Below are 288,358 nucleotides of genomic sequence, written 5' to 3'. Positions count from 1 at the left end.
TTTACTATGCCGACCATTGTCATACTACCATCTCACTGCATGGAACCCAGCTCATATAATACACTGCCTTGGAGTTTATAAGGCCTGGTATCACCTGTAGATTGATTCTTCTGTGAAAGGTACTGTAGGCTATTTATCAGCTAATTCCATCTGACAGGACTAGTGAGACACAGATGGAGGCCACACCTGTGATCCCCTCCATGCACACCACCCAAATGTACATGCCCTGTCCCTGCAGATGCCTCCTACTGCATACATGTTTGAATGTGAGCCATTACATCATTAAGCTTTGACACTAATGTTGCCGTGTAACACTTTATCAGGGTTCATGTGTCACCTTCAAAGCAACACAGGACATACACAGTGTGACATCTCAACTGTCTAATGCACCCTCTGACCAGTCCTAGTCAGAACACGTGATCATGTAATTACTGAAAGAGCGTGCACCTGATTGACCCAGCATCCTGTCAGCCTGACTGGCACCTGTCCGTGGGTCACTCTACAGATACCTGGGGTCCACCTATGGACCACACATGCTGTCCAATACCTTTTGTACCTCAGACAAGCATTTGTCATTAGCCTCATCAATGTATACTCAAATACTTAGTAGTGCATCATCTGACTGTCATTTGCATCAGATTTGTGACAGTACCCATGAATATGCAAATCTTGGCCCTTCCGTTGTCTGACCTTCATTATTGCCTAAACTTTAAAGTGTGACAGTGGACCAGGACCATAGTGTATGATGGTGTAAATGGCCTCCATCAAAGCCAGCAACCTCAGATAATGTCCATGAAAAGTCAACACATATGAGGACCTTCACTGTTCAAAACGCTGAGTATTTTTTTTTTTCAAATGCTAAAGATGAGTTGTGTGTTGAATACCAGCCATTTACGTCTGCACAGAGGCTATGATGTTTCATGATACATTACCATCCACGGAGGCCAACAGGAGTACAAATGTGGCAATGACACATGCCTGATCCAGACACCTGAGACATTCCCTCACTCAGCACAAAAATGTAGCTCATTTGAAAGTCTCATTACACGTGTTCAGTGACAGGGTGGGACCATCCATGTGTAGGCGACCATGTCCTCAATGGCTTCTCTCCAGTTTTGCTACAAACAATGCCCAATTGGAACAAGATTAGCTGGCACTAACTCATGAGGAGACCTGGAAGTTACAGTGACAACATACACCCAGACAGTATAAACATGTGCCATCCAATCAACCAAATATTTGCAAGCAGCCGATCACAGTAGTGTCCCAGTTGGAACCTAGCAGGAAGAATGAAACATGCCACAAAACCAGGTAATTCATAAAGGGCCACATACATCAACAACCTATTTGTCATCAGTACATGAGGAACGCCGAGATTTAGCAAAAAATGTCAATGCAAAATGGTATGTCAGATTGCTCCAAATAATCAATAGGGCAAACGTCAAATGGGCAAATGGGATTATTGAATGGCAAACAGTGAATCATACCCTATGGCCTTCCATGAGCCTGCTGCTGCAGGTTTAGCATTACTGAATAAATGAAACCCTTGGATAAATTAGCAAATCTGGAAGGGCAAACCCTAGGGTGCTGGGGGCCTAAGTCCACCTCTACCACCCCCCAAATATACATGAAATATGCACATGTGAAGTATACACATGCATAAGGGGCATGTGTGGCCTACATGTCAAAAGTAAAACACATATAAGATACACAAATTCATAATTAGGACATGGTTACCCCCATAAAAAGTGGAAGTGACAATTGCACTACCTGTTTGGACTATAGATAATTGGATTACCGTGATAAATGTGGACACATTGTTGCTAAGGAATACATCCTGGTATCCCATTCATCATTTGAAATTAGCCATCAGCAATTACCCAAAATATGTGTACAAATATGGGTAATAACCATTTTGAGCAATCATTACTATTACACTGTGAATGCCTTCTATACATCCTATAAGGGACATGTGTCATAGCTAACCCCAAATGTGTATCACTTAGCACCGTTTGGTCATGACAAAATTCCTTTCACAATTTGACAAAATAAAGACATATTTGTCAAAATGTGTCATATTTCCACACATACAGCTTGGGCGTCATAAATTTTGACGCACAGGAGTGCACATAATGCAGAGTCAAAAAATATCCTTTTAAAATTAATATATTAATAAGCAGCATTACATGGCAACCGTATTTTCTATGATGCGTCATATTTCCACGCATACAGCTTGGGCGTCATCATTTTTTGACGTACAGGAGTGCACATCATGCAGAGTCAAAAAATATCCTTTTAAAATTAATATATTAATAAGCAGCATTACATGGCCACCATATTTTCTATGATGCGTCATATTTCCACGCATACAGCTTGGGCGTCATAATTTTTTGACGTACAGGAGTGCACATAATGCAGAGTCAAAAAATATCCTTTTAAAATTAATATATTAATAAGCAGCATTACATGGCCACCATATTTTCTATGATGCGTCATATTTCCACGCATACAGCTTGGGCGTCATAATTTTTTGACGTACAGGAGTGCACATAATGCAGAGTAAAAAAATATCAATTTAAAATTAATATATTAATAAACAGCATTACATGGCCACCATATTTTCTATGATGCGTCATATTTCCACGCATACAGCTTGGGCGTCATAATTTTTTGACGTACAGGAGTGCACATAATGCAGAGTCAAAATTAATTTTCATATCTGGTCATCATATTTGCCAGCGGCTTAAATTTCAACTCTAGAACTGTAAAATAAGCCTCACACAAATATAAGGGAACAATGTCGAAAAAAAAATTGACTCTGCATTATGTACACTGTTATGCGTCAAAAAATATGACGCACAATCTGTATGCGTGAAAATATGATGCAGAACGGAAAAATAAAAACGGCGGCCATTTTATGCAGGATGTGATGTAATAGGATATCCTGTTTACAGATTCTGTACTGTGGGTGTTCTTTCACTTTGCAGTCTCAGATTATTCTAGACTGTGTGGCTGTGTGGAAAGTGTTGTCCTGTGTTTTAGTGCTTTCGTGTCCTGTGTACCTTCTCTATTGTGCTTTTGTGATCATTGTCTTGTTGTTTATTACTGTCTGAGTCTTTTTTGTATACTTTTGTCAAGTCCAGTGTTTCTTTTATTGTCTGTGGGAGTCTGTTCTGGGTAGTGTAAATTTGGGGTTAGTTGGGCTCTTATTCTTAAGTTTCTTTTTTCTTTCACTACTCTACCTTTCCCCATTTCCCCCTTTTCCTTTTTGTCCAACTTTTTCACCTTTGTAAGTGCAGAGATGTCAGGTAGGCCAAGGCTTGCCAGGATGTGTGAGGAGGAATTGGGGGGATTTATATGGCTTGTTTGCCATTTCCTCCCACTCATGCTGGAGGCTGGGGGCCGTGTGATACAGGGGTATCAAACGGAGGCACGTAAAGTCCGGTGGGGGAAGGTGCGCCATCACTTGGTCCGTGTCTACGGTAGCCTGAGGAATGACCATCAACTCAAGCACCGCTGGTCTGATCTGATATCCAGGGAGCAGGATCTGCTGGACCACCTGGGAATCAGGATTGGTGGCCATGTTGGTGAGTACAAATCAATTACATGTGAATAATTGAAAGCTGTGTGGGGACATGTGATGATTGTTACCCAATCTGCTAGATAAGTAGCTGACTGTGTGTAATGCTAGGGAAACCTACTGGGTAATTGTTGCACAATGTGTAGGAACACAAATGCTAGCAGTCAGATAGCTCATGTTTCCTACACAGACCGGATGCCTGTAGCTGTATGTAATTTAGTGTTGCCTTTGTGTCAGACAAGCAACACGTTAATGCATCTATGTGAACTCTACAGGTCATAATAGCCAGTGAAAAATGGATGTTGAAACAACATACCTACATATGTAGACGCCATAGCTAGACAGAAATTTGTAAACCCAATATGATGCTATATATGAGTGGTGCCTTCACGTCAATTGGAGTTAGCTATGTTGTCCACACATATGTCACATGTGTGTCTGGTTGGTGTGTGTTGAAAATGACCACAAAGGCTGTTTGAGTTTGAGGGGTCATGCAGTCCTCAAGTAACCAGCTTTTGGATGTCTCTCTGGGATGCACATGATGAGATGAATGCACCCCGATATTGTTGGGGCATACTAATGGAGGTGTATCTTTGACACCACATGACTGTCCTGGCCACTGCATGTGTGTAGTAGGGTGTGTAACTGTAGCAGGAGACTCATCCAATGTTGATTAAGAATTCTTCCATGCAGTATGAGCATGTGTGAAAGTGTTTCATTACGCATGTCATATTCTCACATTGTCTTTGTAAGTGCAATTGTTTGTCAGTGCACGGAGTCTGAGTATATTCCTCCTTCCATGCTTTACAGGTGGACCTGCACCGTACACCGTGGGAGAGGTGGCTCATTTTGAGGACCCCGACACCTACAGTGAGTGTGGCATGAGTGCTATTTTTATTGTTTGCTAGTGATGCATGATGGACTACTGTGTGTTCAACAGAATTCAAGGTTTGATGCGCTGCCCATTCATTGGTATTGTTGCATTAGTGGGATTTCAAATATCACTTCAGTTTCAATAGACCAATGCTTATCCATCTCTCAGATTTAGGGGCTGTAGGTCATTCCAGTCAGCCCCGCTATGGGGAATGGGATGAGTCATGTGGAATACACTGGTTAATGTAAGAGTTGCTCTGGGACTTGGCTTGGACTGAGTCTGCATTTCAGACTGACATTCTCCCAGATAGCTTCTGCAAAAGGCTTGTCTTAAATATGCAACTTCCCTAGTTGAGGATGGACTGAGTACACTGTAGTTTGGATCTTCCGGGGGCATGTACTTCCACAAGTTGAACTAGGAGTGTGTGGGACTAGAGTGCAATGGCCTAGGTGTTCATTCTACTCATGATCATGGGTGTTCTTGCTCCTCTGTGTGTGTGTTAAAATATGCCTCACTGGTAGTATGTGATGTTGGCCTAAGTCAGTGCATTTTGACATGTGTGGACCTTGGATAGGACAAGGTTTGGCTGACTCCAATTTGTTGCTAGCCCTTCATTGGTGTTGTGTGTGGAGGCAAATACTTGTTGAGCTTTCTATACACTCCTGGGTGTGCATTGAATCTGGGATTGTTGGTTGTTCTTCCCACCCCACCCTCAAAGACTGCCATGTGATTGGGAATAGGGTTCCTAGGACTGTAGCAACCAGTATATTACACATACTTGTGACCTTTTGCAACTTTGTTTAGAACCTAGTGTACACATTCGGTTATGGCACATGAGTTCAATATTTGCAAAAAACATTTACAAAGGGCATTGATTGAGGGTTGTGATAGTTATCACATAGAGTGACATATGTAGTGAAGTCAGTATGCGGAAGAGGTTCAGCCATAATGTCAGCTGCATTACCCATTATTTGGATGAGAAGTTTAGGCTGATGTCACCCATCATGTTGAGACATGGATATGCTAGGTGTGAGATGCCCTTTTGTATGCAGGCTTCACATGTACTTCCTCTGAGACTTTCAATGAACTATGTTGTGAAAATCGCTGTAACAAATACAGTACAAGTAATGTGCAATTGACCCATTGTGCTATTCCACCCAATGCATTTCCTATGGTAAATAGTTGCCATATCTCTTCACAGCTGCAAACATGAGTGCCGCACAGAGACATCAGTTCGAAAGGCGTGCAATGAGATACCGGCACATCCTGCAGGTGCAGTCGGGGTTCAGGAGGATGGCCCGAAAAAACCAGGCCGATCGGGCCTCCGGGGCATGGTGGGCCTCACCACAGAGGGGCCCTACATTGCCCACAACAACCACCACATCCACCAGGTCTCCCCAAGTGGCCCCAGCAACGGCGGGGACATTTGACCCTGCCTCGTCAGCACGACCTGGACCCAGCAATTTCCAAGCTGCAGGACAGTCCAGTTGGCAAACAACTACTGCCACACCGTGCACCTCGGCCAGCACACAGACTGCAGCAGCCCCTCCTATTGACCCAGCGGCATTCCCGGCATTAAACCGGAAAATGGACAAATTTATTTCAAAGGTGGACAAGCTAAGCCAGGATGTGGCATATATTAAGAAAAGGGTTCGGTCCATCAGGCGGACCCTACGGAGGGCCAACCTCTAAGACTTTATTGCATTTTTTACATTTACCCCTCCCCTCTCTCCTCTTTCCTTTTTGTACTGATAGTTGGGTTTTGGGGATTAGTGTTAGGTTAGTGTAGGTTGTTAGCTTAGTTAGTGTTAGGGAGGAGGGTGGGGGGTCCTTATTCTTTCTATTTTTAATTTTTGTGTGGGTGGGTGGGGGTCAATGTTGGGATTCCTATTTGTTTATAACAAAATAAAAATAAAAATAAAATAAAAAAATAAAATAAAAATTACAAACAAAATATATGATTGTTTAGGATAGTATAGTATGTGTGTAGGTTAGTATGTGTTGTCCTGCATGTGTCCTGTCTCATAATGGTGGGTGGGGGGTTGATGTTTAGATCGATTCATTATATGTGTAGAGTAAGTTTAGCTTATGTTAGTTAGGGACAGTTGTGGGTTAGGAGTAGTCAGGTTAGATTAGTGTAGGTATGACTTTTCCCTTAGTTGCCTCTGGTGTGAATACATAGGAATAAACATATAGTTAACCCTGTGCATTATGCGTTAACTGCTACTTGATCATGGCCTTGACATCAGTGTAGGTGAATGTTTTTCTATGACATTTGTGTCCTATGCTACACACCACAGAACATGGACCTTTAACATGGCAGCTACCTGTGTGCTAACTTGGTAAGTATCCACCATTTGGTAGACCCACCATTGGTAGTTTACATCGATCACCAAGGATTTGTGTTGATAAGTAGGTATTCTACATCACAAAGTGTGCTTCCAGACTTGGTATTGAGGGTAATTTATTAGGTCGGACTGCAGTGTGATGTTCAGGGAGATCTTTGTAGATGAGGTGCTGTTAACACTCTTGTCTTGTTACCTTCATTGCTGACATAGATCATGTGTGTAAAAATTCTGCATGACTTCCCTTCATGGAAGTATACTCAGAAAGGGTGATTGATGCAGTGTTTAGTTGTGTTTGCTTAGATTATGCTGCATAATTTCATGTTTTAGTATTGCATGGTGCCTACATTTATCAGCCACCATTAGTTGACTTGAATTGCTATAGATGGAGCATTATTCTGTCCAACACAGCATGATTGTGTGTGGTTTGTCCCTTCATCAGTTATTATCCTCAGGATGGTCAGGCTATGATGCAATCCTGGCCACTGCACAGATGTATCAGACTACATGATGTCAGCACAGTTGTATTGACAAGCTACATGGTAGTCACACAGGCACTTTAGAGTTATCTACTGCACAGTTTATGTGTCAAATAACACAGAGACATATTAGGTGTGCAAGTGCTATTTATTGATAGGTGCTGTAGTGCAAAATGTCCATTGTCCATGTTTGCTGAGTCTGTTCTGGTGCATTCTTACATGGTGATCCTACAGAAGGGATGTGGATGATGCTCCTGACATGCTGGGGTGATGTAACAGACAGTGCAGAGGGACAGGATTTGCCAAATAGTAGGAGAGAGACATTCACTGGCAATGGTGACAAGTCATACAGTGGTTAGCAGAACAGTCATTTAGTGTAGTTGTAAAGAGACTGGCATTTGACAAAACGTAGGACCTTGGTCAAAGTAGGCCATGGTGCAGGGACTAGTGCTTCCTGGTACTCTTCCGTGAGAATGTGATCTGTTCCATGTCTTCTTCTTCTGATGTGTGTGTTGCCTGGTTTGTCCTTGCTGTTGTTGGTTGTGAAGGGGCAACACACACCACAGTGTTAGAAGACGTGGAGTCAGACATCCCGGGGGCTGATCCCTGTGAAGTTCTTAAGGGCAGTACTGCTGCAAGGAGGGCCTGCTGGTTTTTGAGAATAGCAGCCACATCACGATGGTAGGCAGCCAGGTCAGCCCTTAGGGAGTCATGATTGCATTTGTGCATGCAGTGGAAAGTTTGGGGTGCGAGGTCTTGTGGCAACTCCGTTACTGCAGTGATGAATTCCTTTATGGTTTCTTGTAGTCCTTGCAGTATGGATGTTAGGGCTTGCATAGCTGCTGCCTGATCTGCAGATGACAACATGCATGAGCGCACCCCCTCAAGGCTGGCTGCCATATTTTGCATCCCCACCCGCACCTCCTTGGCCAGCTCCCGCTGTACACCAACTACAGTTCTTTCAAAGCTGGTGCCAGTGTCGTCAGAGTCCTCAGCTGTATTGGAGCTGGCAGGTCTTAGAATTGGGGTGGTGGGTGGTTCTTCTGTGATGGCTGCTTGTTCTGTGCTCCTCCTTGTGACTGAAGGTGGGGTCTGGAGGGTTTCAAGGACCTTTTGGATGGTCTCCTGGGAAATGTTTATGGGCTCGTCATCCATGTCATCAGGGAATTCAGGGACAGGCATTTCGGCAGGAGATCCATGATCCTCTGCAATGAAACAGGGTACAATTAGTGTGTCTGTGTTGTGACAGTTTTGACGTAACATGCAAGCCTTTTGATGACTTTACTTTGTGATCTTGTTTGGTATTGGTATCTGCTGTCCTTCATACGGGCATTGTTATAGGCCTATGGCCCACCTGTGTGTCACATGTATGATATAGAGTTATCAGACTTGTCTGCCTAATCGCCTCTAGGTGTTGCTTTGTACCAAATAGTGAATAGCCATCTTTTTGTCCTACTCGACCCTCCGTGTATATCTATTCTTATGGTGAGACCTTTCACTGGCTGTGGGTGTTGTGATTGCCCTGGCAGCACACTTGCCTCTCAGGACCTGCCCCAAAATCTGTTTGTTCACATTGACCTAATTGTAATTGTTATGTGGCATATCCTATGCATGGCAATGTTACGATGTGATATGGATGTAGACATTGTTGATGTTTCCAGCTGATGTTGGGTAATGTGTGTTTAATTGGATTGCCCTGTTTATCGTATCAATGTCCTATTTGGTCCTCTGACTGTGCTGGTGTGTGTCAGTGACCAGTTGCATGTGTCCCCTCCTCAATTTTGTTGTCTGAGCAGTATGACATTAGTGATGTTGCCTTGTTAGACAGGCACGTGAGGGACCCTGACGTACGCAGCATGTGTGTGTCCTTAGTGCTGTGTGGCTCCTATTGCTATTTACTTTGGCTGATGTATGTGTCAACTATGGGCATTGACATTTGAGTGTACTGATGCCTTTGTCTTATTCCTGGAGATTGTTGCAGATGTCATCCTCACCCCCTAATTTGGGTATGTATGTTCCATGGGGAGGTTACTGCCATTGGCTACTATAGCTGCACAGAGATCAGAGCTGTTAGTGTCAACTGTTGTTGCAGTTACATTGCAGTTGTTGTTTTGGCTACTGGATTACTGATAGGGACCTAGTTGATGTAGGATCTATTTTGACTGACGAGTGCCAGGATGTAAGTTTGACGTAGTGGCCTTCCCACCTGTCGCGGCTTTCCCTTAGCTCCATTGTTGTCATGACAGAATGCCCCCATGGGACAGTTGTTGGTGCTGTGTTATGTCGTGCCCCAGCTTCTGTCTGTGCTGGCCATGCCCCCCTGCGGTGCCCCTCTACCCATGCCACTCCATATATATGCTGACTTACATGCATTGTGTAGTAGGTATCCCCCCCCGGTTGCTGTTAACATTATTGCATTTTAATTCCCCCTGCGACTTACCCTGCATGTGCATTGTCTTGTGGTAGTCTGCGCTGTCCTGTCCTTGAATCCCTGTGACGATCTCCTCAGGGATGATGGCTGCGTCCATCTCCTCCATGTGGTCCAGGGCCTCCTGGTGTGCTGGACTCCCACCTCCAGTCTCCAGTGCTGCCTTCCTGTTACTGGCCATTTTTTCCTTTGTCCTACGTTTGCAGTCATGCCAGCGTTTCTTACACTCGGTGACTGTCCTGCGTACTTCAGCCACACTGTTGATCTTGTCAACAATTTGTTGCCATATGGCCTCTCTCCTGCTGATTGGCAACTTAGAGGTGATGAACAGTTGGTGCTGGTGTTCCGTCACCTCTTTAACCAGGATTTCCTGCTCCTCTGCACTGAAGCAACACTTTCTTTTTTTTCTATATATGTCTTGGTTCCTGTATGGATCATCCAGGCTGGTTCCTGGTCTGCTGTCATCTTCCTGGGGTCTGTTGTGGCATCTGGGATCCATTTTGGCTCTCCTCTGCTGAAAGGGCAGTGTTCGCGGGTAAATTTGACGCTATTGCGTCAAAAACAACTGCGCTTTCCGGGTTGCGCTGTCGTAAATTGACCCACAGTCATTTACGTCGTGTTAACGTTGTTTTCCTTTACGACTTGACGCCGCTGTGTGTGTAAAAAAAAAATTACTCCCACCTGTTGGTTGCGCCGCCGTGCGTCAAAGTATAAATTTGACGCCTGCACGGCGCATCGAAATGGCGTTAGCCGGCGGTAATTTTTTTGACGCAAAACTGCGCCGGCGCAGCTTTGCGTCAAAAAGTAGAAATATGGCCCTTAGTTGAAAGAGGGTCCAGGAGAATATCGAAAGAAAGAATAACAGCTGTTTTGGAAATGAACCCCCCAACAACAAAGAGAGATATCAGGATGTTTTGGGGAATGGTGGGCTACTGTCGCCAGTGGATACCCAACTTCTTGATTATCTCAAAACCATTGATAAAGCTGACATGCAAAGAGATCAAGGATGAGCCGTATACCATAGCTTTGTCCAAGGAAGAGCTTGAGTCATTCATGGAATTGAGAGAGTGCATGTGCAGGGCACCAGCTTTAGGTATGCCTGATTACACGAAGCCTTTTCTGCTGTTTCGTCATTAACGTGATGCTTGTTCTTCGTCTGTCTTCACACAGGTCCATAGAGGTGCAAACCGCCCTGTAGCCTATTTTTCAGCTACCTTGGACCCCGTCACAGCAGCCTTACTGGGTTGTTTGCGCGCAGTTGCAGCAGTTGGCCCGAGCCTTACGCAGTGTGAAGGCATAGTCATGGGATATCCCCTAACAGTAATGGTTCTGCATTCAGTTGAAATTTTGCTGACTCGAACCAAAACTCAGCACATGACAAATGCTCCTCTTACCAAATATGAGACAATTATACTGGGGTCACCTAATGTTTCGCTGAAACTATGTACTATGTTGAACCCGGCAACTCTACTTCCTGCTGAGAATACTGAGGTTAATAATGAAGAGGAAGTTGAGCATGATTGTCTTGAGGTAACAGAACTATGTACCAAACCACGACCTGACATTCAAGATACACAGTTAAAAGAAAATGACTGCATTATGTTTGTTGATGGATCCTGTTTGAGAGACTCAGTCGGAATGCTGAGAGCCGATTACGCTGTATGTACCATAGATGGTATCATTGAAGCTTCCTGGCTCGGGAGAGTGTATTCCGCACAAGTGGCAGAGCTAATTGCCCTTACTAAGGCATGCCACACAGCTGAAAATCTGAGAGTCACTATCTATACTGACAGCAGATAAGGATTTGGAATTGTACATGATTTTGGCCAATTGTGGTCACAGCGAGGTTTCATGACCTCTTCTGGTTCTCCTGTGAAAAATGGTGAACAAATCAAGGATTTGTTACATGTGATTCAGTTACCTCTTGAAATTGCCGTGGTGAAATGCAGTGCTCACGTTAAGTCACAAGACTTTGGCCCTCATTCTGACCCTGGCGGTGTCTCACCGCCAGGGCAGAGGGCAGAGGAAGCACCGCCAACCGGCTGGCGGTGCTTCCGGGGCATTCTGACCGCGGCGGTAAAGCCGCGGTCAGAAAAGGGGAACCAGCGGTTTCCCGCTGGTTTTCCCCTGCCCCAGGGAATCCTCCATGGCGGCGCTGCAATGGGGATTCCGACCCCCTTCCCGCCAGCCTGGTTCTGGCGGTTTTCACCGCCAGAACCAGGCTGGCGGGAACGGGTGTCGTGGGGCCCCAACAAGATTGTCAGTGTCTGCACCCGTCGCACCCCAGCAAATCCGCCGGCTCCATTCGGAGCCGGCTTCATCTTTGCTGGGGCTTTCCCGCTGCGCCGCCCGCCGGGGTCGGAATTACCCCCTTTGTGTCCATCGGAAACGGTTATGCAGATCAAGTCTCAAGGTTTTGCGCATTGAACTGTATATCGTTTAAGGATCAGTGGGAATTGTTACCGCAAACTGAAAATGACACATGCTTGAACCTTGCATTAAGGGTGGTTGATACACTAGATGATCTAAAGACACTACAGGGACATGCTAGCAAAGAGGAAAAAAAGCTCCTGGCAAAGAATGCAATGTGTACAAAGGGCTGACGATTTGTGGGTCTCAGAGGAGGAGAAATTAGTTTTGCCAAACAGTCTTCTGTCACAATTTGCTAGGCTCTACCATGGACAGGCTCACCTCGGGAGAAACGCAATGATCAGGTCATTCAAAATCGATTGGTTTAACCCAAAGTTCAGACATGCCGCAGAGGTTACCTGTCACAGGTGCATCATCTGTCAACAGAGGAATGCCGGAAAAGGGACTGTGGTAACTCTAAGCCACATTGGGAGAGCTGGCGGTCCATTTAGCAAGATGCAAATGGATTTCATTGAAATGCCTGTTTGTGGAGGATTGAAGTACGTGTTGGTGATTGTGTGTGTTTTCAGTCACTGGAATGAAGCTTACCCCACACGTAGAAATGACAGCCTCACAGTTGCAAAGCTGCTGCTTAGGGAACTAGTTCCCAGGTTCGGGTTTCCGGTCTGTATAGAATCAGAAAGGGGCAGACACTTCGACAATGAGGTGATTAAAATCCTGTGTGACGCATTAGACATTGAACAGAAGCTGCACTGTAGCTACCGCCCTGAAGCATCAGGATTAGTAGAGCAAATGAATGGTACCTTGAAATCAAGAATGGCAAAGATGTGTGCAGTTACCAATATGAAATGGCCAGATGCATTAACCCTAGTGCTGATGTAAATGAGGAACACCCCTGATAAGAAGACAGGACTATCACCACACGAGATCCTAATGGGTAGAGCTATGAGGTTAACAGCAGTACCTGCAAATGCTCTAGTGAATATCACGGATGATATGGTGTTGGTCTACTGAAAAGGCTTGGCTGATGTGATTCGCTCTTTCTCTCACCAGGTAGAAGCTAACACATTGCCACCGATTGGTGATCCAGGTCACACCCTACAAGCCGGTGACTGGGTGGTTGTCAAGAAGCACGTGAGAAAGTTGTGTTTGGAGCTGCGCTGGAAGGGGCCATATCAAGTAATCTTGACAACAACCACAGCTGTGAAATGTGCAGGAGTTCCAAACTGGATACATGCCAGTCACACGAAAAAGGTAACGTGTCCAACTGACGAGGAACTTGAAGTTTCCGGCACAACAGTTGCAGAGAGGGAAGCCTCAGGGCCGGAAAACAGCCAAGAGGGAACTGAGACTACAGGAGAGCCCAATGAGAACAGCCTAGTCTCTCAAACAGTGAACAAGTTTGAGAGAGGTGACAGTGTGCCTATCTCAGTAGAGGCAGCAGGAGAACTAAATCAAGGAGAGGTTCTCCCAGAAATAGACAGATACAGGTTAGAACTTGAACCCGTTACAGATCAAGAAGAAGAAGAAGAAGAAGGGGAAATAATAGAAAGAGACCAAAGTACTCCGGCATCCCCTGAGCCAGTTGCAGGTCCGTCAAGAGAAAACACCATAGTACAAGAGAAGGGTGCTGTTCAGCGTCCTAAAAAGACAAATCGGAAGAAGATGCATAAGGGAGATAACTGGCCAGAAAGACAGGCTGCAAAAGCAAGAAGCATACCAGGTGAAACAATAACAGAAGAGACTGATGCATCTCGAGCAGAAGATCTGAGTGAAGGAGAATTGCAAGGTGAACATAGATTGAAAAGAAAGAGAACTGCAAATAGAAGGTACGCAAGTCTTGAATGGACATATGCAACAACATCTGAATGGCAACAAGAATTCTTAGCGTTCTGTTTTGATCGAGAAGTACCAGGCCAATACTATGGTACCTGAAAGGATTCAAAGAAAAAGTCTTTGTTAAAGATCGAAAACTGAAAAACTAAAGAAAAGAGACTTATAAATTACCGGATGAGACACTGATAACCTGATTTGACTTTGAGAGACCTGATTATGACAAGCTGCTAACCTGATTTGACAAAGGGGTCCTGGAGTGAGTGAAATGCTGTAAATATATGCAGAAAGAAAGAGACTTTTGCATCAGAAAAAAAAAAAAGGAGTTCTATATCGTCCTCAAGTTGATTGATATTCTGCTATCTGATTCTTATAGACATGGCTTATAATAGAGGTAGTAACAAGAAGGGTAAGGTGTGTGGTTGGTTGAGTTTTATAATAGGTATTGTCTGTGCAATAATAATTGGGGAGTGATTGTGGGAATGCCGTGGTTGGATAAGAAAGCAACTAACAGTGCTTCAAAACCTGAGACTACAACATTAACACCGTGGGAAAAGTTTGAGCAGGATGCAAGACACTTACATGAGGGAACTAATTCAAAGGGGGAACTATCTACGTTGATACGGGGGTACGTTGAGACCATGGATGCGAAAAACTATGTGTGTACAAAGATTCCTTCATCAGTGCAAGAAGGGGTCACCTATCATAGCCTTCCATTAACTTACGGGATAAGTTGTAGCTTGCTATTAACAAGATTCTATAATCAAGAGCATGTGCAATACTTTTATTCAAATTTGGATGTTGTGTTTTCTTTTGTGCCTGTGATTGAGTTTCTGAACAAGTTAGCTAAGGAGCATAGTATAAAAATAGTTAGAAGCTTCTTTGAACCGACGCTTACATTTGGGACAGCTTATGCACACTGCAACAATCTGACCTGCTTATTGACGCCTGTAGAAAAAAGCTTCTTAGATCATACTGATGATAGACGCAAAGCATTGAAGGAGAGACTAGAAAAGGGGTTAGAAAAATGCACATATGCAAATGATTATGCTTACACTGCAATTAAGACGCAAGGCAAACTAGCTATAGATGCATTACATGTAGGGAGGCTTTGTATATATAGGCCAAAATCTGAGCATGACACTTTATTTGTGGAAACGAGTGAATGCAGACATGTGTTTTTGTTTCAGAGTAAATGGACATTTATGTTGAATGGACAGGATCCAGCGATCCCTGGGATCTATTACATCTGTGGACTTAATGCTTATTACCGTCTCCCTAAGGGATGGTATGGGACATGTTATTTGGGAATAGTTTTCCCAAAGATTTACCAGATTGATGACTTAAAGCAAATACCTAAAATGTCTGAATTACAACATACTAGACAAAAATGAGAGACAGCGGCTGCTGTCATTGGTGACATATTTGGAGCCATAATTCCTTCAGTAGGGGTTATCTTAAACTCCATAAAGATTCAAAGGTTGTCTACTATTATGGATAACATGCTGACAAATTTCACAGGGGCTATACTCCTGATGGATACTGAACTTGCTGCGGAAAAAGCTATGACTCTTCAAAATCGGCTTACTTTAGACATTCTTTTAGCAAAGAGTGGCGGGGTCTGCAAGATGCTCAACGAACGTCATTGTTGCTCATTTATACCGGACAATAGTAAAAAGATTAGAGGTATGCTTACTAACCTAACCAAAGATAGTGCAGATTTGAAAGATTTGAAGGAACCTGGAGTGTGGGAGAAATTTGGAAAAGGAATTGCCAGAGTAGGGAGCTGGTTTAGCAATATTTGGAATGGGGTACTTGCAAAGATTTTAGGGGGTTTATTAATTGTTCTGGCCTGTCTATTAGGATTATGGGGAGCATGCAAAATCAATGATAAAGTTAAAAGAAATTGGACAAAGAGAACCAGGAAAAATGAAGAAAGTGAAAGGGAGAAAATGTTCAACGAAATTTGGGAAAGTTCACATAAGGGACACGATGTTGAAATGCGCATTATGCGTAAGGTGAAAAATTAAAGTGAAAGGTTAAAGGGAAAGGTTTGTGTGATGACGAACGTCCTCAGAGGAGGGACTGAGAGAGCGTAGTTTATATAATCTATATTAACATGAAATGTTTATGAATTAAATTGTGATGATAGCGCATAGAAACTATAATAATAGCAGTTTTGCATAAACGTGCACTTGAATTGTGACCACGATGAGTGGCCACCAATGTATACGCATACTAATAATGATGACCAAAATGTTTATGTTATGTTCAATTAAGCTTATATTAACATTTGTGTTATTAAATCTGTATTGAAAACCTCATAGGCCTTAAGATAGCATGAGCTGCAGCTTAGCTGCTCGGCTCCCATATTAAAAGCATTTTTCTATTTTTCAGTGTGCTGACTCACAAGGGGCCATGACACTGCATGTTCTTTTTCTTCGACTTGGAAGATGAATGTAACCATGCTAGATCCGTTCTCAGGCGCATTTTCTATGCTGCTGGAATGAATGTTAAAAAATATTGAAACAGTGTAGATTAGTGTAATATACAAGGTCATTCAAACCAGAAAAGACAATGGAACTGCTCACCAAAAGAAGTACAAAGAATTACCAAGGGATGAAGTAACACCGGATGTGCCACCTCTGAAGACGTCAATTACGAAGACCAATCAAAGACTTGTAAACCAATATGGGGTGACGATTAGGATTACCTAATGCGTTATATGATAGGTTAAAGATAGTGGGGTATAACAAATGTCCAATAGAATTTTGGGGGAATGTACTACAAAAAAGGGATAAAAACCCATGTCACAAAAAGGTCAACACGGCGGGTTAGGGAATGCTATTGATTTTATCCAGAAACTCTGTCACTCTGTTTGGTGACTTGATATTTTACTTAAAACCATCCTCACCCTTAGACTGCACATTTACACTTTACCTCCTTATGAGGGAAGTGCCCTTTTATCCCCAAGCTGAGTTCTGACTGATGGCAATTTGACTGATGTCCTGAAGACGAAGACTGAACATTTGCGCTGACCTAATCTTTGGAGGGTAATTATGACAATGCATTGTAATTTGTCTGTTTGCTTTTCCTTTCTAGGTACCAACTGCTTGCTTTTGACAGAGACCTTAGCTAGATGTTTTCCAAATTAGTGTTCTAAATTGTTTTGCATGAAGTCCAACATGCCAATGCTAATCAGTGGTTAGGACAGGGGTTCACCAAACTGACGCAAATAGGCAAACGACCAAGACTATGCTTTGTTGAATTGACACGATATTGACACTCTGCTAAACTTGATCTATGTTCACGCCGTGTTATGTTCTGATGTTTGTGATTTTCGCTTTTTTGAAATCTGATCAAAGTTGCCATATTGTGACTATGCTATTGTGTTTCTTGGTATTGAGATTACCGCATTTACTCATAGATTGTAACTAATAGGGAATAAAACTCATTAAATTCTACTAAACAAGGTGTGGTTACTCATGCCTGCAAGGTCATGGTAGCGTCTTTTGAATTTATTAATGACTTTGTCTAGAGTGAAATGCATTGTCGTGATAAACATTGATGACATTATTGATGTATTGATTGATATATTAATTAGCTATCTCGTCCTACGGTGTCTATCAACTGGGTCAAAAGATTCATTGGCCTAAAACGAGTCCTGATGTGTAAATAAATATCATAAAGGGACGCGTTAACATTTCCACCAGGCTTTTGATGTTGTTGGTACCACCCTGGAAAAGGTGGCGGTTTGGAATTGTCATAATATGGTGGGCAGAATATTGACTTCCGTCTGGCTGTAGGCGGCTACCGCCGTGGTGCCTGTTGTTTCCGCCCTGGCGGTTGGTGTGGTAAAGTGGCTGTCTATCATCGCCATGGTCATAATTTCGTGGTAATTACTGCCAGCGTTTCCATGGCGGTGTTGCGCCGTGGATGGGCTGGAGGCTGGGAATTATGACCGCCAGGTGGAAGTGTGTGTGAGTCCTTTCATGGACAGTTTAACAAGAGGAGTCTGATTCACAAAGGGCCTCTTTCCTCTGGTGGAGGTGCCACCTTAGAGGGGGAGTTTATGTACTCAAGGCGGAAAAACTGCAATGAGATTTCACAGTGCAGAGATCATGCCCCAAATGCAGAGACTCTCTCACAACTGGGGTCCCTTGTAGGTGTGTGATGCAAATCATGTGGCAGTGTGGCCATATATCTGTCATATGCACACCATGGTACAAGTGGATTAGTGTGAAGACATGGTTTGACCATGCTCAGAACTGCTGTGTTTGGCAGCTGCTTATGTGAAGTACTACTCCAGGCCTGTGGGTAATTATAGTTGAATCTGAGACATGTGTTCCTGTTTCACTATACTAAGGAATGACAAAGAATACAAGTCACAGAATTCATTCTGATCATCTGGCTTGGATGAGCACATCATAAATAGGCCAGGGAAACTTGGCAGGGCTGTGTGATTTGCAGCAGTGTCCCTTTTGAATCAGACTAATTCAAAAATAAATAGGGGGTTTGCACTGTTTGCAATGCAAAATGCATCACACATGCAGGTCTGATGTACCCCTATGATGATCTGTCACTGTCTCATGTTAACTTGACAGATACCTTGCAAGATATATGATATGGAGTGGATGCCACTGTCTGAGTAGGTAATAATGTACTAACACACACACCCAGCTCTTATTGTACATCTTGGCCCATCGCAGGTACAAAGACACACTAACCTTCAGCACACATTGATTGTATTCTAAGAAGTACCCCGGTGTGCAACGAGCATGTACGCCCACTCTGTGCACCCCAGGGCACTTCTGTATTAGAGAAAGGGCTGCAGATGCTTATGCGGCCCTGGCTGTAATACCGCTAGTGCTGCTGTACAGTATAGCACCTGCACTATCAACAGTGGGTATCCCCTCATTTGCATGGGGGCATACCCCCATACAAATTAGGGAATCCCTTTATCTTTGCACCCATGCCATATTTTAGATGTGGGTACAGAGGCAAAGAAGCTATCAGGAGGGGCACTGACAGTGCACCACTTAAAAGGTGGGTCATTGTCAGTGCACCCCCTAATGGCAGCCCTCTGTAGAGGAAAAAGGTGGTCTATGGACCCCGAAGACATTCCCTTTCAGCTGGTTGCATTCACTTGCTGAACCCACCTGAAAGAGCATCTCCAATTTCACTTAAGCGTGCGTACAGGTTGAAACCTGCATAGTGCTACACACAACTGCTGCTTTAATGCTGCTCTATTTTTCACTTGACTGCATTGGCGCAGGGCCCAGAGTTTGCCCTCTGTACAGCACATTCAATGAAATAGGGCACACTTTCTCTGTTTGGACACGGCACACCTTTTTTAGGCTCACCATGGCTCAAACAGAGAAAGTGCATCCTTTGTGTAATAGGGCCTAAGATCTCATTGTTCACTGCAGCACTCATCTATTCGTCTGGTCCCACATAATGCAGAGCCTACCTATCTAGCACCCCCTCAGTTACTACGGTCATATTAGTTTCACAGAATGTATGGGTGCCTTGTCTTCAGGTCCCACTGCCATGTGGGGTGTGGTTGGTTCAACAGTGCAGCAGGATAGCACAGGTTTCTGCGTGGAAGTGAGGCTGACTCAGAATGACCATAAACAGGATGCCTGCCCCTCCATGTATTAAAGAGGGCTGGGAGGGCTGTTCCCTACTGATGAAGGACGAAATCCAGAAACATGTATATAGGCCTAATTCACAATGGGCTCCACACTTGGAATTCTCATTGTGGAGATTCTGCCCTGAATGTAATGACTTCTCCATGACTGAGGGGCCTTCACCACTAGTGTGGAGGCCGTTTGTGAATCAGGCTCTCTGTTTCTCGGGGTGACCAGCACTGCCTGCTTCAACTTCGGTAAAACAATACAGAATACTTTGATGTAAGGACAAAGTGTGGACCACATGTACCATAATGAAAAGAGGCAGACTGTGCTGGGATGTGATGGAGTGTGTACCTAAATACTGTTCACTTCCTGAATTGAACTTCCTCCCCTTTTTCACATTTTTCAGGTTTTACGCTTATTAAACCTTGTTTTCCATCCTGAGTGTGAAGTCTCTGTTCCAAGAGTGGAGTTTACACCTCAGGTGCGGAGAGTAGGCCCCAGGTGCGGAAACTCCGCACCTAGGGCAGAGAATCCAAAAACGGGTCAGAACCCAATGTTTTCATACAGGACATGACAAAGAAGAAATACAAAGCAGGAGGTTCATGACAGGAAAATGTCTGCAGCCATTTTATGGCCATTCTGAGTCATCCTCACCTCCAAATTTGATCCTCTGCCATAAGTAGTGTTTCAAGTAAGGTGCAGTGTTTACCATGTACGTTAGGGAAGTGACTGTTGATTCTCCAATAAGCTGTAGTTTGGAAGGCTGATTCCACTCTTTCCCTTCCTCATTTTTATTTGAAGAGTTTAGTTAAGTGTTGGTACCCCTAGTCTGGCGTACAACTCATGATATATTTTTTACTCTAGTGATTTTCGAGAGGTCGGTACTCAATCCTTGATGACCTAGACAGTTGTTGGATTGGTGTTAATTTTTAACATCCAATAATAAATTAGTGATTGAATTCACACCAGGTGGAAGAAAATCAATACAGATTAAACTTAAATAAAGATGCAGAAGAGAGCTGCCTCCTTAGCTCTCTCCAGAAGCAAAAGAATCTCCTTCTTCTGACGCTGGGTCATGCAAGTACCGGTATATAAAAAAAGAAATGTCCATAATTAAATAATTGTTCATGTTTAAGAAAAGATAGAGAACAGTTGAAGGGCAACTGTTGAACTTATACGCCAAGTCCGCTGAGTGTTCGTTGTGTGTAATTTCCTCAAAAGAGCTACTGAGAAAAAGGTAAGAAGAATAATAAATACATATTTATGAAAGTTACATATGATTACAATGTTTAACCAACACACCCTCCAGAGCTGACCAAAGAAGATAATCTGGTAGCTTGGCCGTGGAAGTCTCTTATCTGTCCCCATCCCCGTTCCCCCCAATCTTCTGCTCTTAGTCAGGTTGACATTTCTGAGCTTGAGAGTCTGGACTGGGGGCATTGGGAAGCTTTGCCATCTGCTCCTGAGAGATAATTATGCATCAGATAGATCTGACAGAGTGAAGTGCTCATGTTGACAAACTCTCTTGAGCAGAATGGTGGAAGGTTTAGACTTTAAAGAAATAGGAGAGATTTTAGGTGCAATATAAAAGGAGATGGTCCTAGTATGGAAAGAGTACCAGAGTCTTAAAGAAGATTTAATAGCTGCTAGGAAGGAAACATCAGAAATAGCAAACAGGATGGGAAGAATAATAGCAGGAACCAGTACTGTCCCAATCTCTGAGCCCACAGAATGCCCATCAAGTTCTACACAAAGAATTATCACACAGGTTGATCACTCCTTGTCCCTGGTCATTCCTCTAGCCCCACCAGGATGTTTTAGAAAAGATCCTCAAAACTGCCCAATTTTTTTACACAATGTTCCATTCATTTAATGTGCTGATTCTTGATATTCCCGGATCCACAATCTAGAGTACCTTTCATATTGTCATACCTCGGTAGGGTTACTGCCATTTGGTCCATGCCTTTGGTTTCACAAGATGATCCTATTCTCCATAACTATGACAAGTTCAAAAAGGAATTTCTTTGAACCTTTGATAGAAGAAACATTTCACAGACAACACATAATGAACTGTTAGAGTTCATGCAAGGAAACAGGGATTAGGTAGCCTATTAGCACAATTTAATAAATTGATTGTGGAGACGGAATGGCCAGAGAGTAAGAGAGGGGGAGTCTTTTATTGTGGATTGAAGGATGAATTGAAAGATGCCTTGGCCCAAATTCCAAACCAACCTATGCAAATCTCAGAATTGATAGATTAAACCTTAGAAATTGATATAGAAAAATGAAGAGAAGAGGAGAGAAGCAACTAGAATTCTATCAGAACATTCCCAGATTGGATTGCATGAAGACAAAGGACCCAACAATTCCAGATAACCACCAAGGATTGGAACCTATATTAATAGAAACAATAAGAGGACTGCAAGCAAAAGAGGAAAGAGATAAAAGGAGACAAAAAAATCTATGCATGTACCCTCGTGTCATTCTTCACTTTATAAAGGTATGTACAAAGAAGAACAAAAATTATTTGAAAGAAAACGTGCCGCACCACCAGTAGGAGGAGTTGGACCTGTGAGTGCAACACAACATACAACTCCTGAAGTTCATCAGCTGGCAAATACCTTGCAGTCATCTGCCCCTCATTTGACCCTTCCTTTAACACTCAGGTATAGACATATTACTATTACAGAAAAGTCTGTGATGATTGATTCCAGAGAACCAGGAAACCTTTGTGACCTGAAGTTCGATGCCAGGATTGAATTAGAATCTATAAGGAAGGTCAAGAGTGAGGCTGTGGGGGTGGTTGGTGAAACCAATCTCTCTTTAGGACCAATAGTCAGTCACACAAGATTGGTAGAGATGAATAATTCGGAAGGTCATTAGGAGAAAATTAACTTTAATCTTATTGATGCCCTGTAGTTTAAATTTAAATTAGGTCTACCCTGGATGATAGAGCACAAGCCCACTATAGATTGGGAAAAGAGGTCTATAACTTTGAACTCAGATTACTGTAAAGAAAATTGGTTTGGAAATGATTCTGGATGCAGGAACACAGGACCAGCCACTCTGCTATGTGATCTTGGAATTTCGACAGTCTGTGTGATTCGGACTACTGAAATTCCATCAGATTATAATGAGTAGAAAGACGTTTTCAGTGAAGCTGAACACATCATCATCATGACTACACGATCGAGTAAGAGGCAGGGGCAATTTACCTTGCAGTCAAATCTATGATCTAGCCAAATGAGAAAACAAACTTTTGAAAGCATACTTACAAAAGTATTTGGCAAATGGCTTCATAACGGCTTCCCATTCTCCGGTATCTTCGCCTCTTTTCTTTATCCCAAAGAAGAATGATGAATTGAGAACCTGAATCGGTACCCACTTCCATTAATTTTAATATTACTAGATCAAGTCGAAGGAGCAAAAATCTACACTAAGCTGGACTTAAGAGGAGTTTACCACCTGATCTGAGTCCATCTGCGAGATGAATGGAAGTCCACCTTTAGAACTAAATATGAATTATTTGATTATCAAATCACGTCCTATGGGTTATGTAATGTACCAGCTGCATTCCAATATTTCATTAACAAATATCTTAACAAATTCATTGATAAATGTGTAATTGTTTACATCAATCATGTACTAATTTACTCCACCTCTGAAGAAATCCATCAAGATCATGTTCGAGGGTCCTACAGAAACTCGAGGAAAACAGACTAAACATCAGGTTGGAAAAGTGTGCCTTCAGTGTGTACTGTGAATTTTTCAGTTTTGTATTATCTCCAGAAGGAGTTACTATGGAGGAAGTAAAAGTTAAAACAGTGATTGAGTGGCCTTCCCCAACTACAGGGAAAGAAATTCAAAGTTTTTTTGGATTTGCCTACTTCTATCACAGATTCTTAAAGAATTACTCCCAGAGAATAACTCAGATCACTAAATTGTTAAAAAAAGGAGTGCCCTTTAACTGCTCGGAGGAAGCAGAAGATGCCTTTAAAACATTAAAGAAAGAAGATATGTCTGTACCGAGTCTACTCCATCTGGATCCTACAAAACCATTTTATTTGGAAACAAGTGCATCTGACCAAGCCATGGTGTGTTGCTGTCTCAAAGACACAAGGATACTAGCCGGCTTTGTCTGGTGGATTATCACTTGAGGAAATTGACCCCTGCAGAGCTGAATTACGATTACAGATAATGAAATATTGCCAATCAAGGAAGCCTTCTGCAAATGTGGACATTATTTGATGGGTGCAAGACATACAATCATGGTTTTTACTGACCATCAGAATCTGCAACTCCTGAAATCTGCACAAACTCTCACCCCAAGACAGTTGTAATGGTCCTTATAATTTGCAGAGTATGACTTCATAGTTACCCATCACCAAGTAATATGAATGGAAAGGCTGATGTTTTATTCTGAATCAATTCAGTAACTGAAAAAGGACTAGTTGAATAGAAAAACATCATACCTGATTCAAAGATAATAGGAACTGCTGTTATCAAAAGTCAGGAAGATATGGTAAGAAAAAATATGACCACAGAAGAAATCCAGTATTGGGTGCAAGAGAAACCTAATAGGGAAATTTGAGATCAGTTGCCCTATTACAAGGGAGCCCTGTACTTACCATCTCAAGAACTGCAAGAGAAGGTTTAGATGGAATGTCATGATACTCCTCTTGCAGGACATAAGGGTATGCTCATAACTGAGGAATTGATCAAAAGACAATGCTGGTGGCCAAACATGACTACAGTACATCAGTATGTGGCTGCTTGTGAGGTTTGTGCTTGGGGAAAATAAGATAGACATGCTAAGCAGGACCTTTTACAACATTCACGCATTCCTCCCCACCCATGCTACATGATAACCATTGACCTGATACTAGACTTACCCTCCAATGCAGGTTTTAACACAATATTAGTTTTTTGTGGATGCATTCACTAAAATGGCCCACATGATCGCCTTAACAGAAGTCCCAACTGCCAAACAACTAGTCTTATATTTTATCCAACATGTGGTTAAGTCTCATAGCATTCCCAAGGTGCTAGTTTCAGATTGAAGATCTCAATTTCTGCCCCATTTCTGGATGGCCTTTAACCTGTTCTATGCCTTGGACGAGATGATCTCGTCCAAGGCTACAGTTCCCCTGTGCCTTGGACGAGATCATCTCGTCCTAGGCACAGGGGAACTTGGGGGAGCGCTAGCGCGCCCCCCGTGCACCCCCTTACCCCCCCCAGGCGGGGATGGAAGGGGAAGACCTTCCCCTTCCACCCCGCCCCCCCCACGGCAATCCGACGACATCAGCGCGCGCACAGCACGCTGACGTCATCTAGTGTTGCTGGGCGCGCTGCAAGCCATTTGCTTCCAGCGCGTCTTCGGATAAGGACGTCTAAGGTGAGTCCTCTCCATTTTTGGGGGGCGGGGGGTGGTGAAAACAGACACGGAGGAAAGGAAAGGGATTTTCCTTTCCCCCTGTGCCTGGTTTCACAAGATTCCTGCTCCACGATCGCGCAGGATGGAATCTCCACTAGCCACCAGGGATTTTCTTTGTTGTTTATTTTGGGGGCGACCCCTTGGGCAAGGGTCGCCCCCCCCGGGGGCAATTTTTTTTTGTATTTCGCCCCCCCCCCCTGGGGGCAGATCTGCCGATTTTTCGGCGAATCTGCCCCCAGGGGGGCCGAAAACCACTAGACACCAGGGATATTGTTATTTATGTGTATTTTGGGGGGTGACCCCTTGGGCAGGGATGTTATGTTTTATGTGTATTTTGGGGACGACACCTTGGGCAAGGGTCGCCCCCCCCGGGGGCAATTTTTTTTTGTATTTCGCCCCCCCCCCCTGGGGCAGATCTGCCGATTTTTCGGCGGATCTGCCCCCAGGAGGGGCAAAAACCACTAGACACCAGGGATTTTCTTTTTATTGTTTATTTTGAGGGCAACCCCTTGGGCAAGGGTCGCTCCCCTGGGGAGCTATTTTTTTTTTCTGTTTCGGCCCCCCAATGGCAGACCAGCCATTTTTTGGACGATCTGGCCCCGGGGGGAGTGGAAGCACACTAGGCGAAAGGGATTGTGTTGTGTGTGTGTGTGTGTGTGTGGTGTGTGTTTGGGGGCACCCCTTGGGCAACGGTCGCCCCCCTAAGGTGGGGAAAATTCGTATTGGCCATCTCTGCCCCTAATTTTGTAGGCCCATCTGCCCCCAAGGAGGGTAGAAACCACCAATACGGCAGGGATTTTTTTGTTTTGTTTTGTGTTGTGCTGGGGGTGCCCCCTTTGGGAAGGGTCGCCCCCTGAAAGGGGGCACAGAGGTGTTGCCCATTTCTGCCCCCCTTGGGGGCAGATTGGCCAATTTTTTTACGCCCACCTACCCCCGAGGGGGGCAGGATCCACTTAGGTACCAGGGACAACTTCTAAGTTCTTGGTGGTGGGGTGTTTGTCAACTGGCAAAGTATTTGGATTTGTGATTATAACAATTTATTTCTTCTTTTTCTTCTAGTTCAACGCTTTTGCTTCCTTTGCTGTGGATCTTTGCGGTTTTGGCAGTAGTGGTCCTGTGGTTTGCATAGTTGCATGTTTTAGGTAAGTGAAAGCAATTTACTCCAAAGGAGTATTGTTGACATGCATGAATGACATGTTTGTAGGTGGTGTACTAAATGCAGTATTGTGTGTTTGACATTGTCCTTAGATTTGAGCACAGTGATATTTGTGTTGTCATATGGCTAATTTGCTTTTTTCTTTTTTCTTTTTAGTGGGATATCATTGGTGATTGCTGTGTCTGTACAGAGTAGTTGCTTGGTGAGTAGCTATTTCAGGCAACTGAGTGGTATAGTTTTTTGTAGTACATAACTGCTTGTGATAAAGCTACACTTTGTTTATTACTTATTTTAGTGCTAGTTGTTGTTGGCAATCCATTTGTTGTTAGGATCATGGCTAGCCGCAAAGTGACCGCTCAGCAGGTTGTTCGCATGCTCTTTGAGTCGTCTTCAGACCATGATTACGACACTGACTCTGCATCTGAGGCAGAGGAGGAAGCAGGAGATTCTGGAAGTGAGTTTTCTGTCCGAGAGTATTCTTCTGATGAGGAAGCTACTCTCAGTGCAGATGAAGGGCCTGTGTTAGAGGAGGACATTGATGTGCCAAGAGTGCAGCAGCCTGGGGCTGAAGGGTTTCCCATTGGAAGACCTGACACCTGGATTGCCCCAAACATGGAGCAGCCACAGTTACCTGCATTTACTGGTCTCCCACGGTGTAGAGTTAATACGGACAACTTTCTGCCTGTCCATTTCTTTCACTTGTTTATGGACAATGTATTTTTGGAAGAGATTGTGGAGCAGACAAATGTGTATGCAGAGCAATATTTGCGGGACAACGCTGCCAGACTTAAGCCTCAGTCTAGAGCTACTCATTGGGTTCCCACATATCTGGAAGATCTGAAAAGGTTTTTAGGTTTGTCTTTTTTGATGGGGTTGATCAGGAAGCCGTCACTGGCTTCTTATTGATCTACTAGTCCCTTGATGGCAACTGCTATATTTCCTGCAACTATGACACGTAATCGGTATTTGCTTCTTCTTCGTATGCTGCATTTTGTAGACAATGATTTAGCCTTGCCACAAGATCACCCCTGATTGTGACCACTTTTTAAGATTAGGCCTGTCCTTGATCATTTTGTGGATCGGTTTTCAGAGGTCTATGTTCCAGGCAAAGAGATAAGTGTGGACGAGTCTTTGGTCCTTTTCAAGGGGCGTTAAGTTTTTAAGCAGTACATTCCTAGTAAGAGGGCACGGTATGGGATTAAATTGTATCTGCTGTCAGAAAGCAGTACAGGATATGTGTATAATTTCCGGGTCTACACTGGTAGGGATTCCAGTATTGACCCTCCTGGTTGTCCGGCCACTTTTGGAGTTAGCGAAAAAATTGTGTAGGAACTTGCTAGACAGCTGTTTAACAAAGGTCACCATTTGTACGTAGATAATTTCTACACTGGAGTGCAGTTGTTCAAGGAGTTGTTTAGGGTGGACACTGTTGCTTGTGCACAATCCGTTCTAACCGGAAAGGCTATCCAAGGGAGCTTGTCTATAAAAAACTTGAGAGGGGACAGTGCAGTGCCTTGCGGAATAATGAGCTGCTAGCTCTGAAATTTTCAGACAGGAGGGATGTGTACATGCTATCGACCATACATGATGAGAGTACTTCCCCTGTGGCTGTTTGTGGTCAGGTTGCGGAAGTGCGCAAACCTGCGTGCATTTTGGACTACAATAGGCACATGGGTGGTGTTGATAGAGTAGATCAGAGGTTGGAACCTTACACTGCTCTTCGTAAGTCTTATGTGTGGTATAAAAAGTTGGCCCTACATTTATTTCATTTGGCAACTTTTAATGCCTTTATTGTATACAAGGATTGTTCACCTGAGTCAAGGATGACATTTGTTAAATTTCAGGAGTCGGTGATAGAAAGCCTTATTGTGGTGGAACCGGCAAGAGTTCCTAGAGTAGAAGTGGTGGAGGATGTGGCTAGATTGAAAGATCGGCACTTTCCAGATCACATTCCTCCCACTCCCAAAAAAGACATGCCCACAAAGAAATGTAGAGTATGTGCCCGGAGATCAATCCGGAGGGAGAGCCGGATGTACTGCCCCAAATGCCCTTCAAAGCCTGGGCTGTGTGTGCCCAGCTGTTATAGAAGTTACCACACAAGGAAAAACTTTTGGGAAATACCGTGAGCGTAAGCTGTCTGTTTTATATTTTCATATGTTTCACGGTTGGCATCTGTTGTGTATTTAGTTAGAACTTTTGTGTTTGTAGTTTTGTGCTTATTTTATAATTAGTAGTTTCTTTGTTGTTTATAAATAAAAAAAGTGATTGCGGTGTGCGTGGGGTGGCGCTTGGCTGGCGGTGTGCGTGGGGTGGCGCTTGGCTGGCGGTGTGCGTGGGGTGGCGCTTGGCTGGCGGTGTGCTTGGAGTGGCGCTTGGCTGGCGGTGTGCTTGGGGTGGCACTTGGCTGGCGGTGTGCGTGGGGTGGCGCTTGGCTGGCGGTGTGCTTGGGGTGGCGCTTGGCTGGCGGTGAGCTTGGGGTGGCGCTTGGCTGGCGGTGTGCATGGGGTGGCGCTTGGCTGGCGGTGTGCTTGGGGTGGCGCTTGGCTGGCGGTGTGCTTGGGGTGGCGCTTGGCTGGCGGTGTGCTTGGGGTGGCGCTTGGCTGGCGGTGTGCGTGGGGTGGCGCTTGGCTGGCGGTGCCAGCCAAACGGCAGTCCACACTCCCATCAGCTGGTGTGATTCTTGTATCAGGCATGTGGGCGTATGTAAGTGATGGGCCCTTGAGTGGCGCGGTCTGTCGATGTGAGTGTTGTAATGTGCTGGGCCCGTGGCTGGCGGTGTGAATGGTCTTGTGCGTGTCATGTATGAAAGGTGTGTGAATGGACTGTAAAGCAGTTGGTGCCTTGTCGCGGCTTTACAGCTCACGATGTGAGTCATTGGTTCACTTTTTTGCCTTTCAGTTATTAGCAGTGCATTTCATTTTTGTGAAATCTCTTGTTAATAAAATTTGATCCACTGAACCATCACTCACCCTCGTGCCAAATCCAACCAGTATGTGTTGTAAAAAATGACAAAACCTGCTCCGCTGTAATCAGGTGTCGCAGCACACCTGTGACACGCTAGGTGCCTCGGGTGGGACCCCGATGATGAAGCATGCCACCAACTTGGTTGGTGGGTGAGGGGTCTTCTTCACATAACCTAAGTGTGTTTCTTTTCACAAATTTAGTGTTTGGCACATCACGGACGTATGTGCACACATCAAAATTATATATTGCAAAAATACCTGTGTTTGGGGGGGAGGGCCCACCTATGTTTTTGGTCCTGGGTGCGGCCTTCATCTAGGGAAACCTACAAAACCCAGAAACTTTTTAAAACTAGACACCCCAAGGAGTCCAGGGAGGTGTGGCTTGCGTGGCTCCCCCAACATTTTCTTACCCAGACTCCTCTGTAAACCTCAAAATTTGCATAAAAAAGCATATTTTCCTGACTTTTCTTAGTAGGATCACCGCTCCAGCACAAAATTCCTACTCCCCAGTTTTCCCCTCAGTCTCCCAAGTAAAATGACACCTCACTTATGTGGGTCCCCAAAGCAGAGTCTGTCTAAAGATGTATAAAAGAATATGCCCTTATAAACTCGCTGTGCTATCCCTTCTATCTCTTCAGATTTTGGGCCTTATTCTGTTGCAGGCACCTGGCCCACCCACACAAGTGAGGTATCATTTTTATCGGGAGACTTGGGGGAATGCTGGGTGGAAGGAAATTTGTGGCTCCTCTCAGATTCCAGAACTTTCTGCCACAGAAATGTGAGGAACATGTGTTTTTTTAGCCAAATTTTGAGGTTTGCAAAGGATTCTGGGTAACAGAACCTGGTCCGAGCCCCACAAGTCACCCCATCTTGGATTCCCCAAGGTCTTTAGTTTTCAAAAATGCACAGGGTTGGTAGGTTTCCCTAGGTGCCGGCTGAGCTACAGGCCAAAATCCACAGGTAGGCACTGTTTTCTTTAAAAAAATGGGATGTGTCCACGTTGCGTTAGGGGCATTTCCTGTCACGGGGGCTAGGCCTACCCACACAAGTGAGGTATAATTTTTATCGGGAGACTTGGGGGAACGCTGGGTGGAAGAAAATTTGTGGCTCCTCTCAGATTCCAGAACTTTCTGCCACAGAAATGTGAGGACCATGTGTTTTTTTAGCCAAATTTTGAGGTTTGCAAAGGTTTCTGGGTAACAGAACCTAGTCCGAGCCCCGCAAGTCACCCCTCCTTGGATTCCCCTAGGTCTCTAGTTTTCAGAAATTCACAGGTTTGGTAGGTTTCCCTAGGTGCCGGCTGAGCTAGAGGCCAAAATCTACAGGTAGGCACTTCGCAAAAAACACCTTTGTTTTCTTCCAAAATTTTGGATGTGTCCATGTTGCGCTTTGGGGCGTTTCCTGTCGCTGGCGCTAGGCCTACCCACACAAGTGAGGTATCATTTTTATCGGGAGACTTGGGGGAACGCTGGGTGGAAGGAAATTTGTGGCTCCTCTCAGATTCCAGAACTTTCTGCCACAGAAATGTGAGGACCATGTGTTTTTTTAGCCAAATTTTGAGGTTTGCAAAGGATTATGGGTAACAGAACCTGGTCCGAGCCCCGCAAGTCACCCCTCCTTGGATTCCCCTAGGTCTCTAGTTTTCAGAAATGCACAGGTTTGGTAGGTTTCCCTAGGTGCCGGCTGAGCTAGAGGCCAAAATCTACAGGTAGGCACTTCGCAAAAAACTCCTCTGTTTTCTTCCAAAAATGTGGATGTGTCCACGTTGCGCTTTGGGGCGTTTCCTGTTGCGGGCGCTAGGCCTACCCACACAAGTGAGGTATCATTTTTATCGGGAGACTTGGGGGAACGCTGGGTGGAAGGAAATTTGTGGCTCCTCTCAGATTCCAGAACTTTCTGCCACAGAAATGTGAGGAACATGTGTTTTTTTAGCCAAATTTTGATGTTTGCAAAGGATTCTGGGTAACAGAACCTGGTCCGAGCCCCGCAAGTCACCCCTCCTTGGATTCCCCTAGGTCTCTAGTTTTCAGAAATGCACAGGGTTGGTAGGTTTCCCTAGGTGCCGGCTGAGCTACAGGCCAAAATCTACAGGTAGGCACTTCGCAAAAAACACCTCTGTTTTCTTCCCAAAAAATGGGATGGGTCCACGTTGCGTTTTGGGGCGTTCCCAGTCGCGGGCGCTAGGCCTACCCACACAAATGTGGTATCATTTTTATCGGGAGACTTGGGGGAACATAGATTAGCAAAACAAGTTCTATTGCCCCTTGTCTTTCTCTCCATTTTTTCCTTCCAAATATAGGAGAGTGTGTAAAAAAGACATCTATTTGAGAAATGCCCTGTAATTCACATGCTAGTATGGTCACCCCGGAATTCAGAGATGTGCAAATAACCACTGCTCCTCAATACCTTATCTTGTGCCCTTTTTGAAAATACAAAGGTTTTCTTGATAGCAATTTTTTACTCTTTATATTTCAGCAAATGAATTGCTGTATACCTGGTATAGAATGAAAACGCACTGCAGGGTGCAGCTCATTTATTGGCACTGGGTTCCTCGGGTTCTTGATGAAACTACAAGCCCTATATATCCCCGCAACCAGAGGAGTCCAGCAGACGTAACGGTATATTGCTTTTGATAATCTGACATTGCAGGGAAAAGTTACAGAGTAAAACGTAGAGAAAAATTGATGTTTTTTTCACCTCAATTTCAATATTTTTCTTTTTCAGCTGTTATTTTCTGTAGGAAACACTTGTAGGATCTACACAAATGAACCCTTGCTGAATTCAGAATGTTGTCTACTTTTCAGAATTGTTTAGGTTTCTGGGATCCAGCATTGGTTTCATTCCCATTTCTGTCACTAACTGGAAGAAGGCTGAAAGCACAAAAAATTGCAAAAATGGGGTATGCCCCAGTAAAATGCCAAAATTGTGTTGAAAAATTGGGTTTTCTGATTCAAGTCTGCCTGTTCCTGAAAGCTGGGAAGCTGCTGAGTTTAGCACTGCAAACCCTTTGTTGATGCCATTTTAAGGGGAAAAACCACAAGCCTTCATCTGCAGCCACTTTTTCCAATTTGTTTGAAAAAAACAAATTTTTCACTGTATTTTGGCCAATTTCTTGTCCTCCTTCAGGGGAACTCACAAAGTCTGGGTACCTCTAGAATTCCTAGGATGTTGAAAAAAAGGGACGCAAATTTGGCTTGGTTAGCTTATGTGGACAAAAAGTTATGAGGGCCTAAGCGCGAACTGCCCCAAATAGGCAAAAAAAGGCCTGGCAGCGAAGGGGTTAAAGAAGAGTTAAAAATTGAGACTAGATGTTCCACCAGCTACCAACTACAGACTGATGGTCAAACCAACCAAACAAACCAGGAATTAGAACAATATTTAAGGCTATTTCTTCTGGATCAAAAAGGAGATTGGCCAGATTTCCTCTGGGCAGCACAGGTTGCCCATTATAATGCTGGGAATGCCTCTAAAGGTTATTCACAATGTTTCTTAAATTATCTGAACAATCCTAACTTCCTACTTAGCCTCCAAGAAAATACAATTCCAGCAGTCCATGATTTAGTTCAACATTTAACAGTAGTACATGAGTCAGCGGTACAAAAATTAACATTAGCTAAAGAACGTTAGAAATTCCATGCTGCTCAAAAAATAAGTTAAGAACCAAAACTTTGAGGGGGATAGAGTATGGTTAAATTCCAAAAAAAAAGAAATCAAAAGTTTCAGTCAAGATTTGTGGGTCCATACCAAATTGAAAAAGAGTCAATCCAGTTACCTTTCAATTAAACATTTTCAAAAGTTTTAAAATAAAGCAGACTTTCATGTGTCCCTCCTGAAAAAAAGTAGAAACAAATTTAAGGGAAGGGTTGCCACTCAAACCCATAGCAGTGGAAGGTAGTATGGAATTTGAAGGAAAACAGATACTAGATTCCAGGTTAAAGAGAGGGCAGGTGTATTACCTAGTGGACTGGAAAGGATATGACCCAGAAGAAAGGTCTTGGGAACTATATAGTAATGTTCATGCTACTAGATTAGCTCAGGAGTTTCACAGAAGAAATTCAACCAAGCTGCGCCCCAAAGAGTCGCCCTTGCTGGGGGGTACTGTCAGGAATTGCCAATTTTGAGAAGAGTGTGTTAGTGTCAAAAATTGGACATTTCTTACTAAGAAAAGGAATTCAATGTTAGTGGTCTAGTTTTCCGTAAGACCTTCCTTAGAACTTACTGGGATCTCATATAAGAATTTTTGTGAATGTTGTGTTCTAAAACGCACACTTCACTAAAGCTCTCACCTAGTCAAGACCTTTTTTCCCTTGTTATGTGTATTTTAGACTCAGGTTTTTTTGTCAAGCCTTCAGCAGTAGTTAGCCGTGTTCGAAGTCATCGGCTAGTTTGTGATCCTCCGCACAGGGTCAGTGGCTTGTATCAGAGTGAGTAGTGTCTTTTTGGGATAAATTGTGCTATGATCTTGTATGCTTGAGGAAGAAAGGAGTGAGTAGTGTCTTACTGGGATAAATTGCACTATGCTCATGCGTGCCTGGGAAAGAAAGTAGTGGCGTCTCTGGTGACTAAAGAATTGATGACTTTGACATTAGTGAGTAATGTTTCAAGCAAGGTGCATTGTTTACCATGTACATTAGGGAAGTGACTGTTGATTCTTCAGTAAGCTGTAGTTTGAAAGGCTGATTCCGCTCTTTTCCTTCTTAATTTTTATTTGAGGAGTTTAGATAAGTGTTGGTACCCCTAGTCTGGTATATACCTCATGATATATTGTTTACTCTAGTAATTTTCAAGAGGCTGGTACTTAATCCTTGATGACCTAGACAGTTGCTGGATTAGTGTTAAGTTTTAACATCCAATATTAAATTAGTCATTGAATTCCTACCAGGTGGAAGAAAATCAATACAGATGAAACTTGATTGAAGATGCAGAAGAGAGCTGTCTCCTTAGCTCTCTCCAGAAGCAAAATAATCTCTTTCTTCTGAAACTGGGTCACGCAAGTACCCGTATATGAGAAAAGAAATGTCCATAATTAAATATTAGTTCATAGTTAAGAAAAGATAGAGAACATTTGAAGGGCAACTGTTGAACTTATGGAAGAGAAGCATATGCCAAGTGCACTGAGCGTAAGTTATGTGTAATTTCCTCAAAAGAGCTACAGAGAAAAAGGTAAGGGAATAATACATAAGTATTTATGAAAGCTACATATGATTACAATGTTTAACCACCACACCCTCCAGAGCTGACCAAAGAAGATGATCTGGTAGCTTGGACGAGGAAGTCTCTTATCTATCCCCATCCCAGTTCCCCCTCTCTCTTCTGCTCATAGTCAGGTTGACATTTCTGAGCTTGAGAGTTTGGACTGGGGGCATTGGAAAACTTTGTCATCTGCTCCTAAGAGATAATTATACATCAGATATATCTGACAGAGTGAAGTGCTCATGTTGACAAACTCTCTTGAGCAGAACGGTGAAAGGTTTAGACTTTAAAGAATTAGAAGAGATTTTAGGTGTGATACAAAAGGAGATGGTTCTAGTACGGAAAGAGTACCAGAGCCTTAAAGAAGTTTTAATAGCTGCTAGGAAGAAACATCAGAAATAGCAAACAATATGGGAAGAATAATAGCAGGAGCCAGTACAGTCCCAATCTCTGAGCCCACAGAATGCCCATCAAGTTCTTTGCAAAGAATTATCATACAGGTTGTTCACTCCTTGTCCAAGATCATTCCTCTAGCTCCACCAGAACGTTTAGGAAAGATCCTCAAAACAGCCCAATTCTTTTACACAATGTTCCATTCATTTAATGTGCTGATTCTTGATATTCCTGATTGCACACTTTAGAGTACCTTTCATATTGTCATACCTCAGTGGGTATACTGCCATTTGGTCCATGCCTTTGGTTTTACAAGATGATCCTATTCTCCATAACTATGACGAGTTAAAAAAGGATTTCTTCGAACCTTTGATAGAATAAATATTTAATAGTCAACACATAATGAATTGTTAGAGTTCAGGCATGGAAACAAGGATCTGGTAGCCTATTTAGCACAATTTAATAAATTGATTGTGGAGACTGAATGAACAGAGAGTAAAAGAGGGGCCGTCTTTTATCGTGGATTGAAGAATGAATTGAAAGATGCCTTGGCCCAAATTCCAAACCAACCTATGGAATTAATAGATTCAACCTTAGAAATTGATTATAGACAAATGAAGAGAAGAGGAGAGAAGCAATTCGAATTCTGTCAGAACATTCCCAGATTGGGTTGCATGAAGACAAAGGACCCAAAGACTCCAGATAACCACCAACGAGTGTAACCTATGTCAATTGAGACAATAAGAGGACCGCAATCAAAAGAGGAAAAATATAAAAAGAGATAAAATAATTCATGATTGTACTGTGGTATCATTCTTCACTTTGTAAAGGCGTTTACAAAGAAGAACAAAAATGATTTGAAAGAAAACGTGCCACACCACCAGTAGGAGGACTTGGACCTGTGAGTGCAACGCAACACACAACTCCAGAAGTTCATCAGTTGGCAAATACCTTGCAGTCGTCTGCCCCTCATTTGACCCTTCCTTTAACACTCAAGTATAGACATATTACTATGACAGAAAATTGCATGATGATTGATTCCAGAGAAACAGGAAACCTTTGTGACCTGAAATCGATGCCAGGATTGAATTTGAATCTATAAGGTTAGTCAAGAGTGAGGCTTTGGGGGCAGTTGGTGGAACTAATCTCTCTTTTGGACCAATAGTCAGTCACACAGATTGGGTATAAGTGATTACGTCGGAAGGTCATTGGGGGGGGAATTAAATTTCATCTTATTGATGCCCTGCATTTTAAATTTATATTAGGTCTACCTTGGATGACAGAGCACAAGCCCACTATAGATTGGGAGAAGAGGTGTATAACCTTGAACTCAGATTACTGTAAAGAAAATTGCTTTGGACATTATCCTGGATGCATGAACACAGGACCAGCCACTCTGTTATATGATCTTGGCATTTCAACAGTCTGTGTGATTCAGACTACTGAAATTCCATCAGATTATAAGGACTACAAGATCAGAATATTTGAACTAGAAAGAAGTTTTCAGTGAAGCTTTAAACAACATCGTCATTATGACTATAAGATCGAGTTAAAGGCAGGGGCAACTCACCTTGCAGTCAAATCTATGATCTAGCCAAAAGAGAAAACAAACATTTGAAAGAATACTTACATGACAAATGGCGTCATAAGGCCTTCTCATTCTCTGGTATCTTTGCCTCTTTTCTTTATCCCAAATAAGAATGATGAATTGAGAACATGAATCGGTACCCACTTCCATTAATTTTAGTATTACTAGATCAAGTCAAAGGAGTGAAAATCTAAACTAGGCTGGACTTAAGATGAGTTTACCACCTGATCAGAGTCCATCAGGGGGATGAATGGAAGTCCGCCTTCAGAACTAAATATGAATTATTTGATTATCAAATCACGTCCTATGGGTTATGTAATGCACCAGCTGCATTCCAATATTTCATTAACAAAGATCGTAATGAATTAATTGATAAATGTGTAATTGTTTACATCAATGATGTACTAATTTACTCCCTGTCCGAAGAAATCCATCAAGATTTTGTTCGAGGGGTCCCGCAGAAACTCAAGGAAAACAGACTGAGGCCCATATTTATACTTTTTGATGCAAAACTGGGGCGACGCAGTTTTGCGTCAAAAATATTACCGCCGACTAACGCCATTTCTGTGCGCCATGCGAGCGTCAAATGTATACTTTGACGCATGGTGGAGCAAACCACAGGTGTGAGTCATTTTATTTGATGCACACCACAGCGTCACGTCGTAAAGGAAAACAATGTTAACGCGGCGGAAATGACTGTGAGCCGATTTACAACACCGCAAACCAGATATGCAGCGTTTTTTGACGGAATATCGTCAAAACTTGCCGCAAACATAGCCATTTCAGCAGAGGAGAGCCAAAATGGATCCCAGATGCCTGTACAGACCAGGAACCAGCCAGGAGGGCCCACACAAGACCCACGACAGGGAGAAGAGGAAAAGAAAGTGACGCTTCAGTGTGGAGGAGCAGGAAATTCTGGTTAAAGAGGTGACGGAACACCAGCACCAACTGTTTGTCACCTCAAAGTTGCCAATCAGTAGGAGAGAGGCAATATGGCAACAAATTGTTGACAAGATTAACAGTGTGGCAGAAGTACACAGAACAGTCATCGAGTGCAAGAAACGCTTGCATGACTGCAAGCACAGGACCAAGGAAAAGATGGCCAGGAATAGGAAGGCAGCACTGCAGACTGGAGGTGGGAGTCCAGCACCGCAGGAGGCCCTGGACCACATGGAGGAGATGGTCGCAGCTGTCATCCCTGAGGAAATCGTCACAGGGATTCAAGGACAGGCCAGCGCAGACTACCAGGAGACAACACCCATGCAAGGTAAGTCGCATGGGGAATTAAAATGCACTAATGTTAACTACAACCGGGGGGGGAATACCTACTACACAATGCATGTAAGTCATTATATACATGGAGTGGCATGGGTAAAGGGGCACGGCACGGGGGCATGGCCCGTTCTGAGAAAACCTGGGGCACACAATTACACAACACCAACAACCTTTCCATGGGGGCATGCTGCCATGCCAACGATGTTGCAAAGGTAAAGCCACGCCAGGAGGGAATGGCACAATGTCAAACTGACATCCCGTCACACGTCAGCCACTATACTTCCTACATTAACTAGGGCCCAATTAACAACCTCTAGCCTTACCAACAACTGGAATGTAACATTGACAACAGTTGCCACTACCACCTCTGCTGTGTGTGCTGGTCAAGTAGCCAATGGCTGTACCGTCCCCATGGATCATACACACCCAAATTAGAGGGTTTAGGATGACAACGTTAACAATGCCCTGAAACAAGACAAATGTTCCAGTCCTGTCAAATGTGAATGCCCATAGTTGCCGCAAACATCAGCCAATGTCATCAACATTAAGAGGTACACAGCACTAATGTCACACCCATGCTGCACATGTTAGGGTCCATCCTGTGCCTGGGTCACAATGCAACATCTCAGATGTCATGCTGCTCAGACAACAGCATTGAGGGGGAGGACACATGTAACTGGTCACTGAAATACACCTGCACAGTCAGAGGAGGAAATAGGACACTGCTACGACTATCAGGGCAATCCAATGTACCACACATTCTCCAACATCAGCTGTACACATTACCAATGCTGACATGCATATTGTGCCATAACAATGCTATACATAGTATACACTACATTTCAACAACATATAGGTGGATGTGAAAGATCAGAGACTGGGGCAGGTCCAGATTGTTAAGTGTGCTGCTAGTGCCATCAGAGCACCCACAGCCAGTGGAAGGCCTCACCATGAGGTAGGGGGAGGGTTGAGTAGGACAAGAAAGTGGCAATTCACTATTTGGCCAGAACCAACACCTAGAGGAGATGATGCGGACAAGTCCACAAACTGACCACAATACATGTGACAGGCAGGTGGGGCATAGGCCTGGGAGAATGCCCATCTGAAAGACTGGAGCAATGAACAGGAACCAAGATTACAATGTGAAAAGCATCACAAGGCAGGCATGTCACATCACAAATGCCACAACACAGACACACTGATTGTACCATATTTCATTGCAGAGGACGATGGATCTCCTGCAGATATGCCTGTCCAGGACTACCCTGATGACATGGATGACGAGCTGACAAACATCAGCCACCAGACCCTCCAAGAGGTCCTTGGTACCCTCCAGACCCCACCTTGAGTCACAAGAAGGAGCACAGATACAGCAGCCATCTCAGAGGATCCACCCACCACCCCAATTGTACGACCTGCCAGCTCCAATGCAGCTGAGGACTCTGACAACACTGCACCAGCTTTGAGTGAACTGTAGTCAGAGTACAGCGGGAGCTGGCAAAGGAGGTGTGGGGGGGGATGCAAACTATGGCAGCCAGCCTAGAGGAGGTGTGTTCACGCATGATGTCAACTGAAGAACAGGCAGCAGCTATGCAAGGGCGAACAACTATCTTGCAGGAAGTAGAAAAAAGGCTGAAGGAAATCAGCACAGCTGTAATACAGTTGACACAACACCTAAAACAGCAATCCTGTCAACGCGTGCACGAATGCAACATTGAACCCCTCAGGGCCGACCTGGCTGCCTACCATCGTGATGTGGCTGCTATTCTTAAGAACCAGCAGATCCTCCTTGCAGCAGTACTGCCCTTAAGACCCCCACAGGTAGCAGCTACCGGGATGTCTGACTCCACGTCTACACACACTAAGGTGTGTGTTGCCCCTTCACAACCACCACCACCAAGGGCAGAGGAGGCAACACACACATCAGAAGATGACTACCAGGAACAGATCACCTTCACACATAAAAGTACCCGATAGCACTAGTCCCTGCCACATGGCCACCTATTACCAAGGTTCTGTGCTTTGTAACATGCCAGTCTTGCAACAACTGTACTCAAGCACTGTTCTGCAAACCACTGTCTATCTTGTCAGCCTGCCCAGTGATTGTCTCTCACTAACTCATTGGCACGTCCTGTCCCTCTGCACTGTCTGACACTTCACCCCAGCATGTCCAATGACATGTCCTTTTGTACTTGTGTAGGATCACAATGGAAGATGTCACTATAATGGACTCACAATCATGGACATTGTACATATAGCACTACAGCACTTTTTAAATAGATAGCACCTACACAACCACTTTGTCTCTGTGTAATGTGACACATCAACTGTGCAGTAGATCACTGAATTTTGCCTCCTGTCAAATATCATAGATTGTCAATACAACTGTCCTGAAATAATGTGGGCTGATAACTATGCACAGTGGCCTGGATTCTATCATACTCTGCCCTTCCAGAGGGTAGTTTCTGAGGAAAAGAGAAACTATACACCATAATGCTGTGTTGGACAGAATAACGCTTCCTCAAGGGATATCTAAACCATAAAATAGTGCCTTCAAAATGTTGCTTCAATTCAAAACTAACATATGTAACATTGCCCACAAATATAAATGAACACTCACCAAACTGCATGAATGGAGGTGTTTGAGTTTCATCCAAATAAGTAATCATGCTGAACAGTGTAACAAATGATCTATGTGAGTTATGTACACTATACTACAAGAGAGCTTACTACCACTCACGTTATAAGGGTTTCCTTGGACAAGAGACTGCAGTCAGACATAACACAGTGACCCCAATCCTAAATCTGGAAGCACAGTATGTGACACTGAAAACATACATTACGAAAAAAAAACACTTTGGGATCCATAGTAACTGTGATTGGTGGTTCCAATGAATGGCCAAATCTTTGCTAAGTAGCTTTGGGGTAGCTGCCAATATTACAGCTCAGTTGTGATTTGTTAGCAGCATAGGACACAAAATGTAATACAAAAGAAACACTGTACACTCATGCCAAGGCCCTGATCTACAAGCATGTGACACATACTGTAAAGGGTTACCTACATATTTATTTAACAGTAAAAACAGAAGTGAAAACTGGGGGAAAAGCCTTACCTACCCTAATCTACTCTAACTACTCATTACCCACAACTATCCCAAACTAACCTAAGCTAAACTTACTTATCACATTTAATTAAATGTTCTAAACTTCAACCCCCACCCCCTTTATGAGACAGGACTCATGGAGGACAACAGATAATAACCTAAACACATACTATCCTATACTAAACAAATATACATGTTTTTGTAATTTTTTGTTTTAATTTTAAAAAAATGTTGTTATTTATTTTTGTTGTAAACACACAAGAACCCCAACATTGCCAACCCACACATTTAAAAATAAACAGTAAAAATATTCTGGACCCCCACCCACTAACACTAACTAAACTAACATCCTATACTAACCTAACACTAAGCCCCCTAAACCCACAAAGTATAGGAACCAGGAAAGATGAGGGAGCGGAGGTAATCATGTCCATCTAATTATCTGCAGGTTGGCCCTCCGGAGGGTCCTCTTGATCGAATGCACCCGCCGGTTGATCTGTCACAACTCCTGCCGCAGTCGGCTCATCTTCCTGAGGACACGGTCCAATTTGCGCTGCATTTGTCCAAAAGCAGCAGGGTCAATGGCTGCAGCTGGGGTGGTCTTGGTGCCAGCCGAGGAAGTATGATGTGCCTACAGGACTGACCTATAATACCTAAATAAGACAATAGGATAAGGATTGGCCAACTCAAAGATGGTGATAAAATGATATTCCACTCATGGAACAAAACAAATGATTGGCCAGCGCATCACACCTTGCTATGTGTCCAACACACAGGAGTCCATCACACATCACCAGCAAACACCTAACACACACATCAACACTTACTGGAGTTGTCTGGGTCCTCGAATCGAGCCACCTCGCCAACAGTGTAGGGTGCCAGTCCACCTGTAAGGCATGGAAGGGAGAAATTTGCTCAATGTCTGTGCACTGTACAACAATTCCAAAGACAAATACTATGTGTAAGATCACATCAGAAAGTAAAGCCACTCAGACATGATGATACTGCATCCTACATAGCACGGCTAACATGTACATACCATGGGTCTCCAGTGAGTGATACACACATATCTGCACACATGCAGTGGACCTAACTATCATGTGTTGGCAAACATGCTCCTTCATTAGTGAGCAGACATTACAATGAAGAATGTTTTTTGAAATTTCCATGATCGGTTTCCTTACACACTCACCAGACACATATGTTCAGGCCACATTGCTATTATCAATTGACGTGAAGCCTGCACTCATTTGCAGCCTCATGTTGTGTTTCAAAAGTCAGTCTAGCTGTTGCATCAACAAATGATTGTAATGATTTGGAAATTTCTTTACCTCACAGGCAACTGTGGCCTATATCAATACATAATTTGCTCCTGATTTGTGTTGCTGTTTGACACAAAGGTGGCACTAACTTCAATCAATCAATCAATCAATCAATCAATGCATTTATGGTGCGCGCTACTCACCCGAGAGGGTCTCAAGGCACTGGGGAGGGGGGGGTGGTTACTGCTGCTCGAAAAGCCATGTCTTGAGGCGCTTCCTGAAGGCGAGATGGTCCTGGGTAGTTCTTAGGTGTGTGGGGAGGGAGTTCCATGTTTTGCTGCCAGGTAGGTGAAGGATTTTCCTCCTGCGGTGGTTCTGTGGATACGTGGGACGGTGGCGAGGGCGAGGCTGGCTGAGCGAAGCTGACGGGTGGGTGTGTAGAACGAGAGGCGACTGTTTAGGTATTCAGGGCCCATGTTGTGGAGAGCTTTGTGTGCGAGGGTGAGGAGTCTGAAGGTGATCCTCTTGTTGACGGACGGGAAGCCAGTGCAGGTGTTTCAGGTGGGCGGATATGTGGCTGTGGCGCGGGATGTCGAGGATGAGGCGTGTGGAGGTGTTCTGTATGCGTTGGAGACGTTTCTGTAGTTTTGCGGTGGTCCCTGCATATAGGGTGTTTCCGTAGTCCAGACAGCTTGTGACGAGGTCATGGGTAACTGTCTTTCTGGTTGCGGCGGGGATCCATCGGAAGATTTTTCGGAGCATGCAAAGGGTGTTAAAGCATGATGACGAGACAGCGTTGACTTGCTTGGTCATAGTGAGGAGGGGGTCCAGGATGAATCCGAGGTTGCGTGGTCTGAAGGGGTTGGTGCGGTGCCTAGCGCCAAGGGCCACCAGGAGTCTTCCCAGGCGGATGGGGATTGTCCGAGGATGAGGACCTCCATTTTGTCTGAGTTCAGCTTTAGGTAGCTGAGCTTCATCCATTCCGCGACGTCTTTCATTCCTTCCTGTAGGTTGATTTTGGCGGTGGTTGAGTCTTTGGTGAGGGTGAGTATCAGCTAGGTGTCGTCGGCGTAGGAGATGATGTTGATGTTGTGTTTACAAGCGATGTCGGCGAGGGGGCTCATGTAGATATTGAAGAGGGTTGGGCTGAGCGAGGAGCCTTGGGGTATGCCGCAGATGATCTCAGTGGGTTCTGAGTGGAAGGGTAGGAGGTAGACTCTTTGGGTTCTGTCAGAGAAGAACGAGATGATCCAGTGAAGGGCCTGTCCCAGGATTCCAGTGGAGCGGAGGTGGTTTATTAGGGTACGATGGCACACAGTGCCGAAGGCAGCCGAGAGGTCCAGGAGGATGAGGGCGGTTGTTTCTCTGTTGTCCTTCAGAGTTCTGATGTCGTTGGTGACTTCGATGAGGGCGGTTTACATAATGCAAATGTATTCAGTAAGTTTGTGGAGCTCTTGCTTCCTAACAGCTAGCAATTGTTGTCCTTAGCAAAGTAGCTCTATGACCCTGTATGTTTCAGAAGCGTTCCACACACTGAATAACATTGCCGCCAGATATTGTAAAAATCAGCTGATGTCACTACAGAGCATTTAAACGTGCACATTAACATGATTTGTACTCACCAACAGGGCCACCAATCACAATCCCCAGGTGGTCCAGCATATCTTGCTCCCTGGAGACAAGGTCAGCCTAGCGGTGCTTCAGCTGGTGGTCGTTTCTTGGTGTCTGATAAATCCGTTGCAGATGAAGCAACACCTTTGCCCAACTGAGCATCCGTGCCTCAGGGTGATACCCCTGTATCACTCGCCCACCTGCCTTAATAATTATGGGTAGGAAATGGCACACCAGCCATATGAATCTACCCAGCTCCTCCTCTCCCATCTTGCCAAGACGAGGCCTACCCAACATATTTGTAGCAAAAGAGAAATAGGGGATATAGGGGAACAAAGGAGAATAGGGGGAAAGCAGAACAGGAAAACTTCAAATAAACAACTAACACAGCCCAACTATACCCAAACTATAACTACCCACAACAGACTCCCAACAAAACAAAGACAATACTTTACAACACAAATGAGCACAAAAAACACTCAGACAGGATACTACAACAAGTTTTTATTCACAAAAAGACAATAAAAAGACCACACAGGAGACAGATTCACTAAATATACAGAGACAAATTGAGACACAGCCACACAGTCAGGAAATATCACAGGCTGCAAAGTGAAAGTGAAAGTACACCCACTGTACATAATCTGTGAACAGGATATCCTATTACATCACTTCCTGCCTAAAATGGCAGGCGTTTTTATCATCATGCATCAAAATATTTTGACGCATACAGTCTGCGCGTAATTTTTTTCGATGCACAGGAGTAGATTTGAGCCCCATCCATGTGTATGGAAATAAAATAAACAGCGAAAACAGGTGGAGAATGCCGAATGTGCTTGCACATCAACATAGGTATACCAAATGTTCATCAGTAGTAGTCTTCTTTTAAGCAACAGTAAGTAATGGGTGCCAGGCTAGCCAGACACCTGCCACCTCAGGTGTCAGAGGATCACACACTGAAAACAGTGAGTGGAAACCTATACAATGAGAACACAAAGGCCAGGGCACACCCAAAGTGGAGCTTCGTATAGTAGATCCAAGTGGTGATGCAAAAATTTAGTCGAAGTCCGGCAAACAGGTGAAACAGGATATTTATTCCAGGTGAGAACAAGTGGTCAAGGTTCCAGTCAAATGACCAAATACAATATAAGTCCAAAGCAGCAAAAGAGCCAACACGTGTTTCATCTTCAAGACTTTGTCAAGGCTGTGAAATAGATGAACATATATACCAATGTATGAGATGGAATGTGGACACAGAGATAACCAACATCAAGAAAAATATCTAAAAGAGGGGGGGGAAGGCCCAACCACCAGTCATCAGTGTGACAAGGAAAAGTTTGGAAATAGTTTCACACTTAACCAATTTTCTGAGGTACAGTGTGGAAGATACAGCTCATGGACAATGGTTATTTCAGGGCATTATGCATCGTTTTTCAGCCATAAGCGTAATTTTTTGACACGTATGCAGCAAAATTTCTGGCATTAACTGGGTTTCGGTCATTTTACCATTTTAATGTAATATTACAGTTGTGACAATACTGAGATAGGCTGATTGCACCCACTTTGGTCATGACGGTGTATGGGCACATGTGACACATCATACTACTGAGGACCATGATCCACTACTTCATGTACAGGATTTTCACTCTTGACTGACGCAATAGATGGCCAAACGTGTGGCCTACATATCTGTATTGCACAAATTGGGCATGTTTGGGGTCAGGAGAGGATAGCAAGGTGACACACATAAGTACAATACCTCAATGACTATGGCTCAATGTGTGTGCATTGGCTACTAATATTGTTGTTGTCCCACTGTGTGAGCATCACAAGATGTATTATTGCAAATATGCTTGTATGAATGTGGAGTCAATGTGTCCAACCCTCAGATGCAAGTCAGTGTGGAAATGAGAGAGGGCATGTGTTAGTCATACATGTAGCAACATCTGCTGTGTGCGCTTTCTAGTTTTTGGGTAACATAAACACCACAAATGACAAAGCATGCACCGGATAGATAGCAGACGCTTGTTCATGTCATTGGTCCAAAACTTGCCCATCACATGTCCTGGAATTTTGGATACTGCTTCCTAGGCACTTGTTGGTGAACCCACCATGAGTCAGGCACATGAGTCAGGATCCAGCAATTTCACAAGGTACATACTCAGTGGTCTGACTAAGACTGGTCGGAGGAAGAACAAGACAGTTGACATGGAAAACTGTGTTTGTCCTGTGTTTTGGAAGGTGACACATAAACCTAAGGGCTGTGTTACACAGCTTATTTTTCTAGCAATGCATAACAGTGTAATCAAAAAAATGGCAGCTTCTATGCTGTTCCAAGCATCTGCAAAGGCAGTGCATGTTCAAGTGGCTGGTCTGCATGGAGGTGCTTACAGGTGTGTGCTGCATCAGTTTCTCACAAGTCCTGTAAGTGAGATTTGAGTTCAAATGGCCAACAGTACCTTTCACAATGGAAGCAAACTACAGGTGAGAACAGGGCTTAGAGACTACTAGCCAGTGCAGTATTTAACCTCACGTCCATGCAGACAGATGTACAATGACTATGGCATACTATACTAAAGGGTGAAGCACACTGGATTAATATTGTTAGTCTGTGTGTGTGTGTAGAGGAGGGAATATCTGGGTACACATATTACCATTCCAGGGACCTCTTAAGATGGGTGGGGTGAGACCAGGAACATGGGTGTGTCAGGACTTAGGACATGGGCTGACATGTACATGGAATGTCATGTGCGCAATGCTTGTCATAGGTGTGGCGCTTGTGCTCTCTATGTTCTGCTTATATGGAATTCTAGTCACACATGGTCCTTGCAAAGATAGGTGATGTAGCAGTTACTGCTGTCAAGGGTGTAGCCATACATTAATGTTACTGTTGCAATAGCACATCCCCTGCCTCATGTATGATGCATTTTGTTCCATCATTGACTGATGATGTCTTAGTTGTGTGCCGTATGCTGCAATGAATCATGTCGCCAACATGTATGTGTGAAATAGGTGTGGTCCTCTGCTATTGCCCTTAAAAGGTGAAATGTACATGATATATGTCATTTACAGTGTGTGTGAATGTGACTGTTGAATAATACGCATCACAATTGCATTGGAAATGTCTATGTCCTGATCGGTATATCAGCAACCCTCCATGAGGCTACAATCTTGTTCTGATAGTTAGAGATAAAGGTGAGCAAAAATGATTCCCCAGACCATGATATGGTGATTATTATAGGTGTTTATTTACATATGTTGATACAGTGGTGATGGTGAGTTGATTCAAAAGAAATTGTTGACAATCTGTTGGCGCCTACGCAATCCTGCAGCTGTGTTTGGTTGGACCCCCTCGTGTTGCTGGCCAGCATCCTCCTCTTTAGGCATTTGTGGCTCTGGTTCTAATAGGGGAATGTTCCTTCGTACACAAATGTTGTGCAGGATGGCACATGTTAAAATGATCTTGCAGACCATTTCTGGTGAGTATAGGAGGCTGCCACCAGTGATGTCGAGGCACCTGAATCTCGACTTCAGGATGCCAAAGGACCTCTCGACTATGGTCCGTGTCCTCCTATGTGCCTCATTGTAGGCACGCTCTGCTGCAGTGCTTGGGTTGCCAAATTGTGTCATAATCCATGGCTGGATCCCATACCCCTGATCAGCTGCAAGAGAAAATGATTGAGATCATGTTGATATAGCTTGCCCCATTAATATCACCTCACATGGCAGTAGTTGTCTTGTGTTGTCTGTGACTCTTTTGTGTTATTGTGTTGATTCCTAGGCTTCTAGGATGTACCATCAGCATTGGGTTGTTTCCTTGGCTGAACAAGTGTTTGCCTGCTGACCGGTTGTCAGCAGTATATTTTGGGAGTTGCAGTACGGTGGGTACTCCCCAGCATTGTGACTTGTGTTACAGGTGTCCCTGTGTCTTTACTGGGGGTGAGATGATAGTTCCTTACACAGATTCAAATTGACAGTGGTGGTAACACGTTAGCATCTATGTACCCTGGACATCCCATACCTTTAGACATGTGCAATGGATTAATTTAAACATCAGTGAGACGCTTACATTTTGCGAGGTGACAATTAGCCAAACTTCTCCATACGTTGTGATCATTGACGTCTTAACATTTGACTGCACACTAATTTCACATGTGTGACAAGTTCACTGCAGACCTATCAAACATGCCTAGCGGTGTCAAAACCTCAGTGTGTTCCTGTTCACATGTCGCTGTCGTGGTATATGTGTTGTTTGTCCGAGAGGGTTGCTGTGCAGTGTGTATATAAGTAGGTTTCTGTACTTACCAACAAGTCCATTGCCATATCGTCCATCCTGGAAGTATTGATTGATGGTACAGTGACGGAAGATGAATGAATCATGTACACTCCCAGGATACTTTGCCACGATGTTGGTGATCAATCCCTGGTGATCCAAAACGGCCTGCACATTGATAGAGTATGTGTGCTTCCTGTTGCGGTATAGATGATCAGTTGCAGCATGTGGCACAAGGCGTACATGTGTGCAGTCAATGGCACCAAGGACGTGTGGAAATCCATTAATGAGGTAAAACTCCTGTTTGGTCTCCTGCTGCTTCTGCTATGTGTTTGGGAAGCAGGTGTGACGGGGTGTGAGTGTGATGATGGCATCCAGTACCTTGGACAGGAAGGCGGAGAATGATGGCTGTGAGATCCCAGCAACCAGGGCACCAGTGGTTTGAAAGAAGCCACTTGCCAACATGTGTAGTACAGCTAGCAGCTTGGTTTCTGGTGGGATGGTGCAGGGTGTCTGCAAGCTGGGTGCCAAATGTGGCTCAATGTTGCGCAGCAGCTGCTGAATGGCTTGCCAGTTCAACCTGTACCTCTGGATGGTGTCATGTTCCCTGAGGCCATGAAGGGTTGTCCTGGTGCGGAATATCCTCTCCTGCCTTCTGAGTTGCCTTTGGGGTCCCTGCTGGTGTTGTGGAAGTGCTCTGCGTCTGTGTGCATGCTGGATGAGAAGCACCTCCATGTCTTCCTTTTGCTGCTCTGCTGTTGCTTCTGTGTGGTTTCATTAAATACAAGTGTGTTTGCCCCATTTTAATGCCTGCCCTGACCCAGGCATTAACTTTTGACACAAATTGGGCTGTGCGTCATTTTCCAACTCTGCCTCCCTGCCGTGCAGGATTTTTGCACGGTAGCATAAATACGACACACAGGAGTTTGTGTCAGTTTTTGGATGGGAATGCCTACCTTGCATATCATTAACGCAAGGCGGTTTCCCGCATCCAGAAAATGACGCACACAGCAGAATTTTGACGTCCGCAGGCTTGGGCGTCAAAGTTTAAATATGGGGCAAGGTTTGCGCCGAATGTGCATCAACATTTTTGACGCACATTCAGGGCAGACGGAGTAAAAATATGCCCCTAAATGTCAAGTTGGAAAAGTTTGCCTTCAGTGTGCACTTTTGGGTTTCGTATTATCTCCAGGAGGAGTTACTCTGGATGAAGGAAAATTGAAAGCAGCGATTGAGTGGCCTTCCCCAACTACAGTGAAAGAAATTCAAAGTTTTTTAGGATTCTCCAACTTCTATCGCAGATTCATGAAGAATTTCTCCCAGAGAATAATTCCGATCACTAAATTGTTAAAAAAAGAGCACCCTTTAATTGGTCGGAGGAAGCAGAGATGCCTTTAAAACTTTGAAGAAATAATTTACGTCTCTACCGAGTCTACTCCATCTGGATCCCACAGAACCATTTTATTTGGAAACTAAAGCATCTGACCAAACCATTGGTGTGTTGCTGTCTCAAAGACACAAGGATACTGGCCAGCTTCATATGGTTGCTTATCACTTGAGGAAATTGACCCATGCAGAGCTAAATTATATAATCACAGCCAATTAATTATTGGCAATCAAAGAAGCTTTCAGCAAATGCAGACATTATTTGATGGGTGAAAGACATACAGCCATGGTTTTTACTGACCATCAGAATCTGCAACTCTTGAAATCTGCAAGAACTCTCACCCCAAGACAGTTGTAATGGTCCTTATAATTTGCAGAGTATAACTTCATAGTTACCCATCACCCATGAAATAAGAATGGAAAGGCTGATGTTTTATTCTGAATCAATTCAGTAAATGAAAAATCACTAGTTGAAGAGCAAAACATCATACCTGATTCAAAGATACTAGGAACTGCTGCTCTCAAAAGTCAGGGAGCGATGGTAAGATAAAATATAACCACAGAAGAAATCCAGTAGTGGGTGCAAGAGAAACCTAATAAGGAACTTTGAGATCAGGTGCCCTATCACAAGGGAGCCCTGTACTTACCATATCAATAACTACAAGAAAAGGTTTTGAGGGAATGTCATGATACTCCTCTTGCAGGACATAAGGGTATACTCAAAACTGAGGAATTGAATAAAAGAAAATTCTGGTGGCCAAACATGACTACAGACATACATCAGTATGTGACTGCTTGTGAGGTTTGTGCTTGGGGAAAATAAGATAGACATTCTAAGCAGGGTATTTTACAACCTTTACAAATTCCTCCCCACCCATGGCACATGGTAACCATTGGCCTGATACTAGACTTACCCTCCAATACAGGTTTTAACACAATATGAGTTTTTGTGGATGCATTCACCAAAATGGCCCACTTGATCACCTTAACAGAAGTCCCAACTGCCAAACAACCAGCCTTATATTTTAACCAACATGTGGTTAAGTCTCATGGTATTCCCAAAGTGCTAGTTTCAGATCGAAGATCTCAATTTCTGTCCCATTTCTGGATGGCCTTTACAGAAGAGTTAAAAATTGAGACTAGATGTTCCACCAGCTACCAACCACAGACTGATGGTCAAACCGAGCAAACAAACCAGGAATTAGAACAATATTTAAGGCCATTTTTTCTGGATCAAAATCTTGGGTAAGATGGTGGAGTACCCTTCCTTTTTCTTGGTGGAGATCTGGGAGCCAATGATTGTAAAAGAGGAGGCTCTTGCTCAGCAGGAAGCTCCCGGACTCTGCTAGGGTCCACTCCATCTTTAGATCATCATCATCAGGAAGGGTTCTTGGAGAAGATGGTGAAGTACCCTTCCTTCATCTAGCTGGATATCTGGGAGCCAATGATTGTAAAAGAAGAGGCTCTTGCTTGGCAGGAAGCTCAACCTCCAGTTTTGCTCCAATTTCAGTAAGATTTATTATTGCTGGCCCCATCTGCAGTCCACCTTGCTCTGTTCCCTGAAACGATTGGGTACTACTTTGCAAAAAGGACAGTTCCAATTCAGCATCACTGTTTGTTGGCATCGCCATGAGTGCAGTGACTGCCTAGCTGAGAGATATGGGCTTGGGCATTTACTGTGTAAAAAAAAGTCCCAAACTGAGGAGAAGTACTTTCTTAATGCGCCAGTAACAATGGCTTTAAAAGTACTGGAGGTAGGTTGGTGTGTCACCGATTGCCTCTTTGCAGTGCATACTTTTACTGAGGTAAGGGTTGATGAAGGTTACAGCTGGGGATTTATAAATATGCAAGCTGGTGGTGGTACCTATGCCACATCCCTCAGAGCAGCTTGAATAGAGGGGTTATGTCCAACTCCTCTCTGCCAGCATACATAACAATGAATAGCTTGTTGTCATTCTACTCCTTATGCCATAGTTTAAGGCTTTCAAGAACTTTTCTTTTCCTTTGCATTTCCTGGCATCTCCTGGACTCTGCCAGGTTCCACTCCATCTTTAGATCATTAACATCAGAAGGGGATCTTGGAGAAGATGGTGGAGTACCCTTCCTTTTTCTTGGTGGAGATCTGGGAGCCCATGATTGTAAAAGAGGAGGTTCTTGCTCAGCAGGAAGCTCCCGGACTCTGCTGGGGTCCACTCCATCTTTAGATCATTATCATCAGGAAGGGTTCTTGGAGAAGATGGTGGAGTACCCTTCCTTTATCTAGCTGGATATCTGGGAGCCAATGATTGTAAAAGAAGAGGCTCTTGCTTGGCAGGAAGCTCAGCCTCCTGTTTTGCTCCAACTTCAGTAAGATTTATTTTTGCTGGCCTCATCTGCTGTCCACCTTGCTCTGTTCCCTTAAACAATTGGGTACTGCTTTGCAAAAAGGACAATTCCAATTCAGTATCACTGTTTGTTGGCATCGCCATGACTGCCGTGGCTGCCTAGCTGAGAGATATGGGCTTGGGCTTAGGTTGAGGTGGTGCAGTTCTTGCAGGAGTGCTGCTCCCAGGTTCCTCCCTGGAGGTACGAGCAGCAGGCAGACATCTCCCAAAAAAGGTTGTGGTCGGCACACCAGTTACTGAAAGCTGCTTCTTCTCACTGGCCGCTTTCTTTGCAGCACCTTTCATTTGGGCCATTTTAAAGCGGCTAGTTGGCAGTGGCACTGAGCTGCACAAGTGGAAGAGTTTGGATAACTGATGCTGTGCTCCCGTGTTTTTGACAGGCCTTCTGTTTGACAGTATTGTGGGTGACGTCTCCTTTCTTGTACATCCAAAAGCAAACAAGGAAGAAAAACATTTAATGAAATGTGCCACTGTTGCAGTTTGAATTAGAACAGACATAGACAATATAACATAGTGTGGTTGGTTAATTAGACAATAATTAACAACAATTTATCCTGCCATTTGAAAGTCAAACCACACCACTATAGCAAATAATATATTTTTCAATCAGGATAACACAACATACAGATATAGTTCTTTGCTTTGCATCCATTCTAAAGAGACATCTGTCATACAATCATTGTAGTATATGTATATTATGAAAATGATTTTGATGAATTGTGCTTATATTACATGCATTTTTTTGCATTTTTATTTTGCACCTCCTTTCCTCACAATAGGTTTCTTCTCCTACTCCCACGCAAACATCAGCAATATTTATCATTTTATTAATTGTAATGTTTTATTTTAATTTGTTATTCTACTTTTTTTGATTTTCATGTTTTAATTAATTGTTTCAATATGTTTACCTGGGCACCCTGCCTGTGGTGCACAGCGGACATAGCAGCATCATTAATTTTGACTAATGCTTATTCCAGTTCCCACTATACCACCTTGCCTGCCATAGGCGCACACTAACCTTCATTGTTTTAAAGATTATTCCACTTACCTATGTACTTCCATGTCTGCCACAGATGTCTCTTTCAGAATAGATGGACCTAGAGCAAAGAGCAATATCAGTATGTTGTGGCATACTGAATAGAAATTAAATTTTATAATAGGGTGGTGTGGTTTCACTTTAAAGAGCTTGATTTATTATTACCCAAGTAACCAACCATACTAATATTGCCTTTGTCTGTTCTAATTCAAACTGAAACCATGTCACGTTTCACTAAATGAGACAACGTCTGAGGGTGCTGCCAAACAGAAGGCCTTTAAAATGATATCAGTCCTCCAATATCTTCCAACTGAGAGCTTTATGATGGTCCCAAATAAAGTTGCTCTCAAGAAAGTGGTCATTGAGAAGAATCAGCTTTACACCAGTGGCGTGCCAACCACAATCTTTTTTGGGAGACGTGTGCCTGCAGCACTGGCCTCTGGGTGAGTATTCTATGAGCAGTGCTTCTGTATCAACAGCACCACCCCAACATTAGCCCAAGACCATGTCTGTCTGTAGAACAGTCTCTGCAATCATAGCAAAACTGATTTGTCCCTTCGCAAAGTAGTACCCAATTGTTTCAGGAAAAAGAGCAAAGTGGGCAGCAGTAGCCACAGTTAGAAATAACAGATCTTCCTGAAGTTGGAGCAGAGCAGGAAGTCAAGCTTGCTGCTGAGCAAGAGCCTCAAATTTTAGAATCATTGGCTTCCCATTTGGAAGGGTACTACTGCACCGTTGTCTCCAAGTACTACTTCTGATGATTGTGATGATGCGCTGCTAATCATCTGAAAGAATATTGTGCTTGTGTTGTGCTTCTTTACCACACCTTTTCCCAAATGCCCTTTCCCATCCATTCATCAAACCCCTAAACCTTTTCCCCCGGTCTGTGTGATTTTTTATCAGGTGTGCTTTAATTTCCGCCAAATATATCATACACCTGGTTGGGCAGATGTAGTTAAATGCTACACCAACTCACTGCAGGATCTTCTATTAACTGAGCAATAGCCAACACAAGCCCTCCTTGTCGACCAGCCACTGGTAGTGGACCCTGTTGGCCTCCAGCCTCTGCTGCCAGAGCTGGGCCGCTATCTCCTACCAGATCAGTGGGCGTCGTGGACTAGCAGGAGCAGCTATTTCAAGTAAGAAAAAAGAAAAAAGACAAATTGTAAAGAATTCTCTGTGCAACAATACAAGCACTTGTGTTTTCAAATTATACAGAATAAGTACATGGCGCTAGGGCCATTGAATTTTTTGATTTGATTATGAAAGTCACAGGGAGTGAACATGCTTTTGACAACACATGCTTCACATAAAACTACTGACTGGCTGATTGGAGGCAGCATAAGAAGAGAAAACACAGTGATTTTTTTTTTGCTTGTAAAGGATTTTCAAAAAAATTAAATCACACAAACACTTTGAGCCTTATTTATGCTTTTTGGTGCAAAACTGCACTAATGCAGTTTTGCCCCAAAAAGTTTTGCACTTATGGAATGGTGCAAGCCGTAGGCTAGCTTAAAAAAAATGACATTATGCAGGTTTGACTCAAAATAAATGATTCTGACCAGATTAGCATAATTTTTTGACACTAAGGGGCATATTTATACTCTGTTTGCACTGAATTAGCGTCATTTTATTTTTTTACTCTAATTCAGTGCAAAACTAACTCCATATTTATACTTTGGTGTTAGACCCATCTCTCTATGCTCTGACCCAGGCTTTAAAAAATGGGGCAAAGCAAGCTTTGCCCCATTTTTTGACCCCTCCTCCCTCCCTTGCACCATTTTTGCATGTGAGTATAAATATGGCGTTAAGGCCCTAGAGTCATTTTTTGCACGAGAATGCCTACCTTGCATCTCATTAAGGCAATGTAGGTCTCCACTTTCAAAAAATGACTTTAACTCCATAAATTTGGCACTACAGGGGTCCAGCACCAAAGTATAAATATGGAGTTAGTTTTGCACTGAATTAGAGTAAAAAAAATGACACTAATTCAGTGCAAACAGAGTATAAATATGCCCCTTTGTGTGCAAAAAACTAAAATAACTCTGATTAATGAGTAAGTCATCATTCTTAATGGAGTACAAGAATTCTATTCTAACCCATTGGGTGCAAACTTGCTACTTTCTAAATTCTGCAGCTGGGGCAACTAAAATGAACAAAAAAATTAACTTTGATTCCAACGACCCTGCTCTTCTCTGCCTACCTTTCAATTCTACCCTGACTCCAAAGAGTTAAATGATTAATGTCACAAATGTCATGTATAAAATGCGGATACTAGATATCCTATCTACTGCAATTAGGTGGTGGGAAAATGATGCACTGCAGTAGAGGGAAAGGAACTGGATATACTGTATAGATTTTATGGGGCACACTTGTCACAGAGTATCACACTTAATCCCACTTCACTTACTGACCTTACCCTCAAACACAAATTATTTAAATCAAATACATTTGCTTGGCAGTAAGGGGAGGAAACGTGACTTAGGGCCTGATTTAGAGTTTGGCAGAGGGATTACTCCATCACAATCATGATGGATATCCCGTTGGCTGTATTACAATCTCCATAGGCTATAACGAGATTACAATATGGCAGACAGGATAGCCATCATGTTTAAATCCCTGAGCTAAACTCTAAATCAGGCCCTTAGTCTGCAGCAGCAGGGTGAGGTAGCGGGAAAAAGGTGGGTAGGTATGGTAGAGCTTTTGCTAAAGAGTGGGAGGGGGTTCATTGATTATGTGGCAAATATGCTTAGGCTTAGTCAGTGTAGTTGAATCTGAAAGCTGATGAATGCCAAATCTGAAAAGGCATAAGTTCATTATGGAAGCCGTATGAACCACTTGTCCCGTAACATGGCATATGCCAAAATATTTTTTTTCAATGGTTTTGGTAGGATTGGACAGAACCTAGGAACAAATAGGGAAGTGTGGCACTAGCAGGCGACTGAGTGGGCACTTAGAGGGAAGGGAATGACATCTTGTTTTGCAATTCATTAAGAGCTTTGTAAAGGCCACATTAACACATGCATATTACACAGCCAACAATGGAATGCTGGATTGAACCATGCTGCAGTTGCCCATGGTGACCTATGAGTCATGACTCACAAAGTGCCATGGGCAAGGAGGTCATGGACAGTAATTGGTGGGATCTGCCTCACTTAACAAATACATTTGATATACTAGTAATTGTCATTGAAAAAGCAATGTAAGTTGCCATCATCCATCACTGCCTTCACAGAGACTCTCCCTTCTGGTGCTGCCATGTCATCTGGCCCCAGTACTAAGGGTCTGTATGGCTTGAAAAAACATTATACACTTTTGAGGCCAGATATACCTCCCTTTTCTATTTTTTTAAAAATAAAATACAACCGCAACACATAACTACAGTTTAGTTTGCAGGATCTTCTCTCCCATCTAAAATATCACTTCAGCATTTTGTTGGATGACAATGTTAGAAAAGCCAGTATTCAAGCCAATGGTAATGGAGGGGCAGAGATATAATGATGACTGCGAGTCATTTGAAGCGTAATGAAGGGGTAGACTAAATTGGTTAATGAAGGTCATATGGTTTTGGTTAGCCAATGCAATGGGATCATCCACATGCTACTTTCCTGCCATGCTGCACTGTTATCAAAACTGCTGGGATTCTGTATATAAATAAATACAACACAGCATTGGGGGAAGGTCAGCCCATGGCCACTTTGTCACTATTTGAGAATGAGCAAAAAATAGAAAGCCTTCTCAATATACAAGCATAGAAGAACATTCTTGGGTCAGCAAACTCTGCAATCTTCGCAGTAGACTAATCCATTATCCTAGTCTTACAATAGTAGTCCACAGGGTATAAGAGCTAGGGGAGAGGGTTAGTATAACCAAGCAGAAGAAAATGTAAGCTACAGATTAGTACAGACACTGGCGCAAGACAGCTCCAGAAACAGGAGATATAGAAAAAAGGATAATGCAGGGAGGGATAAATAGAATAAATATTAAATAGAATAGAACATTTGAGGAAAAGTCACAGTATAAGGGAAAGGAGAAAAAACTATTCTAATTGAGAGAGGTAAAAGTTGGAGAAAAAATTAATATTAACAAGAACTTACTGGGGCCAGCAGAGCCATCTGCCACAGCCTAGTGGTGCGGTGGAACTTTCATCTGCCACAGCACTGGTGGTGGCACCATCCTCTTGCCTTTGGGTACTGATGTAACAAATAAAGAAGATAACAAAATATATTAGTTGTGCAGTTAATTTCCTAGAAAATATTTCAACAGACAAGGCAAATCTTGTACCATATTGACATTTTACTTTTCTAAATCAGATGGTCTATATAATTGAGTTGACCTATTCCTAATTTCTGAAAATTTACCTAAGCCCTATTTCAAATTTCCTAAACCACATTTGGAAATACTAATACATTGCAACAAATGATCTTTGCTTTGCAAATCACAGCCTCCTTTGATGGGCCAACTCAGTCACTTTCCCGTTTTAATGCATAGATGCATACTACAAATCAATGGAAGATTGTTTGGGTCTGTACGAGCTACATAAAAAGAAAGACAGAGAATGCTAACTAACTGATATTATATAACTACTGTTAAAAATGGCAGAGGTAACCCCTGTCCTAGTAAATATCACAATCCTAGTCAGAGTAAGTCACACACAGGTCAAATTATCCTGCGCCCACCCTCTGGTAGATTGGCACTGAGCAGTCAGGCTTAACTTAGACGGCAATGTGTAAAGTATTTGTGCAATAAATCATGCACTAACAGTGAAAACACCACAAAAACACAGGATTAGAAAAATAAATAATATTTATATTGTTAAAATAAGGTCAAAATGATAAAGATTTAATAAGCACATAGAAATATCACTTTTGCAAGATAAAAAAGAGTCTTAAATCATAGACATCAACAGTTGTCTCTTGATTACACAAAGTACCTAGTTTGCATCAAAAATAAAACGCACAGAGACCGCAGAAGAGAAGATGCGTGGAAAAATTAGGTGAGCGTTGGATTTTCCGAGGCAGCACAGACATTGTGCCATTTCTTTCCATTCTGCAGGGGCCTGCGTTGTTTTGCGCTGCGCCGTGTTGGTTCCTCACTGCGATGAGTTAATCTTTTTTATGCCCAGGGACGATGCAGGGAAATCCTGGGTGAACTTGAAGAAGTCACAGGCGATGCGTCGATCCAGGAGGGCGATGCATAACATTTTCTGTCGCACAGCAGGTGCTGCATCGACTTTCCACTCGGGGAATTGGCTGCGATGTTCCAGGTTAGCTTTCCGTCTATCTGATAGTGTGGTGGTTCAAACGTTCTGTCATAAGGCAGGCGCTGTGTCGAGTTCCACTCTGGAAGTCCGCCTGTGTCATTCTGGTTCGGCTGTGTGGTGATTTCTCAGTTGCAAGGCAGGCTGTGCGTTGATTACGCCAGGCTGCACATCGATTTTTGGTGCACAAGGAGTTTCCTGAACAGGTGAAGACATTTGGCCCTGAGACTTCAGAAAACAGTGGGCTCGCTCAATCCAAGCCTCTGGAGAGCACTTTTCAGCAAAGTCAGGGGTCAGCAGGGCATCAGGGCAACAGCAGGGCAGCAGTCCTTCTCAGCAAAGATGTCCAGATGAGTTCTTTGGGCAGCCAGGCAAGACAGCTTGACATGTTGCAGGTTCAGGTCCAGAAGTGTCTGTTTTGGTGGGGTCATAGAACCAGTTTATATACCTAAAAATGCTTTTTAAGTGGGGTAGTGGTTTGGAAGTGCACAAGGTCCCCTATCAGTACAGTTCTGTCTGCCAGGGTCCTAGTAGGGGGTTTGGCAGCCCTTTGTGTGATGACAGGCCTCTAGCCTTTGAAATGTAAGGGTCAGGCCCTCCACCTTTCCAGCCCAGGAAGACCCATTCAGTACTCAGATGAGTGCAGGTGTGACTGAGTGTCCAGTGTGTGTGGTTGTCTGGGTGAAATGCACAAGGAAGCTGACAAACAGCCCAGCCAGACGCTGACTGGAGACAGGCTGTAAGGCACAGATGATTTTTAAGTGCAGAGAAATGCTCACTTTCTAAAAGTGGCATTTCTAAAATAGTAATATAAAATCCAACCTCACCAATAAGCAGGATTTTCTACTATCATACTGGCTATACTAAATATGACCTGGTTAGCCCTTTCTGATAAGAATCTACCACTCAAACAGTATATGACCCACCTAGCATCAAAATATTAGCGTTAGCGTCATGTTGTGGATCCAGCAAACTACCATGCGCTAATTAGATGCAAGGTAGGTGTTCCCATCCACAACATGATGCTAACACCCTACAGCCTTAATAATGGTCCTGCGCAGAATCAACGCACATGGAGTAGGGGTACCCAAATAATGGCACTGCGCCTGCTTTGCACTGTTATTTAATGCCTGCGTCACTCTCCAGGTGTTAGGGTATCTGTGGACCAATTTCCATGGCCAACCACCATGGAATGGACCCACAGATGCCCACCCCAAACCCCAGGTACACTCCTACCCACACCAGAGGGACACCATACGATGGGGGACCCCATCCTGGGTAAGTATATATTTTGTATTTTTGAATATGCCATTGGCGGCCTCCTGTCTGGCAATGGATCTTATGGCCCTGCCCAGGGGACACTAGTCCCCTGTGCTGGCCATTGGGATGGTGGGCATAACTCCTGTCTTTCCTAAGACAGGAGTCATTTTTGGGTGCAAGTGCATCAGAAATGACGCTAGGCTGATTAGCGGCATATTTATTGCTGCTAACCAGCCTAGCATCATTTCTGTCCTGCCGGTGCCTTTTTTCCTACCACCATCCCACCCGACTAGTGTTTTTTTCTTAGACGCTAGCCATTCCTTAGTGCATGTATGTGCTGTTCCATAGATATGATGCTGCTATGGAATGGCACTAGCAGGCATTATGGATTTTGACGCAAAAGTGCATTAGCGCAGTTTTGCATCAAAAAGCATAAATATGCACCTTAATTTCCTTGTTTTTCAGGGCTTTCTTCACTTCAATGAAGCTGTACCGCTGCTTTTGTACATTAAGTGTAAAATCTGGGAAGAAGGTAATATTTGCATTGGTGTGAATAACTGGATGTGCATTACAAGCCATTTGGATTACCATGTCTCGATCTCTAAAATGAAAGAGACGAGCAATGATCAGATGTGGGTGAACCCCAGGTTTTGGGTTTGCCACTAGAATGCAGTGGGCAAGTTGTACCGAGAGGAATTTTGAGAGGCCACGGGGTTGAAGATTGTTAATTATAAGTTTTACAAAGAATAAGCCCCCAGCAAGTCCTTTTGGTCATTCTGGAACCCCTACAATGTATAGATTGTTGCATCTGAATCATACTTCCTAGTCCTCCAGACGGGCCTTTAGATGTTTGCATGTGGTGCTGAGTTCTTTGACCTGTGGTTTTAGGGCTGCTGTATTTGCTGAAGGGAAACTGTAGAATACCCCACTTCCTTCAACCTGCTGCTCATTTTCCTAGAGGCCTCCGTGGTGACAGTGTCAATGAGTGCCTACAGGGTGGTGCACACTACCCTGATCACTGTCATGATGCCGTGGATCATTTGGGATTTCTCTTCTACGGTTGGTTTGGCGGTAAGAGGTGGTAATTTCGAAGGCAGCTCACTGGTTTCAGGTTGCCTGGTGAACGCATGTTTGCCAAGTTCGGTTTGGAGGGAGGCCAATGCTCCTTTGCCCCTCGTGATGGTGGGTCCACTTCCACCTTTATGTACCACCATTATGTCACTTGTGTCTTTTATTTAATGTACCTAGAGGGTTGTCTTGGTCCTCTGTGGTGGGGTCCGCATTGAAGATAAGTCTGTGTGCTCTGTGCTAGTTAGTAATGTGGAGTAAGTGCTTGTATTTGTGGTCCCACATATAATATTGCTCCTGCTAGTGCACCTCCCTTTACGGCCCAATATTCATTGGGTCTCACTCTGCCACAGGATGTCTGCCTCGTATGTCCCACTCAGCCCCATCACAAAGATTAATCACTATTTAAAAAAAAAATTAAAGTCAAATTCAATGATGAAGTCAGATTTCAATAAATATTAATGAGAAGTAACTTTTAGAAACTTAAGTTTATCCTGTCAGTGTTCCTGATGTGTAATTTGCATTAATTCTCCAGCAACTCCCAGCCTGTGCCTGGCCAGAATGAGGTGCAATATTTTTCCCAGAAGCCACACAATTGTTTGACTTGAATGTGCAGGGATGACACCTCTGAGCACCGCATCATATTCAAGGTGGAGGCTGTGGGTATCGTGTGGTCGCAACAGTGTGAACTCCTGACTGACAGGTCTGTGTGCAACACATCTAAAAATTATGTGCTTTGAAAGGGATCAAAGAATTATTGTGAATCTCCTGTCTGGACACTGAGGGACCCGGCTTTGTTTCACTAAACTTCTGCCTCCTGGTTTTTTGTATGTCTAGGACCTGCTTCAAACTGGATTTTAGTATTAGATGTGGGGAGACTGGTGATTTACCTATGATACACCCACACACACACACCTAGTTGAAATTTAGTGTGGCAGAAGACTTTCAACATCATGAAAATGACCTGGCACAGGGCATTTTTGCTGTGAGGCAAGCAGGATCTACTGAATAAATTAGTAGAGTTGGACCTGGTTAGGGAGTACTCAGGAGTCAACCCACTAACTAGCTGGGGCCAGGCATAAATGTGGCACCTGATGGCATCCACTCAGAACACTTTCTGCAAAATTATAATGGGACTGGCATTCTGTCTGTGTGAGAGGAGCCACAAAAGACAGGTCCTTCTTAATAATAATGAGGATCAAGAAATGGACTCCAAAGGTCATTTGACTGACCTTCTATGTGACTACAGGGACACAACACACTTCAAGAGGCCTTTTTCCTACAGTGCCTGGATGGGTAACAGCAACTGGACTTGGACTGAACTCTGCTGTTGGTGTCTGTGTGATAATATGTCTCCAAGTGCCCTACCCTGATGTCCCGGAGGCCTTAGAAGTGTATTATATTTTACTACTGTGGTTGTTTGAGCAAAAGAAGGAAGTTTGAAACTAAGAAAAACTTCTGCTACAAAGCTTCTGGCATCTACTGTGACAGGCAGTTCTACTGAATCTGATAGAATTTCAGCTTTGTAAGAAAGTAAAAGTAATTTGTAGAGTTAATTAAAACCAGCGCAGTATGAACCAAACATAAAAGAATGATAAAATGCAATACTAAACCACAGTTAAAAAATTCATATTTGAGCAGCTGTGTCTTCATTGTGACTAGATAGCACGTGGGCCTGTAGATGCTCAGAATGTTACAGTTTGCTCTTTTTCACCAGACGCGTCAATATGCCATGCTTCCTTATAGGATGTAAGGAAGTGCAGAGTGCTGTGGGTCCCTAAAATAAAAGAGAAGGGTATTTCCTTGCAGTGTGTCTATCAAAGACACATTTTTAAGAGAGCACTGCTCATAATGTCTGTTCAAATGTCACAGGTGTAGTGCCTCCCACATCCGTAGCAACTACATGGCGTGTTCCAGTTCTACGCCTTCCTGACTCCAGGTGTATCCCTCTGTCCATACTCTCAGGGCCCATTAAGCTAACCCATGGGGAACCCTTCTCCTCAGCTGCAGATACCATCTGTGCAGCACCTAACTTTACTTTGTTCACAGATGTATCCCAGGGGGCAGATAGTACCACCAGGGTCAACACAGTAGTGTTGCCCACTCCACCCCCAGGGTGTGAGTCTCGTCCCCCCCCAGGGGCAACTCTATCCACCAGGACAGCAAGCTACGGTGGCCCTTGATAGCTGTCAGGAATGAGAGCCAGACCTCAGGCCTCTCCAACCACTGTGACTGTGGAGAATGGGTGGCGGTAGGACCAGGTGCCTGGCACCCTTTGACCACTCTCCCTTCCACCAGGTCAGCAATGACAATCTGCCCTTGGTCACCCCCTCTGGGGCTCTGTACCCTCCCTCCAGGAGCAGAACCCCCAGAGTCAAAAAAAATCAGGGTGCATGTAGAAGCAGTCCTGCACAATTCTCCCACCAGTGCAGGGATGTTAACCTGCAACTGGTCCTCCAACCTGGGGTCTGTACCTTCAGGTTGGACCAGGGCCAGGGATGAGGCTTCCCTCCCCCTGCCCTCCCTTCTAGGATCCTGCACCCCCTCCCAACTAGGAGTGCCCCCCCCTCCAGAAGACAGCATGGTATGGGCACTGTTAGCAGTAGCCCCTTCCTCCAGGTCAGGGGGGAAACCCTGGACCTAGCCTTCCAATCCAGGGTCTGTACTCTTAGATTGAACAGGGGTCAGGTGTGAGTTGCCCCCTCCCCTGCCCCTTCTTTCAGGGTTCTGCACCCCCCCTCAGAGAGAGTACCCTTAGGAATCACACTTTGGGGAGAGTGATTGGGCAAACCGCCCAAGCCTTCAGGTCAGGGTTTACCCCATGCACTTGATCTTCCAGTCCAGGGCCTGTACCCTCAGATTGGACCACTGCCTGGCAACTCAGGACTTCCTCTCTGAACCTGGTCATCCAACCCAGAGTCACCACCCTGAGGTTGAACCACTGCCTGGTGCACCAGAACTTCCTTGGGAGCACACCTACTCCCCATCTGGAAAGAGTTTACCCCCTGAACCTAATCATTCAACCCAGAGTTACCACCCTGCAGTTGAACCATTGCCTGACACACCAGGATTCCTGGGGGGCACACCTACCCCCCACAAGAGACACACCATCCCCAAGGGCCACACAAAAATCTGGCTGGCACAGGTCTCCTGACCCCTGCCCATCTGGCAGAGTCTGGATTCCCCCAACCCAGAAATGGTCTCACCAAGGTCATTCCTGGGGGGCTCTGCTCTCAGAGCTGACCCCTGACCCTCCAGGTTCCCCACTGGGGTCAGCAACCCCATCTCAACTCTCTGTCTGGACTTCTGCACCCCCTCACTAGGAGTGGTACTGCTAGACACCAGAACTTGTGGGACGCAGGCTACAGCCACCCCCCACGTTCTCCTGACACTGTGGGGTCTCCCTCGGCAGTTGGTCCAACGGTACAGGCTATGCTCCTTCCTGGTGTTCCATCATGGAACCCTCCAGCACCATGGGCCTCAGTCCATCCCCATTCTCTCTCCTCAGAGACTGGACATGGGGTCCCTCACCCATCCCACTACACTGGGACCTACATGGGACACTGCAATCCTTCCCTACTGAACCTGGTTGGGAAATACCTAGACCATTCCCCTCAGGAGCACCCCCAAATGCCTCTTCAGACTCTCCGATACTCACTCGAGGTCTGCCTCCAGTGTAAGTTCCCTGGGGTCAGAGAACTCTCACTCCACATGGTGTTGGCGTATATAAATAAGTACTGGATATATGCTCTCCAGCAATTACATCACACAGCCCCTCACATAAATTAACCAAACTACCCTTCACCTAACCATCCAGTGACTCAGTGTTGGAAAATGGGTTATTGGTAAGGGCAGGTAGGTACCTACACCTAGCAACAAGCCAGTAACCTCCACTTAGGTCCAGTTAGGTCTCAGTAAATTAACCCCAGCTCAACCCTTGGTAGCTTAGCAACGAGCGTCAAGGCTTAACTTAGGAGACAGTGTGTAAAGCATTCAAATATCACAAAACAGTAATTAAATAAAACACAGGAAACAGTTTAAAAATCCAAAACCAATTTATATAAATAGTTTATATTTTTATCTTTAAAATGACACAAAAACGAATAAAATCGGATAAAGGGAACCGGAGATATGAATTTTTAAAGAATTATTATTTTTCTAGCGCTTAGAAACAAAAAGCGCCAGTCGGGTCATCTGGTTGCACCTCGACCGGGGCAAAGTCAAAGTTTCAGGCCGACCGCGATGGAGCCCTGCTCGACTACAGGTCACAGGAGGCCTCGGTTAAAAGTTTACCTTCACACTTAGGCCCTCATTCTGACCCTGGCGGTCGGTGATAAAGCGGCGGCCAACCCGCCAACAGGCCGGCGGTCCAAAATATGCAATTCTGACCCTGGCGGGAACCGCCAACACAGCCCGCCGCATTAACACTCCGCCCGCCACGGCGGAACAAACAAACAGCGCGGCGGTCCCCGCCAACAGCCAGGCGGCAGACAATGTACCGCCCACCCTATCACGACCCACCAATCCGCCACCTTTTCCGGGGCGGGAGCACCGCCGATAAAAACACGGCGGAAACAGACTACGAACGGGAAAACGCTCACCTCCACATACTCCACGCGAGATTGCGGCAGTATGGAACCCGAGTTGCAGGTCATCCCCGCACTCCTATACCTGCTCCTGTACCAGGAGCACGCCCGGCGGCACGGAAGACATCGGTGAGTACTGCACCTACGACACAGGGGAGGGAAAACATTACCGGCACACACCCACCCACCCACACCCACTACAACACACACATCAATGCATTCCCACAGATCACTGTCACAACCCACAAACCCCCCCCTTCCGAAATAATGCAAAGACCAAAAGAAGAGATCTCAAACGGGCAGATATATTGAAAAATGGACAGCAGTAATCCAAATAAATAAATAAACTATGTACAAAATATATACAGCTATTAAATGTAGTCCAACCACTGTCCGTGGACCACAGGGGTCCTGAGCAAAGGGGCAAGGCCCAGTCCCATGACAAGAACTCCACGGAGAGAACACTGCAGGGGCATCAGAAAGAAAAAAGGACAGGCACCTCAGGGGGAAGGGAAAGGGGGGCACCTCAGCCACTTGAGTACACGACGCCAGATCCACGAGGGGACTCCATGACCACTGGCCCTTCCTGGGGAGAGCAAAGCCACAGTCCAAACAGTCCATACAGTGGGTGGCCTGCCCACTGGGCCATCCTGGGGAGAGCAAAGCCACAGTCCAAACAGTCCATACAGTGGGTGGCCTGCCCACTGGGCCATCCTGGGGAGAGCAAAGCCACAGTCCATACAGTGGGTGGCCTGCCCACTGGGCCATCCTGGGGAGAGCAAAGCCACAGTCCATACAGTGGGTGGCCTGCCCACTGGGCCATCCTGGGGAGAGCAAAGCCACAGTCCAAGCAGTCCATAACAGACTCCACTGCCACTGGAGGAGGCATGTTGGCCAGAGGACATCCTGCAGCCCTGCCCGAGACAGATCCTGCCCTGCCACGTCTGCCAAAGGGCCAGCGGTTCCTGCCTTGAAGGGCCCAGTTCAGCGGTTCTTGCCTTGAAGGGCCCAGTTCAGCGGTTCTTGCCGTGAAGAGCCCAGTTCAGCGGTTCTTGAGACGGCGGGCCCCAGCGGAGCGGTGCTGGAGACGGCGGGGCCCAGTTCAGCGGTTCTTGCCTTGAAGGGCCCAGTTCAGCGGTTCTTGCCGTGAAGGGCCCAGTTCAGCGGTTCTTGAGACGGCGGGCCCCAGCGGAGCGGTGCTGGAGACGGCGGGGCCCAGTTCAGCGGTTCTTGCCTTGAAGGGCCCAGTTCAGCGGTTCTTGAGACGGCGGGCCCCAGCGGAGCGGTGCTGGAGACGGCGGGGCCCTGTTCAGCGGTTCTTGCCTTGAAGGGCCCAGTTCAGCGGTTCTTGAGACGGCGGGCCCCAGCGGAGCGGTGCTGGAGACGGCAGGGCCCAGTTCAGCGGTTCTTGCCTTGAAGGGCCCAGTTCAGCGGTTCTTGCCGTGAAGGGCCCAGTTCAGCGGTTCTTGAGACGGTGGGCCCCAGCGGAGCGGTGCTGGAGACGGCGGCCATTCTATGACCAACTGCTCATTGCCTGGTGGTGCCCTCCTGGGCAGCGGGGATGGTGCTCCTTCAATGCCCACCTGGGCTGTGGGTGGTGGGGCCCTCCTGGCCAGCTGGGCTGGGTCCTCCCTGGGCAGCGGCTATGGGGGTGGTGGGCTCTCCCGGGGCAGCTGTGCCGGTTCCTCCCGGGGCAGCGGCTATGGGGGTTGCGGGCTCCTCCTGGGCAGCTGTGACGGGTCCTCCATGGGCAGCAGGCCTGCTGCCTGACTTCTCCGCCTTGCTGCCCTTGCCCTCCTTAGTCGGGAGTCTGTGGCCCTTTCCTCCCTTTGGAGTTGTGGCTGTTGACGGTGGCTGGCTAGTGTCCTGGGGGGATATCGAATCCGGGCTCCGGCGGCGGCCCTTCCGCCTTCTGCTCCTCTTCCCAGGGGGTGGGCTGGCTGTCCCCTTGCTGCTGGGTGAAGATCCAGACCTGCGGGCTGGTGGGCTCCAATACCCCTGCACCCTTGTCAAGGGGGCTGCAGGGCTGGTGGTGGCTGAGGTGCTCTTTTTACCCCGACGAGAAGGAGGGGGGGGCTCAGGGTCAGGAAAGAAGGTAGCAGTAGAGAGATAGATTTTCTTGGGACAATGGAGAGTGGTAGGTACAGTGGGTATGGGAGTGGAGGGAGAGGATGTGGTTGTAGGCGAGACAAGTTTGCTGTCTTTGGGTGCAGGAGCGGGAGGCTGTCGTGAGGTGGATGGCTGTTGGGTGGGTGGGTGGCTGCGTTTGTGTGGTGTGGAAGAGGAGGTGACAGACACAGTGGGAGAGGACACAGGGGACGTGTAAATGGCAGTGGGGGTGGTGACTGCACATGTGCGGACTGGAGTGGAGGGTATGCTGGTGATGGAAACACTGGCTGATGGTGAGGTGAATGAAGGTGTGAGTGTAGACGTCACAGGGAGGGAGGAGGGAGACGAGGAGGTGGGGGTCACAGAGGTGGTAGTGACTGTTGGCATGTCTGCATCGGAATGTTGCTTGTGTGAATGTCTGCGTGATCTGTGGTGCTTATGTTTGGATGAGCTGCTCTTGGGTGTTGAGGTGTGTGCAGGCTGGTCTGATGGTGTGGGTGGGACAGGCAGAGGAACAGGAGATTGGGAGGAGGGAGTTAGTAGAGGGAGGCAGGAGACAGGGACAATGGCTGCCGTCAGTGCTGAGGCCAGAGCCTGGAACGATCGCTGATGGGCAGCCTGACCCGAATGAATGCCCTCCAGGTACGCATTGCTGCGATGAACCTCCCTCTCCACCCCCTGGATGGCATTCAAAAGGGTAGTCTGCCCAACAATGAGCGTTCGGAGGAGGTCAATGACCTCCTCACTGAGGGCAGCGGGGGTAACAGGGGCAGGGCCTGAGGTGCCTGGGGCGAAGGAGATGCCCGGCTTCCTGGCAGAGCGGGCACGGGGCGAACGCTGAGGGGCTGCTGGGAGGGCGGAGATGGTGCGCTGGGTGGCGGCTGTACCTGTAATGGCGGGGGGCACGGATGGTGCCACCCCCGCAAGGGAGCTCCCTTCCGAGGACGTGTCCGTGTCGCTGCAGGGTCCAGTCGTCCCCGTCGTGGAGCTCCCCTCGCCCTCCGTCTCACTGGTCCAGTCAGACTCTGTGGCATGGCCCTCCTGGGCCATGTGAGATGCAGCTCCCTCCTGCCCCGATGCCACTTCTCCTCCGCCTGATGATGCTGATGCACACAAGCACAGAAGGACAAACAAAAAGGGGGGGGGAGAGAGAAATAAAGAGATTTTGAGTACATGGATCACCGGTACAGTTAGCGGACATGACAGACACAGATGCCCCCTGCACTAAGTTGCGCACTTGGGGTCCGCTACGCATTCCGTGGAACATGCCCTACACGCCTAGAGTTGACAACTGCACCCATGGATGACACGGCCCAGGGATGGCTGTACTGACACACTACTGAGGGTGGTGGCTGGGGACACAGGGGCTTACGGGGGTGCCCAGCCTACAGATATCGCCCTGGCCTAGGGGGACCCACAGCCCTCCTCCCCCACCCAGACACCTCCACTGCGCGACAACAGAGTAGATGATGCTTGTACTCACCCCCTTGTGTCTGCTGTGCTGCCCTCACGCGCCCATCCAAATCAGGGTAGGCCACTGCCAGGATCCGGAACATCAGGGGGGTCAGTTGACGGCAGGCACCCCGCCTACGTTGGGAGGCCATCCCCAGCAGAGACTCGGCGGTCTTCTTGGTCCCGCGGCGGATGTCCTCCCACCTCTTGCGGCAGTGGGTGGCCCGTCGATGGTGGACCCCCAGGGTCCGGACTTCCTTGGCGATGGCACGCCAAATCCCGATCTTCTCATGGGCGCGGACCTATGTGACACGTACAGGGAGGGAGAAATACCACGTTCAAGTTTGTCTGCATTATCGTTGCCAGTGGCCCAACGCCCCCCATCCCCGCCAGGCCCCCCGCCAGGCCCCCCGCCAGGCCCAACATGCCCCCCATCCCCGCCAGGCCCCCCGCCAGGCCCAACATGCCCCCATCCCCGCCAGGCCCCCCGCCAGGCCCAACATACCCCCCATCCCCGCCAGGCCCCCCGCCAGGCCCCCCGCCAGGCCCAACATGCCCCCCATCCCCGCCAGGCCCCCCGCCAGGCCCTCCGCCAGGCCCAACATGCCCCCCATCCCCGCCAGGCCCCCCGCCAGGCCCAACATGCCCCCCATCCCCGCCAGGCCCAACATGCCCCCCATCCCCGCCAGGCCCCCGCCAGGCCCTCCGCCAGGCCCAACATGCCCCCCATCCCCGCCAGGCCCCCCGCCAGGCCCAACATGCCCCCCATCCCCGCCAGGCCCCCCGCCAGGCCCAACATGCCCCCCATCCCCGCCAGGCCCCCTGCCAGGCCCCCCGCCAGGCCCCCAAGCCAGCCAGTGGCCCCAAATCCATATTGAATTAAACTCACTTGTTGGTCTGGAGGACCGTAGAGTAGCGCATACTGGGGGAGGACCCCATCCACAAGTTTCTCCAACTCCTCTCCAGTGAAGGCAGGGGCCCTTTCCCCAGTCGCAGCAGCCATTGTCCCTTCCAGACCGAGGTCACAGCAACACTTGCAGTATAGGTCCTCTCCTGTGAAAGTTCAAGTCGCAAGTGGATAAGTAGATAGGAAATGGCGGTCACGTCCGCGGCGGTGCGTACCGCGGCGGTGCGTACCGCCACCGCCGGCGCCCTTCGCCATTGGCTCCTGAAACCCATAGGCTTCAATGTTAACCAATGCGGCTTCGCGCCGCGGTCTTCGCCCGCCGACCACCGCGGTGTGCCACGCCAGCGCATTGACCTCACATCCCATTGTCACACTTCACAGGTCAGGCAGCCGCCATTTCGAGGGTCCACATGGCTCAATTTCAACTGCGTCACACAGGCCTAGGCCTTGCATAGCCACTCAGACACGCCATTCACTGCATAGAGAATCGTTTACTGTGCAAGCTGTGAGTACGTACCTGTGGGTTGCTTGACTCTGTGCTCCATGTTGTCCTTCCTAGGCACCGTCCGCTGGGTTTGGCGAGGAGACGGATGAATCCGCGCGTGTACCGACCGCTGGTGGACCTGTCGACAATGGAAGAACGCCACATTATCCTGACCTACCGGCTTGACCGTGCCACTATACATGAACTGTGTGCCCAGCTGGAGCCCGACCTGATGTCCCCCATCCACCAACCCACAGGGATTCCCCCTCTGGTGCAGGTCCTGTCAGTACTCCATTTCCTGGCAAGTGGGTCATTTCAGACAACAGTGGGAATTGCTTCTGGGATGTCTCAGCCCATGTTTTCGAAGGTGTTATCCAGAGTGTTGTCTGCCCTGATGAAATACGTGAGGAGCTACATCATTTTCCCTGAGGTGGGCGAATTGGCTACGGTGAAGGGTGATTTCTACGCCCTTGGACATATTCCCAACGTCATTGGTGCCATTGATGGGACCCATGTGGCTTTGGTTCCCCCAAGAGACAGGGAGCAGGTGTACAGGAACAGAAAAAGTTACCATTCCATGAACATCCAGGTGGTGTGTTTGGCTGACCAGTACATCTCGCATGTAAATGCCAAGTTCCCTGGGTCAGTGCATGACGCCTTCATCCTGAGGAATAGCAGCATCCCTTATGTGATGGAACAGCTAGAGAGACACCGTGTATGGCTATTGGGGGACTCTGGGTACCCCAACCTGTCGTGGCTACTGACCCCAGTAAGGAATCCCCGGACCAGGGCAGAGGAACGGTACAATGAGGCCCATGGGCGTACTAGGAGGGTGATCGAACGCACCTTTGGCCTCCTAAAGGCCAGGTTTAGGTGCCTGCATATGACAGGTGGATCCCTAATGTACTCACCTAAGAAGGTGTGTCACATCATCGTGGCCTGCTGCATGCTTCACAACCTGGCTTTGCGCCGCCAGGTGCCTTTCCTGCAGGAGGATGGTCGAGACGGTGGTGTAGTGGCAGCTGTGGAACCTGTGGAGAGTGACGAGGAGGAAGACGACGGGGCTGAAACAGACAACAGGGACAGAATCATTGAACAGTACTTCCAATAGGACACAGGTAACAATTCAAACATAATTTAGTGAATGTGAACTACTCTCCTGCATCTCTGCTGCCTGTCTATTTGCCCCAGTGTATGATGACTGAGTTGTGGCTTTTCCCTCCCTATTTCAGATCTGGGGTCCCCACTATGAGTCCTGTGCTTCGTTTCCCCATGGACTACAGCTTTGTGGCAGCTGTTTGTTGACTTCACTATGTACAAGGACATATTTGCAATGTCATGTCAATTACAATATTTTGAAATCACAGCCAGACTCCAGATAGTTTTGTGCTAAATGGGTGTTTATTTAAGTGCTCAAAATGGGATGGGTGGTTTCCAAGTGGGTGGGGGCTATGGTGAAGGAATGTCCATGGCAGAGTCCAGAGTAACAGTCACACAGGTGCATTGTCCAGAGGCCTGTGGAGAGATGGAGCATGGGCAGTTCAAGGATGGACAGGGTGACAATGTGGGACAGTGGGATGACATCAGGTGGTATCCTTTGCTGGCGGGGGTCTTGACATCCTACTCTGTCTTCTTGCGAGATCTCAGGGCCCTCTTGCGGGGTGGTTCTTCTCCTGCAGGAGGTGGGGGTCTGGTGGGCTGCTGTTGTGCGGGGGCCTCCTGACCACTAGCGCCGGCGGAGGTGGTTGGCTGTTCTTGGTCCAGGCTAGTGGCAGGGGCCCTTTGTTGGTGTTGAGTGTCCGTCCTGGTGTTGATGAGGTCCTGCAGCAGCCCGACCATGGTAACCAGGGTGGAGGTGAGGGCTCTGATGTCCTCCCTGTACCCCCGATAGTGTTCCTCCTGCAGTACCTGGATCTCCTGGAACCGGGCCAGTACCGTCGCCATCGTCTCCTGGGAGAGGTTGTATGCTCCCATGATGGTGGTGAGGGCCTCGTGGAGAGTGGGTTCCCTGGCCCCGTCCCCCCCCTGTCGCACAGCTGCCCTCCGAGTTGCCCTGTTTCCCTGGGCCTCTGCCCCCTGGCCGGTGTGCCCACTACCACTGCCCCCAGGTCCCTGTTGTTGTTGGGGTGGTGGGTTATCCTGGGTGCCCTGTAGTGGTAGACACACCGCACATTGACGCGCCCTGGAGACAGAGGCATGGGCCCGCTGGGTGGGAGCTGTGCTGGTGTTCCCAGAGGGGTTTGGGTCTGTGGTGGCCTGTGGCTGTCTGAGGGGAACCGACTGTCCAGAGGTCCCCGATGGTCCGGGCTGGTCATCGGTGTCCAGGTCGACAGAGCTGCTGTCATCGCTGACGGCCTCTTGGGTGGGGGGTGTGGAGAATTCTGGGCCCTCCGTGGCGGTGTGTTGGCGGTCAGGTCCTGCAGGGGTATAGAGGTATGGTTATAGTTTCAATGTGTGGCATATGGGTGTATCTGTGGGTTCCCATGTCCCCAAGTGCTGGCATTCGTGTGTGGGGGCTTTGGTGAGGGTGGCTTGTGGGGGGGATGTGTATATGCATTGGGCATGCTTTGGTGATGGGTGTCCATGCTTAGTGGACGCATGCAGGCCTAGGTTTTGGGATGTGTGGGTTGTGATGGTGAGACATTGGCAGGGAATAGGTGTGCTGGGGTGGGGGTGAGGATGGTGGTGGGGGTGAGGATGGTGGTGGGGGTGAGGGTGAGGGTGGGGGTGAGGATGGGGGTGGGGGTGAGGGTGGGGTTCGAGGATGGGGGTGAGGGTTGGGGTATGATTTGGCATGCAGGTGGGGGGGAAGCAGTAGTGAAGCTTCAACTTACCAGTGTCCATTCCTCCGCCGACTCCTGCGAGGCCGTCAAGATGCAGGATGTTCAAGACTTCCTCCTCCCATGTTGTAAATTGTGGGGGTTGAGGTGGGGGTCCTCCGCCAGTCTTCTGCACGGCGATGTTGTGCCGGGATACCATGGAACGCACCTTCCCCCGTAGGTCGTTCCATCGCTTCCTGATGTCTTCCCGATTTCTGGGGTGCTGTCCCACAGCGTTGACCCTGTCGACAATCCTCTGCCATAGCTCCGTCCTCCGGGCAATACTGGTGTATTGGACCTGTGTGCCGAAGAGCTGGGGCTCTACCCAAACGATTTCCTCCACCATGACCCTGAGTTCTTCGTCTGAGAAGCGGGGCTGTCTTTGGGGTGCCATGGAGTGGTGTGTATGATGTGTGGGGTGGAGTATGTGTAGTTAAGTGTGTTGAGTGTGGTGGTGTGTGTTGTTTTGTGTGTGGATATTGTGTGGGTGATGGTGTAGTGTGCCTCTGTGTGATGGTATTCTGTGTTCGATGATGTGTCTCTCGGTGCTTCTTTCGGAATTTTTTGTCGTAGGGGTTTGTGGGTGATGTGGGTGTGTGTTTTATATTGTATTGTGTGTGTGGGAGTGGTGTGTGTATGTGTATCAGGTGTGTGGAATTCAAATCGGCCAATGTGGCTGAGTTATGTTCGTTTGTGTGTATTCTGACCGCGGCGGTGTGTACCGCCAATGGAAAACCGCGTTTGAATGACCGCCGCGTGGATTCGTGGGTCGTAATGGCATGGGCGTATTTCTGTTGGCGTGACGGTGGAGGTTTGGTCACCTTCACTTTTCCGCCGACCGTTGGTCTGGCGGTCTGTTGTGGCTGTCGGATTTTCGGAGGTTTGGCTGCTGCGGGTCAGAATGACCGTGGCGGGTTACCGCGACCGCAGCGGAATTATGGAGGATTTGTGACCGGCGGTAGGCGCCTTTTACCGCCGAGGTCAGAATGACCACCTTAGTCTTTATTTTGAAGATTTTCTTCAGCGGGACGAACCTGCCAGTCCTGTCCGACCTCCTGGAGCCCTTCTCCGGATACGCGATGCTGGAATCCTCGGTGGAGATTTTTACCTTTGGACTTAGTCGTTTTTTTGAGGTGAAAATCCTTCGACCGGGGTAAACCTGGATCTTGATCCGACGTCCATGGAGCCCTTCTCGGATACGATGGCAGGGAGGTCCCAGTCAACTTTGTACCTTCGGACTTAGTCTCTTTTTCGGAGATTTTTCTTTACCCGGACGAACCAGCAAATCAGGCCGGGTCGCGGTTGAGGCAAGCCGGCTAGAGTTGCCGCGGCGGGTCAGTCCCTCTATGGAGCTTTTTTACAAAATTTCTCCAAACTTTTCCAAACTTCTGGGGCTTCACCCAGATGTCCTTTTAAGGTTCTTTTGGGGTCCACAGCTCACCCCAAGGGTCCAGAAGTTCTGAGATGGTCCTTGGGGGGTACGGACTACAACTCCCAGAATGCACCTGGCGCAAACTCCTTTTTGGCCACTGGGCAGTGGTCAGCTGGTCGCTTTCTTCAGGAGTTGGTGCAGGGGACTCTGGTTAGCAATTTTTCACCTGTAGCAAACAGGGAGTCCCTCCTTGAACCAGTTGAAGCCAGGCAAAGTCCTTCTTGTGGTGAAGCCCAAGTGTGCAGCTGGTGCAGTCCTTCTGAGTGCAGGTTCCAGGTGCAGGCCAGGGGTCCAGCAGGGCAGTCCTTCTTCTCCTTTAGTTCTTCCTTGTCGGAATCTGATGGGGATCTGAGGTGTGGGTGCAGGTCTGCCAGTTTTATCCTTGCTCCTGGGTGAAAAGCAGGGGGGTCCCAGTTCTCCAATCAGGGGCAGGGTCCTTCCCCCTGCGATGACCACTTCCTGGGAAGTGTGGCAAAAATCCACCCCAGAGGGCAACATTCTCTAAAAATCCAACATGGCTGAATCTGATTTTTGGAGGTTACATCTGGCTGAGCCCACCCACTGGTGTGGCTAAAAATCATAAACACACCCCTCTCCTAATCTAATCAAGGGGGCACCTAGTTGTCTGGGGTTGCAGGATGTGGGGGTGTTGCTGGTTGCTCCAAATGTCCTTCTCTGCCTTTGAAGACCAGTTTGGCAGCCCTCCCCCTTCCTGCCTCACCATCTGCTGAGGGGAGATTCTCTCCCACAGGCACATTCCTTTGTGTGAAGCCAGGCCACTTCACACCTCATCAAGGCAGCTTGGCTAAGCTGCTACAGGCTGGCCAATCAGAGCACAGCAGCAAAAACAATGCAGGGCTGAAATTGGCAACTTTTTAGGTAAAGTCTAAAACTCTTTACCTGAACAAGTTATATTAAATCCCACAAATGGAAGTTGTGGGATTTATTACAACAATTAATTTGATACCAAATTCTTGGTATGTATCTTTTAAGGAGACTTTAAAATTTAAAACAAAGTTTCCCCATTCTAGCCTATGAAGGCCATTTACTACAATGAGGGAAAAACTAATTTGGCTGTTTTTACCTCACCAGGGCTTATAAAACTATTTTTATAAAGTCCCTGCTTATAGTTACATGGCACCCAGCCCTAGGGGTACATAGGGCAAACCTTAGGGGTGACTTATATGTAAAAATAAGGTAGTTTAAGACTTTGGAACTACTTTTAATTCCAAAGTCGAATTTGCATATAACTTTAATTTAAAAGCAGCAAGCAAGGCAGGCCTGCCTTTAACATGACACTGGGCACCTCAGCAGTGCACCTTTGGGTGCACTACCTAGGCTGTGGTCCCTAAACCTACATGCCCTACCATATACTAGGGACTTATAGGTAGGTTAACTTAGCCAATTATAATTAGCCTAATTTGCATATCCATTTTACACAGAGCACTGGCCCTGGGACTGGTAAGCAGTACCCAGGGCACAGCCAAGAGTCAGTAACCACCAGTACCTGTCCAAAAAGTGTGGGGGTGATCAGGGCAAAAAGGAGGACTTTCCTACACTCAGCCTTGAAAAGGTACCCCGCATCACCCTCCTGAGACTGGTGAGACAGTACCTGACTGTCCCTGACACTCAACCCACACTCTTCTGGGATGTCCTCACACTCCATAACCAGGACGTCTACCTGGGGGGAACCCCTCTCCCTGTCACTCTCACCTAGAGTCAGTAGAGTGTCCCTCCCACCAGTAGGGATATGACTCCCCATCCCAGTTTCCCAGTCCACCTCAGGGGCCCTGTGCATCACTGGAGCTACCTCATACCCCTGAACCTCCTGGTGTGTGTTAACTCCCTCCTTCAAGTAGGGCACCACAACTCTGGGCATGTGGACTTCATCAGCAGTACTGGATACAAGATTTTTGCTGCCACCATCTGAACTGGACTAAGCCCTCATGGCTTCCAGCTTCTGCTCTTCACAGCTCAGCTCTTGAGCTGCCAACCTTTCTTGTTCCAGGGCTAAGGCTTTCTTCTCCTCAGCCCTCTCAAGCTCTGCATCTAACTCTTCCAGCCTCCAGGTTTGAACTAGGAGTCATTTATCTCTTTCTGTTATGTCCTCAGGGCCACTGCCCTCCTCCTCAGAGTAGTCCACCTCCTCAGACTCATTTGGTGGTGTTGCCTGACACCATTTCATCTCATAGTGAAACAGGGCTGACTCAATATCCTCCCTTCTGGATTTCTTATTTACAGCCAGTCCCCTTTCTTTGCAGAATACTTTTGGCTCCTTCTTTTTATAGATGAATAGGTGCCAAAAGTTGACTTTCATTCTGCCAAGGCCTCACAGGTGCAACCCAAAACCAGAGTCCTAAAATATTAACAATATATCCAGGAGGAAATGAAAGAACAAAGAGCAACATCACAAGACAAGTGGTATGTGGTCACATAGTAGTCTGAACTCAAAACAGTAGTGTACACTTAATCACTGTATGCCAAGTACAAATACAAGTCCAATCCCAACTGCTGATCACCAATGTTTGAAATGGGGTCTTTGGTTGGCAGATGGGTTACCCCCGTCCTAGTCAGGGTAAAAGAGAATCACCCTCAGCTAACCCCTGCTTACCCCCTTGGTAGATTGGCACGAGCAGGAAGGCTTAACTTCAGAGTGCTAGGTATAAAGTATTTGTACCAACTTATACAGTACCTTAATGAAAAAACTACAAAATGACACAACACAGGTTTAGAAAAATAGAAAATATTTATCTAAACAGAACAAGACCAAAACAACAAAAATCCACAATACACAAGTCAATTTATCAATTAAGAACCAGAGTCTTCATGTAATTTTAAACACAACACTAATGCTGTTACCATGGAAATGTACCTGGGTGTGTCAAAAGTAACCCCGCACGGGCGAGTGTGCGTCAAAAAGGGCTTGCGATGCATCGCTATCACTCATGAGCGAGACCTTGCGTTGTTTCTCCTTCTGTTGGATCGGCGTGCGTCGTTTCTTCTCTCTGCATGAGAGTGATGCGTCAATCTGGTCAGCACTCTCGGGTCCAGGCAGGCCTTGCGTTGTTTTTACTCGCTCAGTGATGCTTGTGTTGAAAATCCAGCCGCATGATGATCCGAAAACCACGCAGTGTGGCTTGCGATCTCATCAGTTTCCGTCAGCAATACTGGGCGTCGTTTCTCCAGCCGCGTGCGTCAATCTTTCAGTCACGCTGCAGGCGAGCGTCGATTTTCAGCTGCAAAGCTGGCGGCGTGTAGATTTTTCAACCATGGATCGGAGTTGTGTTGAACTTTTCCCCTTATGTTGGTCTGTGTGTGGATTTCTCACTCTTGTCCTGCCAGCTTCTCCTTTCAGGACGCCAGGAACTGGATGGGCACCACTTGGCAGAGTAGGAGTCTCAGCAGAGACTCTAGGTGCTGGTAGAGAAAAGTATTTGCTGTGCCTGAGACCTCAAATAACAGGAAGCAAGCTCTAAATCAAGCCCTTGGAGAGTTCTTCACAAGATGGAAGGCACACAAAGTCCAGTCTTTGTCCTCTAGTACAGGCAGAAGCAGCAACTTCAGGATAGATCCACAAAGCACAGTCACAGGCAGGGCAGCTTTTCTTCCTCAGCTCTTCAGCTCTTCTCCAGGCAGAGGTTCCTCTTGGTTTCCAGAAGTGTTCTAAAGTCTGTGGTTCTTGGTGCCCTTGTATACCCATTTTGCCCTTTGATGTAGGCCTACTTCAAAGGAAAGTCTCTCTTGATTGTGAAATCCTGCTTTGCCCAGGCCAGGCCCCAGACAGACACCAGGGGGTTGGAGACTGCATTGTGTGAGGGCAGGCACAGCCCTTTCAGGTGTGAATGACCACTCCTCCCCTCCCTCCTAGCACAGGTGGCTCATCAGGAAATGCAGACTACACCCCAGCTCCTTTTGTGTCACTGACTAGTGAGAGGTGCAACCAGCCCAACTGTCAAACTGAACCAGACAGGAAATCCACAAACAGGCAGCGTCACAGAAATGGTTTAAGCAAGAAAATGCTCACTTTCTAAAAGTGGCATTTTTAAACACACAATCTTAAAATAAACTTTCCTAAAACATGCATTTTTAAATTGTGAGCTCAGAGACCCCAAACCCCACATGTCCATCCGCTCCCAAAGGGAATCTACACTTTAATCATGTGAAAGGTAGCCCCCATGTTAACCTGTGAGAGGGACGGGTCTTGCAACAGTGAATAACGAATTTAGCAGTATTTCACTGTCAGGACAAATAAAACACATTACTATATGTCCTAGCTTACCCAAACACTGCACCATGCCCTTGGGTTTACCTAGGGCCTACCTTAGGTTGTGCCTTACATGTAAGAAAAGGGAAGGTTTAGGCCTGGCAAGTGGGTACACTGGCCAAGTCAAAATTAGAGTTTAAAACTGCAGACACAGACACTGCAGTGGCAGGTCTGAGACATCATTACAGGGCTGCTAGCTTGGGTGGCACAACCAGTGCTGCACGCCCACGAGCAGCATTTGATTTACAGGCCCTGGGCACCTTTAGTGCACTGTTCTAGGGTCTTACTAGTCAATCAAATATGCCAATCATGGAGAGATCAATCAAAAATACAATTTACAGAGAGAGCATATGCACTTTAGCACTGGTCAGCAGTGGTAAAGTGCTCAGAGTTCAAAAGCCAACAGCAACAGGTCAGAAAAAATAGGAGGCAGGATGCAAAAAATTGGGGGTGACCCTGCATAAGGAAAAGAAGTCCAACAATCGTCATGCAGTAATGGCTGGGTTCTGCAAATGTGGCTTTGTCTTGCACCAGTGAGAGGCTTTTGATTGTTCACCAGGCCAGTTTTTTAAAGACTGCATGACTGGTGGGGATGTCCAAAGCCTGAGACAGCCTGGTGTTTCCAAGTGGTCCCTGTAGGAAATTTCTGGCGGTCGATATGTCCCTGTGCTGCAGCTCCAGCCAGAGTAGATGGTTCAAGGTATAAGGGGCAGCGTTCCTGATCTTAGGCCAGCAGACTATAAAAACTTCTTGCCTGGCCAGAGACTGCTTTGTCAAGCTAAACTCCAGCTGGATATGTGGTGCTGATGCCTAGTTTGGGATGCTTAACATAATTATGTAGGCCTTAACCAGATTACTGTCCAATATTTTTGAATCTCTGCCTCTCAGTGCTTCACTTGTGTATAATCTTGTTGGCAATATTTTAGCTTACGCTACCTTGAGAGTAGGTTCCCACATCAGACCTGTAAATTTTGATTTTATGTTTCTAAATCTTACTGCCATTGACATCCCTTTTCTTTTGATTTCTTCTCTCTGCGCTGCGAATTTCCCCCCATATCGTTGATTGTGCCCAGATACTCAAAGTTTGCTGAGGTCTAGATTTGAGTGTTCCCTAGATACCAGGCTCAGTGCTTTTTTCCTTTTGCAGACAATCATCATTGTTTTGGTCTTCTTAAGATTTATTTCCAGGAAGTTCTCCACTGCATAAATCTATATTGCAATAAGGCGGTGTTGCAGACACATCTGGGTGTGGCTGGCCAAAACCACTTTGTTGGTGCAGGGGGAGTGGGCAGTGGATAATACCCTGCCCTCAGCCTGGGGGCATGTGATTTACAGGAGTGAAGTTTCTGTATCATGTCAGACATATAAATGTTATGATAGATAACATGGGGGTGAGCATGCACCCCTGTTTTAATCCTTTGGTGGTTGGAATTTACCTGGAGAAGTGCGTGCCCTTGCCCAGTTTCACCTTCACCCAGGTCTCTGAATGGAGTAAAAGTAGCATATCCAGCAGTGGCCGCAGGATGTTCCCTTGCACCAGTTTCCTCCAAAGCCTAGCCCGGTCTATGTTATCACCTCGCCTTATCTATGGTGTTGCCATGGCCAGGATATAGGTTGCTATGCCTGTGGCTTTGGAAAACCCGGTTTTGTTAGAATGGAATAATTACATTTGCGGTTGGTCAGACTTTTAGTTTTTCAAGCCACATGCCTGAACCTTTCCAAGAGGCTGGGAGTTTCCCTGATAATCTGATTTCCCGGAAAATAGGGTCCAGGGTCACTGCCCAGTGCTCTGCATCTTGCTTGAATAGGGCTGGCGGAATGTCCTTCGGTCCCTGGGCCCCTCCCTCCTGCTTTTTGTGATTTGACACTTTGTTATAGTTATATTGGATGGCCTTGGCTCTACCAGGCAATTGCAAGCTAGTGGAGGAGTACTACTGTTTCATCGATCAGAGGATGAAGTACCTTCCATCACCATGCTTGTGAGCTGGCACGTGGGATGCCGGTTGAAGTGTGACCTCAGGAAGTCTGCCCAGACCTCTTCTGAGATATGTGATACTATGACAATGCACACACAATATTTTCTTTACTGTGCCCCAAAAATGAATGATTTTTTTTGCTTTGATAATGGTAAATAACTTTGCCCAGAATTCATCTTCTCACGTTCTGTTGACAGACCATTTTAGTTTTTTAAGCGTGCGTCTTTGTTGGTGCAGTAGGAAGTGGAGGTGTGAGTCTCCTGCTTTGCATTTCAGTGATATCAATGTGATGTTTGTGGGTCTTTTGAGTTGTTTGCATAGTTTCTGCTGCGCAGTGGGGATCCAGCCAGTTACTCTGGGAGCTGGGTGCATTCGTACTTTGACTGACGTGGTTAAGAAAGTTCCTAAGTTGGCAGTGAAGCTTTGGTAAGGCTACATACCGTTAGTTCTTGAGGTAGTAGTAGGCCCTTTGTCGACTGAGCACCTCCTCCATCTATGCTAGTGAAGTTTTAATTCTTTTAACATTACTTGAAAAGCTGGAATGAAGGACTTCTGCCAAGCGTTCCAGTGCAGGAGCAGATGCTATAGGGAGCATTTCCTGTGGCTCATGGTCGCTGCCTCCTTTGTCACCTAGCCAAGAATGAGGAAACACGATGAAACAATGAGAGAGAGACAAAAATATGCTCTAACGTTGAGATGGTGGCTTCAGAGTCAAAAGAACCTGCTGTCAGAGAGTCCCCACAGAATCTTCCATTCAGTGTCCTAAAATTGATGTGCTCCAAATCTTCCAGTAAGAGTCTGGCAGTTTTACTCGCTCCGCCGTGAAGCTTTCTACTTTGAGCTTTGAATACTGACTCCTTACTTCATCTCTGCACCTCCGACAAAGAGACAGTCCCCTTCTTTGTAAGGACTTTGATGTTTTTCAAATATCACACGAAAAGCTCCAAAGCGTCAGTGGGGACAACCTATTTCAAGGATCTTACCTGCATTTTCATGGTGGCAGCTACATTTTCTGCTTCAACAATGAAGAAGGTTTTCAACTCATTTAAGAAATGACAAAGTTCCTTTTTGAATTAGTACTTATCATTTTTTTCCAAACTTTGCTATGTCCAGTCTTCAGTGGAAACAGTCTGCTAGTTGTATCTTGCCAGAGCTCCATCGTGGTGCCACAGTGGTGATTCTTGCAACTCAACCATTATATATGTTAACTTGTGTGTTTGCTAATAATAGCTAATTATGATTGCCTACTACAAAGTTTGTGTTTACTGTGCAAGTTATTTAATGTTATTAATTGCACTATGTTAATACATCGCATTTAATTTAAATAATTACAAATTTCGCTCTATCAGTGATTAACTTAAAATCACACCTAAGTTTGACTTACGATTGACAGCTTGTGATTTTTGATGCTATAGTTAGCTAATATTTTAAAATGTCCTGTCTCTGGTTCCCCTAATTGGATTTTTGTTGTTCTAGTGTCATTTTGTTAATCACGTTTGTCTCTATTTCACTAATTCAGTGTGCAAATGTTATTACTTGGTGTTCTAACTTTATAATTGCTTTGGTAATGCAAAAATACTTTTGTTATTGTCCCAAGTTAAGACTGTCTGCTTTGTGCTATAGCTACCAGGGAGCCTGACAAGAGTTGTGATTATCACTTGAGGTGGGCAATCGCTCACCCCAAATAATGATCCATTATCTAACAGTTTCTTTTTTCTTCTTTACTTTTTTCCATTGACCTTCAATGGGAATGTGTGTGTGTTTGTGTGCGCATGCACACACATGTGCTTCTGTGTTTATGATGAACTATTATATGTAGACAAATGTTTGGAATACTTCGTTGGATTTCTCATGCCCTGATCTTTCAGGTGGTGTGCTCAAATTCTCTCTCCACATTAAGTGGAGTGCACATATACTACTTCAAAGTATTCTGAAACGGTTTATTGGTGTGTATCTTCATTACCACATCATGCTGCTTACTTATTCCATTCTTTGTGTCATAAAATAAGCACTGTGCCAATGCAATAAAGATCTGTACTAAGTATTTCATATCTCGTCGTTTTTCATCCTGTCAGCTTTGCCATCCTTGCATTCTGGTTCTTCCTTCTGCAACAATTTTAGGGTTGAGCGCAAAACGCTCTGTCCCTGGTGTAATCTCTCTGTGGGCTTTTAACCATGCCCATGTCAAGCCCATCAGTTTGGTTGGTTCATGGGCTTGCCTTTTAAAATTAGCTTGATTTAATTAGTGAAAGGCATGCATACGTCATGCCTTTTCCAGTGTTTAGCCTGCCTTGAGTACACCGGCCAACTACTGAAAACATACAAGGCTCCATATTTTCCATATTGTATTGATTTGTATTGATTTATTTATAAAGCGTGTTCCGGCAAGACGCATCGAAGCGCTAAACTGGGCAAGTCAATGGAAAATCAGAAGGCTCCCTACAAGAAGAATAACACGCCTATTGAGAGAAAAGCCAGGTTTTAACATTTTTCCTGAAAATGATTTCTGCACTATTTAACTCGAGTAAACATGAGTCCTATTGCATTGCAAATGTTAGTTATTTTAGCTGTACCCTTTGGTTACAAAGTTACTCGTTCTGTTTAAAGCGCCTTGATGCACTGTACAGTTGAGCAGCACTATAGAACATATACAATAAGAACAATGTGCATACAATCCGATTGCAATACACTTCCCTTAACAGTTCACTGGGTCCAGACTTAGTAAAACTGAAGTGTGTTGAAATAATGCATCCTAATATAGACTATGTGCAAGCAAATTTATCGAAAAATTACTTTCTCAACCGTGCCCGATACAGTCTCATTCTGACGAGTTCCTTTAGCAGCTGAATGCAATCTTGTAGGCAGGGTAATTAATTAAGAGTCGGCTTACTACATGTTCCTGCATGTTAGGCACCTGCCCCCGAGGAGCGTCAGAAGAAGAAATGAGCACGACGGTGACCTTACATGATTGAAAATCAAAAGCAGAACAGATGTTGCATGCTGAAGCCATCTCCTTCCGGGCGCGCGCTCCATTAATACATGTGAAGTACCATTGCACTTCATATCATCAGAATGTTAATGACAAGTACCAAAGGTGAACATGAAAGAATACCCAGGGCACGGCTAATATTGCTTCAGCCAGGGAAGAACAGTGTTTCATCTCACAAAATGCATGAAGCTCTGGCATCTGCTGTCCTAGGCCTACAAAACACAATTAGGAAACAAGATGTTCTCAATATTATATGGAAGATGGGATAAAGATACAATTAAAGAAGCCATTCACAACGTGAATGGTTTCTTCCTGCTTCTGGCCACAAAACTATTAAATATCACACTGGTGGTAAAAATAACCCCACTCAAAATCTTACACACTACTTCAGGTCGCGGTCCATGTGTTTATTCAATAATCTATAGCCACTCTAACAGATGTACTGGTCATAGCGTTTGAAAAAACAGCAGGTGAAGCCCATTTATTGTCTGGGAAGTGGCACAGAGTTAAATATTTGGAAGGACAAGAGCAGCGCTCCCAACAGTTAAAATTATTTTTATTGTGTAAAAGTAAGCAGCAGGGTCGTGAGCGATGGGGTCCGTAGTGGGGCCAGGGCTCTTGGCCCATCAGCATCTATCCAAGCATGGAGCGTTTGTAGGGCAAGGAGACGGGGCAAGGTTTAGAGCTGGGCTCTGCCTGGGCAGACTTTCCCACTTGCCTCCAGAAAGAGAATACAAATGCTTCTGATGCTCACTCATTTTCTAGGGCGGTTGCGTCTCTTGCCCAGACCCTCCAACCAATTAAATGAAAATCTGTTGTGCCGAGTTGTCCTGCTCTCTACGTGCACACTGTGTGTATTGGCTTCTCATCAGGTGACTCTATGAAGCAAGCCGATAGCTTGTGGCACAGGGGTGGCACTTTGTGAGTTGACTGCAAGTGACAGTCAAATCTATTGAAATATAGCAGGTGAAATCTGGCCGTAGCTTTAGATAGGAAAGGGAAAAGATGTTCACCACGGAGTCGAATTCAACGGAACTCTTAGCTTTCTGCTAAAGAAGGTGTTAAGATATCTGGAAAGAAGACAAAAGGAAAGGGGTGGTGGTAGAAACAGCATAGGTAGGGAAGTTAACAGTTCTAGGTATAGAAGAGATAGCATACTCAGGGCTAGATGTAGCAAACGTTTGTGAGTTGTAAATGGGTCGCAGCGCTATTTGTGACCTCGCAAAATGCGAAATGGGATGTACTAATCCCTTTTAGGAGTACCAAAGAGCGATGTGACCCATTACCGACTCGCAAAAATTGCGACCTGATTTTGCGACTCGCAATTAGGAAGTTGCAAATTGCGAGTCGCAAACCGTATGCAAAAGCCAATCTCAAATTGCGACTAGGCACAAAAAGCCAGTTTTGCACACCCAGATTACCACTGATTCAGAACAGGTGGTAACCAGAACCAAAGTATAAAAGGAGACCCAGAAGGCATCTGGGTTACTCAAAATGGCTGCACTATACGTGAGTGCATGGAGGAGGAGAGTCCCGGCTGCCTAGCAGAGGAGGAGGAGGCAGAGACAGGAGAGGATATACCGAACCAAGCAGACACTATTTCAACAAACTGAGGATGAGATTTATGATAAATACAGACTGAGCAGCACAGTTATCCTAGAGATCATTGAACTGCTGAAACCTCAGCTAGAATGCCAGACAATGCGCGGCAGCGACATCCCCACACTTGTGCAAGTGCTATGCTCACTGCACCTCTTGGCCTCGGGTAGCTATCAGGGGGTGATTGCAGTGGCAGGTGGGGTATCCCAAAGTGCCCTCTCAAGATTCTTCAGACGTTTCCGAGATGCCATACTTGCACACATGGCCATATATATATACCATCCCAGGAATGAGGCAGAAATGAACAGCACCAAGTTGGACTTCTACAGAATTGCCAACTTCACACATGTAATAGGGTGTGTGGACGGGACACATATACCAATTTGCCCACCAGAAAATCTGGAATCTGTGTTCCGCAGTAGGAAATGTACCCACTCACTAAACATTCAGGTGGTATGTGATGCCCATAATGTCATTACTGACATTGTGGCTAAATATCCAGGAAGGACATATGATGCCAAGTTACCGACTTGCAAAATGGGAATGAGCATCGCGATGTAAAACGTTTCGTACATCTGGCCCTCGGTGTTTAACTAAAATGGCATTTCTATTTTTCTATTAAATGACTCCCTCATATATTTTGTGCACAAAGAGCCAGATGAATGAACCGACCATTTTGCGACTCTCTATATGAGAATATTTGAGATTTGAAAATAGCAAATTGCAAAATGGCAAGTACGAAGTCCCTTTGCCAAAATTTTGTGATTCTATGTGGAGTAGCAATTTGCGATTCCCTAAGCATTTACAAATTGCGACTCCAGGTCGCAAATTGAAAATCCAGATTACAAGTACAGAAAGGAGTTGTCCCAGCCATAGAAAATGCTTCCTGTGGCATGGTAAGTCCCCCAAACAACAAGAAGGGTGCCCAAATTGAGCCTTTAAAGTTGCTACAATGTGCAGTAGTGAAGTGCTTTAAAACAAGTAAACTTTGGAGTGGGACAAGCATGGAAAAATGTACAGAAATGTTCAGCCCCAGCCACAGAACGAGATACCTGCAACAAAGCACAAACTTAAGTTTGGAGAGAAAGAACTTGGGATACTGACAGAGGAGTGCTGCAATCATAATGAGCAGCTGTTTGGCTGTACATTCCAGACTGTGCCTGAAAGCCAGAAATGTCAAATCTAAAGGGACATCTTGTTGAAAATCAATGCTGTTGGAGTTGCCCAGTGGTACGCCTTCTGGTCACAAAGCAAGGAACATCTGGCCAAATTTCATCATGATTCCAGGACAACAGGAGGTGGTCCATTAGTCGTATCCCCCTTTAAAGCACTGGAGACAATGGTGGAGACTACGCTAGAGCGAGAGGCGATTGTGGGATAAGGCAGCCTAGACACATGAGCACCTGCAACAATGCAAGGTAAGTGTCGTCCAGTCTCACTGTATGGTAGATGTATGTGTACCCAGACAACAGACAGACAGATTAACATTGCTCCATTGTACAGCAACAGTATTCATCATGGTGCATTATGGGATGTAGTACAAAAAACAGAAAGATGCACAAAGTGACATAAATTTATTGAACTTGAAATGTGCAACATAAATGGCATTCCCACAACACACAAATAATATAATTTCATTTCAGCCAATAGATGCATGTGAGGATGCAATACATTCCCCAACTTGTGAGGCAGATGAACACATCCCAATGGATGATGAAGGAGCAGCCATTGGGGATAGTGACCTCACAACAACACATGTACACTCCAGTGATGCAACATACACAACACAGCCGCCGTCAGTTGAAGATGTGGATCCCATCAAGATGCAGAATACCATCTTGAGTCAGGTAGTCATACCCCAAACCCTGTATACAGCAATATGTGCACATAGGCAGTGTGGAAGGGCTTAGATGCATACCCCTTCAGGATCACATACTAGTGCAGACCTGGAAGGAAGGTTTGTGGATCTGTAGACATCCATGTTTCTAATTAATTGCCTGTAGCACAAGGAAATGAAAGGGTTTAACAGAAAATTACATGCCACGCAGCATGCCATGTCTGTGAGATTCAACTTGATGGCCACAAAAATGGATAGGATGACAGATGTCATAGACAAGTTAGGCACACAGTTGGCAGAGGTCAATAGCAACAGGAGGAGCAGAGGGAGGAACAGTGAAGTGTGCATAGGTGCCTTTACTACTGCCATTCAACTCCTGGCACATGTGACCTCAGCCTTATCCAGGAACACAATGTCATTTCATGACAAAATGGGTCAGTACAGTCGGGATGTGGCAAGGGGCCTTGGCCACATTTCTACTGCTGTGCAGGCCATCCACTGAGGCCAAATTGGTGCTAGGGGTGTTGAGCAACAACAAAAATGTGTGCGTACACCAAGTGTTAGTTGCCTCTCTGCCGCAGAGTAACAGTGCTGCACCGCAGTGCTACATGTTGTTTGCACGCAAATGGAAAAATTAGGGTATGGCTCCTGGGGGTCATATTTCATAGTAATGTCAGGGTGGAGGTGTAACCAACCCACATTTTGCTATATGTTGTACTCAAACAGGTGCAAATTTGTGGAGCACAATGCATTTCACAGAACCTGACAATAAAGTTTGATTTTAATACATCACACAAAGTATCGTGTAGTCAATGTAATTAATCTAGGTGACATGGGCATGACTTACCTTGCTAAGTAGTATGTGTCAAAGTGTTCCTTCTGCCGCCTCCCCTCCACTGTTCGACTCCCCTCTGTTGGAATCTTACCTGGGGGGACAGGTTGTCCATCGTCAGACTCCAATTCCAAGACAGCAATTTGTAGGCCTCTGCAGCAGGCAATGATATGTAGGATGGCACAGGTTGCCACCATTTTGCTTGCAAGTGCTGGTGCATATCGCAGTGCACCCCCATTTTTATGCCGGCATCTGAACCTGGATTTCAGTCATCACAATGTGTGCTCTATTATAGCTTGTGTGTGTTGATGGGCTGTGTTGTACCTTTGGTCATTTTTGATTGTTGGGCGAGAGGTATGGTGTGAGGATCCATGGGCATAGGGCGTAAGCACTGTCACCTGCAAGTAGGAAAATTGGGCTATGCAACCAACCTCTGAGGGATCTTGTGCAACTCCATAAGTGTCTGAGCAAGTATTTGCACTACCTAATAGACAGCCATCATCAAACTCCCCAGGGTCAAGACATATGAAAATGCTGCTGTGCCTAAACATATGCAAATCATGGCTGCTTCCAGGAAAGTTTGTAACAATGTCGGTTATGAGGTTTTGGGCATTCCACACAACCTGTATGTTGAGGGAATGGGTATTCTTCCAGTTTCAAAACAGGTACTCATTGTTGGACAATGGACATATGGCTACATGCGTCCCATCTATACTCCCTATGAGTTGTGGGAAAATGGCAATTCTACAGAAATCAATTTTTGTAATTTGTATTTCCTGCGCATTCCTGGGCCGGTATATGTCTTGGTTCATGTAGCTGAACGTTGCATCTATGAATCTCCTGATGAAACAGGAAAGTGCACTTTGTGACACCCCTCCTGCCACGCCAATCACATCTTGGTAACTTCTACTGGCTAACAAGTGTAATGAGCACAGCACTTGCACATGGGCAGGGATAGCATAGCATAGCTCCTAGATGTGGCCTTAACAACTCCATAATGTCAAGTATGACAGTGCCACTTAGCCTGTACTGGTCATAGATTTTCTCTTAGTCTTATTAAAGAGTGTCTGTCTGATGTGAAATATCCTTGCTTGTCTTCGCTGACTTCCTTGCTGCAGGGCCAGAATGTGCCTCCTCCATCGCCATCACGTACAGGGCAGCCATTGTGGAAAGGCCTGATGCTTGCTGGCCCCCTTTTTATAATTTGCAGCAATTTACAACCTGTTTTGGATTGGTGGCAAATTGCACATACAAACCAGCCAAATTGTGACTATTCACGATTTGCGACACCTTCCCACATGCAATTTGTGAGTCGGTATTTGAGAATCGCAAATACCAACTCGCAAACCAATTGCAGACTCATAAGTATCTGCATGTATCTGTGATACATGCAATCCGGCCAGTTTTGGGGTTGCAAACCGATTTGCGACTCGCAAATCGGTCGTACACCTGACCCAAACTGTTTCAAGTCTCCCCTTTCCAGTTGTTGTTGCGGTTTTCGGTGACACAGGCGCAATTTCAATTTGCAACACCAGTGCCAAAATGTTATAAAGTACAAAGATGAATACCTTCGCAATTGATGACCTTTCAAAGAAAGTCGAAGAGCAATTTTGAAAACAATAGGCTTGAGGGTGATCAGTTTAAATGTACACATTTCAAGGATAATCAATTTAATTGAACACATTTCTTTCTCGCTGATGTGGTAAATGTCTGCTTAGTGTAGAAGTCGAATACGTACTCTTGGAAAAAATACGAAAAATCTTGAACTATTTAGATGAAATATTCTGTACAATGTCGACATGTGGGTGGATATTTGCAGGTGAATACTTTGAGAAAAATATTGCAAATCAACTTGCACCCGTGGCCCGGCAAATATCTTCCTTTCTGAAGGAAAGTACATTTCGTTCAAAATTTAGGGCCATATTTATACTTTTTGACGCAAAAGTGCGCTAATGCAGTTTTGCGCCAAAAAAATTAGCGCCGGCTAACGCCATTCTGAAGCGCCATGCGGGCGCCGTATTTATTGAATGGCGTTAGCCGGCGTTAGCCAGCGTTAGCCGACCGGCGCTGCCAGGTGTGCGTGAAAAAAACGACGTACACCAGGCAGTGCCGGCGTAGGGAAAAATGGCGTTTGGGCGTCCCAAATGGGGCAAGTCAGGCTGAGGCAAAAAAATCGTCTTAACCTGATTTGCGCCATTTGTTTGGGCGCCCAGACGCCATTAACATGACTCCTGTCTTAGCAAAGACAGGAGTCATGCCCCCTTGCCCAATGGCCATGCCCAGGTGACTTTTGTCCCCTGGGCATGGTCATTGGGCATAGTGGCATGTAGGGGGGCACAAATCAGGCCCCCCTATGCCACACATTTTTTTAAAAAAAATACTAACCACAACTTACCTTTTCTTCCCTGGGATGGGTCCCTCCATCCTTGGGTGTCCTCCTGGGGTGGGCTAGGGTGGCAGGGGGTGTCCCTGGGGGCAGGGGAGGGCACCTCTGGGCTCATTCTGAGCCCACAGGTCCCTTAACGCCTGCCCTGACCCAGGCGTTAAAAAGAGGTGCAAATGCGGGGTTTTTTGCCCCGCCCACTCCCGGGCGTCATTTTTGCCCGGGAGTATAAATACCACGCACATGCCTGGGAGTCATTTTTTAAGACGGGAACGCCTACCTTGCATCTCATTAACGCAAGGAAGGTGTTCACGCCAAAAAATGACGCTAACTCCATGAACTTTGGCGCTAGACGCGTCTAACGCCAAAGTATAAATATGGAGTTAGTTTTGCGTCGAATTTGCGTCGAAAAAAACGACGCAAATTTGGCGCAAACGGAGTATAAATATGCCCCTTAAAGTCAGTTAATTTTGGTTATCGGCCATTTGAAAAAGGAATGCGGATAATATCCGAAAAATTAATGGATTCCTGAAACTCGGCTAATTGTGTTTATAGTTCCTGCGGACACCGTTTGTGCACCCCCCCCCCCTCCCCGCACACACACACACACACATATATTTGCTTATGGTATATCGAAAAGGGATTTTTTCACTCGGAGAGAAATCCTTTTCAGATTGTAATTGCTGGCAATAGAAATAAATGTCAATTTTATCACCGCAGCCTTGACAGGCAATGCCGCTTATGCTCAGATACGGAGCAGGTGAAGGGTAGTCCATTTGTTATGAGCCTGGCATAGGCTCTGCTGAGGCAACCATTTTAACAAAACAGTGTACAAGCTTTAATGTAATGTGGCTCCAAATACATAGAAACCACCTGGGCCTTATTTAAAGAAGCTGGTAAAAAATGAATCTTCTTTCCCTCGCCTAGAATTACCATTACTAGAGGTCCAAGTAATTCCAGGGTGTGGATAAATAACATAAAGTATTTTGGGGGGGGGGGAATAACAGCAGGTGAAATCTTGGGGTCGAATGCCATGGAAGAACATGCAAACATTATCACGCCAGCTTGAACACCACAGAACTGCAATATTCCAACAAAACCTATAATTCGAATGGTGCATTTGACGTCCGTTTTTTGGCCCCACTGGATTGATTGGCCCACTTGTAATTAGAGAACTAGTGGAGGATATTAGAGATTATTCATAGTTCTGTAGCTTGTCCACCAAAACCCAGTATGTGAGTGTGTGACTTGTAAAGTGCTAACCTAGAAACAAGCCACGCAGGGCAAATAACAGTGAGTCGTCTAAGTAGAGAAATGGTACTGAAGTTAAGAAGATGGAATAGGATAAGCATATGCTGGGGAGGGTAGCAAGTTTCCGCAGTATCAACAAAAAAACATTGCCTTAGTGTAACTGTAACTCCTTCAGCCTTTTTTTCTTGCTTATGATCACTGTACATACAGGGCATGACTTTCTGCTATGTTTAGAGACTCTCACATCTTTTGAGACGAGAAAATGTTGATTAGCTTGTGCAGTAGCGAAAGTTTACATTCTTGTTATAACTGAAGGTTGTCTCTTTGATGTCAGTGTCAGCAACAGTGTACTCCCTTTGTTTCCTGAAACCATGCTATTCCCAGTGAACACTGGTTTGTAAAATACTATATAGTTGTGCCTTTGATTTGCCTACTAGTGCTCACTTTTATATAGTTGCGGGGGGACTGTCTTGTCAACCAATTCTAAGATTCCCAGATGTTATGTTATGTTGATTTGTATTTGTACAGTGCACTAATCACCCAAGAGAGTATCCAGATACGTGGGCGCAGTGTGTAGGTATGTGGCCCCAAAGCTCTCATATGAAGGGTCAGGTTTTCAACTTCTTGTAGAACTCAGCAAGTGAGGTGGAGTCTCTGATGTGTTTAGGGAGGTCAATCCATATCTAGGGTGTAATTAGGAGAGCAAGTGACCTTCTACTTTACTTTTGCCATTGCGAGGAGCGGTGTGCAAGTGGGAGTGAGGCAGGTAATTTGGTGAAAGTGTATGCAGCTTGTTCAGGTATTCTGATCCTGTGTTGTGTAGGGCTTTGTGTGTGGGCGTGAGAAGTTTGAGTTGGCTGTGCTTGTGAATGGAGAGAAAGTGAAGTTTCCTGAGTTGGGGTGTGATGGGGGTCCTGCATGGGAGGTTGAGCATGAGTCTTTTGCCTGCATTCTGAACGGTCCAGAGTCTGTGTAGGAGTTGTTTGGAGAGTTCAGTACAGAGGCTGTTGCCCTAGTCCAGCCTGCTGGTGATGAGTGCTTTAACGATAGTCCGCAAGGTTTTCTGATGCAACCATTTGAAGATCTTTCACAGGATGCATAGGATGTGGAAGCAGGAGGACCACACTGTGTTGACTTGTACCATTATGTTAAGCTGTTCAGTTAGGATGATCCTTAGATCCTTTCTTGTGTGGTCTGCGAGTGCTGGTCCCATCTCTGATGACCACCAGTTGGAATCCCGTGGGGAAGCCTTGTTGCTGAAGACCAGTACTTCCATCTTGTCTGAATTGAGCTTCAGGAAGTTGGATATCATCCAATCTGTTACCATGGTAATGCAGTTGGTGAAGTGATTCTGGTGGTGTTTGACTTGTCCGTCAGGGAGAGGATGAGTTGAGTGTTATCGCCGTAGTAGATTACAGCGATGTCTTGTGATCGGATGATGATGTTGGCAAGTGGTGTCATTTATATGTTGAAAAGAGTGGGGCTGAGAGACGATCCCTGTGGAACAGCGCATATCAGTTTCTTCCTCTCTGATGTGAGATGTGGCAGCCTTACCCTTTGGGTTCTTCCTTGAGAAATGAACAGATCCATTTAAGATTAGATCATTGTATCCCAATCTTGTGGAGTCTTCTGATGGAGGTGCTTTGGAAGATGGTGTTGAAGGCTGCAGAGAGGTTCATTAGAATGAGGGCAGCTATTTCTCCTTGGTCGGCGGGCTTGATGAGTGCTGTTTAGATGCAGTGGTTCTTCCTGAATCCTGATTGTTTGTTGTCTAGAAGATGGTGAATTCCAAGGTGGTTGTGAGTTGCTTGTTACCTGCTTTCTCAACCACTTTGGCTGGAGAGGGTAGCAGGGAGATGAGTCAGGATTTGCTCAGTTGATTTATCTTGGCTGTGGGCTTCTTGTTGAGGGTGTTGATTTCTGCAAGTTTCCAGTCATCCTGGGAAGTGTTAAACATGATTGAAATATTGATTGGAAGGATGGTACTGATTGGTAATGTTCCCAGCTTGTACATATGGTGGGGGCATGGGGCCATTGAGGCCTTGGCGTGGGTAGTCTGCATGATTGCTGATGTGTGGTTTCTGGTGAAAGTTGTCCATTCAGTCACGTGGCCGCCATGGTTCATGGTAGGTAGGTTAGCAATGATTTCTCTGGGGCTGGGTTGGTGTGCAAAGGTGTTGTAGATGTTTGCGATTTTGCTGTGGAAGAAGTTGGATAGGTTTTCGCAGAGTTATTGGATGTCACTAATGCTGTTGACAGTGGCAGAGGGCAATGTGAAATCTTTGTCCATCAAGAAGATCTCCTTACTGCTGTTGGAGTTTCCTTCAATGTGGTTCATTAGTGCTTTTTTCTTGGTTTCTCTAATTTGCTGGTGATAGTGTCTAAGTGCAGCCTTTAAGGTAGCTTGTTGTTTTATGTCTCAGGGGTCTTCTATGTACCAGTTGGCCTGCTTGCTTGATCTGCTACGCATGTTGGTTTAATGAAAGTGATGGAGTCTGCACAGTTCTTGATCCAGAAGTTGTTGATGTCCTTGTGGAGGTTGTCTGTGGGGCTCAGCTGATCAGTGCTGAGGATGATGAGCCAGTCTGCTTCTGTGATTTCCCACCATTGTGGCGTGGAGTGCTGAACCTAGTATGGGTGTTGATGTTAGGTGTGTTGATTTGGAAGTGTACACTAGAATGGTTGGACCATGTGAGCTATATGGTGTAGTTGCACTTGCTACTGTCACCTGTGGTGAACATGGGATCCAATGCGTGTTCTATGTGTTTGTGTTGGTTCAGTGACGAGCTGGGTGAGTCCGATTTTGCTCAAGCTTGCAACGAGTGTTGTGGAGCAGGAGTCGTTTTGGTCTTCCAATTGAATGTTGAGGTCACAGAGGAGAATGCAGTCAATGGAGTCGATGGTTAGCGGAGCGACAAAGTTGGTGGTGCAGTTGGTAAAGGTGACTGGTATTTCAGGTGGTCGGTAGGTGAGTGTTCCATTCAAGGTGGATTCTCCAGAGATGTGCAGCTTGAATTTCAGGTCTTTAATGAATGGGGTAGCATTGTGTGTGGATGTTGTTCATTTGATGGATTCCCTAAAAATTACGGTGAGTCCTTATGGCATATAAAGGCAGTCCTGTCTAGCGATCTTGTAACCTTAGCGCAGTCAGGATCTGATGAGGGGTTGATTGCCATAGCGAAGTCAGGAGCTGATGAGGGGTTGAGCCAGATCATTGTGAAGGAGAAGATGTTGGGTGCATTGTTACTCAGAAGGTCCCATATTTTGGTTGTATGGTTGCTTAGTGATTGTGTGTTGAGAAGCATGCAGGCAAGTGGGTGTTGATTTGCAGATCTGCTATGGCATATGTTGTAGGGTTGGAGTGGTGCGTGGAGAGCTGATGGAGAACTATCTGTGGATACAGGTAAAAGCTCCTACAGTGTGGTGAGGTGCGGCACTACAGCAGTTTGGGGATTGAGGTCCAAGGTCTAGCGACCTAAGGAGTGCTGCAGATTATTGCTGGCTGGTGAAGGGCTTGCTTTTGCCGGGCCTTGCCCGTCAGTGGCACTCCTGCCTCACATGTCAGCTGTGTGTCTTTGTTGCAGCTATCAGTAGGTAGGTCCTCAGAGGGGTAGGAGTCCAGAGTGCCTAAATGTCATTTCCTATGCTGATGGGCAGTGGGAAAAATGATATTATAAAAAAAATTTGTATACATAAAAAAAGGTGTATTATTCCTTTATTAATAAATACTCAGGCAGACTGTGCACAAAGTTGTTTTGACATACTCCATGAATTGTTGGCAGTAAATAACTGTGCTTGATCAAAGACAAAGAACAGAGATGGACTCGACTCCCCACCACAATCCAAAACACTAAAGTTATCACAAAGGATTCTCTTGGAGACTTGAGTGGAGGACGGCTGTGTTCAACTCACAGAGAGTAGAACAGACAGCTCTAATAAACTTTAAAAATCTATTAAATATAAGCTGTGGTTGTGTTTATTATCTGTATAACTATAAAGCACTGAAAACTGAGTGATGATGGGATTAACCTGTTTGGAGAGGTACAGGAAAGTCCTATAATAATAGGAGTTAGAAGTGTGAGTGAAATCCATGGTTTAGAACATGAGTCTCTGTAAGAAAGTGGGAAGGGAGGAAAGGAGTACCTAGAACCCTTAGCATAGCCACTTGCAGTTGAATGTGAAACAAACAAGGGGCCCTGTGGTAGCCATTTTGAAACATGTGTGCCACACATATGCTGTAATCAGGGGGTCTCCAAATGCAAGGGAGTCAGTGTACACTTTCCAATCTCCTTCCATGAGATAAAACTGCAAGAACTATTAAAAACACTCTTATCTAATTATGCACCTGCAGTGAGTTTTGAAGTTGCATTTGGCCTCTCTCTTGTACTGGAGTGGATGTCACATTATTTGGCCAGAATGTAACAGAATTGTTTTTAACGCTGTGATGCAAAAAAAAACCCTTCTTTTGCTTACAATGTGGCAAGTAATAATATCACAATTGAAAGCTTGTGGGAACTATCTAATCACAAGTAGGGTTATGTGCATATTAATGTATATAATATAGTTGTAAATAAAATGCAAATATTTCAACTATTGTACCTTAGAAAATGATTTATTTATATGTTGGAAGGATATTTGTAAATTATATATCCATCAATATGAGTATGAATGTATTGTAATTACTGCAAAAAAATAACTATGACTTAAAGTTTTGTTCTTGGAAATGGCTTAGTCTGGGATTAGCTTAAATACTCTGAGTATAATGATATATGAGTCTCTAAAAAGCTGTTTCTCTTTCAGCTGTTTCTTCTTGTACAAATTTGGGCTGTTTGTTTTTGAAGTTTTACTTTGTGGTTTTCTTTCTAAAAGATTGTTTTGGCTTTGCCCTACTTGAGAAACTGTAGGGCAAATTTATATAAATTAAGGGTTATTGCCTCATAACATAACATTGTATGAGAATTTGTATCTGTATAAAAGAAAGATTTTAAGAATATGTTGTAGAATCCTATTAAGAAGACGTTTGGGTGGCATTAACAAACACATATTGAAATAAGCAATATGTTTCAGACCCCTGGCCCTGGGGACCACCTCCTTCTAGAACAATACACGTTGGAGGGTGAGGCACAGCCCCCCTTGAGGAGCCATTGATGTCCCCGGGGACCACCACCCCCCGGGCCAGCTCCTGCTTGCCCTGGGGTACACACCCCCAGGGCATAGCTGTTTGTTTTTGCTTGGTGAGAGCTGACAGATTCCAACAAGTAAAAAGCAAACAAAGTCCACTTTCTGCCAGCCTGAGCTGCCAAACAGCTCCCACTGGCAGAAAACAACATTTTCTTCTGCGTGCAGGGAAACAGATGAAAACATTGCTCTTGCAAGCAGGGTGCTGCTATGTCAAGCAGCTCCTTGCTTGTGAGAGCAATGCCAGCTCCCACAGGATGTAGGGTGTCGGCCAGGACATTAAGGGCCTTGGGGCTCCCCCACGGTCCTGTCTCTCTCTCTCTCTCTCTCTCTCTCTCTCTCGCACTCTCTTCCATCCCATGATGGGATGGAAGAGAGAGAGTGATTGTTATTGGAATTGTCTCTCCGTTCAATGACTTTAAAGAGTCAGACTACCAAGATGTTTGATGAGAATGTTACATTTTGATGGGTAGCAGACCAAGGTCACTACTGACCCAATGGTAAAGCTCTTGTACTGTCGCTCTGTAGGCTGAAGGTTCAAATCATTGTATCTCATGGCAGTGTGTCTGTCTATTTTCCAGTCTTTTGACTGTTAACTTTCCTAGTGATGAAACATTGAAGTATTTTTCCACTCCAAATCTATGGGTTCAGTGTCATAGCTAAGTATGGACACCACATGCTAAGGAGTCACTTTATCCAAGTGGCAAAGGTCTCAGACCCGTACACTGAAGGTTTAGGGTTCAAGTGTATGTCTGTCTGTGATAATTTCCCTGGATCCTAGGGGCTTAAATCGGCCAGTATAGGGGGCATCCCCAAAAAATATTTAGAAGGCTAGGTACCGGGGGATAGGGTCCATGGGGCCAAAAGGGGCTTGGGTAGGGAGGCCACACGGACCTGCGGCCAACTCCTGCTGTGCATGGCACAGTAAGCAGGGTGGGATTGGGTGATTAGGGGTTTGACAGCAGGGAGTGGCATCACGTTTGGTGCAAAGTAGGATGGTTATAAGGGGTTGGCTGCAGGGTCTGGTGCCAGCCACCAACATGTGTGGCCAAAGGCCATGCGCAGCAGTGGTTGGATTAACGTATAGTAATGGAAACTACTTTTTGTAAAAAAACTGTCTAAATTCACTGACAAAATCAATGATTACAGGAACTTTATAGTTAGGAAATAGAATTAGAAAAAGCCATTGAAATTCACTTAAAAAAAACAAAGGTTACAGAGACGCTATAGTTAGGCTAACATTTTAACCATACAAAACCATAAAAATTCTACGTGTTTGATATCAAACAACTCAGAATAGTAAACAGACACTGAAGCAGTGTTGGATTTATTATAAAGTGTACCCAGAGGGCACCATAGAGGTCCCCCCTGCAAAACCTAACAACCCTGGCATGGTTGCTGACTGGTCTTAGCCAGGCTGCCACCACCAGGCAGAAGTCTGGACTCTTGGGGTGAAAGCCTCTGCTATAAAGACCCAGAACACAAAGCCTTTCCTGGGTGTAGGTTTTACAACTCCTCCCCCCAGACAGGCACCCTGACCAGCGATCTGCTAGCAGCAGATTGCAGCCCAATTGATTTCCCCACTTTGAGCGGGAAAACCAGTGGGAAAACCTACCCAGAGTAGGAGGAGTTGCCACCCTCAGCCTGCACCAACCCTCAGGTGTGGCAGGTGAGTTGACCACATCATTTAATTTTCCTCCATCATGAATGGTAGGAAAAACACCAATCAGGGTTAAGGATGTGACCTCTTAACACAGAAAGTGGATGTCCAAAAGCCCAGAAGCAAGCACCAGTCAAGGGACTTCAGGACACCCATGAACCACCCCCCCAGAGTGGCCTTGCTGACCTGCAATCCACCCTCCAAGTGACCTGCTCCAGGCTCCAGGGACTCCCTGACGCATGACTCTTGGTTGACCTATCTGCACTGTACCCAGCCCCCTCCCCAGAATCAGAAAAACAGCTGTACTCTAGGGATCCCTAACCCCTTGTGACCACTGCCCTCCAAGGGGACCTACCGGACCTACCGGACCTACCTTTAGGTCCATCTGTGCAGTGTGTTTCCAAGTGGTCCTCTTCTTCATTCTGTACCAGTTCCAAGACTTTCAGTCACTGCTTCTGTTTGAACCGGGAACCACCCAAACGTCTCCGGCTGGTCCGCAGGACATCTCAACGACCTTGACCTAAAAATAGAAGGTGACACTTGTGAGAGCATTGCCTGATTTTATATGCAATTTTTTTTTTCATTCATTCCTATGTTCCGTAACTATGCAGAAAAAGCATATATTTTCTAAAATTTGAAAACACATAACAAACAAAGTACTTACCTTATATTGATGATCTTGGTCTTAAACATTTTATATAAATCTGAAGTATTTTTATAAAATGGTCTCACATTATTCTACCAAGTGTGTGTCCACATTTATTGATACTGTGAGTACAACAAATGCTTAGCACATCTCCAAGATAAGCCTAACTGCTCGCCCACACTGCCACAGAAACAGAGCATTACGTGTCTGCTTTTTATTACCTATGCATACCAAAGTTGGGTTGCTTTAACTCTCTGGACAGTGCATGTCATTTTTTATATACTAGATCGAGAGCCAGTCTCTTATAAGTGGGAATATGAAATCTGACCTTTCCATGGTCAAATAGTTTAGAGTGGTGTGAGACTCGTAATTTTTACCCATTTAGTGTCCAACAGTGGTTTAGATTCGAGTGGGAATGGTCATTTTTACCCCTTTAGTATCCAACACACTATTTCAGTTTATACCACCTTCGACAGAATGATTTAGATTGGAGTTAGAAATATATTTTTGACCCCTTTAATGTCTAACAAATGTCCTAAAGTACTTGGAGTGGGAATTGTAAATCTGACACTTCGGTGTCCAAAAGTGGCTTAGATGCTAGTAGAAATAGTAATTCTGACATCATCAGTGTCTAACATCTTCCTCAAAATTATTTTTATTTGAGTTGTAATACTATATTTGATCACTTCAGTCTCGAATACTTTCCCTTTGTGCAGTACATTGGAGGGGAATAGTATCCATCGTAATTTTAACATTGTTGAAATTCCAAGAACATTTTAGTTTTACTGAGTGTGCTATATTGTAGAATATAAAATGTTGCAGAGCGGGACAGGATGAACAGATAGAAAATATGTGGGTAGTCTATGTTTTGTGGTGTTCATTGGCCTTTAGTGTTTGTGTGTTTTGATATTTTAATAACAAACTTGTATTGTTCAATGTACATTTTTGTACACATTTGAAAATGATTTAACACACACATATAACTTTTTAACTTTTACATATAACTTTATTTTTAAGCAACAGGAAAATACAATTTCAAATACATTTTTGTACCATTTATTTTACATATTTAGACCCTCATTATGAGTTTGGCGGTTTTCAGGCAAGACCGTAGTGCGAAATGGCGCCACCATCATGGCACCTTTGGCGGTATAGCAACTGCCGGATTACGAGTCACAAAACACAAACCGCCCAAAACAGACACAAAACCAACATCGCCAGGCCAACCCATGGCAAAAGAGTGACTGATCAATCACCGGCCCACCACGTTGACACCATTCCGACCGTCATATTATGAAGCAACCTCCAGCAAAGCGGAACATGCATGCTGGACACCGTCGGCAGTTCGCATCACGGCGGAACAAAAAGGCACTGTGGAAGGTAGCCAGTATCATATTGGCTAGTTCGAATATCCCACACCTGATAACCATACACACACCATGCACACCTAACCACAACATAACCACTCAACAATCTCTTATGACAAATACAAGCAGCCACAGCCACACTTGAGACTTACCACACCCTAAATGCAGCAAACAAATATCACACAGCACACATTGCACAAATCAACACCACAGCTCACCAGCACGCATAGCCAAACACCCCCCCCTCAGAACACACCCCGCACTGCACTTGACACGCACACCACATACTCACCCCACGACACAACATGTCACTCCAGAAGCACCCACAGTTCAGCGACAATGAGTTTCGGGTCATGGTGGATGAGATCATCAGAGTGGAGCCACAGCTCAAGGGACTCCAGGTATAACAAACATCCATAACCAAAAAGATGGAGTTATGGCAGAGGATTGTTGACAGGGTCAACGGAGTTGGCACATACCCACTCACAAGGGAGGACCAAGGAAGAGGTGGATTGACCTCAGAGGGAAGGTCCTTTTCATAGTGTTCAGCCAGAGTATAGCCAGTAACAACACCGGCGGTGGGCCCCCACCTCCTCCCATTTAGTTGACAACCTGGGAGGAGAAGGTCCTGGACATCATGTATCCAGAGGACCTGAATGTCATTAGTGGAGGGCTTGACTCTGGTAAGTCAGCAATACCCCCAAGCACCAACCACCCATGCCCAGCTTGCCTCCCCACCACTCCAAACCACAGAAACCCACCCCACTGACCCTGTCCAGACACCCCATACCCTTCCTCTACATGCCACACCATCCCACTCCCACCATCCCTACTCACACACCCCGAAAGCACGGATGTCAGCCGCAATGTAAAGAGTTACAGCTCCCACAATCCAAGCCAAATCAATGTCTTCAGTGCAGCAGCTGTCATTGCTATCACTGGGAAGCAAGTTGAGCCACTGCATGCATCACAACAGGGACACAACAAGAACAGTCCCAAAACTAACATCTACCATATCCATCCACTTATACCCCTGCCACTGACACCCTGCAGAGGATGCCAGGCTTAGACAGCCCTCCTCATGATGAAGGCCCCACTGGGTGTCGGAATGAGGAAGACTTGCTTGGACCATCTGGGACCATTGGCCAGTCCACCAACGGCACACCCACCCTGGACATACCAGAAGCCCCTACCCATGTGGCAGCAACACCACAGCCAGACCCTGAACCCCAAACCTGTGCCCCAGGGACACATCAATCAGAGGTGTGCCCTGAAGTACAGCAGCCACGGTCAAGGGCACCCACCTCAGACAATGATGGCCTTGCTGCTACTGGGAGTGGGCACACTGCGCCAGGAGCACAGGCACAGGGGGCTGGGGTAATGGGGGGGAAACCTTGGCACAAGGATTAGGACAGCCACACCAACTGACTGCCAAGGAGGGCCTCGACCAAGTCCTGGGTGTATACCAACACTCCCAGGACACAGTGGCCCAGATCCTCGCTACCATGCAAGAGACCCAGTGGCTGTACGGCCAGTACCATCAGGAGGCTGTGCAACAGTGGCAGGCCCACAATATTACCATGGCCTCCTTAGTAGGGGTGCTCAAGGACCTGACCACTGTCTGCATGAGTCCACCACCCACCAACAGGCCCCTACCACTGGCCACATCCCTTCACAGTCCTTCACGTCAGCAGCAGCCAGTGGCATTGAGGACCCGCCACAGGACTCGCAGGACACCAGCACCCTTTCCTGTGTAGCCGAGGAATCCCCATGCAAGCAAGGATGTCCAAGTAGAGATCCAGCCGGACATGATGTCCAGACCACAACCAGCACCAGGAATTCGCCTGCTCCTGACCCTTCTCCCTTGTGTGTGACTGTGACACAATGTCGACTGTCCACTTCAATATCTCCACCTACCCATGGCCAGCAGACTGTACCAGGACTACCTACAGCTGGCCTTCCCATTCTCATGACCTCGACCACCATGACCCCACTTATCACCCCTTGAAGTTGTACATCCCAAATAAATGACAATTTGAGCACAGTCCATGTCTACGTGTTTATTTGCCATGAGTATGCATGGAACTACCAATACGTGTACAAGTGGCAACCCATCTTCCAGCACATTCATTTGAGTGTGACAGAGGGGGGGAGCAAAATGCCGGGAGGTAGATTGTGGAGCAGGCAGTAGCTGGAGATATGTGTCAATGGAGGAAACAGCCCAGGCAGGGAGAACAGAACACCACAAGATTGTCCTGGAATTAGAACAAGAGAGGGACAACAATCACTGTAGGAGTCACAGATGCCAATTCCACACAAATGCACTGTAGGATCAGGTATCCAGGGTAGATATGCTAGTCAGGTCCACAACCATATGGGCAGAACCAACACACATACACAACACATGCCAACTGGTCTCACCCTCGCAGCACCTAGTGGCAGACCTGGCACCATACCCACTGCCAACAACAATGTTGCACTGCCACCCAGTGTCGACTCCCAGGATAGATGCTACACAAATGCAACAATGCTGTGTGGCACACACATAGCACTTGAACTGGCAACTCAGGGAACATTCTACATACATATTGATGGCACTAGTGCACCAGCACAACAGCTGCCTGACCATACGCCTTACCCGTACACTGTGACTACCTCAATCATGAGCACATGTGACATCGCCCCTAACCCACCCAGAGTCAGAGTTGTAACCAATACCATCACTGGTTGCAGACAACAGGTGGAATCGGGGAACAGGCAGACAGTTGTGGTGGACACATTCCACACAGTTTTCATATACCTGCATCTCAGAGTAATGTCGAATCAGCTCTGCTCTGGAGTCAGCTGCATACTCATCATCCTCCACTGGTACAGCTACCCCGCCTCTGCTTCCAGCAATGGGAACTGATGCCTCAGGGTCAGATTGCATAGCATGCAGCAGGCCATAATGATCTGGCACACCTTCTGTGGGTTGTAGAGGAGAGCACCACTGGAGATATACAAACAGCGGAACCTGGCTTTCAGCAGGCCGAAGCATCTCTCAATGACCTGTCTGGTACGACCATGAGCCTCATTCTAACGGTGCTCTGCAGCTGAGGTTGGACGCCTCACAGGTGTCAGGAGCCAGGGCAGGTTGGAATAACCAGAGTCACCTGTGTGCATAGAGGTAAGAGACATGTCAAGACAGGGAGGGCAATAGGGCATGGACACAAGGGTGCAGTGAGCTGAGGGGCACACATATGCAGAGGTACATACTGATGAGCCAGGCCTGGTCCCTCTGGAGTGGTGCCATCATGTGTGGGCCACTGCTGTTGCTCTGGATGTAGGAATCATGCACAGAGCCTGGGTACCTGGCCGTTAACTCGGAAATGTACTGGTCCGCGAGACACACAACCTGCACATTGACTGAATGAAAGTTTTTGCAGTTTCTGTACACCTGATCATTCCTCCTGGGTGGTACCAGGGCAATGTGGGTACCATCAACGGCCCCAATGACATATGGGACATGTGCCACATCTTAGAATGCAGCCTTGACAGTGGTCAAATCTGCACATCGGGCTTAACTGGATGTAGCTGGCCATATGTTTTATCAGGGCACACAGTGCATCACTCAGGATGTTGCTGAACATGGGCTGCGACATTCCACTTGCGAGGTCCACTGTGACCTGAAAGGAACCTGAGGCAAGGTAGTGGAGGACTGACCACACCTGTACTGTGGGAGGGATGGCATTGGGATTGCGAATGGCAGGCAACAGATCCTGCTCCAACTGGGCCGCTAGTTCCATTATGGTCACATGGTTGAGGCAATAGGTCTGGATGATGTGACGCTCCTCCAGGGTGGCAAGTTCTATTAGGGGCCTGTACACCAGTGCATTCCTCATCCTCAATGGTCCATCGTACTTGGGAACAGGAGAGAGTTGGATTACTGTTGTGCACCATATACTGTATTGATGGTGTGGATGTGGCCGCAGACCAGCATATGACACCCATGACACACAAACATTCACACACGTTACACATTGGATATTTAAAATGGTAGCCACCTGTCTGAATGCATGGGACAGGTGGAAGTGAGATTATCCCACCGGTGTAACACATCATAGAGGTAAGCGGTCACGACCACCATGCAACTCACCATTGGTTAACACTCTTGCCCACGGGAGGCAGGAGCCAATGGTGATCGCCACCGGTGGTGACGGTGATGTCCACGGTGCCCATGACCTCGTGCACTGAAGACCTCCACTGCCTGTGCTGCTGTGTTCTAACTCTGGTAGCCAAGATGCCATGTCCTGAAGGAGTCAGGGCCCCAGCCTTCATCCAGAAAGAGTTGGAGCACCTCATAGATGGGGTCTTGCCCCTGTATGGACAGCTGTATGGGGCACCAGAGCAGCAGGTGAGCCCAATGTCATTGTCCTGTATCTGATTTGTACAGATGTGGATGGGGGCCTTGGTAGGTGGCAGTGTGTATGGAGCATGGACATGGGTAAGCAGCATAAGTCTACGTTGGCTGAGGATGTGTGGGTGTGGAAGTGTGTTGTGTGCTGTCCACTATTGTCCCAGGGATTCCAATCTACATGGCTGTGTCCTTCTGTCTGTGTCACCCATGCAGGTCAGCACCCATCAGAAGAAGGGGATTTGGCATGCCATCGCCAGGCAAGTGCGGACACTGGGGAATCCATGCCCGGCAGAGCACCCACTGCAGAAAGAGGTGGAGGACCTGAGACGCTGGGCCCGGACGCCTGCGGAGGCCCAGCTGGGGATGTCCTCCCAACGAGGGAGAGATGCCTGTCAGACCCTGACCCCACTAATGGCCCGCATATTGGCAGTGGTCTACCCTAAGGTGGATGGGTGCTTGAGGGCAGCACAGCAGCCACATGGGGGTAAGTACTCATTTCCACTGGGTGAGCGCGCATGGGCAACTGGATGGGGAGCTACAAGGAAGGCGGTGCTGGTAAGGAGGGTGGCACACAAGGATGCTGCTGGGATGCTCCCAGAACAAAAGCGAGTTTTGTCATGTGTCACATAGAAAATTCAGTAAACATGCCTTTCACGGTTGCAGAGAGACTACCGACAGTATACCTCTTACATGGCATCATCAATCTGCCCATCACCACGTTTCTTGTTTCCAAATTAATTAAACATCTTGCAGTGGCCAGAGAGGAGCGGCTAGGAGATAGCTACATGAAAGTAGAGTGGGAGTTGCCCTTCCAACATAAATGGTGGTATGGCGAAACAGAGGTATCCCTTTGCGGCAGTGACTGTGAGCCTACTGTTAGTCATTTAATGATATGCAAACAGGTGTCCTTTCATGGCCTTTGCAATGTGGGTGTTGCGAACTTGGCCTTTTGTCAGAAGGGTACTCCCTACCCTTTGATACATCCAGCGATCAATACACTTTCAATTGAAGTTACTGGGTCCTGAATGACCACAGCTGTTGCACAATGAGACCAGGAGTTGCCTACGCAATCACAGTATCAAAGATTGTAACATGTTGCCGGCAAGGTACAATCCCCCCACACGACAGATCAAAGTAGCAGAAATGTGGCACCACATTGATACCACTAATGTCACCAATGACAAGCTGAGCAGACTGAAGGCGCGACTGTTCCAGAAACAAGTTGCATTGACCTCAGCTATAAAGTTGTGTGCTCACCAGATAGCAAGATCATTGGCCAAGACACAATCCCCATTACATTCCAACTCTGCAAAGCTCTCTGGAGAGCTGCTATCCAGATAACCAACGCTGCAAGCACCACAGGGATTTTGCAATGCTGTAAGTCTGTCAGTCTGGATATGTGTCCCTCTTCCCAACTGTTTTCAGACTCATTCCTACAGCTATCCATCATTCACATCAAGTGTGTTTTGTGGCTACCCTGTGACTTTGGCATCAATATGCGGAATACTACTGCTGTTGTACCTGATACACAGTGGTTTGTGGCTTTCCGGAAAAGCAGAGTAATGGAGCCACTACCATCAGCCCAGCTGTGCCGTGATAGCATAGTACAGCTCTTTGGAGCACTGTTTCTGGAGGAACTGTAACGCAACTGGACCTCGTCATTCTGACCACTCCTCTGGTGTGTGCAAATTGTCTTTCACTGCACATGGTGGCACTTTTTAAATCTACCTACGGCGTGCCTTGCTGTTCCGACAGTGTCTCCCTGTGGATCAAGATCTGCTGATGTCCCCACTGAGGCTCCATTCACGGTCATGCCCCTTGAGACTAAGGCTGATTTGTGAGGCCACTTATGAGCCGCCCTTGGTGGATGTTTGGGCCCTCTTTGGAACTATGGATGTTTCTGGTCGCATGGATGTGTCTGCACATGAAGCTGCTGCGCACTACTGCAATGTGGATCTGTCTACCAATCCTGTCATTGATCTGACATCTGATGAGGTGGTCTGTATCATGAGTGCAATTCCATTGGATTGAGTGGAAGACCAGGGAGGACATCCAACCAGACATCCTGACGGTCAGCACCCATTAGAAGAAGAGGATATGGCATGCCATCACCAAGTAAGTGCGGACCCTTGGTGTCCATGATAGGGGGAGGACCCACTGCAGAAAGTGGTGGGAGGACCTGAGATGCTGGGCCTGGAAGACTGCAGAGGCCCAGCTGGAGACGTCCCCCCAACCTAGGAGGGGGGCCCTTCAGACCTTGAACACCCAAATGGGCAGCATTCTGGTGGTGACCTTCCCTGAGGTGGATGTTCACCTGAGAGCAGCACAGCAGCCACAAGAGGGTGAGTACACACTGTCACTTACAATATGTGTTGCCATAGTGGCTCTGGGTCAGCATTATTGGGGAACTGTATCATGGGTACTATGGGTATTAGACAACCGGGCAGGATTGGCATCATAGATGTGTGGCTATGCCATGCAGTCAGTGAAAAGAGGGCAGTTACCTCCAATGTGGTATCTGTGTTGTCACCTACTACTAAGAATGGCTAGGCAGCTCATGCCAACAGGATCATTGCATCTGGGGTATCAGGCCATCGCAATCAGTTTTTGCCAATCAATGTGCCACGGGTGAATGTAGAGTCCTCAATCTGCTGGCAGGTAGTGTGTTGTGAGGTAAGGTGGGGCAAGATGTGACTGTGAAATTAGAAAATGGCATGCCAACTACCCATGCAAGATTCTGTAGGTTCGGTTGTCCAGGACTTGTGTGCCTCAATGGGCATGGGAAGTGGGCAGGTACTGGGCAGGTGTGTTGGGTATGCCTCTCATCATGTGCACTATTGCATCTGTATCAGCGTCAGTGATACACATGTGCATAGCTATGATTTCCCGCAGGTGTTCCATTGTTGTAGCAAGTGTAGGTGAGGGCATGGTGTGTCATGGCATGGCATCAGAAGATGATGTAGTTACACTGTTTGACTGTGCTGGCATTGACCGATTGCACCCTCTCTTTCTCTCTCACCCAACCTCCCTCCCTCTCGTCCTCTGTCTTTGTGTACCCCAGCATCATCTGGTGAAGGAAAAGGGACACCTGCTAGTGAGGAAGCTGCAGCCTATTGGACCCAGGAAGCTGATACCAGCAGAGCCGAGGGGACCAGTGGGGCAGAGGGCGAGGGGAGTGCCATGGGGGAGACAGGATCAACCACACCATCTTTAGATTCCTCCTCCAATGGTGGCTCCCTGGCGGTGGCAGACCCATCTGGGCCCAACCCTGCATCATCCTTGTCCACCAGCCCCCTTACTAAGACCAGCCTCCCAGTAGCTCTCACAAAGTTGCCCGTGCCCGCTCACCCAAGAGGGTGGGCATCTCTTTTGCCGTAGGCACCTCTGACCCTGCCCAGTCAGCCCTGCTACCCTCAATGAGGAGGCTTTGACCTCCTGAGGTCCATCTCTGTGGGGCAGAGAACTATTGTGAATGCCATCCAGGGACTGGCATCCCAGATGAAACAGTGTAATGCTTTCCTGGAATTTATTAACGGTGCCTTATCTGGCCTTCAGAGATTATTCCAGGCTCTGGCATCCTCCATGAATGCAGCCAGTGTCCCTTCTACTTCCGTCACCCCTCCAGCTACCTGTTCCCATACCCACATCCCACTCCCCTCACCCCTCCAAGGCACACCTACTGACACACATGCATCCACATCAACAGACATCCTATGCAAGGACAGACATAAGCACCACAACGCCACCACCACCATGCACACACTCTACTGACACATGCAGACATGACAGCATCCATACCCTGCACCGACCCCCCACCACATCCCCTCTCACAGTCGGCACACCACTCACACCTGCAGTCTGGACCCCATCAGTCACTGTTCCTGCCACATGTGCCCTCACTGACACCTCACCATATCCTCTGACCCACATTCATGCACCCTATGCACCACTGGCAAAGACACCACAACTGTCAACACACCCACATGCAGCACATCCTCCCTACCTGCAGACACCACCCCAACATATACTCACACTTCCCCCTGACATCTCCCTGAATCTTCTCCCAACCTCCTCCTAGTACGTCTAAACGCCCGCAATCACCCCCCCAACAGTGCACCAGCACCCTCATATCACCCACCCACGTACCTGCATCCAAGGCACCTCCACGTACACACCGCACAACCATACCCACTCCCAAACGTCCTTTCCTTGACCTCCCATGTGTCCCCAAAAAATATTTCCTTCATGAGTTTTCTCTGTTCTCCACCACTGACCCGGTCCCTGTCCCTCCAAGCACACAGATACCCTTCCACTGCCCCTTCCTTCCACCTCCCAATCTGCCACTGCCCCGCCCATGCACCTTAGCCCCCTGCCACTTCTGCCCCTGTCACGTCCACTACTACTGCTGCCAAACCCAAGCCTAAACCCCCTCCCTCCACTTCCAAGGCCAAGCCTACTCCCTCCACTTGCAAGGCCAAGCCCAAATCCCCCCGGCTAACACTCCCCTCCAAGTGTAAGCCCAAGGACCCCCCCATCCAAGTCCATCCCTAAGAAATCCCCTCCAATACCAGACAAAAAGACCCCCATGACACCCAATCCTGGCCCCCACCCCCTCACCCATGAGGTGCCTGCATTCCTCATTGATGCCCCTGCCCTGTGGAGGCCTGCACTTTGCAGTCAGGAGTCAAGATGGGGCATTCCCTTGTACCCAGTGTGCTCTGGGAACCTATTGGACTGGCCCTTGGGCCTGTGTATTAATAGTTACATGCAGAATGTTGACTTTTCTAATATATCCTGGCCACAACACCGTTGGTTTTGATGGTACTTACCTTCTCTTGGCTTTCCTTCCACATGTGTGTGTGGTGCTTGTGGGTATTAGCATGTATGCGTGTGTGTATGTGTGTGTGTGTGTGTGTGTGTAGGTACGGGTGTCTGTTTACGTGTGTGTGTGTGGGCATGGCTTCCTGTGTCATGTCCATGTTGTGTGTGTGTGTACTGACATCATTCCCTCCAGTGTGTGCTAGGCTGGTGTATGTACGGTTGGTGTTGTGGTCGCTGTCGCTGGTCGGGGAGTTGCAGAACCAGGTGGAGGATTAGGGAAGAGTTGCAAATCGAGTGCCATGGTGCCTACTGGGATGCCTGTGTTCCTCACCGTAGGTGTTCCCTTTTATATTGTTCATATCCGCCAGGCTTTTGGTGGTAGTAGTTCTGCCCCGGAAATCTTGGTGGTGTTCAACCTTGTAATATGGTCGTGACATACTGCCAGGCTAAAGATGGCTGGTGCCTGGGGCGCCAGCCCTTCCGCTGTGGCAGGCCGAATGGTAACTTGGCTGTGTTCTGCAGGTGCTTTCCCAGTACTTGTGATATGGCGGTCTTCACCGCCGGGCCTGAGGTGGTGCGTCCGCCAACACCACCACAGCGGTACGCTGACCGCCAAACTCTGAATGAGGGCCTTATTTTGCAATGTTAGTACATGCTGTAACACAATTTGTAATCTTGCACATATATATACAGTTCACATTGTCAGTTTAATATAGTTTATCATTTTTAAACCTATATATTTTTTTAATAGAAATCTAGACTTTTGTTCTAAATAATATACAATTTTGTATTATATAATTTAATTAGTACAATTAGTTAATTACAGTAATTTTATAGCACTATTTAAGATATATTTTAAAAATTATTTCAACATGTTTATTAAATTTGAGCATTTTACATACTTCACCATATTTAACTTTTCGCATGTTTCCATTTGTTTTTTCTATAACATAGTTTTTTTATTTACATTCAGCTGCCATTTATTTTACCATTACCTATATTTATAATCTATTAACATCACTGTTGAGTGATTTTTGTTCCTGTTGTTTGCGGGTCCCTCTTGCTGGTCTACACATAGGGGGTCATTCTGACCCACAACGGCCAAACCTCCAAAAATCCGTCCTCCACTGCAGCCCGCCACATCAGCGGGCAGCGAGAAACTGGAGATGACCAAACCTCCACCGTCACGCCAACAGAAATACGCCCATGCCATTACGACCCACGAATCCACACGGCGGTCATTCAAACGCGGTATTCCATTGGCGCTACACACCGCCGCGGTCAGAATACACACACAGCACCAAAACACAGCCACATTGGACAATTTGAAATACACACACCTGATAAACATACACACACCACTCCCACACAATCAACCAACTATAAAACACACACCCACATCACCCACAAACCCCTGCGACCATAATTACTGAGAGAAGGAGAGAGAGACACAGCAGACAATCCATAGCAAGACACACTGAGGCACACTACACCATCACACACACCACATAGTAGCACAAAGCACCACTCACCAACATACTTATCATCACATACACCACCCCACACCTCACCCACACCACCCCATGGCACCCCAAAGGCACCCACGCTTTTCGGACCAAGAACTCCGGGTCATGGTGGAGGAAATCCTAAGAGTGGAACCCCAGCTCTTCGTCTCCCAGGTGCAGCACACCAGTATAGCTAGGAAGGCGGAGCTATGGCAGCGGATCGTGGACAGGGTCAACACGGTGGGACAGCATCCCAGGAATAGGTAGGACATCCGCAAAAGATGGAACGACCTACGGGGGAAGGTCCGATCGATGGTCTCCAGGCACAACATCACGGTCCAGAAGACTGGCGGCGGACCCCCACCCACCCCTCCCGAATTCACATCGTGGGAGCAAGAGGTCTTGAACATCCTGCATCCTCAGGGCCACGCAGGAGTAGCCGGAGGAATGGACTCTGGTAAGTCCAATCTCAACTACTATATCCCCCCCACCCCACCAGCATGCCAACCCACACCACCACCCTCACCCCCAACCCCCCAGCACACATCCTCCCTGACAATGTCTCACCAGCACAACCCACCCATCCCAACACCAACTCCTGCATGCCAACACAAATCATGGGCACCCATCACCTAAGCATGACCACTGCACTAACCCCCCCCCCCACTAACTACCCTCACAACACCTCCCTCAAGGGAATGCCTGCACTGGGGGACAAGGGCACCCATAACACGCACGCTATTGCACACACAGAAACAATAACCAAACTCTCTTACCCCATGCAGGACCCGAACGACAACACACCAGCCAGGAGGGTCCAGAAGTGTCCATCCCACCACCGGAACAGGCCCACACTGAGGATAGCAGCTCTGTCGACAGTGAACCTGATGACCAGCCCGGACCATCGGGGAGCTCTGGGCAGTCGGTTCCCCTCAGGCAGCCACAGGCCACACCAGACCCCACCCCCTCTGCCAACACCAGCACAGCTCCCACCCAGCGGGCCCATGCCTCTGTCTCTAGGACAGCTCAATCAGCGGTGTGTCTGCCACTACAGGGCACCCAGGCTAACCCAACACCCCATCAACAACAGGGACCTGGGGGCAGTGGTAGCGGGCACACCGTCCAGGGGACAGAGGCCGGGGGAAACCGGGCAGCTCGGAGGGCTGCTGTGCGACAGGGGGGGGAGGAGAGGCCCAGGGAACCAACTCTCCAAGAGGCCCTCACCACCCTCATGGGGGCATACCACCACTCCCAAGAAACGATGGCGACGGTACTGGCCAGGTTCACTGAGATCCAGGCACAGCAGGAGGAACGCTACATGGGGTTCAGGGAGGAGCTGAGAATCATCGGGACCGCAATGGGGACCATCGTCCTGGCCCTCCACAGGATAGAGGACGCGTTGCGGGACTATGGTGCACCACACAGGGCCCCTGTCACTAGCCCGGACCAGGAACAGCCTAACACCTCCGCCGGCGCTAGTGGACAGGAGGTCCCAACACCTCGACAGCCCCCCAGAACCCCACCTCCTGCTGAAGAACAACCACCCCGTAAGAGGAGCCTGAGACCAAAGAAAAAGACAGAGTAGGATGTCAAGACCCCCGCCAGCAGGACATACCCCCTCAAGTCTTCCCACTGTCCCACTTTGCCACCCTGTCCAACCATGAACTGCCTATGCTCCATCCTTCCACAGGCAAAAGGACAATGCACCTGTGAGACTGAGAACTGGACTCTGCCATGGATATTCCTCCACCCCCACCCATCACCCTTAGAATCACATGTACCGATATCTAGCACTGTAAATAAATCACATTTTGCACACAAATCTGTTTTGAGTCATGCTGTATTATTAACAAATGTATTACATATTACTGTTCAATTTCTGTTCTGTCAATTAGTCATGACAACATACCAATGTCAATACGCTGTATTTCATGGGCGAACCAAGCAGAAGTCAGGTACTGAGTCAGACAGCACTGAGAAGGGAAGGGAAAGGCAAAAATTAATGAAAAACATCTGTGGGGAACTACAGAAAGTACAGATGCAGGAGGCTATAAGCAATTGTGAAATGGCGTGGGTGATTCTTACCTGTGTGTTACTGGAAATACTGTTGTATCACTCTGTCCCTATTGTCTGTGTCGTCCTCAGAGTCTTCCTCCTCTTCACTCTCCACAGGCTCCACGGCTTCTACAACACCACCATCTGGACCATCCTCCTGCAGGAAAGGCACCTGGCGTCGCAAAGCCAGGTTGTGGAGCATACAGCACGCCACGATGATATGGCACACCTTCTTTGGTGAGTACATTAGGGATCCACCTGTCATATGCAGGCACCTAAACCTGGCCTTCAGGAGCCCAAAGGTTCGCTCAATCACCCTCCTAGTACGCCCATGGGCCTCATTGTACCGTTCCTCTGCCCTGGTCCTGGGATTCCTCACTGGGGTCAATAGCCACGGCAGGTTGGGGTAACCAGAGTCACCTATTAGCCACACACGCTGTCTCTGTAGCTGTTCCATCACATAGGGAATGCTGCTATTTCGCATAACATACGCGTCATGCACTGACCCTGGGAACTTGGCATTTACATGGGAGATGTAGTGGTCAGCCAAACAGACCACCTGGATATTCATTGAATGGTAATTCTTCCTGTTCCTGTACACCTGTTCATCGTCATTTGGGGGGACTAAAGCCACATGGGTCCCATCAATTGCACCAATGATGTTGGGGATGTGTCCAAGGGCATAGAAATCAGCTTTCACTGTAGGCAAATCACCCTCCTCTGGGAAAATGATGTAGCTCCGCATGAGTTTCATCAGGGCAGACAACACTCTGGATAAGATCTTGGAAAACATAGGCTGAGACATCCCAGATGACATGGCCACTGTTGTCTGGAATGAGCCAGTTGCAAAGAAATGGAGGACAGACAGAACCTGCACTAGAGGGGGAATTCCTGTGGGTTGGCGGATGGGGGACATCAGGGCTGGCTCCAGCTGGGCACACAGTTCATGGATGGAGGCTCGGTCAAGTCGGTATCGTAGTATTATGTTGCGTTCTTCCATTATGGACAGGTCCACCAGCGGCCGGTACACGCGAGGATTCCTCCTTCTCATCGCTAGTCCCAGCGGACGGTGCCTAGGAAGGAGAATATGGAGTACAGAGTCAATCCACTCACAGGTACGTACAACACAGCTTGCACAGTACAGGTAAATGTATGGTTTGATATGTTTGTATGTGTGCCATTGCAAGGCCTGTGTGACGCATTAGAAATTAAGCCATGTGGGCCCTTGAAATGGCCGATGCCTGACCTGTGAAGTGGGACAATGGGAGTTGAGGTCACTGCGCTGGCGGGGCACACCGTGGCGGTAGGCGGTCGAAGACCGCTGTGCGAAGACGCATTGGTTAACATTGAAGCCTATGGGTTTCAGGAGCCAATGGCGATGTGCGCCGGCGGTCGCGGGACGCACCGCCGCGGTACGCACCGCCGCGGGCGTGACCGCCATTTTCTATCTGCTCAATCATTCGAGACCGGATCATCCACAGGAGAGGACCTATACTGCAAGTGCTGCTGTGAACTCGGTCTGGAAGTGACAATGGCTGCTGCTACTGGTGAAAGGGCCCCCGCCTTCAGTTCAGAAGAGTTGGAGCAGCTCGTGGACGGGGTCCTCCCCCAGTATGCGCTACTCTACGGTCCTCCAGACCAACAGGTGAGTACACTCAGTGCACATTGAATGGGTTATGCCTGTGTGGAGGGGGGGGGATGTAAGTTGGTGGGGTGTTGAGGGAATGAGGAGTGCAACGCACGACAGATGAGAGAATGGGAACCATGACAAGGTTGGGGAGGGGGGGGCATGTACTCCAAACATGCAGATATGTGACGGTTTCTCTTTCCCACCCTGTACATGTCAAACAGGTGAGCGCCCACCAGAAAATCGATATTTGGCGTGCCATCGCCAAGGAAGTCCGGAACTTGGGGGTCTACAACAGACGGGGCACCCACTGGCGCAAGAGGTGGGAGGACATCCGCTGCGGAACGAGGAAGACCGCAGAAATACTGCTGGGGATGGCCTCCCGACCTAGGAGGGGTGCCAGTCGCACCATGACCCCCCTGATGTCCCGGATCCTGGCGGTGGCCTACCCTAATTTGGATGGGCGCTTGAGGACAGCACAGCAGACACAAGGGGTGAGTATCTGCACATTCTCCTATCTGTATGCGCATTGGAGGCGTCTGGGTGGGGGAGGAGGGCTGTGGGTGACATTAGGCCAGGGCGCTCTCTGTAGTGTAGTCCGCTCCCTTAGGCATGGCCCTGTGCCCCCGCCCCCCACCTCTGTAGGGTGCCAAGTGCAGCTACCCATGCTCCAGCATCACACATGTGCGCGTGTGTTGTCCCTAGACCTGTTTGCCTAGTCAGAAGTACTGAGTAGTGTACCCCAAGTTCGCGACTTAGTGCACGAGGCACCTGTGTCTGTCCTCTCCGCAAAGGGTATTGCTAAGGCATGCACTCAACTTTGTTTCATTTCTCCCCCCACCCTAAATCTTTGTCTTCTTGTGTTTTAGCATCATCCGGCGGAGGAGATTTGGCGTCGGAGCAGGAGGGAGCTGCAGGTCACCAGGCCCCGGTGGGCACTGACACAGACACCGAGGGCACCAGTGATCCGGAGGGCGAGGGGAGCACCACAACGGGGGCCGGTGGAGACACCAGCGACACGGACACGTCCTCGTTTGGGAGCTCCCTAGCGGTGGCGGCACCATCTGTGCCCCCCGCAACAACAGGTACAGCCGCCACCCAGCGCACCAGCACCGCCCTCCCAGCAGCCCCTCAGTCTTCGCTCCGTGGCCGCTCGGCCAGGAAGGCGCGCGTCTCCTTTGCCCCAGGCACCTCAATCCCTGCCTCTGTTACCCCTGCTGCCCTCAGTGCGGAGCTCATTGACCTGGTGAGGACGGTCATTGTTGGGCAGACTACCCTTCTGAATGCCATCCAGGGGGTGGAAAGGGAGGTGCATCGGAGCAATGCCTACCTGGAGGGCATTCATTCGGGTCAGGCTGCCCATCAACGAGCGTTCACTGCTCTGGCCTCAGCACTGACGGCAGCCATTGTCCCTGTCTCCAGTCTCCCTGTTCTATCTGCCTCCACCCTTTCTCTGTCTCCTGTACCTCAACCTATCCCATCCACACCATCAGACCAGCCTGCACACACCTCAACACCCAAGGCCAGCTCATCCAAACATAAGCACCACAGAAAACACAAGCATTCACCCAAGCAACACACAGATGCAGACATATCAACAGTCACTACCACCTCTGTGTCCCCGTCCTCCTCGTCTCCCTCCTCCCTCCCTGTGACGTCTACACTCACACCTGCATGCACCCCAACATCAGCCAGTTCTTCCACCACCAGCAAACCCTCCACTACAGTCCGCACACCTGCAGTCACCACCCCCACTGGCATTTACACGTCCCCTGTGTCCTCTCCCACTGTGTCTGTCACCCCCTCTTCCAAGACACATAAACGCAGGCAGACACCCAAACAACAGCCAACCACCTCACCACAGCCTACGTCCCAGTCACCTGCACCCAAGGACAGCACACCTGGCTCTCATACAACCACATCCTCTTCCTCCACTTCTCTCACCACTACTCCTACCCCTTACCTTGGTCCCAAGAAAAATTACCTCTCCAGTTTTGACCTCTTTCCCTCCCCCGACCCACCCCCTCCAACTGGGAAAAGTCCCAAGGGCACCTCAGGCACCACCAGCCCAACTTCTACAGTGCAAGTGGTGCATGGCATGTGGAGTCCACCCTTTGGCGGCAGTAACACTTCGGTGAGCAGCAAGGGGACAGCCAGCCCCCCCCCAGGCAAGAGGACCCGGAAATTGAAGGGCCGCCGTGAGCGGACAGGGACGGCTGCCCCCAAGGAGGTGACTCCGGCCACTTCACCGGCCACAGCAGCCAGGGGAGGCAAGGGCCCGAGAGCCCCATCTAAGGAGCAGAAGGACAGCAGGGCGGAGAGGACAACCACCAGGAGCGCGGAGCAGGAGGGCCCCACAAGCCCCATCCCGGCTGCAAGGGACGACACCAAAGGGCCCAGGACTCACTCCCCGAAGGGGCCTGACACAGCACGGTCGGAGGGCGAGTGAGCAGGGTGTCCAGGCCAGGTATGACTCCCTTGACATACTGCAAGAGCACCGCTGAACAGGGCCCCGTCGTGAAGACAGGTACCGCTGAACAGGGCCCCGCCGTGAAGGCAGGTACCGCTGAACAGGGCCCCGCCGTGAAGACAGGTACCGCTGAACAGGGCCCCGCCGTGCAGAAGAGCACCGCTGAACAGGGCCCCGCCGTGAAGACAGGTACCGCTGAACAGGGCCCCGCCGTGAAGACAGGTACCGCTGAACAGGGCCCCGCCGTGAAGACAGGTACCGCTGAACAGGTCCCCGCCATGCAGAAGAGCACCGCTGAACAGGGCCCCGCCGTGAAGACAGGTACCGCTGAACAGGGCCCCGCCGTGAAGACAGGTACCGCTGAACAGGGCCCCGCCGTGAAGACAGGTACCGCTGAACAGGGCCCCGCCGTGCAGAAGAGCACCGCTGAACAGGGCCCCGCCGTGAAGACAGGTACCGCTGAACAGGGCCCCGCCGTGCAGAAGAGCACCGCTGAACAGGGCCCCGCCGTGAAGACAGGTACCGCTGAACAGGGCCCCGCCGTGAAGACAGGTACCGCTGAACAGGGCCCCGCCGTGAAGACAGGTACCGCTGAACAGGGCCCCGCCGTGCAGAAGAGCACCGCTGAACAGGGCCCCGCCATGAAGACAGGTACCGCTGAACAGGGCCCCGCCGTGAAGACAGGTACCGCTGAACAGGGCCCCGCCGTGCAGAAGAGCACCGCTGAACAGGGCCCCGCCGTGAAGACAGGTACCGCTGAACAGGGTCCCGCCGTGAAGACAGGTACCGCTGAACAGGGCCCCGCCGTGCAGAAGAGCACCGCTGAACAGGGCCCCGCCGTGAAGACAGGTACCGCTGAACAGGGCCCCGCCGTGCAGAAGAGCACCGCTGAACAGGGCCCCGCCGTGAAGACAGGTACCGCTGAACAGGGCCCCGCCGTCTCAAGCACCGCTCCGCTGGGCCCTTCCTGTCAAGCACCGCTCCGCTGGGCCCTAACTGTCAAGCACCGCTCCGCTCGGCCCTTCCTCTCAAGCACCGCTCCGCTGGACATCGCCATGTCATGCACCGCTGCGCTGGGTCCCGCCGTCTCAGGCACTGTTTATGGTTCACTGTGCCCACCATGCCTCCTCCTTGACCAGTGGACTCTGTAATCCACCTGAGAGACTGTGGCTTTGCACTCCCCAGGATGGTCCAGTGGGCAATCCACCCACTGTAGAGACATTGAGAGACTGTGGCGTTGCACTCCCCAGGATGGTACAGTGGGCAACCCACCCACTGTAGAGACATTGAGAGACTGTGGCTTTGCACTCCCCAGGATGGTCCAGTGGGCAACCCACCCACTGCAGAGACTTGAGAGACTGTGGCTTTGCACTCCCCAGGATGGTACAGTGGGCATGGTGGCTCCTCGTGGATCTGGCGTCATGGACTCATGTGGCTGTGGTGGCCCCCCCTTCCCTTTCCCCTGAGGTGCCTGTAGTTTTGACATCAGATGCCCCTGCAGTGTTCTCTCCAAAGGACTCAGGTCTCGTGTGTGGGCTTTGCCCTTGTTTCGCAGAACCTGGGCCCACGGACATGTTACATTCGTAGGATGTGCAGGACTTGTTACTTCAGTGATACACTGATGTGTATATCTTTTTGGTTTTTGTAAATATTTTTCACGGTTGCTCAATTATTTCCAGGTGCTTTTTTTGTACATGAAAATTTATTCCAAATTTGGTTGTGTCATTGTATTTTTAAAGGGTCTTTGTGTGGTGTCACTGTGACTTCCTGCTCTGCATTGGTGTGTACATATTGGGGGGGTGGTGGGGTCGCATATGTGTATGCCCGTAACCTTTCTTCCTCCCCCCTCCCGTGTGTCGTAGGTGCAGTACTCACCGTTGACGTCTGCGCCGGAGTTCGTACTCGTGGTAGATGAGCAGGTAGACGAGAGCAGGTATGATGTTCAATTCGGGTTCCATGCTGTCCGGATTCCACGTGGAGTGTCTCGAGGTGAGCGTTTTCCATTGGAAATGTCTGTTTCCGCCGTGTTTTTATCGGCGGGGCTCCCGCCCCGGAAAAGGTGGCGGATTGGTGGGTCGTGATAGGGTGGGCGGTACATTGTCTGCCGCCTGGCTGTTGGCGGTGACCGCCGCGCTGTTTGTTTGTTCCGCCGTGGCGGTCGGAGTGTTAATGCGGCGGGCTGTGTTGGCGGTTCCCGCCAGGGTCAGAATTGCATTTTTTTGACCGCCGGCCTGTTGGCGGGTTGGCCGCCGCTTTATCACCGACCGCCAGGGTCAGAATGACCCCCATAATCTAAGAGTATCTTTAATTTATTATTTCGTGCTTTGTGGCTGAGGGATGTGGGAAGCAGTAGTTAGTATAGAATATTGTATATGTTTATGTTAGTTTTTGTTTTGCAGGCCTTAGAGTAGTATGTGTAGAATTGTTATTTTGTTTTGTTGCTATGTTTTTGGGGTATATGTTAAAGGCGGGTAGGTATGTTGTTTTTTTCCACAGGATTTTTGTTGGTGTGGAAGCCTTTCTATTTGGTTACAGTTTTTAAAGGAAATTATCATAGTTCATTTTTAACCAAGAATTCTTTTCAGTTTCATTTGAGTTTTTGCTTTTCCATGAGCTGGTTTTTTCCAAATGTTCAGTTTTTTAATGTTTTCATAGGACTCTGAAATATTTCTGTGGATTCATTTTCTGACTATCTCATTTTTTCATTCATTGGATTATTTTTCCTGAATTTTGGGGATTTGGTTTTGGTGGATCGGAAAAGTATCATGGACATCAGCTACAGAATCTAAGCTGATTTACATTTTTCACCTGGATTGGAAATGTTTGCAGCAGTTGTTTTATATAATTATTTCATTTAGAAGAAAGGCTGTGCATTGAATATATTTTTTTAGTTGTCCTTGTTGCTTTAGATTTTTGAAAATATTTGTTAATGTGATTTATTTTTTGGAGTGATGTATTTCTTAGTATTGTTCTATTTTTTATATGTGATTGTTATTGGAGAACTTTTTACCTGTGCTTTTTTTTATTTATTGTGATTAAGAAAAAACATTTCAATAATATCTATATAAATGGTTATATATTCTATTTATTTCTGTAAATGTATGCTGGGTGTCAATTTGAAATGGCTTGTTAGCTCGTTTTCAGTGGCGTTATTGCTACACTTTCTAGTTATGGAGGCTTTTGGTATTTATAATAAGCTCTACTTTGCATTTTAGAAATTCATATATTTCTTTATTCTGGATGTTTTAGTTTAATTTGGGTAAAAGACTGTTCTGTTCTTAGTTCTTGGTAGCTTTGTTCTTTTTTAATGATTTCTATTAATTGGTGTAGAGAAGGATGTCTTTGGCCTATTGGTGTTTGGAAGGTATTGTGGTATCCTTCCACTGTGCTGTTTGTTTTGCCTTGTTGGTCCATGGTGCTGTCATAGGCATCCCACCAAGATTATCTGAAACTTGGATTGATACCTGTATCCATAGTGTTGCAATCTACCAACCCAAGTGTTTTCATTGTATTCTGTTAGAGGTATTCATTTTTGGTTGTAGGTTTGGTTGCAGGGGTAGTCTATAAGGAGGATGTAGGGTAGCTACTTCTGTGGCTGATACATATGCTAGGCCTATTAATTTTTACTTTTGTAAATAAATATGGTGTTTATTGCAAATAGGGCAACCAGAGAGTGTGGTCTTGTAGCCAAGCAGTTGTTAAAGGTTATACTCTTCTTTCCCACCTACTTTGGCTTTCATCTCCCTTTCCAATGAGGCCACCTTCATTGACATTGCCCATGAGACCCTACACTACTTTAATTTAGGGGCCTGCCAAAGACCTGCTGGTGAAGCATTCCTTTTATTTAACAGGACAAAAATGAAACATTTACCGAATGGCATTGTGTGAGTGTGTGCCCCTGTTGCAGATGTAAATTTGTTCATACTAGTAGCTCAGGAAAATAGGTATCACTGGTCCTGACGAAAGCCATGGACCCTGTATGAGGCCGAAGGCTGAAAAATGATGACCCACAGATGCAGGAGAAATCATGACTCCTAGACATCACTGTAGCTTTCAACCACCTTATTTCCTCCACAACAGAGTAAAGGTTGTTTCTGACTGAAGCTCACTGATAATTTTAGCTCTTATAATCCTGGATCCCAACCCCTATTCTTCACCCATAAGGGCTCATTCTAATTCCATAGGTGTGTCGACTCACCGCTATAACCATTCTCTGGTGATCAAGGATGGTTCATGATGAAGCATGACACCCAGGGGTTGTGTGAGGCCATACCTTCAATTTGTTTAACTGGCTCCCAGGACACAATAGAAAGATCAATTTGTTTATGGTTCTATCTTGCAAACATAAGAAAAACTATTGTTTAGTCTTCATAAAAGGGAAAAATTATGTTGTTGACCTTTCTGTGTCTCATTTGCCCTGTGGTGTTTGTATCTACTAATATGTTCTGGGGGCACAAGGGGTTCTCTTCTGTAAATTTTAGCAAATACTAATAATCTTTTTACATTGTGGATTTCTGGCATTTGTCCTATTTTGTGTTCGGGAACTTTGGAGAGTATATTTTTTAAGATTCTGGCTGAAAGTGAGTGCTTCCTTCTTTCAGGTCTTGCAACAAATGTTTTCTCCTATTTCTGTCGTATTTGGAGGATTGTTGTACTTCTATCTCTGTTGTATTTGAGGGTGGCTGGTCTTCCTCACATTAATTAAAACTTAATTTCTAGTTGATGATGGCTCCTGACTATGTGTATATATCAAGTGTTTTAATAATATTTTGCCTTTCTGAGAGGGGATGTGCGAAGCTATTGTACCTGCAAATCTTAGAAATATATATGTATTACTTTGTAGTTAAAATGTTTGGAATTTACATTTAACAGTTGCAACTGCATTGAACAGTTTACATTTTATACTTATAGGTCTCCTGCTTTTCTTCTTCCTGTGTTTCAATGAGATTTCACTCAGATGGTGCTTTTTTCTATGGAATAGAGGAGGTTTATTTACTTTTAATTTAAACTAATAGTTATGCTATTTTAACACATAGGGGGTCATTCTGAACCTGGCGGTCGCGAATGACGGAAGCACCGCCAACAGGCTGGCGGTGCTTCCAAGCCCGAAAACCGGGGCCGGCGGTTTCCCGCCGTTTTTCCCCCGGTTGGGCGAATCTGCCAGGGCAGCGCTGCCCTGGGGATTCTGACCCCCTTCCCGCCAGCATGTTTCTGGCGGTTTTCACCACCAGGAAGAGGCTGGCGGGAACGGGTGTCCTGGGGCCCCCTAACAGGGCCCCATGAAGCTTTTCACTGTCTGCTTAGCAGACAGTGAAAAGCGCGACGGGTGCAACTGCACCCGTCGCACGCCTGCAACACCGCCGGCTCTATTCGGAGCCGGCTTCTGTGTTGCAGGCCTCCTTCCCGCTGGGCCGGCGGGCACTAACATGGTTAGCGCCCGCCGGCCCAGCGGGAAGGTTGAAATGCCGGCAGCGGTCTTTTGACCGCGTATCGGCCAAATGGTGGTTCCCGCCTGGCGGGCGGCAACCGCCGCCCGCCAGAGTCAGAATGACCGCCATAGGCCTTTAAGTTATTTAAGTTTTAATTCTATTTACCTACGTTTCCGTTCTGTTTGTCAGCTTTGTAATTGGAAATGGTACATTTCTGTGTCTTATGCTTTTTTATGTTTCTTGCATTTAAAATTTGTTTGCAATGGATTTATTTTAGTTATTTTCTCATGTAGGTATTCCCTTTTTGTAGGGTAGTTCCTGAAGCTTCAATATAGAATCCAGCACAGTGTCGGTGTCATGCAGCTGTAGCATTTCAACGGATTTTTCTCATTCTTTTTAAGGTGTCAACTTTATAAGTTTACACATTACTGTTTACTTTTGATGTGTAGGCTCTCATTTTCCTAATAAGACTACTGGATTCGGGCAGCAGAATCATCTGTACTGGGGGAAACTGAGTCTGATCCCGCACCATGTAACACCTGTCAGCCTAATCCGGGTTTTGTTCCGGCTAACTAGCAGTGCCTCATCTCCACCCAAGAGCAGGGATGATTGGGGCAACTGGGCCCATGACAGAAATGAATCCTCAGGGGAATCGTGGTCACTCAGATCTCATCCGTTTCTCTCAGTTACATAAGTCTCACATATGCAAGGACAGTCAGAGGCAGAGTATAGTTCAATAGGGTTTTATTGAAGTAACTGCATCTTAGATAATAAGACATGTATTGCAGTACCTAGGACGATGAAGCACAATAGGATTCAAATTGTGACAAGGAGAGTAAAACACAAAAATAACTTTATCATGTTGAAACTAACGTTTTTAAGAATAGTTCCTACCTAGGCTGTGGTAGAGCAGAGCATGTTAAGCTTTAATTCTGCCCTTCAGGTTTTCCCTGGGAAGACATCATTCCTCATACCTGAGCAAGAGGTCGATAGTCTACATTAGCAGCTGCAGCGAAGCAATCAGCATACAGTCATGGTCACCTGGCTGGAATCTCCCTCTAATGTACAAGGGTCAAAGTAGTGTTTTTATAATAAAACAGCTGATGTTCCAAGAAAGGATCCCCACATAAGAGTGTGTATGTTTCTGTGAACATTAGAGACAAACCACACCACTTTTGCCGGCAACCTATCTTACTGCAGCCTTGTGAAAAGCACAGAGTGAAAGAAATGTCTTGTTTAAGAATGCAGTGCTGACCTAGGCAAAGAACAGCTAGATAGAAAAAATAAAACAAGACCGTAAATGCAGCTAATGTTAAAAATAATTTAGTGAAGCTAAAATAAAACATATCTAGGTTAAAGTGCACACCGACAGGCCTAGTTTGCTAAAATAACATGTATATAACTATAGCTAAAATTGCTACACAACATCCTCCCCTTGCCATGTGCAGAAAAATAGCAAGATGCCACCTATTATAGCCAAAGTTATCGGAAATCCCCCCGAAAATACTGGAGACTATTGAGTGGATGGCTGAAGGTATTGAGCCAAATATAGAGGAGAAGGTGTGAATGAAACCAGAACCAACAGCCTTAAAATAAATTGTGATTCTAGTAGTACTGGACGCATTAAATATCTGTCCCACAAGCTCACCAAAGTGTCTTGTAAAGTTAGTACTTAAAAGGGACTATGGGCCAGATGTATGAAAGATTTGCGAGTCACAAATCGGTCGCAGCGCTATTTGCAACCTCGTAAAAAACAAAATGGTATGTTCCAATAACATTTCAGAGTTCCAAATAGCTATGCAACCCATTACCGACTCACAAAAATTGTGACTTGAAATTGCAACTCGCAATTAAGAAGTCACAAATTGCGAGTCGCAAACCGAATGCACAAGGCAGTCGCAAATTGCGGCTAGTCGCAAAAAGCCTGTTTTGCACACCCAGATTAGCACTGATTCCAAACAGGTGGTAACCAGAACCAAAGTATAAAAGGAGACCCAGAAGGCATCTGGGTTTCTCAAAATGGCTGCACTCTATGTGATTGCTTGGAGGAGGAGAGTCCAGGCTGCCCAGCAGAGGAGGAGGACGCAGTGACAGGAGAGGATATACCGAACCAGGCAGACACTATTTCAACAAACTGAGGATGAGATTTATGATAAATACAGACTGAGCAGCGCAGTTATCCTAGAGATCATTGAACTGCTGAAACCTCAGCTTGAACACCAGACAATGCGCAGCTGCTCCATCCCTATGCAAGTGCTCTGCATGTGCAAGTGCTCTGCTCACTGCAGCTCTTGACCTTGGGTAGCTATCAGGGGGTGATTGCCGTTGCAGGTAGGGTGTGCCAAAGTGCCCTCTCACGATTCTTCAGTCGGTTCCTAGATGCCATACTCGCACACATGTCCAGATATATATACCTTTCCAGGAATGAGGCAGAAATGAACAGCACCAAGTTGGACTTCCACACAATTGCCAACTTCCCACATGTAATAGGATGTGTGGACGGGACACATATACCAATTTGCTCACCTGCAAATCTGGAATATGTGTTCTGCAATAGGAAATGTACTCACTCACTGAACATCCAGGTGGTATGTGATGCCCATAATGTCATTACTGACATAGTGGCTACATTTCCAGGGAGTACACATGATGCATACATATTTAGGCACAGTGGAATACACTGACGCCTAGAACATGGGGAGTTTGGCGAAGGATATTTATTAGGTACTGTCTACTACACTTTGATGTCTTAAATACATGTCACTGCATAATCATTTGATGCCATGCTAATTTTGACTCTTTTGTCACACAGGTGACAGTGCATATGCTCTGAGACCATGGATACTCACCCCATACCTAACACCTGGCAATCAGAATGAGAGGCAATACAACATAGGACATCGGCGGACCAGAGCTGTCATTGAGATGGCCTTCAGCTTGTTAAGGTCACATTTCCGATGCCTGCACAAAAGTGGAGGGGCACTCCAGTATGCCCCCGAAACTGCATACAAGATCGTTGCAACATGTGCCATCCTCCACAACATTGCCACCAGACGTGGACTATATCTCACCCTTGACGACACAGATTTGAAGGATGAGGAGCAAGAGCTACCACACCGACAGCCTGAGGATGGTAGCACTGTATTGGAGGGCAGACTGAGACTGGACCACATTGCAACTCACTACTTTGGCAGGTACGTGGAAGCCGTGACAACACTCACAAATGTAAGGCACACATTGCCAGATTGTGTAGTACAACAAATAATCCCTTTAATGTCAGGAATGTAATGATGAACTTTTGACATCTCAACTGCACGAAAAAAGCAAAATGTAATGTCTGACACATTAAGATCATGTGCCTGAGTCAAAAAACAGAATAGGTAGCTCACACCCTCCTGCGACCACGGCCACCATCGCCCAATCCTGGTTGGTCCCCTGATCCTTAGTGGGCACTGCTACTCCGCAGGATGCATGTATCTGAGTCTGATACACTGCTGACGCTGGAGATGTCCTTACTATCCTGAGGGGTATTGCCTATGCCCCTTGCTGCCTGGGTGATCTCTATTAGGTCCACTGCATGGCTGATGCACCCTAGTCCCCTTGCCACATCACCGGCAAAATGGCCAAGTTCTACCTGCAGCTTTACGGTGTGCCTTGACAGGCAGGTAGTAGTGGTTGCAAGGCGCCCAATTGATTGACTCAGTCGGTCCAAACGGGCAGCAGTGTTGCGCTCTCTGTGCCTTGCATGGGCCCTATCAGCCACCATTTCCCTGAACAAGTAATGGATGGAGCTGGCGAGGTTTGTCATGTTGTTCGTGGCAGTGAATTGGATGTCCGCATTGGCAAAACTCTGAGGGAGTGTCTGTTGCAGTCTGTGCAGGTTCCTATTCATAACCCGTATGTGTTCATTTTGCAGCCGGTGACTTCTCAGTAAGGATGCCTCCAGTCCTAGAAATTCTTCACCGGTGACATCCTTCTCAGTGGCTGACTGTGTTGGATGTTGCCGTCTCTGCCCAGACACAGCTGAACTATGTAGCTGACTCCCACTCATCAGTGGCACCAGTGTCATGTTGCATGCCTCAAGATCAAAATCTGTCTCGTCAGTGGTCTCTCGTGCATGTTGGACTAGTGGTGTAGTCATGCACTTCCCTGCAGGTACACTGTCTGCCTTGTCTTCTGTGTTGGTGGCAGGTTCTTCTCCCTGCACAGTAGGGTTGTTGGTAGGTCCTTGTAGGAGACCTGTGGGACACAGGGGATACACTGTCAGTGCCTCACATATGCTTGGTGTATCAGAATAAATATTTCTCAAAAGTTGGACTACTGTACTACATTGCCCATAATGCATTGTTCTGTAGGTTGCAATATGTGAATGGAGCATATTTGGAGAGTGCATGCTTTTGTGTACTCTGGTTGTGTGCATGGTGCATTGAGTGGTGTAAATAAGTGAATTTTGGTACTTACTTTTGGATGTTCCAAGTGCAGAACTGTCCAGATCTCCAATTCCCATCCCAGGCTCCGGCTCCAGAGTGGTCTCCACCATGATCTCTATTGCTGTAAGGGGTGGTACTGTTGATGTTCCTCCTCCAGTTCCGTGCATCTCCCTCATCCGCTCTGCCACCATTTCCTTGGTCCTGGACCGGAGGTCGTACCACCTTTTGCGGACCTCATCAATGGTGCGATGGCTGACTCCGATCGCATTGATCTTACTAAGGATGTCCTGCCAGATCTTCTTCTTTTGCGTGTCTTGCCTAACAAGACATCATGGTGCAGGCAGCACTCTTCAGTTAGGACTGCCAGCTCCTTTTCAGAAAACTTAAGTTTACTCTTCCTCCCAGCAGTGGGTGTCTCCTTGTCCTGAGCTGACATGGCTGTAGTTGCTCCTCTCAGCTGGGTGTGCCTCTGCTGTCTGTGCTGGGTAGGCTCCTCCCTGTTCCATGGGGATACTTCCTGGTTCTGATGTCATCAACCAGGAAGTGTGTTTTCACCTATTTTATTTGCACCTGAGTGCACTTTGCGAGCCAGTCGCAATTTGCGACTCCGGACCACACCCTTGTGCAATTTGCGACCTCGCAAATTGCGAGATCGCTAATTGCAGTGCGATACTGCACCGAATCGCAATTTGGTATTGCAATTTTTGCCTGCATCCCGTTTTGCGAGTCGGAAATAGCGATTCCCAAGGAGATGCTATTTCCGAAATGCAATTTGTTTGCTTCATACATGTGGCCCTATATCTCGGCAGATGACCTCGCAACCTGAAGTGCATAGGTCTCGCTTGCAGATGTAAGAGCCACACGTTTTTGAAACAATAAAGCCTTGAGTCTGCCAACTTGCCAAAATTCACATTTGAAGTAGCGATGTGGGGCCAAATCTCAGCCACTTCTCCCTTTTGTGTAGGAGGGAAAAGTATATTCCTGCAGAATGTAACAATTTCGGAGACCGCAATGACATAAACTATTCCAGCTCGCATCCAACAGCAGCTCTCACTATTAAGGAGCACATAGCTGCCATTCAAGAGCACCTGGAACGCAGGTCCAAACAAGGGGACTGGAATTCCCTTCAGATAACAAGCCAAGTTCGCTGCCGAAGGGTTACATACCCCATGCAATGACAGCTGTTTACAAACCATTGAATGGCTGACAGAAGTCTTGCATTCACTACCGCTAAGAAAGACCTTTGTATGTGAAGGGCAGCTCCCACACCTTGTGCATGTAACTATCTCCTAGCTTTTCATATCTGCCCTCCGAAATGTGTTTTAAGCAGGATGTGAATTGAAGTGTTGAAATAGGCAGATTGATGATCCCGGTTATTAACCACTCAGCGGATGGTATTTCAGCCACATTGAAAGGCTACTTTTCTAATTTTTCAATATTCAACATGACAAAAGTTGCTTCTTTTTTTGCCATTAGTTGTTGCCAGGGAACGTGAACTGCCTTCAGTGTTTGATGTGACCAACCTAACTGCATAAGAGAACCTATTTGACTCTGTCCATGGTGTAAGGAGGACATGTCACTTTGTACTATGTCTATTGCAGAAGAAACAATGTTGTTTAAGGTGTATTTACGTTCGGAGAGGGCATTAATCCCATTATCTACAACAGCTAATACCTTCTGTAAACTTTCCTGATCTATTTGCTTTATCTTGGGCAGCAGCTTCTTGTTGAGAAAGCTTCCAAATGTAATTATAGAGCACATGCAAGAAGCATTTTCTGCATTGTTTTCTGGGACTAACAGGAAATCCTGAACGTCAGTGTTATTAGACAGGAGACTGAGGTGTTCTCTAACAGCATCTAGTGAGGGATTCTTCAACCATTGCTGGCATTGTTTCCCTGCACTGTATGTTGTTACTAGACCCGCATGTTCAGGAGACAAATAGCGAGGGTCAGGCCTACTTCTTTTAAAACCCAGTGGAGTTTACAAAACGTTTATCACACCCATTGTTATCTATTGGCTACAATAACCACCCACCAGGACATGAAAGTGAACCATTAAATATGCAACTTTGGTCCCATTCATTGAGCTGATCTTCAGTTACATTTATATACTTTTGCCATTTGTAAATTTTGCAGGGGCAGGAATACCGGGTGCATTCAAGTCCTTAATTTTTGCTAAGCCTAAACAACTTGTATGTTGTACATTTTCATTCAAAAAGATCATTCAAACAGGTATCAGGCATGCTCTAAACAAAGCTTCCTTCCCCCTTATTTGCCAATGTTTTCCTCCCCACACACTTTTTAAGTCAATCAACTTCAATCAATAATCATAGCCTTCTATAGCCGACCGGGAAAAAAAGGAATCTGTATAAATTAATTTTGTATCTGTCAATAATATATGTACATTTTTCATCAATGGCAATTTGAAATAATATGACACCATTTTTAACATTGTGCCCAGAAAAATATGCACATTTTTCAGAATACGTTTTAGAACTCCCTTGTGGTAGAGTTGGACAATGTTCCTCTTGTCAAACATAGTTTTCGGGGTACTTTCAAATACAATAAAATACTGCAACTCAGTCATCATAAAATCAACTGTTTTCACATCCCAGTCATCAGGAACAACTCCCGGTATTAATATATAATTCATAGAAAGTTTAAACACATATGGTATTTGAATGACCTTCGTCGGGCCATATATATCAAATGCGACTTTATCCCAAACAATCCCATCAGGAATTGGTATAGTGGAAATGTTCACGAAAGACAAGTGTCTGTGGACCGTATAAGAAGAAAAATTGGGTTTTAGGACCTCATCCACCAGTTCAACCTTTGTTTGTTCTAGGAGGTAATGACCATGTATTAGTAGAAAGAAAGTAATAACAAAGCTAATCCAAAGGAGGAAAGCTAATACAGTCATGAAAGCCACAGATAGTTCCATGCGAAAATAAAGTAATTTGGGTTAAACCAATTTATCAGCTTACGTATTTTTGGCAGTCCTGATGCAGAAGAGGCAGATGCATCCAAAATGGTGTCAGTGATGTCAGCAAAGTATCCAGAATCAGTTCGTGCAAAAACTGGAGCGATATTTGAAGGAGGAGGACTGGTAGAAGTCTCCTGTGGTGGTTCAAAATAAATAACACCATCCATTTGTCAAATCGATCAGCAATTTCTGTATTGCCCGTTGCAATAGATGTTAGTGGAACTAATGCAAGATCATTTTCCACCCTACCCAAGCTCTGAGGTGTGTCAGCATTGCTGCTCAAAACTTGTAGAGGGACATCGTGACCAGTAGTGAGAGGGATTCTAGTACTACTGGTTGTTCCTCTTGGTCTGCTGTGCAGTATCGCCCACATGGTGTAACTTACATTGTCGATGGAGACAAATTGGTTTTCTTTAGAGCCAGGCAGCGGTGGTAGAATAATAGTTCTGGTACCATATATTCCCAGGACTGGAACTGATGCACAATAGGAAGGACCAAACTCCTTTTTCACAGCAACTTTTTCACGTACTAGATCCCCAACCTTTGGAATCCAGCCGGTATATGCTATTGGTACATCCTGAATTCCTATGGAGGCAGCACTGGCAGAAGCTTTGTCGTCACAGAACTGTTGTTATTCCTGCAAGGCAGTCACACATTCATCTATGTCAAAGGGTGTATCTGTCACCTCCATATTAGTACCATTGAGATCTGGAACATACATTTGAGTTCCAAACAGGCATTCGTATGAAGTACTACCATCCCAGGGACCTTCTAGGCAGTTTATTAAGTGCTCTCTGGACTCCATACAGGCGATTAAGCCAACTACGACCAGTACCTAATACTCTGGCTGTTAAGGATTGCTTTAAATCTCGGTTTCGACTCCCCACAACACTATTTTCCTCGGGTTGAAACAGAAACAAGTAATGGAGTTGAACCCCTAACAAAGACATAGGTGGTCATTACAACCCTGGCGGACGGTGTTAAAGCTGCAGAAATACCGCAAACAGGCCGGCGGACAAAAAAAGGGAATTATAACCCTGGCGGAAACCGCACACTAAGACAGCCACTTTAACACTCCGACCGCCACGGCGGTACAGACAAGCAGCGCGGCGGTTACCGCCAACAGACAGGCGGTAGACAATGTACCGCCCACACTATTACAACCCGCCAATCCACCACCTTTTCCGGGGCGGATACACCGTGGATAAAAACACGGCGGAAACAGCTTTTGCTATGGGAAAACGCTCACCTGAACACATCCCACGAGGAACGAGGACTCCATGGTCCCGGAATTACAAATACTCCCTGCCCTTGTCTTTCTGCTCCTCTACGAACAACAGCTACGTAGGCGCAGAAGACACTGGTGATTACTGCACCTACGACACGGGGAGGGGGGAGGCAAAAGTTAGGGGGACACCCACCAAACACCCCCACCCTCGCATATCACAACATACACACCAATGCATTCACAAAAATCACAAGAACAACCCACAATCCCCCCGGAAGAATGAAAAGACAATGCGAAATTCGGTCAAACATTATAATGTGCCAATATACATGTCATACAAAAATATACTGATACATATTAGAAAATCACTCATAATTATATACAGTACGAGAAGTAGTGTAGATATGTACACAACATTGTCCGTGCACCAACAGTCCAAAAATGCATGGGCGAGGCCCACAAACGACACCTGACCACAATCAGAGAGAACACTGCCGGGGCATCAGATAGAAATACTACAGGCACCTCAGGGGGAAGGAAATGGGGGCACCTCAGCCAGATGAATGCGAAGCCAGATCCACGACGGGGCACCATGCCCATTGATGTATCCTGGGGAGTGCAAAGCCACAGTCTCTCAAGTCTATACAGTGGGTGGTTTGCCCACTGTGCCATCTTGGGGAGTGCAAAGCCACAGTCTCTCAAGTCTATACAGTGGGTGGTTTGCCAACTGTGCCATCCTGGGGAGTGCAAAGCCACAGTCTCTCAAGTCTATACAGTGGGTGGCTTGCCCACTGTGCCATCCTGGGGAGTGCAAATCCACAGTCTCTCAAGTCCATACAGTGGGTGGCTTGCCCACTGTGCCATCCTGGGGAGTGCAAAGCCACAGTCTCTCAAGTCCATACAGTGGGTGGTTTGCACACTGTGCCATCCTGAGGAGTGCAAAGCCACAGTCTCTCAAGTCCATACAGTGGGTGGCTTGCCCACTGTGCCATCCTGGGGAGTGCAAAGCCACAGTCTCTCAAGTCCATACAGTGGGTTGCTTGCCCACTGTGCCATCCTGGGGAGTGCAAAGCCACAGTCTCTCAAGTCCATACAGTGGGTGGCTTGCCCACTGTGCCATCCTGGGGAGTGCAAAGCCACAGTCTCTCAAGTCCATACAGTGGGTGGGTTGCCCACTGTGCCATTCTGGGGAGTGCAAAGCTACAGTCTCTCAAGTAGGTGCAGTTCTCTACTGGTACTGGGTGGGAATGGTGCCCATACTGGATGAGTCTCCATGTGAAAGTTCCTGTCCTGTCACTGTCACAGCTGCACATGGGATAAGGATGCCTGATGTGGCAGTCCATTCATTTCTACACAGTGCCTGCCCTGTTCAGCGGTGCTTTGCCATGGCAGTCTTTGCCCGGTTCAGCGGTGCTTTGCCATGGCGGTCTTTGCCCTGTTCAGCTGTCTTCACCATGGCGGTCTTTACCCTGTTCAGCGGTGCTTTGCCATGACGGTCTTTGCCCTGTTCAGCGGTCTTCACCATGGCGGTCTTTGCCCTGTTCAGCGGTGCTTTGCCATGGCGGTTCTGGACTGTGCAGCGGTGCTTTGCCATGGCGGTCTTTGCCCTGTTCAGCGATCTTCACCATGGCGGTCTTTGCCCTGTCCAGCGGTGCTTTGCCATGGCGGTCTTTGCCCTGTTCAGCGGTCTTCACCATGGCGGTCTTTGCCCTTTCCAGCGGTGCTTTGCCATGGCGGTCTTTGCCCTGTTCAGCGGTCTTCACCATGGCGGTCTTTGCCCTGTTCAGCGGTGCTTTGCCATGGCGGTTCTGGACTGTGCAGCGGTGCTTTGCCATGGCGGTCTTTGCCCTGTCCAGCGGTGCTTTGTCATGGCGGTCTTTGCCCTGTTCAGCAGTGCTTTGCCATGGCGGCTCTGGTATGGACATTGGTGTGTGGCATGACTTTCCCTACACTGGGCATTGGTGTGTGGCATGACGATCTCTACACTGGGCATTGGTGTGTGGCATGACGTTCCATCATTGCCCAGCGGGGCTGTGGCAGCCGGGGCCCTCCTGGGCTGTGACTCCGGCGGTGGACTCAGGACCAGTGACGATACTTAGGCCCTCCTGGGCTGTGACTCTGGCGGTGGTCTCTGGACCAGTGACGATACTTGGGCCCTCCTGGGCTGTGACTCTGGCGGTGGTCTCTGGACCAGTGACGATACTTGGGCCCTCCTGGGCTGTGACTCTGGCGGTGGTCTCTGGACCACTGACGATACTTGGGCCCTCCTGGGCTGTGACTCTGGCGGTGGACTCTGGACCAGTGACGACAGAGCTGGCGGTTGTGTCTGGACCGCCGGAAATGATGGCGCACTTCTCCGCCGTGACACTCACAACAGGCTGGCAATACTTCCTCTGGACCTTCCCCACCTTTGGTGTAGTCACAGCTGACTCTCCAATCACCTTTGAACCCAGGTCAGTTGTTGTCCCACCAGGAGTCTTAACACGGTCCCGTCGTCCACTCTCTAATTTTAGAGCCTTTACAGGGGGTGGGCTGCCAGTGCCTTGGCTACGGGTCCTACTGCCTGCCCTAGTGGCCGGTGCACTCCACAGTCACTGAACACGCACCACTGGCATTGGAGGCTTTTTGGCTGAGGCGCTACGACTGGACTGATGAATTGGAGGTGGGGTGGGGGCAAAAAGGTCAATTTTACACAGGGACAATTTCTGACGAACACTGGGATGGGTAGCTGGAGGGGGTCTGGGAGTGGAGGAAGGGGAGGTGGTTGTGGGAGGTGTTACTTTAGCTGTGTTGGGTGCAGGTGCAGGTACAGGAGGCTGTTGTGAGGTGGATGGATGTTGGGTGAGTGATTGCCGGCGTTTGTGTACTTTGGGAGGGGGCATCACAGACACACTGGGAGAGGACACAGGGGACGTGTAAATGGCAGTGGAGTTGGTGAGTGCAGGTGAGCGGCTTGTGGTGCTGGGTGTCCTGGTGCGATTCCTGGTGCCTGTAGATGTGGTGCATGCAGGTGTGTGTGTAGACGAGACTGGGAGGGAGGAGAGAGAAAAGGAGGAGGGGGACACAGTGGAGACAGTTGATGTTGCTGTGTCTGTATGGGTGTGATGCTTGTGTGAGTGCCTGTGGGATGTGTGGTGCCTATGTTTGCTTGAGCTACTTTTGGGTGTTGACTTGTGTGCATGCTGGTCTGTAGGTGTGCTTGGGATGGGCTGGGGTACAGGGGATTGGGTCTGGGTGGAGGAAGTTGGAGGGGGGAGGCTCCACACAGGGACAATGGCTGCCATCAGTGCTGAGGCCAGAGACTACAGGGTTCGCTGAAGGACAGCCTGACCAGAATGAATGCCCTCCAGGAATGCATTACCATTTTGTAACTCTCGTTCTACACCCTGGATGGCATTCACAATGGTAGACTGCCCAACAGTGAGTGACCTGAGGAGGTCAATGGCCTCGTCACTGAGGGCAGCAGGGGTGACTGGGGCAGGGCCTGAGGTGCCTGGGGTGAAGGTGATGCCCACCCTCCTGGGTGAGCGGGCACGGGGCGAATGCTGAGGGGCTGCTGGGAGGGCGGTGCTGGTAGGGTAGGTGGCAGCTGTACCTGTAGAAGTGGTGCGCACAGATGGTGCCGCCACCACAGGGGAGCTCCCATCGGCGGACGAGTCCGTGTCGCTGGTTGGTGATCTGGTGGCTGATGTGAAGCTCCCCTCACCCTCCGTCCCACTGGTGCATTCAGAGTCCGTGGTGTGGCCCTCCATGGCCATGTGGGATGCATCTCCCTCGTGCTCCGGTGCCACTGTACCTCTGCCTGTTGATGCTGATGTACAAAAGGACAGGGGGAGCAGGAAAAGGAGGGGAGACAGAAGAACGAGAGTTTTAGTGCATGGTATTCCGTTAAGGTTGGTGGACAAGACAGACGCAGCAGCCCCCTGCATTACGCCGTGCTCCTGCACTCTGCACACGCAATTCCTGGGTTATGGCCTACATGGCAATGGTGGACATCTGCGCACATGGATGCCACAGGGGCAAACAACCTCGACTTGGCACTCTGCTGAGGTGAGGCTGAGTGCCACATGGCCTACATTACGGAGGGGCCTTGCCGACCTAACTCGCCCTGGCCTAGGGACACCCACAGCCCCCCTCCCCCACCCAGACACCTCCACTGCACGCAAAGTCCACAGAATGAGGTTGTACTCACCCCCTTGTGTCTGCTGTGATGTCCTCAAGCGCCCATCCAACTCCGAGTAGGCCACTGCCAGGATCTGGAACATCAGAGGGGTCATGGTGCGATGGGCACCCCTCCCACATTGGGAGGCCATCCCCAGCTGAGCATCCGCCGTCTTCTTGCTGCAGCGGCGAATGTCCTCCCATCTCTTCCGGCAGTGGGTGCCCCGTCTGTGGTGGGCCCCCAGGGTCCGGACCTCCTTGGCGATGGCACGCCAGATGTCCCTCTTCTGGTGGGCGCTGACCTACATGACATGCACAAGGGAAGAGGAACAGTCATTACCAACTGCACCGTCGTTGTGAGTGGCCCCCTCCCTACTCTGGCCATGTGGCCCATTCATTCCCATGCATTAATGTTCAATCAACTCAGCCCACTTCCCTCTTCCACCCAGCCCTCTCCACCCAGGCCTAGCCCATACAACGTGCTCCCTGTGTTCTAACCTGTTGGTCTGGAGGACCATAGAGTAGCGTGTACTGGGGGAGAACCCCATCCACAAGTTTCTCCAACTCCTGTGCAGTGAAGGCAGGGGCCCTTTCCCCAGACGCAGCAGTCATCGTCGCTTCCAGATCGAGGTCACAGCAGCACTAGCAGTGTAGGTCCTCTCCTGTCGAAGGTCAGGTATCTAGTGATTGAACAGATAGAAAATGGCGGTGACGTCCACGGCGGTGACGTCTGCGGCGGTGCGCATTATTACCGCCGGCGCACCTGTTCATTGGCTCCTGGGACCCATAGGGTCCACTGTTAACCAATGCAGCATTGCGCCGCGGTCTACGACCGCCTACCGCGATGGTGTGCAACGCCAGAGCAGTTGCCCCACAATCCCATTGTCCCAGTTTAGAGGCCAGGCAGCCGCCATTTCAGGGGCCCACATGGCTTCATTTACTACTGCGTCACACATAGCTAGGCCTACACTCAACACACATACAGGAAGGGTTTTGTGAGTGGTGTAGTCTTGTGTGTAACTGTGGGTACATACCTGGAGGAATAGTGACTGGTTCTTCGCTGTTGTCCTTCGTAGGCACCGTCAGCTGGGACATATGAGAAGATGGCGGAATCCTCTGGTGTACCGACCGCTGGTGGACCTGTTGACAATGGAAGAAAGACATATCATCGTCACCTACCGGTTTGACCGTGCCACTATCCAGGAACTATGTACCCAGTTGGAGCCAGACCTGATGTGACCGATCCGCCATCCGACTGGAATCCCCCCTGACGTGCAGGTGCTGTCAGTGCTCCATTTCCTTGCTAGTGGGTCTTTTCAGACAACAGTGGCCATGTCATCAGGGATGTCCCAGCCTATGTTTTCCAACGTGCTGTCCACAGTGTTGTCTGTCCTGCTGAAACACGTAAGGAGATACATCATTTTCCCTCAGGTGGAGGATTTGCCTACAGTGAAGGGTGACTTCTATGCCCTTGGACATATCCCCAACGTCATAGGTGCCATTGATGGGACCCATGTAGCTCTGGTCCCCCACCACAGGAGTGAACAGGTGTACAGGAACAGGAAGAGTTATCATTCCATGAATGTCCAGATGGTCTGTTTGGCAGACCAGTACATCTCGCAGGTAAATGCTATGTTACCTGGCTCAGTGCATGACGCCTACATCCTGCGGAATATTAGCATCCCTGATATGATGGGTCAACTCCAGAGGCACCGGGTATGGCTATTGGGGGACTCTGGTTACACCAACCTTTCGTGGCTATTGACCCCAGTGAGGAATCCCAGGACCAGGGCAGTGGAACGGTACAATGATGCCCATGGGCGGACTAGGAGGGTGATCGAACGCACCTTCGGACTCCTGAAGGCCAGGTTCAGGTGCCTCCATATGACAGGTGGATCCCTATTCTACTCACTGAAGAAGGTGTGCGACATCATCATCTCCTGCTCCATGCTCCAGAATTTGGCTTTGCGACGCCAGGTGCCTTTTCTGCAGGAGGATGATCCAGATGACGGTGTTGTAGCAGCTGTGGAGTCTGTGGAGCCTGTGGACAGTGATGAGGATGAAGCTGAGGAAGAAGAAAATGACAACAGGGAGTCAGTCATACAGCAATATTTCCAGTGACACACAGGTGAGAACATTTTCAGATTTTACATTACATTCACTGTCACACGTCTACCTCTATCCTGTTTGTCTATTTCAATCACAATTTGTTAACTGAGTTGTACCCTTCCATTACGGTTTCACAGGTGTGGTAACCTACGTGTCAACTACTTGCATCCTTCAAGGGCTTGTGATGTGTGACATAGGTACGTTAGCCTTACAATGGTACAGCCATTATGACACTGTCATTGATAATACAAAGTACAAAATCATAGACTGACTCCAGATTGTTTTGTGTTCCAAGGGTGTTTATTTAAGTGCTCAAAAAATGAAGGGGGGTTGTAAATTGGTGATGGGTGATGGTGGAGGAATGTCCATGGCAGAGTCCAGTTGATTAGTCTCACAGGTGCACTGCCCATCTGGGCATAGGAAGTGGAGCTGGGGGAGTTCGAATATGGACAGGGTAACATAGTGGGAGGACAATCAGGGTGGTCTCATTTCATGGCAGGGGTCTTGCCATCTTGCTCTGTCCTGTTCCTGGATCTCAGGGACCGCTTGCATGGTGGTTGTCCGTCAGCAGGGGGTGGGGTGCTGGTGTGGTGGTGCTGTGGTGGGGCGTCCTGTCCACTAGCGCCGGCGGAGGTGGTGGGCATTTCATCGTCCTGGCTAGTGTCAGGGGCCCTTTGGAGTGCCACGGTGTCTCTCAAGGTCTGCTGTATGTCCTTCAGCACCCCTACGATGGTGCCCAGGGCGGAGCTGATGGTTCTGAGCTCCTCCCTGAACCCCAAATACTGCTCCTCCTGCAGCCGCAGGGTCTCCTGCAACTTGTCCAGGACCGTCGCCATTGTCTCCTGGGAGTGGTGGTACGCTCCCATGATGGAGGAGAGGGCCTCGTTGAGAGTTGGTTCCCTTGGCCTGTCCTCCCTCTGCCGCACAGCAGCCCTCCCAGTTCCCCTATGTTCCTGTGCCTCCGTCCCCTGGACCGTGTGCCCACTACCACTGCCCCCAGGTCCCTGTTGTTGTTGGGAGGGTGGGTTACCCTGGGTGCCCTGTAGTGGTGGACACACCACTGATTGACCTGTCCTGGGTAGGGAGGTTTGGGCCCGCTGGGTGGGTGCTGTGCTGGTGTTACCAGTGGGTGGAAGGTCGGTGTTGGGCTGTGCCTGTGCAAGGGGAACCGACTGTCCTGAGGCCCACGATGGTCCCGGCTGGTCATCAAGATCCAGTAGGGAAGAGCTGCTCTCGTCACTGTGGGCCTCTTCTGGGGGTGGAGTGGTGTTGTCTGGACCCTCTGGTGTGGTGACGGTCCTTCGGGTTCCTGCTGGGGCATAAGAGCATGATTATTGCATGTGTGTGTGTGTAATGGTGTGCAATGGGTGGCTGTGCGTGAACCCCAGTGCAAGCATTCCTGTGTGGGGGCTTGTGTGATTATGGTTGGGGGGGTGTTCTGGGTATGTGCAGTGAGCATGCTTTGGTGAGGGGTGACCATACTTAGTTGTGTCATGCAGGGCTTGGTGTTGGGATGGGTGGTTTGTGTTATTAGTACATTAGTGATGAGTTGGAGTGATAGGGGAGGGGGTGAGGGTGGGGGTGTGTGATAGCATGCAGGTAGGGTGAGGATCTGATAGTTGAGATTTGACTTACCAGTGTCCCATCCTCCACTGACTCCTCCGAGGCCCTCAGGATACAGGATGGTCAAGACTTGCTCCTCCCATGTTGTTAGTTGTGGGGGAGGAGGTGGGGGTCCGCCGCCAGTCCGCTGTACCGGATGTTGTGCCTGGAGACCGTGGAACGCACCTTCCCCCGTAGGTCGTTCCACCTCTTCCTGATGTCCTCCCGATTTCTTGGGTGCTGTCCCACAGCGTTGACCCTGTCAACTATTCTGCCCCATAACTCCATCTTCCTGGCTATTGATGTGTGCTGTACCTGTGAGCCAAATAGCTGTGGCTCTACCCGTACGATTTCCTCCACCATTACCCTCAGCTCCTCCTCGGAGAAGCGGGGGTGTCTTTGGCGTGCCATGGGGTGGTGTGTGTGTTGTGTGGGGTGGTGTATGTGTTGATGAGTGTGGTGAGTGTAGTGGTGTGTGGTGTTTTGTGCGTGGAAGTTGTGTGGGTGATGGTGTTGTGTGCCTCTGTGTGATGGGGTTGTCAATTGCTGTGCTGTCTCTCTGGCCTTCTTTCAGAATTTGTGGTCGTAGGGGTTTGTGGGTGATGTGGGTGTGTGTTTTATATAGTATTGGGTGTGTGGGAGTGTTGTTTGTATGTGTATTAGATGTGTATATTTCAAATTGTCCAATGTGGTGTTTTTTTTTAGATGTGTGTGTATTTTTAGAGCAGTGGTGTGTACCGCCAATGGAATACCGCGGTTGAAAGACCACCGCGTGGATTCGTGGGTCGTAATAGCATGGGCGTGTTTCTGTTAGCGTGGAGGTGGAGGATTTGTTTCCGCATGTTTATCGCTGACCTTTGGTGTGGCGGTGTTGTGTGGGTGTGTCATATTAGCTATGGCGGTCTACCGCGGCTGCGGTGGTGTATTGTCGGTCTTCTGCACGGCGGTAAGCGACTTTTACTGCCAATGTTGTAATGACCCCCATAGTGTCCCTGTATTCCCTTGAGGTGAAAGCAGGGCCCTGGTCCGAGTGGACAGCCGCAACTTCATATGTGCTGATAAAGACTTGCAAATCTTTAATAATAGTCAGAGTGTCAGCCGAGCGTTTTGGCCATACCCATAGAAATCTGGATCAGGAGTCAAAAGCGACTAAGATGTATTTGTATGCACTGTCAAGAGTCAGGGGACCAAAATGGTCCAAGTACACACATTGTAATGGTTTATTAGAAATTAGGAGGGGTGTCTGAGGTGGGCGTTTGACGGTGGACCCCTTAATTTGTTGTCAGATATCACAACAAAGTACATACTGCTTGGTCTGTTTGTAAAGACCAAGCCACCAATAATGAGCCTGCAATAATGATATTATAGCCACCACACCCGCATGGGCAGACGCAACCCCCTCTGCTCTGCTTTGATCAACTCTGGTCCAAGGTCTTTATTGGGAATTACCCAAACTCCCACACCTGGCATTTTTACTTCTGCATCAAGAAATCCTCCCATCCAGTAGGAATAGTTAATAGGATGTCCTTTAGGTAAAGTTGTGTCATCAGCCGAGGCTTGCACAAAAGCCAGTATTTCATCGTCCCGTCTCATTCTAGAACGAGTTACTGCAGCAACAGAAGCCATAGCTACTGCTGATTTGGCTGCTTCATCAGCCAGTGTATTCCCAACAACGTGTATTCCAATGCGATGGTGCCCAAGTGTATGTACAACATGGACATTTGGTAATGTTTCCTTCAGATCCGCTACCTTCCCCCACAGAAGTCAGTGTTATTAGACAGGAGACTGAGGTGTTCTCTAACAGCATCTAGTGAGGGATTCTTCAACCATTGTTGGCATTGTTTCCCTGCACTGTATGTTGTTACTAGACCCGCATGTTCAGGAGACAAATAGCGAGGGTCAGGCCTACTTGTTTTAAAACCCAGTGGAGTTTACAAAACGTTTATCACACCCATTGTTATCTATTGGCTACAATAACCACCCACCAGGACATGAAAGTGAACCATTAAACATGCAACTTTGGTCCCATTCATTGAGCTGATCTTCAGTTACATTTATATACTTTTGCCATTTGTAAATTTAGCAGGGGCAGGAATACTGGGTGCATTCAAGTCCTTAATTTTTGCTAAGCCTAAACACCATGTATGTTGTACATTTTCATTCAAAATGATCATTCAAACAGGTATCAGGCATGCTCTAAACAAAGCTTCCTTCCCCCTTATTTGCCAATGTTTTCCTCCCCACACACTTTTTAAGTCAATCAACTTCAATCAATAATCATAGACTTCTATAGCCGACCGGGAAAAAAAGGAATCCGTATAAATTAATTTTGTATCTGTCAATAATATATGTACATTTTTCATCAATGGCAATTTGAAATAATATGACACCATTTTTAACATTGTGCCCAGAAAAATATGCACATTTTTCAGAATATGTTTTAGAACTCCCTTGTGGTAGAGTTGGACAATGTTCCTATTGTCAAACATAGTTTTCGGGGTACTTTCAAATACAATAAAATACTGCAACTCAGTCATCATAAAATCAACTGTTTTCACATCCCAGTCATCAGAAACAACTCCCGGTATTAATATATAATTCATAGAAAGTTTAAACACATATGGTATTTGAATGACCTCCGTCAGGCCATATATATCAAATGCGATTTTATCCCAAACAATCCCATCAGGAATTGGTATAGTGGAAATGTTCACGAAAGACAAGTCTCTGTGGACCTTATAAGAAGAAAAATTGGGTTTTAGGACCTCATCCACCAGTTCAACCTTTGTTTGTTCTAGGAGGTAATGACCATGTATTAGTAGAAAGAAAGTAATAACAAAGCTAATCCAAAGGAGGAAAGCTAATACAGTCATGAAAGCCACAGATAGTTCCATGCAAAAATAAAGTAATTTGGGTTAAACCAATTTATCAGCTGACGTATTTTTGGCAGTCCTGATGCAGAAGAGGCAGATGCATCCAAAATGGTGTCAGTGATGTCAGCAAAGTATCCAGAAGCAGTTCGTGCAAAAACTGGAGCGATATTTGAAGGAGGAGGACTGGTAGAAGTCTCCTGTGGTGGTTCACAATAAATAACACCATCCATTTGTGTAGAGATTGAATCAAATCGATCAGCAATTTCTGTATTGCCCGTTGCAATAGATGTTAGTGGAACTAATGCAAGATCATTTTCCACCCTCCCCAAGCTCTGAGGTGTGTCAGCATTGCTGCTCAAAACTTGTAGAGGGACATCGTGACCAGTAGTGAGAGGGATTCTAGTACTACTGGTTGTTCCTCTTGGTCTGCTGTGCAGTATCGCCCACATGGTGTAACTTACATTGTCGATGGAGACAAATTGGTTTTCTTTAGAGCCAGGCAGCGGTGGTAGAATAATAGTTCTGGTACCATATATTCCCAGGACTGGAACTGATGCACAATAGGAAGGACCAAACTCCTTTTTCACAGCAACTTTTTCACGTACTAGATCCCCAACCTTTGGAATCCAGCCGGTATATGCTATTGGTACATCCTGAATTCCTATGGAGGCAGGACTGGCAGAAGCTTTGTCGTCACAGAACTGTTGTTATTCCTGCAAGGCAGTCACACATTCATCTATGTCAAAGGGTGTATCTGTCACCTCCATATTAGTACCATTGAGATCTGGAACATACATTTGAGTTCCAAACAGGCATTCGTATGAAGTACTACCATCCCAGGGACCTTCTAGGCAGTTTATTAAGTGCTCTCTGGACTCCATACAGGCGATTAAGCCAACTACGACCAGTACCTAATACTCTGGCTGTTAAGAATTGCTTTAAATCTCGGTTTCGACTCCCCACAACACTATTTTCCTCGGGTTGAAACAGAAACAAGTAATGGAGTTGAACCCCTAACAAAGACATAGGTGGTCATTACAACCCTGGCGGACGGTGTTAAAGCTGCAGAAATACCGCAAACAGGCCGGCGGACAAAAAAAGGGAATTATGACCCTGGCGGAAACCGCCAACTAAGACAGCCACTTTAACACTCCGACCGCCACGGCGGTACAGACAAGCAGAGCGGCGGTTACCGCCAACAGACAGGCGGAAGACAATGTACCGCCCACACTATTACAACCCGCCAATCCACCACCTTTTCCGGGGCGGATTCACCGTGGATAAAAACACGGCAGAAACAGCTTTTGCTATGGGAAAACGCTCACCTGAACACATCCCACGAGGAACGAGGACTCCATGGTCCCGGAATTACAAATACTCCCTGCCCTTGTCTTTCTGCTCCTCTACGAACAACAGCTACGTAGGCGCAGAAGACACTGGTGAGTACTGCACCTACGACACGGGGGAGGAGGGAGGCAAAAGTTAGGGGGACACCCACCAAACACCCCCAACCCACCCTCGCATATCACAACATACACACCAATGCATTCACAAAAATCACAAGAACAACCCACAATCCCCCCGGAAGAATGAAAAGACAATGCGAAATTCGGTCAAACATTATAATGTGCCAATATACATGTCATACAAAAATATACTGATATATATTAGAAAATCACTCATAATTATATACAATACGAGAAGTAGTGTAGATATGTACACAACATTGTCCGTGCACCAACAGTCCAAAAATGCATGGGCGAGGCCCACAAACGACACCTGACCACAATCGGAGAGAACACTGCCGGGGCATCAGATAGAAATACTACAGGCACCTCAGGGGGAAGGGAATGGGGGGCACCTCAGCTAGATGAATGCGAAGCCAGATCCACGACGGGGCACCATGCCCATTGATGTATCCTGGGGAGTGCAAAGCCACAGTCTCTCAAGTCTATACAGTGGGTGGTTTGCCCACTGTGCCATCCTGGGGAGTGCAAAGCCACAGTCTCTCAAGTCTATACAGTGGGTGGTTTGCCAACTGTGCCATCCTGGGGAGTGCAAAGCCACAGTCTCTCAAGTCTATACAGTGGGTGGCTTGCCCACTGTGCCATCCTGGGGAGTGCAAAGCCACAGTCTCTCAAGTCCATACAGTGGGTGGTTTGCCCACTGTGCCATCCTGGGGAGTTCAAAGCCACAGTCTCTCAAGTCCATACAGTGGGTGGTTTGCCCACTGTGCCATCCTGGGGAGTGCAAAGCCACAGTCTCTCAAGTCCATACAGTGGGTTGCTTGCCCACTGTGCCATCCTGGGGAGTGCAAAGCCACAGTCTCTCAAGTCCATACAGTGGGTGGCTTGCCCACTGTGCCATCCTGGGGAGTGCAAAGCCACAGTCTCTCAAGTCCATACAGTGGGTGGGTTGCCCACTGTGCCATCCTGGGGAGTGCAAAGCTACAGTCTCTCAAGTAGGTGCAGTTCTCTACTGGTACTGGGTGGGACTGGTGCCCATACTGGATGAGTCTCCATGTGAAAGTTCCTGTCCTGTCACTGGTGCAGCTGCACATGGGATAAGGATGCCTGATGTGGCGGTCCATTCATTCCTACACAGTGCCTGCCCTGTTCAGCGGTGCTTTGCCATGGCGGTCTTTGCCCGGTTCAGCGGTGCTTTGCCATGGCGGTCTTTGCCCTGTTCAGCGGTCTTCACCATGGCGGTCTTTGCCCTGTTCAGCTGTGCTTTGCCATGGCGGTCTTTGCCCTGTTGATCGGTCTTCACCATGGCGGTCTTTGCCCTGTTCAGCGGTGCTTTGCCATGGCGGTTCTGGACTGTGTAGCGGTGCTTTGCTATGGCGGTCTTTGCCCTGTTCAGCGATCTTCACCATGGGGGTCTTTGCCCTGTCCAGCGGTGCTTTGCCATGGCGGTCTTTGCCCTGTTCAGCGGTGCTTTGCCATGGCGGTCTTTGCCCTGTTCAGCGGTCTTCACCATGTCGGTCTTTGCCCTGTCCAGCGGTGCTTTGCCATGGCGGTCTTTGCCCTGTTCAGCGGTCTTCACCATGGCGGTCTTTGCCCTGTTCAGCGGTGCTTTGCCATGGCGGTTCTGGACTGTGCAGCGGTGCTTTGCCATGGCGGTCTTTGCCCTGTCCAGCGGTGCTTTGTCATGGCAGTCTATGCCCTGTTCAGCGGTGCTTTGCCATGGCGGTTCTGGTACGGACATTGGTGTGTGGCATGACTTTCCCTACACTGGGCATTGGTGTGTGGCATGACGATCTCTACACTGGGCATTGGTGTGTGGCATGACGTTCCATCATTGCCCAGCGGGGCTGTGGCAGCCGGGGCCCTCCTGGGCTGTGACTCCGGCGGTGGACTCAGGACCAGTGACGATACTTAGGCCCTCCTGGGCTGTGACTCTGGCGGTGGTCTCTGGACCAGTGACAGTACTTGGGCCCTCCTGGGCTGTGACTCTGGCGGTGGTCTCTGGACCAGTGACGATACTTGGGCCCTCCTGGGCTGTGACTCTGGCGGTGGTCTCTGGACCACTGACGATACTTGGGCCCTCCTGGGCTGTGACTCTGGCGGTGGACTCTGGACCAGTGACGACAGTGCTGGCGGTTGTGTCTGGACCGCCGGAAATGATGGCGCACTTCTCCGCCGTGACACTCACAACAGGCTGGCAAGACTTCCTCTGGACCTTCCCCACCTTTGGTGGAGTCACAGCTGACTCTCCAATCACCTTTGAACCCAGGTCAGTTGTTGTCCCACCAGGAGTCTTAACACGGTCCCGTCGTCCACTCTCCAATTTTAGAGCCTTTACAGGGGGTGGGCTGCCAGTGCCTTGGCTACGGGTCCTACTGCCTGCCCTAGTGGCCGGTGCACTCCACAATCACTGAACACGCACCACTGGTATTGGAGGCTTTTTGGCTGAGGCGCTACGACAGGACTGATAAATTGGAGGGGGGGTGGGGGCAAAAAGGTCAATTTTACACAGGGACAATTTCTGACGAACACTGGGATGGGTAGCTGGAGGGGGTCTGGGAGTGGAGGAAGGGGAGGTGGTTGTAGGAGGTGTTACTTTAGCTGTGTTGGGTGCAGGTGCAGGTACAGGAGGTGGGTGGATGTTGGGTGAGTGATTGCCGGCGTTTGTGTGTGGAGGGGGCATCACAGACACACTGGGAGAGGACACAGGGGACGTGTAAATGGCAGTGGAGTTGGTGAGTGCAGGTGAGCGGCTTGTGGTGCTGGGTGTCCTGGTGCGATTCCTGGTGCCTGTAGATGTGGTGCATGCAGGTGTGTGTGTAGACGAGACTGGGAGGGAGGAGAGAGAAGAGGAGGAGGGGGACACAGTGGAGACAGTTGATGTTGCTGTGTCTGTATGGGTGTGATGCTTGTGTGAGTGCCTGTGGGATGTGTGGTGCCTATGTTTGCTTGAGCTACTTTTGGGTGTTGACTTGTGTGCATGCTGGTCTGTAAGTGTGCTTGGGATGGGCTGGGGTACAGGGGATTGGGTCTGGGTGGAGGAAGTTGGAGGGGAGAGGCTCCACACAGGGACAATGGCTGCCATCAGTGCTGAGGCCAGAGACTGCAGGGTTCGCTGAAGGACAGCCTGACCAGAATGAATGCCCTCCAGGAATGCATTACCGTGTTGTAACTCTCGTTCTACACCCTGGATGGCATTCACAATGGTAGACTGCACAACAGTGAGTGACCTGAGGAGGTCAATGGCCTCCTCACTGAGGGCAGCAGAGGTGACTGGCGCAGGGCCTGAGGTGCCTGGGGTGAAGGTGATGCCCACCCTCCTGGGTGAGCGGGCACGGGACGAATGCTGAGGGGCTGCTGGGAGGGCGGTGCTGGTAGGGTAGGTGGCAGCTGTACCTGTAGAAGTGGTGCGCACAGATGGTGCCGCCACCAAAGGGGAGCTCCCATCGGCGGACGAGTCCGTGTCGCTGGTTGGTGATCCGGTGGCTGATGTGAAGCTCCCCTCACCCTCCGTCCCACTGGTGCATTCAGAGTCCGTGGTGTGGCCCTCCATGGCCATGTGGGATGCATCTCCCTCGTGCTCCGGTGCCACTGTACCTCCGCCTGTTGATGCTGATGTACAAAAGGACAGGGGGAGCAGGAAAAGGAGGGGAGACAGAAGAACGAGAGTTTTAGTGCATGGTATTCCGTTAAGGTTGGTGGACAAGACAGACGCAGCAGCCCCCTGCATTACGCCGTGCTCCTGCACTCTGCACACGTAATTTCTGGGTTAATGCCTACATGGCAATGGTGGACATCTGCGCAAATGGATGCCACAGGGGCAAACAACCTCTACTTGGCACTCTGCTGAGGTGCGGTTGAGTGCCACATGGCCTACATTACGGAGGGGCCTTGCCTACCTAACTCGCCCTGGCCTAGGGACACCCACAGCCCCCCTCCCCCACCCAGACACCTCCACTGCACGCAAAGTCTGCAGAATGAGGTTGTACTCACCCCCTTGTGTCTGCTGTGATGTCCTCAAGCGCCCATCCAACTCCGGGTAGGCCACCGCCAGGATCTGGAACATCAGAGGGGTCATGGTGCGATGGGCACCCCTCCCACATTGGGAGGCCATCCCCAGCTGAGCATCCGCCGTCTTCTTGCTGCAGCGGCGAATGTCCTCCCATCTCTTCCGGCAGTGGGTGCCCCGTCTGTGGTGGGCCCCTAGGGTCCGGACCTCCTTGGCGATGGCACGCCAGATGTCCCTCTTCTGGTGGGCGCTGACCTACATGACATGCGCAAGGGAAGAGGAACAGTCATTACCAACTGCACCGTCGTTGTGAGTGGCCCCCTCCCTACTCTGGCCATGTGGCCCATTCATTCCCATGCATTAATGTTCAATCAACTCAGCCCACTTCCCTCTTCCACCCAGCCCTCTCCACCCAGGCCTAGCCCATACAACGTGCTCCCTGTGTTCTAACCTGTTGGTCTGGAGGACCGTAGAGTAGCGTGTACTGGGGGAGAGCCCCATCCACAAGTTTCTCCAACTCCTGTGCAGTGAAAGCAGTGGCCCTTTCCCCAGACGCAGCAGCCATCGTCGCTTCCAGACCGAGGTCACAGCAGCACTAGCAGTGTGGGTCCTCTCCTGTCGAAGGTCAGGTATCTAGTGATTGAACAGATAGAAAATGGCGGTGACGTCCGCGGCGGTGACGTCTGCGGCGGTGCGCATCATCACCGCCGGTGCACCTGTTCATTGGCTCCTGGGACCCATAGGGTCCACTGTTAACCAATGCAGCATTGCGCCGCGGTCTACGACCGCCTACCGCGATGGTGTGCAACGCCAGAGCAGTTGCCCCACAATCCCATTGTCCCAGTTTAGAGGCCAGGCAGCCGCCATTTCAGGGGCCCACATGGCTTCATTTACTACTGCGTCACACATAGCTAGGCCTACACTCAACACACATACAGGAAGGGTTTTGTGAGTGGTGTAGTCTTGTGTGTAACTGTGGGTACATACCTGGAGGAATAGTGACTGGTTCTTCCCTGTTGTCCTTCGTAGGCACCGTCAGCTGGGACATATGAGAAGTTGGCGGAATCCTCTGGAGTACCGACCGCTGGTGGACCTGTTGACAATGGAAGAAAGACATATCATCGTCACCTACCGGTTTGACCGTGCCACTATCCAGGAACTATGTACCCAGTTGGAGCCAGACCTGATGTGACCGATCCGCCATCCGACTGGAATCCCCCCTGACGTGCAGGTGCTGTCAGTGCTCCATTTCCTTGCTAGTGGGTCTTTTCAGACAACAGTGGCCATGTCATCAGGGATGTCACAGCCTATGTTTTCCAACGTGCTGTCCACAGTGTTGTCTGTCCTGCTGAAACACGTAAGGAGATACATCATTTTCCCTCAGGTGGAGGATTTGCCTACAGTGAAGGGTGACTTCTATGCCCTTGGACATATCCCCAACGTCATAGGTGCCATTGATGGGACCCATGTAGCTCTGGTCCCCCACCACAGGAGTGAACAGGTGTACAGGAACAGGAAGAGTTATCATTCCATGAATGTCCAGATGGTCTGTTTGGCAGACCAGTACATCTCGCAGGTAAATGCTATGTTACCTGGCTCAGTGCATGACGCCTACATCCTGCGGAATATTAGCATCCCTGATATGATGGGTCAACTCCAGAGGCACCGGGTATGGCTATTGGGGGACTCTGGTTACACCAACCTTTCGTGGCTATTGACCCCAGTGAGGAATCCCAGGACCAGGGCAGTGGAACGGTACAATGATGCCCATGGGCGGACTAGGAGGGTGATCGAACGCACCTTCGGACTCCTGAAGGCCAGGTTCAGGTGCCTCCATATGACAGGTGGATTCCTATTCAACTCACCGATGAAGGTGTGCGACATCATCATCGCCTGCTCCATGCTCCAGAATTTGGCTTTGCGACGCCAGGTGCCTTTTCTGCAGGAGGATGATCCAGATGACGGTGTTGTAGCAGCTGTGGAGTCTGTGGAGCCTGTGGACAGTGATGAGGATGAAGCTGAGGAAGAAGAAAATGACAACAGGGAGTCAGTCATACAGCAATATTTCCAGTGACACACAGGTGAGAACATTTTCAGATTTTACATTACATTCACTGTCACACGTCTACCTCTATCCTGTTTGTCTATTTCAATCACAATTTGTTAACTGAGTTGTACCCTTCCATTACGGTTTCACAGGTGTGGTAACCTACGTGTCAACTGCTTGCATCCTTCAAGGGCTTGTGATGTGTGACATAGGTATGTTAGCCTTACAATGGTACAGCCATTATGACACTGTCATTGATAATACAAAGTACAAAATCATAGACTGACTCCAGATTGTTTTGTGTTCCAAGGGTGTTTATTTAAGTGCTCAAAAAATGAAGGGGGGTTGTAAATTGGTGATGGGTGATGGTGGAGGAATGTCCATGGCAGAGTCCAGTTGATTAGTCTAACAGGTGCACTGCCCATCTGGGCATAGGAAGTGGAGCTGGGGCAGTTTGAATATGGACAGGGTAACATAGTGGGACAGTGGGAGGACAATCAGGGTGGTCTCATTTCATGGCGGGGGTCTTGCCATCTTGCTCTGTCCTGTTCCTGGATCTCAGGGACCGCTTGCATGGTGGTTGTGCGTCAGCAGGGGGTAGGGTGCTGGTGTGGTGGTCCTGTGGTGGGGCGTCCTGTCCACTAGCGCCGGCGGAGGTGGTGGGCATTTCATCGTCCTGGCTAGTGTCAGGGGCCCTTTGGAGTGCCACGGTGTCTCTCAAGGTCTGCTGTATGTCCTTCAGCACCCCTACGAAGGTGCCCAGGGCGGAGCTGATGGTTCTGAGCTCCTCCCTGAACCCCAAATACTGCTCCTCCTGCAGCCGCAGGGTCTCCTGCAACTTGTCCAGGACCGTCGCCATTGTCTCCTGGGAGTGGTGGTACGCTCCCATGATGGAGGAGAGGGCCTCGTAGAGAGTTGGTTCCCTTGGCCTGTCCTCCCTCTGTCGCACAGCAGCCCTCCCAGTTCCCCTATGTTCCTGTGCCTCCGTCCCCTGGACCGTGTGCCCACTACCACTGCCCCCAGGTCCCAGTTGTTGTTGGGAGGGTGGGTTACCCTGGGTGCCCTGTAGTGGTCGACACACCACTGATTGACCTGTCCTGGGTAGGGAGGTTTGGGCCCACTGGGTGGGTGCTGTGCTGGTGTTACCAGAGGGTGGAAGGTCGGTGTTGGGCTGTGCCTGTTCAAGGGGAACCGACTGTCCTGAGGCCCACGATGGTCCGGGCTGGTCATCAAGATCCAGTAGGGCAGAGCTGCTCTCGTCACTGTGGGCCTCTTCTGGGGGTGGAGTGGTGTTGTCTGGACCCTCTGGTGTGGTGACGGTCCTTCGGGTTCCTGCAGGGGCATAAGAGCATGATTATTGCATGTGTGTGTGTGTAATGGTGTGCAATGGGTGGCTGTGCGTGAACCCCAGTGCAAGCATTCCTGTGTGGGGGCTTGTGTGATTATGGTTGGGGGGGTGTTCTGGGTATGTGCAGTGAGCATGCTTTGGTGAGGGGTGACCATGCTTAGTTGTGTCATGCAGGGCTTGGTGTTGGGATGGGTGGTTTGTGTTATGGGTACATTAGTGATGAGTTGGAGTGATAGCGGAGGGGGTGAGGGTGGGGGTGTGTGATAGCATGCAGGTAGGGTGAGGATCTGATAGTTGAGATTTGACTTACCTGTGTCCCATCCTCCACTGACTCCTCCGGGGCCCTCAGGATACAGGATGGTCAAGACTTGCTCCTCCCATGTTGTTAGTTGTGGGGGAGGGGGTGGGGGTCCGCCGCCAGTCCGCTGTACCGGATGTTGTGCCTGGAGACCGTGGAACGCACCTTCCCCCGTAGGTCGTTCCACCTCTTCCTGATGTCCTCCCGATTTCTTGGGGGCTGTCCCACAGCGTTGACTGTGTCAACTATTCTGCCCCATAACTCCATCTTCCTGGCTATTGATGTGTGCTGTACCTGTGAGCCAAATAGCTGTGGCTCTACCCGTACGATTTCCTCCACCATGACCCTCAGCTCCTCCTCGGAGAAGCGGGGGTGTCTTTGGCGTGCCATGGGGTGGTGTGTGTGTTGTGTGGGGTGGTGTATGTGTTGATGAGTGTCGTGAGTGTAGTGGTGTGTGGTGTTTTGTGCGTGGAAGTTGTGTGGGTGATGGTGTTGTGTGCCTCTGTGTGATGGGGTTGTCAATTGCTGTGCTGTCTCTCTGGCCTTCTTTCAGAATTTGTGGTCGTAGGGGTTTTTGGGTGATGTGGGTGTGTGTTTTATATAGTATTGGGTGGGTGGGAGTGTTGTTTGTATGTGTATTAGGTGTGTATATTTAAAATTGTCCAATGTTGTGTTTTTTTTTAGATGTGTGTGTATTTTTAGAGCAGTGGTGTGTACCGCCAATGGAATACCGCGGTTGAAAGACCGCCGCGTGGATTCGTGGGTCGTAATAGCATGGGCATGTTTCTGTTAGCGTGGAGGTGGAGGATTTGTTTCCGCATGTTTATCGCTGACCTTTGGTGTGGCGGTGTTGTGTGGGTGTCTGAATTTCGGCGGATTCCGAGATGTGTGTCATAATAGCTATGGCGGTCTACCGCGGCCGCTGCGGTGTATTGTCGGTCTTCTGCACGGCGGTAAGCGACTTTTACTGCCAATGTTGTAATGACCCCCATAGTGTCCCTGTATTCCCTTGAGGTGAAAGCAGGGCCCTGGTCCGAGTGGACAGCCGCAACTTCATATGTGCTGATAAAGACTTGCAAATCTTTAATAATAGTCAGAGTGTCAGCCGAGCGTTTTGGCCATACCCATAGAAATCTGGATCAGGAGTCAAAAGCGACTAAGATGTATTTGTATGCACTGTCAAGAGTCAGGGGACCAAAATGGTCCAAGTACACACATTGTAATGGTTTATTAGAAATTAGGAGGGGTGTCTGCGGTGGGCGTTTGACGGTGGACCCCTTAATTTGTTGTCAGATATCACAACAAAGTACATACTGCTTGGTCTGTTTGTAAAGACCTAGCCACCAATAATGAGCCTGCAATAATGATATTATAGCCACCACACCCGCATGGGCAGACGCAACCCCCTCTGCTCTGCTTTGATCAACTCTGGTCCAAGGTCTTTATTGGGAATTACCCAAACTCCCACACCTGGTATTTTTACTTCTGCATCAAGAAATCCTCCCATCCAGTAGGAATAGTTAATAGGATATCCTTTAGGTAAAGTTGTGTCATCAGCCGAGGCTTGCTCAAAAGCCAGTATTTCATCGTCCCGTCTCATTCTAGAACGAGTTACTGCAGCAACAGAAGCCATAGCAACTGCTGATTTGGCTGCTTCATCAGCCAGTGTATTCCCAGCAACGTGTATTCCAATGCGCTGGTGCCCAAGTGTATGTACAACATGGACAGTTGGTAATGTTTCCTTCAGATCCGCTACCTTCCCCCACAGAAGTCAGTGTTATTAGACAGGAGACTGAGGTGTTCTCTAACAGCATCTAGTGAGGGATTCTTCAACCATTGCTGGCATTGTTTCCCTGCACTGTATGTTGTTACTAGACCCGCATGTTCAGGAGACAAATAGCGAGGGTCAGGCCTACTTGTTTTAAAACCCAGTGGAGTTTACAAAACGTTTATCACACCCATTGTTATCTATTGGCTACAATAACCACCCACCAGGACATGAAAGTGAACCATTAAACATGCAACTTTGGTCCGATTCATTGAGCTGATCTTCAGTTACATTTATATACTTTTGCCATTTGTAAATTTTGCAGGGGCAGGAATACTGGGTGCATTCAAATCCTTAATTTTTGCTAAGCCTAAACACCTTGTATGTTGTACATTTTCATTCAAAAAGATCATTCAAACAGGTATCAGGCATGCTCTAAACAAAGCTTCCTTCCCCCTTATTTGCCAATGTTTTCCTCCCCACACACTTTTTAAGTCAATCAACTTCAATCAATAATCATAGCCTTCTATAGCCGACCGGGAAAAAAAGGAATCCGTAGAAATTAATTTTGTATCTGTCAATAATATATGTACATTTTTCATCAATGGCAATTTGAAATAATATGACACGATTTTTAACATTGTGCCCAGAAAAATATGCACATTTTTCAGAATATGTTTTAGAACTCCCTTGTGGTAGAGTTGGACAATGTTCCTATTGTCAAACATGGTTTTCGGGGTACTTTCAAATACAATAAAATACTGCAACTCAGTCATCATAAAATCAACTGTTTTCACATCCCAGTCATCAGAAACCACTCCCGGTATTAATATATAATTCATAGAAAGTTTAAACACATATGGAATTTGAATGACCTCCGTCGGGCCATATGTATCAAATGCGACTTTATCCCAAACAATCCCATCAGGAATTGGTATAGTGGAAATGTTCACGAAAGACAAGTCTCTGTGGACCTTATAAGAAGAAAAATTGGGTTTTAGGACCTCATCCACCAGTTCAACCTTTGTTTGTTCTAGGAGGTAATGACCATGTATTAGTAGAAAGAAAGTAATAACAAAGCTAATCCAAAGGAGGAAAGCTAATACAGTCATGAAAGCCACAGATAGTTCCATGCGAAAATAAAGTAATTTTGGTTAAACCAATTTATCAGCTTACGTATTTTTGGCAGTCCTGATGCAGAAGAGGCAGATGCATCCAAAATGGTGTCAGTGATGTCAGCAAAGTATCCAGAAGCAGTTCGTGCAAAAACTGGAGCGATATTTGAAGGAGGAGGACTGGTAGAAGTCTCCTGTGGTGGTTCACAATAAATAACACCATCCATTTGTGTAGAGATTGAATCAAATCGATCAGCAATTTCTGTATTGCCCGTTGCAATAGATGTTAGTGGAACTAATGCAAGATCATTTTCCACCCTCCCCAAGCTCTGAGGTGTGTCAGCATTGCTGCTCAAAACTTGTAGAGGGACATCGTGACCAGTAGTGAGAGGGATTCTAGTACTACTGGTTGTTCCTCTTGGTCTGCTGTGCAGTATCGCCCACATGGTGTAACTTACATTGTCGATGTGACAAATTGGTTTTCTTTAGAGCCAGGCAGCGGTGGTAGAATAATAGTTCTGGTACCATATATTCCCAGGACTGGAACTGATGCACATTAGGAAGGACCAAACTCCTTTTTCACAGCAACTTTTTCACGTACTAGATCCCCAACCTTTGGAATCCAGCCGGTATATGCTATTGGTACATCCTGAATTCCTATGGAGGCAGCACTGGCAGAAGCTTTGTCGTCACAGAACTGTTGTTATTCCTGCAAGGCAGTCACACATTCATCTATGTCAAAGGGTGTATCTGTCACCTCCATATTAGTACCATTGAGATCTGGAACATACATTTGAGTTCCAAACAGGCATTCGTATGAAGTACTACCATCCCAGGGACCTTCTAGGCAGTTTATTAAGTGCTCTCTGGACTCCATACAGGCGATTAAGCCAACTACGACCAGTACCTAATACTCTGGCTGTTAAGGATTGCTTTAAATCTCGGTTTCGACTCCCCACAACACTATTTTCCTCGGGTTGAAACAGAAACAAGTAATGGAGTTGAACCCCTAACAAAGACATAGGTGGTCATTACAACCCTGGCGGATGGTGTTAAAGCTGCAGAAATACCGCAAACAGGCCGGCGGACAAAAAAAGGGAATTATGACCCTGGCGGAAACCGCCAACTAAGACAGCCACTTTAACACTCCGACCGCCACGGCGGTACAGACAAGCAGCGTGGCGGTTACCGCCAACAGACAGGCGGTAGACAATGTACCGCCCACACTATTACAACCCGTCAATCCACCACCTTTTCCGGGGCGGATTCACCGTGGATAAAAACACGGCGGAAACAGCTTTTGCTATGGGAAAACGCTCACCTGAACACATCCCACAAGGAACGAGGACTCCATGGTCCCGGAATTACAAATACTCCCTGCCCTTGTCTTTCTGCTCCTCTACGAACAACAGCTACGTAGGCGCAGAAGACACTGGTGAGTACTGCACCTATGACACGGGGGAGGCAAAAGTTAGGGGGACACCCACCAAATACCCCCACCCCCACCCTCGCATATCACAACATACACACCAATGCATTCACAAAAATCACAAGAACAACCCACAATCCCCCCGGAAGAATGAAAAGACAATGCAAAATTCGGTCAAACATTATAATGTGCCAATATACATGTCATACAAAAATATACTGATATATATTAGAAAATCACTCATAATTATATACAATACGAGAAGTAGTGTAGATATGTACACAGCATTGTCCGTGCACCAACAGTCCAAAAATGCATGGGCGAGGCCCACAAACGACACCTGACCACTATCGGAGAGAACACTGCCGGGGCAACAGATAGAAATACTACAGGCACCTCAGGGGGAAGGGAATGGGGGGCACCTCAGCCAGATGAATGCGAAGCCAGATCCACGACGGGGCACCATGCCCATTGATGTATCCTGGGGAGTGCAAAGCCACAGTCTCTCAAGTCTATACAGTGGGTGGTTTGCCCACTGTGCCATCCTGGGGAGTGCAAAGCCACAGTCTCTCAAGTCTATACAGTGGGTGGTTTGCCAACTGTGCCATCCTGGGGAGTGCAAAGCCACAGTCTCTCAAGTCTATACAGTGGGTGGCTTGCCCACTGTGCCATCCTGGGGAGTGCAAAGCCACAGTCTCTCAAGTCCATACAGTGGGTGGCTTGCCCACTGTGCCATCCTGGGGAATTCAAAGCCACAGTCTCTCAAGTCCATACAGTTGGTGGTTTGCCCACTGTGCCATCCTGGGGAGTGCAAAGCCACAGTCTCTCAAGTCCATACAGTGGGTGGCTTGCCCACTGTGCCATCCTGGGGAGTGCAAAGCCACAGTCTCTCAAGTCCATACAGTGGGTTGCTTGCCCACTGTGCCATCCTGGGGAGTGCAAAGCCACAGTCTCTCAAGTCCATACAGTGGGTGGCTTGCCCACTGTGCCATCCTGGGGAGTGCAAAGCCACAGTCTCTCAAGTCCATACAGTGGGTGGGTTGCCCACTGTGCCATCCTGGGGAGTGCAAAGCTACAGTCTCTCAAGTAGGTGCAGTTCTCTACTGGTACTGGGTGGGACTGGTGCCCATACTGGATGAGTCTCCATGTGAAAGTTCCTGTCCTGTCACTGTCGCAGCTGCACATGGGATAAGGATGCCTGATGTGGCGGTCCATTCATTCCTACACAGTGCCTGCCCTGTTCAGTGGTGCTTTGCCATGGCGGTCTTTGCCCGGTTCAGCGGTGCTTTGCCATGGCGGTCTTTGCCCTGTTCAGCGGTCTTCACCATGGCGGTCTTTGCCCTGTTCAGCTGTGCTTTGCCATGGCGGTCTTTGCCCTGTTCAGCGATCTTCACCATGGCGGTCTTTGCCCTGTTCAGCGGTGCTTTGCCATGGCGGTTCTGGACTGTGCAGCGGTGCTTTGCCATGGCGGTCTTTGCCCTGTTCAGCGATCTTCACCATGGCGGTCTTTGCCCTGTCCAGCGGTGCTTTGCCATGGCGGTCTTTGCCCTGTTCAGCGGTGCTTTGCCATTGCGGTCTTTGCCCTGTTCAGCGGTCTCCACCATGGCGGTCTTTGCCCTGTCCAGCGGTGCTTTGCCATGGCGGTCTTTGCCCTGTTCAGCGGTCTTCACCATGGCGGTCTTTGCCCTGTTCAGCGGTGCTTTGTCATGGCGGTTCTGGACTGTGCAGCGGTGCTTTGCCATGGCGGTCTTTGCCTTGTCCAGCGGTGCTTTGTCATGGCGGTCTTTGCCCTGTTCAGCGGTGCTTTGCCATGGCGGTTCTGGTACGGACATTGGTGTGTGGCATGACTTTCCCTACACTGGGCATTGGTGTGTGGCATGACGATCTCTACACTGGGCATTGGTGTGTGGCATGACGTTCCATCATTGCCCAGCGGGGCTGTGGCAGCCGGGGCCCTCCTGGGCTGTGACTCCGGCGGTGGACTCAGGACCAGTGACGATACTTAGGCCCTCCTGGGCTGTGACTCTGGCGGTGGTCTCTGGACCAGTGACGATACTTGGGCCCTCCTGGGCTGTGACTCTGGCGGTGGTCTCTGGACCAGTGACGATACTTGGGCCCTCCTGGGCTGTGACTCTGGCGGTGGACTCTGGACCAGTGACGACAGTGCTGGCGGTTGTGTCTGGACCGCCGGAAATGATGGCGCACTTCTCCGCCGTGACACTCACAACAGGCTGGCAAGACTTCCTCTGGACCTTCCCCACCTTTGGTGGAGTCACAGTTGACTCTCCAATCACCTTTGAACCCAGGTCAGTTGTTGTCCCACCAGGAGTCTTAACACGGTCCCGTCGTCCACTCTCCAATTTTAGAGCCTTTACAGGGGGTGGGCTGCCAGTGCCTTGGCTACGGGTCCTACTGCCTGCCCTAGTGGCCGGTGCACTCCACAATCACTGAACACGCACCACTGGTATTGGAGGCTTTTTGGCTGAGGCGCTACGACGGGACTGATGAATTGGAGGGGGGGTGGGGGCAAAAAGGTCAATTTTACACAGGGACAATTTCTGACGAACACTGGGATGGTTAGCTGGAGGGGGTCTGGGAGTGGAGGAAGGGGAGGTGGTTGTAGGAGGTGTTACTTTAGCTGTGTTGGGTGCAGGTACAGGAGGCTGTCGTGAGGTGGATGGATGTTGGGTGAGTGATTGCCGGCGTTTGTGTACTTTTGGAGGGGGCATCACAGACACACTGGGAGAGGACACAGGGGATGTGTAAATGGCAGTGGAGTTGGTGAGTGCAGGTGAGCGGCTTGTGGTGCTGGGTGTCCTGGTGCGATTCCTGGTGCCTGTAGATGTGGTGCATGCAGGTGTGTGTGTAGACGAGACTGGGAGGGAGGAGAGAGAAGAGGAGGAGGGGGACACAGTGGAGACAGTTGATGTTGCTGTGTCTGTATGGGTGTGATGCTTGTGTCAGTGCCTGTGGGATGTGTGGTGCCTATGTTTGCTTGAGCTACTTTTGGGTGTTGACTTGTGTGCATGCTGGTCTGTAGGTGTGCTTGGGATGGGCTGGGGTACAGGGGATTGGGTCTGGGTGGAGGAAGTTGGAGGGGGGAGGCTCCACACAGGGACAATGGCTGCCATCAGTGCTGAGGCCAGAGACTGCAGGGTTCGCTGAAGGACAGCCTGACCAGAATGAATGCCCTCCAGTAATGCATTACCGTGTTGTAACTCTCGTTCTACACCCTGGATGGCATTCACAATGGTAGACTGCCCAACAGTGAGTGACCTGAGGAGGTCAATGGCCTCCTCACTGAGGGCAGCAGGGGTGACTGGGGCAGGGCCTGAGGTGCCTGGGGTGAAGGTGATGCCCACCCTCCTGGGTGAGCGGGCACGGGGCGAATGCTGAGGGGCTGCTGGGAGGGCGGTGCTGGTAGGGTAGGTGGCAGCTGTACCTGTAGAAGTGGTGCGCACAGATGGTGCCGCCACCACAGGGGAGCTCCCATCGGCGGACGAGTCCGTGTCGCTGGTTAATGATCCGGCGGCTGATGTGAAGCTCCCCTCACCCTCCGTCCCACTGGTGCATTCAGAGTCCGTGGTGTGGCCCTCCATGGCCATGTGGGATGCATCTCCCTCGTGCTCCGGTGCCACTGTACCTCCGCCTGTTGATGCTGATGTACAAAAGGACAGGGGGAGCAGGAAAAGGAGGGGAGACAGAAGAACGAGAGTTTTAGTGCATGGTATTCCGTTAAGGTTGGTGGACAAGACAGACGCAGCAGCCCCCTGCATTACGCCGTGCTCCTGCACTCTGCACACGCAATTTCTGGGTTATGGCCTACATGGCAATGGTGGACATCTGCGCACATGGATGCCACAGGGGCAAACAACCTCGACTTGGCACTCTGCTGAGGTGAGGTTGAGTGCCACATGGCCTACATTACGGAGGGGCCTTGCCTACCTAACTCGCCCTGGCCTAGGGACACCCAGAGCCCCCCTCCCCCACCCAGACACCTCCACTGCACGCAAAGTCCGCAGAATGAGGTTGTACTCACCCCCTTGTGTCTGCTGTGATGTCCTCAAGCACCCATCCAACTCCGGGTAGGCCACCGCCAGGATCTGGAACATCAGAGGGGTCATGGTGCGATGGGCACCCCTCCCACATTGGGAGGCCATCCCCAGCTGAGCATCCGCCGTCTTCTTGCTGCAGCGGCGAATGTCCTCCCATCTCTTCCGGCAGTGGGTGCCCCGTCTGTGGTGGGCCCCCAGGGTCCGGACCTCCTTGGCGATGGCATGCCAGATGTCCCTCTTCTGGTGGGCGCTGACCTACATGACATGCACAAGGGAAGAGGAACAGTCATTACCAACTGCACCGTCGTTGTGAGTGGCCCCCTCCCTACTCTGGCCATGTGGCCCATTCATTCCCATGCATTAATGTTCAATCAACTCAGCCCACTTCCCTCTTCCACCCAGCCCTCTCCACCCAGGCCTAGCCCATACAACGTGCTCCCTGTGTTCTAACCTGTTGGTCTGGAGGACCGTAGAGTAGCGTGTACTGGGGGAGAACCCCATCCACAAGTTTCTCCAACTCCTGTGCAGTGAAGGCAGGGGCCCTTTCCCCAGACGTAGCAGCCATCGTCGCTTCCAGACCGAGGTCACAGCAGCACTAGCAGTGTAGGTCCTCTCCTGTCGAAGGTCAGGTATCTAGTGATTGAACAGATAGAAAATGGCGGTGACGTCCGCGGTGGTGACGTCTGAGGCGGTGCGCATCATCACCGCCGGCGCACCTGTTCATTGGCTCCTGGGACCCATAGGGTCCACTGTTAACCAATGCAGCATTGCGCCGCGGTCTACGACCGCCTACCGCGATGGTGTGCAACGCCAGAGCAGTTACCCCACAATCCCATTGTCCCAGTTTAGAGGCCAGGCAGCCGCCATTTCAGGGGCCCACATGGCTTCATTTACTACTGCGTCACACATAGCTAGGCCTACACTCAACACACATACAGGAAGGGTTTTGTGAGTGGTGTAGTCTTGTGTGTAACTGTGGGTACATACCTGGAGGAATAGTGACTGGTTCTTCGCTGTTGTCCTTCGTAGGCACCGTCAGCTGGGACATATGAGAAGATGGCGGAATCCTCTGGTGTACCGACCGCTGGTGGACCTGTTGACAATGGAAGAAAGACATATCATCGTCACCTACCGGTTTGACCGTGCCACTATCCAGGAACTATGTACCCAGTTGGAGCCAGACCTGATATCACCGATCCGCCATCCGACTGGAATCCCCCCTGACGTGCAGGTGCTGTCAGTGCTCCATTTCCTTGCTAGTGGGTCTTTTCAGACAACAGTGGCCATGTCATCAGGGATGTCCCAGCCTATGTTTTCCAACGTGCTGTCCACAGTGTTGTCTGTCCTGCTGAAACACGTAAGGAGATACATCATTTTCCCTCAGGTGGAGGATTTGCCTACAGTGAAGGGTGACTTCTATGCCCTTGGACATATCCCCAACGTCATAGGTGCCATTGATGGGACCCATGTAGCTCTGGTCCCCCACCCCAGGAGTGAACAGGTGTACAGGAACAGGAAGAGTTATCATTCCATGAATGTCCAGATGGTCTGTTTGGCAGACCAGTACATCTTGCAGGTAACTGCTATGTTCCCTGGCTCAGTGCATGACGCCTACATCCTGCGGAATATTAGCATCCCTGATATGATGGGTCAACTCCAGAGGCACCGGGTATGGCTATTGGGGGACTCTGGTTACACCAACCTTTCGTGGCTATTGACCCCAGTGAGGAATCCCAGGACCAGGGCAGTGGAACGGTACAATGATGCCCATGGGCGGACTAGGAGGGTGATCGAACGCACCTTCGGACTCCTGAAGGCCAGGTTCAGGTGCCTCCATATGACAGGTGGATTCCTATTCAACTCACCGAAGAAGGTGTGCGACATCATCATCGCCTGCTCCATGCTCCAGAATTTGGCTTTGCGACGCCAGGTGCCTTTTCTGCAGGAGGATGATCCAGATGACGGTGTTGTAGCAGCTGTGGAGTCTGTGGAGCCTGTGGACAGTGATGAGGATGAAGCTGAGGAAGAAGAAAACGACAACAGGGAGTCAGTCATACAGCAATATTTCCAGTGACACACAGGTGAGAACATTATCAGATTTTACATTACATTCACTGTCACACATCTACCTCTATCCTGTTTGACTATTTCAATCACAATTTGTTAACTGAGTTGTGCCCTTCCATTACGGTTTCACAGGTGTGGTAACCTACGTGTCAACTGCTTGCATCCTTCAAGGGCTTGTGATGTGTGACATAGGTATGTTAGCCTTACAATGGTACAGCCATTATGACACTGTCATTGATAATACAAAGTACAAAATCATAGACTGACTCCAGATTGTTTTGTGTTCCAAGGGTGTTTATTTAAGTGCTCAAAAAATGAAGGGGGGTTGTAAGTTGGTGATGGGTGATGGTGGAGGAATGTCCATGGCAGAGTCCAGTTGATTAGTCTCACAGGTGCACTGCCCATCTGGGCATAGGAAGTGGAGCTGGGGCAGTTCGAATATGGACAGGGTAACATAGTGGGACAGTGGGAGGACAATCAGGGTGGTCTCATTTCCTGGCGGGGGTCTTGCCATCTTGCTCTGTCCTGTTCCTGGATCTCAGGGACCGCTTGCATGGTGGTTGTCCGTCAGCAGGGGGTGGGGTGCTGGTGTGGTGGTCCTGTGGTGGGGCGTCTTGTCCACTAGCGCCGGCGGAGGTGGTGGGCGTTTCATCGTCCTGGCTAGTGTCAGGGGCCCTTTGGAGTGCCACGGTGTCTCTCAAGGTCTGCTGTATGTCCTTCAGCACCCCTACGATGGTGCCCAGGGCGGAGCTGATGGTTCTGAGCTCCTCCCTGAACCCCAAATACTGCTCCTCCTGCTGCCGCAGGGTCTCCTGCAACTTGTCCAGGACCGTCGCCATTGTCTCCTGGGAGTGGTGGTACGCTCCCTTGATGGAGGAGAGGGCCTCGTGGAGAGTTGGTTCCCTTGGCCTGTCCTCCCTCTGTCGCACAGCAGCCCTCCCAGTTCCCCTATGTTCCTGTGCCTCCGTCCCCTGGACCGTGTGCCCACTACCACTGCCCCCAGGTCCCTGTTGTTGTTGAAAGGGTGGGTTACCCTGGGTGCCCTGTAGTGGTGGACACACCACTGATTGACCTGTCCTGGGTAGGGAGGTTTGGGCCCGCTGGGTGGGTGCTGTGCTGGTGTTACCAGAGGGTGGAAGGTCGGTGTTGGGCTGTGCCTGTGCAAGGGGAACCGACTGTCCTGAGGCCCACGATGGTCCGGGCTGGTCATCAAGATCCAGTAGGGCAGAGCTGCTCTCGTCACTGTGGGCCTCTTCTGGGGGTGGAGTGGTGTTGTCTGGACCCTCTGGTGTGGTGACGGTCCTTCTGGTTCCTGCAGGGGCATAAGAGCATGATTATTGCATGTGTGTGTGCGTAATGGTGTGCAATGGGTGGCTGTGCATGAACCCCCGTGCAAGCATTCCTGTGTGGGGGCTTGTGTGATTATGGTTGGGGGGGTGTTCTGGGTATGTGCAGTGAGCATGCTTTGGTGAGGGGTGACCATGCTTAGTTGTGTCATGCAGGGCTTGGTGTTGGGATGGGTGGTTTGTGTTATGGGTACATTAGTGATGAGTTGGAGTGATAGGGGAGGGGGTGAGGGTGGGGGTGTGTGATAGCATGCAGGTAGGGTGTGGATCTGATAGTTGAGATTTGACTTACCAGTGTCCCATCCTCCACTGACTCCTCCGAGGCCCTCAGGATACAGGATGGTCAAGACTTGCTCCTCCCATGTTGTTAGTTGTGGGGGAGGAGGTGGGGGTCCGCCGCCAGTCTGCTGTACCGGATGCTGTGCCTGGAGACCGTGGAACGCACCTTCCCCCGTAGGTCGTTCCACCTCTTCCTGATGTCCTCCTGATTTCTTGGGTGCTGTCCCACAGCGTTGACCCTGTCAACTATTCTGCCCCATAACTCCATCTTCCTGGCTATTGATGTGTGCTGTACCTGTGAGCCAAATAGCTGTGGCTCTACCCGTACGATTTCCTCCACCATGACCCTCAGCTCCTCCTCGGAGAAGCGGGGGTGTCTTTGGCGTGCCATGGGGTGGTGTGTGTGTTGTGTGGGGTGGTGTATGTGTTGATGAGTGTGGTGAGTGTAGTGGTGTGTGGTGTTTTGTGCGTGGAAGTTGTGTGGGTGATGGTGTTGTGTGCCTCTGTGTGATGGGGTTGTCAATTGCTGTGCTGTCTCTCTGGCCTTCTTTCAGAATTTGTGGTCGTAGGGGTTTGTGGGTGATGTGGGTGTGTGTTTTATATAGTATTGGGTGTGTGGGAGTGTTGTTTGTATGTGTATTAGGTGTGTATATTTCAAATTGTCCAATGTGGTGTTTTTTTTTAGATGTGTGTGTATTTTTAGAGCAGTGGTGTGTACCGCCAATGGAATACCGCTGTTGAAAGACCGCCGTGTGGATTCGTGGGTCGTAATAGCATGGGCGTGTTTCTGTTAGCGTGGAGGTGGAGGATTTGTTTCCGCATGTTTATCGCTGACCTTTGGTGTGGCGGTGTTGTGTGGGTGTCTGAATTTCGGCGGATTCCGAGATGTGTGTCATAATAGCTATGGCGGTCTACCGCGGCCGCGGCGGTGTATTGGCGGTCTTCTGCACGGCGGTAAGCGACTTTTAGCGCCAATGTTGTAATGACCCCCATAGTGTCCCTGTATTCCCTTGAGGTGAAAGCAGGGCCCTGGTCCGAGTGGACAGCCGCAACTTCATATGTGCTGATAAAGAGTTGCAAATCTTTAATAATAGAGTGTCAGCCGAGCGTTTTGGCCATACCTATAGAAATCTGGATCAGGAGTCAAAAGCGACTAAGATGTATTTGTATGCACTGTCATGAGTCAGGGGACCAAAATGGTCCAAGTACACACATTGTAATGGTTTATTAGAAATTAGGCGTTTGACGGTGGACCCCTTAATTTGTTGTCAGATATCACAACAAAGTACATACTGCTTTGTCTGTTTGTAAAGACCTAGCCACCAATAATGAGCCTGCAATAATGATATTATAGCCACCACACCCGCATGGGCAGACGCAACCCCCTCTGCTCTGCTTTGATCAACTCTGGTCCAAGGTTTTTATTGGGAATTACCCAAACTCCCACACCTGGTATTTTTACTTCTGCATCAAGAAATCCTCCCATCCAGTAGGAATAGTTAATAGGATATCCTTTAGGTAAAGTTGTGTCATCAGCCGAGGCTTGCACAAAAGCCAGTATTTCATCGTCCCGTCTCATTCTAGAACGAGTTACTGCAGCAACAGAAGCCATAGCTACTGCTGATTTGGCTGCTTCATCAGCCAGTGTATTCCCAGCAACGTGTATTCCAATGCGCTGGTGCCCAAGTGTATGTACAACATGGATATTTGGTAATGTTTCCTTCAGATCCGCTACCTTCCCCCACAGAAGTCGGTGTTTGATGGTTTTGCCTCTGGAATCTCTGAACTCATTCTGGTGCCAGCACTGCAGATATTAATTAAAGGACTGGTGCAGTAGTACTTATCACAGACAATTAGCTGGTCAGGATCCGTATGTTCCAGTGCCATCTCCAGAGCCTTTAGCTCTGCTAGTTCTGCAGTGCAGACCCCTAGGGTTTTCTTAAAAGTATGTTGTGGATCGAATTTACTACCCTCTACACAGCCGCTTATGACTGCGCAAGCAGCGGAGTATTGATGCTTAGTGCCTATAGCACGTTGTGCTGAGCCATCAGTGTACATGACTCTGATATTGATCAATATGCAATGCATTTGCCGGAACTGTGTATTCCAGCTGGTATTGCAAAAAATCTTGAGTTTGTAACTTTGGGTCAAAAATATAGTCAACATCAGTGGCTGTCAGAGACATTGCCCGTTGGATTTAATGTGGATGTAATGCTTTACCATTTGGAAGGCTGGCTTTGGTACAGCCTTGAGGACTGGGATTGTAAATACAACAATAATGCATTTCCCCTGGGCTAGTGGTCTTTCTTTAATGACAGCCATCTGAACAGCAGTGAGAATTTTCTCAGTGGGAGCAAAACATGGTTCTGTTGTTGAGTACAAATGTGATTTGTATGCAATCAGGACTGTCTCACCCTCAATGAAAGTTACATAGGTGAAACCAATGGCACAAGCAATTTCTCTGATGACCAGATGTTTTTTATTATCCCTTGAGTGTAAATGTTGTGCTGCAAGCATGTCTTGCTGAAATGCTCTAAGAATGCTTGTGTGTTCAACAGTGCAGAATTTACTGGAAAAGTCAGGATGTATTAAGTCATATAAGGGTTTTATATGTGATGCATAATCTGGAATGTATGTTCTGCCAAAATTTAGAAAACCCAATATGGACTGGAGTTTTTTAATGGTTTTTGGAGGTCGTAACTGATAATTCGTATCCCAGAAACAGGATGCTAAGGAAGGCTATTTTTGTTTTCTTGAAGTTGAATTTATAGCCGAATTTGGCGAATCCTACAACAATGCAGGCTAGCCGTCTTAAATGTTGCAGTAATTCATTGTCTGTAAAGTAGATATCATCTTCATAGGACAATGCTTCAGGGTCAATGTAGTGCAATATCGAAGACACACGAGCCGCAAACAATCCTGGACTGTTCTTGTACTCCTGCGGTAAATGACAGACTTTTTCTGGGAGCCTAGTGGCTGAAACTTGTTAAGTCTCTGCTCTCAGGTGCTATATTTTGGCAGAAGAAGCCAATGGAAATACCCAATGTTGTTTTGTATTTTTTGCGCACCTTGGCCCTTATTTGTACTTTTTTAGCGCTGCTTTTGCGTCATTTTTTGACGCAAAAGTGGCATAAACTTACAAAATACAATTGTATTTTGTAAGTTTGTACCACTTTTGCATTGAAAAGCGGCACAAATGCGGCACTAAAAAAGTATAAATATGGGCCTATGTTGTTCATAAGTTTCATAAGTGCTGTGCTATCAGAGTTTTGTATAGCATATGTGCATGTATGACTGTTTAAGTGTCTGTAATCTAATACTATTCTGTACGAATGGTCTGGTTTAGCTACAGGAATAGAGGATTATTCATTTGTGAGACACAGGGTTTGATTACGCCCTGGCACTCTAGTTGTGTGAGGATTTTCCTCACATGTGCTTTAGTGTCATGTTTTATTGGGTATTGGGGTTGAGGTTGGGGTTTTAATTTTAATTGAAATTACATAATGGAGGAATCTTTATCCCTCCCTTTGTGGTTGCGGTATACATCAGGTGCCTGGCTAATGCCCAATCAATGGTGAAGGATTCTGTGAGCTCATCAGGAACAAGAGACAAGAAAGAAGGTTTGATAACCTCTTCCCCATATGGGCAGGTACGGACAGATTCAGGTGACCAATACTTTTTGGCCAGTAAAATATCATAAATGTTAATGAGGCGGTCCCAAAAGATTGTTTCAATTGTGCGTTCAATGTCTTTTCATGGTGGTGAGAGGCTGGAGAAGAACAAGGTTGCAATCAGCAGGGCGGTGCTGAGTTAAGCATCTCCCTGGCTGATTACAACCAGTACTACCGTCAGCCCGTCGGGATCTTGGATTCTACAGGGCATGGCGATAGGTTGGTGGGTCTGCCCGCTAACCTCGTAATGTGGCGGTAGGACTGCTACAGCCAGAGTCGGCCGACTGCCACCACAAGTCTGGCAGTCTTGTGACCCACAGACTCGTTTTCAGCCCCTAAGTTTAAATATAATACATGCTTGTATGAATTATGGGGTCTTTTTTAATGTTTTTATCAATATATGTATATTTTAGTTACAGTTGTGAGCTTTTATGTTAGGTTAGGAGTTTTATATTTTTTGTATGCACATATTTTAAAACATTTTACATTTATATAAGTTGATCTTTTAGTGAATGCCGTTCTATAATTTATTTTAGTGATTTACTTTGAGTTGAATTGGTCATTGAAATATGTAAAAATTTAATTTAATTTAGTATTTTTTATAATTAAATATTAGTTGGAAATAATCTTTAATATTTGTAAATTATTTTACGCTATTTAAGTATTTTGGTTGATATGGTCGTAATTGATATGTTGGATGTTTTGTATATTTTTAATGCGTTAATGATTTTATATTTTTGTTTGATATCTTAGTAGTTTTGATATTTTTAAAGGTGATATTTTTGTTGTCAATATTTTCATTTTTATAGTTTGTGCATAGGGTGATGATATTTTGACTAACAAAAAGGTTCAGACTCAGTTTTATATCTGCTGAAGTGATAGCTCATTACCTGAGTGATCTAATTGGGCAGCTGAAGGGTAATCCGAGACCTGAAATACTCCTTCTTTCAGGTCACTGGATTCCATATTGCAAGCCAAGATTTCCTGTACTCCGGAAGACTGTTGAAAGTCTCTGTTGCCAGAAAAAACTGGTTTCCAAGCTCTTACCAATGTTGCTTTAGTATCACTCAGGGGGCATTGTGTTAAAAAACATACTCCTGTTTGCAAATAAAAACATTTTTTTCCAAATCCTTTCGATGATGGCAAATGGCTATCATCTAACAAATTCTAACAGGGAGATATTACAGAGCATTGTTTAGGGAGCACTAAGAGATCATGCAAGATCTGCATTCTTTCTTTAGCCTTTGTAATTTACATGCCACCACCCTAATGAGCTGTCAGGAGACACTTCCAACTCTAAAACCCTCCAACTCCTCAGAAGTCAGTTTGCTTTTCTTTTATCAGGTTGAATACAAATTCTAAAGGGTCCACATTACAAACCTTGCCCTGGAGTTGTAAACAGTGTGTGGACCTGTTTTCTGTGCCCAAAGTCACTGTTTGTGTGCACTCCTGTAATACAGACAGTGCTTGAGTAGCTCTGTCAGCAATGCACTGACCTGAGGACAGACACATGACAACAGATGACTCATCAAGAACGTATTTGTGGTAATTGTGTGTACTGCACCAGTCTGAACCAGGCACACCCTTTTAAAAATGCCCCAGTTCGCACCAGGTGCACCTTTTTAACTATGCAACATGGTGCAGACCTGGGCAGTGTGCATCCCTCATAATACTGTTTTTCACTCATCATGTTTGCAAGACCACATCTCTGATCAGAATGCTTATCCTCTGTTGTCTTACCCATTCTAGCTAATTTGAAGATATTAGTGCACCGCTTTATCTCCTATTCTTTGCTAAATTCACTAACATATCATGGACCTTTATACCTGCAGAAAATAACTTGTTGTGACCTGGCCTTTTTGATACGTATTGTAGCCTAATGGGCTATGCTACTCCTACACATGGTAGTGATGTGAAGACTGCCAGATATAATTCCTGTAGCATTGCTGAATAAGTTATATGTTGACTTTAAAGATCGATCTGTGAACTTATGATAACAGGTTTGAATTCTTGAGAGAGATCTAAGTTAACGTGTCTCTAGCAGAGACATGCATTGAGTCTTGCAGGTCACAGGTTTAAAGCTTAGCAATATAATCAAGAGGGTGCATACACCAGGCGTATTTACCTGTAAGCCATAGTTTACCAGTTTGAATATCTGAAGTCCCAACTCTACAGCCCTGATTTATTAATTTACCACGCAAAGCAGAGCAGCAACAAAATCGATTGTGCTGCAAAGCATGAGAGGGAAAATACAACCATAGCCATATGTGCTAAAATTGACTTGCCCCTGTTGTCAGTCCCACATTGTTGCTTTAAGAAAGCTGAATGTGGTGCACAGTCTCACACCATGCTGCTTGAGGTGAGTGTGTGCTGTCTAGCATAGCATTTAAATGTAAGCATAGCATTTTAATACAAATTCTTATGGATAGACAAAGAAGGGTCACCTTTATAGGATACATGGTGTGCTCTGCTGCACACGTTACACTTTGAAGCTTTGGGAAATGAACATGTACCCCTTGTTAAGGTCTCCTTCAATTAGCTGTTACTTTTGATGTTTGTTCTTCCCTGTTCCAATAATGCCCACTCTTAGCAAAGTGTGATAAAGCAATACAAATTCCTTTTGCCCTGGAAAATGCGCCTTTGCTATTGCAAAACACCTTTCACAATGCTTGCCTTTCCTTTTCACTGCCCGCAGGGTCATAGAGGGCGGTAACGGAGGACGCCAGTTGCAGGTCCATGCAACACCAGACACGCTAAATAGCGCTTGACATTCCAGCAGCACAGGACGCTTGCCTTTCCTTTTCACTGCCCCCAGGATCATAGAGGGTGGTGCCGGTGGATGCCAGACGCAGGACCGCGCACCACTAGATGCGTTAAATAGCATTTGACATTCCAGCGGTGCAGGACGCTTGCCTTTCCTTTTCTCTGCCCCCAAGGTCATAGGGGGCAATGCCAGAGGATGCCAGACGCAGGACCAGGCACCACCAGACACGCTAAATAGTGCTTCACATTCCCGCGGGATGCTTGCCTTTCCTTTTCGCTGCCCCCAGGAGGTGCTATTTCAGTGGAGGAGTTAGGCCCCTGCGCCCCTTGAAAACGCCCAGTGTTATAGACTGGGGTTGGGCCACCTCTACTTTATGCTGGCTAATTGATTTGATATACAAAGAATCCCTAAGGTACATAAACAAGCCACTCAATGGGGAAAAGAAAGAATAGCATGCAAAGGGGACTGTGGTCTAGGCTCTTTAGCCCAAACGTCAATTACCTGTTACTTATCATCTTTAATTGGGGCCATAGAATTCGAATTGGAGCAAGTCAAGGAAAAAATTGGGGCTGTCCAGAGATCTGCTCAGAGGCCAGCCTTGGAGCCCACTGTTCTTATACATTCTTTAAAAGTGTATCAGATACCCTTAAGGGATTCAAACTCAGGTACCTTACAGCTTGGACTTATTGCTCCTTCCTTGCAAGACAGAAGCAAAAATAAGGATCCAAATATAAACTTAACCCTCGGCTGCACTTAGGTGGATTCCCCACCCCTGAAGAAGAGAAGAGAGGGAAGAAGGGCTAAGAATATAAAACGACTTTCAGGGTCAGGTTCTAATACCGGGAAAAAAAATGCCAGGCAAATTATAGCTTTGGATACAACAAGTGAATGTAGCGAGAAGAAAGATATCTCAATTGACCCCACCTATATAATTGACTCCATACTTAAACCATTTTGTGTAGCTCTGGAGGAGAAACGTATTAATCTTTTAACTAAGAGACTCAATTGCTTCTGTAATAACGTGATTGGTACACTTTCTCAAACTATTAACCTAGGGCCATCCAATTATGGGAAACCATACAATCAAGACTCCGTGTCCAAAATTGAAAACGTTACACTCAATTCTCCACCAAAGGGAATTGGTCCTTTTTTGGCTCAACTTCCAGATGGTCTTGGATCCTCATCTATTGAGCATAAACTACCATTGGAAAATTGAAAGGAGTCTCACTCTGGTTGTCCAAACCCCCCTCCACTCATTCCATTAACAACTGTGAAGAGACGTTGCATTTACCTCGTGAATGCACGCCGTATGTCTTGATTTTAGCAAATGTGCCTCCTTTGGACAGCCATAAAAATGAAGATACTCAAGCCTTAATGAGGAAGTCTGCTTACTGGTTGAGGATTAAACTAAAATATCAAGAGGATTTAAATAACAAGATTCTTAAGGCACGTAGAGTGAAACGGGTTGGCCCAGCATGGAAAGCTTTTGAGGGTGATTGTGTTGTGATTCATTTTGTTAATCCCTGTTTAGTCAAGCGCTTGTTGGTCGATTTGGACTATTGTACCAGGACTAAAGAAGGGATCCAAATTTATCCATTAAGTCATTTCTATGACCCGACTACTTTATTCTTACGCTCTACTGCACCTCATTGTAAACATAGTCTAGGGTCGGTGTTCCCTCAGTTTCGGGCAAGCGTTCCCACTACCAAACGATTTCAGGTTCTTAATTTCTTAGATGAGAATAATTGACTCATAGATACAGATAGGCAGGGTAGGGATAACCTGGAGGGGCTAATGGTAGGCGAAGGCCATGACACATTTCCACTAGAGGAAGGGGTGGGTACATCTCCTAGTGCCATGGCCCATGACATTACAGCAAAGGAACTGGTATCAGGATTAGGAGGTAAACCTTTAACACTAATTAGTTGGAGTATTGCGGGACTCCGGTCTAAAATAAAAACCCCAGATTGGTTGAGATTTATATCTACATATGATATAATTTGTTGCCAAGAGACTTGGTCAGAAGATATATTTTTATTGGATGGCTATTTATCCTTACATCAACCAGCAATAACCTCCATAGCGGGAAGGGCAAGAGGGGCCTTTTAGTACTTGTTTCATTACAATTACCAAAAATGAAGGTAACATTAATCTGGTCTTCATCCTATTTTATGATTGTTCTATTATTAATTGAGGGGAGTAAGGATATCCTGATAATACATTTTTATAATAATATACCACGTGGTCTTTTGAAGGGAAGCCCTAAGGATGTAATAGATTTTATTGATTTGTCTATTCAACTACACGATATAGAGCTAGTTATGCTATGGGTAGGTGATTTTAATACTCCCCTATGCAATCAGGAAACTCCCCATTTATGCAAGGTACCTACAGAGTATAGAGAGATGTTAACTCATTTTACTCACTCAAACAATGGTGAAGCTTTAAACTCTTTTATGTGGAAGTTTTATCTTGTATACGCAAGAGGAAAAGCGTCTGCAAACATTAAAAATATCCCCACATTTACAGGGAATTTGAAGGGGAGTATTATTGATTTTATTCTTATTAGTTCTTCAGATTTTCACTCAATTTATGATTTTAATATTATACCCTACTGTGCCAGTGATCATAATCCCCTGTGTATTGAACTAGCATATAATATCAAACTGGATTTAAAGAAACGGGAAGTGAGAAGAAATTTCGGGGCATATTTATACTCCTTTTGCGCCGGAATTGCGTTGTTTTATTTGACGCAATTCCGACGCAAAACTAACTCCATATTTATACTTTGGCGTTAGACGCGTCTAGCGCCAAAGTCCATGGAGTTTGCGTCATTTTTTAGCGTGGACACCTACTTTGCGTTAATGAGACGCAAGGTAGGCGTTCCCGTCTAAAAAATTGACTCCGAGGCATGTGCGCCGTATTTACACTCCCGGGCAAAATTCACGCCCGGGAGTGGGCGGGTCAAAACAAATGACGTCCGGCCGCTTTTGCGCCGTTTTTTAGCGCCTGGAAAAGGCAGGCGTTAAGGGACCTGTGGGCTCTGAAGGAGCCCAGAGGTGCCCTCCCGGGCCCCCAGGGACACCCCCTGTCACCCTTGCCCACCCCAGGAGGACACCCAAGGCTGGAGGGACCCATCCCAGGGACATTAAGGTAAGTTCAGGTAGGTATTTTTTTTAAAAAAAAATTGTGGCATTGGGGGGCCTGATTTGTGCCCCCCTACATGCCACTATGCCCAATGACCATGCCCAGGGGACAGAAGTCCCCTGGGCATGGCCATTGGGCAAGGGGGCATGACTCCTGTCTTTGCTAAGACAGGAGTCATTTCTATGGGGGTTGGGAGTCGAAAAAAATGGCGCAAATCGGGTTGAGGCGAAAAATTTGCCTCAGCCTGACTTGCCCCATTTTTTGGCGCCCAAGCTCCATATCCCCCTATGCCGGCGCTGCCTGGTGTACGTCGTTTTTTTTCACGCACACCAGGCAGCGCCGGCGGCTAACGCCGGCTAAAGTCATTGAATAAATACGGCGCCCGCATGGCGCTTCAGAATGGCGTTAGCTGGCGCTAATTATTTTGGCGCAAAACTGCGTTAGCGCAGTTTTGCATCAAAAAATATAAATATGGCCCTGCGTTTTTTATAAAAACTCTGGCATTTGCTCGAAATGGGAAAAAATAGATCCAAATGCATTCAATCAGAAAATTATAAAATCTAGGTTAGATTCTATTAATATTTGTCGGTCACATCAGTTAACCCATGATCTCATAGTCCACAAATGTGAACACTTAAGTAATGCCATCTCTGACTCACTGGTTACGGACTGGTTTTCTCCTGGTCCAGGGGTACATCAATGGTTTAATTCTGCTTGTACATCTGCTCATAAAAACCTAAAAAAAGCTCTTAGAGCTATTCCTTTATCCAGTGATCTAGTTAAAATGGCAAGGGGCCATTATAAGGCAATCCTAGAAGTAAGGAAATTCGAAATTAGAAATAAAGCATGGGAAGAGCTTTTGGTAGGTAGTGAACTGAAGGATACATCAAAATTTTGGAAAGTGGTAACACACCCGTATTTTTCTTAGGGTAATATTAAAGCTGACGATTGTTTAATCTCAGAAGCTGTTTGGATGAAACATTTCACAAGAATATTCCACCCAGGAAACAATTTTTCCGATTGAGGAGGATGAAAGCATTAAGCAGAATATTGCAGCCCAGAATTTGAACACTTTAGATATTTTTATTGACCTTCATGAGGTTATTACAGAAATCAATCGCTCAAGGCCAGGAAAGGCACTTGGACCCGATGGGTCCCTGTAGACATTTTTAAATCTAAGCAAAATATTTGGGGTCCATTAGTTACAAATGTGCTAAGAAGGGTAGTAAAGAGTAATATTCCTTCTTCGTGGAAATTGGCCATTATGATCCCTATATTTAAAAGGGCTAACAGTCAATATCGCACTTGTTATAGACCAATCTACCTAATTGATTCTACGGCTAAGATTTTGGGGATCGTGATTCTATCACGGTTGGAAGACTGGGTGACGGAGGCACAGATTCTCTCCCCAATCTAATATGGTTTTAGGCCTGGTCTAGGCACGGTGGAACAAGCACTAAACTTGCATAATATTCTCAGCAAATATGTAACTGCCAAAAAACAATCTATTCACATGGCATTTATTCATCTCTCAAGTGCTTTTGATCTGGTAAATAGAGGAAAACTTGGCAAATTATGGAAAGCCTGGGGATTGATATGAATCTGTTGGAGCTAATAACGCATTTACATACAGATCTAAAGGTTTCAGTTCAGTTTGGCTTGCACAGCAAGAGAACTTCCCCTATTCCATCAAGTCGAGGAGTAAGCCCTATTTCTATTTTTGATATATATATATAAATGGGCTTTATGAGTTTTTAATAAAACATGGGAAGGATTTACCTAAGATGAGTCAGAGATTGCTCCCAGTATTACTAAATGCAGATGATGTTGTAATAATTGCCCATACAGCTAATGGTCTTAAAGGCCTGCTGGATCTCTTTTTAATTTTTATGCAGGGACTCGTGCTGAAAGGACATTTTTCAAAGACGTACGTAATGACGTGTGGCCCCCAAAATACAAAGTTTAAGCAATACTCCATGGGAGGAAATATTATTAAAAAGGGGAAAGACTTCTGCTACTTAAGTATGCATGTGAGTTCTTCTATGTTCTGGAACTCCCATTTTAAATTTAAGACCCAGCAACTGGTAAGAAATACGGAAGCGACATTTAGCTTCACCCATATACTGGGACATAGAACAGCATCTCAGATTGTTATGCTCTTTAATGCCAAGTGTGTATCAGCAGTTTCATATGGGGCGGGTCTGCGGGGCTAGGTTAAAGTAGATATGCTTCAACGTATTGAGAATACATTTCCCACAGATTACTGTTGGTACCTAAGGGTGTAGCAAATATTATTTGTCATGAGGAACTGGGTTTACGACATATAGAGGACTTGATTGCTGTCACCCCACTTTGCTGTGGATCAGATGTTGGAGAAATACTGCAGCCAGCCTGGTATATGATTGTTTGCATTTGGCCAAATCAAATAGAATTCCTTGGCTCTCATATTTGAAAAACATATTTTCAAAATTTGGGGCTTGAGAACATGTTTTCAGACCCAGAGTCTCTGCCTATAAACGCAAAGGAGGTGGTGAAACAACGGCAAGCTGATTATTCTTTGAGCCTCAGATTTCAGAGTGCCCTGATGCTGAAGACTTTTAAACCTTATGTCCAGATTTCAACTGTGGTTACTATAGAACTTTATTTAACTTGGTTCTCGAGTCCAATAATATGTTCCCTTTTAATTCTATTTAGACTAAACCTAACACATTATAAAGTGGCTTGCTCCAAACAATATATTTGGCAAAAAGAGTTACCACCTTGCCCTTGTGATGCTAGATCTAAGCAGAGCACTTGCCACTTTTTAAAATTCTGTACACTTCATATCACTCCTAGATATGCTTTTATATTGCCTCTTATATGTACATTAAAGTTCACACACTATAGGGATGCTATGACTTATGTTCAAAAACTGTCAGAAATTCAAATCTGTTATCCTGTATTAAATTTTATTAGATCTGCTATTGCTATCAGGAAACGATATGAGTCTGCTGATACAATTGCACAATAGGTTAACCTGGAATCAGATATGATTTTAAAATGCATTGACTTTGATGTAAGTGAGCTTTGCCATTTTATCTTGGATACTTTCAATAACTTAAAATAATTTTATATTGTTTTTATAATTCAGGCAAAAGTTCTGCACTATAAGGCTGCTAAGACTTTGTATACATTTCAAGGGCACTTAATTTATTATTTTGTTTTAAGTTCTATAAGATTCGCTATTGTTACCAGGAACTGTTATGTCTTGGTCGATATGGCACTGTAACCAGCTTTGGCATTGGGTCATGCTGCTGAATTGCTTTGTTCTGTAAATGTTATTTGACATATTTCTTTTTAATGCATTTCAATTTTTAACCTGAAGGATTTGTTTGTGTTTTTATGGCATTTGCTCAATAAAGAATTTAGACTGACTGACTGACTGACCTTTCGCAATGGTTTGTAAGTACAACGTTTAGCTATGTAATGCTTTGCATCAGTGCAAAACCTTAGTAAATCTGGGCTTATATGTCCTACTTCTGAGGTTGGAGAAGCAAGAACTATTTAGTAAGGCTTAATATCCTTTGTGTTGTCTATCATGCAGCCCCAAGATCAAGCTTTTAAGGTTTCACATGTCCTCAGTTGATCTACTTTTATATAATGACTGGTGTACTGGTCACACTGCCTCAAAGTGTTGCCCTTTTTATATTGCAACCTTCTGCAGAGGGTGGGGCTTGCCAAAGCAGTCTAATTGAGCAAGTGATAAATAGAAAGGACAGCCCCATCAATAACTGATTAATAACATCCACAGTTGGAAGAGCTGACTTATAGATTTCATATAGGATCTAGAAAGTGATCATTTTTTATGTATTTTGTTAGAGAGGATCTACCAGGTACTTTTAATCAATTAAGAAGGAGCATGTTCCACAGAGGTCCTGGTGAAAGTGGTGCATTGTGCAGCACACACAGAAATGGCAAAGCACCATTAGTGATTGTTTATGTGCAGGAAGGGACACCTTCCCACACATAAACAATCACACCCCTCAATGATGTCTGCGTTGGCAACTAAATTTAGCGCCAGCACAGGGGGAATCACAGGGGTGCACCATATTCAGTTAAATACAGCCCATCGCTACGTTTCTAAAGTGACACAGTGCGGCACTGCCAATTTTGGCACAGCACTGTGCCACTTGTCAATAAATGTGGCCCTGTATTCTTTGAGCCGCACTTCCCACCTATGATATAATTCGCTATGCTACCACAGTGCCTGTGATTTGTTAATTAAATGAAAATAAATACATTCTATTGTTTTCAGATTTTTACCTTCATCGCGTCATTTATTGCATGACTTATGGAGGTACTCTTCTGAACCTCATCGTCATAGTAAATCACCTTGCTTCCCTGGTGAGTGATGTTTGAACTATATAAAATTACAAGCAAATAGTAAATGTGTAAATAGCCATTATTTATTTCTGTCAATGGGATTTGGATCCTAGGGGGTTTCTGGTGCCTCAGTGAAGTCAAGCACTTCAGCCTTATTCCAGTATCAGTGTACTGCCCAGTAGCATATCACAGTGTCCTTATGTGTGTTGTGCTCCACCTTCGGAGAAGGGGGAAATGAGAAAAATTAGAACTGGTACTGAAGCCTCCATAACAACCTGTCATGGTCTACTGCATTTCAATAATGCAGTCTATATGGACTGCACATTTTCCAAGAATCAGATTTTTATTTTATATGATTTAAGGTAAACTGAGGGCCTCATTTATGAGGCCAGTAGTGCAGGGCGGTGCAGCAACTGCCTTTCTGCGCTGCCCTGCGCCACTGGGAAAATGCAGACATGTGCCATATCTATAAGATACAGCACATTTCAGTCTCTTCCCCAGTGCTGGTGCACAAATTGCTGCCTAGCACCAATGCAGGCACTCTCGCACCATGGGGGGATGATTGTTTTGTGCAGGAAGGGACATCATCCTGCACAAATGCAATCATAAGAGGTGTGTTCCTCTTTCTTTGAGTGCTGCAGAATTCACACCAAATATGAAAAAGAGGAACACATGGGGAGAAATAAAGATACTTATCCCTGTTGCGTCATTCTTCCACCACCCCTGAGATGGTATAGGAATCTGATGTATTCCCAGACTTGTAAATCTTGAAATGCACCACATTCCTTCGGGTTCCATGGGTGTTGCATTGGAATAACTCAAGCAACACCCATAAGGCGCGCTTTTCACATAGTGTGATGCATCAAATGGGTCCATATTTGCAAGGTCATGAAAAGCCATACAAGGTGGTTTTGTGTACCCTTGTAAATATGGGCTGGCACACCGCACCACCAAAGCGCCAAAAAAATGACACTTCGGTGGTGCAGTGTGCTGCTAGGTCCTCGAAAATGAGCGCCCTGAGTTTATTTCTGCCCAAATTTACTGTTGCCCTTTTACAATGTTCCTTGTAACTCCAGCACTGTGAGGCCCTGTGCTGACCTGTTTAAGTGTGCCTTATATTGAAAATAATGGTAGCAGATGGCAACTGTTCCATTCGAACTTACGATTTAAAATGATTAAAGGCTCCTCATAGTCTGCTACAGTCTGTGCCAAAGACTCAGGATTAATTATTAATAAACACATCCAGATTGGTCTTTCCATACTGTATAAAAATATGTACAACAGGGAGAGAGATAGTGAACATAAGAATTAAAGGAATGTGGAGACATGAATTTACAAAAAAGTATGCCTTTTGCAGTGAGTGACCGTAGGAAGCGGACTTCAGTGATCAGGTAAAAAAACAAGTGAAAAAAGCTTATGAAATAATTACCTTCATACATTGGTCCATATGGGGTGAGCCCCCAGAATATTTAAGAAATATATTGCATGTGAGTATTGTATGTGGGGACAAAATATCGAAAATGAAATATCTAAAGGTAAATAAGTATAGATTTTCTATACCTAATTCAATATATTAGATTTTTTACCTCAGATAGCTAGAGAGAGAGAGAGAGATGTATTAAATATGGCGTTTCATTGTGACTACATATATTGTGGGCAGCAGAGCACTCTTCAGGACATGCGAAGTTGGCAATGTAGTAACGTGAAATACTCATATTAGGAGTCACAGTCACAGACGTTCATTACATGAAGCTCTGAAGACTATTGCGCTCATATGGCAGCAGCGAGGGAATCGAAAAGGCAAGAACCAGTAGCAAAACTGTTTGTTAATCTTACCTCCTGTGAAGGAGCCGCCACCTCTCAAATAATAATGGTGGTAATATTCTTGCTAGTACAAAGAAGCAATTTTGGGACACTTTGTGGAAAATTGCTAAGCGAGAGCAGTCTAAGTGAGAAGAGGAGGTTACGCTACAAAAATATATTGACTGAGAGAGAATTCCCAGAGGACTTAACATTTTTGTGGTACCAATATCTACTAACTGTGATTTGGAAGTGATGGAGGAATGGGCTGCAAACAATCATCAATGCTATATGATATGCTTGCAATCTAAATTAAATATTCATGAAAGGAACATGAAAGCTTACTTGCTGAGATAAATAAGGTTACAATGCAATGAAAGGAAAGATGTACAACAGAAGAATTTGACATGGAAACGAATAGGATAGACAATAAATTGGACAAAGCAAAGAAGAGTTGAAAATGAAGAAGCAACATATGTTTCTGAGGGATGTGAGATTTTGACTTTTGGAAGGAAATATGATCGTTTTAGAGAGGCAGCCTAGCACAATGAACGGACAGCTGAACCCTGTTGGAAAATGGCCCTCTCTGCAGAGTCATCCCAAACTTTTTGCCTTCCTTCGCCTCTTTTTCTGACCTCGTTTTTTTGGCTTTAGGACTCTGAGAACTTTGCCACTGCTAACCAATGCTGAAGTGCATGTACTCTCTCCCTAAATCATGGTAAAATTGGCTCATACACAATTGGCATATTTAATTTACTTATAAGTCCCTACTAAAGTGCACTAGATGTGCCCAGGCCTGCAAATGAATGCTACCTTTGGGCCTGCAGCACTGACTATGCCACCCACATAACATACGTAGCCCCTTAACCATGTCTCAGGGCTGCCATTGTTAGACCTGTGTGTGCAGTTTCACTGCCACTTTGACTCTGCATTTAAAACTACTTTAGCAAAACTAAAGGATGATGGACAGAGTGCTGAAACTTTTCAAACACTCACCTGCAGTCACAGATCTGGGTTTTAAACTACTTGCAAAACCTTAAATTCCCATTTTGATGAACATTGATCTGAATGCATCGGTAGGAAGCAGGACAAGCAATTGAAATTATTTGCATTTCAGTGCTGCAAGACGTGGAGCGTTTCTTCTCTCTACTTGAATCAAGAGACCCCCGCTTTTGGTGGTAAGCTATCTAACAAGATGGCAATTCCTAGTGATCAGTTTTGTCCAGGTGTTTTGTGTCCTGAAGAGAGCCCTTGAATCCATTTGGTTCAAAATGCACCGAGAATGGGGCCCTGTGGTGAGTGCTATCAAAGAAGATTAGGCCTTCAGGGAGAATTTAAAGTATTATCTTGTAATGCACATCATCCCTAACTGAGCTATCACAAAGACTTATAATCAGCGCCTCCACGCAGTTTTGTCCTAGAACCTGAATTTAATCAATTAAGTTGATGTGTTATTGTTTGTTTTTGAATTTGTGTTATTGTCATGTGTTTTTGAAGTAAGCAATGTTCGTGTAGTGCCAATTCTTTTCATGAAGTAATTGCTCATTTCTGTTTTTGTCTTTCTATTTTGACAAATATTTTTCAAATAATATTAAAAGTGTTTTTCTGGATAAATGTTAGGAATTGATTGAAGTGAGAGATAATTGGTTTTGCCTTCTTAGTGTGAGTATTCATTTTTTTAAGTGTTTTACAGTGCTGGCTTTTGTTTCTTTTGTGTACATTTAGAAAGTATGCATTTCTTTGCACTTACTGCCATCTGTGCCTTACAGTCCAGCTCCAATCCATGCCTGGTCTGTGCTGGTTTACAGCTGACCTTGTGCAGTCTACCCAGACAGCTATAAACACTGGACACTCAGCAGCATTTGCATTCATCTGCATACAGATAGGTTATCCTGGGCAGGAAGAGTAGGACTGAAAACCCTCCACAGTTCTCCTGGCAGACAGGACTGGTGGAAAGGAGAACTTGTCCACTTTAAAGGCACCATTGGGGTGTATATATACTGGGTCTGTGATGCCACCAAATCAGACACTTCTGGACCTACAACTGGACTTTGTCAGAGGGACTGCCTGGCTTCCGAAAGGACTCATATGGACTGATTTGCTGGAAGGACTGCTGGCCTGCTTGTTGCCCTACTGTTTGCTGACCCCTGACCCTGTTGGAAGGAATCTGCCATCCTCCTCAAGTGCTCTTCAACGGCTTGGATTGAGCTTGTTTCCTGTTCCGAGGTCTAAGGGATATGAAAGACTTCACCAAAGAGAAGAAAATCCAGTGCGTCGGAAAATTAACACAACATCTGCAAAATTTGACGCAACGCCTGCTAGATCAACACAGCATCTCCTTTGTGGCTGAAAAACCACTGCAACGCCTGCTGTATTGATGCAGCTTCTGTTGCCTCTGCTGAACGCATTCTGGGTTTTCCAGACATCGTCTGTGGGTGTCAAAATATCCCTGCAACGCAGTGAGGAACAAAGGGGCATATTTATACTCTGCACCAAATTAGCGTAATTTTTTTTCACTCCAATTCAATGCAAAACTAACTCCATATTTATACTTTGGTGCTAGACCCGTCTAGCACCAAATTTATGGAGTTAAAGTCATTTTTTGGAAGTGGAGACCTACCTTGCCCTATTGAGATGCAGGGCAGGCGTTCCCGTGCAAACAATGACTCTATGTTCTTAACGTCATATTTAGGGGCGTATTTATACTCTGGGGCATATTTATACTCTGTTTGCACCGAATTTGCGTAATTTGTTTTACTCTAATTCGGTGCAAAACTAACTCCATATTTATACTTTGGTGCTAGACCCGTCTAGCACCAAGGCCCTGATTTATATTTTTTTTGTGCCTCATTGACGTCATTTTTTGATGCAAAAGTTGCACAAACTTACAAAATATTGGCCCTTATTTATACTTTTTGGTGCTAAACTGCACTAACTCAGTTTTGCACCAAAAAAAAGTTTAGCACCGGCCTGCACCATTCCTGTGCACCAGCCGGGCACTATATTTATGGAATGTTGCAAGCCGGTGCAAAGGGTAGGCTAGAGTAAAAAAATATTACTTTAGTCGGGTGGGGCTGACGGTATAGAAGAACGGAGTTTAGCACCAAAAAATGACTTTTGGCAGGTTAGAGTAAAAAACAAATGACTCTAACCAGATTAGCGTCATTTTATGGTGCTAAACCTACCATGCCACATGACTCCTGCCTTAGAAAAGGCAGGAGTCATGCCCACCACCCCAATGGCCAGCACAGAGGACAAAGGTCTCCTGAGCATGGCCATTGCATCCTGTTCCATGTATTGGGGCCCATTTCAGGGCCCCCTATGGCACTTTCAAAAATAAAATGCAATCTTACCTGTACTTACCTGGGATGGGGTCCCCCATCCTCCGCAGTCCCTCTGGTGTGGGTGGGGTTGCCCCTGGGGCCTGGAGAGGGCACCAATGGGCTTATTCCATGGTGTTCCACCATGGAAACAGGCCCACAGGACCTCTAAAGCCTGCCCTGGCCCAGGCTTTAAAAAAAGGGGCAAAGCAAGCTTTGCACCATTTTTTGACCCCTCCTCTCTCCCTTGCACCATTTTTGCATGGGAGTATAAATATGTTGTTAAGGCCATGGAGTCATTTTTTGCACGGTAACGCCTACCTTGCATCTCATTAAGGCAAGGTAGGATTCCACTTCCAAAAAATTACTTTCACTCCACAAATTTGGCGCTAGACAGGTCTAGCACGAAAGTATAAATATAGAGTTAGTTTTGCACCGAGTTAGAGTAAAAAAAAAATGACGTTGATTCAGTGCAAAAAGAGTATAAATATGCCCCTTAGTGTAAAAAAATGACGCTAATCTGGTTAGAGTAATTTATTTTGACTCTAACCTGCCTAACGTCATTTTTTTTTTTTACGCTAGCCTACCCTTTGCACTGGCTTGCACCATTCCATAAATATGGTGCCCAGCTGGTGCTAAAAAATGATGCAAGCCGGTGCAAAACTTTTTGGTGCAAAACTGCGTTAGTGCAGTTTTGCACCAAAAAGTATAAATAAGGCCCTAAGTCTGCACTCGTAGAAACTGCTGCATCGCATTTGTAGCATGGAAAAAATCGACACATCACCTTTGCCACGCCAGAAAAATCCACACATCACTTTTCAGTGCATCTCCTTCTCTGCGGCTCCTCTGCATCATTATTTTTTATGCATTCCGGGTACTTTGTGTTCAAAGGATACAGCCACTGATTCTTAAGGATTGAGACTCTATTAACCATTTAAAAAGTGATACCTTGACTTGTGCATATTGGATGTTTATTGTTTTTGTTTTATTTTATTCAGATAAATATTATATATTTTCTTAAACTGGTGTGGAGTACTTTTATGGTGTTTCACTTTGTTACTGTATGAGTTATTGCACAAATACTTCACACCTTAGCTTCTAAGTTAATCCTGCCTGCTCTGTGCCAAGGTACTGTAGGTTGGGCACAGGGCCATTTAGGTTGTGTTGTGACTTACCACGACTAGGATTGTGGTCCCTACTTGGACAGGATGCATACTTCTGCCAACTAGAAGCCCAATTTCTAACAAACCCCAAAGCCCAGGAAGAGATTTAGCAGAATCAATAAAGGACGCCATGAGGCAAGAATGGATATGAGAAATGAAGCAAGTGATAATAATGAAAGTGATACTTTGGTACAGTCTGAAGTTGGAGGAGTAAAAAACAGAATTTTAAATGAGTTTGATCTCATGGCCCCGGGGAGGCTAATCGTGCAAGGGGGAAGACGATGTAGAAATTGCTGAGGTTATGGAGCAAAAGGCACCTACCGCAGAGGCAGAAGAAAAGAACATGCAGCAGGCCCGCTGGGAGTATAGACAAGGGGCCAGTCAGCATGAAAATGAGAGATAAAATAACAGAGGTAAATCTCTCAGACTTTTGTTTGACTAAGTCTGAGATTGAGGTTCTGTCTCTAGGATTATCTTTTTGTCCCACACAAAGTAGGATTGATATGTTTCACTTTATCAGGAAGTTAAAAATGCAGAAATGATTTGTTGCTAAACCAAGTCACACGCATTAATATAATATGATTGTCCCTAATCTATTAATAAGTGATCCTGAATTGTTTTATACCATGTGTGAGTTGGATGAGAATGTGATTCCAACCTATTATCCTTTCCTTAATCTTACTGATACTAACATTGATATTGATCTCAGTTGCCCAAGTGGGTTCAAAATCAGTGTTTTTACCACCTGTAATGAATGATGCCATTAATATCTTCGAAAAAAGTGTGGTTAAAGATATGAGTAAACTGAGGGATAGAAGCAGGGCATGGTGAAACAATCTGGAGCCATGGCCTAGAAAAGCTATTAGATAACTGCAGAAGAAAGAGGCTATAGTGATAGAAAATCAGATAGGGGCAATGTAGTGAACCTAACTTTAGATATGATTTGAATGAAGGTCAAAGACAGTTGCATGACACAACTAACTATGACATTTCCAGCAAGAGTGCAATGACACTGGCAAATCTAAGACAATTTGAGACACTTGAAAAATAGAAAGATAAAGAATTATTGGGGTGGGAAGAATATCAGTTTTATAATTTCCTAAAACACCAGCTGTGTATTTTTACCCCATACTACATAAAGATTTGAAAATCACCCAGTGAGACCGATTGTCTCATCTTGAAGATGTTACTTAGAAAATAAGTCCAAATATGTTGATTATTTATTTTGTCTCTTGCATTAAAGACACAGGATGTTTTACTGATTATTAATAACATCATATGGGAAGAGGATTTTTTACACATGAGCTTAAATATCAACAGCTGGTACACATGCATACCACATGACCAAGGGATTCAGGCCATGCTTTTGGAAATTATTTATGGCTGCCTCATCAACAACTATTTCATTTTCAACAAGGTGATAGCTCGTCAGTCTCAGGAGACAGCAATTGGCATTTGTTTCACCCCCAGCCCTGTGGGTTTGTGCCTTGCCTGGTGGGAGGAGCAGGTGGTGAGGAACATCAGTCAATATGGTCGTCCTCTGGGTCAGATATGTTAATTATATTTTTTGCATTTGGAAAGGAGATATTGAATCTGTATGGACATTTTTTAATATATTGAATGAAATTTTTTTTAAATCTATAAATCTAAAATTGACTCAGAGCTGATTGAATATCGTGATATGAGAATTTACATTGAGAATGGAAGGCTGGAAAGTACTCTATTCAGGAAGAAAACTGCAGGGCATAGTGTACTCCATGACAGAAGCAGCGATCCTCAGAATCTAATTAAACGCATTCCCTCTGAGGAGTAACTAAGAGCAAGAGGAAAATGTAGCTCTGACACAGCCTATGCAAAAGACGTGGAAGTAATGACAAGAAGATTTTTGGAATGGGGTTACTCCAAGGCCACTATTGAAAAGTCTCTGATAAAGGCTAATCAAGTCAAAAGAGATTATCTTTTGACACTGAAAACGAAATCTAGAGATGATTTATTATGACCTATCATAGCTAAATCATAGAAAAACCAAGGATGTTAAAAAGATCTTCCAGAAATCATGGTCCATAATGAAAACCGACAAAACATTGGCCAAAATGTTGGATGATTATCCTAGATAGAGGAGAAGTATGTTTATTAAAGAATCATTGAGTCATTGCTTGATATCCTATTCAGACACCAGTACAACAATACAAGGTTTCTTTATTGTGGGGATGCAAGGTTTGCAAACATAGTGAGAGTTTCAAATCTGTTATGTTTCCCACAACATCTAAACCTTGTCGTTAAAAAGCATACATCATGTCATTTGGATTACAGTGTGCATGCCCTTTACTGCCTATGCAATAAATTCTATGTGGGCAGCATGATTCATGCACCAAAAAAAAGAGTGATGGCACACATGAGGGGGATCCTTCACGAAGATAAGGCCTATCTTGTAGCTAGACACTTCCATGTATACCATACCTTGATCAAAATGTTAACTTGTTGATATTTGTGGTACTTGAATGAATCCCCATGAGAGAAAGAGGAGGCACCAGAGCCTTAGAACTTAGGAAACTTGAGTTAAGATGAATTATTCGTCTTAATGCAATAGATCCTGTTGGGTTAAATATTGATGATGAACTGGCAGTTCATGTGGTCCAAGAAATTGAGTGTTGATTGGTATATGTTATTATGAAAAAGCTGTTTGCCATGCTTTTCTGCCTTTCTGATTTTAAAGCTTGTATAGAACATTACATCTGGTTTTATTTGTTTTTAGCTTTCAGGTGCGTGGTACAATTTATTTCTTCTTTTTTCTTTCTCAATCAGACTACTAAATTGAACAGGACTCGCTGGGTTTAGGCAAATCAAGGCAGATCACCTCTGCCAAAAGAGCTATTGTATCCATGTTGTAAATGTTTTAATAATGATAGCCCACTTGGATGTGATTGTGGGTTTGTTCTTCTGATAATATGGAGGCTTTAATTATGTTTTAGTTTTTGAATTATGTGTTGGCCTATTATGGTTGAGCAGTTAAGAATGTGATTTTTATTTGGTCGAATTAAGGTTTTTCTTTATACGTGTGGAACTCTATTAAAATTCTGATATTATTTGGATCATTTATTAGGTGAAATAATTGATTGGGATGTTGATGTATTGAGGGCTCTAGTGACACTAGTCTAAGGAAGTCCAAAGGGGCAGGTCTATTATATGTTAACTGTGCAAAGTAATTAATGACCAACATTTTTGCACTTGTAGGCTGGATATTTGCTAAATGATTTATTTAGTTGATAATGACTGTTATTAAAGTTTTGCACAGGGGCATGTGGTTCTTGAGGCCATTTAGTGCCTAGTAGGGGCCACACTTCCCCGATAAAAGCTTTGGCACTGGGCCCTTCCGTGCCTCAGGGCTCCTTGCCCTCCCCCCAAAGAAAAGCTTTGGCCCCCGGGGATGGGGTAGCCAGGATTGCAGATTTAGCTTTCTGCCAACTTTGGTGTAATTTTGCTCAACAGATTTTCTGGTATTGCTGTTCAATTATCATTTGGAAAGTTGCGTGGTACAAACATGTTTTGAGACACCTCCTTTTTTCAGACAAGCTTGAGTGATCACTCCAAAGCATTCCATGAAGACTTGTTTTTTTTTGTTAGACATTTTAGTGTAGATTTGTCAAATGTCACCAAGATTATTAGCAAACCAAAAAATCAAATTCAGTTTCTTATGGGAGTTGGTCCTAATCAAAACTGCCACTGGGTAATTTAAAGATAGAAAGATAGAGAGATAGATTGATTCACTGAAAAAAAAACAAAGGTTAAACTGATGTTATCATTAATTGTATTGACAATGTACTGTTTTAAGCCAAAACACCACTGAAATTCACCAGTAATAGATATCTATAGTATCTTTGGCTCATGCCCTAAGATAACAATAATTTGTGTACATGCCATGCACAGTCTTCTCACTTTCAAATGGTGAAGTGATCCTACCAATGGTGTCATAGAAGAAACCATGAATGATGCAATATATAGGGTAATTAGCAGTGCATGGTGAGGTAGTAAGTTTTAGTTACCTTAGGACATGAGTTATAGTTACTAATGATCACTATTAATGGTGATTTTCAGTGTTGTCTTATGTTTACAATATTACATTGTCACTGAAATTTTTACCTAACTATAACATCACTTTAACTTTTGTTGTTTACATGGAATTTCAAGTTTTTTTTTTAAAGTAAACTATTACTTTATTACCATAAAAAAAAAACTACAGCCTACATGCAGCTAACCCCTTCTGTGTAGCATGGGGTTGGCTCAGGGACACTACCACCCCTTTGGCTCCCCTGCCTGGAACCATCCCAAGTGCAATGGGAGCTGACAATGCCCCCACCCCTCTGGAGCAATTTTCTTTTGCTCCTACTGGGCAGAAGCAAATCACTGTTTTTTCCTGCTCCTTTGCGCACCTGCTTGGTGGGAGCACATTGCACTTTCCCTGCCCAGGCTCTTGGACAGGGAAATAGATAGTGGCCTGAATGTTGGCGACGACAGGCACCCTCTGAGCCAGCCATAGGAGTTGGGGTTCACAGGGCCTTTTCAGCCTTGTGGATGGGGGGGCCATGTGGCACCCTCCGCTTTATTTTTTTACAGTCCTTGGGGTGGGGTCCTCTGGGGCTCTTAGACGGTGCAGTTGCCGACTCCCCCATATAATAAATGTGCCACCTCAGGCCCTGGCCTACCCCAGGGGGTATTATTTTTAATTGAGCGGGAGTTAGCACGAATTATTGCGGATACACTGATCCTTTGCAATTGATTTCTGGCAAAATTGAAAAATAAATGTTTTGATCCCAGGTGGGGTCCCTCTGGTACCCCACTACCAGGTCTATGGGGTCAGGTTATTCCTACCCTGCCCCTTATGTATTTTATTACCATTTTATTAGGACTCAAGACTATGTCCCGAGACCTAAGATGGTTGTCGCCACATCATATCCGGCCCTGCAGATCCTCTATGTTTTTTAGCCTTGATTGCTCAAACCTACTAAACAGCGTACACCAAATGACAAAAAGCATTCTTTCTGGACCAAGATATAGCTTCCTGCCAAATTTGGAGTAAATCCTTTCAGTTGTTTGGACTGTATCTGTTTCTACTGTTCCTATGAAAAAAATGATATGTAAATTTGTATATCTTAAAGGCACATAGATGTTGAGTTAAAAAAGTAATATTAATGCTTACCTTTTGAAATTTTGTTCACAATATCCTTATATGAAGCTATTTCTGTCTTCGATATGTGGTACTACAACCCCATATGCAATAAGGAGCACATGATGGAGAATGTTCATGTTCGTTGGACATCCAGTCAGGGACAATCAGTTGTTGTCAAAGGTACAACTTTGACCTTATTTACTTCATATTGTTGTCTTTTCACCCCAAATAGAGGGACTCTTTGGATCATCACCAGGAAGCAGTTGAATCGGGGCACCTGTTCAGTGACTCTACAATGTACAATTTAGCTTTATATCAACAGCAACTAGTCTGGTAAGTCAAAAAAAATGATAAGATATTCATGAACACCTAGTCTGATTAGTCAAAAATGGGTTGAGTTATGCATGATGGGTAAGGTACTTTGAAGACCTGGGCCCATATTTATACTTATCTAGCGCCACATTTGCATAATTGTTTACACAAAAGTGGCGCAAATGTGCAAAATTCAATCATATTTTGAAATTTTGCACCACTTTTGTGTCAAAAAATGACGCAAATGTGGCGCTAAAAAAGTATAAATATGGTCCTTACTGTGCTTAGTCAGGTGGCAAACTAGTCTGAAACTGCAAAAGGTAAACATGAATGAATTGAAAAAAGGTTAATGACACTTTCACCACAAAGTCTCTGATCTATGCCAGGGAAATCAATAGAAAATTTGAAACCTTTTAATTGCATATTTGTGCTACCCGAGCGGGGTGAGAGGTATATGAAAACAGTGACCAATAACACTAAAATTAATCATCCCTGCTACCTTGGAGACGCTTGTTACAGTTGTTGATATCGAAGCAGTATCACCATCCAAGAAGTGCTCATTTATATGGGAACCAGTTCATGTCAAAATGACAGCTCTCCATATAGGACACCTCCTGAAATGCATGGCATGTTGGATAATGAATATGACACACAAGAGAATTAATGTACTATGTGTAAAAAGAAATATGATACCGGACAGAGTGAATCTGATTTGAACCAAGACGAATATGAAACCTGGCAGAGTGAATATGCTACTTAGTGATTAATATAAAGAACTCCTACTCTAAAATGAATAAGATATGTACTGAAATATATATCAATCAAAATGAAACAAATATGGCCTTTAATGTAAACAATAAAGCAATCACTGAAACAAATACAATATTCATCAAAAAGAATGGGACATTTCTTAAAATAACTGGCATGTGCCAAGAGGAATATCACATACATTGGAATGAATATGACAGATTTAAATGAATATAAGGTACTGAAATGAAACTGTGTTATTCTGAAAAGAATATAGGGGGTTATTACAACTTTGGAGGAGGTGTTAATCCGTCCCAAAAGTGACAGTAAAGTGACGGATATACCAACAGCCATATTACGAGTTCCATAGGATATAATGGACTCGTAATACGGCTGGTGGTATATCCGTCACTTTACCATCACTTTTGGGACGGATTAACACATCCTCCAAAGTTGTAATAACCCCCATAATGTGCATTGAGAATAATACAACATACATTGAGATGAACATTACACATGTTGCAATAGATATGAATTGCGTGGAAATGAATATTACTCAGATTGCAATGAATATGAGATATTCAGAAATTAATAAGACAATTTAAAATTAATATGGCTTATGTTGAAATTAATGTAAGCCTCGTTGAATTGAGTCGGACATGCTTTCAAATGAGTATTATCAAAGCTGTAATTCTCCTGACATTTCTCATAATGAACACTGCATGCACTGAAATTAATATGACACATATTCAAATTATTATGATATTTGTTAAAATGGATGAGGTGCATCTTAAAAATAATATGACATGTGTTAGTATGAATATGACATCCATTGAAATAAATGTAACATTGATTGAAATGAATATGACATGCGCTGAAATGAATATGAGCTTCATTGAAATTAATTTGACATGTTTTAAAATGTATGAGTAAAGTTAAAATTAACATTACATTTCTTAAAATGAATATGGTTTGCATTGAAGTAATATTATACATATTGACATGATTATGATACGTGGCAATGGGTCTGATTCGTGTTAACATTAATATGATGTGTTAATATGAATGAGCCATCCATTGAAATGAACATGGCACATGCTAAGATGAATATGACATGCATTGAAATAAATATGAGACACTTTGAAATTAACTCAACATACCTTTAACTGAATATGACCAATGCTGAAATTACTATAACATTTTTCAAAATGAATATGTTATGATTTGAAAATAATATGATACACATCAAAATGAATATTACATATATTGAAATTAATGTGAACTATGTTGAAATGCAGGAGTTAAGGTAAATATGACATCCACTGAAATTAATATGGCATTCATTGAAAGGAATATGACACATGTTAAGATGAATATGAACCACTTTGAAAAGAATATGACATTGGTGAGATTACTATGACCCACATCAAAATGAATATGACATTCATTAAAATGAATATGACTCATTTTAAAATGAATATGAAACTATGTGAGATAAATGTAGCATGTTTGAAAATAATAAAGCACATATCAAAATGAAAACAAGACATGTTTAAATGAATATGACCGCAGTTTAAATGAATTTGGCTTGCATTGAACTGATGTTGATTTGCTTTAAAATTAATATTACATATTTAAATTATTATTACACATTCTGAAAGGTTATGATATGAAATTAAGTGAATTAAGTAAAATTAACATATGTTTTTGACCATGTGCTGCATTTTGTTTTTGCTGACTTTAGGACTCTGGGCACTTTACCACTGCTGACCAGTGCTAAAGTAGAAGTGTTCTCTGTCTATATTGTATTGATGAATGGTTCATTCATGATTGGCATATGTGATTTTCTGGTAAGTCTCTAGTGTAGTACACCATGTGTACTCAGGGCCTGCAAATCTAATGCTACAAGTGGGCCTGCTGCACTAATTGTGCCACCCACATGAGTAGCCCTGTAAGCATCTCAGACCTGCCATTGCAGTGTCTGTGTGGGCAGTTTTAAACTGCCACATTGTATTGGCAAGTGCACCCACTTGCCAGGCATAAACCTTTCCTTTTACTACATAGAAGGCATCCCTAAGTTAAGCCCAATGTAGTCCCCTTTGGCAGTGTGCACTGTATTTAAAAGTTAGGACAGGTGTTTTACATGTCCTGATAGTGAAATACTGCTAAATTGGAGTGTCACTATTGCAAGGCCTATCTCTCCCATAGGGTAACTTGGGTACTGCCTTGAAATATCTTTTAAAGTTAATTTCCCATTGGGAGCAGATAGCGGTCTGGAGTTTGGGGTCTCTAAAATCACAATTTAAAAACACATATTTTGGTGAAGTTGTTTGTTAAATTGAAAGTTTGAAAATGCCACTTTTAGAAAGAGGGCATTTTATTGCTTAACCATTCTGTACCTCTGCCTGCCTGTGGACTACACGTTTGGGTCAGGATGACAGTTGGGATCTTTGTGAATTAATTCTAGACAGTCACACAAAGGGAGCTGAGGAGTGCCCTGCATGTCCTGATGGGTCTTCCTGAGCTAGAGTGTTAGGAGGAGCTGACACTTTTACCTGAGTAGGGCTGTGCCTGTCCTTACACAAATCAGTCTCCAACCCCTTGGAGTGTCTCTGGGGCAGGGGCAGGAAAGGCAGGGTCTTGTGCATTACAAAGACTTCTTCTTTGTAATTTGCCTACTTCAAAGGCAGAAATGGGTATAAGAACTGGACCTCTGACACCACAAAGTTAGAATACTTCTGGACTGGGAACATCCTGCCAGGAAAAGGAGCTGGATGCTGTATGGGGGACTGCAACTCTGTCTGTTGCTTTGCTGTGCTGGCCTGCTGCGTCCTACTTCTGTCCAGGGAGTGAAGGAACTGGACTTTGCTTTCTACACCCTGCTTCCAAAGGTTCACCAAGGGCTTTGACTGAGCTTGCCTCCTGTTAAGAAGACATCAAAGATTTAATATGCCAGCACCTGGGCTCTCTTGCTGACAGTCCTGACTTGCCAAGTAGTGCAAGTTCATGGGCCCTTGAGAGTGAGTTCTGTTAGAACCAAGAAGAAACCAAGTACATTGACTCCAGAGGAACTTCAGAACCACCACCACTGTCTGACTCTGCTCCACTACCTCCACTGGATCCATGCTCCCCACTGAGTGCAATTATCAAGACCAACGCTGCAAGCCCGATGCCACTGCAGCACCTGTAAAGTCCCGCCACAGCATGAGTCCTGAGTGCTGTGTCACTGACACCCATGACAACTGACTCTGACTTTGCTGCAACAACTCCAGCCCCATGGTGTGATCGCGACACCGTGAAGTCAAGGCCTCATGTCTTGACCTGCTGGTTTCATCTACCCTGCCTTGTCAAAAGGAACCAACACCTCATCACAGATGCTGCATCAACTTCTCTGCAACCGTAAGGAACTGAAGTGACATCTCCCCTGCCTAGCAGTAAGGAACCAATGCCTCACTTTCCCGGTAGCAGTAAGGAACTGATGCTGCATTGGCTCCAGTGGCACCTCACCTACCTGACTCCGTGCAACATCTTTGTTTCCTCGTTTTCCAAGGGACTCTTACCTCGGGTCCATGCAACTTTGCGAACTGCCCGTACTCCCTCACAAGTAGCATCCGACTGTTGGGAACAACTCCATCAAGATTTTGTGATAGCCCCAGTTGGAGCTATTGTGTTTCTAAGTGCTATACTAAGATTTAGGACCTGATTAACAGTTTGGGGGTCAGACCAACACAGCTGCAAATGACACAATAAAACACACCCCTTCACAGACCACACACCTTTGCACTTCCACTGCAGCACAGCAAAACAGAACACACATCATTTAATTCATTTTTTGTCATAAGGCAACCGTTTTCCCCCAACCCATTTACACACATAGTCTATTTTTTCCCATACTCACTTGTCTTGTTTAGTTAATCACTGTCAACCCCTTTAATTTCCAGTCATGTCACAGGCCAAAAACCCACAATCATAGGAGGATGACATGAGAGTCATGGTTGATGAAATCATTAGAGTACAGACACAATTGTTTGGAGCCCAACTCCAGTACACTCTTCTCAATAGAAAAATGGAAATGTGAAACAGGATAGTCGGCAGAGTGTATGCTGTGGGTAGTACCATTCAGATAATAGAGGACATTAGGATGAGGTGGAATGACTTTAGGGGTAAGGTCCGTTCCATGGTCTCCAGACAGCAGCTGTGGGCCAAAATGACTTGTGGTGGCCCTCCCAGTGCTGCATTAGGACTCATTCCCTGACAGCAGAAAGTCTTGGTCATCCTGCATCCTGAAGGCTTGACGGGAATAGATGGGTGAGTGGAGTCTTGTAAGTCATAACACAAATAATGTCACAAAACTGCAATGTCATCCATGGTCACAACTTAGCTGTTGCCACTGTCATGTGCATGTACCTCAACAAAATTCAATACCCAGAGTATCTCAGTTGTAACACTGTCAATCTGTATATTTCAATACAACATCACAGCTACAAAGGCCCATCACATGCCATATGTCCAAATAGTGACTGGAAATCTCACAATAACAAAAACACATTCCAGGATTCATGGTATGTCCAAAATGTAAACTTATGCTCAAACCTAAATGCAGCCTCCATACAGATAGGTAATAGCAAACATTTGTCAAGTGTTGGAGAGTAGAGAGAGTGACTTGACTGTAACTCCCAGGAGGCACTGTTCTAGTAACTCTAAATGCCAGACCTGTGGCCACTTGTCCAAATACCCTTGTTTGTGAAGTATTAATTAAAGTATATGCACCTGGAACGATACAGTGTGTCAAGTGTATATAGTAGATGGAGTGACTGGACTGCAACTCCCAGGAGGCAATGTTTCAGTAACTCCAAACACCAGTCTAGTGGCCACTTGTCCAAATACCCCTGTTTGTTAACTCTCAATTGAAGTGTACTCACCTTGGAGGATATATTTGTATGGTGTGTGTAGTGTACAGAGTTATCTGACTGTAAAGCACAATAGGCCCTGTTCCAGTAACTACAAACACCAGCGTAGTGGTTACTTGTCCAAATACCCTTGTTTAATTGAAGTGTACTCACTAGGTGGATAACGTTTGTCAAGTATGTGTAGTGTAGAGTGATCTATCTGCAAAGCACATTAGGCCCTGTTCCAGTAACTCCAAACACCAGCCCAGTGGTCACTTTACCTTTTTGAGAACTCTCAATTGAAGTGTACTCGCCTGGGGGGGATACCATTTGTCAAGTGTGAATAATAGAAGTGACTGGCCTGCAACCAACAGGAGGCACTGTTTCAGTAACTCCAAACACCAGCACTGTGGTTACTTGTCCAAATACCCCTGTTTGTGAATTCTCAATTGAAGTGTACTCACCTGGGAGGATACCATTTGTCAAGAGTGTATAGTAGAGGGAGTGACCTGACTGCAACTCTCAGAAGGCACTGTTTTAGTACCTCGCAATACCAGCCCAGTGGTCAGTTGTCCAAATACACTTCATTGTGAGGTCTAAATTGAAGTGTACTCACCTGGGGGGATACCATTTGTCAAGTGTGTGTAGCAAAGGGAGTAACCTGACTGCAAATCTTAGGAGACACTGTTTCAGTAACTCCAAAAAACAGCCCAGTGGTCAGTTGTCCAAATACTACTATTTGTGAACTCTTAATTGAAGTGTTTTCACCTGGGGGTATACCATTTGTATAGTGTGTGTTGTGTAGAGAGTGATCTGACTTCAAAGAACAATAGGCCCTGTTTCAGTAACTCCAAACACCAGCCCAGTGGTCATGTGTCCAAATATCCTTGTTTGTGAACTCTCAATTGAAGTGTACTCACCTGGGAGGATACCATTTGTCAAGTGTGTGGACTGTAGAGAGTGATCTATATGCAAAGCACAATAGGGCCTGTTTCGGTAACTCCAAACACCAGCCCAGTGGCCACTTGTCCAAATACCCTTGTTTGTGAACTCTCAATTAAAGTTTACTCACCTGGGAGTGATCAAGATACATACCACGCTCAAATCATAGATGTGTCTGTCTCCCTAGCTCCATTTTGACTTGTTAACCGAAGATGAGGATAGGAATTACACCTTACCTAGTGTACAGAACAGGTATTCATAAGACCTCAAGATGCATCACCAGATTGGTATTGGCAGCAGACATATTGACACAGTAGTGTGAGCATGATGATTTTCAGGCCATTTTCCAAAGTGCAAGTGATCTGCACATCTCATCATCTGTGTGAGTCAAATTCGGTTGGCGTGCTTCACACATGTCATGTCAAGTCACTCAATACCATGGCTGCACAATTGGATAACCTACAATGGAACTTTTCCCAAGGTCTCTGCTTACTGTAACACAAAATCTTTGGTGGTAAATAATACAATTCAATGAGTAACACTGTATGTTTTTCATCAGCAGGTGGCTCTGCCGCTGGGCACATGAAGGCCAAAGAAAAGACTATCACTAGCCCCCTGGATGAAGCCCATAGTGACAACAACCCTTCTGGACTTGTGGACGTGGGGGATAGTTCTGATCCATCTGGCAACCTAGTCAGATGGCAACAGTGAGTCTCACTGTGCCCACAACATCACCTCCCAGCCCTGTTCCTTCAACATCCCAGGAAGCCATTCTCCCTCCAACCTGTGTATCTAGTACTGTTTCCACCATCCTGTCCTGGATCCTGAGTGGCAGCACAATACTTTGGACAATGGGGGCCCAAGAACAAGTTGGAGAGGGCACTCTGGGGGGGTAGAGTACATGGGAGGGATGATGTGGGCCAGCAAGGTGAGGCCACTTGGGCTGGTCTTGGCCAGGACACCATCAGCCAAGTCTTGGAGGTCTATCAGGAGTCCCAAGGCATGATGGGCCAGGTGTTGAACGAACTCCGTGAAATCAAGAAGCTACAAAGGGACATGCATTGGGACATTTGTGAACAGATGGAGGCCCACAATTCTAACATGGCCTTCCTAACATGGGGGGTGAGGGACATACATAAAACCCTAAGCAAGGCTTTTCAAAACCAATCTTCCCCTTCCTTTGCCTCATCAACAGCAGCCCATTAACATCAGTGGCAGCCATAGGAAGGGAGGCTCTGCCAGAGGAACAACCAGCCACAGACATCCCTGCCTCTGTTGCTGCTGAACCCCCCTTCACAAGCGGGAACTTCCAGCAAAGAATCCAGGAGGTGGGGATGGCAAGACACCCACCACTGCCCGTAACAAACCCTCTTCCTTAAGGTCCTCCTTTGAGTGTTACACATTCACTTTGTGGACTGATTCTGACCTACCCTCTATTTCCACTGAGAGGAGTACTCTGGACTTTGGATTTCCAATGGTGTTGAATCTACTCCAGTGATTTAATTCACTATGACTGATCCCTTCACATGTCTTATTTTTTGGTTGATTCATGTCACATATATTTTCCGTTAGTCATAGCTTCACTATAAAATCACCTATCACTGACTCATTGTCTGCTGATTTTGCTTTCATATTTGGCCATGTAGCTATGTCAGACCATGTGAACAATATGATGTTGATCCAAGGTACTTGTTTAAGATGGGATGTGTTGAATGTACACAGTTTCCAGCTCAGGATAACAACCATCCGACACAAACACATGCGTATAAATGTCTGGTCAAACTAAAACATTTATTACAGTGTTCAGCACAATATGTCTGAATATTGGAAATCATAAATGATTTACGCATACTTAGTAAATAGACATATTTACAGGTACAAACCTCCAGATCGCAGAAGGAAGAGATTTTTAAGCCATTATCCAGTAGAATAGGCAAACATTGAAGTGGTTGATGTCACCAGCTGTGAGCCTGATCACATACCACACCAAAATAAACCAAAATCAATAATCCAAGCGTCAGACAGATGGCAATACAACATTTCCTAATCTTATTGCCTTTATAATCCAGTGCTCATGCATCTAGTGGTATACCACAACCATATGTCAGTGTTTTGCCACGGGCAATGTGGCCTACAATGATAAAGCACATCAACAGAGATATACAGGTCATATAAAAAGAGTGTTTAGCCAATGTGAATGGAAACTGACTTGGTCGTGAGCTAGGACTTCATATTTTATGACCACATGATAACATACAAGATGCACCAGGATCACCACAGGACACAAAACAAGTCCAATGGATCCTTCTGAACTTACATCCAAACACTGTGCAAGCTTTCTTGGCACAGGTTTCATACCCCCAAACTATGACCTGCATGACCTGGAATAATCCATATCCCATGCATATGTCAGAGCAGCATCACATACCTGCTAATGTTATGACACTGAAGTGCCCACATGAAGATGTCATGGTAAAGGTACCTGTACAAAGAACAAAACAAGGAGTATAGACTTGAAACCATACATATAACACAAGTCACATAGCAAGCATCTGGAAAACAAAGTACATTGCAATAATTCTGACACAAACAAAGCAACATCATCAAGGTGGGTAGGTATCAAAAGCTTATCACTCAGCCTTTGGCTGATTTGTGCAGAATATCAGCTCTCTAACTGTTTCAAAAACACAAAACTCCACACATTCTCACACCAACAGTTAACTGTACAGTCACAGTCATGACATCACATGACATACTTACACTCATGAGAAGTAGCTGGATAAGAGATTCTCACAAGTCAGCTCCTTCCTCTTTACCACTGTCATCTTTGTTTAGTATATCAGGATTCTCACTCTGTGGCACTGCAGGGTCCCCCCTCCTCTGGGATGTATGTGATATTGCATCACAGGGCGATGTAATGGAGCATGCAGCATGCCACAGTGATCTGACACACTTTCCTGGATGAGCAGTGAAGGGCTCCACCAGTCCTGTCCAGACAGTGGAATCAGCCCTTCAGGAGCCCAAAAGCCAGCTCCACTGCCCACCATATTCTTCCATGGGCCTCATTGAAGCTGACTTCCCATGGCATAGTTGGATTCCTCAGCAGCAACAATAACCAAGGACAGTTGGGATATGATGGGTCCCCTGTTAAGGAATGGTTTATAAGTGAAACAATGGGTCACTAATTTCCTGATTGGAGCATCTGGCATTGCTCACACACAATCAGTACAGGCATGACTTACCAACCAGCCAGGCCCTCTCTAGTTGCAGTTGTGACATCATCTGGGGTATGGTGCCCGTTCTGCATTAGAAAGGAATCATGGGCTGATCTATGAAAACTGGCACACACATTTGAGATGGAGAGATCCGCCAAACAGATAAGTTGAATGTTGATGGAATGGATGTTTCTCTGTTATGACAGCTTTGTTCTGTGGCCTGTGGTGGCACCAAGCAACATGTGTGCCATCATAGGTCCCCGCCACTTGTGGAATGCAGGCAAAACCATAGAAGTCAGCCTTCACATTGTCTAAATCTTCATGTCGGGTGAACCTGACATAGCTGTCAATGTGTTTCAACATTGCTGATAAATCTTTCAACATCTGACTGAACATAGGTTAAGACATACCACCAGATAGGGCCACTGCATGTTGGAAGGACCCTGTGGACAGGAAGTGCAATACTGACATGACTTGTACAATGGGTGGCATGCAATATTGATTACTGTTAGCTGACATCAGATCTGGCTCCAACTGATGGCATAAATCCACTACTGTTTGCCTACTTCGATGGTAGAGTTGGATGACTTGGCATTTCTCCATGATCTGAAGGTCTGGCAATGGACAGGAGACAGGAGTTTGTGGCATCCTCCCTCTCCCAGGGTACCTATGTGTGAAAAGACATGATTTTGAAGATTAGTAACTATGTCCACAGCAACATACATGGTGCATGCCAACAATATCATGTGACAAAGCATTTATGACTGAATATATATGACACCCAGTACTCATCATATCTGTCAACTAGACAAGAGGCAAATGTGATCCCCATAGTTTTGGACTGGTGTCCACAATTCTAGCAACAACCAACTATTTTCCACACAATTGACCCTAGAAATGTGACTATATTTTCGGACTACCAAAAATACCATCACCGCTGGTGACCCGTGTACCACTGTCATGTGCGATCTCTGCCCTACAACACACTACACTGGTGGTTGTGTAGTCAGGCCTACACAACACGACAGATTGAAGATTTTTGTGATGATATTAACCTTATATTGTTTTTGTGACACATATAACAGAGCCATATACAGTCTTTCAAGCCGCCAAAATGGCAGATGCCTGACCTACTCATCTGGACATCAGGAACAGCCTACGGCTGCCGGCGGAAGACATCCACACAGTAGGCAGTTTCAATCATGGTATACAGTGTCACGTTGTAGATGCTCGTCAGACTCGGCGCGATGCAAATAAGGGTCCGCCTCCTGACTCCACCAAGTCACCTATATAAACCACGGTGCATTGGAGTAATCGGGTGAGGGAAGGAAGGGGAAGGAACAGCAGGGACGGGATATCTGTAAAGAGAAGAATACACAGTGTTAATATCACATTGCCTGTCTACTCTCGCAATGTCTCGCTAAAGTACCAACGACCGTACCTGCCCATAACTCATGAGGGCAGAACTAATCCAACACCTATCTGTGCTCCATCTGAATCATAGATGGACGCCCCAAGCCAACAATTAATACCGATGATCTCTAATGGGTTGCTCAACACCCACATTTATACAAGATAGTCACGAAATAATGAGGAGACAGAAACGAAGAGAAAGGGAATAAAATTAACGATGATAAGAACATATCTCGTAGTCCTTTCTATGACTCAGTTAATCCACTAAGCCCCAGGTCATAGTCACGCAATTTGTAGGAATAACCCGGTGTTATTTCATTACGTATTGAAAAGAAAAATCGTCCCGGCAGTTCAATTCCCGCAAAAATAAACATTAACCCCTTGTCGTAGCCAAACATATAATGTTCTCTGGCCCCAAGGATAATCGTGCTTTTATTGGTAACTCAAACAAAAGACCGCCGTGCTTCAGAAGTTACCAGTGTCCTTGTCGAACTGAAAAAGAAAGGCGAGGGATTCCGGCACCAAATCGTCTCACCGCTACCACTTCTCCTTCGTGGCAGGTTCCTCTGGGAAAATAAACTCGACACTCCCCCTGATATTGGGAAGGTCCCAGGCTCCACGGAAAACAGAAGGAGGAATTAAACCTCCTAAGCAAACAACTCAACCTCGGAAACGCCGTCAGCAAGAGCCCTCGTTGTCCATCCGACTGGTTTCTAGGAAACGAATAACGCACATTACTTCCTGTATGTGCTTGCTTTTTAAGCGACCTCTTCCCCTCTAGGCGTCATGGGATATGTAGTCCAAAAGGACTATGTTATTCCGATCGGCAATGTAGGCGCCGTGGCTAACACCTGACAGTACGCCCGCCTCCAAAGCGCCTCCTAGGACCAGGTTTAGAGGGATGACGGGCATGAAACCGCCGTACTGCCCTATGGGCATGGACATTGCTTTCCGGCTCCCATGAATCGTCCTCAGCCTTGTACCCCTTCCATGAAACCAAGTACCACAGCTTACCCCCCCGTCGTTTGGAATCCAACACTCTGCGCACCTCGTACTCCAGCTGCCCATCTCTGACCACCGGAGGCACCGCCTGCTGGGTCGCTGAAAGAGCCGGTTTCAAAAGGCTGCAATGAAATACCGGATGGATCCTTAAGGAAGCAGGTAAGTTGAGACGGTAAGCCACAGGGTTTATCTGGCGTAACACCTCATAGGGACCAATGTAACGAGGATGAAAGACGCTACGCATCTTGAAGCGTATATACTTGGTGGAAAGCCACACTCTATCGCCTGGCTGATATGCCGGCCCCTCACGCCGATGTTCATCACCCCACTTTTTATACTGTTCTTTGGCCTTCTCCAGATTGAGTCGTATCTTCTTTTGCACGGATTGCAGATTCTTAATCATGGCATGAACCGTAGGTTGATCCGTGACTTCCCTAGGTATGTTTATGGGCAACATTTCCGCGTGGAACCCCGTGTTAGCACGAAAAGGAGATTCACGTATCGAGCTATGCCAAGCATTGTTGTATGATAGTTCTGCCAGCCATAGCAACGAAACCCAGGATTCGTGAGCGTCCTTTGCATAGCACCTCAGATATTTTTTCAGGGTTTGATTGAGGCGCTCCATCTGGCCATCGGTTTGTGGGTGGAAACTGGTGGACAGTGCGGATTCAATGCGCAGCACCTTGCACCACATACGCCAAAACCTAGCAAAAAACTGGGGGCCTCTGTCCGAAATAATGGTTCTCGGTAGACCATGTAACCGTACCACTTGAGACAAAATTAGATGGGCGGTTTGACTGGCTGTAGGCAGATTTCTACAAGGGAGAAAATGACCCATCTTGGTAAGGCTATCGATTACCACCATGATAGCGTTGTACACCTGATCCATTGGTAATCCTACCACAAAATCCACGCTAATGGTTTGCCATGGTTTATCCGGAGTTCGCAAAGGTATCAGTCTGCCCTGGCTCTTCGCGTTTTCTCCCTTGGCCCGTGCACATATCTCACACCGAGCCACCCAGGCCGCAACGTCTTTAGCCCAACCTTCCCACTTGAAATGTCGTCGAACTATTTGCGCCGTTTTGGTGTAACCAGGATGACCAGCCGTTACCGCATCATGACACCAATTAAAGGCTTGCACTCGGAGTTCACATGTTGGCAAATACAAACGATTACCTTGCAACGGTATTCCATGCTTAAGGGTACGGTCCTGACTTAACTCCGCCCATTTCTTCCACTGAGCAGCAGACTTATGCTTAGAAACCTTTTCTAAGAAATGGGAGATATGAAGGGCACAAAGCACTCTTTCAGGTTTGATGATTGCTTCCTCAGGTCTTGAAGCAATGGTTCTCACGTCCTCTTGTCGAGACAGTGAATCTGCCTTGCGATTGTCAACCCCAGGACGGAAGGTCACCACAAACTCGTATTCTGAAAAAAACAGCATCCACCTCATTTGCCGCTGGGTAAGTTGTCTTGCCTCCTTCATATACTGCAGATTTCGGTGATCAGTATATACCGTGACCGGGTGTTGAGCTCCCCATAGGTAGTGTCGCCATTCTTGGAATGCCTTTTTGATGGCTAACAATTCCTTTTCTGCCACCGTATAGTTAAGTTCCGCAGCCGATAGTTTCCTAGATAAAAACGCAACAGGATGAAGCTGTCAGGTGGTTTTGTTTCTTTGTGATAACACGGCCCCTATCGCTATATCCGAGGCATCCGCTTCGACGATAAAAGGGGCATCCGGCTGGGGATGTTGAAGTATAGGTGCGGAGCAAAAGGCCTGTTTCAAAAAGCAAAAGGCCTCCTCTGCTTCCTCTGACCAAACAAAAGACACCCCCTTTCTTAGTAACCTTGTTATAGGTGACACAATGTGAGAAAAATGAAAGATGAATCTTCTATAGTAATTGGAAAACCCAAGGAAGCATTGCACGTCTCTCACACTCGTGGGTACTGGCCACTCCTGAACAGCCTGTATTTTTCTTGTCGACATGCAAAACCCTTCAGGGCTTAAATCCACCCCCAAGAACTCAACCTTCCGGACATGGAACTCGCATTTGCTCAGTTTGCAAAAAAGACTATGCTGTCGCAATGCTAGGAGTACTAAGGAAACATGGTCAGAGTGGCGCTCCAGGGATGTGGAATACACCAGAATGTCATCTATATAAACGATCACGAAACGGTCTACGTATTCCTTGAGAACATCGTTCAGAAAATACTGGAATGCCGCCGGGGCGTTACACAACCCGAACGGCATTACCAAGTACTCAAACAGACCATAACGGGTTTTGAACGCCGTTTTCCACTCGTCCCCTTCGCGGATTCTGACCAGATGGTAAGCTGCCTTCAGGTCCAACCTTGTATAGATTACCGCCTCTTTCACCTGTTCCAATAACACAGGAATGAGAGGAAGAGGGTATCTATTCCTCACTGTATTCTTGTTCAGCATTCGATAATCGATGCAGGTTCTCAACTCTTTATTAGCTTTAGCTATGAAAAAGAGTGGAGAGGCTGCCGGAGAACAAGATGGTCTAATGAACCCGATCTCCAGGAAGTGATCCAAGTATTTTCTCAAATGCTTGGTTTCTGGGTCTGATAGAGCATATACCCTACAGGAAGGAAGGAGAGCTCCAGGAATCAGATCTATCTTGCAATCATATACACGATGGGGTGGCAATGTCTCAGCCTGACCTTCGTCGAACACATCCTTGAACTCGGCATAAACAGAGGGCAATATCACTGTTTTCTCCATCACTGTGGCCAACTGTAACCCTTGAGCCAATGCTAACATGGGGGATTCGTCATACAAGAAGCAGTTATTCTCACACCTCGAGGACTGAAAACTAACCGTCTTGGTTTGCCAATCTATAACAGGATTGTGTTTTCTTAACCAGGGCATTCCTAAAATAATTTCATACTGAGGAGCCTCTATTATATCCAGTCTAATTCTTTCTTTATGTTCCGGAGATACCCCATTGAAGATCAACCCAACGTCCTCAGTATGTTCTGTAAGGGGCCCAGATTTCAGCGGTGTACCATCAACCGCCAACACTATTTCGGGGTCCTTTCTCGGAATGCTAGGAAGTCCCAATCTCCTAACCACCCCTGCATCTATGAAATTTCCCGTGGCTCCGGAGTCTACCATCGCCCATACTGGAAAATTTCGTTCTTTGGACACCAGCTCCACTGCTAACAAAAGGTGGGACGCCTTTTGCTCCTGTGGAAAAAGGGCTAAGGAAGTTAACCGTAACACCGGTTGGGGTTCTATAACGGGCAATTCCTCTTTCTCCGATGTTTTTCCTGCCGTAACCGCTGCCTTTTGGGTGGGGGAGTAGGAGAATCTCTTACGTGGTTTCTGGGGACACTCTCTTACATAATGACCCTTCCTGCCGCAATACATGCACAACCCCTGTACCCTCCTACTCTCCTTCTCGGACTTCGACAAGGGTGCCCTAACGGCTTCCACGTCCATAGGCTCCCCACCTATATCATTGGGAGTAGAAACAGATCGCACTTCCCTTTCTGGAATGCCTGGTCGCCTATCCCCCGCTCTACGCTCTCCCCTTCTTTCTGCTAATCTGTGATTCAGTCTCAGGGTAAGATTCACAAGATCTGTACAAGTGGAAGGCTGCGGGTATATTTGAGCGAGTATATCCTTCATGTCGTCTCGTAAACCTTGATAATAGAGAGACATTCTCTTCTCTTCTGGCCACCCTGATTCTGCCACCAATCTATTAAAGGTCGTGAGGTAAGAGACCAGATCAGACCTCCCCTGTCTCAACTCCAGTAATTCCCTGTCAGCACTAAAAGTGGTTGTTCTATGATCAAACACCCTCTCGAAAGCCGTCCGAAAGGCATTCCAGTCCGATAACAAGGGGTCATCGTTCCTGACTAATGGTACGGCCCAATTGGCTGCGTCTCCCGAGAGATAAGAAATAGCGAACATTACCCTGGAAAGGTTAGAGGGAAAAGACGCGGGTCTACAAGAGAATTGTAGAGACAACTGAGTTAGAAAGGCCTGAACTTTCCTGGGGTCCCCTGAATACCGTTCCGGGCTGGCCAAAGGGATAGGAGGGGAGACATTCACGGTTACCTGTGGTGTGGATGCTGAAGCATCGAAGGGATTCCTAGTAAGCCTTTCTACCTTTTCCTTTAACGCTGCTGCCTCCACCCTAGAATTAGCCAACTCTTGTTGCACTACTACTAACGCCTGTAATACATCATCCATAGACGCCATCTTTGTATCACACCGAGCGGGAGGAGCGTTATTCGTGGGTGCGTTATTCTGTCACGTTGTAGATACTCCTCAGACTCGGCGCGATGCAAATAAGGGTCTGCCTCCTGACTCCACCAAGTCACCTATATAAACCACGGTGCATTGGAGTAATCGGGTGAGGGAAGGAAGGGGAAGGAACAGCAGGGACGGGATATCTGTAAAGAGAAGAATACACAGTGTTAATATCACATTGCCTGTCTACTCTCGCAATGTCTCGCTAAAGTACCAACGACCGCACCTGCCCATAACTCATGAGGGCAGAACTAATCCAACACCTATCTGTGCTCCATCTGAATCATAGATGGACGCCCCAAGCCAACAATTAATACCGATGATCTCTAATGGGTTGCTCAACACCCACATTTATACAAGATAGTCACGAAATAATGAGGAGACAGAAACGAAGAGAAAGGGAATAAAATTAACGATGATAAGAACATATCTCGTAGTCCTTTCTATGACTCAGTTAATCCACTAAGCCCCAGGTCATAGTCACGCAATTTGTAGGAATAACCCGGTGTTATTTCATTACGTATTGAAAAGAAAAATCGTCCCGGCAGTTCAATTCCCGCAAAAATAAACATTAACCCCTTGTCGTAGCCAAACATATAATGTTCTCTGGCCCCAAGGATAATCGTGCTTTTATTGGTAACTCAAACAAAAGACCGCCGTGCTTCAGAAGTTACCAGTGTCCTTGTCGAACTGAAAAAGAAAGGCGAGGGATTCCGGCACCAAATCGTCTCACCGCTACCACTTCTCCTTCGTGGCAGGTTCCTCTGGGAAAATAAACTTGACACTCCCCCTGATATTGGGAAGGTCCCAGGCTCCACGGAAAACAGAAGGAGGAATTAAACCTCCTAAGCAAACAACTCAACCTCGGAAACGCCGTCAGCAAGAGCCCTCGTTGTCCATCCGACTGGTTTCTAGGAAACAAATAACGCACATTACTTCCTGTATGTGCTTGCTTTTTAAGCGACCTCTTCCCCTCTAGGCGTCATGGGATATGTAGTCCAAAAGGACTATGTTATTCCGATCGGCAATGTAGGCGCCGTGGCTAACACCTGACATACAGAGCCCTAGACCAACATTGTTCTCTGTGGTGGTCACGGACCAATGGCTGTGTCCGTTGGTGGTGATGACCGTTTATGTCTCCTACGTGTATGCTGTGTTGTGCAAAATCAGTCGCTTGACTCCTGACACTGTTGCCAGAAATACCTCCACCACTTCAACTGCTGTGTGCCACCTCTGGGAGCAATCATCCTACATCCAGCAAGTGAAAAGGCCAGTGCCTTCTTTGGAGTTGGAGAGGCTTGTGAGCAAGGTCCTTCCTCTGTATGGTCAGCTCTACGGGTCATCAGAGGAGCACGTGGGTACCATCACAACTGACTCTGTTCAACACCATCCTTTCCCTCCTCACAGGCTACAATGTGCCTCTGTGTGGCAGCTAGACTTCTTGTGTGCCTGTTGTTGCAGTCTGTGTGGCATCAATGAGATGTACATGGTACAGGTATTGGAGACCAGTACTATATGTTGTGTTCATTCACATTGTGTTATGTGATTAGGTTTTTTGGCCCTAGACTCTCCTTGTGTTGGATGCACATAACTACGCAAGGGGACTTTACTGCCATCCAATCACATTTCTTTGCTTATGATGGTTGTAAATGTTAGACAGCATGTATGTGCATGACAGCATGAGGTGTGTATTCATCTTGTCTGAGTCATTTGAGGATCTTGTAAGCAATGAGTGTGGTGCTACAGTACTTTCACTCCACATCTAGCCTTGCCAAACTGTTTCATGGAAGGCATATCATGACTCACTGTGCCCTTCAGGTTGCTACACGTGTCACATTGCTGATGGCCACATGATGGCTACATGATGTACTTTCATGCATTGAAGTGATGTGAATGTGAGTGTCATGTAGGTTGTGTGTCCTCAGCCTGCAGAGATTAGGGCCTGTCAAATGTGTGTAGTTACTGTGGCTCTGTGCCCACTCTCTGTAGAATTGCAGATCCTGTCAGTTGGCCAGTATGAGGCTCTAGTGGCAGAACCTGCCCTGAATGCCTCAGTTTGTTGAATAGATTAGGAAGGAGTACTGAGGTAAATCCCTGAACTAATCCATAGGTGTATTTTGAATCATTATCAATGTGAGTCTTTGACTCATGACAGGTCCCTTACTCCCACAGCTCTATTGTCATCTTCACATGAGTCATATTTTTCCTCTATAGGCTCATTGCACAAAGAACAGACCCACAGTGCAGACAGTGTGTAGAATCCTGGGAGGCCATGACACGTGAGTCAGTAGCTTGGTTACAAAGCAGAAATTGTACAACACATACCTTTGTATGTTGAATGTGATCTCTGTAGGTTAGAAACATATGTTCAAAGGAGTGTTCTGTGGTACAGGTAAATACCACGAAACCCACCCTGAAGTGGCATGAGTCTGTATTTGGTAGGCCCCATATCCACACATGCACAAAGACACTTTTCCTACCCACCATGCCAGCCCTTTCATTGTCACTCAAGTATAAAAGGGAAGTCTTTACTGTGGTATTTGCCTGTAGGGACTTTATGCATTGAGTCAATTTTGCAGAGTGTAAATGTGTTTATCCAGTCACGCCTAAGGGGTTTACCCCTCAGAAACCACATTGGTGTGTGATGTTTAATTTTTGCTCGCATCACCGCACATGTTGCTGGAGCATGGGCTACCTAATGTCAGTAGGCTTGCTTTGTCATTGTAAGCCATGAGCAGGGTAGTGGCTTGGTCTGCAGATGAATCCAAAAGTGTTTAGTCATTACCATGTACTTATTGGAATGTGTGCTTCACACTTGTGGTGTGTGGACAAATTGCCATTTTGTGCTTGGTGTTTCTGACATGTGTGTGACACAACCATTTGGGCAAATAATTGTGATCGCTTGATTTGTCTCTTGCATCCATACAGGTAAATGCCCATCAGAAGGAGGAGATTTGGAGAGCCATCACCTGGAAGAGACGGACCTTGGGGTTCCATAGTCGGTGGAGGGCCAACTGTCGCAAGAGGTGGGAGGACCTAAGATGCTGGGACCCAAAGATCGCAGAGGTCCAGCTGATGCTGTCCTCCCAATGTGGGTGGGGTGCACATCGGAGCATGAACCCCTAATGGCCGGCATTCTGGCGGTGACATACCTGAACCTTGATGGGTGTTTGAGAGGAGCACAACAGTTACAAGGGGGTGAGTAAAGGGCACATTCATAGTCAAGTTGATGTGTTAGGTTCTGGCATCCCTTCCTGACGATTGGAGATGGGCCATGTGTGACATACAAAATGAGTAACTGTTTATGTAGATAGGTAATTTGGTGCATACTGACATGTCTTGCCTATTAGCTCAGGGACCTAGGACACAACTGAGTGCAATCCACAAAAAAAGGCTCTCCAGGGACAACACATGGCTGTGTACAGTGATCAATTAAGTAATGTTCGTTGTTGTAGTGGGTCTAAATTCTACGCAAAAGACCACTACTCCTCAGTGTTACAGACCAAAGAAAAAGAAGTGATGGATCACTGTCCTGAGCCATGTGTCTGGTCAATTAAGTAAATTGGCATCTGACACTCCAAAAGCTACTCGTCTTCACTTTGTGATGATTGCTGGTGCCTCACCACTGTCTGCCATGTGAAGGTGGCCATCATACATGTGACAGAGCATACATTGTTCTTTGGATGCAGATACAGATCACAACTTTCCCTTAATAAGTGGGGAATATCCATTGACATGATTTATGCCCCATCACTTTTGCCAACATTCCTTTTTGCTGACATGTTAGCATGTGTCCTTTGTCTTTTGCCAAAATCTGTACACTTCGGTTTCATGTATAGTCTATCTGTGTTAATGGGATGATTTCTATATTCCTTCACATATATGTGCAAGCCAATCTGTCTTTGGAACTGGACATATGCAATGGGGCTACATTTAATGTGATGCAACAGACAGGAGTGTGTCACCATTGATTGTTGGCTCGCACATACCCTCATCCGTTTTTGCATGTGATTTGGCATGTACAACTGCAGTTGCTATGAGAGACATCACAGGTAGGACTGAAGCTTTTTCAGATGATGTGCATTTCCACCACATTGATGTGGCATCATGTGGCAAAGCGCACTGTACATGTGAAATGGGGAAGATTCATTACCTGACTGTTGGAATGCATCATGGGGTGGCTTGCAGTTATGTTGGAATCACATGTGGTTGGGTACAGCCATTCATTCATGGACATCAGGTTTGCAGGGCCAAAATGGAGACAGTGATGTAGTTTCCCATTTGGAAACATGAGGGCCTTCTACAAGTGCTTGCAAATTCCTGAGCCTCTCCAACATACAAAGGACTAACGGCTTCTGCTGATGTAATCAGAGTATGTCATTGTAAGGGGTGGCATACAGTATTGGTGATTTCCCTGGTGCTAGCTGATTCATTGGGTTGTGGATTTTACAGTAGGCCTGAGCAGAGTTTGTGGAGTTCTGCTAAGCAAAACTCTGCAAAGTGGCAAAAAAAATCTGCAGCGATATGCAGAGTTCCACGAGCGGCGGAGTTTGGGTAAGGTGTGCTGATCACACTGATTTTCAGCATAGGAGTGTCTCCAGCGCTGTCAAATCAGTGCAAACTGCATCAGGCAGAGCGTTAGAGAGCGCTAACTACTTTTCGCTGCTCAAGTAGATTTTCTACTCAAGCAGCAGGTTCCTCAACGTGAGCAGCAGCTATTTAATCGTGAGCGGTCATGGCCTACTGCGACCGCTTGCATTCAGAAATCTTGCTTGCGCTCACCAACATAGCAAATTTTCTCGCTGGCGCTCAACAACTTAACATTGGTGAGCGAGAGGAAAAATTCCACTCCACGTCACTTTGCAGAGTTTTTCAGAAAACTCAGCAAACTCCACCGGTGGAGCAGAGTTCTTCTCCCACCCCTTAATTCAGAGCTATATTTCCTGACAATTTGCACATTTTGTCTGCAGTGTACATTTCCTTGTCAAATGTGTAGTATAGATGAGCAACATTACTACTACCTCCATTAGGACAATTTACATATGGTGACATATGCATTGTTGATATGTTTCCAGTGTGACATGAGTATGTCCATATGACCTTCTTCAGGATCCTGTATTTTTGTCAAAAACATGGTAGGATTATGAAGCATCATTTCTTATTGTTGTGTACATATCACAAATAGATGTCTACATGACCTTGTGTGGGATCTCTGGGAATTAATTTGGCATTGGCCTACTATTGTATGACAACAGGTAACTGAGGTATGCTCCATGAGGCAAAACATTGAAGGTGATGTGGTCTCCTACGTGTTCTATAATTACTGTGATTGAACATCTTCACCCATGCAATTGAATGTCTGAAATCCAAATTCTCCTGTGGGCAGCTGTTGACAGCTCATGTGCCATGCATGCATATGGTATGGTACATATAGGTACTATATAGGTACATAGAGGTACTATAGCAATATACATATTTGATGCAGTTTGTTGCTGGGGCCTACTTGATGTCATGGTAATGTTTGCTAGTCACAGCTGCTGTTCAAGTGTGATCAGAAATATGTGGTGACCCTTTACCTCTTTGTATTTGCAGCATCAACCCAGGCAAACGAAGGAGACAGGGCACAACCAAGCTAGGAAGCATCTGGCCATGGTACCTCCAGTCATGACACTACCAACACAAAGGGACCCAGTGGCCAGGTGGGTGAGGCGAGTGTCATGGAGGATACAGGATCAACCTCATCATCTTCAGATTCTACCTCCAGTGGCCTCTCCCTAGTGGACCTGCTCCTGTACTATCCTTGTCTACCACCCCCAGTTTAAACACCACCCTCCCTGTTGCTCCTCACCCAGTTGTTTTTGCCTGCTCATCCAAGAGGGTGGGTGTCTCCTTTGCCTTAGGCACCTCAGCCCTAGCCCATGCTACCCTTGCTGCCCTGAGGTAAGAGGCTATTTACCTCCTGATGAGTATCTCTGTGGGGCAGACTACCATTGCCAATGCATCCAAGGGCTGGCAAGCCAACTTCAGCAGACAAATGCTTTCCTGGAAGGCATTCATAGTGACATGTCTGGCTTACAGAGATCTTTTCAGGCTCTGACCTCCTCACTGATGGCAGCCAGCCACACCCCAATCCTTCCTCCACCACCTCTCTCTTCCAAATCCAAATTCCCCATTCCCCTACATGTCCCAAGCACACAGACACATCTACAGGAGTCCACCTCAACACGCACAAGCAACACACATTGACACAACACCACAAGACACACAGTCACTCAGCATTCGCACACAGACACCACATCAGCTACCATCACAGACATCCCCACTACCCCAGCGACCCCCACAATACATCCACCATACCCACAGACACCACCACAATACCCAGTGACACATCCGCCACATCCACCATATTAGCAGATAACAGGTCACAACCCTTGGACCCACACACCTCAGACACCATGCCCCCAGACACCAGCACAACACCCACAGACACATCCACCACATCAACCATACCGGCAGACACCACCTCAACACCCACAGACACATCCACCACATCCACCATTCCATTCCCACAAACATCACCCCAACACACAGATACATCCACAACAATCACCATACCCACAGATATTACCCCAACAGACACACACACATGCACCAATTCCACATTACCCAGCACCTCCACCTCCCAGCCCCCAAGACACACAAATGCCCACTCTCACACATACCACCGACACCACCCAAACACAACCATACCTCACACACGCATACACCAATGGCATCTACACCCACAGAGAAGCCCACCGCTCCCTCAACCACCAAATCCCCATCCCCTTCTGATCACCCTACCTGTTTTACCAAGGACAATTTCCTTTTAAACCTTTTCACTGTGACATAGATTTGGTGCTCCATTGTTGAGCAGTGGCAGGATGTGTGTGATAATCTCCATTGCAGCACAGGACATGTAACACTGCCTGCAGGTGAGTTTCTTCTTTTATGCTCTCTGTTTCCACCTGCTGGGATGTGGTAGTTGAACTGCCACAGTCATGTTGGCTGTATGCAACATCATAACGTTTCCAACTGAAACACTGGCTTCATCAGTGTATCCCAGCAGCACAGTGGCGGTGCTGGCATGACCGCAGCAGTCTTTCCTCAATGGGACCGACAGCATCGTAATATGGTGGTTCCACCACCAAGCCAAACGTGGTCAGACCCCTGCTGCCGCTATGGTGGTGGCAGGACTGCCAAACACATAATGAGGCCCTTAATCTTTGAAAATTCATAATTGTTCTTGTATATATTGGATTTTTGTTGCTTTGGTCTTGTTTTACTCAGATAAATATTGGCTATTTTTCAAAGCTCGTGTGGAATGCGTTTGTGGTGTTTTCACTGTGCTACTGTGTGTGTGTGTGTGTGTGTATGTGTGTGTATAAATACTATACTCATTGCCTCTGACATGAGCCTGACTGCTCATGTCAAGCTACTGAGGGGGTAAGCAGGGGTTATCTTAGCTGTGTGACTCTCTTACCCTGATTACATCGAGGAACCCTCCTTGAACAGAGTATAAACCACTGCCAGCTAGAGGCCCCATTTCTAACACCTCCCTTTTCATCTAAGCACACATAAAAAATTATATAACTTAAAGAAATACTTACCTGCATGATAAAGTACTTTGGGCCAGATGTAGGAACGAAAAAATTAGCGACTCGCAATTTGCGAGTAAGTGCGACTCGCAAATTGCGTGTCGCTAATAGAAATGCAGTAAGATTGTCAGTGTACAAATTGCGACTCGCACCCGGAGTCACAACGCAGAGAGCGAGTCCGCTGTTTGCGAGGTCGCTTTTTGCGACCGCGCAAAAAACGAACTCGCAATTTGCGAGTGGGTGTCGCAAATTGCGAGTACCATGTAAATTGATTGCAGGTGCTGCAGAACACTCCAGAAACCACTCCAGAACACTCTGGAAACACTTCCTGACACATGATGATGACATCACAGCCAGGAAGTTAACTAATTCACCTGGGTGGAGGGAGGACCACACCCATTTTAAACTGCTGAACTGCACACAGGAGGAACAGCAGCTACAATGGAAGAAACTCCTAGAAAAAGAAAACTGAAATTCTCAGAGAAGGAGCTGGAGGTGCTGGCAGACGAATGCTGTCAGCACTATGATGAACTTTTTGGAAAGGCAGCCCTCAATGTGCCAGAAGCCGCCAAAAGACAACTCTGGCAGGAGATCCAGGAAAAAATCAACTCCCTGGGGGTGAGCCACAGAAGTGTGGAAGAAATTAAAAAACAGTGGTATGACCTCTGCTCCCGGACCAAGGAGAGGGTGGCTGAAAGGCTCTGGGAGATGAGAGGCACAGGAGGGGGACCATCATCAGTACCACCACCCACACCCCTGGAAGAAAGGGTGGAGGATACCCTGGAGCAGGAGGCAGTGTCAGGATTTGGAGACCTGGACACCTCAGAGCCCACTACATCAACCAGTGAGTACCATGTGATATGCCTGTACCCCCATCAATGCCATACCCCCACCCACCATGTACACAGGGGCATGCTCAACCAAGATAGCTCCATTTCAGGGCTGCAAACACCAGAATGATGCATTATGGGAAATCTAGTCAAGTAGGCAGTTCATAGGCAAATGTTTATTAGGAAGTGTGCAACAGATAGTAGACACTGACAGTCTGTTCCCCATGTCCCACAGGTCTCCCACAAGACACCACCACAACCCACAGCAGCCAGCCCCATGAGGACAGCACAGGAGCCGCCACCACTCCCACCTGCACGACAAACACCATCCCTGTTATGTCCACACCAGCTGCAACTGTGTTCCAGGAGGCTACGCCAGCAACAGGCAGGAGTGGCACAGTTGAGCACACAGGGCAGCCACTGCTGCGCAGGCGACGCAGGTACAGGAGATCAGGGATGCAGGCTGCGTCCGGCCGTCAACCGACCACTAACAGTGAGGCACAGCTGCTGCGTGGTCAGCGCCTGCAAAACAATATATTAGGGCGGATTAGTGGTGTGCTGCACCGCTTTGTCAGATATAACGAGGCCAGCATGCAGCATCTAAATTCTAGAATTGACTATATTGCCACAAACACTGGGGACCTAGCCCTGTCCATGAGGGATCTGGTGGCAGGACTACTGGCACAGGGCGAGGGTGGGCGGCGCAGGGACCGTCAGCTCCTACATAGACTTGATAGGATGGCCACATCAATCGGCAGACTGGCTGTGAACACCACTGGCCTGTCGAGAAGGACAGTTGGCCTCCAGGTCGAAATGGGCCATTTTGCTGGAGATGTGGCTAGGGGCCTGGGCCGTATCACACACGTGATAGACTTAATGGAGGCACGGCATCTGTCCAGGGGCACAGGGGACACACCCCAGGACAGCGAGGAGGGCTCTACAGTGAGCAGTGTCTCTGCCAGTGACACTAGGGTGCTCCGGAGTGGGAGTACCAGGCAGAGCACTGCAGAACCACCAGGGACCAGCCAGGCTGGCAGGGGCCGGCGAAGGACATAGACATAACCCTGTCCCTGATGATGTGGCACATGACATCAATGTGCCCCATGCATGGTTTGCATTTAGATGACCATAAACAGTTATTATTTGTAAATAGTTGTATTTCTGCACAAATTAAATAGTTTTTTTGTTCCACTTAACAAATGGAGTCTTTGGTCAATAGGTGAGTATGGTTTAAGTTGACACGTACCTTCCAAAGTATTGGTTTGCGATGTGTTCCCGTCTCAGTCTGCCTTGATTAGCTATACTCCGATCCCCATGATGGCGATGTGGTTGCTCTTGCTCTTCATCCTCAGGATCTGGGTCTGCAGGGGTGAGAGGTAGCCCACGTCGGGTGGCTATATTGTGAAGGATGGCGCATGCGACAACAATTTTGAATGCTGTAATGGGGGTATACTGGAGGGCACCTCCACTGCGGTGGAGGCATCTGAATCTTGCTTTCAGTAATCCAAAGGTGCGTTCGATAAGGTTCCTGGTCCTCTTATGTACATTGTTGTATCGCCTCTCACATTCATTGCTGGGTATTAAGAACGGAGTCATAATCCACGGCTGTAGAGCATATGCACTGTCACCTGTTGGGCACAAACATTACACTGTTAGAAAGTCCTGGTTGGTGTGCACAGTGACTTGTGTGTATGTCTACAAGGTGTATGCAGCTCTACCTAGGAGGTATTCATCTCCAAATTCCCCACTGTTGGAAAATGGGTTATTGGTAAGGGCATGTAGGTACCTACACTTAGCAATAGGCCACTAACCTCCACTAAGGTCCAGTTAGGTCTCAGTAAATTAACCCCAGCTCAACACTTGGAGCCCTGCTCGGCTACAGGCCGCGGGAGGCCTCGGTTGAAAGTTTACCTTCACACTTAGGGGGTGATTCCGACCCCAGCGGTCCTGCGGGAGCACCGGCAACAGGCTGGCGGTGCCCCGCAGGGCATTCTGACCGCGGCGGTTTGGCTGCGGTCAGACCAGGAAAACCGGCGGTCTCCCGCCGGTTTTCCGCTGCCCTGGGAATCCCCCGCGCCGCCATGGGGGATTCCGACCCCCTCACCGCCATCCTGTTCCTGGCGGTTCCGACCGGCAGGAACAGGATGGCGGTGAGGGGTGTCGTGGGGCCCCCATAAGAGGGCCCCACTTTGAATTCCAGTGTCTGCTTTGCAGACACTGGAATTTGCGACGGATGCCACTGCACCCATCGCACATCCTCCACTCCGCCGGCTCCATTCGGAGCCGGCTTCCTCGTGGGGAGGGGTTTCCCGCTGGGCTGGCGGGCGGCCTTCTGAAGGTCGCCTGCCAGCCCAGCAGGAAAGCCAGAATGGCCTCCGCGGTCTTTCGACCGCGGAGCGGCCATTTGGCGGCTCCCTCCAGGCAGGCGGCTCCCGCCGCCCGCCGGGGTCAGAATGACCCCCTTAGTCTTTTTTTCCAAAGATTTTCTTCAGCGGGACGAACCTGCCAGTCCAATCTGACCTCCTGGAGCCCTTCTCTGGATACGCGATGCTGGAATCCTCGGTGGAGATTTTTACCTTCGGACTTAGTCGTTTTTTCGAGGTGAAAATCCTTCGACCGGGGTAAACCTGGATCTTGATCCGACGTCCATGGAGCCCTCCTCGGATACACTGGCTGGGAGATCCCGGTCAACTTTTTACCTTCGGACTTAGTCTCTTTTTCGGAGATTTTTCTTTACCGGGACGAACCAGCAAATCAGGCCGGGTCGCGGTTGAGGCAAGCCGGCTAGAGTTGCCGCGGCAGGTCGGTCCCTCTATGGAGCTTTTTTACAAAAATTGTCCAAACTTCTCCAAACTTCTGGGGCTTCTCCCAGATGTCCTTTTAAGGTTCTTTTGGGGTCCACAGCTCACCCCAAGGGTCCAGAAGTTCTAAGATGGTCCTTGGGGGGTGCAGACTACAACTCCCAGAATGCACCTCGCGCAAACTCCTTTTTGGCCACTGGGCAGTGGTCAGCTGGTCGCTTTCTTCAGGAGTTGGTGCAGGGGACTCTGGTTAGCAATTTTTCACCTGTAGCAAACAGGGAGTCCCTCCTTGAACCAGTTGAAGCCAGGCAAAGTCCTTCTTGTGGTGAAGCCCAAGTGTGCAGCTGGTGCAGTCCTTCTGAGTGCAGGTTCCAGGTGCAGGCCAGGGGTCCAGCAGGGCAGTCCTTCTTCTCCTTTAGTTCTTCCTTGTTGGAATCTGATGGGGATCTGAGGTGTGGGTGCAGGTCTGCCAGTTTTATCCTTGCTCCTGGGTGAAAAGCAGGGGGGTCCTGGTTCTCCAATCAGGGGCAGGGTCCTTCCCCCTGCGATTACCACTTCCTGGGAAGTGTGGCAAAAATCCATCCCAGAGGGCAACATTCTCTAAAAATCCAACATGACTGAATCTAATTTTTGGAGGTTACATCTGGCTGAGCCCACCCACTGGTGTGGCTAAAAATCATAAACACACCCCTCTCCTGCCCTCTCCTAATCTAATCAAGGGGGCACCTAGTTGTCTGGGGTTGCAGGATGTGGGGGTGTTGCTGGTTGCTCCAAATGTCCTTCTCTGCCTTTGAAGACCAGTTTGGCAGCCCTCCCCCTTCCTGCCTCACCATCTGCTGAGGGGAGATTCTCTCCCACAGGCACATTCCTTTGTGTGAAGCCAGGCCACTTCACACCTCATCAAGGCAGCTTGGTCAAGCTGTTCAAGGCTGGCCAATCAGAGCACAGCAGCAAAAACAATGCAGGGCTGAAATTGGCAACTTTTTATGTAAAGTCTAAAACTCTTTACCTGAACAAGTTATATTAAATCCAACAACTGGAAGTTGTGGGATTTATTACAACAATTAATTTGATACCAAATTCTTGGTATGCATCATTTAAGGAGACTTTAAAATTTAAAACAAAGTCTCCCCATTCTAGCCTATGAAGGCCATTTACTACAATGAGGGAAAAACGAATTTGGCTGTTTTTACCTCACCAGGGCTTATAAAACTATTTTTATAAAGTCCCTGCTTATAGTTACATGGCACCCAGCCCTAGGGGAACATAGGGCACACCTTAGGGGTGACTTATATGTAAAAATAAGGTAGTTTAAGACTTTGGAACTACTTTTAATTCCAAAGTCGAATTTGCATATAACTTTAATTTAAAAGCAGCCAGCAAGGCAGGCCTGCCTTTAAAATGACACTGGGCACCTCAGCAGTGCACCTATGGGTGCACTACCTATGCTGTGGTCCCTAAAGCTACATGCCCTACCATATACTAGGGACTTATAGGTAGGTTAAGTTAGCCAATTATAATTAGCCTAATTTGCATATTGATTTTACACAGAGCACAGGCCCTGGGACTGGTTAGCAGTACCCAGGGCACCATCAGAGTCAGGAAAACACCAGCAAAAAGTGGAAAATGGGGGCAAAAAGTTAGGGGGCCTCTGCAATCAGCCCTGTTTTCTCACACCCATGTTCCAGGCGTTGGTGTATCCCACTGTGCCTAAATATGTAGGAGTCATCGGTACTGCCTGGAAACTTAGCTACAATGTCAGTGATGACATAATGGGCATCACAAACAACCTGAATATTGAGTGAGTGGGTACACTTTCTGTTACGGAAAAGATGTTCCAGGTTTGCAGGGGGGCATATTTGAATATGTGTCCCATCTACACACCCTATGAAATGGGGAAGTTGTCAATCCGGTAAAAGTCCAGCTTGGTGCTGTTGATTTCTGCCTCATTCCTGGGTAGGTATATGAAGTGAGACCTGTGTGTGAGTATGGCATCTAGGAATGCCCTGAGGAACCTTGACACTGCACTTTTAGATACCCCACCTGCAACAGCAATGACCCCCTGATAGCTCACTGAGGCCAAGAGGTGCAGTGAGCATAGCACTTGCACATGCGTAGGGATGGCGCAGCCGCGCAGAGTCTGGTGTTCTAGCTGTGGTTTTAGTAAATCAATTAATTCTAGTATGGCTGCGCTGCTAAGGCGGTATTTATCGTATATCTCTTCCTCAGTTTGCTGAAAAAGAGTCTGCCTTGTTCTGTATATCTTCTCCTGTCTGTGGCCCCTCCTCCTCCTCTGCTGGGCTGCGTGGACTCTCCTCCTCACTGCTATCAGGTATATCTCCGCCATCTTGAGTGACCCAGATGCCTTCTGGGTCTCCTTTTATACTTTAGATCTGGTTACCACCTGCTCTGAGTTAGTGGTAAATTGCAAGTGCAAAATGGGCTTTTTGCGACTAGTCGCAATTTGCGAGTTGCAATTGCAGTCGCTAACGGCTCGCATTGCTTTTTGCAAGTCGGAAATTGGGTTTTTGCATTCCATTTCCGATTTTGCACAGTCGCAAATAGCGATTCGGGCCATTTGCGACTCGCAAAACTTTGCTACATCTGGCCCTTTGTGACACATGTAGAAATACTTACCTGCGTTGTAAATGGATGCATGCAATGGATATGTGGTAAAGGCTGGCTCCTTGTTATATATTCTGTTTAATGTGGTATATTAATTTTAGTTAATTCATTATAGTCCATATCATATCCTTTCAGAATATGTGATATTAATTTCAATATGTAACATAAATGTTAAAGCAAATCAACATAAGTGCAAGCCATATTCATTTCAATAGGGTCATATTAATTTAAATAAGGCTTGTCTTCATTTCGATATGTGCTTAATTCATTTCAAAGCATGTTACATTGATATCACACAATTTCATATTCATTTCAAAAAGTGTCATATTCATGTTCCAGAACATCGTATTAATTTTGATGTGTGCCATATTAATTTCACCAGGTGTCATATTCATTTCAAAGTGGCTCGTATTCATCTTAACATATGTCATTTTCCTTTCAAAAATGTCATATTCATTTCAATAGTGGCCATATTCACCTTACAAGTGTCATAATAATTTTTATGTGAGTCATATCCATTTCAGCATAAAGCATCTTAAATTCAATATATGCAATCTTTATTTTTCCTTATATCATATTGATTTTAAAGCAGAACATATTCATGTTGGTTTAATTTTAGTATTGGTGCTATTCAGGTTACGACATGTTAAATTCATTTCAGTTCGGCTCATATTTATTTCAATGCAAGTCATATTTATCTTAGCATTTGTCAAATTCCTTTCAATCGATGCCTCATTCCTATTAACACATCTTAGTTTTAACATGAATCATATCCATTGCAGCACATATAATCATGTTAATGTATATCATATTACTTTCAATGCAAGCCATATTCATTGTGATAAATGACATGTTAATTTTAACGTTACTCATATTCATTTTAAAACAATATCAAATTCATTTCAATTAAGGTCGCATTTATTTCAACTCATGTCATTTCATGTCAGAACGTGTTCTATTCCTTTCAATCAATGTAATATTTATTTCTCTGGATGTCCTATTCATAGTAACTCTTGGCATTTTCATTTTAAGATGCAACTTATCCATTTTAACATTTAACATATTCATTTGAATATGTGTGATATTGATTTCAATGCATGACGTTCATTTTGACAAAAGTCATGAGAATTTCAGCTTTGGTCATACTGATTGTCAAATTCAATTAAATGGGGCTTACATTAATTTCAACACCAGTAATATTAATTTTCTGTCATCTCCTATTCATTTCTATATGTCTGATATTCATTATCATCTCAGTAGTATTCAATTCAACAAAATTAAAATTCATTGCAACATGTTTAATGATCTTTCTTTTCAGTATATGTTATATTATTTTCAATGTACATTATTTTCTTTTCAGAATATAATATATTAATTTCAATACCTCATATTCATTTCAATCTGTTGTATTCATTTCAATGTATGTCATATTCCTCTTGCCACATGTCAGTTATTTCAAGATATGTCCCATTCTGTTTGATAAATACTGTATTGGTTTCAATCTGATGCTTATTTGCAAAGATTTCAACACACCATCCTGCGACGCCATTAACAATAGTGGTATAGTGATGGAAGATCGCAGTTTAGGAATCCCTTTGTCAGCTATACATTGTTTTAAGTCCTCAAAAAGGCTGAGGCATTTACAGATCTGTTGCTAAATAAACATCTTTGCATTGACAATGGGCATACCAAGTCGAATGGTACTGCTAGGTGGAGAAGCCATCCACTTGCACTCCCCAGGACGAAACTGTGGGCAAACCATCCACTAGAGAGACTGTGTCAATGCACTCCCCAGGACCAAGCAGTGGGCAAACCACCCACTAGAGAGACTGTGGCCTTACACTCCCCATGACCAAGCAGTGGGCAGACCACCCACTTGATAGACTGTGGCCTTGCACTCTCCAGGACCAATCAGTGGGCAAACCACCCACTAGAGAAACTGTGGCCTTGCACTCCCCAGGACAAAGCAGTGTGCAAACCACCCACTTGAGAGACTGTGGCCTTGCACTCCCCAGGACCAAGCAGTGGGAAAACCAGCCACTGGAGAGACTGTGGCCTTGCACTCCCCAGGACATCGCACAGGGCATGTAGCCCCCTCCAGGACCAGTGGTGTTGTACCATCTTCTGGCTGAGGTGCCCTCCCCCATTGCCCATCCCCCTGAGGTACCTGTATATTTACGACCTGATGCCCCTGCAGTGATTTCTCGGTGTTGTTGCAGGAGTGAGGTGGGGCCTTGGCCTATATGATGTGGCCCTGTGGCCCACAGAAATTGAGGATTGGGCAGTGTCCCTCCATTTGCATATATTTATAACCTGTTTTGATGTAGAAGCATGTATTTATTCTATTTTATCTTATTACACTCACTTTAATCAATTCCTTTTGTCCTTGTATTATTCCTCAGGAATATGGGGTGGATACGTAATGTTATTGCATCTGTTTTTGTGTATGGTGTTGGGGGTGGGGGTGTTGCGTGTGTTTGTGTCACTCTCTTTTTCCTTCCTCCTCCCTTGTGTACTAGGAGGCAGTACTCACTGTGGTCGTCTTCGCCGGTGTTGATGGTTGTAATGCATGAAGAGGTATACAAGCATGGGGAAGATGTGCAGCTCGGGCTCCATGGCGTCATGGTTGTTCCCTGAGTGTCCAGAAGTGACTCCTTTGACTTCTGTGTATTGTTTCTGCCGTGCTTTTAATGTCATTGGTACCGCCTCGGAAAAGGTGGCGGATAGGCCTGTCTTAATACAGTGGGTGGAACATTGTCTTCTGTCTGGTGGTTGGCGATTACAGCCGTGGTGCTTGTTGTTACCGCCGTGGTGGTCAGTGTGTTAAAATGGCTGCCTATCTGGGTGGTTTCTGCCGTGGTCAAAATTCCTTTTTTTTACCGCTGGCTTATTGGCGGTATTACCGTTGCTTTATCACCGACCGCCAGGGTTGTAATGAGGGCCTAAGTAACATATACACTCTGCCAGGTTTCATATTTATTTTGGTTCAATTCAGATTCATTCTGCCAGTTATCATAATTATTTTGACACATACTGCATTCATTCTGGTGTGTGTCATATTCATTTTGCAGCATGTTATGCATTTCAAGAGGTGTCATATATGGAGAGCTGTAATTTTGACATGAATGGCTTCCATACATTTATCAGTGCATTCATTTATTTTTGCCTGGTTTACTATATTGTGTTCTGGAACAGGGATACACAATTGAGATCATATTTTTGTCAGTGAACATTTTATTTCCTCCAGTTCTACTCTCCAGTCAACAATGTTAAGGGCCTGATTTAGATTTTGCTGGACGAGTTATTTCATCATAACAGTGACCGATATCCTGTCCCGAAATATAAATCCTATTATATCCTATGGAATTTATATTTCAGCAGACAGCAAATCTTTTGCACTTTATTGCCATAATATTAGTTACTTTGTAGTACTTTTTTAATCAGAGAATCTGTACTGTGGCACTGCCACCACACCTGAAAAGTGGTGTAACACACTGGCAGTTGTGTAGGATTTCACAGCAAAACTAATTTATAGAACACACATTCTGAGAAACTAATTGTTTAACGAGATTGTCATCAACTCACAGCACATTGTTTTACAAAAAATGTAATTTACAACCTTACTGTAAGGTTTAAATTAGGATCATTTACTGTTAGGTGTGCTGTTTGATAGCTCACCAGGACTATTAGGCCCTGGCCACTATTACACTGGCAGAGGACCACTTTCCATATTGTCAGAGCTGTGCCAGCCTCGCAGGGGCCCCATTGCCTCCTGTGCATCTCTTAGTACAGCAGCTGTGTAAAGGCAGACAAATTTGCTGAACACGTGCCATGTCTTTTTTCCCCTTTCTAGCATACTTTTTTTTTTCTGAATTTAACTGGATGTCATTCCTGCTGAAGACAAGCAGGCTTTACATGAAGGCATAAAAAGTAATGTGGGAAATACATTAGTTGGGACATTCTGATGTACAACTTGTCCTGTTTGGAACAGAAAACAATGGGGCCTATTTATACCCCACTTACGCCAAATATGTCTCTTATTTTTTACTCAAGTTCAGCCCAAAACTAACTCCATATTTATATTTTGATGTTATACCTGTCTAACGTCAAAATATTGGAGTTTGCACTATTTTTTAGATGCATGAACCTACCTTGCATCAATGAGATGCAAGGTAGGTGTACCCACCTACAAAATGGTGCCAAATCCATATCTCCATATTTGTCCCCAGTGCTAAAATGATGCATGGGCCGGAGGAGGGGCTAAATAATGGTGCAAAGCTTGCTTTGAACCATTATTTAACGCCTGAGTCAGACCAGGCGTTAGGGGACTTGTGGACCCATTTCCATAGTTAAACTCCAGGGAATGGGTCCTCAGGTGCCCTCCTCAAGCCCAATGGGCACCCCCACCCACACCAGAAGGACACCAGAGGATGGGGGACCCCATCCCAGGTAAATAGGGTAAATATAGGTAAGTTCTTTTTTTATATATTAAAGTGCGATCAGGAGCCCAACTTGGGGCCCCCTGCATGGCACAGGGTGCAATAGTCATGCTCAAGGAACACTGGTCCCCTGTGCTGGCCATGACTCCTGTCGTTTCTAAGACTGGAGTCATGTGATATGGATGGTTTTGCGTCATAAAATGACGCTAGGCTGGTTAGAGGCATTTTTTATGCCTATAACTAGCCTAATATCATTTTTGGGTGCAAAACCCCTTCTCCCACACCGCCACCCCATCCGGGCTAACATCATTTTTTTTTACGTTAGCCCAACCTTTACACCGGCTTGCGCCATCCCATAAATATGGTGCCTGGCTGGCGCTCAGGAATGGTGCAAGCCGATGATAAACCTTTTGATGTAAAACTGAGTTAGTGCAGTTTTGCATCAGAAAGTGTAAAAATGCCCCAATATCCCCAAACCCTAGGAAAAAAACTACCTTAGTGTCAAGGTTATTAGTTTTTCAGTTATAAAAAACAAATTTCTGCTTTGGGAGTTTGTTTTTATAAACAAGAGGTTTGCTGGAAGGCGGCATGAAACACAGCTCCCTCTCAGCAAACTCTCAGGGCCTCATTTATGAAACGTTAGCGCTGCCTTTGCGTAATTTTTTGATGCAAAAGCAGCGCAAACTTACAAAATATAATTATATTTTGTAAGCTTGTGCCGCTTTTGCGTAAAAAAATTACACAAAGGTGGCACTAACTTCATAAATCAGGCCCTCAGTGCATTCGGACGAGCAGTGACAGCAGGTGTTCTGAACGCTCAGAGATCTCCACAAGGCAGGTGAGGAGCTCTAAAAATGTCAGGCTGTAGTTCAGGAGAGTACTTTCTTGGTGGAATGGAGTTTAGCCCACAAGAGTGTAATTGACCCCTATTGTATTTAACCAGCATTCAACACAGGTCCGCAATATTTTTTTTCTTTTGGGAACAGATGCAATTGTTTTACTAAAGCCATATCATATTTTCACAAAGTGTTACTAAATCATAGTTCTAATTATTGCTTTTCTAGTGAACACTTTTTCAGTTATTTGGATTCCCAGAAATTAGTTTATATTATTTTATTTTCCATTAACTGCAAGTATGTAATTTTAAGGATTTAGGAACAGAAGTATCGAACCATTTTGCATTTGCAAACGATGTGAATCACAAAATTTCATGTTTGGGAATGCAGAACAGTTTTTCCTAATGTAAGAAAGGCATTCACAGTGCATTTTTAAGGAATAGCAAAAATAGTGCTTCCTTAAAATTGCAACTCCATATTGCGAATCGCAAATTGTGATTACAATTAGGTAATTGTAAAAAGAATGTATGAACCATTCACAAATTGCAAATGGTCGCACAACTGGGTTTTTGCATGTGTAATTTACCACCAACTCAAATCAGGTGGTAAGCACTTCTATATAAAGAGACCCACAGTGCATCAGCCCTTTTCAACAATGACTGCACAGCGAGTAGGATGAGGATCCTGGCAGGTACGAGGAGGGGGAGGAGGAGACAGGAGCGCCTTTTCAGAGTGCGCATTACTTTGTTTGACCAAACAGAGGAGGAGATTTATGAGAAGTACAGGTTGAATTCTGCCATGATACTAGACCTAATAGCAGATATGCAACCACAAGTGCAGTGACACAACCACAACTGCAGTGACACTTACACAGAACCAATACCCATTCATGTGCAGGTTTTATGCTCCTTACTCCTCAGTCTTAGGAAGCTATCAGGGGGTCATAACAGCAGGTGGAGGTGTGTCCCAAAGTGTGCTCTCATGCATCTTCCATGCATTCCTAAATACAATGTTATAAAAAATCAGTGAGCATATGACAATTTCCAAACACCCCACAGGACTTGCAGCACACAAAATTAAAATGTTATCAGGTAGCCCAATGCCCACATGCTATTGGCTGCATTGATGGGACACATGCCACAATCTGTCTACAATGTGACAATGAGTACATCTACAGAAATAGGGAAAATTAACATCCCATGAACATACAAGTCACCTGCATTGCCTCACACATTATCACATATTTAGTGGTCAGATTTCCTGGTAGCACACATGACTCCTACACCTTCTGGCATAGTGGAATGTACCCAAAGCTTCTTGGTGGAGAGTTTGAATAAGGATACCTACTTAGTAATTTAGCACAAAGCAATGTAGCATAGTGTACAGGTGAGGTCAGTGATGACAATCACTCAAAACTCACTTCTGTCATAGTAGGAGACACTGCAAATGCAGAGCAGTCCTTCATCCTCACACCATACCTCAATCCAGCCACACCAAGTGAACAGGATCACAATGTGACAATTAGGAGGATGCAAAGTGTCATTGAGAGGATCTTTGGCCTGCTGAAGAGTCACTTCCGGTGCCTGCACAAAAGAGGCGGTGCACTACTATACAGTTCTGAGACCTGCTCCAAGACTGTGGCCATCACAACATCAAGAGTCATGCCCCTGGAATCCACAGATAGAGAGTGAGATGAGGATGAAGACCCATTACCACCACCTCAATCAGCTGATCGATCCAGAACAGCAGAAGGCAGACAAAGATGTGCAAAGATTAGGCACAATTATTTTTTATATAAGTAATGAAAACATCACATATTGATCTTTTTGGGCAACAGGTATCACATTTATTGCCTTAACTTCAGGTCAAATATGTGGGGATAGAGCGTAGGTAGTCCAAAAGCACTAACTGTACTTAAATCAAATGATATACTATTAACATCATATAAGTATTGCAATGTCACAAAACAACAAGTCCCACAACATGTCCCCATTAATTTTTGAGTTCACGCACTTCACTAGAATGGTCAGTGGGCTATGCGACATCTCTTACAGACAGTACTGTGTCTGGTACTGCTACGCCTATGCTCCATTACAGGACAGTCACTCTACTGAGACTAGAGAGCTCCTCACTATCCCCACCACCCAAGTTGCTGTTCGCAGCGATCCGGTCTGTCTGCATGTTCTCCAATACATTGGTAACCTGCACCAATCCCTGTGCAATGTCCCCACTGCAATGTGACATTTCCACTTCCATGCCAACTGCACGTTGTGACTGCAAAGCAGTTGCATTAGTGAAGTGATTAACAGATCTGCTGAACTCATCCAATCTACCCATCAGTTGGTGATGGTGCCTATGATGGGTGACATGGTCATGCTGCATTACTGTTCAGAGTTCCTTAAGTGCATTTGTCGTCTCCCTTAGTTTCTCTGCTGTTGCTTTCTGTCCTTCCTGCACTGTTGCATTCAGCTGGCACATGTTGTGATTGAGAGACACCAACTGCCTTTGCATTGATTTCATGTGCTTATATTGCAGGCGCTGCATCTTCAACATTGATGCCTCCAGACCACCAAATAGAGATCGGCCCTCTCTGGCAAGTCCTTGGAGTCCTGAGTAAACTCAGGGAGTGGTTCCACTGTTGCCCTGCATCTGCGTTGTGCAGGTATAATGGACACAACGTTGTCGGTCTCAGACTGTGGCTGGCTTTCCTCATTCCCCTCTGTTTCTTTTTCTGCTGCATCTGGTGCAGGAATGTCTGCAACATCAATGAGCAGTATATCACTTACAAAGTACATTTTTATGCCTAAATTCACAGTTACATTTTTTAGTAAACAGTTTCCCTGACATAGGGGGTCATTCCAACCCTGGCGGTCAATGACCGCCGGGTTGGAGGACCGTGGGAGCACCACCGACAGGCCGGCGGTGCTCCCAAGGGCATTCCGACCGCGGCTTGACCGGCAACACTGGCGGTCTCCCGCCCGTGTACCGCCGCCCTTTGGAATCCTCCAAGGCGGCGCAGCTAGCTGCGCCGCCGAGGGGATTCCGACCCCCCCTACCGCCATCCAGTTCCCGGCGGTCCGCCCGCCGGGAACCGGATGGCGGTAGGGGGGGGTCGCGGGGCCCCTGGGGGCCCCTGCAGTGCCCATGCCACTGGCATTGGCACTGCAGGGGCCCCCGTAAGAGGGCCCCTACAAGTATTTCACTGTCTGCTTGGCAGACAGTGAAATACGCGACGGGTGCAACAGCACCCGTCGCACCTTCCCACTCCGCCGGCTCGATTACGAGCCGGCATCCTCGTGGGAAGGGAGTTTTTCCCTGGGCTGGCGGGCGGTCTTTTGGCGACCGCCTGCCAGCCCAGGGAAAAACTTAGAATACCCTCCGCGGTCTTTCGACCGCGGAGCGGTATTTCGGAGGGGGGAACTCTGGCGGGCGGCCTCCGCCGCCCGTCAGGGTCAGAATGACCCCCATAGTGTTTTAATTGTCATTTGTCTATCTGTTGGGTTATGCACAATGCTGCAATCTTTGTTCTAGGGTCACACAGACCACCACTCCCATAAGACGTTGGGTTGCATGGAATGTGTGCCATGCACTATTTTTAAAAGTGTGTGATAACATGGCTTTTCTCAAAGGGACTATTTTTCATACACATATGGTGATTCAAATAATTATTATCCTTACCTTGCCTGGTGCGGCTGAGGTGTTTAAGTCAATGAGACCAACTATTGCTTTAGGCTAAAGTGTTACCCTCGCCATGTCCTATAAGGGGATGGATGGTGTGTGGGTGGATGGTCCTCTGCCAGTGCTCCTTGCCTCCTTTAGCCTGGTTGCTACACTCTCTTTAGCACGTGTACGTAAATCATACCAGCGCTTGCGAATCTCCTCAATGGCGCGCTGCGCAACACCCACTGCATTGATTGTTGCCTGGATGTCACTCCACAATTTTCTCTTCTCACTCTCCAGGACATGGAGTGAGGTTTTACCTTGCCAAGAGCTTGTCATGGCTCTTCACCACTTCTTCAGTGGGAATCTCCTGTTCCTGCTCACTGAACTTGAGCTTCCTTTTTCTTCCTCCTCTCTCCTTTCCATTCCCCTCAGTGGCCATGGTGTCCTTGGGTCCTGGCTGACACTCCTGAATGCTTCACTGGTACTATTTTAATAAATATGAGACCAAAACAAATTAAATTCCGACAGTAGGACCAGAGTTATGTATTGTTGATGTTGGTAGTGCAATCTTGTGCCTCAAAGATCAAAGCAGTATCTGTTCATCTGAGACAGGGGCAAAGTCAAAAGTTAATGTTGACTACAAAGACCTTATTGAGTATGGGTCAGATACAGGAGTGAGCTATGCCGGGGCTCAGTTTGTCTTTGGAAATTTCAAGAAGAAGGTAGAGTCTTAGTGGGACATTGCAGCAGGCTATAGCCAAGAGGAGGTCTTATATGTCAGGGAACCACTGGATAAGTTTTTAGTGGAGCTGTCGATGATAAGAGGAAAAGCACTGAGTAGGAGATGCTGGATTTTCAGGTTGAAGTAGTTGTCATCATAGATGTCATGCTGGTCGTCATTGAGCCCGACAAAGGATTCTACCTTTGGACTTAGAAGTTCTCATATTCACTCATCAGGACAAGGCATCAGGTTATAATCGAAGAGGACTCCATAAGGCTGAATATCTTGGTCTGGAGATTCTGCTGAGCAGGATATGCTGCAGCAGATAAGAACATAGTGAAAGGTGCTGCAAAGTCAATCCCATCTGCTTCGGCAGATAAGATGCACGTTGATCCTGGTCTCCTGTTGGTACACAAAACACTTATTGTGATAATAAAATCCCAGATTTTGGATTCTGGCAGGAGGAGGCAACTCCAGCACCACTGCAAGGGTCAAGGATCTCAGGGGGGGGTCATCTTGGGGGTTCAATATTCACTCTAGAAGAGTCCAGCAGCAGGGCTAAAGGCCTCATGAGCTTGTTATGGGCTTGTACAATGGTGTAGCAAGACAGCAGGCCTTGGAGTCACTCTGTTAGTCTTGTGTTCAAGGAGCAGATCCAGTTCGACTTCTTGAGACAATATGGCAGCAAGAAAGTCCTTTCAGCAGGAGAACAGCAGGGTAGTCCTTCTGGCACCTGGGTGGCAGGGCATTCATTCTTCTGAATCTTCCACAGGTCCAGGAGTGTACTGGAAAGTTGGTTTAGGGGGTCCAATATTTATACCTGATGCCAGTCTTTGTGTTTTGGAGGAATATTGTTCTGCCCCACACATGGTTTTGGAAAATCCTTCTCTTCCCCTGTCAGAGTTAGTAAATTGGAGAGATTTGCCTTCCAACAGTGGAAAACGACTTTAGGAGTTTTTCGCTGTCAGGAAATACAAAACTTAAGTGCACATGTCCTACTTTTTAAATACAATGCAGCCTGCCATATGAGACTTTAGGGTCTACTTTAGGCTGCATTGTAAGTAAAAGGAAGGTTTAGGCCCGGTGAAAGGTTTATTTTGTCAGGTCCAAATGACATTTTAAAAGAGCACTACAGGCTACAGTGGCACGTCTGAGATGTTTTAAAAGGCTACTCTAAAGGGTCACACAATGAGTGCTACTCAACAACTAGTAGCATTTAATTTACAGGCCCTGGGTAAATGTAGTACCATTACTAAGCATTTGGGGGCATATTTATACTCCGTTTGCGCCGAATTAGCATCGTTTTTTTCGACGCAAATTCGGCGCAAAACTAACGCCATATTTATACTTTGGCGTTAGACGCGTCTAGCGCCAAAGTATGGGCAAATAGCGTAATTTTTTTGCGTGAACGCCTTCCTTGCGTTAATGAGATGCAAGGAAGGCGTTCCCGTCGAAAAAAATGACGGCGACGCAAATGCGTCGTATTTATACTCCCGGGCAAAAATCACGCCCGGGAGTGGTCGGGTCAAAAAACCCTGCATTTGCGCCATTTTTTAACGCCTGGGTCAGGGCAGGCGTTAAGGGACCTGTGGGCTCAAAATGAGCCCACAGCTGCCCTCCCATGCCCCCAGGGACCCCCCCTGCCACCCTTGCCCACCCCAGGAGGACACCCAAGGATGGAGGGACCCACCCCAGGGACATTCAGGTAAGTTCAGGTAAGTATAAATATTTTTTTTGTATATTTTTTTTTTGGCATAGGGGGGCCTGATTTGTGCCCCCCTACATGCCACAATGCCCAATGACCATGCCCAGGGGACAGAAGTCCCCTGGGCATGGCCATTGGGCAAGGGGGCATGACTCCTGTCTTTACTAAGACAGGAGTCATGTAAATGGTGTCTGGGCGTCGTTTAAAATGGCGCAAATCGGGTTAAGACGATTTTTTAGCGTCAACCTGACTTGCGCCATTTTTAAGACGCCCTAACACCATTTTTCCCTACGACGGCGCTGCCTGGTGTACGTGGTTTTTTTCCACGCACACCAGGCAGCGCCGGTCTGCTTGCGCCGGCTAACGCCATTCAATAAATACGGCGCCTGCATGGCGCTTCAGAATGGCGTTAGCCGGCGCAAAATTTTTTGGCGCTAAACTGCGTTAGCGCAGTTTAGCGTCAAAAAGTATAAATACGGGCCTAAATGTGCCAATTAGGTGTAGGCCAATTGTACAATTGGAACTGGGTAGGAGCACACTGCCTCACACACCAGCATGCAGTTTACCCCATTTCATTATGGTAAATGCAGTACAAATTTGCTCTTACTTCATTTGTAGTCTGTCGTTTTCCACATTAGTGGGTGCAACTAGTGCTGTATATCTCTAGACATGTGTTCCTGGGTTTAGCCCTTAATCAGCAGAGAGCAGCATGTCTTCACATAAACTACACATCCCAGAATGCTTTTGTGCAAAAAAAAGTGATGAATGTGCAAACAATGTGAGAATACAGACTAATAGTGCTCGATAAAGATGAGAATCGGAACGCGTTTGTCAGAACAAATACATTATAATTGCCATGAGAAGCCTCTGCGAGTAAATCGCAAAGTGATGTTGGATGAATTTACCACTTTTTTATTCATGGGTTTTATGTTGTTTGTCCCCTCTTATGTATCCCTCATGTCTGGTTGTTGAACACGCTGTCCTATGGGTCCGTTACATTTACAAACTTTTTTTGTATTTGGAATGGTAGTGAGAATGAAGTAGCAGATTTGGTTAAACAATTGAACGATAATCAGTTCAATCTTAAATTTACAGCACATGTACATAGTTCTGAAATAAAATTCTTAGATCTTAAATTGGAGGTCAGAGGTACAAGACTAGTAAGTTCATTGTATCGGAAGAAAATAGCGGGAAACAGTCTCCTCCATGCAAAAAGCTGCCATCCCAGTAAATTTATACGGAGCATTCCTTATGGGGAATTGTTGAGAGCAAAAAGAAATTGTAGTGATGAAAATAATTTTCTTCTGGAAGCAGAAATCATGAGGAATAGATTGCTTGAGCGAGGGTATTCATGCAATCTTATTGACAATTTATGCAGGAAAGTGTTATTAATAGACCGTGAGAAATTATTAATGCCATGTATTAGAGATAAGGCTGAGGAACATCATCTTGAAAGATTTATTACAAACTTTCACAGTCAAGTGTGGGAAGTTAAACATAGTTTGAACAAATATTGGGAGATTTTAAGAATGGAGGAACAATTGGCTGATGTTATTGGGCAGAAGTCTCAAATTACATTTAGGAGATGTTCTTCCTTCGTAGAAAACTTTGTATGAGTTTAATTCAGTCTACAGGTAAGAATAGACAGTCATCAATACAAGGATTTTTTGTACGTGGAATGTGTAAAGCATGTAAAAGCAGCAAAAATTGTCAACAAATTCAGTTATCTCAACAAACTCAACCTTTTATAATCAAAAAACATCTGACTTGTAATACAGAATTTTGTGTTTACGCTTTAAGTTGCCCACGTAACAAATGCTAAATTGGCAGCAAAATCCACAAGGCCAGAAAAAGAGTGCTCAAACACATGAGGGCTAGTTTTAAGGAAAATAGAACACACCCTATTGCTAGGCGTTTTGCTATATTTCACCAGAAAAATGTAAATCTATTAAAATTCGGCACAGAAACAACATCGATAAAAGCAAAAGAGCTATTATATCCAAAAACGGGTCAGTGTAGTATGAAAGTGATTTTGAAATTAATTTGGATTTTTTGTCATTAAGAATGACATATTTTGAAGGAGGGATTTCATTTTTGTTTTAGTTCATTAGGGGATTGTAAAGGCAGTACCTCATAGCATGAATATTGAATTATATAAGTATTTTTGTTGAATATAAATGAGGATAGTTATATTTAAGGTATATGATAAGTAATGTATTTTATTATTTTTTAGAATTAATAATAATAATTTGAAAATGTAACATCGACAGTTGCATTGTTCTACATATTATATTAGGTTCGGTAAGGAATAATAGCAATTAAGTATATTCTAAGATGGCCGAAATGTTCACATTCAGTACAAGGGCTTTATGTTAGTCCGTTGTTTATGTCTATAATGAGAATGTAGGAGTGAGCAGTCATTTAAGCATTGTGGGAATGACACATTTGTTACCTGTTAACAAGGAGCGAAGGTCCAAAATGCGTCAGGATTTTTTCTTTGTTCTCTTTTCTGCAAGTTAAATAAACACGCTGGTGCAATTAGAGTCTGTTCTTTGGTTTACACCAAGGTTCCTACACCTCACACCACATCACTCACAGATGCATTCACACACTCACACACACAATCATACACACCCGCAGATACCAAACACTCAAACACAACACCCCCCACCCCGCTTCCCCTGTCGGATGCTCAACTTACCTTGACCTGCGAGGAGGTCGTCCGGCAGAAAACAGGATGGGGCGCTGCCATTGCCGGCAGCACCCTACCATCAGGACACCGCAAGGCTGTATTAATGGTCATAATACCATAATACGGCTGGCGGTGTCCTTCTAGTGGGGCAGTGCCGATGGTAGCAACGGTAGTGCACAACTACCCGCCAACATGGCTACTACCAGTTATCTGCCGAAAGTGAGGCGAAAATCCGGCAGTACCCATTATATGGCAGGTGGGTGACAGCCAGCACTGGCAGTCTTCTGGCGCCCATGGCTCTCACTCAGAGACCGCTAAAGTCATAATGAAGGCCATAATAAAGTGATGTGTGCATGATTATACCTTTTTGTAAGTTTAAAATATTATGCCCAATTAAGTTGGTCCATACATTTTTCAACGTATAAACTTTTAACTGAACCCATGTGGACTACCAATGGATACAACATGTGTATAGCATCCAAGTTGTGAAGAGTATCTACTCACATCACAAACTTATGCAGCACTTTACATATAACGTTTCAGCCTTGAAAATAAATATAGATCAGTTGTTACTCTACATGTAAAGTTAGAATAAAGTGACACCAGTGCATATGCTATAATATTATAAAATGCTATGACCAATCCGATTTATCTACAAAACTGCCCAGAAAATCATATAATCTACTTCATAGGAAAATTAATTGATGGGTGTTATACTTATAGATCTCATAACTGATACTCTGAGGCACATAGTCAATTAATAAATAAATAATATACAACATATTTGCCTTAAAAGTGTATATGCCTCAATTGTCACACTATGGGTGACATTTGAGTAAAGTGACACCGTGCATGTATTTATAATTCAAAATGATAAACCCAATCAGATTGGAACTGAGACTCCTATAGGTTCTTAAATGGGACATCAATCAATACAACTATACATGGTGTCCTAATTATAAATATAGTGACCTATACTATATGACACAAATCATAATATAATGACTGAGCCGTATGAGTGATAATACCATCAAGGTTCTATGTAGTGTTAATATGGTATGGCTAGAGGGACCTGTTCACACATATTTGCAAAGTTTCACATTCATGCAGTGACAGTTGATATCCAATAAGTAGTATAAGTATTCTAGACATAAAAATGTATCATGTGGAGATTGTGGCACAATCATAAAATACTATGGTGTGTAATTAGGTACATAAACTCCAAAATACTAAAAAATGCTGTACTAACAAATACGATTGCCAACAGATCACCGTTCTGAGCATAGCAGTAGATAAATTAATAGACCTTGAACTCTTAAAAACACCCATTTATGTATAGTGCCCAGTGATAAAAAACACTTTCCAATTTAAAATATGTAAATCTAAAATCATGGCAAGTCTCAATTATCAAAATTTGAGCTATCTATATGTAAATTTGGTTCAGTGTGATATTGTCACAGGACAACAACTTACATGAAACATAGAACATCAAATATAAAGTAAACGTAAGAACAGATCTCTAGGATAAAAATTTGTGTAAAGACTCATGTCCATCCTACATTTGCTGCTATCATACTGATGTCATCTCTATCTGAACCAACCATCTTTTATGCATGCACATGTGGCTCAGAATCTAAGTTGTGTCCCTATGGTTTTTCTCAGCCCAATATTAGGATCAATTTGGATTCCATCCTCATTAGTTCCAATGTCCTATCTCCAATCCTTGGACCTTATTGTATCTGTTTAATCCCATAGAAGTTTAATGTGCTGCAATCTCCTCCATGGGTGACCCAGAAGTGTTTTGCTAATGGGTAGGATCTATCTTGGTTCTTGATTTCTCTAAGGTGTTGCAGAAAATGTATTTATGAAAAGTACTATCTACATATTTTTTCTGACAACTACATTTAATAACATAGATCACATTTTCAGTTTCACATCAATTCTACCTGTAATTGAGCACCTTCTTACTTCAAATGTTTCAAAACTTTGCATATTTACAACATATTTGCAGGCTTTACAGTGGCCACAATTCCAGAACCCCATGCTCTTTTTTTGGCAACCAAGACATATTCTCCTTTCTCACAAATATGCTCTTAGTTAATTGATCCCCCAGTGAGCTGGCTTTCCAATATGTAATCTTCATTTTGATATGCTGGTCTTGTTACAGGACATGTCAACTGTGTTTCAAAATGTTTTTAAGTGCCTGATGTTAATGATTGTATTCCAAAAAAGTCTAGGTGGAGAAGTGCCATCTCCTGTATGTTCATTGGGGTAAAGATGTTAAAGAGCGGGTCATCTATTTTCTTGCATTTGACTCTGTTGTATGCATCGATAAGAACTTTATGTGGATATTCTCTCTCCAAGAATCTGCATTGTTGCCACTATTTCCTTCTCAAAACGATATATATATTTTTTACCTAATAGTGGTCACCGCTAAGTAGATATAGCTAGGACTTTTTATTTACCATAGACAGAGTGTTTTTTATTTTACCAATTACTTTGGCACCACTTGCTGAATCTTCACAAAATCTTCAAAACATATACTTTGGTCAGTTCAGCTGCTTTCTTGAAAGTTTCGGGATGATCCATCAAGGGTGGGCCAAGAAAAAGGGGGGACCTAAAACACTTCATATATGTTGAAGGGATTTTTCCTGAAAGCAGTTTTTTGGTGTAAATCTGTTCAGTAGTTTTGGAGAAATTAGAGTTTTAAAAATATAGATATATAGGGACATGGACCTTCTGCGGCTCTGACTGTTCGCATGCAGATATCTGATTGGCTGTCAACACTTCTACCAGGAATTGTTGGTAGCCATCTTGGGTCTAGGCTTCAAACAAGTGCCCAAAAAAATAGAAAAGGGGCCAGGGAATGGACACCCTGAACCCTTAGCTCTGTTGCCGAGATCATAGAGGGACCCTGCCAGGATTTAAAAAAGCATTAAAAAAAATACTATCGAAAAAATAGTGGCTCCAGATATGTGGATCATTATGACGTTTTAAAAAAAGAATGAGTGGTTTACTGCCCTTTTCATGACGATCCCTGGTGGGCCAAGTCTTGAGGTCATGAGAAAAATAAGGGGGGGCACAGGGCCCCCTTCTTGGCTTACCAGAGCCTTGGGGAATGCCACCTCCCTGGGTTGAAGATTTAGATGAGTGCAGGGGGGCCACGTGGCTCACCCGCAGCCCTGGGGACCGCCACCTGCCTGGTGTGAAGCTCAGATTTGGTGTGGGGACACACGGCTCCCAGCAGCCTAGGGGACCACCACCTTCCTGGGGTCAATGTAAGAAAATGTAGGGGTCTGTTGTGGACCTTCATCCCCGGGGACTACAGCCTCCCAGCGGCTAGTTCATGTTGGAGGGGGTGCCACACTGCCCCGCTCGAAGACCCATTAATGCCCCGGGGACCCCAACCCCCAAGGCCGGCTCCTGCTATGCCCTGGGTGCCCACCCTGGTGCTTGCAAACAGCTCTCCCTCACTGAGAGAAGAGGTTTCATCTATTTCCCAGCCTGCGGTGATGCAGGCAGGTAAATAGAGGAAACATTGCTCTCACGGAGAGGGAGCTGACTGGGACCGTAGGGGCCCTTGGGCTACCCCCATGGTCCCCAACCTTGTCACTGGGTGCCCTGTGGGCCACCCAGGTCACATAGCTAGGCACCAGGGGATGGGGTCCCTGGGGCTGAGAATGACCCGGGAGATGGGCCATGCAGTTCTCCTTCCCCCAAAAATAAATAATTAGGCCAACCCCAAGGGAAAGGGGATCCCGGAGCCAAGGTCAGCCTGGGGAGGGTGCCGTGCAGCGAGGTTGGGTGGTTATAGGGGTTGGCCCACATCAGTGATGTCACTGACCATGTCATGAGTGATGTAATATGCAAGGTCATAAGCAATAGATTACAGGGTTGCAAATAATAGTTAGCTCTGATAACAATAACTGCTGAATTTCTGTTGTTTTGTACCTTTTTTTTTTTTCTGTGAAGTTCTATGTTTTTCTCCGCTGTAAAGTCATTTTAATTACTATAAGTTAATTCAACCACTGCCGTCAATGGCCTTCAGATATGCACAGGGGGTGTTGACTGCAGGGCCTAGCCTCTGCCCAGTCCCTGCGGCCAACCCCTCTAACCGCCCAACCCCACACTACACATGGCTTTTGGCCATGTAGTGGCAGGAGTTTGCCACAGTGCTTGTCACTATGGGTGTGAGAGTAGATGTGAGAGGATGTCTTTGGTTGTGACAGTGGCTGTGAGAGTGTCTGTCTGGGTGTGAAAATAGGTGTGAGATGGAGGACTTTCTACTGGTTAGTTAGTAAGTGCTACCTTTTTGGGTAAATGGCCAGTATTGGCCCTATAGGCCCAGCCAGCTCCCTGTCTCCTTTGACAGGAGCTAGTATTACTGTCGCAGTTCAAGAAGAAGTTCCATTGTTTTGTGTTAAGGAAATTCAGAACTTAACTATAATGTCCATGTAACCTGTGTTTTTTTCAGTGAATTTCTACGTTTAAAAAAAATATATAGGTGATCATTATGACCTTGGTGATCAGGTTACCGCCACGTTGGCGATGGCGGTAGTATCATCACCAGGTCGGTGGTAATGACCCCCAAATAATGGCCATGGCGGTGATCCCTCCTATATGCAGCCAAAGTACTACACCAACCGCCTGCGCTGTACGACCACTGAACACAGCGGTAGCCACCTGCAGGCAGGCGGAAGACAAGGATTTGCCCACCATATTATGATATGGCACCACCAGTATTTCCGGGGCAGTAGCAACAACATCAAAGGCGGAAACACATCATTTGAAAGGAGACACTCCCCTCCAGGGACACAGAGAAGTCCACAGCCACCATGGAACCAGAACTGCAGGTCTTCCCGATGCTGTACTGTGCCATGGCCGTACAGGAGCACCAACGCTGACGAAGACGATGACGGTGAGCACAGCCACCTAGCATACAAAGGAGGGAGAGAGGGAGGGGAGAGTGACACACATGCCGCAACACACACCATTCACACACACCACATACCCAGAACCAGCTGCAGAGTAAATTGACTGTAACAGTCCCCAGGAGCAAAGAAAGCCAGGACACATACTCCTGTTCCAAACACTGTAATCATGTTTGATGAAAAAACTAATTTCCAAAACATACACAACTGCATATATACATGCAGGCCCGAGGGCCAGTTCAAAGTCTCTAATGCCCACAGGGCGAAACCCAAGCCGTACTTGACTCCTGACAACATCAGAACTCCACTGATCAGGGGCATCATGTTGGAAATGGAAGTGCTACATATCTGTGACATATTCTTCATCATTAGCTTCCCCTATACTATTGCTGTTGCTCTGTCACCTTTGTTTGTGTATGGTGATGGATTGTGGGATTGTTAGTTCTTCATGCTGGGCATGCATTGGAGGTGGGTGTACAAGCGGAGCTGGAAGTGGAAGGGATGTGCATGCAGTGGGTATGGCATGCAGGGCTTTGAATTTAGGGGGCATATTTATACTCTGTTTGCACCGAATTAGTGTCATTTGATTTTACTCTAATTTGGTGGAAATCTAACTCCATATTTATACTTTGGTGCTAGAACCCTCTAGCACCAAATTTATGGAGTTAAAGTCATTTTTTAAAAGTGGAGACCTACTTTGCCTTAATGAGATGCAAGGTAGGCGTTCCCGTGCAAAAAATTACTCTATGGCCTTAGCGCCATATTTAGGGGCATATTTATACTCTGCAGCATATCTATACTCTGTTTGCACCAAATTAGCGTCATTTTTTAAAATCTAATTCGGTGCAAATCTAACTCCATATTTATACTTTGGTGCTAGACCCATCTAGCACCAAGGCCCTGATTTAAACTTTTTTTGCACCGCATTAACGTCATTTTATGACACAAAAGTGGCGCAAACTTACAAAATATTGGCCCTTATTTATACTTTTTGCTGCAAAACTGCACTAACTCAGTTTTGCACCAAAAAGTTTAGCACCGGCTTGCACCATTTCTGTGCACCAGCCGGGCACCATATTTATGGAATGGTGCAAGCCGGTGGAAAGGGTAGGCTAGAGTTTAAAAAAATGACTTTAGTCGGTGGGGCTGGCAGTATAGAAGAAGAGGGTTTAGCACCAAAAAATGGCTTTAGGCAGGTTAGAGTAAAAAAAATGACTCTAACCAGATTAGCATCATTTTATGGTGCTAAACCTACCATGCCACATGACTCCTGCCTTAGAAAAGGCAGGAGTCATGCCCACCACCCGAGTGGCCAGCATAGAGGACACGGGTCCCCTGGGCATGACCATTGCACCCGGTGCCATGTATGGGGGCCCATTTCAGGGCCCCCTATGGCACTTTCAAAAATAAAATGCACTTACCTGTACTTACCTGGGATGGGGTCCCCCATCCTCGCAATCCCTCTAGTGTGGGTGGGGGTGCCCCTAGGGCCTAGGGAGGGCACCTCTGGGCTTATTCCATGGTGTTCCACCATGGAAATAGGGCCACAGGTCCCCTAACACCTGCCCTGACCCAGGTCTTAAAAAATGGGGCAAAGCAAGCTTTGCCCCATTTTTTGACCCCTCCTCCCTCCCTTGCACCATTTTTAGATGGGAGTATAAATATGGTGTTAAGGCCATAGAGTCATTTTTTTGCACGGGAACGCCTATCTTGCATCTCATTAAGGCAAGGTAGGTTTCCACTTCCAAAAAATGACTTTAACTCCATAGATTTGGTGCTAGACGGGTCTAGCACCAAAGTATAAATATGGAGTGAATTTTGTACTGAATTAGAGAAAAAAAAAATCACGCTAATTCAGTGCAAACAGAGTATAACTATGCCCCTTAGCGTCAAAAAATGATGTTAATCTGGTCAGAATCATTTATTTTGACTCAAAACTGCCTAACGTCATTTTATTTTAAGCTAGCCTACCCTGTGCACCGGCTTGCACCATTCCATAAATATGGTGCCCAGCTGGTGCTAAAAAATGGTGCAAGCCGGTGCAAAACTTTTTGGGGCAAAACTGCCTTAGTGCAGTTTTGCACCAAAAAGTATAAATAAGGCCCTTAGCACCAAAAAAATGCTTTAGGCAGGTTAGAGTAAAAAAAAATGACTCTAACCAGATTAGCGTCATTTTATGGTGCTAAACCTACCATGCTACATGACTCCTGCCTTAGAAAAGGCAGGAGTCATGCCCACCACCCCAATGGCCAGGACAGAGGACAGGGGTCCCCTGGGCATGGCCATTGCACCCTGTGCCATGTATGGGGGCCCATTTCAGGGCCCCCTATGGCACTTTCAAAAATAAAATGCACTTACCTGTACTTACCTGGGATGGGGTCCCCCATCCTCGCCGTCCCTATAGTGTGGGTGGGGGTGCCCCTAGGGCCTTGGGAGTGCACCTCTAGGCTTATTCCATGGTGTTCCACCATGGAAGTAGGGCCACAGGTCCCCTAACGCCTGCCCTGACCCAGGTCTTAAAAAATGGGGCACCATTTTTACATGGGAGTATAAATATGGAGTTAAGGCCATTGAGTCATTTTTTTGCACAGGAACGCCTATCTTGCATCTCATTAAGGCAAGGTAGGTTTCCACTTCCAAAAAATGACTTTAACTCCATAAATTTGGCGCTAGACGGGTCTAGCACCAAAGTATAAATATGGAGTTAGTTTTGCACTGAATTAGAGTAAAAAAAAATGATGCTAATTCAGTGCAAACAGAGTATAAATATGCCCATTAGCGTAAAAAAATGATGCTAATCTGGTCAGAATCATTTATTTTGACTCAAAACTGCTTGACGTCATTTTTTTTTAAGCTAGCCTACCCTTTGCACCGGCTTGCAACATTCCATAAATATGGTGCCCAGCTGGTGCTAAAAAATGGTGCAAGCCGTGCTAAACTTTTTGGGGCAAAACTGCCTTAGTGCAGTTTTGCACCAAAAAGTATAAATAAGGCCCTAGGTTTGTTAATTGTGTTGGTGCACTGTGTGGGATGGAGTAGGGTGATGGGTATCAGGGTGAGGGTTGGTGGTGGTGGCATGCAGGTATGGGGGGTGATAGGTAGTAAATATTGACTCACCAGTGTCCAGTCCCCCAGCTCCTCCAGTGAGTCCCTCAGGATACAGTATTGCCAAGACTTGCTCCTCCCATGCTGTCAACTGTGGGGGAGAAGGTGAGGGTCCACCGCCAGTCCTCTGGATGGTGAGCTAGTGCCTTGCTGCAATGGAATGCACCTTCCCCCGTAGGTCGTTCCAGCTCTTCCTTATGTCGCCCCTTGTGCGTGGATGTAGTCCCACGGCATTCACCCTGTCCACGATCCTCTGCCATAGCTCCATCTTCCTGGCAATTGTTATCTGCTGGACTTGTACTCCAAACAGCTGTGGCTCGACCCTGATTATTTCCACAACCATGACCCGCAACTCCTCATCGGTGAATCGTGGGGACATGGGTGTTGTCTGGTGTGTGTAGCTTGTGCAGAGGGTGATGTGAGATGTGGTGGGGTGTGTGGTGTGTGGTGCGTGTGGGATAAATAGGTAGTTGCAATATGTTTGTGCAGTTTTCGTTTTCATTAGTGTCACAAAGTGTAGCCATTTTGTTGCGTTAGCAAAGGCTAGTGAGTGATGTGGGTGTGTGTTTTATAGTGCTGTTGGTGGGTGGGTGGGGTGTGGGTTTTTTGTTCTGGCCAATGTTGTCTTGTTTTGTATTTGGACGGCTTTATCCGCCTCTGCGGTGTTCACCGCCAAAGGTTTACAGCAGTTGAATGTCCGCTGTGGTGATTTGCGGGTCATTATTTGGAAGGCATAGTATTGGTGGCGTAACAGTATGGGTGGTAGTTCCAACAGTTTATCACATTCAGTGGGTCTGGTGGATTTCTGGTTGTGGCTGTATTCTGTCAGTTTTGTGAGTATGTGTCATAGTCTGGCAGGCAGATGTTCGCCTCCGCGGAGGTATGTTGGCGCAGTCACTACGTCGATATTCAGAATTTATCGCCAATGTCATAATGAGGGCCATAGTCATTTTCAATACTATACGTTAATTGAACCACCACAATGCATGGACTATGGCCATGCATGGTGGCAGTTGACCAGAAGGCCTGGCATATGGCCAGGCCCTGAAGAAAACCCACTATAGGCACCCAACCTTGCACTGTGCATGGCATAGTCCCTGTGGCCAGCCACCAAACCGAATGCTGTGCACAGCCCTTTGGCTGTGCACTGCGGAAGTTTGCCCTGGCCTTTCTGGGTGTGAGAACAGGTGTGAGAGGCTCTATCTGGGGGTGAAAGTGACTGTCAGAGTGTCTGTCTGGGTGTGAGAGTACGTGCATCAGTGTTTTAGTGGGCGTTTCAGTATGTGCACTGGTCTGTGAGTAGGTTGGTGCATGAGTGTCTGAGTGGGTCTGTGAGTGGGAGCATGAGTGTCTGACTAAGTGTGTTTTTTTGGGGCACTCAACTGGAGTCAAAAACAAGGTTTTCTTCTTTCTAAACCCAACAACAGAGCTCACACACACACACTTCATTGCCCCCATGGGGTCAAAGTACCTCTACTCTGCCCCCTTCTATTACTCTGAGGCCCTATTTTCATCCCCCCGGGACCATGCCCTGGATCACAAAATGGCAGCCGCAACTTTCTGGACAGGTTGTGGCCAAGCGATCACAGTATCCCTCGTTGCATCCCTATGTATACAAATTTGAATTTTCTTGAATTTCTCAAAAACATCTGAACTGATTTACATCAAATAACAAAAGGGATCTTTCTGGGTCAAGAGCTACCTTTCTGCCAAATTTGGTGTAATTCTGTCCAGTGTTTTTTTGCACTATTTTTCCTATAGGAATTAACAATAGAAACCCTCTGAATTTCACCCCTCCCCCCATTATCTTGGCCCTGCTTGACAGATCACCCCCAAGTTTCACAGGCAGCAGCTCACATGACTGCAATTAAAAAAATATATATATATTGAAGATTCTTCGAGCGGCACCAAAGATATAGACAAGCAAAAAACAGCTTTTTCTACAGAAACTACGTCATAACTATAACTTCCTAATGGCAACAGCCAGTAGGTAATGTGTGTGTGTGTGTGTGTGTGTGTGTGTGTATATATATATATATATATATATTATATATATAGAATACCAAGGGGCATATTTATACTCCGTTTGCGCCGGAATTGCGTCGTTTTTTTTGACGCAATTCCGACGCAAAACTAACTCCATATGTATACTTTGGCGTTAGACGCGTCTAGCGCCAAAGTCCATGGAGTTTGCGTAATTTTTTTGCATGGACATCTACTTTGCGTTAATGAGATGCAAAGTAGGCGTTCCCGTTTAAAAAATTGACTCCGAGGCATGTGCGCCGTATTTACACTCCCGGGCAAAATTCATGCCCGGGAGTGGGCGGGTCAAAAAAAATGACGTACGGCCGCTTTTGCGCCGTTTTTTAGCGCCTGGAAAAGGCAGGCGTTAAGGGACCTGTGGGCTCTGAAGGAGCCCAGAGGTGCCCTCCCATGCCCCCAGGGACACCCCCTGTCACCCTTGCCCACCCCAGGAGGACACCCAAGGCTGGAGGACCCATCCCAGGGACATTAAGGTAAGTTCAGGTAAGTCATTTTTTCTTTTGGCATAGGGGGCCTGATTTGTGCCCCCCTACATGCCACTATGCCCAATGACCATGCCCATGGGACAGAAGTCCCCTGGGCATGGCCATTGGGCAAGGGGGCATGACTGCTGTCTTTGCTAAGACAGGAGTCATTTCTATGGGGGTTGGGAGTCGTAAAAAATGGCGCAAATCGGGTTGAGGCGAAAAATTTGCCTCAGCCTGACTTGCCCCATTTTTTGGCGCCCAAACTCCATATTCCCCTACGCCGGCGCTGCCTGGTGTACGTCGTTTTTTTCCACGCACACCAGGCAGCGCCGTCGGCTAACGCCGGCTAACGTCATTGATTAAATATGGCGCCCGCATGGCGCTTCAGAATGGCGTTAGCCGGCGCTAATTTTTTTTACGCATAAATGCGTTACCGCAGTTTTGCGTCAAAAAGTATAAATATGGACTCAAGATTCACCAGAGATGTTTCAGCTCATCTGCAAAATAAGCAAGGTTTTGCTTCTGATGGCTTTGTAAATTATGCATCTGGTTTTGAAGAGAGTGTGAGCCTTCAAGGGAAGCCAATGGAGTTCCATCAGGAAGGGTATGATGTGATCATACTTTGTCAGGTTTGTGAAATGCCCTAAAGGGATGCTAGTGTGGAGTTTGAGGGGCCACAGACCAGTGTGTGATCACCATTGAGGTGCAAGGGTATGAAGGCTTAAAAAGAAGTTCTGAAGTCATTTTCTGGAAGAAACAGCTCAACTTTTTGTTTCACAAAAAATATTTCTAAGTTATAGATTGACTTCAATGTTAATCATCACTTATTTTCTGGATCAGCAAACTTTGTTGTCTGCAAAGTGCTCCCCTGCTCATGAGGCTATGTTTGCACCATATAAAAACAAATGAATGAATGAATAAAAAACTTCCTAGACTTCAAGCGTTTAATTTTTTTTACACATTAGTATTCTAAAAGAAGTTTTTGTGGCAAACACATTTCAAGAATGATACTGTCAAATTAGTGAACCATTTGACAAATTCTGTAAAAAGGCATGGACCAAAATGAATCACCTTATAATAGCTTCCCTAAAACTTAACAGTTGCATAAATATTTCTCTCAGCTTCATGGAAGCTGTTGGACATGGACTTTCTTAGGGCATTTCCCTGAAATGGTTTGCTTTTTTCTCCAAGTTATTTTGCTGACTCTCTTTGCATGGCCTTAGGACTCTGGTCCCTTCCCCGATGTACTGCACTGGGAGATCTCTTCCTACGCATGCAAGGAAGGGGCGTTTATGTGATGTTTTGAGGTGCTGTACACAGGAGTGTCCTGTAAAATGGTGCACCACCTATCCTGGGTGGGTACCTCCACATGGGTTTTTCTTACCAAGGAGATCAGCTCCTTTCATAAGTTTGACTGATTCTCTTTAAGTTGCCTTAGGGCCATGGGCACTTTCCCACTTTAATTATAGTGTGAAAGTGCGTGCTCCCTTCCTACATATGTTAGGAAGTGGCGCTAGCCAGTGTGTGCTGAGCCTGCCACTGCAGGTCAGTGTGTGCACACTTGCACAATAGTGTTTTTAACATGTGGCCAACCTGTCATCGCAGGCCAGTGTGTGCACACTTGCACCAAGGGTGTTCCTAAACATAGTGAAGAATACCCATGGGTGTTCTCATTACCTCTGAGGGTTATAATCCCCATAACCCTGAAATTACTCCTTACTGCAATAGTGGATTGCAGTGGTTCAACCTCATGATGTTTGCTATCATTGGATTTGCAGTGATAAATCCCTTCGTATGGTCAGAGTGCTTTTTTATTCTTGATAGCTGAGAAATAGCACTTCTGGAAAGTGGACATTTCTTTGCTTTAAAGTTTGATGTATGCTTTTCTACCTGGCTGCTTCTAACACAGGAGTTTACAGGGGCACATCTGTGCATTACTCAGCGACAGGTATACATATTGGGCATGCAACTGGAAACACAGGCCTTGCCATTTGGTGGCCTGGCTGGATACATTGGAGGGAGAGGTTTTGACACTTGGCCTCCGGGTGTCAGATCATGCCCACACTAAACATTAAGATCTGCATTCCACGGCCTCATGGCAGACAGGATGGAAATTTAGGGGAGATATCTGTGGTCCAAAGGGAGAACATTTGAACCACCACTAACGTCAAAGGCACACAACAGTACAACTAGTGGTCCCATATGCAGGAGGCTGGCCTGGATTGTAGTGGGTACCAAAGATACTTACACCTTATACCAGGTCCAGTTATCCCTTATTAGGGAAATGTAGTCAGTGTCCAGAAGCCAGGCTCTCTAGGTGTAGTGTGGATGAGCAGCCAAGGCCTAACTAAGAGACATGCAAAGCTCATGCAATACCACTGTAGTCACACAGTGCTCACACACATAAAAGAAAATACTCAGTGATACAAAAATAAAGGTACTTTATTTTGGTGACACAAATGCCAAAAATACCTTAGAGACTATACTCCCTTAGGAGGTTAGTAATATACACAGTATATCAACTAGAATGCAGAATTAGCTGTAAAATAGCGTACAATCCAAATCTGAAGAACCACCCAACATAGAGACCCTAAACAGCCCTGAAAGGAGGATTGGTCAGCTACACAGGTAAGTACCTATCAGTGGAGGGCTGTGACATCACCTGCTGGCACTGGCCACTCCGATCCTTCCAGAGTGCTCTGCCAACTTGGAATCCAAGATGGTAAAACCCAGGAATACTCAGGAGGAGGTCTGAGCACTCCCCTTTCCTTTGTCCAGTTTCAGGCCAGAGCAGGGACTGGGGGTCCCTGAAGCAGTGTAAGCTGTATTATGCAGGGAGGGTACCATCTGTGCCCTCCAAAGCATTTCCAGAGGCTCTGGGAGGCTACACCTTCCATGCCTGTAGCACCTATTTCCAAAGGGAGAGGGTGTAACACCCCTTTCCCAAAGGAAATCCTTTGTTCTGCCTTCCTGGGCTTGAGCTGCTTGGGTAGCAGGAGGGCAGAAACCTGTCTGTGAGGTGGCAGCAGCTGGGGCTGCCTGGAAAACCTCAAAAGGCTGTAATGGCAGTACTGGGGATCCCCTAAGGAGCCCCCAGAGTGCATGGAATCATACAACCAATGCTTGCAAAAGCCTTGGGGTAGATTCCAACATGTTTGATACCAAACATGGCCATATTCGGAGTTACCATGGTGAAGCTGTTCATAGGTATTGACCTATGTCCAATGCACAAGTAAAATGGCATCCCTGCACTCACGAAGTCTGGGAATATGGTCCTGGATGACATGGGGGCACCTCTTCTAGTGAAGGGGTGCCCTTACACACAGGTACTCTGCACCTAGCCCTCAGGGTTGGAAGGTCTGACATAGAGTTGACTTATAAGTGACCTGGTGCAGTATAAATGGCAGTGAAAGGGTGCATGCACCATTTCACACAGGCTGCAATGGCAGTCCTGTAGAAGCCTTTGCATGGGGTTCCTCTGGGTGGCAAAAGAAATGCTGCAGCCCATAGGGATCCCCTGGAACCCCAAAACCCTGGGTACCTAGGTACCATATACTAGAGACTTATAAGGGGGGACCAGTATGCCAATTATGAGTGGAGTACTGTATTAACAGTATCCAACAACCAGGTATAGAGGGAGAGAGCAAAACAACTGGGGTTCTGGTTATCAGAATCCCAGTAGGCACAGTCAAACACACTGACAGACTGGCCAAACATGGAGGTAACCTTCTGAGAAAGAGGCTACTTTCCTACACCATACTTGAGCAGGGTTGAGACACACTGGCAGGGATGTGGGATGTGGGCTGGAGAAACTGGTGTGCATGGTGCACACTGCCAGAGGAATCTGTTGTGTACAAGGACGGGTCAGTGCACCCTTCCTGAATTGTGGCTGGCCTGGGCTATCTGCCTGCTGCTGTGTGGCACTCTAAAGTATGCTCTCCAAGGATTCCTTGGCTGCCCCCTGTTCTCTTGTGAAGGTCTCAGGGACATCAGAGACCTCCTGCGACGGGCCCACATGGTCTGTTCATGACACCTATAGAGTTGTGCCCTCATGAGTGCCCACATTGCCTGCTGGGTTCCAACTGACAGCATGGAGTGAGAATGAAACTGAGAATAGTGCCTGGAGCATGAAATGATTGAAGCTGAGCCCCAAAAGTATTGCCTGTATCTAAGAAGTGTGGCCCCTGCATCATGGAGTCTCAGCTCACATAAGCATCTGGTTGGTGGTGAGCGGATTCACCCGTTGCCAGACTCCGTGTTGCCCACTTTGTCATTCCTGCTGCACCTCCCTTGTGCATCATGCTGACTGCATGTTTATTGCATGCGATGTCCGATTCACAGATTACAACACTTAGAGGTGGGACATAACTGAAGTGGTGCCTTATTCTAACTCATGCGGCACTATTGAGATTGTGCATGTGTGTGGGACTGGAACTGTCTGGTGCGACCCGTATCAATGCCCACCGGGCATTGTGCCTCATTTCCAGGGATGTACTGAATTTGCATCTTTTTGATTGTGTGTAATTAGAACTGTCTGGCGAAAGGCGTATCAACACCCACCAGGCAGTATGCTTCACTTCTCAGGATGCACAGGATTGGCTGGTGCCAAAAGGCAAATAACTGAATCATTCAATTAAATAAACTATTGCCCTCTGCCGCTTCTGCTCTGCATTCTGTGGGTAAACTTCCTGAGCGGAGGCCAACCTCCTTTTGTTTATCCACTATCTTCTGATCAGTCCTGTTACCTACCCCCTAGCTTCTTCCCTGGGACTTTGACTAAGTGTGACGCTGGCCAAGAGCAGTGTAATCTCGGGTGGGGGTGATCTCTTGCTATTCCATGAGTGTGGGCTAGTAGGGGTGAGACGGAGGGTGGAGGAAGGTTTGGTCCATGGTATCTGCATTGTGCTACCAATTGACTTGCCGGATATCAGTTGCACAGCATTGCGGAGCTGTGCGCTTGTGTGTGTGCAAGTGTGCTCCATACAGACCTGCCTGGTATCTGTTCACCGTGAAGCGGTGCTGAGTGAATGTGTGCTTCTGGGAGTACCTGCATGAAGAATGCCTGCTAGAGACTACATTGACCGGTGGTACTGGTTATGCGTCAATTTTTTGTCAACTTGACACTGCGATTGACATTGATTCTACCCAGGTTGTAGGGTGGCCATTTTTATTGTAGCTTTATGCACGTTAGCTTAACGTATAAGGCCTCTGTGCACTTTGCCCTAGATGCATTTTATTTAGCCTCGCACTGTTATTTTACAATAACCAGTTTCACAGTCTTGTTTTATTTCCTTCTATCACACGGTTTAGCTAACTTCAGCACTGTGTTCTCAAACAATACATTCTTGCTCACTCTGTGCTTCAGTCAAGGAAACAGGGGGTCATTCCGACCCTGGCGGTCATAGACCACCAGGGCCGGGGACCGCAGATGCACCGCCAACAGGCTGGCGGTGCATCCAGGCCAATTCTGACCGCGGCGGTAAAGCCGCGGTCAGAAAAGGGAAACCGGCGGTTTCCCGCCGGTTTTCCCCTGGCCTGAGGAATCCTCCATGGCGGCGCTGCAGGCAGCGCCGCCATGGGGATTCCAACCCCCTTCCCGCCAGCCTGGTTCTGGCGGTTTTGACCGCCAGAACCTTGCTGGCGGGAACGGGTGTCGTGGGGCCCCTGGGGTCACTGCAGGGGCCCCCTAACAGGGCCCCACAAAGATTTTCAGTGTCTGCATAGCAGACACTAAAAATCGCGACGGGTGCAACTGCACCCGTCGCACCCTTTACACTCCGCCGGCTCCATTCGGAGCCGGCATCCTCGTGGAAGGGGGTTTCCCGCTGGGCGGGCGGGCGGCCTTCTGGTTGTCGCCCGCCGGCCCAGCGGGAAACTCAGAATCACTGCGGCGGTCTTTTGACCGCGCTGCGGTATTCTGTCGGGGGAACTTTGGCGGGCGGCCTCCGCCACCCGCCGAAGTCAGAATGACCCCCACAGTCTGGTACATTGCCGATAGACGTGGTAGAAGTCTAGTCTTTATGGTTTGTAGACAATACACATCCTTACGTAGGAAGATCGGGGTGTTAATTCACATCAATAGTATAAAAACACTTTCTAGTCCCAGTACACGTGAGAGGGAGATTCCGACCAGGAACCCACAACTAGATGCTGACTGCCCTGTTGCAGATGCTGATCCAGATGACAGGCCTTTGCTCAGGTATGAGGGTTGATCTCCTCCCGGGGAAACCAGAAAGGCAGGCTTAGAGCTTCACATGCTGTGCTCCAAATATAACTTAGAGAGAACATATTTTAGTTACAATATGATAGCCTTATTTTCTATGTTTCACTCTCCTCGTTACTATTTCCATCTTACTGTGTTGTATGGTTCTGGTTATTGCTGCTCACGCCTTATCTAAAATGCAGTTGTTCTATTAAACTAATCTTTAGAACTGAAATTGCCTTTGTCATTTATATATGAGACCGCACTTTGTATGAGAGAACTGGTTGTGACCTGAGTGACCACGACTTCCTTGGGAAGTACTAAGATGTCATGCGCTCAGCTGCCCAATTGTTTCTTCCCTTCGGGAGAGATGAGGCACTGCTAGTTAGCCGGAGCATATCCCAGATTTGGGGTAACAAGGGTCCTTCATTGTGGGTTAGACTTAGTCACCCACACTGTGAATGATCTTGTTGCCCAAACATCCAGTAGTCTCATTAGGATAATGAGAGCCTACGCGACAAGGTGAACTTGGTCCATGGTGCTGCTAAAAGGTTTGTCATTATCTGTGTGTTCATATTCTTGATATGGTTGTTTTCTGGGGTGAATCCTATAACTGTGTGTGGTATTGCATTATATTAATTGCTGTGGTGGGCCTAGGTCTGACAATGCTTTGCAACACATATGGATGCTAGGGGCAGGGAGGGCATAACAGTGAATTTCTCCCAAAGCATACATGCTACTGATATCATTTTAATGCGGTTGAGCTTGGTACTGTTAGTAATATTACCAAAAGGGATTTATGCATCATGATTTTCAGGTTTTGTTAATGAATGTGTGTATTGAATACAAATCGTGTTTTCCTACCATGTGTGAGATCTCTTTTATGATGCTCAGTGTATTTATTGCATGAGAGTGCTGTGCCAATGCTCTGCTCATTGCCTCTGTGATAAGCCTGACTGCTCAATGCCAAGCAACCCAAGGGTGAGCACAGGTTACACAGTTAGTGTATTAACTCACCCCTGATAGGGGTGGCAGGTTATGCCTGGCTGGGGTCCCACCACAGCCAAGCAGAATGTTCCGCCTTCAGCAGACGATCTTTCATATAACTCATTGATGAAACACCTCCTCTATCAAACAAAAGAGGTCTGGCTCCAAAAACCAACATACACACTTGAAGAAGGTCAACAAAGAGTGCAGGTGTAGAGATCACAGGTTTTACCAAAGCCACTCTGCATAACAAAGAAATGGGCTACCGTATGAATTCGCTCTCAGGAGGCACGCTGGTTCAGTGACAAAGCCTACTGTCAGAAAACTCATACCCCGTACCCACATATCCAATACATCTGTTTTCAAAAATACATATCCAAAAAGTGCCACACATTAAATATTAATATTTGTGTTTGTATATATATTTATATTGGAATTACATTTCCCGCAAACTCTTACACATTTGTAATGCTGACCATTTCCATCCTTTTATTGCCTTAGTCCTGCACAGAGTCAATAATGCTATAAGGCAGTGGTTCCCAACCTGTGGTCAGGGAACCCTGGTGATCTGTGAACCTTGAGTACAAGAAAAGAGAATGAGCTACAACTAATGCTCACTGTTTGCCCATGTTATGTCTTTAATATCTGTTGTCTCTTGTTTTGTGTAACATTGTGTCTTTGTTTATTCATTATTTATAAGTGTTTGTGTCTTTCCTTGTGAATATGTAAATATTTTTATATCTAACTTTGATTATTGCGTTCTCATGTTTTTGTACATACATATGTAATAAATATAATCTTTCGTATTTATGTTATCTTGATTCTCTGGTTGTTTATATTGTAGACAACAGTGAGCATTAGTTGTAGCTCATTCTCTTTTCTTGTACTCAAGCACTTCCCTGGATGGGCTATGTATTATACCAGGGACCCTCGATAGTCTTCTCTCTATCTGTGAACCTTCCTCAGGGGGTACGCAACTGATTAGAAAATGAAATTATATTAACAGAATAATAAAGTGTTTATAATTAATGTGGCAAATGAAAAATTGAACACTGCAAATGTCAAGGAATTTGAAATTGGAGGCTAAAAATCAAATTAGTATCTTCAGCTTGATTTGTGTGGTCAGTGCAGGTACATCAAACAGAATATAATATTGAGATGTGTGGCTTCAATTGAATATAGAAAAGCTCCAACCTTCCTAATAAAATTAATTATTTTTATTTTTTGAATTATATTTATTTGCAAATTGAATACGTGTTATCATTTGTGTGTTTGACGAATGCTTGTTTCGATATTTTGTGTGTTTTGCTTTGCATTTCAAATCATCCACAATGTCTAGGCTGGGATCACCAGTACTACAGGGAACAACTGGCTCGTCAGATTAAGAAACCGGTGCATCTGTCTGTGAATGTGAGGTGCGCTGGAATCTGTGCCTACCCCCACATGCTGGAATACCTATGAGAGGATGCAGATCGGAAAAATTACCTTTATGAATCAGTCTCAAATTATTAGCCTGCACCTTTACCAAATTAAACGACTGATATGAAGAATTTAATCCTGCGCTTATGCTTTGCTGTAGTTCTGATGTGTGTTTTTCCTCGACACGTACAATTTACAAAATTTACAGAATTAATAGAATACTGATCAATTCATTTTGGTTAAAATTGCCAAACAAACAGGCTTTGATGTACAACATGTTGCGCCGAGGAGGATCCTCAATCTGTTCACCGCGGGTCAATTTTGATTTTTGATTCACTGTCATATATTAAAATTAAACAAATTCAACCATGCTCCGCGAAAATCCTATTCAAAGTTAAATGATAACCAGTAAAATAAAAAGTCTTCTTTTTGACCTTTTCCCTCGGAAATGGAATACGATTTCACACACATGCAATAAAACAGATGGCCCAACACTCCCCCTCGCCAGATTCGATGTTATCACCTAAATGTGTTAGGTTAGTTGTGACAAAAATATTTAGAAGCAAACAATAAACACATTCAGAGCTAAACAAACCATTCTCAATTTGAAACTAAAAATAACACATACCTAAAACCAGAGAGAATAGACGAAAAGGCAAGAGGTTCACAAAACATTACAAAAATAAGGCATCATCATGCCAGTAGAGGTAGGTACCGCTCCCACTGGGATTACATGGCCCCTTGTAAATCCACGTAATTGTCTTTCACCCAATCACTGCGGTTGTGAGGGAAGAGATAATTTCAAAGATTCTGAGAGGAAGAAAACACGACTGCTTTTGTAGGTTCACATACTTATGAGATTAAAGGGGTAGATGAACATTACACAGATCCCGGGATACATGTTATCAGATAGACGTTCCTAAAAAGGGGAGAAAGGCAAAAGTACAGACTAACAAGGGAGCTGCTCGTGGGAATCACGCTTCTCTTACAATACAGTTACTTAAAGGACTTAAATGCCAGTTCAGAAGCCCTATAAAACCCACATGATGCAATGAAATACTTTAAACAGATGCAATCTCATTTAAGATTATCCAGAAGGCATATATCATTGTTAGAAATGGGGTATTTAGTTGGCAGTTAGGTTACCCCCTGTCCAAGCAAGGACCCTCACTCTAGCAAGGGTAAAGGAGAATCACCCTTAGTTAACCCCCTCTCACCCCCTGGTAGCTTGGCACGAGCAGACAGGCTTAACTCCAGAAGCAATGTGTAAAGTATTTGTACCAACACGCACAGTAACTCACTGAAAACACTTCAAACTGACACAACACAGGTTTAGAAAAATAGTTAATATTTATCCAAACAAAACAAGACCCAAAATGACAAAAATCCAACACACACTAGTCAAGGTATGAATTTTTATAGAATAAGAGTTTTATTCCTTAGAAAACAGTGAGAATGTTGTTATTTCACAAAAGTACCTGGGTATCGTCAAAATAAAGCTGCATAATCGAGTGTGCATTGCAAAAGTCCAGCTATGCATCGTTTTCTTACTTAGCGTGCGTCATTTCTCCTCTCCCGCAAGAGAGTGATGCATCGATCCAGACAGGCACCTTGGGTCCGGGTAGGCTTTGTGTTGATTTTCTGCACCCCGCGATGTTGTGTCAAAAATCAGGTCACAAAACCCCGCAGCGCAGGGTTTTCATAGTTATCAGCCTCCGTTAGCGGGTGTTGCGCATCATTTCTCCAGCTACGTTGATTTTCCAGCTGCGATGCAGGCGGAGTGTTCATTTCAGCCACGAAGCCGGCGGCAGGATCGTTTATCAGTTGTGTAGCAGAAGGTGTGTCAAAACTGTTCCTGGACAGCGGTCTGCTCGTGGATTTTCTGTTATTTTCTGCCAACTTCACCTTTCAAGGGCCCAGGAACTGGATAGGGCACCACTTGGCAGGACAGGAGTCTCAGCAGAGAGTCCAGGTCCTGGAAGGGGAAGTCTTTGATGGCCCTGAGATGTCAACAACAGGAGGCAAGCTCAGTTCAAGCCGCTTGGAAATTCTTCTCAAGCAGGAATGCATAACAAAGTCGAGTCTTTGTCCCCTTTCACAGTCAGAAGAAGCAACTGCAGGATAGCCCAACAAAGCACAATCACAGGCAGGGGCAGCACTTCTCCTCAGCTCTTCAGCTCTTCTTCTTGAAAGAGGTTCCTCTTGATTCCAGAAGTGATATGATTTTCAGGGGTTTGGGGTGCTCTTTTATACCCCTTTTGGCCTTTGAAGTAGGCATACTTCAAAGCTAAGGCCCTCATTACGAACATGGAGGTCCGTTCCGCTACGCCAGCGGTAGAAACTGCCAACAGAGGAGCGATCCGGACCGCCAAATAATGATCCAAATGAAACACACGCATCCCGCGAACCACCCACCGCCAGGAGAGGAGTCCCGCTGACGACGGCAGAGTCCGCCCACAGGCCATAGGAAAGGCCCAACCCGCCCATCAAATAATGAACCACCATTCCGCCGCGAGTTGCGGGGCGGGAACCACCGCCACACAAAGCCAGGCGGAAATGAACCAAATATAAGGAACCAAGTACCGGAGTCCCACAGAACGTGCAGTGGCAGCCATGGATAGAGAGCTGCAGATCATGCCAACCCTGCTCCTTGCCATATACCTACACGACCTAGACCGCCGACGAAGACGATGATGGTAAGTACCGCAACCTACAACACAAGGGAGGAAAGGGCACAGTTACATACCCACCCACTCCACCCATCAGGCAATGCCCCCCCAACCTTTCACAGTAGCACAAGTCATACACCCCACACCAAGAGGTACGAACCCGACCGAAGGCTAATGCAACTTGACCATAGTATATACAAAAGCCCCACACCCATAAAAAAGTAAAACAAACACCAGGGTGTAACGGCGTGTAGCCCAAACACAGGCCACACAGAAACTTTAATAAGAAGCTCACTGAGCCAAACAGTGCAAACAAGGCCAATGGCCATTCCACAATATCCCAATTGTCATGGGCCACAACGGGCCCCACCTGACTCCCAGAAGTGCTGGGAACTCCACAGAACGGGGCACCATATGAGGATCCAGGCACTTCACGGAAGGGGGGCAGGGGGTGGTGGGGGTGGGGATTTTTGACAGTGGCGGGCCTTTGACTTTCTTGTGGAGAGTGGAAGGGGGTGGGCTTCTCCTTTGAAGGGGGTGGGGGCTGTTTGGCTCAGGTGGAGCTGGATGGCCTAGGCTCTGTCCGAGCCTTCTTCTTCTCTCGGGAAGGGGCACGGGAAGGTGAAGGGTGGACCGGGGTGGGCTGTGATGTGGAAGGAGCGGAAAGGGCAAGGAGGTGGGCACGTTTGGGGACAAGACGGGGTGGGCCAGTGGGTTGGAAGAGGTCAGCACGGGAGAGGAAAACGTTTTGGGGAGCAATTGGGGTGGGCGTGGATGAGGGAGTGGGAGTGGAGGCAGAGGGAGTGGATGTATGGGGTGTAGGGGTGCGTGTAGTGGGTGCAGGTGACTGCTCAGTATGCTGTCATGTGGTGGATGTCTGATGGGAGGGTGTCTTGGTGCGTTTGTGTCTTGGGAGGTGAGGGGTGGACACAGTGGGAGAAGACAGACAGCTAGTGTGGATGTATGTTGTGTGGGTGTCTGCAAGTCTGGTGAGTGTGCTGCATGTGTCAACTACAGTAGAGGTGGTGAGTGCAGTGTGGTGTAGGGGGTGCATGCATGGCTGTCTGCGATTGTGGTGAGTGCAGGAAGAGGAGCAGTAACAGTGAGTGAAGGTGCAGTGCATGAGGGTGTGGATATAGAGGGGACAGACAGGGAGGCGGAAGAGGTGGGCACATTGGGGGAAGTAGATGTTGTTGTGTGTGCAGGTGTCTGTTGGCTGTGTGAATGCTTGTGGTGGGAGGTGTGGTGCTTGTGTTTTGAAGTGTGCTTCTTGTGTGTTGATGTGCCTGTCAGCGAGTCTGATTGTGTGCGTTGGATGGGTGAAGGGAGTGGGGTGCTGGAAGGGGTAGAGGAGGTTGGGGGGGACGGAATGGCCAGGGAAACTAGCTGCCATCTGAGAGGAGACCAAAGCCTGAAAAGATCTCTGTAGGGCAGACACAGCACCATGAACGCCATCCAGATAGGCATTTGTATGCTGCACCTCTGATGCTAGCCCCTGGATGGCATTGACAATGGTTGTCTGCCCTACAGAGACAGTTCTCAGGAGGTCAATAGCCTCCTCTGTGAGGGCAGCAGGGCTGACTGGGGCAGGGTGGGCCGGCACGGGCAACTCGGCGGGGAGCAGAAGGGAGGGCGGTGATGGTATGGGGGGTGGCAGAAGATCTCACGGTAGTGGTGTGTGCACTAGGGTCCGCCACCGCCGGTGGACCCCCATCGGAGGAGGTCTAAGGGTCACTACCTCCTGTGGTAGTAGCCTCCCCTGTGGAAGTCCCCTCGCCCTCCCACCCACTGGTCCCCTGGGCATCCATTGTCTCTGCCTCAGAGGATCAGTGGCCACTGCCTCCCCACGTCCCGGTGCCTCAGTTCCCTCACCTTATTTTGATGCTGTACCAAACCAACGCAAGAGAACAGGGATGGGGAGACAAAACAGGAGAGACACTTGTAAATAGTTGAATGCAGATACAGAATGACCAGACATACACACACCCAGCATAACACCCAAGAGGCAGCACCGTACACTATGCCCATGGCCATGCCCCTGACTACTGACCATAATACTGCTCTACACCCATCCCCTGAAATACGTTTGGAGCTGAGGAAGGTGAAACCTGACAGGGACACCCCTACACCCTTTGGGGAACATAGAGTAGATGGACACCAGTCAAATTCCCTGCCTCTAAGCAGCATGAGCCCCATTGCACACCCAGAAATCCTTCCAGACTGAAGTATGGTCAAAGAGTACTCACCCCCTTGTGACTGCTGTGCAGCCTTCAAGGGCCCATCCAGATCTGGGTACCCCACCGCCAGAATCTGTCGCATGAGGGGGATCAGTGCCCTTCACTGATCTTTCGCTCCCAGCGCCGCAGGTCCTCCCACCTCTTTTGACATTGGGTGATCACCCGATTATAGACCCCCAGGGTCCGCACTTCCTTGGCAATGGCATGCCAATGTGCCCTCTTATGGTGGGCGCTGACCTAGAAGGGTGACACAGAAATGGACCACAGAGGTCAACATGGGATGGACAGTACCCTCAGACATACAGGAGAGTCGCACGCAGCATTCCATGCACCATGGCCCATGCAGGCTCAGAGGAGCACACGTGTCCAATTCCCACTATCCATTACACACCCTCCAAACCCAGACTCACCTGTACCTCTGGCAGTCCGTAGAGTTTGCCGTACAGAGGCAGGACCCCGTCCACTAGCTTCTCCAGTTCTTCCTGGGTGAAGGCTGGGGCCCTGTCACCTGCTCCACATGGCACATCCATAGCCAGAGGCAGGCCACAGCAGTACACAGAGTGGAGTACCTGTCTGCACGAGATCAGGGAGTCAAGTGATCAAACAATGTCGAACGCGCGTATGTTCTGCGGCGGTATACACTGTCACAGCCAGCGGCGATCATGATATGCCAGGATTCACCATTGGCATCCATGTTAGCCAATGAGGGTGTGAACAGCGGTCAACACCGCCTTACGCTGTGACATCAACCGCTAGTGGTATGAGGTCACTTCAACAATGATGGGGCAGATCTACAGTGGGCAGACATTTTGCCATCACCTATACAGCTAGAATGTCATACTACTCACAATGCAGGGCCTAATAGCCATATGAAGCACCTAGGCCTCTATCCATTCCGTATAGTAGCACACATGAATTACTCTGTTCCCTCTTAGTGATGTACATTTACATCTGTCGGGTAGCAATTACTGTCGAGACACTACAATGAACAATGCAGTGCAGAAATGATGAGAAGTGTGCCTATGTATGTGTCTTCATCACTCCTTTTTGTAACCCCTCGTAGGTACCGAACCTTGTGGTGTGGAAGGGCACCATCGGTGTACAAACCACTTGTGGATATGGGGACCATGGTGGAGCAACAGATCATAATCTCTTACAGACTCACAAGTGCAGCTATTCAAGACCTTTGTGCATTACTGGATCCTGCACTAACTCCGGGAGATTGTAATCAGCATGCCATTCCAACTGAGGTGCAGGTGACATCCGCACTTCATTTCCTGGCCACAGGCTCATTTCGAGTGACAGTGGTCATGGGTGCTGGTTTCTCACAGCCAATGTTCAGCCAGGTACTGACAAGATTTCTGAATGCATTTTACAACATATGCAATCCTATGTGCGGTTTCCCAAAGGCACTGACCTCCCTGCCATCAAGTCTGACTTCTATGTATTTGCAAACATTCCCCATGTCATAGGTGTCATTGATGGCACACACATACCCATCATCCCTTCAAGAGTGAGTGAACAGGTGTACAGAAACAGGAAGAACTTTCCCTCCATGAACATCCAATTGGTGTGTACTGCAGACCAGTACATTTCACATGTGAATGCCATGTTTCCAGGTTCAGTCCATGATTCATTTGTGTTGAGGAACAGTAGTGTGCCACAGAAGATGGAACAACTACAAGAGGATAGAGGGTGGATCATAGGTAAGTTTGCCTCTCGCTAACTGACACATTGCAGAAAACCAGCCTGTCTGACTAAGGGACATAACAATGATGAGTCTGTATTGAACAATTTTGTAGGTGATTCTGGCTATCCAAACTTGTGTTGGCTCCTGACACCAGTGACGAATCCCAGGACGGATGCAGAGAGGAAATACAATGAGGCCCATGGATGTACTAGGAGGGTACTAGAGTGTACTACAGGTGTCCTGAAGGCTAGATTCCGGTGTCTACATATATCTGGGGGTTCACTGGCCTATGGGCATGATAAGGTGTGTAGAATAGTGGTGGCCTGCTGCATGCTGCACAACGTAGCAGTGAGACATTCTATCCCCCTCTTGGAGGTGGAGGGTGCTATAGGTCCTGATCAGCTACCTCAGAGAGGTGAGGAGAGTGATGGTGAGGATGAGGAAGGGGAAGTTGTCCATTCCAGGAACCAACTGATACAACTCTACTTCCAATAACTGTGTCGGACTTAAGCATGTCATTGGGGTTAGTGACTAATAGTCAGTGTGCTCTGTCATATGGGGGGGTTGGCCATGATAGGTGATACATGGACCACTTCTGCATGGTACTGACAGAAAATATATGTATTCCCTCCTTGCCACCATTTGGGCACACAGTACCACCATCAAGCATTAATTGACAATAAAGTTGTTCTCTGCCAGTTGCATCCATACTCCACTTTGTTCACAATTTAAGACAGGGGACAGTGTTACAGGTGTGAAATGTGTTTTATTGATAGAATTGAGTGAATCATGCTATATCCAGTGATGGGAGTTGTAAGGGTTGGGGGTCCTCAAAACCAACTTGGTGGCAGCCTTGTTGGATGGTTTAGATGGGTCCATTTTGTCGAACAGTACTTCATATTGCCCTCAGTTAAGTGTTATTGGTGAATGGGCAGGATGATTGCTTTGCATTAGTAGCAGAGTCAATTGCTGGAGGGGGCCTTGTTCTTAGCTGGGTTTCCAGTGCCATATCTTGGCCAAAAAGTACGTTTGGGCACTTGCTGTGGAGCTTCTTGGGGTGGCATGGTTGGCCCTTGGGTTTCCTGGGAGGGTATTTCCTGGGATGTTTCTGCTGCTTGGGTCATCAGATGCTGGTTGTCTAGGGCTGTTGTGGGGGCCTCTTGTCCGGTGTGGATGTCAGACTGATTTTTTACCAACTGCAGCAGTGCTCCAGCAATGGTGGCCATTGTGGCATAGTGCTCTTTCCACTGCTCCATGGCCTGTTGGTGTTGTTGCTGCTGCATCCTCTGACTTTGCTCCAGGGTGGACACAGTCTGTGCCAACCTGTCTTGGGTATGTTGGTAGGCCCCCAATACCTCTGAAATAACGCACTGGGCTGTTGCATCCATCCTGTGGCCTCCCCCCGGCACACTGGGACACTTGAACTTGCCCTAGCCCCCTGTGCCTGTGTTCCCTGCACAGGTCTGGATGTGCCACTTGTACTGGGGCCCTCGCCTTCCTGCATGTTGGGAGTGGGAGACTGTTTCCTCTGTAGCTGTGTTCCACCAGTCTGTGCCCTGGGTATACTGGTGTGGGTACGCCTCCCCTGGCCTGCTAGTCTTGACTGGTTGTTAGGGGTGATAGTGGTTACCTGGGTGGGGCTGCTGCATGGCGAGAATCCAGGACTGTATGAGGGGCCTGCCTGCTCATCAGTGTCCAGGGATCCTTCGCCAAGGTCTTGTGAGGTGCCTCTGTCTACCTGGAGGGCAGTGGCACTCCTTGTCCTGTCCGTTAGGGTTGCATGGGTGGTGGTGCCTGTTGGGGGACTTAGACATGTCTGTTACATATGCATGCAGGTTTGAGATATACAGGACTGTGCTATTTTGTGCTGTTGTTAATTTCAGTGGCCTTCCAAGGTGCCTTTGTGACGTTGACATAGCATTTAGTGCCAGTGGTGGGGTTGCATTGTGGTGGGGGGTATTGTTCCATTGTGGGTACGTGCAGGGGTGGGTGGCTGTGCACAGCAGGAGTGATGTGGGCCTGTTAGTGGGTTGTAGGTAATGCAGGGTGGTGAATGTGGTGGGTAATGGCTGCGTGGGGTGTAGGTCGAGGTGGGTGTGGGTGGGGTGGGGTGGTGCATGCATTGCAGTTGTGGTGTATAATGGGTAATTGTAGATGACTTACCCTAGTCCATTCCCCCAGTGAGTCCAGTGTGTCCCTCTGGGTGCAGGATGGTGAGGACCTTCTCCTCCCAGTCGGTGTAGTCAGGTGGTGTTGGTGGTGGCCCTCCCCCAGTCTTCTGCACTGCGATGTGGTGCCTAGATGCCATGGCCCTGACCTTCCTCCGCAGGTCGTTCCATCTCTCCTGGATGTCGTCCCTGGTGCGCGGATGGTGTCCCACTGCATTCACCCTGTTCACAATGGTCTGCCACAGCTCCAATTTCTGGATGATGGGTGTGTGCTGCACGTCGGCCCGAATATTTGGGGCTCCACCTTCAGGATCTCGTCCACCATGGTCCTTACACCTTTTCGGTGAAGCGTGGATTTTTTGGGGGGACATGGTGAGTATGGTGGATGGCGTCAGGACTGGTGATGGGCTAAGGGTGCTCCTCTGTAGGTCGATGTGCATCTCCTGTATGCTGCTGTTCGCTGTCTGGCTTTGGTGCTCTCCGTCTTTTTGTCCTGGTTTCATTGCAAGGGATTGTGGGGTGTGTTGGGGGGTGTTTTATGGGGTTCTGGATGTGTGTCAGCTGTGTGGGTCAAACGCCGATCCATTGTGTGCACTTGTTGCTGTTGAGTCCACTTGCCGCCCGCGGCGGTCGCAGCCACCAATGGTCGTCCGGCCTCCACTGTCCACCGAGGTGAATTGTGCATCATTATTTGGAGGGTGGGATGTGGGTGTGCTTGGCGGTGGCGGGGTGGGGTAGGCCAGGATTCCCACCGACAGACTCATGGCGGGGAGTGGTGGTCTGGGAATTTTTGGTGGGGTTGGGTTTTTCGTTCATTATATGGCGGGTTTCCATTCAGCGCCAATGGCAGGATTCTGTTCACCGCTGACACGGCGGTCGGCGGTCTTTCCCGCCATGTTCATAATGACTGCCTAAGTCTCTGTTCTTTATAAGATCCTACCTTGCCCAGGCCAGGTCCCAGGCACACCAGGGGGTTGGAGACTGCATTATGTGAGGGCAGGCACAGCCCCTTCAGATGTAAGTGACCACTCCTCCCCTCCCCTCAGCCCAGATGGCTCATCGGGATATGCAGGCTAAATCCCAGTTCCCTTTGTGTCACTGTCTAGAGGAGAGGTGCAAACAGACCAACTATCAAACTGACCCAGACAGGGAATCCACTAACAAGCAGAGTCACAGAATGGTTTAAGCAAGAGCATGCCTACTACTTTCTAAAGGTGGCATTTTCAAACACACAAGCTAAAAACACACTTTACTAAAAGATGTATTTTTAAATTGTGAGTTCAGAGACCCTGGCCTCCAAATTTCTATCTGCTCCCAAAGGGATTCTGCACTTTTATGATATTTAAAGGCAGCCCCCATGTTAACCTATGTGAGAGATAGGCCTTGCAACAGTGAAAACTGAATTTGGCAGTATTTCACTGTCAGGACATGCAAAACACATACACTGCACCCTGCCCATGGAGCTACCTAGAGGCTACATTAGGGGTGCCTTACATGTAGACAAAGGGAAGGTTTGGCCGGGGTAAGTGGGTACACTTGCAAAGTCGAATGGGCAGTTTAAAACTGCACACACAGACACTGCAGTGGCAGGTCTGAGCCATGTTTACAGGGCTACTAATGTGGGTGGCACAACCAGTGCTGCAGGCCTACTAGAAGCATTTGATTTACAGGCCCTGGGCACCTCTAGATCACTGTACTAGGGACTTACTAGTAAATCAGATATGCCAATCATGGAAAGGCAATGACACATACATTTTACATAGGAGTTACTTGCACTTTAGTACTGGATAGCAGTGGTGAAAGTGCTCAGAGAAAGAGAAACAGCAAAAACAGTGTCCACACACACGACACACTTCCACACACCCGGTCACCTACAAACTGCACAATAAAACACACCCCTTCACAATCCACAAACCTTTGCAGCCATAACACCACACAGAACAGGATAGAGGTTGCAAATATAGAACCATAGAAAAGGCACCCCTCTACACCTTAAAAGTCACTCATCTCACACCTGCGCAATATACACAACACACAAATTACTACTGTACACACCAGACACCAACCATCACCACTCACAACACCACATCCACATCCCATCACCCTATTCTTCCTTATCAAGTTGTGCACCACTACCATGCACCTACAAATAAATCCCCGCTTCACAGATGATGAGTTGATGGGTGGGTAGATGAAATCATCAGAATAGGGTCACACCTAATTGGAGCACAAGTCCAACAAACCTCTGTTGCCAGGAAAATGGAGATGTGGCAAAATATATTCGACAGGGTAAATGCTGTAGGCAGCTATCCACGCACAAGGGAGAACATCAGGAAGAGGTGGAACATTGTCAGGGGGAAGATAAGTTCCATGGCCGCCAGGCACCAGCTGGCGGTCTGCAAGGCGGGCTGTGGTCCCCCAACTCCTCCCTCAATTTCACATCATGGGAGGAGAAGATCTTGAACATCTAGCATCCTAAGGGCTTGACAGGGATATCTGGAGGAGAGGAGTCGAGTAAGTCACAACACTGAAAATGTCACCCTAAAGTTATGTTTTGCATGCTCACTAATCACTGATTGACATCTAAGCATCTAACACTCTCACCACCCCTGTGCTCAACCGTACAAATACCCTCTCTGGCATACCGCATGTCAACTAAACTCACAGGGGGCACAGTGTCTGCGTATGGATGGGGTAGTACAGGGACTGACAGCACTACAACTTACAGAAGGTGCTGTCCTACCATTTAGAAAACCTGAACAGTGTACCATAATTAAAATAGCCTTGCATGTCAACTACACAATCAGCCAAACCCACCTGATTGATCTACAATTTTAGAGTCTAGGGCAATGACAGTAATGCCATGGGCATCCGCCAGTACAATACCACCAACACACAGCAACAGCTGTGTCATATGCTAAAATGCCCCCTTTACCACCCATCACCCATTGAAAGCTACCCATCTGGATGTCAGGAATAAGGCCAGGCGCGTTCCAGGTCTCGCCCGAAATTCCACTGTGCAACTCTGCGGCGCTTTATGCGCTCCATTGGTCATCCCCGCTTGTTCCAAGAATGGCCATCAGCATCGTCTGCCCTGTGGTAAAGCTTACATAGCTGCAGGTTCAGGGCATTGGTGGACAAGATGCACTCATCAGTGCTATCCTATGAAGGGACTACATTTCCTATGTTTTTAGAGGCGGCAGCCATCTTGAGGTGTGGCAGGCCTATAAAGCCCAACCACACCCAAGCACGTTGCTCACTATTTTGAAGACTTCAATGCAGCCAGACCTTGTGAAGGTTTCTCTGGAGAAGTCCAGAGTTTCTGAATGGCAGAGTATCATCTAACCAAAGTCAATGGTGCATTCTAAAACAAGTAGGTCCTTTTCATAGCGGTAATGCCTTGCTGAAGTTTGAAGGAAGTTATTACTTCCAAGAGGTAACGCGCTTTTGTGTACAAGTAATTCAAGGTGTTTCCGTTCACAGATGTAAAGCACTCTTTTGGCTCAGTAATTCAAAGTGTTCCAGTTCACAGAGATAATGCGCTTTGTGCACAAGTAATTCAAGGTGTTCCTGTTCACAGATGTAAATTGCTCTTTTGGCTCAGTAATTCAAAGCGTTTCAGTTTACAGAGATAACGCGCTTTGTGCACAAGTAATTCAAGGTGTTTCCGTTCACAGATTTAAAGCGCTCTTTTGACTCAGTAATTCAAAGCATTTCAGTTCACAGAGGTAACGCGCTTTTGTGCACAGTAGTTTAAGGTGTTTTCATTCATAGAGATAAAGCGCTCTTTTGACACAGTAATTCTAAGCGCTTCAGTTCACAGATGTAACACGCTTTTGTGCACAGTAATTCAAGGTGTTTTCCGTTCACAGATATAAAGCACTCTTTGGGCACAGTCATTCAAAGTGTTTCAGTTCACAGAGGTAACGTGCTTTTGTGTACAAGTAATTCAAGGTGTTTCCATTCACAAATGTAAAGTGCTCTTTTGGCACAGTAATTCAAAGCGCTTCAGTTCTCAGATGTAAAGCGCTCTTGGCATTATAATTCAGGCGCTTCAGTTCTCAGATGTAAAGCGCTCCTCACTTAATAATTCAGGCGCTTCAGTTCCTAGATGTAAAGCGCTCGTGGCATGATAATTCAGGCACTCCAGTTCTTAGATGTAAAGCGCTCTCAGCATGATTATTCAGGCGCTTCCTTTCCCAGATATAAAGCACTTCAATTCACAGGAGGAAAAGGTCCTTGGCACAATAATTGAACTGATTTAGACTACTTGAGTAAAAGCGCTTCCTGGTGTTATTAAGTAAGGCACTTTAGGTTTAATGAGTAAAACCTTTTTGGCATTTATTATTATGAATGTGAAAGTATTGTTGGAGATAAGCAAATCAAAGTTTTCATTGTTCTTTGAATAACTTAAGATATGAAAAGCATATTTAAGTCTTTGAGATTTTCTAAGTCATGATCAAAGGTTTATGTTGTGAATACCTACATCTTATAAGATTGATATTCTGTGTATAATCATAGTTCAACGTTCTTGCCATCTCTTGAATCCAAGGTCGTGTTTTACAAGGGGCTTTGCCCTCTTTTGGAAGAGATCTCCATCTGATATCTCAGAGACACATTTAGTCAGGAGTCCATAAATGATTTACGTTTCTATGAATGAGTAAATGCATATTGTTCTAACCTTTCCTTTTCAGATCTCTCTCCCTGCTGTTCCCTTCCCCCAGCTGGCTTCACCATAACTCTGTGCTATAATAGCTTTCTGAGTTGGTGATGCCAGGAAGTGGGCCTTTTGTCCAGCGACGTGCAGATCCAGAGGAAAGGACCCCGTGACAGAATAGTGAGCCCACAACCTTTACGTTTTCTGCTTGGTCTGTGCGGGAGCTCCGCAAAATGGCCACCCTAGATACCTTTATGCAAGTAGTAACTCAGATGCAAAGGGATTTGACAGACTCTAAAAATGTTGCAGCTGATTTAGTGAATAAAGTAACTCAGTTACAGAGTAAGGTGGATGGTTCTGAATCTGAGTCTCGTCCTACGCCTTCCGCCCCTACTAACATAGCTGTGAATGTGCCAACACAGATTCCTTTAGCTGCACCAAAGAGGTTTTCTGGGGACCCCAATAAGGTTCAAATTTTTTTGACACAGGTGGAATTACATTTTACATGTCGGCCTAGTGGCCCCAATCACCAAGTTGTTAAGAAAAAAGACCGTCTTCAACTGTTCCCAAGAGACAGAAAAAGCATTTCAAGATTTAAAAAAGGCTTTTACTACCGCTCCCATTCTAGCTCACCCTAATGTGGAAGAATCATTAATCGTGGAAGCTGATGCATCTGATGTAGCCGTTGGGGCCATCCTGTTTCAACATCATTGAGAAACTGGACAATTGCCCCCATAGCATATACATCAAGAAAATTGAATGAAGCGGAACAGAATTACACCATAGCAGAAAAAGAATTACTAGCAATTCGTAATGCTTTTCAAGAATGGAGACATTATCTGTTGGGAGCGAAACACACCATAACTGTATATTCTGATCATCAAAATTTACAATGTATTAGTTCTGCCAGGCTATGAACTCCAAGACAACTAAGATGGATGCTCTTCTTTGCAGAATTTGATTTAATACTGACTTTTAGACCAGGAATAGATAATCGTAAGGACAATGCATTATCTAGACAAGATTCTTCAGTCACACCTACTGAACAAAAACCCATGCCTATTATAACACTTTCAAAGGTGTTGTGTTTAGTAGCTGCTGAGACATTTTTCGATCTCATTCATAATCATTTTCACATCACTAAGTGGCAAGAATGATTACAACAAGACACCAAGATGTCTATTCAACAAGGCTTACCTCTGCATGAATTTTGAGTATTTCTGCCTACTGAAGAGTTAAGAGAGACAGCTTTTCATTAGTTACACAAGCATCCTCTGGCAGGTCACCCAGGTCCTCAAAAAACAATAGAACTCATGAAAAGGTATTTTTGGTGGCCTACATTCATTCACGACCTTAAGCAAATGCTACAATCATGTGAAGTATGTGCAAGATGTAAAAGCAAACATAGCAAGCCCAAAGGTCTATTGATACCTCTACCTGTTCCCAATCATCCATGGGAACATATCTCTATGGATTTTATCACTGATCTTCTGCAAATAGATCAATTTACAACTATTCTAGTAGTAATAGACAGTCTTACCAAATATGCACATTTCATTGTCTGTAAAGGACTCCCAACTTCCAAAACCTTAGCGACTATCATCTTAAAAAATATAGTTCGGCTTCACGGACTTCCAAGAATTATCCTCTCTGATAGAGGGCCACAATTCTCTGCATGTTTTTGCCAACAATGGTGCAAGGCTCCACAAATTGATTCAACTTTATCTACTAGTTATCATCCACAAACGGATGGTCAAACAGAGAGACTAAACCAAGCTCTGAAACAATATTTATGATGTTATGCAACAAAATCCCAGACAAACTGGCTGGCTATTTTATGGCTTGTGGAAATGGCTTATAATAACTCTCACCACTCTTCAATAAACTCAACTCCTTTCTATGGTTTATATGGATGTCAGCCACATATTTTGCCAGTTGCGTTACCTACATCTACTCAAACCACTCCAGCAGTCAAGGACATACTAAAACAGATGCAAAAGATACATGCACAACTGCAATAAAGTCTTTGTAAAGCAAAGAAAAAATATAAAATGCAATATGACAAAAAACACCAGCCTGGTCCTCAGTATACAACCAAAGATAGAGTTTGGCTGTCCACAAAAAACTTTGTATTCAAAAACAAAAATATGTTTCATCCAAAATTCATAGGGCCCTATGAAGTAATACGACAAGTGAAACCAGTAACATATAAGCTAAAATTACCGTTGTCTTTGAAAATTCATCCAGTGTTTCACACTTCGCTTCTTAAACCAGCTTCGCCCTCAAGCGTCACACAACCTGCTCTTCTATTAGTTCAGGGTCATTGGGAGTATGTGGTGCGATCTATTCTAGACTCTAAATTTAGGAGTTCTTCCCTTTGGTACTTGAGGTCCTGGAAAGGATATGGACTGGAAAATGACTCTTGGGAACCTGCAACACATGTCCATGCACCATGTTTGGTGCAACAATTTCACCTCCTCCATCCTAATAAAACAGGCCCTGGACCGCGCTTGGGAGAGGGGTGTAATGTCAGGAATAAGGCCAGGCGCGTTCCAGGTCTCACCCGAAATTCCGCTGCGCAACTCTGCGGCACTTTATGCGCACCACTGGTCATCCCCGCTTGTTCCAAGAATGGGCATCAGCATCGTCTTCCCTGTGGTAATGCTCACGTAGCTGCAGGTTCAGGGCATTGGTGGACAAGAAGCACTTATCAGTGCTATCCTATGAAGGGACTACATTTCCCATGTTTTTAGAGGTGGCGGACATCTTGAGGTGTGGCAGTCCTATAAAGCCCAGCCACACCCAAGCATGTTGTCACTATTTTGAAGACTTCGATGCAGCTAGACCTCGTGGAGGTTTCTATGGAGAAGTCCAGAGTTTCTGAATGGCAGAGTATCGTCTAACCAAAGTCAATGGTGCATTCTAAAATGATTAGGTCGTACTTGTAGCGGTAAGGCCTTGCTGAATCCAAGTTTGGAGGAAGTTATTACTTTTAAGAGGTAACGCGCTTTTGTGCACAAGTAATTCAAGGTGTTTCCGTTCACAGATGTAAAGCGCTCTTTTGGCTCAGTAATTCAAAGGGTTTCAATTCACAGAGATAACATGCTTTGTGCACAAGTAATTCAAGGTGTTTCCGTTCACAGATGTAAAACGCTCTTTTGGCTCAGTAATTCAAAGCGTTTCAGTTTACAGAGACAAGGCGCTTTGTGGACAAGTAATTCAAGGTAATTCCGTTCACAGATATAAAGCGCTCTTTTGACTCAGTAATTCAAAGCGTTTCAGTTCACAGAGGTAACGCGCTTTTGTGCACAGTAATTTAAGGTGTTTTCTTTCACAGAGATAAAGTGCTCTTTTGACACAGTAATTCAAAGCGTTTCAGTTCACAGATGTAACGCGCTTTTGTGCACAGTAATTCAGGGTGTTTTCCGTTCACAGATATAAAGCGCTATTTGGGCACAGTAATTCAAAGCGTTTCAGTTCACAGAGGTAACGTGCTTTTGTGCACAAGTAATTCAAGGTGTTTCCATTCACAAATATAAAGCGCTCTTTTGGCACAGTAATTCAAAGCGCTTCAGTTCTCAGATGTAAAGCGCTCTTTGGCATGATAATTCAGGTGCTTCAGTTCTCAGATGTTAAGCGCTCTTGGCTTGATAATTCAGGTGCTTCAGTTCCTAGATGTAAAGCGCTCATGGCATGATAATTCAGGTGCTCCAGTTCTTAGATGTAAAGTGCTCTTGGCATGATAATTCAGGCTCTTCAGTTCCCAGATATAAAGTGCTTCAATTCACAGGAGGAAAAGGTCCTTGGCCCAATAATCTAAGTGATTTAGACTACTTGAGTAAAAGTGCTTCCTGTTGTTATTAAGTAAGGCGCTTTTAGGTTTAAAGAGTAAAACCTTTTTGTGGCATTAATTATTATGAATGTGAAAGTATTGTTGGAGATAAGCAAATCAAAGTGTTCATTGTTCTTTGAATAACTTAAGATATGAAAAGCATATTTAAGTCTTTGAGATTTTCTAAGTCATTATCAAAGGTTTATGTTGTGAATACATAAATGTTACAAGATTGATATTCTGTGTATAATCATAGTTCAGCGTTCTTGCCATCTCTTGAATCTGAGGTTGTGTTTTACAAGGGGCTTTGCCCTCTTTTTAGAAGAGGTCTCCATCTGATATCTTGGAGACACATTTAGGGCCTCATTACGACCGTGTCTAATCAAAGGGCTAAATCCATAATATGTGATCCTGGTTCAGCGCGTCCATTCGATCGAATGGACGCGCTGAACCAGGATCACATATTATGGATCCATTCGATCCATTCGATCGAATGGACGCGCTGAACCAGGATCACATATTATGGATTTAGCCCTTTGATTAGACACTGCATAAAGACAATGAGTAACCCATATTGCAAAAATACACTTTTTTGCCCTCTGTTTATCTATTGATGTGGGACAGACTAGTTTATACTGCAAATATAACGTTGGTTCTATTAATTACAAACAGTGTTGTACTATTATGATGGCTGCCTGCATTTGTACCTTTTGTCGTAGGGGGTAGCTTACTACATACCTCGACCCCTCCATAAGGCACACACTATATATATTGTTCTAATGATTTGTAACTTCCATTAGAAGCAATAGGCCGGATCGTGTTACTCCCCAAGGGGCCCCCCACACGAAGAGGGATGGTAAGCAGATGTTTTCTATATGTTTAACATCACTTTAAGCACATATTCACCTTGGGTGTGATGGTCATTTAACCGTGTTTTTTAGCCTTTACTGTATTTATCATTTTCTAGGGCGACCTTTTTTGATTCAGATCCTTGACGAGACAGTTTACACTGATGTAAGTGACTGCTACCTATCTACACATATAAGTGAGACAGTGTCTTCCTTTTTTCCCTTTTTTCCTTTTGTACATAGCCAGGAGAAGTCTAGTTTAATGAAGGTCCTGATGAAGCATTAGCGAAACATGTTGACCACACCTCTGGGGCTAGGTGATATTTCCCAGTACTCCAGGCTTTTCCAAAGTGGTTGAGCATTATCCTCTTTTTCCACTTTTGTATGTTTTTAATCTTGATCGTTACCCCTTTTTTCGAATAACCAGTAAACTAAGATTTGTTTAGGGGTTTCTAATCAATCTTAAATTCTTTCACTCTCCTGCCATAATGAGTGTCTGACCTCTGTGAACTTAACGGCAGCCACCTGTGACACTTAAAAAGATCTCCGGCAAAGAGCCCCCGAAAGGGGAGCCCGTCAGATATTGCACCAGCCGGTCTGACGAGGAGCTTCCCGATGATGAAGCATGACACTCATTTGGGTGTGTGAGGGCTCTTGCTCCTGAAACTTTAATTGTCCCCCTAGTGTTAGGAACAGTGTACCTTTTTGTGTCAAGTTTACAATTGGACACAATCCTAACCAATTTATTGCACTTTGCTGGACATAGGTTAACAACTTGGCAAATATCACACAGTGCAGTACAGCTTCACGATCTAATGCTTCAGCAGAAGTGTAAATAACAGGCACCCCCACAGCCTAATGAAGTTAGGGATTATGTAAGACTTTGTCCATACAAATAGGCAAACTGATTGGTTTAATTAGTCATCAGCTAACATCTTATCACATACCCATACAATACCTTGTAAAATGACTGTACCCCATTATAGAAACAGAGGTCAGTACAACTGTCCCCAGTCATTGACTTATCATGGTCTGGTATCTGTAGGCATGCTATTCACCAATGTCATTCTTGACACACATGCACAGTGGCCTGCAATGAGGAAACACAGTGACACCCACATACAAGTTAAATAGTAGCATCAACTAACCAATGAGAAGGAAGAGGTGATGGACTGCATAGGATGACATTTGTCAGAGACACAAGACCACACATATGACACCCTTGAACCAAGATAACATGGCACACAATTCTTAAGAGTGAAAGAGTACACTACCATCCCACTCTCCTTGCAATCTGGGCATGGAACTCACACACCACTGTCCAAGTTCACTTCACATGTCAGACCTGCATTTCCCACCTGCCTGTGACATAATTCAGAATTGAGCACAGTAGGATGACCTTGAGAAGAAATCTGCAAAGTAAAAATGTAATACAAAAGGTATAGGCAGGTAATGGTAACGAAGACCAATAAAAACATGACCCAAATACTATAGTAACACTGATTTTGTAGTGTGACAAGCATTGACAAAGGAGATCATCACAATAAGCACAAGTACAAATTTGCATGCACCTGAGCAATGTACTGCTATGCAACTAATGAACTGTCTGATGGTCATACAAAGGCCATTCTCAAACATCTGCAAGCCCCCAATAACCCACTGAGTAAATATTTAACAGAACAACACATACCTACAGTGAGTTGAAGTACTTATTTATGGGATCTGACAGGCTGTCTCCACCTTCATCCTCATCACTGTCATCCTCACTTGGCATTTGTGCATTCTCACCCCCTGGAACTGCCCCCCCCCTTCATCTGGTATATATGGGACCTGACGTCTCTGGATGAGTTTGTCGAGTATGCAGCAGGTAACAATGGTTTGACACACTGTGGTGGGTGAGTAGGGGAGGGCTCCACCAGACTTATCAATGCAATGAAATCTAGCCTTGAGGATCCCAAAAGTTCACTCTACGACACTCCTTGTCCTTCCGTGGGCCTCATTGAAGCGAACTTCCCCTGGCGTGTTTGAGTACCTCACTGGTGTCAACAACCAGGGACATTTGGGTAGACAGAATCCCTTGTAAGCAATCATTATATGTGTGCATACATATATCTTTGACATCATTACATTTGGCAGCAGACATGAGATACTGACACACATCACATATATCACTTACCAACCAGCCAGGCCCTCTCTGTGCACTGTCATGCCATCAGCAGTGGGATATTGCTGTTTCGCATGATGAACATAAACTGAACCTGATTACTTTGCACATACTTGGGAAATGTAGAGGTCTGCCAAACAGACTACTTGGACATTTATGGAGTGGAAGTTCTTCCGGTTCCGAATCACTTGTTCATTGGCATTAGGGGGAACCAAGGCTACATGGGTACAATCAATGGCTCCCAACACATGTGGGAGGTGTGCCAAAGCATAAAAATTAGCCTTCAAAGGGGCTAAATCTTCACGTTGTGGAAATCGGAAGTAGCTGTCCAGGTCTTTCAACAGTGCTGAGAGGAGATCCTTCAAGACCAAACTTAACATTGTCTGTGACATCCCTGCAGTTAGGGCCACACTATTTTGAAAGTAGCCTGTGACCAGGAAATGCAGCACTGACATGACTTGTACAATGGATGGTATGCTATTGGGATGACGAGGGACATCAGATCTGGTGTGAAAACAGATCCATGATTGTCTGCCTATACAGGTGATAGATCTAAATGACATGTTAATCCTCAATGGTCTGCAGGTCTGCTAGTGGACGGTACACTGGAGGTTGTCTGACCCTTCTCATTCAAAGGTAACTACATGATGGAATATAAGAAGGTATGTCTATCAGTCATTGTGTCCATTGTAAGCGTGAAACTGCATATGTCACACACAATACTTGAACATGCCATATGAAAAAGGTAAACATGGCACACAGTACATAACTAGGGAAATAATGGCTTATTTCTGCAATGTCATCTCCTTACCTTGATTGTGACTAGGAAATGGATACGCATGGCACTGAAAGTCTCAGTGATAATGTCATTCTTACCATGTTTTACATATGATAGACACTAATACCATCGATCCAGTTGCCATGAGGGTGCAGACTGTCATTAATGATACATTGCTCACATATCAGGAATATTACTACATGTCCATTAATTTAGATTTAAAATACATGGTTGCACAATGCAAGCACTGAAAACTATGGCGTAGATATGTTTCTGACCTCGTGATGCATTTCATTTTTACTGTTCCGAGCATCTAACGACTATAAAATGGCAGCTGCCTGACCTACTGTACTGGACATTAGGAAATTATCTAAATCCGCTGGCAGAAGTCGTCATGGCGGTAGGCGAATACTATTGTGGTAGATATTGCCATTGGAACAGACAGCTGCCTTTGGCAATCTTGGGCCAATGGCAATGTCTGTCGGAAGTGACAATGTCTTACATGGCAGACGTGACCACCATATCAAACTTCATCCCTCACTTGACTCCTGATACTGCTGATAGCAAGACCTCCACTACTGTGCTGTTGTGTTCTTCCTCTCAAAGCAATCATTCCACGTAGTACAGGAGGTGGGGCCCTCCTTTCTCACACGAGGAGCTGGAAAAGATGGTGGAGAAGGTCCTCCCCCTGTATGAACACCTCTGTGGTGACTAGAGGAGCAGGTAAGTGCACCATGTGCACAAACATTTCCTTAGTCCAACTATACTTTGTAATACTAAGCAAAGGTTGATGGGCAATGCTAATGATTGTGTCCTAAAGGTTTGTAGGGTGCCAAAGTTGTATTAGAATGGGATTAATTCCAGGTCATTTACTAATGTTTGGGGACAGATATGGAGTCCTGAGACATTGTGGAGAGTATGTATGTTCTATGAGCCACCTTGTGAATGTTACACAAGGGTAGTGGAGTTGGTATTCCATACTCCTCCTGAAATACCATAGTTGCATATGTGCTTGCTGTCTGGTCATATGTGATAACATGAAAGCTGGTATTGGAAATGCACGCCATCGGCCTGTGTCCACCTCACATCTGGCCTGACTGCATATGTTCATCTATTAGTTGCGGGGATATTCTTGACAACCAGTGTTCGGCTAGTTGTACTAAAAAGTTAGTTACACTGCCTGTATTAGTATAGAACATGTGGACATGACAATCCGTATTTTTTCTATGTCATTCATGCAGGTCAACACCCATCAGAAGAAGGGAATTTGGTGTGCCATCACCAAGAAAGTGTTGACCCTGGGGGTCCATAGCCAGCGGAGGGCCCACTATTGGAAGAGGTGAGAGGACATGAGACAATGGGCCCTAAAGATTGTAGAGGCCCAGCTAAGCATATCATCCTAACGAGGACGGGGTGCCTATCAGACCATGACCCCCCCTAATGGCCCGCATTTTGGCAGTGACCTACCCTGAGTTGGATAGGCGTTTGAAGGCAGCACAGCGGGCACAACGGGGTAAGTACAGACCTCACTTATGTTTGTTCCTTTACCAGGTGATGGAGTTAAGGACCAGTATGTCAGCTCTGATAATGTGGTAAGTGCACATTCTCACAGATCTCCTGTGCACACATTGATGTACCATAGTCATCTATAGCACTCCAATGTGCACAAACCTATGTATTTGGAGGCATTTTCTCAAATATTTAGTTCCCTTATTACAATAGCATTTTATAGTGCACATATGACTGTGTCATTTGTGTACCACTGTACTGCATTTCCTACAGTGGTGATTGTACACACCCAGCAACAGGACAATCCTCCCAATATCATGGTGATAAGTTGGGTAGGTCCTTAATTTCTGCCCTCTGCAATGTCTTAAGATCCCTGTCCATGTGCAAAAATGAGCCATACATGTTCTAGTAATCTCTAGTTTTCAAATGCTTTATGAAAAGTGACAGAATCATGTTAGACTGTGATGTCCACCTGAAATGTCACATGACATACAAGGTTAGCTCCTTCACATCTGTTACAAGGTTATCCCCTTGGTAAGTGAGGGATGTACACAGATATATGTGGAGTCTCATCAGAGTAGACAACATGCATGTTGGATACCATTGAGGTGTTGCAATATTTCAGTGGGCATACATACATTGGTATCATAGGCTAGTAATTGTATTACCTTGCTAATCTTCTGTTGGTGGAAAGTGGCCACACCGCTTTGTCCTTGGGCATACTACACTAGGCATAATTCATAGGCAATGATAGCCTATTCACAGTTAAATTATTAGCAGATATGTGTCAACATCATTTATCAACTGAAAGGTTCAGTCATAAATCAACATTGGAAATAGTTATGTCTACTTGCTGTTTGTATGAGAGATGCGGCAATTGAATCCTGGTTGTTTGGGAACCTAATGTTGGCAATGACACCTAGGTGTTGCAGGTGTGAAAGTTCACATACACATGTTAATTGTATTGTAAGTGTTTCTAAGCTCGTGGCTTGCATCATGGGAGGTGTACCTGTGCTATTAGCAACACATGTGCTTTGGCTCTGAGGATTCCACTCAGTGAGTGGCCTATTGATGGACTAATTATAGGACTAGGTAGGTCTGACTGACATCTTTCTGGACAATGTAGTAGTCCATATGTAAGATATAGTCTTTTTGACATCTTGTAGTTGTGTGTGGAACATAGGTCTGAGCTTACATAGCCCTTACTTGGCTGATAATGTTTCTTTACAGAAGACAAATGAGCTGCATGACTTGATCCACATTGTAATTTTAATCCTTCATCACTATTTGTGGATGTGTGTGTGCCATGCGGTCTGACTCCTTAACATAAAATTGGGCGAATAGGAATTTGAGTTGTTACATGTCCATGGTGTATGGTTGTAACTATGTGAAATGAAGAGATTTTGTCTTGTCTACACTTGGGTTGCTTGCCCTTGCTTTACAACATGTCTTAGCCTGGTATTTTACATCAGAGTAAGATATTTGTATGTGTTGAGTATGTGTTTTTGATTAGTGGTAGGCAAATTGGCATTCCTAAACTATTGTTTGATTGCTGCTTGGCCATGCTGTTGTGGATAGGAGACCTGTATCATTGGCAAAGTCACCTTGTCATGATATGGTCAGTGTGATTGGCCAACTTGATTCTTGGTATTGTAGGTGTCAGTTAGCTTGCTTAGCAGGTGTATAACAATGTTTATATTGAGGAACCTACTTTATATTTTGTTGTGACATGATGTTGGCACTGAACGGAAACTACTTGTGGGTATTGGTGAACAGGATATAATGAGACTTAAGTTTACTGTATCATGTACGTGTTATATTGTGACTCTGATGACAATATCTGACTCCGTTTTTCAGCATTAGCACAGGAGGCGAAGGAGATGGGGCACAGCCGAGTGGGGAAGCGACTGACCACAGGACCTCCAATCATGATACCACGGACACCGAGGGACCCAGTGGGAGGGAGACTGGATCGACATTCTCTTTAGAATTTTCCTCCAATGGCCACTCCCTAGTGGTGGCAGACCCATCTGGGACTAGCCCAGTACCATCTCTGTCCGCCACCCTATTCTATCACCACCCTTCCTGTACCTCCCCACCCAGTTGGATGTGTCTGCCCACCCAAGAGGGTGGGCGTCTCTTTTGCCGAAGGCACCTGTGCTCCAGCTCCTGTCATCCCTGCTGCCTTCAGTGAGGAGGATATTGACCTCCTGAGATTGATCTTTGTGGGTCAGTGGACCATCGTGAATGCCATCCAGGAACTGGCTACTCAAATATAAGACAGCAATGCATTCCTGGAGGGCATTCACTGTGCACTGGCTGGCCAACAGAGATCTTTTCAGGCTCTGGCCTCCACAATGACAGGGGCCAGTCACCCCTTGTCTACCATCCCCCCTCCATCTTTCTCTTCCCAGTCCAATTCCCCCCTTCCCCAACCCAGACAAAGCACACAAACAGACAGGCATGCATCCACCTCAACATCCAAGAGAAGTGCAGACAAACATAAGAACAACAAGACACACTAGCGCCATGCACACAGACAACATCCACCTGCAGACATAGCAACAGTCATGACCTGCCCTGACACCCCCACAGCCCCCAGCATCATTGACACAACACCTGACACACCTTCAGGCAGACACCACCCCAGCAGCCCTTCAGACATCCACTGAGTCACCACACCCACAGAAACCAGAACCACTTACACGCCTACATGCAGCACATCCACCACCCACAGACAGCCACCCACCGACCACAGCATCCTCCAGCAGCTCTACTCCTCCTCAGCCCAAGATACATAAACATCCTCACTCACACACCCAACAGACACCCATAAGCATACGTCACAGAAACATGCACCCAAGACATCCACTCCTAAACATCAAGCAACCTCTCCCTCTACACCCAAACGCCATTCTGATGACCATCCCTGTGTGTCTAAAAAGTTTTTTCCTTTCCAAGTTTGGCCTTCTCCCTGCTCCCCCTACTCCCAAAAAGGACTGTTTCTCTCCCCAAGGCAATCTCTTCTGCCTCCATGGTCTACCCTACCCTCCTGCAAGCACCCATGCCCTTCCCCCACCAAAAAGAATTCCACCCCTTTCAAAAAGGTCCAACCCCATCCTAAGCCAAAGCCTACCCCCCACCAAGGTGGTCCGACCGCAACGGAAATGCTGGTGCTGTATAACCTCATAACGAGTCCAGAAGATACATGGTCTCCGCCGGACTGGTGGTGGCTCCAGTCATCCACAGTGTTCTGACTGTACTGGTTGTGCCGGAGATGCCATGATGGTCTTCTGTGTGCACCACCGCAGAACTCAACATTTGGCGGTGTTCTTCGCTAGGCTGTTTGCTATCAGTCTGCCACCACCAACATGGTGGTCCTCACACCGCCAAACTCGTAATGAGGCCCTAAGCAATTTTGTTGGGGTGTTGTTTTTTTGATGTATTAGGTATAGGTAGAGAACTGTTTTAATAGGTAAATATTTGTCTTTTTTTTTTTTTTTATAAACACATTTCAGCACTTTCCCCACTGTTGACTACCCTGGAGTGGGAATAGTAAATCTGACCTCTTTAAAGTTCAAAACCTTCCCTACTGTTGCTCACGTTGGAGTAGCACTAGTAAATCCGATCCCTTCAGCAGGTTCCCTACTGCTGCTCAAGTTAGAATGTAAGTAATAAATCTAACCCCTCCAAAGTCCATACTTTCTCCACTGTTGCTTAGCTTGGAGTGGTAATTGTAAACCTGACCCCTTCAAAGTCTAACACTTTTCCTACTGTTGCTGAGGTTGGATGTGGAGGGGAAACAGCCTTTTCTACATGGCCAAACCCATGCAGGCAATAACCATGCAAGCGTCACTATGCTTGCCTTAACCACGCCTGTGCTTGAACCATGCAAATGTGTGGTTAAGGGACCATGCATATGCGTGGTTTAGTCACAGCAGGAACAGCTGGGAGAGGAAAGCTGCGGGTGGGTAAGTGGGGCTGGTGGGGGTTGGCTGATGATAGGGTGAGGTAGATTTTAGGGCTCAGGGTGGGAGTGGGGGTATTAGAATAGTAAATCAGACCCCTCCAATGGTTTTAATTATTCTATATTTTTGTACTATTTTGAGCTTTACGTACAAAGTATGTAAAGTCAGTATACATTTTTGGTGAGATATCTTGTATTGCAATATTTCTTTTGGCAATAACTCCTCATGCATTTATTTTATGAAGCAAAAGCTGAAGGAAACACAATTTAATCTATTTACTCAGTCTCTCTACAGAAGTTTTTTGACCATGTCTAAACACTAAAATTAACTAAAAGAACCTCACATTTCCTGTAATCTTGAAACCTTGTCTGATAGATTTTTACTCCCCTTAAGCCATCCAGCTTCATAAATGTCCTAAAGGAACTGCATTACTGCCCAGAAAACCCCTCAGTGTGGCACCTGCTGTACCCTTCTCGCAACCTTCTTGTAGAAATTGAAAGACCTGCTTCGCTATACAGGCTGATGAATTCACAAATTGATCAGCACATGATATAGAAAATGACGACAATGGTTAGTATAAGATTTCCTAGTGGATATCTATCTAGAGTTCTGTAATGATAAAGCAATTGATGAGTAGATCATGTTGTTTCTCTCAAAAGCCAGGCCATAAATTTCATCTTCTGACATACCGAATTAGGAAAGAGGACACTGATAAACTTGATAGATCCATTCAAATGTTCTAGACATAATTCTGAACATCTGAAACAACTTATCCTTGGCCAAAAAGGGGCAACTAATATTGGATTCACTTCCTCTCTTCGAAGGTAAGCTAGCAGTCTGAAAATTAAGGGAACGGAGGGAAAGCAAACAGAAGGGGTCATTAATATGTTGTGTGCTTATCCCTCAACATCCCTCCTCTCAAAGTTTGGATAGGAATGTTGGTGGTAAAACATTGTCTGCACTGGTGACCTGCTCAAATTGAGGTACTCTAAACTTTAGAAACATTTTTGAGGCTATGTGAAGCTAAACAAAATTGATGGGAAGGAGAGAACATCCTGCCTAACCTATCTTCCAAAATATTGCATTTCCTCTAAATGTGAAATGCTAACAGAGAAATGATGTAAGCCGCTTCCCAACTGCCTAAATAGTATGTCAGGGCAGCTAGTGACTGAGGCCCTGTTCCTCACCACCTAATTTTGCAGAAAATGTGAGAAGTTGAAAAGGGCATTGTTTATTTTTTCAGAAGCAATTTCCCGTGTAGTGCTTCCTGTTTTTGTGTGGCACCCTTCCCAATCCTTTTTGAGTCTGTGGTCAGTTCTAGTGAACGGGCAGGGATACTTTTATTCCATCCTGTTTAAGTTTTAGGGATTCCTGAGTCCCTGCAGTTTTCCCAAATCCCATTTGTTACTACCACCATCTTCTCTGCATTCCACAAAGCTACACTCCAATGACTAATAAAATGATGGAGAAGAGGACCCAAGTGAAGATTAGATTGAAGACACATGGGGGGTCATTACAACTTTGGCGGTAAAAGCCGCTTACCGCCGTGCAGAAGACCGCCAATACACCACCGCGGCCGTGGAAATCCGCCACAGCTATTATGACTCAAAGCACGGAATCTGCCAAAACTCAGACACCCACAAAAGTCCGCCACACCAAAGGTCAGTGATAAACTGGCGATAACCAAAACCTCCACTGTCACGCCAACAGAAACACGCCCATGCTATCACGACCCACGAATCCACGCGGCGGTCTTTCAACCGCGGTATTCCATTGGCGGTACACACCCCGCGCTCAAAATACACACACATCTCCAAAACACCGCCACATTGGACAATTCGAAATACACACACCTGATACACATACACACACCACTCCCACGACGAAGGCCAGAGAGACAGCACAACATAGACAATCCCACCACACAGAGGCACACAACACCATCACCCAAACAACATCCACGCACAAAATACCACACACCACTACACATCACCACACTCATCACCACATACACCACCCCACACATCACCTACACCACCCCATGGCACGGCAAAGACACCCCAGGTTCTCGGAGGAGGAGCTCAGGGTCATGGTGGAGGAAATCGTATGGGTAGAGCCACAGCTATTTGGAGCACAGGTGCAGCACACCTCCATAGCTAGGAAGATGGAGCTATGGCGAAGAATAGTCGACAGGGTCAACGCAGTGGGACAGCACCCAAGAAATCGGTAGGACATAAGGAAGAGGTGGAACGACCTACGGGGGAAGGTGCATTCCGTGGTCTCCAGGCACAACATCGCGGTACAGCGGACTGGCGGCGGACCACCACCTCCTCCTCCACAACTAACAACATGGGAGGAGCAGGTCTTAACCATTATGCATCCTAGGGCCTCGGAGGAGTCGGTGGAGTAATGGACTCTGGTAAGTCAAATCTTAACTATCATATCCCCCACCCTACCTGCATGCTATCACAGACCCCAACCCTCACCCCCTCCCCTATCACTCCAACTCCTCACTAATGTACTAATAACACAAACCACCCATCCCAACACCAAGCCCTGCATGACACAACAAAGCATGGACACCCCTCACTGAAGCATGCCCACTGCACATACCCAGAACACCCCCCCAACCATCATCACACAAGCCCCCACACAGGAATGCTAGCACTGGGGTACACGGTCACCCACCCATTGCACACCATGACACACACAGATGCAATAATCATGCCTTTACACCCCTGCAGGACCACTACCCAATGTCACCAGACAGGAGGGTCTAGACATCTCTACCCCACCCATAGAAGAGGCCCTCAGTGATGTCAGCAGCTCTGTCCAACTGGATCCAGATGACCAGCCCGGACCATCGTGGGCCTCGGGACAGTTGTTTCCCCACACCCAGTCACAGGCCACCACAGACCTTCCACCCTCTGGTAACACCAGCACAGCACCCACCCAGCGGGCCCATACCTCCGTACCCAGGACACGTCAATCAGCTGTGTGTCCACCACTACAGGGAACCCAGGATAACCCACCACCCCAACAGCAACAGGAACCTGGGGGCAGTGGCAGTGGGCACACAGTCAAGGGGAAGGAGGCCCAGGAACACAGGGGAACTGGGAGGGCTGCTGTGCGTCAGGGGGCGGACAGGCCTAGGGAACCCACTCTCCACGAGGCCCTCTCCTCCATCATGGGAGCCTACCACCACTCCCAGGAGACGATGGCAATGTTCCTGGCCAAGTTTCAGGAGACCCAGTGCCTGCAGGAGGAACAGTATTTGGGCTTCAGGGAGGAACTCAGTGGACAGGAGGCACCACCACAGGACCACGACACCAGCACCGCACCCCCTGCAGATGGAGAACCACCCCGCAAGCAGTCCCTGAGATCCAGGAACAGGACAGAGCACGATGGCAAGACCCCCGCCAAGAAATGAGACCACCCTGATTGTCATCCCACTGTTCCACTTTGTAACCCTGTCCATATTGGAACTGCCCCAACTCACCTTCCTATGCCCATATGGGCAGTGCACCTGTGAGACTAATAGGCTGGACTCTGCCATGGACATTCCTCCACCATCACCCCTCAACATTTTACCACCCCCTCCAATATTTAGCACTTCAATAAACACCCTTGAACCACAAAACAACATGGAGTCAGTCTGTGATTTTGAAAATGTGTATTAGCAATGACAGTGACAAAATCTGTTCTCAAATGTAATGTCAACATACCTATGTCACACATCTCAAGTCCATGAGGAATCTAAGCAGATGACACACGTTGGTAACCACTCCTGTGAAACCGTAATGGAAATGTACAACTGAGTTACCATATACTGGTTGAAATCGACAGACAGGATAGAGGTAGAATTGTGAAAGTACTTGTAGTAGGCAGGAATTTTTTCTCACCTGTGTGTCACTGGAAATATTGCTGGATAACTGAGTCCCGGTTGTCAATGTCTTCTTCCTCTGCTTCCTCCTCATCACTGTCCACAGGCTCCACAGCTGCCACAACACCGTCATCTGGACCATCCTCCTGCAGAAAAGGCACCTGGCTTCGCAAAGCCATATTGTGAAGCATACAGCAGGCGATGATGATCTGGCACACCTTCCTTGGTGAGTAGAATAGGGAACCACCTGTCATATGGAGGCACCTGAACCTGGCCTTCAGGAGGCCGAAGGTGCGTTCGATCACCCTCCTAGTCCACCCATGGGCCTCATTGTAGCGTTCCTCTGCCCTGGGATTCCTCACTGGGGTCAGTAGCCATGACAGGTTGGGGTAACCAGAGTCCCCTAATAGCCACACCCGTTGCCTCTGGAGTTGACCCATCACATAAGGGATGCTGCTATTCTGCAGGATGTAGGCGTCATGTACTGAGCCAGGGAACATAGCATTTACCTGGGAGATGTACTGGTCTGCCAAACATACCATCTGTACATTCATGGAATGATAACTCTTTCGGTTCCTGTACACATGTTCACTTCTGTGGGGGGGACTAGAGCTACATGGGTCCCATCAATGGCACCTATGATGTTGAGGATATGTCCAAGGGCATAGAAGTCACCTTTAACTGTAGCCAAATCCTCCACCTGAGGGAAAACGATGTAGCTCCGCATGTTCTCTGGACAACACATTGGAAAACATAGGCTGGGACATCCCTGATGCCATGGCCACTGTAGTTTGAAATGACCCACTTGCAAGGAAATGGAGCACTGGTAGCACCTGCACTTGAGGGGGGATCCCTGTGGGATGGCGGATTGCTGACATCAGGTCAGGCTCCAACTGGGTACACAGTTCCTGGATTGTGGCACGGTCAAACCTGTAGGTGATGATTAAATCTCGCTCCTCCATTGTCAACAGGTCCACCAACGGTTGGTACACCGGAGGATTCCGCCATCTCCTCAAATGTCCCAGCGGATGGTGCCTAGGAAGGACAACAGCGACCACAGATACAAACGACTCAGAGGTATGTATCCACACTCTACACAGAACACGAAACATAATCCAAAAAGTTGGCTGTATGTGTGTTGAGTCTAGGCCTAGGTATTTGTGACGCAGTTGAAAATTAAACCATGTGGGCCCCTGAAATGGCGGCTGCCTGACCTCTAAACTGGGACAATGGGATATGAGGTAACTGCACTGGCGTTGTACACCGTCGCGGTAGGCGGTCGAAGACCACGGCGCAATGCTGCATTGGTTAACATTGGACCCAATGGGTCCCAGGAGCCAATGACGAAGTGCGCCGGCGGTGAGGATACGCACCGCTGCGGACGTCACCGCCATTTTCTATCTGTTCAATCACTCGATACCTGATCTTCGACAGGAGAGGACCTACACTGCAAGTGCTGCTGTGACCTCGGTCTGGAAGAGACAATGGCTCGTGCGTCTGGGGAAAGGGGCCCTGCCTTCACTGCACAGGAGTTGGAGAAGCTCGTGGACGGGGTCCTCCCCCAGTACACGCTACTCTACGGTCCTCCAGACCAACAGGTGAGCACACAGGGAGCAAGTTGTATGGGCTATGCCTGTGTGGAGAGGGCTGGTTGTAAGAAGGAAGGGGCCACAGTTCTGAGTGCATGAAGGACTGTGAATGCATGTGCCACATGGCAAGGGTAGGGATGTGGGCCACTCACTTTGACGGTGCAGTTGGTAATGACCTCTCTTCTTCCCCTGTACATGTCATGTAGGTCAGCGCCCACCAGAAGAAGGCTATTTGGCGTGCCATCGCCAAGAACGTCCGGACACTGGGGGTCCACCACAGACGGAGCACCCACTGCCGTAAAAGATGGGAGGACATTAGCTGCTGGAGCAAGAAGACGGCGGAGGCTCAGCTGGGGATGGCCTCCCAATGTGGGAGGGGTGCCCGTCGCACCATGACCCCCCTGATGTTCAGTATCCTGGTGGTGGCATACTCTGAGTTGGACGGGCGCTTGGGGGCATCACATCAGACACAAGGGGGTGAGTACAACATCATTCTGCAGACTTTGCGTGCAGTGAAGGTGTCTGGGTGGGGGAGGAGGGCTGTGGGTTCTCCTAGGCCAGGGCGAGTTCCGTAGGCTAGGCCCCTCCGTAATGCAGGCCATGTGGCACTCCACCCCACCTCTGTAGAGTGCCAAGTACAGGTATACAGGCCCCTGTGTCATCTATGTGTGCTGATGTCCACCATAGCCATGTAGGCCATATCCCAGGAACTGCATCTGTGGAGCCCAACAGCGCGGCGTAGTGCAGGGGGCTGCTGTGTCTGTATTGTCCGCCAACGGTAGCGGTAAGCCATGCACTCAACCTGTCTTTCTTCTGTCCCCCCCTTTTTGTGGTCTCCCTGTTCTTGTGTGCATCAGCATCATCAGGCGGAGGTACAGTGGCACCAGAGCACGAGGGAGCTGCATCCCACATGGCCATGGAGACCCACACCACGGACTCGGAATACACAAGTGGGACGGAGGGCGAGGGGAGCTTCACGGCGGTCACAGGATCTGCACCTAGCGACACGGACTCCTCCTCCGATGGAAGCTCACTTGTGGTGGTGACAAAATCTGTGCCCCCCACTTCTACAGGTACAGCCGCCACCCCCCCTACCAGCACCGCCCTCCCAGCAGCCCCTCAGCCTTCGCCCCGTGCCTGCTCACCCAGGAGGGTGGGCATCACCTTCGCCCCAGGCACCTCAGCCCCTGCCCCTGTCACCTTTGCTGCCCTCAGTGAGGAGGCCATTGACCTCCTCAGGTCCCTCACTGTTGGGCAGTCTACCATTTTGAATGCCATCCAGGGTGTAGAAAGGGAATTACAACACACAAATGCATTCCTGAAGGGCATTCATTCTGGTCAGTCTGCCCTTAATCGAACCCTGCAATCTCTGGCCTCAGCACTGATGGCAGCCATTGTCCCTGTTTCTAGCCTCCCCCCAACTTCCTCCACCCAGACCCAATCCCCTGTACCCCAGCCTATCCCACGCACACCATCAGACAAGCCTGCACACACCTCAACACACAAGGGAAGCTCAGGCAAACATAAGCACCACACATCCCACAGGCACTCACGCAAGCATCAAACACATACAGACACAGCAACATCCACTGCCTCCACTGTGTCCCCCTCCTCATCGTCTCCCTCCCAGTGTCGTCTACACTCTTACCTGCATGCACTACCACTACAGCCACTAGGTCCCACACCAGCACACCCACCACCACACCCCGCTCACCTGCACTCACCAACCCGACTACCATTTACACATCCCCTGTGTCCTCTCCCAGTCTGTGACGCCCCCTCCCAAAGTACACAAACGCAGGCACACACCCACCCAACATACATCCACCTCACGACAGCCTCCAGCGCATGCACCTGTACCCAAAGCCACAAAAGTTACACCTCCTACAACCACCTCCTCTTCCTCCACTCTCAGACCCCCTCCAACTACCCGTCCCAGTGTTCCTAAGAAACATTTCCTGACCAAGCTTGACCTCTTTCCCACCCCCACCCCCTCCAATTCATAGGTCCCGTACTAGCACCTTAGCCAAAAAATCTCCGGAACCAGTGGTGCCTGTTAGAGGTATGTGGAGTGCACAGGGCACCAGGGCAGCCAGTGTGACACAAAGCCACAGCACAGCCAGTCCCCCCCGTGAAGCACCAGAAGTTGGACAGTGCCCGGCGGGAGTGGGTGAAGGCTCCAGCCAGCAAAATCGCTCACAAGGTTCCTGGGGGGAGTGTCCACTCAGCTGTGACTGCTCCGAAGGTGGGGAAGGGGCAGAAGAAATCGCCAAAGTCTGGGAAGAGCAGCACGGCGGAGAAGACCGCCATCATCCCCGCTGCCCAGGAGGCCACCGCCAGCCCCATCGTTACTGGCCAGGAGGCCACCGCCAGAGTTAGTGCCCAGGAGGGCAGCCCCATCGTCACTGGTCAGGAGGCCACCGCCAGAGTCAGTGCCCAGCCTCTGCCAGAGTCAGTGCGCAGGAGGGCAGCCTCATCGTCACTGGCCAGGAGGCCACCACCAGAGTCAGTGCCCAGGAGGGCAGCCCATCGTCATTGGCCAGGAGGCCACCGCCAGAGTCAGTGGCCAGGAGGCCACCGCCAGCCACAGCCCAGCTGCCCAATGAAGGACCGCCAGCCCCAGCCCAGCTGGGCAATGAAGGACCGCCATGGCATGCACCGCTGAACAGGTCAGAAACTGCTAAGTCAAGCACCGCTGAACAGGGCAAGCACCACTGAACAGGGTAAAGACCGCCATGGCAAGCACCCCTGAACAGGTCAGAAAACTGCTAAGTCAAGCACCGCTGAACAGGGCAAGCACCGCTGTACAGGGCAAAGACCGCCATGGCAAGCACCGCTAGCCCATATTCGGCAGGGGCAGTGACGGTACTGGGACTGTCACGGGGAGAGTGATGCCCTTTGGGCACCAGTCCCCCTCCAGAACCAGTGGAGATATGCATCCACTCAGTCTGTCCTGCACAGGATGAAGCACTCTGGGCACCAGTCCCCCTCCAGAACCAGTGGAGACATGCATCCACTCAGTCTGTCCTTAATAGGATGAAGCACTCTGGGCACCAGTCCCCCTCCAGAACCAGTGGAGACATGCATCCACTCAGTCTGTCCTGCACAGGATGAAGCACTCTGGGCACCAGTCCCCCTCCAGAACCAGTGGAGACATGCATCCACTCAGTCTGTCCTGCACAGGATGAAGCACTCTGGGCACCAGTCCCCCTCCAGAACCAGTGGAGACTGTTATCCACTTGAGAGACTGTGGCTTTGCACTCCCCAGGATGGTACAGTGGGCAAACCACCCACTGGAGAGACTTGAGAGACTGTGGCTTTGCACTCCCCAGGATGGTACAGTGGGCAAACCACCCACTGTAGAGACTTGAGAGACTGTGGCTTTGCACTCCCCAGGATGGTACAGTGGGCAAACCACCCACTGGAGAGATTTGAGAGACTGTGGCTTTGCACTCCCCAGGATGGTACAGTGGGCAAACCACCCACTGTAGAGACTTGAGAGACTGTGGCTTTGCACTACCCAGGATACATCAATGGGCATGGAGCCCCCTCGTGGATCTGGCGTGGTGCACTCATCCGGCTGAGGTGCCCCCCCTTCCCTTCCCCCTGAGGTGCCTGTTGTATTTCTATCTGATGCCCCGGCAGTGTTCTCTCCGTTTTGATCAGGTATCTGATGTGGGCCTCGCCCATGCATTTTGGGCCCAGTGGTCCACGGACATTGAATGGTGCATTACCTGCACTACTAATCGTGATGTATATTTTGCTTGAATGTATATATATATTTGTATATATTTGGTTACTGCATTTTGATATATTACAATGGTTGAACTCATTTTCTTTTGTCTTTGCATTCTTCCGGGGGGGTTGGGGGATGTTACTGTACTTTTTGGATATGATTGGTGTGTGTGTTGTAGTGGGTGAGGGTCAGGTGGGGGTGGGGGTGTTGCGTGTGTGTCCCTGTCTTTTGCCTCCCCCTCCCCTATGTCGTAGGTGCAGTACTCACCGTTGTCTTCGGCGCCGGCGATGATGATGGTCGTATAGGAGCAGGAAGACTATCGCAGGGAGTATTTGGAGTTCCCGTTCCATGGTGTCCTCCTTCCTCGTGGAGTGTGTAGAGGTGAGCATTTTCCCTTTGAAATGACTGTTTCCGCCGTGTTTTTATCCACGGTGAATCCGCCCCAGAA

The sequence above is a fragment of the Pleurodeles waltl genome, chromosome 2_2 (assembly GCF_031143425.1).
Source record: "Pleurodeles waltl isolate 20211129_DDA chromosome 2_2, aPleWal1.hap1.20221129, whole genome shotgun sequence".
Lineage (NCBI taxonomy): Eukaryota > Metazoa > Chordata > Amphibia > Caudata > Salamandridae > Pleurodeles > Pleurodeles waltl.
This window is presented reverse-complemented; position numbering follows the sequence as displayed.